A 288358-nucleotide genomic window follows, 5' to 3' on the forward strand; every position below is an offset into this window, starting at 1 on the left:
CCCTTCCACCAGACTGGGACTCCTGAAGAAATTTCAGTTCTCTGGGGCCCATTGCTTCAACAGTCTGACAGCCAGAGGGAGGAAGTGACACGTTTCTCTCTTCCTCTCCCTCTCTCTCCCCCCAGTTCTCTCTATCTCCTCTTCTCTCTCTCCTTCTCCTTCTCCCTCCTCTCTCAACAGGGTTTCCTGGAGTCCCGGCTGGCCTTGAACTTACAGTTATAGCCAAAGATAACTTTGAACTCCCAGCCCTCCTGTCTCAACTTCTCAAGTATCAGGATTGCAGGTGTGTGCCCCACACCTGGTCACAAGTGTCTCTCTTCAAAATATCTCCTCTTAAGCCAGTGAGATGGCTCAGTGGGTAAAAGCACCTGCCACCAAACTTGATAACCTGAGTTCAATCCCCAGATCCCGCATGACGGAAGGAGAGAATCGACACCCAAAAGTTGGGCTATGACCTACACACACACACACACACACACACACACACACAAACACACACACCACTAAATGAATGAATGAAAATAAATAAATAAATAAATAAATGGAATAAAGAATATCTTCTGGGGGCTGGAGAAATGGCTCATGGGTTAAGAGCATTGGTTGTAGATACCCTGGGTTCAATTCCCAGCATCCTGCAACATCGGGCAGCTCACAACCACCTATAACTCCAGGTCCAGGGGTTCCGACACCTTCTTGCCTTCAAGGGCACTGCATGAAAGTGGTGCAGAGATATACGTATAAGCACACACATGCACGCACACGCGCACACACACACATACACACACACACCCACACACACACTAGGACTTCAGAGCTAGTCTCTGCCATAAGACCACAAGCACGCACTACCATCGGCAGTGGCAGCAGGGCTGGCAGGGCTGGCAGGGTTGGCGGCAAGGCTCGATGTCATCACCCGCGCAGTCAGCCGGAGGACTTCTCTCGGCCATCTACAGACCTGACTCAGGAAAAGCCATCCATGGTTGACTTCAGCACAGAAAAGGATGTGAGAATGAGCCATGAGGGTGGGAGTTGATTAAAATAAAGAGGGCTTGGGGAGGGCGAGAAAACACCCCAGGTGCCATGTGCACCTCTCCAGGGGAGACAGCGAAGTATCCTGGCATTAGTCACCTGTGCCATTGGGTGGGTTTTCACAGTACATCTTGAACAATGGCTAAGAAAGTTTTTTTTCCCAATTCTCTCTGTTTCTGATAAGTGACAGGTGACTCTGGAGATTCCTGAATGGGATTAAATCTGATAAAATAAAACCAGGAGTCGCTAGGGCTTCACACAAGGGGTCCTGTCACAGCTTCTTACTGTAAAGGGTGTTTCTGGAGAGAGTCTGGGAGAATGCAGTCTGAGAGCCGGGAAGGGAGAAAGACCTAGAGCCACAGTGTTCTCTTTGGACAAAGTATTATTATCATTATTATTTTTTTTTTTTTTGAGACAGGGTTTCTTTGTGTAGCCCTGGCTATCCTGGAACTTGCTCTGTAGACTGTAGACCAGGCTGGCCTCAAACTCACAGAGATCCACCTGCCTCTGCCTCCCTAGTGCTGGGATTAAGATGTGCACCACCACCACCTGGCAATTTTTTTTTAAAGAACCGAGGTCAAACTGTGTAGGCTTGACTGGCCTGGAGCTCAGAGTGATCCACCTGCCTCTGCTGGGATTCTTAGCTAACAGGGGGCTTCAGCCAGACACCAAGGGACAGAGCTCCTTCCTTTCCCACGGTCTCATAATTTTCCTAACCTTTCGAGCTTGCGCACCACAACCAAGGCAGCTGAGAACCTTTTTTTTAATTATTAATTATTTTTTGACAATTTCACAAAAGCACATAATGAACTTTGATCATACACCTTCCGCAATTCTTTTGTTTGTTCGTCTAGTCTTTGCACGGGGGGCCCTCAGGGCACACTAAGGGTGCCAAGCCCAGGAGTGCCAGAGCAGGTCTCCAGGAGAGGGAAGAAGCGGCCAGGGCCCTCTCTCCCAGGGACTGAGCTATGTTGGGCACCTTCTGGGACTGTGAGAGGAAGAAGGCGACTCCAACCAGAGCTGCACTTTGCTCTCCCAAGTCCTTTAGGGACCCTCTCTCCACCCATCATTTGTATTTGATTTGCTTGTGGCACAAAAGCTGGAAACCTCCCCCCACCCTTGGAGCTTGCACAGCACCCAGTGGCAGACAGGGTGCCTTACCCTTTCTCTAGAACCAGGCTCTGTGCAGCCTGGGACCCAGCCTCCTGCCTAGAGGTGGCAGCTGCGGTGAGGGTGACAGCAGTCGACTCGGAGGCAGAGCAAAACAAGATACTTTCACGTGTGACTCACACCCGAGGACCAGAGCAAAATTACAGTGTGAAAACCAGAGCTGGCTGAGTCGGAGATGGGGGGGAGGAAAGTGGGGGGAATCCCCTCCAAGTCAAGCTACTTCACTCCACTAAAACACCCTGGCCAGGGCCCATCACTCTAGAACCTTCCAAGACAGCGCCTACCTCCTGTCTTCTGTGACCGGCAGGCACTGTTGCCCTGCCACCCCAGACCTGTCCCTTTGAGTCTCAGAAGGCACACCCAAGCAAAGAGCCAGGCAGCTGGAGCTTCATGCCAAGGGCAGGGCCCGAGAGGACAAACTGCAGACTTCAGGCCCCGGGGACTATGCCACGCTCCTATTTTTCTCAGCCCGGCTTCCTCCTCCTAATCCATCCCATGAGCCATGCCATATGCTTCCAATAAAGTCCCAGCTTGCCCAGGACCACCAGAGCTGGCTTCTCCTGCAAGCGATAATTTCTGAAGAAAGCATGCACCCCAGGGTGGCAGACTGCCCCAAAGCCCTGGCAAAGACTGTTGTCAGCTCCTGGCACACCCTTGAGTTTCCTGCCATCTCCTCAGCTCTACCCCCAACAGAAACAGTCTGGCTTCCAAGGCTACTTTTCCCAGTCCCCCCTGCAACCCTGAGCACTTCCTCCCTCTGAGCCCCTTAGCTCCCTCACCTGTAAAATGAAGCTGTTAATTATGCACCAAAGATTGAGGTGAAGCATAAATGAGATAAGAAGAAATCTACTGTGCAGGGGCGGGCTCAGCACACCTTGGTTTTCCTAGCTGCCGCGTTTCTTTTCGGTTACGCACATGTTCTGCTAACTCTGCCATCTGTTTGCCGGGTTCCGCGGCTATTACCGTATTACTGGAAGCAAAAGTAACATGGTGCATCATCCTTTGTTCTGGGAGGTAGTGAAGCACGTTCAGAGTGGGAAACTGAGGCCCAGGAATGGGCTCCCAAACCAGACCTCTTGGGTTCCAAATTCTATCTCCAAAATTTAGAAGCTGTATAATCATGGATGTAATAATCTGTGTCCTTCAAATCTGCTGACATGAAAGTGACTGGTACCCCTGCCTTAAGAATGGAAAATTCTTTTCTTGTTTTGTTTTTCTGTTTTTCGAGACAGGGTTTCTCTGTAGCTTTGGAACCTGTCCTGGAACTCACTCTTGTAGACCAGGCTGGCCTCAAACTCACAGAGATCCACCTGCCTCTGCCTCCTGAGTGCTGGGATTAAAGGCGTGCACCGCCGCCGCCTGGCTAAGAATGGAAAATTCTTGATTTTGAAGAATGTGGTTATGGTTCTATGATCATATAAGAACAAAAATTGATTACATTAATTTATTTGTGTGTGTGTGTGTGTGTGTGTGGCACATGCACACGTGTGTGGAAACCCAAGGACAACTGACAGAAGTTGTTTCTCTCCCTCCACCAGGGATCAAAGTCAAGCCATCAAGTTTGGCACCAAGCACCTTTATCAGCTGAGCCATCTTGATGGCCCAAGAAAATATCTATATTCTTAAACCAGGCAACATGGCTGTGATACCAGCACTCAAGAGGTGGAGGTAGGAAGGTCAGAAGTTCAAGGTCATTCTCAGTCACATAGCCAGTTCAAAGCCAGCATGGTTTAGACAAGTCCCTGTTTCAAAAAAAGTAAAAACAAAGTAAAACATTTAGGGATTCATATTTCATGGATTAAGTGTGATATGACCTAGCCAGAGGTAGTGGCACACACCTGGCAATCCCAGCACTTGGGTAGCATAGGCAGAAAGATCAGGAACTCAAGGCTATCCTTAGGTACGCTGTGAATTTGAGGCCAGCCTCAGCTACATGAAACCCTATCTCTAGACACCAGAATCAGAGTCCCTTCCCGAGAGCTGCACAGGGATTTCACTGGATGTCACAGGTTGTCGGTGTTCAGTAAATCGGAGTAAACTGTTACCGCCAAGGCTGGCGTTATTACTTTACCAGCCCGAGAAGTTGAGCCAAAGCTACTCTCAGACACTTCATACCACCCCTCTCTGGGGTCCTTGCCAACTTGTGTCATAGCTCAGTCATCAACACTGAAGATGAGGTTAGTGCAGGAACCTTGAGGGCAGTTGAGAAGCTGCCAGAACCCTGGCAGAGCCTGTCACGTCTGTTGGACCCTCTGTTAACAATCCCATTACAAAAGACTGTCGTGGCCAGCCAGCGAACTTCAAAATGTCTGACCACGAGGCCTGCTTCAGAGCCCAGGTGAACACACGGCCACAGCCCCTGGTGGCCTGGATGAGACAGAGTTCCTCAGAGTGCAGAGGTAATCACTATTGGGAAGGAAAGGGTTCTCTTTTGAGGGATCCAGAATACAAAGAACAGAATTTGCTCCTGACTACTCCAGGCCGGAGTTAGGCCTCTTCCAGAGACAACCGCCAGGGGGCGCCTGCGCACAGCCTCGCTGCTCTCAGCTGAACACTGAATCACTGCCTCCCTATGCAGAGACAAGGGGCTGCTGAATGGGCCCCTGGTAAGGCTAGGCCAGCGCAGTTAATGAGTGGATTGCTTGGTAATTCAAGGGCCTCAGCCCCACTCTATGCACAGGTGAAGATTTGATTGAGTTCCACTGAAATTTATTTATTTATTTTTTTATGTATGTGTGTGCCACCTGTGATCAGGTTCTTGTGGAGGACAGGAGAGGACGTCACCAGGTCCCCTGGAGCAGGAGTTACAGGTGGTTGTGAGCCACCCTCTGTGGCATGTGGACTGTCGATCTCTGAGGGACAGGAGGTGTTCTTAACTGCTGAGCCTTCTCTCCAGCCCCACTCGTGAATTTTTTTTTTTTTTGAGTGTCTTTTATCCCAGATGGGTCTCAGACTCCCTGGGTAGCAGAGATGACTTTGAAGTTCTGATCCTCCTCCCTCCATCAGTGCTGGGATTGCAAGTGAGCATCAGCCATCTAGTCTGGGCATTAAGGAAAAAGCATTTGTGGCACCCTGAGAGATGGCTCAGCAGCCAAGAGCCTGGCTGCCCTTTCAGAGGGCCCGGGTTCGATTCCTAGCAACCACAGAGTGGCTCACAAGTGTCTGTATTTCCAATTTCAGTGGACCCAATGACCTGGCCTCTGCCGACTCCGGCTTGCGTGTGGTACACAGATACACATGTAAGCATGCGCATATATAAATTAATAAATATTTTTAAAATCATGCTTGGCGTTCGGGGACAAGTTGCAAGAGTCAGTTCTTTCCTCTATGACGCTGAGGTCACAACAGAACTCAGGTCATCAGGCTTGGTGGAAGTGCCTGCCTTTACCCTCTGAATCATCACTCCGTTTCATGCATTTTAAAAAAATAATGACATCAAATTGTTCCAAAAGCAATCATGCTTTTTACATGAGGAGATACTCAGGGCTTGTTTGTTTTCTATTCAAGACTTCCTTAGAGCTAGGGCATAGTAGCTCATATCTGCAATCTTGACATTTCGGAGAGGCTGAGGCAGAAGTATGGTCACAAGTTTGAGGTCAACCTGGATGACCCGGTGAGTTCCAGGTCAGTGGGGCTAGAGCAGGAACCTGTCTTACGATGTTACCTACACTCATGGGCGATGAGGCAGGAGAACTCTCACTGACTGCCTCAGTTTCCCCTCATGTCCACAGGATCTGCTGTTGTTTCCAAGCCTATTAAGTTCCCTGCAGGCTTTCTTCAGTGTTCAGGGACAGAGGTTAGGAGGAGTGTCCTTGGCCGCCATTCCACACCACCCCTCACTCCCTGCCCCCACATCACTTCCAATGCTGCCCCGACCTCCAGTCTCTCCCTGATCACACTGGTCCTGGATGTTTGCAAACCCCCATGAGATCTGCCTGGCATCTCTCATGCCCCATCCATCCAGTGCCACCCTCTAGCTTCCTGTCCTGTGTATCTGAGCAGCCGCAGTGACAAGCAGGTCCTGTTAACCCTTCCACTGAGTTCTCAACCAGCCTGAGTTGGGCCTGGGGCAACTTCGGGACTTTCTGAGGGTGTAAAGGAAAGGTCTTGTGGGGAACACAGAGGCTCTGTGGGTCGGTCTCACGCAAGATTCTCAGCAACTGAAGGGGCTGAGGGCTTTCCCCTGCAGGCCTGCATCTCTTCCGCAAAGCCAACAGGGGAGCAGCCACTCAGTCAGGCAGGAGTCATTTGACACACATGCCACACACTGCTTTGTAAAGGCGAGACTGGGAAAGACGCCTTGAAACTGGCGTGTGCACATGCATGCGCGCGCGCGCGCGCACACACACACACACACACACACTCCACTTCGGGGGGGGCTCCAGCACAGGGCCCAGCAAAGAGCAGACAGCATTTCTCTGACTCCAAGACAGAGAGGCAGGAGTTGGGACTAATCTCTAGGGGTTCCTTACTCCTGGTTCCAGCCTTCCCAAAGACTAACTCTCAAGCACAAAGGCTAGGTCAGGACAGAGAGCTTCCCATGTGCAACCTGGGTCCTGGCTTTTCTGAATCCAAACTAACAGTCAAGACCCAACTCTAGCCTGAGGGTCTGTGGAGTTCTGAAAGGGCGGTTTCAGCCACAGAACCAGTACCACAATGAATCAGGAGTTGCAGAGGGGCCCATCTCTCATTTTTTCTCTGCCATGCATCCGAAGAGCAAAGGGTGGTCTGTAGTCAACAGACTTCAGTGCGAGACACTTCCACAGGAGTGGGAGAAGCCTGGGGTGGGCAGAAAGTTGGAGGGAGGAGAGTGAGTGGATCACTCTCTGGAGAGCTTAACGCAGGAAGAAAGAATCCTCGGGGGCTGGGGCCGGAGCTCAGTTGGCAGAGCACTTGCCTGGTCTGCACAGAACCCTGGGTTGGCTCTCCAGTGCCACATAAACAGAATAACATCACCCCAGTGCTTGGGGGACAGAAGCAGGAGGACCTAAAGTTCAAGGTCATCCTCAGCTAAATAAGTGAGTTCCTAGCTAGCCTGGACTACACGAGACCCTAGCTCAAAACAATAATCCCCTGGCTCACAAAAGCATCTTCTCCAGAGGCTGTCCTCAGAGCTGGGGATATTGTGGGGTCACCTCAGCTCAGCTGGGATCAAGGCTAGGAAGACAGGGGTACAAATGGGGGTTACTTTTAAACCAGCTCTGACCTATTACCTCTGCTCCATAAGAGCGAATAAGAAGAGTCAGGGAGAGGACAGAGATTCTAAAGCCATAAAAAGACAAGCTTGACCCTGAGGGAAATCCCTCTGTCACTAATAACAGAGCAGGGAACTAAAGCTCAGCGCAGTGACGCTGAGGAAAACCGCAGTGTCAGCGGAGGCCACCAGTGACCCCAGGTAAAGGAGGCACTTCACCGTGAGAGCTGGTGGCATTCTGAGGACCCAGCCACCACCCTGTTCCTAGACAGATTTACCCAGGGACTGGAAGCACAGGGCAGGGGACCCCAGGGAACCCCAAATTATACAGTAGTGGTTCTCTCAATGAGGCAGAGCTCGGTTGGCCACTTTTTGGGACAATGACTTGGACCTGTCAAACCTACATCCCCTGTGAGAACTGGGAAGGACCCATCCAGTCCTCGTGTCTGGGAGAAGCTTGTCTGGTAAATAAGTAGCTATGGGACCCCCTGAGACACGCTGTCCCATTAGAAAACCTAGGGGTTGTGGCTCTGGCACTCAGGGGACTGATCTATGACTCTCCTCAGAACATCTGGAAAAACAGCTGCGTGTTGAAGGAGAGTCGGGGGACCTTGATTTGGGGGTTCTTGTTGCCTCCTAGCATTCCCACATTAGAAAAGGGAAGTGGATGGCTTTGGGTTGCAGAGCTAGAATCAACTTGGAGGCCGAAGACCAGGGTTGAGCTGTGTGACCTTGGGTGACTCACTTCCTTTTCCTGAGCAACAGTTTCCTCCGTGAAATGGACTGAGAGCGCGTGGGGTTGCAGTGAGCAGGAGATAACAGTCAGGAAGGCACTGGTGAACTGAGACGGGCCGGGCATGTGTCTGGAGTCATCCATTCCCTGCCAATAAAAGCGTTCAGAATGAAAGGAACAGCCCCAGCTAGGTGCTAAATTAGGGACCAGGGTTTCCAGCTCTCGGGCCCTGTACCTCCAGATGGTTTATAGTGGCCCAGTTCCCACTGCAGGATCACCTACCTCCAAGGGACATACAACCAACCTCTGCTCTGACCTGGGACTGTCCAACCCAGAAACTCCCTACTTTCTGGTCCTCATGGGGGAGAATTGTAGCTCAGAAGAACTACAATTTATAATCCGGTCTTCAATCAGCAAGTTCTCCAGCCCAAGGAGCTGGCTGGTATATTGTCACCCATTTTGGGGGACACCGCCTCTCCTTTGAGAAGCTGGCAACCTCAGAGCAGAGTCAACTAAGGTTTTCGGCCTCAATGTTTTCTCTCACTGCCTGACCTTGAGCAAGGCACGTGATTGTGATCTTCCTAGACTCAATTTCTCTAATAATGGTCCTCCCACCTTTCGGCTGCTGTGGAGACTAAGCAGGATAATTGCTGTAAGGCCCCTTGTATAAGTCTAGGTAGGAACTGAGCTGTCCAATTAACTTTTTTATCTATTCAGTTAATATGGGACTATGTTAAAAACAATAACTCTTCTAAAATTTTATTGGCAGGCCGGGCAGTGGTGGCGCACCCTGTAATCCCAGCACTCAGGAGGCAGAGGCAAATGGATCTCTGAGTTGGAGAACAGTCTGGTCTACAGAGTGAGTTCCAGGATGGCCAGGTCTACACAGAGAAACCAAAAAAAAAGAAAAAAAGAAACAAAAAAAAACAAACAAGCAAACAAAAAATTCAAAAAATTATTTACTAATTTTTTTATTACTTTTTTTTGAGGGTGCTTATTTACCATGTGGGTAAAGACCCACATGGAAGGGTCATTTTCCTTCATCAACTATTTGGGTCCTGGGGATCAAATTCAAGTTGTCAAGTTTAATGGCAGGCACCTCTACCTGCTAAACCAACCCATTAGCTCTTTGTTATTCTTGTTGTTTTCCTCTGTTCTTGCTGTTGTTGTTTTTTGGGGGGTAAGCACTCATCCCACAAGAACAGATTTATGACATTGTTTCTCGCCTTCCCTTCTGTGGGTTCTGGGACTTGAACTCAGATCAACAGGCTTGCAAGACAAGCACTTTACTCAAGAGCCGTCCCACTGGCTGTGATAGCTCCTCTAATCCCCACAAGAACCCTTGAAAGAGACAGGAAGTGTGATCACAACATCCACAAGCCCAGGGTGCCTTTCCCAAGTCGATGGTAAAGCCAAAGTTGAGACCCTGGTTCTCTTCTTCCGTTTCTCATCTCTCTCCTTCCCATCCCTGGCTTTAGAACAAGCTGAAGTGAATCAAGAGAGACTTTACCTCACAATCTTTGCTCTTCCTGACTCTAGTAGGATAGAAGGATACCGGGGGGTACCAAGCTGGCAGACTCCAACACCATAATGGATCAAACCGTCTGTCTCCCAAAGATGTCATTGTCGGTTAAACATCATTAAGATGGATCTACTGTAGGACTCCCTCCCTCCCTCAGCAGCCCCTGTCCTCATTTGAAGCCAGTTACCCTACATCTGGTCAGATGCCGGCCCAGGCTCATGGAACCAAGGCAGAGCAGAGCCACCTGGAAAATAGAGGGGACTTCCCTCATCCTTGGGAGTACTTGTGGTGTCAAGAGACCTTGGCAGTTTGTGTGCCTGTAAAGACCTGCTTCTGTTCCCACGTCTCTGCGAACTGAGGACTCAGCTAAGCCGGGCTGCCATGCTCCACCAGCTCTGACTGGTTGGTATGCTTCCTCAGGCCCAGATGAAATCTCTTCAGTAATTTCCTCCCATTAGGCCCGTCTGTACCCTCAGGGCCAGCACTCCTCCAGCCTGCAGACATCGGGAGACTGAATTCAGCTGGAGGAGGCTTCCAGCAGGCAGAATGTTCTGGATGCTTCTGCTGACAGCAGAAAGCAGGTTTCCTACCTTTTCACCCTGGTCCCCACTCTCCACCCACAATCACGGCACTCTAGCTACTTGCCCAGTTGGTGCCTGGTAAGCACCACTAGGGGCTTCACCCCAGCTTAGCCCAGCTGACTGGGAGCCCTGACAGTGATTGCTAATGGTCACTGTTTAAGGAAGCACCTGCCCTGAACCAGGTACCCCAAACATGTCTCCTGTATGAACTCACCCCATGTCTCAACTCCGACAGACAAGTATCATTCCTTATCCTCACTTAAGGAGGTTCTAGAAGGCCTTGCCCACAATGCACACAAGTCAGAGTTCTAATGGAAAGCAGCTTGTTTTGAGGTTTGCTTGGTTTTTGTTTTTGTTGTTGTTTTGTTTTTTTCGAGACAGGGTTTCTCTGTGAAACATTCCTGACTATCCTGGAACTCACTCTATATATCAGGCTGGCCTCAGACTCACAGAGATCGGCCTGCCTTGGCCTCCCAAGTGCTGGGATTAGAGGCACGCAGCACCATAAATATATATGGTGTGCATACATTTGAATGCCTGGGGAGGCCAGAAGAGATCACTGAACCTCCATGGAGCTGGAGTTACAGGCAGTTGTAATTTAACCAGTCTGAATGTCTGGATGCTGGGAATAAAACTCAGGGCCACTCTGCAAGAGCAACAAGTGCTCTTAACTCCTGAGACATCTCTCCAACTTTTTTTTTTTTTTTGAGATTGGGTTTCTTGTAGCTCCAGGCTGACCTCAAACTATGTGGTCAAGGATGTCCTTGAACTCCTGATCTTTCTGTCTCCACTTCCCAAGTAATAAGGTGACAGACATAGACATAATCACTGTGCCCAGTTAATTTAATACTGGGGACCAAACCCAGGGCTTTCTGCATCCAAAAAAACTCATCCCAGCAACTGAGCTACATCTTCCACCCTTATTTATCTTTAGTTTTCCTTTCTCTTTTGAGACAGGGGCTCGCTCTGTAGTCTACGACTGTCCTGGACTTCCCATATAACTCAGGTTGACCTTAAACTCAAGACCTTCTGGCTTTAGACTCTTCTGCACCTGGAGTCACAGACCTGCACCGATATGCCAGGCCGGAATCCAGCTCTTGATCCCCAAGAGGCAAAGACACAGCAACTGGAGGACTGAAGACTCAGGGATCAAACCGAGAGCCTGGGATGGCTTTAGTTTCTGCAGCGTGGAGGTCAATGGGAGCCCTGAAGGGAAAAAGGAGCCATACAGACCTGCAAAGATGGAACAGGGAAAGACCACCAAGCACAAAGACCTCTCAGACACCGTAGCGATACCAACTAACAAATTGAAATGCTACCACAGTATCCCATGGAAATTATGCTGGGGCTTTGTACAACAGCCTCGTCCTCTGGTGGAAAGCATTTATTAGTCGCAACATCAGGTATGGGTCTATTTACACTCTGAAAAGAAAAGGCACAGAGGGAAGGTCCAGCCAGTAAAGATGCTTATTCCCTATGCCTGTGATTGGGAGTCAATCCCAAAAATGCAAAGGAAGAGAACCAGCTCCACAGGGTTGTCCTCTGACCTCTGAGTGTGTGTCATAGTGCAAACACACACCCATACACTAATAATAACAATAACAAAGAGCTAAATTCCTAGACCCCACGTGGTAGAAGGGAAGAACTGACTGATGCAGTCTGTGCACAGGTCTCCACATGCGAATACTAGCACACTGCTCACACAAAACAAATAAACAAACAATAATAAACAAAATAAGCAAACTAACTAACTAAACAACCCCAGAAGCCACAAAGATGGCTCAGTGGGTAGAGGTCCTTATCATGCATGCTTTGATGACCTGACTTTAAATCCTTGGAACACATGTAAAAAAGACAGATGGTTTGGCACACATCTTTAATCCCGGCACTCCTATGATGAAGCAGAGACAGGAGAACAAAGTCAAAAGCTACAGCCAGGCAGTGGTGACACCTGCCTTTAATCCCAGCCCTCAGGAGGCAGAGACAGGCAAATCTCTGTGAGTTTGAGGCCAGCCTGGTCTACAGAGTGAATTCCAGGACAGCCAGGACTGTTGCACAGAGCATCACTACTTTGAACCAACTGCCCCCCCCCAAAAAAAAATAATCAAACTCCAAGGCTAACCATCCTGGCATACAGTACAACACCAGAAAAGACAAATTCTGCCTCAAAAACAAAGTGGAAGTAGAAAATCAAGTGATGGAAAAATTGTCCTATGGCCTCATGATAACCCTTCTGATTAAAAAAAAATTACTAAAAGAATGGTGATCTAGGGTGCTGGGCTGGCTAGCTTTATGCTAACTTGACACAAGCTAGATTTCTCTGAAAGGAGGGAGCCTTTGTTGCGAATATGCCTCCATAAGATCTGACTATAATTAGTGATTGATGGGAGAGGGATTCAGCCCATTGTGGGTGGAGCCATTCCCTGGGCTCGTGATCTTTGAGTTCTAGTAACAAATCAGGCTGAGCAGCCACAACGAGCAAGTCCCCTGCATCAGCTCCTATCTCTAGGAACCTGCTTGAGTTCTGTCCCAAATTCCTGCAACAATGGAAATAAACCCTTTCCTCCCCAGCTAGCTTCTGTGCTTCCTCACAGCAACAGAACCCTAGCTAGGACTGGAGGAAATTCAGTAGTGATGATAGAGCGATTGCTCAGCCAGCATGAAGTTCGGGGTCCACTCCCAGCACCACATAAATGGGGGAGTTTAGGTCTGTGACTCCAGTATTCAGGAAGAGTGGGAGCCAAAGGCCATTCCTGGGTACCTAGCCAAAAGATAGAAAAAGAATAAAAACCGTAATCCGGAATGGCAGTTCACGCCTACTGTCCCAGCCTTTGGGAGGCTGGGGTGGGAAGAATTCACGTTTTTGGCCAGCCTGGGCTTTATTATAAGTTCCAAGCCAGTGTGGGTTAGATAGGAGAGTACCATCCATACCAGACAGACAGACAGACAGACTGATTCCTCTTGCTTTGTGAGGCATGCCTACTTCAGGAGGCCTGGGCAGCCCAAACCGGTGTCAATAAGGGTACTTCTCTCTTGAAGTTGCAGGCAGCCCCCACATCCAGGCAGGGGCTTGGCATACTTTATAATGCTCCTTGACTTTCAGCTCTGAGTTCATGGCTGTGACCCCTCATTTGAACCCCTGAAACCATGGAAGGGGGTACCTGCAGTTTCTGGATAATTCTGGGCCCAGAGAACACAAAGGAATTACTTGGATTTGCTCAACAAGCCCCTGATAGATTGGGGATCCTGGATGACCAATACACGCGACAAATACAAATACTCAGGTTTACCTTGCTGTCTCTGACCCAGCCTTCTGGCGAGGAAATTCCAGACTCGTTTATTAGGAATCCAGTACGGGATTTGGCCTGCGGGAAATAGTGCTACAGGCCTGCTGAACCTGTGGAACAGATTTCTTAATCCCCCATTTTAGGCAAAATTCTTTTGGATTTCATCAGGACAAATTACACAGCTAAAAGAGCTTTATTATTTAGGGTTTTCGTTTGTTTGTTTTTGACAGGGTCTCACTGTATATCCCTGGCTGGCCTGGGACTTGCTATATAGACTAAGTTGGCCTCGAACTCACAGAGATCTACCCTGTCTACTTCCTGAGTGCTGGAATTAAAGTCATGGACCACCATGCCCAGCCATTGTGCAGTTTTTTGTTTTGTTTGTTTTTTGCTTTGTTTTGGTTTTATTTTATTTCTTTTTGTTTTGTTTGTTTGTTTTTCAAGACAGGGTTTCTCTGTAGCTTTGGGGCCTGTCCAGGAACTAGCTCTTTGTAGACCAGGCTGGCCTCGAACTCACAGAGATCTGCCTGACTCTGCCTCCCGAATGCTGGGATTAAAGGTGTGTGCCACCACTGCCTAGCTGCAGTTTATATTTTTATAATAGTTCTTGGTATTGCATAAAACTACCACTATCTCCTCTCCTCCCCTTCTATATTGGGCAGGACCCAAGGCCTCACCACAGTCATGCTAGACAAGCACTCTCTCATTCAGCTGTACCCCCAGCGATCCCACCTGCTTTTTGAGTTTTTTAAAGACAGGGTCTTGCTAGGTTTCCTGTCCTGTACTTGGACTCACTATGTAGCTCACCCTGGTCCTGCAGGGATTATAGCATGGTCTAGCAAGCCAGCTTTCTTCCTTATAGCTGTTTTATTATTATTATCATTATAGTTTATTCATTTATTTATTTTGAGACAGGATCTCACGTATTCCTAGCCGATCTCCAACTAGCTATTTAGTCAGAGATGATTCAAAGGACCTAAACATAAACACACACACGACTTAGCACTTATATTATATATGTATGGGTGTTTTGCCTGCATGTATGTCTGTACCATGCTCATGCTGGCGCCTGCAGAGGCCACGAGAGGGTGTCAGATATCCTGAAATTGGAGTTACAGATAGTTGTGAGCTACTGGGAACCAAACTGGGATCCTCTAAAATAGCAGACAGTGCTTTCTTTGTTGTGTTTGTTAGTTTGGTTTGGTTTTTCGAGACAGGGTTTCTCTGTGTAGCCCTGACTTCCTAGAACTCACTCTGTAGAGCTGACTGGCCTCGAACTCAGAGATCTGTCTGCCTCTGCCTCTCAAGTGCTAGGATTAAAGGTATACACAACCACTGCCCAGCACAGCCAGTGCTTTTAACCAGCTCTCATATTTTAAAAAACGTGTGTGTGTGTGTGTGTGTGTGTGTGTAAACCGAAGGACGACCTCAGAGGTCATTCTCAGGAGCCATCAACCTCTTTAAATACAGGATATCTCATTGATCTGGAGCTCACCAATTGAACTAGAATGGCTGACCAGGAATCCTCAGTTTATGTGGTGCTGGGGACTAAACCCAGAGCTTGAGGCCTGATTGGCAAGCACTCTACCAACCGAGTTACATCCCAGCCCTCATCCTTCTATATGAAAGAAAAAAATGGCTCCCTACCACTTCCTGCTCCATTTCTAGGCAGCCACATCATGCCACGGTATCATTGCTGCTGTGTGTGCTACCCAGTCCCCCTTACTAACACACACACACATCCTTACATCACATCCCCCCCCTTACACACAGAGAGAGACACACACACACACAACTTCCACAGAGTTTCTAGGAACAGACAGACCTGAGTCTGCCTCAGGGACTGTGTTGCTCTGCCTGGAGAGAAGTTCGCCCATGGGGACGGTCTTTCCAGGAGCCTGCAAACACCCTGCAGGCGGCTCCTGGCAAGTCCCAACAGGATGACAAGTGGGCTGGCAGGCAGGAAGAGGGCTGCTCTCTGCTTGCTCCTGAGTCCCTCTCCCTGCTGTAATTTACTCAATCCATCTGGGGCTCCTTTGAGCCATTTTCTGGAAATGCCACATTTCAAGGATCCCCCTGTTAGAAAAGGTCAGAGAGTTCATGAGGGCCTTTCATGTTAAAGGAACTTGAAAGGAAAGGAGAGGAAATGTGTATTTTCAGCCTTAGCTATGATTAAGTGGGCTCAGGCCATGAGAACAGTCAGATGATTTACATGGCATTACATGAAGAGCCAATTAGCCTAACAACTTCCGAAAAATATCGAGCTCACGAGCACCCATTTATTAGAGCCTTGGAATGTGCCAGGCTTTGTGCGGAGCTCTTTACTAGGAGACAGTGATTCACCCAGCCACATGCTAGCATGAGGGAGAGGCAGGCCCAGATAGACACCCATTCCACCCACGGGGGTGCTGAGGCGCTGAGAAGGCCAGTGATGTGTCCGTCCTGGGTCCCACGGGGTACAAACTCTGGAACTTCGTTTCTCCAGCTGCTGAGCCTGATGGGGTCCTTTGACTCCAACCTCTGAGGCCCAGCAAGCTCACCTGGTTCATTTGCATAAAGATGAAGTCCCTTTTACACCCGTGGCTTGGCCACAGAAAACTTAGATCTCCCCCAGAGTTAGTCCGGTCCTCCAACCCTGTGGGAACTTCCAGGAGAGTCTCCACCAAAGGACTCAGCCACCGAGATGCATCATTCTGAGATATCCCCTCATCTCTTTGACACAGGATCCAGAATGATCATGAGCTTCTGATTCCTGTGCATATATCTGCTGAGTCCTAGAACCAGAGACACGAGCTACCACCCTCAGTTTATGTGGGATCAAACCCAGTGCTTCACATACGCTGGGCAAACATTCTACCAGCTGAGCCACATCCCTAGCCCTCTAGCCCTTCCATGAAGTAAGAATCCCCTCAAAATCAGGCCCTTCTATTAGCAATAGCAGGTTCCTCAGCATCTTGTTTGCCAATGCCACTCAACAAATCAGATGTTCCTTCCGAGCACTCAGGAGGCAGAGGCAGAGAGATTTCTGTGCATTCGAGGCCAACCTGGTCTGCAAAAGATGTTCCAGGACAGCCAGGGCTACACAGAGAAACCCTGTCTTGAGGGGAAAAGAAAGTTCCTCTGAGATCCAACCGGGATCAGTCAGTTAGGCGTGCGTTCTGGGGTCTGACAGCCGGGAGCTGGAAGCTCCGCTCGGCACCCCTCGTTTTGAAGCTGTGACAGCTTGGGTGACTCACACAACCTCTCTGAGCTTTAGTTTCCTCCTTAGTAAAATGGGGACAATTGTCACCGAGTCACAGGGTTCGGTAATGATTAAATGAGGTGATATGTGTGAAGTTCCTACCGATGCTGGTGCAATCACCTAGGATATGAAGTCACCTGTCAGGTGATGATCAGGGACTCAGTGCTGTCTGGGCAAGGGGCTCCTGCTGGGAGATACCTGCCTATTTATTTATTTATTTATTTATTTCCTATAGACTCTCACTGTGTAGCCCAGGCTGGGTTAGCTTTCCACACCCAGATGAATTTCACCGCTCCCACCTCACCCACCCCAAAGCCACGTTGACCGCTCCAGGTCTCTTGATCCCACTGCGCCTGCACCACTGCCCACCATCTTGTGTGAGAGCACAGCAGTGGCTCTTCAGCAAGCCTTTAGACTGAGCTCAGTGAGGATGGGAGGCGGAGGTTCAAACCCCCCCCACACCGTCCCCCTCCTCAAACTTCTAGGCTCCCTTCTCGGCCACCCCCTCACTGCTCATCCCGATGGGGGGGGGCGGTGGGAGCCAGGATCCCTCAGGGCAGTGGTTCCCAGGCCTGGGGGTTTTCACAGTTCTATAAAGTCATCCCATGACACTTGAGGGTGAGAGAGAGAACAAATCAAGAAAAAGTATATTTTCTTTTGCCAAATAAGGGTATATAAAAAATTCCCTTTCACTGCCGTTTGAGGATAGGCTCCTGCGCCAATAAAGTAGAACGGCCTTGCTCTTTGATAAAAGGGCAACACCAAGCTGGAAAAAAAAAATTACTCTGAGAGGGGCGTGGGAATCACACCTCCTCTTCCCCGACTTTTCTTAGTGGATAGAGAAATTCGACCCTTAATGGCCTGTGTCAGTTGGGACGTCATGGTCTGCCAAGTAGCGTGGAAGCAACTTTGCCAGAACTGGAGACTCCCACAAACACAGGAGAACCCACAGTGCCGTGGCTTAAGATGATCTCGATTCCTGTGCAACTTTCTCATAGAGGTGCTCACCCCAAAAGCAGCCCTCGGAGCTGAGGTCGACCTGGGACCTTTCCTCTCCTGTAGCTTTCCGTTGGAGCCCCTGCCCTGCCCCCAATCTAGAGAGGATGGGGTCTAAACCAGCAGCAAGTTGGCACCTGCGGGAAGAAGACTTGAGAGGCGCCAAGGGCGGGGTCTGCACCGCATCTCTATTGCCAAGCTGAGTACTAATGGCCAAGCTCCCCAGCTCTGGGGAGGGGTAAATTGGGCATCCCGGCCAGGATCTGGAGGACCCAGAAGTCCCGCTGGCAGGGCGCTGATAGGATCAGAGCGCTGAGAAGCAAGGCTCTGTCTCTTTGATCCTTGGCCAGGCAGGCTGGGCCTGGACCGGGAGGGGCGGTGCGGCTGTCTTCCGGCCGCCTTTGCGCCGCTGCCAGGGGTCCTGTGGGGCCCGGAGCCGGAGAGGCGGTTAGTGTCCTCCTCCACAAATTGCCCTCTGTTCCAACTGCTCTCGCCAGAGGTAGAAGGGTCCACACTGACTCCAACACCGAAACGTGCTTGGGGCGGAGGTGTGTCCGCCTCCAGTTTACTGCGTCGCTTTCCAAAGGGCCTAGTGTCCTGCAGAAGCAGTGACCGCTCAAGGCCACCCGTGTCCTGGAGGTTCGCGTGGACACGGCCCTGGGAGACAAGGAGATGCTTTTTAATTAGCCTCAGGGTCAATGGGCTCTGGGATGCTACTTCCCGGATTGAGCTGCTGCCCAAAGAGCCCAAGACCGAATCGCGTGGCCCACGTGGCCACCGGAAGTCTCAGTTCCTAAGCAGCAGGTTCTAGGCGTCGAACTTCGTTGGGAAAGTCTTAGCGGGGAGGGGGGGGGGCTGCTGAGTGGCTGGAGAGCCGGCATGAGTGGTTACGATCCTTCCTCGTCCTCTGAGTCTCGGAGTTGCCATGCCAGATATTTTCAGTGTTTGAGTTGCACATGCAACAGACGCTCAATAAACGTGAGGTGCGAATGCTTGTGCCAATGTTGGCCGGAGGTATGGAATAAAATCCCCGGTCGGCGCAGGGATGGTGAAAGAGGCAGGTGTGTGTGTGTGTGTGTGTGTGTGTGTGTGTGTGTGTGTGTCCATTCTCAGCAGACCGGAGAAGCCCTAGGGCAGAGAGGGGTGTGTGTGTGTCTGGGTCCATCCTGCACCAGCCCGGACCCCTAGGAAGCCTCTAGATCAGGCACAGAATGCCGTTCACACTATGGTTCCAAGCCACCTACACATCCCACGGGTCTAAGGAACCGCATTCTCCGCAGCGGGAGGAGAAACTTGGGCGCAAGTTGTGGCTATCTCGTAGGTAAGGAAGCGAAGTCCTACGGTTTCGTGACGGACTTCAGGCTAGGAATAGCTCGAGGAGAGCGAGCCCTTTAAGACTATGCCCAGTAGGCCCTGTCCCCGTCTCTCCGGGGAGAGGAGAGGCGGGGCCTGGTGCGTTAGCCCCTCCCACCTCGGCCCCGCCCCGGCGCCCGTCCCGCCCCCGGCTCTCTGCCCGCGGCGCCTTTGATGTTCCGACCCGCCAGCTCCCGAAGCCGCTGTGCCCCGCGCCCACTGGCCGCTCAGGCGGAGTCAGCGCGCGCTCCGCCCGCCGCGCTCCGGGCTCGGAGCTCCGCACCCTGGGCTCGCCGCCTCCCGGGCCGCCTCCGCGCCCCGCGCCCCGCACCCGGCTCCCCGGCGGGCGCAGCGCACCATGCCGCAGCTGGACTCGGGCGGGGGCGGTGCGGGTGCTGGCGACGACCTCGGCGCGCCCGACGAACTGTTGGCCTTCCAAGACGAAGGCGAGGAACAGGACGACAAGAGCCGCGACAGCGCCGCGGGCCCCGAGCGGGACCTGGCTGAGCTCAAGTCCTCACTGGTGAATGAGTCCGAGGGTGCGGCCGCAGGCGCCGGGGTCCCGGGTCCCGGCGTCCGGGTGCACGGAGAGGCCGAGGGAGCGCCCGAGGTGAGCCCGGCCCGCTCCTCCCCGGAGGGCCTCGTCCAGGGTTGGGATAGAGCGGACCCGCCCCCCGCGCCAGCGGCCCTCGTGGGTCCCATCCCCCGGACCCCCTCGTGTCTCCTCCGCCCCTCACGACCCCTCTGCTTCGCTTTGCAGGCCCTGGGACGAGAGCACACTTCGCAGAGACTTTTCCCGGACAAACTTCCAGAGTCCCTAGAGGACGGTGAGCTCTGAGCGGCTCGGGAAGGCGCTAGAACCCGGGGTGGGGGGAGTGGGGGGCGGGTTTCCCGGGCGCCGCTGAGCTAGAGTCACTTCCGGTGCCCTGACCTTTATAGGAGTAAACAGACCCCCGCCATCCCCGCCTCCCCTTCAGCCCAGGTGACTGACTTATCCTTTGCCTTGAGGAGCCAGCCTTGGCTAAGGTTCCCAGACGGGAGGGTGGGGTGAAGAGTCAAGTCCCGGCCTCTAAGTGGAGGCCTGGACTCTGGGTTTTTCCCCCAAAACTTAGCATTGCGAATATTCTCACCCTTTCGTCGGTCCCCGTTCCCTATCAAGTCACGAACTTGAAAGGGACCCCTTGGCAGTTTTTTTGTTTTTCTCTTGATCAGACAGCTTTCAGCCCTTAGGAGCAGCTGGCTGGGCTGGTGTCTGACCCAGCTGTGGTTTTTCCAGGCCTGAAGGCCCCGGAGTGTGCCAGCGGCATGTACAAAGAGACTGTCTACTCAGCCTTCAATCTGCTCATGCACTACCCACCGGCCTCCGGAGCAGGGCAGCACCCCCAGTCTCAACCCCCGCTGGTAAGTGACCCCAGCAGTCAGGCCCAGTCATGGACTGGCTACTTTCTTGCCTATGCAGATGAAGCTTGGATGAAAAAGGGACTTCTGCCCAGATTGAGAATTCCTAGATGCCCTTTTCCAGTTCATACTCAGTGAAGTCTGACCCAAAAGGAGAACTCTGGAGTGCCTGGGCTGCACGCTCCTCACCAGCCGTTGGCCTTTGCCCTTCCAGCTTGCCCATGCAGGTCCTGTGTTGAACCGTTGCTGGGGTTGGGGGATCGGGGTCTTCTGAAAACTGTTTGGAGCTGAGCCCAGTATGCTTCCCTAGCGTGATGTGCACACTCTGAACAGGAGCTTTGCGGTTTGCTTTCACCAGAGAAGCAAGGGAGCTCTGGTAAGATGCATGGGTAGAAGACCTAATCTTTTCCGGTTCGTACTAGTGCCTCAGGAGCTACCTTCACCTTCCCACCGTGTCCTCACTGGCAATACATAAAAGCCCTTGCTGGGGACCCTTGCCATGCCTGGCCTCACACACACCAGAAAGGCTTTGATAGATGTGCTGCAGATCAGGGGTGTTGGTTGGGGGTCAGCTGCATGAATTATATGGCCCTTTGCTGCAGGTAGAGCGCGAGGAGCTGCTTCTGAGCTGGGTGGCAGCAGAACACCACTTTTGAGAGGGTCCTAGTAGGATTCTAGACTGTCCTGAGTTGGGGATTAGGTATACGGGAAGCATGGAGGTCTGTTGGGTGTAGCCATAAGCCCAGTGAAGGTTGGGGGCCTAGGCCAGAGGCTGGCGAGTGGCAGGATCCATGCAGAAGACAGGAAACTAAGAATGGTGGTTCTGAGAGCAGCTTCCTACTGCAGCTTGTGGGCAGTGAGAAGATAGATGGAGGCTATTCTCCAGGAACAAGCTTTGGCTAAGATTCCCTGCTAGGAGGGTGGGGTGGGGAGTCTGGGCCACTTAGCAGAGGGAAATCTGGACATGGACTCCCATTCTTTACCTGTAAGCTGTGTGGGTTGGGTGTGTGGCCTGCCTTTCTGCTCTTGGGTGACTTGGGGTGTATGAGGTGCTTCTCTTGTATGTGAAGAGGTGGCTGGCTCCTGACTCTGCCACTTGCTCTAGAGACTAGTTCTGTGTGCAGGCAATGTTTAACAAAGATAACCTTGTAAAATCCCCTAATGGGTGTAAAGCTATTGATCTGGGGGCCAGTTGATATAACCTACCAGTTTGAAATCACTGGCAAGATTTGGGCTGGGACTAGGCTCACTGTAGTAACCATGGCTAGACAAAAGGCAGCGCCCCCAGGACTTGCCTGGCAGGGTCGGTGTTCAGGACTGCCCAGCAACACAGGGAGAGGGCAGTGTGATTTGGGGGTTCACTCATAAATTGAGCCAGAGACAGGAGATGCCTCGAGCTGCCAGCAATCGGCGGAGGAGGCTAGTCAGCCTAGGGGTGAGGGTGGCAGGATGCAGAGAAGCCCACGAGCAGACCGGTCAGGACCAGTAGCACTCACCTGGCTTCAATTTTGCTTTGGAGCCCTTCTCAAGCTGCAACAGATGGATAGCTGTGTGTCACTGTCCCCCGCCTTGCTTCTCAGCCACTGTCTTCACCACTGCCTCCTGGTGACATGGGAGCGGGAGGACAGGCTCTGGTACCGATTTTTTGGCCATAGCATTGGCTGCAGAAAGACAGAAACAGGGGCTTGTGTTGGAGGGATGCTGGGTTAGGGCAATAGATGTGCATGAGTGTAGAGAGACTATCTTTTGTTGTGTGTGTATGCATGCGTGTAATGTATCTGAGGACATGAACACTGAAGCTAACTCCGTGAAGTCTATTCTCTCCACTTTGACATGGGTTCTGAGGCCGGGACTCAGATCATCAGGCCTCCACAAGTGTTTTTAGCTGCTAAGCTGTCTTCCTGGCCCACGAGAGTCTCTTAAGCAAACCCGATAGAACACAGCAAATAAAAGTTAGAAAAAAGTAAAAGTAGCTTGCAACCCATGAAGAACTGTGTGGGTGTTTCAAGTAGAGCTTGGTTTTACAAAGCAGAGTTGGTCATCCCATGGTTTGGGAGCACGTTTGTCACCTGATTTCAAGGCTCACTTGTGTGGTGCTGGGAAAGACGACCTCATTCTCTTAACAGGTAAGGAGTGCCTTGCAGGGGCCCCAGGGCAGGGAGTCTTCTGCCAAAGTTGATCTTTTCCCACACTCCTCTGTAGGAAGACAGGCGGTAAGCCCCGCCAACTGGCCTTGCACAAGGTCCTCTTCTCTCTCTGCCCAGCCTTTCCTGAGGGCATGCAGGAGATCAATGGTTATATTGAGATGCCCAAGACCAATGGGTAGGCCTCCCTGGGTATCAGGGAAAGCCTGCTCCAGGGACCTTCTGTGTCCACGTGGCTACCACATCGGAGGCATCTAAACAGGCCAGCTTGAGCCTTGCCCAGAGCAGTGAGCCACATGCCTGACTCACAGCCAGATGCTGTGGAGCACAGACTCTCACCCCCTGCCCAATAGCTTTTTTGGTATTTTGGCTTCTTTTACACCTTCTCTAAGTTGACTCCTCAACTAGGACTGGTGGGCATCTCCTGTCAGCTTGCGGACAGTTAGTAGTCTAGACCCATAGCCAGGAGTTGTGGGGGTTTTGTCTGTTTCTACATGCGTGTGTGTGTGTGTGTGTGTGTGTGTGTGTGTGTGTGTGTGTGTGCGCTCACACATGCTAGTGCATGTGTGTCGAGGTCAGAGAACTTGGGAGAGTTGTTTTCCCCTTTCATGTGTGTCCCAGGGATCAAACCAAAGCTGTGTCAGGCTTGGCAACAGGTTTCTGCTTGGTTTTTATCTTGTGTCCTCTGATTTGAGACCCAGAACAGAGTTGGGGTAAGGAGAACAGGGAGCACGCCAAGGCTCTGGGGTGCTGGGGTGGGTGCTGGACTGAGTAAGGTGTCGTGCCTTAGGGAACCTCGGACAAATGGCTTTGTGGGATGGTGCCATCCCAAACAGGGCAGAGAGGCAACATGAATCCTTGGCCTTTCGAATGGGCTCTTGTTGGAGAGCCTATAACCTGGAATGGCAAATCATCCAAATGGCAAAATCCAGAACAGTTAGACAGGAGATTTAGTTAGTTAGTGGTTGCCAGGGGTTGTAGGCAGTTGAGAATGGGAGTGGGGACTGCTCGTGGCTGTGGGGTTTCTTTGGGGGAGATAAAGATGTCATAGAGTGAGATGGTGATGGCTGCTGCACCGCCCTGCATAGCTACAAAAGCCACAGAACTGGTTGCTTTAAAGTGGTAAGTTTTTACAGTATGTGAGTTACTTCTTGTTTCTTTCTTTTTGTTTTTTAAAGCTGAGGCCTTTGTCCGTGGCAGAGGCCACATTTCCCTGTCCCTAGTCTCCCTGCAGCCCTCTGGTTACTTAGGTATGTGCTCATCTGGAGGGCCTAACAGCTGGTCCTGTTTGGGAGACACAGGACTCGTCCTTGGGTCCCTGGGCTCCCTGTCAGAGCTGGGTGAGGATTGCCATCAGCCTTCTCCGCAGAGGGGGTTTGCTGCAAGCCTTAGTGGTGACTGGGTGCCAGTCTAGGTCACAGTGAAGCTTGTTAGGGGGAGTTAGGTGGGGTGTGGCGCCAGGATGCCACATGACCATAAACAGATTGACCCCAGGAATGCCCAGCTATTTCAGAAGGCCGGCTATGGCTGTGAGGGATTCCAGTGAGCAGCCTTGTAAGCCACTGGCTATTCAACAGAAGACAACAGGGAAGGGCCAGCATGCACTGGGGCCTCCCTCCAGAGAGCTGTGTGGCTCAGAGATGCGTCTCTAGATACGTCTCAGACCTCCCTGTTCTTTACTTTGTCAGGCCACCCACCCAGTATCTATCCTGTTGCTTCTTCTCGATGGCAGCAGATGCCTCCTCCAGGGTCCCCTTGCCTCCCCATCCGTCCCTGACGCATATGTTAACCAGCAATCACACAGCAGTGAAAGGGTTCCTTAGGAACCTGGGTCAGCTCTCATCATCTCTTGTCTCCTTGAACCACCTAGGGCTTCCACTGCTTGCTGATGAAAGTCTAAACCACTGCAGCCTGAATGCTGAGGCTCCCCATCTCCCCACAGTAGCCAGCCCCATGTCCTTGTGGGGCCCATGCCTAGAGATCCCCCCCTTACCTCCAACTTTCGCACTTGTGCCCCCAGCTTGCTGTCTCTTCCCTAACTCTTCGCATGGGTACCACCTTCTCATGCCTCATTCAGGGCTTACTTCAGCTGTCTCCTCCAGGAGCCTCTGACTAGTCGGGCTCAGGGCCTTGGCTCCCTGGCAACTCCTCAGAGGGCACTGCTTTCCAGGGCACTTGCTGTATCCGTCTGTTCATGTCACCTGGTTTCCCATCTGAACAGTGGACTAGCAAGCACCCTTCTAGAAGCAGAGCGAAGATTTACAACTTCGCCAGACAGGTGCCAGGGCATTTGGGGGCAGGCATTGACAGTGGTTGACCATGGCTCTCCTGGGCCCAGGAGTTGTTCATGGGCCTTCACATAGCTTCCCATCTAAAGGACCATGCTTCCTCTTCGGGCGAGAGAGAGGTCTGAGTCCTGAAGGTATAAGGCTCACGCTCCTACATGGCACCTGTCCTCCTTAGGGGTTCTTGGGTGGGATGCGCCATTCTTGAAAGTCCCCACCACCACCACCACAAAGGTTCAGTCCATATATAGCCCTCATTCAGAATGTGAGGAAATCAGGTTTTGTAAGGAAAAGGGAGCAGAGATTTCCTGTCTTTGGCTGCTGAGCCATTTGCAGGCCTTTTCCTGGCCCTGCACACAGAGGCTCCCGGTTTGGAGGGCTCTGTGGAAGTATAGCCCCAGGCAGTGCCCGTATGGCTTCCAGTTCTTTACCTCAGCGTGGGTAAATAGATGATGCTCCTAAAGAGCAATATCCAGACTAATTCTGGGACCAGAAAGTAGTGAAGCCCAGGTCACTCGCTGTAGGTTTGGAGCCTGTGACTGCTCCCCAGCTCACAGAGCCTGAGCACCCCTGGACTGAAGTGACATTTTGTCTTTATTGCTTTGCACTCAGTGGGTGGGCAGTGGAACTTGAAGTTTCCAGGAACTGCATTTCTTTGAAGCCTGGGCGCGGGGGGGGGGGGGGGGGGGGATTGTGAAGGATTGGTGTGGTGTGTGGACTGTTTGCAGCCTCTCTCTGTCCCCAAGCTGGAAATCTCTGAGGGTGGCTCACACCTTGTTGCCGTTGTCAGGGTCAGGAAACACGCCATGCCATACAGATCCCTGCCCTGGGCTCCAGCTGCAGGGCTGCTTCTGAAGTCCTCTGGGAGGGTAGGGTGAGCTGGCTCACCGGGGCAGACGGTCTATATCCTCAGGCTGAGGCCAACACAAAGCCCTGATAGGGTGGTTGCTGGAACCAGTAGGATCCAGTGTGCTGCCCCAGCTCTGCCTGGTTCTGTGGTTGCTCTGAGCTGTGGGTTGCGGTGCAGTCACAGGAGGGTGGGGTGGAGGGTGCACTCGATAGTACCCACAGTTCTCCCCTGCCCCTGAAAGCAGCAAGGTTGAGTGCTAGGGGTGCCAGTTTGAAGTCCTATAACTGAGGTTAGATCAGGTCATGGTGGGCCAAGAGCGGGGGCAGGCAAGCCACAGTCCCTCAGAACCTCCTCAGACTGCTGTGGTCCCAGAGCCATGGAGTCACACCCCCTCACACCTTGTGACTGGTGTTTCCTGCCACTGTGTACAAACAAAGCTCCGTTGGAGGAAGCAGGTGTTTTGTCAGGTCACAGGAGCATCACCATCCCCCAGCTGTACCGTGCTCAGGTTCTCAGGAGCATTCCCATGCAGCCTCTGTTCCTGGTGGATATGGCCCCTCCCCAGCCGGATGGCCCCGGGAAGGTCACCTGCCACCCTCAGAAAGCAAGGATGCGAGGCTCCGTTCTCTTTGGGGAATGAGACATAACATATGAAATCCACAGTTGAGTGGAAGCTACACTGGAGGCCTGGGACTGAGCTGTGGCAGGCTGGGCTGGGTTCCCCAGGCAGCCAGCATCCCCTAGTAGCAGCCCCTGCTAGAACCTTGGGTCCACAGTCTTGTTCTGAGCCACATGGATGGGAGGTTACCGCTGCCCAGAGAGCTCAATCCTTGGCAAGACAGAGCTGCTACCCGAGAGTCCCAGCTCAGCTGAGGTTCTGCTCTGCTGGATAGAAGGCACAGGAGTGAAAGAGGCTGTGGGGGCAGCTGGTGAGGCTTCCTGAGAAGCCTGTGCAGCATAGTGGGAGGGCGCGCTGGGTGGAGCAGAGCAGAGCCGAGATGGGCTCGTTTCCTGTCACCTGGACAGACCCAATCCCAGGGTCCTTGAGGAGTGTGAGGTGAGGCTGGGGAAGGCTGCCAGTAAGGGGCTTTCATGTGACCTTGGGACCCAGGCCTCACTGGTTCCAGAGCCAGGGAGGGTGGGTGGGCACATGCAGTGGGCTGGCAGCCTTGGCAGGGCAGGGCGGTACCCACCACAGATGGTTTGGGTTGGATATGGAGGCGGAGGACTGTGGCAGGCAGAGCTGGCAGCTGGGGCAGGGTGGACACTGGGAGTGGCAGGGTGATTGGAGGAATGTGAGCAGACTGTGGGAAGGGTGAGCTCTAGGCTAGGGAGACCCAAGGGTGTTGGCCAGTGTAAGGCCAGAGAGCCTCCAAGGTGGGCTCTCTGTCCTTCAGCCCATTAGCCATCCAGTCAAGGTGGAGGAGAGCCTCTAACCAAGGGTTCAGCTAGCAAGACACCTGGGATTTAAGGAGGTCCCTGAACCCCTGGCAGTGGAACCAGGATCTTTCCCTGGGGCATGAGCTGGCTTTTTGGAGCCCGTTCCATATGGTGGGATGCCTTGCTCAGCCTTGATGCAGGAGAGATGTCTTGGTCCTGCCTCAACTAAATGTGCCAGGCTTTGTTGACTCCCCATGGGAGGCCTTACCCTTTCTGTCTGAGGAGTAGATGGGAAGTAGGGTGAGAGTGGGGGAAAGAGAGAGGAGGGGAGGGAGGGGGAATGTAGTTGATATATAAAATGAATTAAAAATTAAAAAAAGGAGGTCCCTAGAACTCAGAACATTTTCTGCTGCCTCCTTCAGGCAGTTTGTAGCTTCCCCTCACACACTGACTCTAGTGGTGCCGACCTTTAGTCCCAGCACTCGGGAAGTAGAGGCAGGTGGATCTCTGTTAGTTCAAGACTAGCCTGGTCTACATAGCAAGTTCCAGGATAGCTGTAACTAAATAGAAAGACCGTATCTCAAAAAAAAAAAAAAAAAGCAAAAAATACCCAAACAAACAAACAAAAAAATCCAAATGAAAACCAAAAGCCCACAACAACAACAAATCACCTAAAAACAAAAACAGACTCTAAAAAGATGTGGCTGGAGCTCGGTTGGTAGAGTGTCTGCCTATCATGCACAAAGCCCTGGGGTTGATCCCTGAGTTCAAGGAGCTCAAGGCCAGCCTGGGCTGTAGACCCTGTCTCAAAAAAAAAAAAAAAAAAAAAAAAAAAAAAGAACCCAAAAAAAAACAAACAAAAAACCAGACAAGCATGGCTTGGGTGGTTGGCCTCAGACTGGAAAGCTTTCTTAGCCTTGATGGGCTCATCATCTGTTTTATTGTGGTTCTCTTTGTTTTTGGTGGTATTGAGGATTTAAACAAAACCCCTCTACCACTGAGCTATATTCCCAGGTACCTCTTTTTTCTCTCACCCATTTGGTGTGCCCCTGGTTAACTTGGAACTGGCTGTGTAGCCCAAGCTGGCACAGAATTTGTAATGCTCCTCCTCCCTCTGCCACCCGAGTCCTGGAGTCAGTAGTTGTGAGCTACCATAACCGCTTGAATTTTTTTTTAATTTAAGATTTATTTATTTATTATGTATACAGTGTTCTGCCTGCTTATATGCCTGTACACCAGAAAAGGGTATCAGATATCATTATGGATGGTTGTGAGTCACCATGTGGGTGCTGGGAATTGAACTCGGGACCTCTGGAAGAGCAGCCAATGCTCTAAACCTCTGAGGCATCTCTCCTCAGTACCGCTTGTACTTCTTGAGATAAGGTCTCACTATGCTTCCTAAGCTGGCCTTGCACCCACTCTGGAGCACTTGCAGCTCTTGAGCTCCTCTGGTTTCAGCCCCCTGGGTAACTGAGATTACAGGCTGGTGTCATCAGCGCTAAGTAGGGTGCTCTCGCCAGAGGTTCTGTAACTAGCTACTGCCGCAGGTTCGCTTGGTACACAGGGCTTCTGGAGCAGCCCCTCAGGATGGAGGATGCCTGTCACTTGCTGAGGGCCTTTGCCTCAGCAGAGTTGGGAAGGGTGTGAGTTTGGGTCTGAGCTGCCAGGAGGCTGCTCTTGTGGCCTGTCCCACCCATGGAGACTGCCTCTCTGGACTGCACCCAGATTCTGCCTTAGAGCCAGAGCCAACCGGGTGACACAGCCTTCCCTCGAGGCCCCGACTCCACATCCAGAACTCCCTGGAGATCAGAGGAAGCAGACGCTGTCAAATAAATACGCTTCCTCCACAACCCCTCACCCCCCATTAAAACAACCACCTCCCTCTTTAAGGCCAGGGGAGCTGTCTGGGCCCCACACTGTCTGCTTCCAGATGACGTGTGTATAGCAGAGACTCCAGGCCTGGGTGGGCAGGTCTGGGCCCCAGGGGAACAATGGGTGTGGGCTCAGGATGTTCATGGTTAGCGCTGCCCAAACCCCATTAAGTCTGAACAGGCCTGGGGTCAGTGATGGTAGAGCACTCCCTTCAAGCTGGTTTTCCTTTGGGGCAGGGGGTTGTGGTGGCCTGTTGGCTTCTCTGGGTCTCAGTGTCCTCAATGGATGGGAATCATGACCCCAGCAGGATTCTTGAGGTTCAGACAGATAAACTAGAAAGGCCTGATGAAGTGGGCTTTGGGTAGGACAGGTGATAGGAACCCAGGATGGAGCCGCTGAGTAACTCTGACTTGTCTCTGGTGTCAGGGGCCCGGCCTCCTGGGCCGCCATCTGAAACGCATTACTGATGCTTTGTAAACTCCCATCATTCAGCCACATGAAAGCTTCAGACCTAAAAATAGCTGCTCCCTGAGGACGCCCCGCACTGGTGGGGCTCAGCTGACCTCTGCACACAAACCCTCTTCCATGCCACCTCCATTACCCAGGAGCCCCGAATGGCAGGGCTGTACATAACCCACCCACCCACCCAATGTGGGCAGCCAGTGCCTGAGGCTGCTGTATCTAGACAGGCAGCTCTTACTCTGCTGGCCAAGGCTTCAGGCCTGAGGCCTTACCAGGGGCAGACTGTCTGGAACAGGAGAAACGCTGCTGGAGGGTGTGTTGCAGACCCTTCCCTAGGCTTGTCCTTGCCTGGAATCCTGTGGGAGGCTCGTGAGCAGCAAGTGGAACCATCAAGGGCCAGCCTAACATGGACCTGGCCTAACATGGACCTGGCCACTGTCAAGTGTGGGCTAGAAGGGTCACTGGCTGAGGTGCTGGTAAGGGAAGGGTGGGCCTGTCTGATGATGGGTGGCGTGGAAAGCCAGCAGCAGGAGGGCCTCCCAGCTGCTAGCACTGACTCCTTGCCCTGCTTTCTGTGGGTTCCTCTCCCTATGGTCTCTGACCAACTGCAAACCACTCTTTTCTCTAAAAATAAACATGCTTATGGGATTGGGGGAGCTTTGTAGCTATCAAAGGAAATAATAGGGTGTTTAAGAAAATTACATTGCGTTTTAAATAACCAGCATGAAAGTCATTAAGTTTGAAGTTTCACTCAGATCAGATGGCTCTGTGGCCGCCTGGTGGCCAGGCAGGCAGAGGGTGGGTGGGCCTGATGCTTAGAGGCAGCCTGTGGGGAGCAGTGGGGTCTTTGCCAGGCATGGCTGGACACTTGGGATGTGCCGGTTGTGGCAGCCACCCCAGAGCGTGATGGTGGGCTTTGAAGCAGTGTGCAGCCCTGTGGCTGGGGTGTCGGGAACAGATAAAGCAGGGAGATCCAAGGCAAGAGGTTAGTTGCTCTGGAAGTGAAGCATGCAGGGATGGTAGCTTTGATCAGGAAAGGTTAGAGGGTCCAGACTGCATCCGCTCCTTTCACTCCTAGATTCTCAGCGTCCCACGAGGGCTGGCACTCACTAGGTGCTCAGAGAACAGTTAAACATCTCATGTATGGCAGCATAGCTTTTTTTGTGCTAGAACTGAAACAGTGTAGTTCCAAGTACTTGCCTGGCCTACTGGAAGCCCTCCCTAGGCTCAGTCCCCAGCACCGAATAAACTGGGTATAGTGGTAGACACTTATGATCCTAGGAGCAGACAGACCTTCAGGGTCACTCTCAACTACACAACAAGTTCAAGGCCAAGGCCCTGTTTGTTTAGGTTTGATTGGGAGTGGGGGGTGGGGGCGAGGAGGGGGGGGCTCTTTTGGTAGTGCGACTGTTGTATAAGCAGAAAGACCCGAGTTTCAGCTCCCCGGCACCAGTGAAAAGCTGACTGGTAGTATACACTTGTGACCCCAGTGCCAGGGTGCAGGCCCACGCTGACCCTGGAGCTTTCTACCCAGCCAGCCTAGCTGGTGAGCTCTGGCCTTCACGAGAGACCCTGTCTCAGAAAATAGAAAACGAGGAAATCTTTGGCCTCTGACTGTCATATACACGGGCACATATATGTAAACAGACATGCACAGTTCCTCGGGGGAGGTGGGGCTCCTAGAAGACTCGGTGGTCAGATCTGGATGTGGTCTCCTGCTGTCCATGCTCTGTGCTGCTTGTCTCCATTTGTTCTAGAATATGAGAGATGGGAACGGTGCAGGCCATGGAGCTGCATGGCTTTCCTCTGGCCCCAAGTCAAGAAGAGACTTGAGCTCTCCCTACCCCTCCTAGCTCTGGGCCTTGGTCAGGCTGGCCCTCCCCTTGGACACCTGGCAAGGTCAGTCCTCGCAGGGTTGAAGAAGGCTGCATTTCTTGGTTGGGAGACAAGATTCCAGAACCTTTTCCTCCTCAAAGAAACTGTCCCACGAGAACAGTCTGTAAATGACCCGTAAAGTTGAGCCAGGTTTGGTGTGTGGCAGAAGATAGTTAGAAATGGTCCACTGTGGAGTTTTCCTTGCCAGCTCGGTCCTCACTTAATCCAAAGCCTGATGCTAGGCTTCCCAGGCCAAGGTAACCCTTTCAGGGATGTCTAGGGTTGGGCTAAAGGGTTTCCTAGACCCCTTGTCCTTGGGAATAGCTGGGCTGCGCAGTTGAGGGCACCCCAAGGCCTAGGTATGACACCTAGGGACAAGTTTCTTGGGATCCAGAGCCTCCTGCCAGCTTCACGGGGGCATTCTGAGGACAGCATTTTTGGACTGTCCCTTGTGGTCACTGCAGGCCAGAGAGGAGCCAGAAGCCTGGTCTGCTGGTGACCAGACAGTGGTCCAAAGGACATTGAGGGCCTGCAGTCCCAACTTGGCATGAAACTGGTTTTCCTGAAAAGCCTTTGTCTAGGGACAGGACTTGCTTTTGTCTTTTTTTCTTCCTTTTGATCTTAATACAAAAATAATATTAGCAAACACAAATAAGAACTCACCAGGCCTCGGCACATTTCACTCTCTCATGGGCATTTTATAGACTGGGAAATGTGGACCCCAAGAGTGCAAGTGTTGGAGGAGGGATTTGAACCCTCCTCCTTCACAATGCCTTGTTGCTCTGTCGGTAGCATGCATGGTACAGGCGACTGGGTGCTTTTGCCTCACCCATGGGAGTTTGGTGTTCCGTGCCCTGTGCAGGAACACTGTGATTTTAGATGAGCCCCCTAACTCGGCCTCCTTAGGGGTTTCTTATCAGGGCTTTGTGGCAATTGGAACAGCCCAGCCCTACCCCTGCTTACACTGGCTGTAGAGATACGGGGAGTACTCTAAGGCAGGGAGACTTTAGCATCTTCTTTCTGCACCTTGTCTTGTGACTGTGTGGATGCACCTTGTCTTGTGACTGTGTGGATGCACCTTGTCTTGTGACCGTGTGGATGAATGGCTGGACTGAGTCTATATCGAGCTCCTGGGCCTTAATCCAAAGTAGCCTGGAAGGTCAGACCTGAATGAGCATCCTGATATGGCCTCCAAACAAAACAGTCTTCTTGAGGCAATCTAGGCATAGGCAGTTCAGGTGTCTTGGAGAGCCCTGTGCTGCCCTTCATGGATCGAATCGGGACCATAGCACAGGCTACCTGAGCATGCAGTCTCTAAGTTTCTTCTCTTCCAATCCGTCTCCTCAGCATCACCTTTTAGAGCTTCTCTGGGATCTCCCAGGCCAGCCTGAGCTAGAGTTGAGACCTTTTCTTGACCAACCTGCCCACCAGATTTGCTTGGCTGGGGACTGCCAGCGTAAGTGCTGCCCACGAGGTCTGGCCTCGTTCAGACTGGTCACTGCTTGCTGTGACACTTGAGTGGGTCCCTGGCCTGTGCTGTGCTCCACTGTCCTCATCTGTAGACGTCTTCATCTGGGAAACTGGTAGGAGTCTGGCATAAGGTGGAACTCGGTAGCCTGCTGGGCGTTGAGGAGGCCATTACTGGACTGGCAGGGACCACCAGCTCTAAGTCTGCCCTTGCTTTGCTGTTTTTGACCTCCCATCTCTACAAAGCCTCCATCTGTGCCCCCAGAGGCACAAAGCTTCTTTCTAAATTGCTTCAGTGCCTCCCTCTCCCTTTTGCTAAACCCAGACAGGGTTGAGGCCACATCTACAGTAGGCTTGATGTTGGACACTTAGGAGGAGTAGGGTGACTGCCTGCACTTGGAGCATGCCCAGCCCTAGGCTGCTTGCAGAATCCACAGACAGGGTGTTCTTAGTGTTAGCTAGCAGCTCAGCTGCAGCAGCTCCCGGAAGCTTCTATTTTCCCCTAAAAACATCCTGTCCTGAGGGGCGTTTACCTCAAAGAGGAGGAAGGAAAACACAAGCAGACGAATGAATAGAAACCACGAGAGAGGCCGTGGGCAAGGCCACTCAGCTTGTGGGGTTCAGCTCACTCTGGTGGTGCCTCTGGGCTGGGCTGGGTGGAGAAAACTGTGGTTTGCCAAGGCTGCGTGCAGGGACTCTGGTCCTCACCTCCTGTGAGACAAGTCCTGTTATCTGATGTCAGGGCCAGGAGGCTAGTGGACTAGCCACATGGGCTTGGCATGACTCTGCGACCATGGTAACAGCCTTGTTGCTGGTCGGTGGATCTAAAACCCTTCCTGGTCTAGGGTGTGGCCCAGCCATCCCCAAGCCCTTGCAGCTCTGCTGGCCCTAAGGCCATGGCCCTGGTTCTGTGGTAGGCATCTGGCGTAGGGCATTTGTGAGAGCTTATAGGTTGTTGTACCCTGGAGAGCACTCTGTCCTGGGAAGCTGGGGCCGAAGGAGCCAGGGCTCTCCTAATCGGTTCCTCCCAGAAGCCAGTCTGTAGTGTGTCTGCAGAAGAGGGTCTGTGGAACCTGCATCCCAGGAAGTTCATCCTCATGGGCTCAGGCACCAGGGAGCACCCCAATCAGACTGCTAAGCACACATACCCTTGGGGCTGGATGGTGATCCTATTGTGCTCCACATGAGGAACTGGTCACCTGTGTCTGACAATGTGAAGACAAGAAGTGAGAATTGGAGGGGACTTTTTCAGTGGCCACCACTGGATTGTTTAGGGAAACCAGCCTGCACAGTGTTCCCCAAGACAGAGGCTTGGGTGTACCTTTTCTTTCTTTCTTTTTATAATTTATTTGTACTTTAGGTGCATTGTCTGTGTGAGGGTGTTAGATTCCCTAGAAACCTGGAGCTGCAGATAGTTGTGAGCTATCATGTGGGCACTGGGAATTGAACCTGGGTCCTCGGGAAGAGCAGCCAGTGCTCTTAACCATTGAACCACCCCTCCAGCCCTGGGTGTACATTTTCTAATTAGAGCAAAGAAACCTGTGAGCCAATGGCAGGTCTAATTTTGACTTTCTGGTCATTCTCATTGCCAGAGTCCTTCAGCTGGATAGAGACGTGCAGAGAGAGGAGGAGAGCAAGGGACTCAGATGCCAGGTAGACTATCCTGACCCTACAGTGGCCCAGTTCCTGTACGCTGCTGTAACCCTGCATCCAGCCCCAGGCTTCCCCAGTACTGCAAGTCTTCTCTTTGAATGCGGGCCTATCTGTACCGCTTCTAGAGAACCAGCCTGGTTACCAGCTTCAGCTCAATGCCAAAAATTAAAGGCATAATCCCAGAACACAGGGAGGAGAGAAGGCAGGTAAGGATACGGCAGGGAAGCAGCCACATAAGGAGGGTTGGAAAGGCCTCCCAGAGGCAGTCTCTCTTATATGAGGTAGCAGCAAGAGCACCCCAGTCCTGTGTGGCTGGTGCAGAGTGAAGAAAGGAAAGTGGAGAGGAGTGTGACTATCTGGCATCCTTGGTGACCCTATGAATCCTTGGAGGGGCCCAATAGGCTGTGTGCTGTGGATGATATCCTCTCCATAGAGCCCCACCTGAGTGCCTGCCTGAGATGGGCGCCCCCTATGCTTATACTCCTCAGTTCTGCTGCTGTGCTGTTAGCAAACACAGTGAGCGGCCATGGCAGTAGCCCACCTTTGTGCTAGCGTCTGCGCTGAAGCACAGAGCCTAAGGAGTGAGTCTGCCTCTCCCCTTCCACAGGTGATACCTGGGGGCCACTTTCCAGCTCTGCAGGGTGGGCTGGAGGCAGCCTCTTGCCCTGAGGGACTTGAAGTCCTAGCTACACTGACAAGTGTGGGTGGGATGTGCAGAAATTTAGGGCACCAAGAACTCACCGGGTCTTTGTTCCAGGCCCTCAGAGAATAACCTGAGTGCAGAGCCTAGAGAGACGAGCTCTCTAGGATGCTCAGGCAGTTGCTTGCCAAGCTGGCAGAGCCAGGTTAGAGGTGGCTTAGGTCTGTGGAGGAGCCAGCATAGCAAGGAGCAGAGGAAGTTTGGAGTCTCGTGAGAGCGGGAAGAGTCATTGAGACAGAGCTGGGCGTCTAGGTAGGACAGGAGCCTGCCAGTGGAGGACAGGGAGATATGGCTAGGGCCTCAGGGGCATGTACCGGCTTTCTCCGTCAGATATGTTTTTGAAGATTATTTTTAGAGTCAGGGGAGCATGGACTCAGCGAAGTGTAAGCTAGTCCAGCTGAAGGAAGAGTGATATAAGCTCCTTTGCACTCCAGCCTCCTGTTCTAGCCATACTAATCACAGGTCTTTGCACTGCAGCAGTTGGCACTGAGTCTAGGTGTGACCTTGTGCTTTGCTTTCCTTACCTGCCAATGGTGATAGTCACCGTGCCTGCAAATGGTAGGTCTGTTCAAGGAGGTGTCTGGTGCTCGGAGCTGTGACTGCTCTGTGGCCTGCACTGGATCAGTAGCGGGTGCTCTTCCCAGCCTCAGACATTCTTTGACCTGGCACATGCAAGGAGCTCGGGGACACATCCTGATATTTGTCCAAGCTCATGGGTCCTGGATGTTCAGGGACGCTTCTTTTGCCTCAGACTCTGCCACAGGGCTTTCTGGAGAGGACCTGTTCTTCCACCCCCATCGAGTTTGGGGCCAGAGGAAACGGCAACTTTCTTCGCTGGGAAAGTGTTGTGGGGCTTAATCACTTGGGGGTTTTTAGAGTCAACCGTCAGAGGCGAGGGAGTTTCTCTGCTGGCGGTGACAGGGGCTCTCAGCAAGCTCACAGCCTTGTGAACAGACCGCTGCGGTCTGCAGGGAAAATGCCGACTGTGTTTATTTTTTACCTGAACCTGCAGGAAGTGGGGGGGCCAGAGGCAGCCTAGCTAGGCCCAAGCTCAACTATTGAGCAGAGAGCCCAGGGGTCCCCCATTTCTACCTTGTGCTGCCTTGCCCTGAGGAGGTATCCAGGCTAGGGCACTAGAGTTGGGGACTTCCCAGAAGATGTCTTTGGGACTGCTGAGGGTGGGTGTGGAGAGTTCTTGAACACCAAGAACACACCAGCAGCAGGAAGGACCACCTCTGTTGGGAGGGAGCTAGTCACCAGGTAGGTAGCAGGCTAGATAACTCTTGGCAGGAATAGCTGAGGCACCCCTGGGGCCCAAGTCTTAGACCATGCTGGTGGGAGCACTGCCAGCACTCGGCAAAGGCAAGGATAGGGATGTGGTGCCTGCTGTAGGGGATACCTGAGTGCAGTTGAGTCCCTGACTCATGCTGTGTGTTTATGTCCCACTGTGCTCTGACACTTGCTGTGTTCTTTCCCTAAGGAGACAAGGGAACTGTGCTGCTGAGGAACTCAGTGCCTGGTGGGGACAGTCAGCCCAACCTGCCTTCTTCTCTTGGAGGCTAGGGACAGTCACCCTCAAGCAGAAGAGGGAGGTGGAGCTCTAGTCCCTGGACTTCCCATGCACAGGCCAAGCCCTGGGCGACCCCACCCTGTCGTCTGGGAAGTCTGGCGCTGAGACAGCCTTGTGCTGAAGCCCTGGAGCGGGACGTTCTCCTAGCTGAAGGGGCAGGGAGCCTTGTGCCAGACAGTTCCCCTGGCTAGCAGCATCAGGCAGGGAAGGGTCTGAGGAGTTGGGTGAAGAGGCAGACTGCACGAACATGAGAAGGACCGGCCAGGCCCATGGTACCTTTCCTGGAGCCCTGGCCTTCAGTGCCTCTGGCTGCTGGTGGCTTCTTTGCCCCTACTCTGCCACCCAGTGCTTCTGCGGTTTGGTTGCAGACTTCTAATTAATGAAGGTTTACCCCAAATACCAGGAAACACTAGTAGACAGGACAGGCCCACCACTCTCAGGACCCACAACCCTGCTCACCACTCCCAGGATCCACAACCCTAGCCTCACTGCCTTGTACACACACACACACACGCACACACGCACGCACGCACGCACGCACGCACGCACAGCAGGCATTGTAGGGTGAGCTGGATCTCTGAGGTTTCTTAGGCCCAGTCCAAGCTGCACTGCAACCTGGGGCTCAGGAAGCACAACTGGGCCTTAGGCAGTGAATGGTGCAGAGCCATATGCCAGGGTCTAAGACTCCCAAAGGAGTGGGGTTACCACAAGGCTGCTGGCTGGCTGGCCCTGTCTTGCAATCCATGAGGATAAAAAAGACTTCAAAGATTGTCAGGAAGCTTCCTATTGTAAAGGGCCTCAGCAAGATTTTTTTTATGAGGTGGGCAGGACTGATTCTCATTCCTGTTTAGGAGGGGAGAAGCGCAGCTCAGGATCCTGGCGTAACAGGATCAGGAAATGGCTAGCAAGCCTAGAGCTTCCAAACTTCCTCCACACCATGGTGTCCTCAGACCTTAGCCCTGGGTAAAATGCTGGGGGACTCTGGGCACGTGCGCAGACACAGTGGAAGGTGGTGCTGTTCTCACACAGCTGTCACCAGGGAAGACTGACGTGATCTGTGTCTGCTGGAACCTGGCTAAGGGGCAGAGAGGAGCAGTGGTCCAGGTGAGAAGCAATGGCTTAGACTGTTGGGAAGGAGGCAGGAAGTGGTTAGGGTCTAGATTTTGAAGGTTGAACTTTAGAACCTGAGAAATTGGACACAGGGTCAGTGTCAAGAATGACTACAAGGTTGTCTGTTCTGAGCAGTCATCAGTTAATGGAAGAACGGGACTTCCAGTAACCGAGGAAGTCCACAGCGTGCAGGCAGAGCCAAAGGCTCTGATTCGAGGGTTGAGGGTGTAGCTCAGAGAGCACTTGCATGAGTATGGAGTTGGGGACATTTTAGGCCTAGAGTTGAGGCACTTACAAACTTATACACAGTGCCCGACATGTGACAGGTAGCCAGTGCCTAACATGTCCACACATTTTACAACTACCCCAGATCGCTCCTCTCCTCCCTTAATGGACATACTATATAGCTCTGGCTGTGGCTGGCCTTGAACTCATTCACTTGCCTCTGCCTCCAGAGTTCTGGGATTAAAGGGGAGCACCAACATACTTAGCTTCCAACATTAGCTCTTGTTTGACTGAGACAGAGGGAAGCCTAGGGAGCCCAAGACTTGAGGGAAGGTGTAGTTGGAATGCAGGGAAAGATGGCAGAGCAGGACTTGTGGAGAGATGTACTGGGGCTGTGTCCAGTTAGACACCGCATGCCCCGGCTACAGTGGGGCTCATACCCAGCCTTCCCTCTGGCTTTTCCTTAGAGCTGCAGTAGCCAAGTAACAAGCAAGGGACCTTTGCCAGGCCTCATTCACTTGCAAGAGGGACACACAAGATCTAAGGGTTGTTCTGAAATGAAGTGCCCACGGCGGGCTTTACCTGCTCTCCCCATGGTTCTGTATGCTGCTTGCTCCAAGATGTCTTGGTTCTTCCTTTCGTGCCATGGTGAGCAGTCGCTTCTGTGTGCTGTCAGCCAGCCGCATTCCCACAGACCAGTTAGTCTGGGTGGAAGCAGAGCCTTGGTTGTAGATGTCCCCAGAACTCTGGCCTGAAGGGCATGTACTGAAGACACTAGGCCTGGCAGCGACTCCCTGTGGCTGGGCAGAGCGTCATCTCTTGGCAGAACCATTTGATTGAAAAGTCCTGCAGCTAAGGAAACCAGAGGAGCTGTGTGTGTGTGTGTGTGTGTGTGTGTACACACAGGCTGTCCCTGGGGGGAGCCAGGTACTACCTGACCTCACCCAAGTTAGGGGCTAAAGGAGATCCCTGCCCTGTGCCAACACATGCAATTAGAAGTGAGGTGGGCCACGCGGTGGTGGTGCACACCTTTAATCCCAGCACTCAGGAGGCAGAGGCAGGAGGATCTCTGAATTCGAGGCCAGCCTGGTCTACAAGAGCTAGTTCCAGGACAGGCACCAAAAAAGCTACAGAGAAACCTTGTCTCAAAGAAAAAAAAAGAAAGAAGTGAGGTGGATAGTCTGGGGGCTGTCGGAGGAAAAGGCTGCAGACAGCCATGGGCTTCATAGAATCTGGGCTGAGGGGGGTGTGGATTTCTGGGACCGGGAGGCCAGGAAGGACTTCTTGAGAGAAGAATCAGTGTCCTGGAAGTCCCAGAAGAGGCTCACTAGGAGGTGGGACAGTCTCCAGGATTGGGACACAGGAAAGCAGTGCCACAGGACACAGGTGTGTAGACTGCCTTCCCCCCATAAGCTTGTGATTTTGACTGCCAGGCTGACCACGGAGCTCACTGAAGTTTCGTGTGCCCCCTACACTCTTGTGTCCCCCATCCCAGAACACTCCATGTTTACCAGCCTCCTGGTCATTTTTCAGCATAACAAGGCTGGCCAGCCCCCACATGGCGTCCCCCAACTTTCTCCACTCTATGAACATTTCAGCAGTCCACACCCCAACCCTGCACCCGCGGACATCAGCCAGAAGCAAGGTATGGGATGGGGTGGGAGAAGTCCATTGAGGTGGGAACTTGTGGCCCACCTGGCTTCTGAGGTCCCATAGGCTGGCCCACATTTTATAATAGTAGATGCTGGGGCTTTGCAAACCCAGGGCCCAAAGAAAATGTCAGAAAGGAACCAGGTGTAGTGGTACACACCACACCTATAATCCAAGTAGTTAGGAAAGCAGAGGCAGGGGATTGAAAGCTTGAGGTCAGCCTGGGTTACACAATGAATTCCAGACATGCCTGGGCTACAAAAACAAGATTCTGCCGTAGAAAGGTTTTTTAAAAAAAGTTAGAAACAGACCGAGTGCATTGCTGCAGCTGTGAAGCTCGAGGCCTTTCTCCCCAGTGAGAAAATGGAAAGTGGTGGTTGTGATGGCTGATTCACCTCAGCCTCAGCCAAAGTCATTCTGAAATCCACCATTGTCAGCTGTGGGAAACCTGCTGACTCAACCTGGGGCTGGGTGGAGCCCTGGCTCTTCAGGCCAGGTTCCTCTAGGCTAAGGAGCTGCCTTCTACCCAAAGAGCCAGGCCATGGTCCTAAGCAGAGGCTCCAAAGATAGAGCAGCAGTGCCTCAGGAATTGGTGAGGTCAGGCCTCATTCCTGAGTGACTCCAAGCTCTGTCCAGCCAGTGTCCGAAGGCAAGTCACTAAGCACCTCTGTCCTTGGTCCCTTTTGCTTTGTCAGAAAGTCCTTGTTATTACCCCAAGACAGTTTTAAACAAACCAGCTGATGTCTGGGCCTCTGGCAAAAGGAAGTGGGATCTTAGAAGCCCCTGTAGAAGCTCCAAGGTACAGTAACTGCTGAATGTCCTAACTTCCCACATGAGGGTGACCTGCTTACTGAGCCCTTTCCCCTACAGGAGTTCACAGGCCGCTGCAGACCCCTGATCTCTCTGGATTTTACTCTCTGACCTCAGGCAGCATGGGACAGCTCCCCCACACTGTGAGCTGGTAAGTGTGGGCCCAGACAAAAGGGGGCACTGTGTCTGCCCTCCCCATGCTCCTCCTTTACCCATTTTATTGAGACCTGAGCTGCCAGCTCTGTACCAGCAGTTTTAGCCTAATCTGCCTCTGAGCTGGCAATTCTTACGACTGCGAGCATCCCCACAGGTAGCTTGGCATACTTCCTCTAGGGAGCTAGGAAAGCTGCTGCTGGTCTCAAGCCTCCAGCTAAATTCTTCAGAAGGTGAGAAAGAAAAGTTGGACATGTGCATGGAGGTGTGTAAAGCTCACCAGGAGAGGGCACTGCCTCTCGGCTGCCTGGTAAGCAGACAGGTAGCTTCCTGGTGGCTTCAGTGATGCTGCTGTAGACACCTGGCAGAACAAACAATATGAGGAACAGGGTCCTTCTGGTCTCTGGTGTTTGCTTGAGCCATACTCCTGACCAGCCTACTGGGAAGGTCTGCTAAGGCTAGACCAGGCCCGACTGTGGACCAGTCTGTTCTCAGCTGGAATTGGGTCTCAACGAGCCACTTGGCCTGCCTTTTACTCATTAACAGTGTAACATGAACAGGTCTCTAGCCAGTAGCAGGAAAGGCCAGACCTTCAGCCTGGGCCTACTGGCCTTGTTGTACTTGCCCATCATCCGTGATCAGCACACTCCTCCATTTCCAGATTGTTTGGACAAAGTTCCATTCCACCCCATGATTACCCCCAGGACCAAGATGGGGGGCTCAGTGCTCAGCCTGATGGTGCCAGGCCAATGCTCTGAACAGGCAACTCCCTGGACAGCTCCTAAGTCCCCTAGGCTGAAGCTCCAAAGACCAGGAAGTCTGAGCCTTGAGAGGATATTCACCAACTGAGCCTCTAGAGAAAGGGTATAGGCCCAGGGAAGGAAAGCTCTATGATCTTAGCTGCTGCCAGGTGAGACTTGGGACAGTTTCACCTTCTGCACTGGGTCCTGTGTGTGCCGGGAAGGAATCTGAGGGCCAGAGAAACACTGCTGGAGCTGACTGTGACCTTAGGTCCCTGCCCTTTCAGAACAAAGTCTGTTTAGTGGACAACCAGGCAAGAAGTCAACAGTTATGGGGCACTGTTAACTGTCTTGACTTGGAACTAAAGGAGCCCAGAGAGGCACCTCACTCACCTTGGGACTCCTAGGCTTTTGAGTTGAAGCAGCTGAAGAGATGACTAAGCAGTTAAGAGCACTGGCTTCTCTTCCAGAGGACCAAGGTTTGGGTTCCAGCACCCATATGGTGGATCCAGGGGATCCAGTTCCATCTTCAGACCTCCTAGAGCACCAGGCATACATGTGATGCACAGACATACATGTAGGCAAAACAATCATACATGTTAAAAAAAAATAAACATAATGAGTTGAAGCGAGCAGATCAGGACAGAAGAGCAATTCAGACAGTGTTAACAGAGGGGTCACAGATACCAGCTTCTGGAAGGCTGCCATTTCTAACCATTAAGAACTAGGGAAGGGCTGGAGAGATGGCTCAGCGGTTAAGAGCATTGCTTGCTCTTCCAAAGGTCCTGAGTTCAATTCCCAGCAACCACATGGTGGCTTACAACCATCTGAAATAAGATCTGATGCCCTCTTCTGGCCTGCAGGCAGACACACAGACAGAATATTGTATACATAATAAATAAATATATGTTAAAAAAAAAAAGAAGAACCAGGGAAGACTGGCAGATGCATGCAGCACTATATGAGTCCCACCACACAAGGTACAGAAGTCCTTCCCCATGTCTGGCTAGCAGTCAGACGGCTAACAGCTGTCTCTCCCAACCACAGGCCCAGCCCTCCTCTCTACCCCTTGTCCCCTTCCTGCGGATATAGACAGCACTTCCCTGCCCCCACTGCAGCCCCTGGCGCCCCCTATCCCAGGTGAGTCCCCTATCCCTGCAGCCAGGCTCCTGCTTCCTGTTGCCCAGGCTTCAGTGCCCACACAGGGCTATGTTCAGGCCAGTGCTTACCCTGTGTTAGTTGTTTGTCCATCTGTCTGTCTGTAACCTTGGAGTCCCATGCTGCTCTGTACCTGAAGATACAACTAGAAGTCTTAGTTCAAGCGACACTGAACAGAGCGTCCCAGAACAACCAGGACAGCAGTGCATATGTGGTTAACTCAGCTCTATTGCTCAGCCTGCTGGGGTATCTGTGAGCTCTGCCCAAGCCAAGGCAGTACCTTGAAGGTTGTGTCCCTAGCCTCTGTCCTTCAGAGCCTGCCTGCTCAGGGTTCTTACATCTGGTAAGCAGCAAAGGTCAGAGTAGTCTCTACACAACAAGAGGAAAGAGGTGTGTGTGTTGGTGGCGGGGAGGCCCCCCTTCATTTGGCTCATTCTCCTAGTGGCAGACCCACTGTCAGGCATGTTATGGCAAGGCATTCAGCAGCCCATGGTAAGACGTAAAGATCTAGCACCAAAAGCTGAATGGGCCAGCTGGACTGAAGATAAGCCCCAAGAAGACCCCAATCCAGCATGATGGAGTCAGAGAGGCTTATGGGAAGGCAGTTCCTAAGAAAGGTGGACTGGGAGGCTGGGGCTAGCTGGGAAAAGGAGAGCAGGAAGATGGAATGAAAGATGCAGTTAGGGGTGCTAAGGTAGGGTTTTAAAAGCCCTAAGCAGGAGCTTGAGGTTTATTCTGTTTATTCTAGTGTCAGGGAGACTTGAGCTGGAGTGGGCTAGCAGCATTCCTTTAAAAAGTCAGTCTATTGTGTGGAGAGGAGCCCGGAGGAGCACAGTGGGACAGCAGAGAGGCACACAGGCTCCTGAGCATGTGGATAGGGACAGGATTGATGACCACTTGAATAGCACATATGTGGGTCTTCTGCAGTGTCTGTGCATACATATCTGTGTACCCTGTGTCCAGGCCAGTGAGTATAAGGTATCTGTCAATTGTGTCCTCTGTGCAGAGACCTCCATACATGTTCAAAGTCTAGCCCAAATTTCTGGTTTAGTGTTGCCTTTCCTCCTACCTCCAGGTTCACCCACCCGTCCTTGATGCTGGGATCTGGTGTACCTGGACACCCAGCAGCCATCCCTCATCCGGCCATTGTACCCTCCTCAGGGAAGCAGGAGCTGCAGCCATATGACCGAAGCCTGTGAGTTAAAACACAGGCAGGGAGGAGGGGACAAGAAGGTGTGAGCCGGGCAGGTGAGCAGAGTGGTTTGGTCAGCCAGGATGTACAAGCCTCGTATCAGGTTCAAGGTCTTCTTCCTGGCATCTTAAAGGACTGCCTGGAGGGCCCTGCCAAGCTGTCCTATGGCTCTGTCACTGACCATTGCTGTGCTTCATAGTCTTCAAAACAAGAGTAGGTGGGGAAGGGATAAGGAACAAAACTCTTGTTTGAGCCAAGAAGGGAAGGGTGAGTCTCTGTGGTTTTCCCACTTGGCTGTGGTATTCTTGAAAGGAACAATTACGTTCTCTGCTTACTAATGTGGGGCAGTTAGAAGATTCTACTTAGAAACCGCTACATAAAGAGTGGTGGAGGGGACTGGAGAGATGGCTCAGAGGTTAAGAGCATTGCCTGCTCTTCCAAAGGTCCTGAGTTCAATTCCCAGCAACCACATGGTGGCTCACAACCATCTGTAATGGGGTTTGGTGCCCTCTTCTGGCCTACAGGCATACACACAGACAGAATATTGTATACATAATAAATCAATAAATATTTAAAAAAAAAAAAGAGTGGAGGAGCTGGGTAGTCGTGGCACATGCCTTTAATGCCAGCATTTGGGAGGCACATCTCTGGGTTCAATGCCAGCTTGGTCTACATAGTGAGTTCCAGGATGGTCAGGGCTACACAGAGAAACCTTGTCTCAAAAAACCAAAAGAAGCAGAGGGAAAATTGGTGGCATTAGGTAATGGTCACTGCCAGGGCAGGGGAGGGGTGGTTTCTTTCCAAGTAATGTAATTTGATTGTGCACCCCAGGAAAACACAGGCAGAACCCAAGGCAGAGAAGGAGGCTAAGAAGCCAACCATCAAAAAACCCCTCAATGCCTTCATGCTTTACATGAAGGAGATGAGAGCCAAGGTCATTGCAGAGTGTACACTCAAGGAAAGCGCTGCCATCAACCAGATCCTGGGTCGCAGGGTGAGGCCATGGGCAAGTGGGCTGGCAGGGATTGCCCCCAGTCGCTTTCACCCTGGTACAACTTTCTAACTCTCTGGTGCATTCCATCCACCCTGCTTCCTTGTTGCAGTGGCATGCACTATCTCGAGAAGAGCAGGCCAAGTACTATGAACTGGCTCGCAAGGAAAGGCAGCTGCACATGCAGCTATATCCAGGCTGGTCAGCGCGGGATAACTACGTGAGTGGCCAGCAGTACACCACAGGGGAGCGGGGGATACCTTTGAGATACTGTACCCAAGGCAACAACCTCAATGTGGGAAGGGGAATTTTTTTTTTTTTTTTTGTCTTGATGGTACAGGCAAAGTAACAGAGAGAGCCCAAGACCTCCCTTGGCTATTCAGAAGAGGAGAGAAAGCTGAAGCGACTTCCTCTAATGGCAGTTCTCCACTCCAGAGTACATTCATTTGTATGACTGCTGCCTAATATCTGATTTGGCCATGTGAGAAGGGGAAAGAAGGGGCCTAGAAATCCCTCCTGTACTCAAAGGGGAGATCAGTTTGAGAGAGGGAAAGACTTCTAAATGTACCCTATCTACAGTAGCCATGCAAGAACTACAGCCAAGGAAGAGGAGCCCCAATATAAGAGACCTATTGACCTGAAATCTCAAAGGCAATAGGCTGCAGATATCCCAATGTCCACCTCCTAGAACCAACCATCTCTCTTGTTCCTACAGGGAAAGAAGAAGAGGCGATCAAGGGAAAAGCATCAAGAATCCACCACAGGTGAGGCCTTGCTTGCTTCAGTAGTAATAGAGGTGTCTCTCTCCACATTCCTATTGTAAGAGCAGCCTCCTCTGGCCCAGAGGGTGGGGTGGAACACTCAGCCAGGAACCTTCAGGGCCTGAGCCCTCTGCAAACAACTCTGCATCTCTGAAGTCTAATTCTATGCAAGTTTTAACTGTATCCTAGGAACAGACCAGCAGAAGCCAACTCGATAGTGATACAACCCTATGCCACCTTTGCCAGCCCTGCTCGCAGCTAGGTTCCACCAGAGAAACTGATTATGAACTGATTATATGGTTCCATGTCTACAGCAAAAATGTCAGCCAGGACCCAATAGTAGTCACAGAGCCTGCTGATAGGTACCTGGTGATTTCTCCATCACTAGTTCCCATTTCTCCTGGCAGTGTAAAGTGCTGCAGAGAGCCCAGATAAGCCATCCTGCCGCATGCCTCATTCTTGTCCCCAACTCTGATTTAGATGACAGTCTGACATTCTCAGCTGTGTTGCCCCAAACAGGAAAGCCGGAGCCTAGGATTGGGACAGGACAGGAAAAAAGTCCTCTTGTCCTTTGTCTCAGGATAGGAACAGGTTCTTCTTTCCATCTGTAAGTGTGGAATATTAGGTATAAATATGCTATACCTTTAGTCTTATTAGGAATATGGACCAGAGGGAGATGGGGTATTGACAGCAGTGAGGAAAAACTGCATTAAAACATGCAGGTAGTTAGAAGGGAACAGACAGCCCCAACATAGAAAATGCAGAAGTCATGCTAGAAGGGTCAGTCAAGGGAAGGTAGCATGAGGACTTCATCCACACTCCATTCTTCCACTGACTCTTGCCCAGCTGGGTGACTGCCTTTTCTCATACCTTGCTCTGGGTCCTAAGGCTTCCTCTGGAGCCAGCTGTGCCATGGAGAGGTCCATCTGCCTGTGGGGGCTATGGGGTGTCTGTAACTGGCTAACACTGATGTTACCTCTTCTTTCTGGGCCCTGTTCTGCCCTGCTGCCTGCCTGCTCGCCCTCTGCCCTGTTCTGCCCCTCTGGCATGGCTGTGAGCAGACCCTGGCTCGCCTAAGAAATGTCGTGCTCGCTTTGGCCTCAACCAGCAGACGGATTGGTGTGGTCCGTGCAGGTGGGTTTGTCCCCACCATCATTCTCCCTTTGCTTCAAGCTGCTTCCCTTATTGCACATGTTCTGCCGGGTCTGCAGCCCTCCTTTGTCCCTCAGTCTCCTAGCAAGCCCTGTAGAGAAGGAAACCCACACCTTCCTAGAATATGTCTGACCACTGAACACAGACTGTGGAGATGACTAGTCAAGGTGGAACAAGCAGAGAGGGAAAGACAGCATTCTAAGGAAAGAAAGACATACACAAGTGGGTGGCTTGGGTACTAGCCAGGTTTACCAGGTCCTTAGAAAACAAATCTGTCAAACTCAGGTGGCCTGAGCCTCTCAGAGTGATTAAGGTCCACAGACTCCTCTCATTTCCTTAAAATGAAATCCCTGCCTAAGAAAAGCAAGATGATGGTATCAGAGACTTCTGGAGATAGTATGATGACCAGGAAGCTCTGTGTGATTTGCCATCTTGTACCTGTTAACACTGAAAAGGTTATAGAGGCTAGTGGGAGAGAGATATCATAGGGCAAAGAGAAAAGAAATATGGCGTGTGTGTGTGTGTGTGTGCACGCGCGCACGCACATGCTCACAACGGAGATTCCATCCCTAGAAGAGGTCCTATACCATCCATTTGTGCTGTTCAAGACAAACTATGGCTAGGGACTGGTATATACCTGTAACCCTAGCACTCAGGAGGCAGAGGCAAGCCAGTCAGCACTACACTGGGAGAACCTGTCTAAAGAGCAAACTGCCAACTGCCCAGAGAGCTACAGTTGTAAGTAGGCAACAGTCACCATGCACTTCTTCCCACTACCCTGGCTGTGAGAACCAAGATTGTCCACAAGCATCACAGTTCCTTGACTCCTAATCCCTGCAAGATCAAGGACCCAAACGAAGATAGTTCTCCTGGAAAATAGGAGGCCCACCCACAAAAGGTTCCACTTGCCACCTTGTGGCTGTTCTACATAATTGCACTCATCCTCGAGCTGAGCCAGGTGGGGCTGAAGGAATGGGCATAGTTTCTGGGCCTTGGAGAGAGGACAAAGTGGTTAGCCAGGCCAGTTCAAGGACAGCCATTTTCTGGTTGTGGTGTGTGACTATGGATTCACCCTCTGTTTACAGATAACTCTCTTCACTATTCCTAGGAGGAAAAAGAAATGCATTCGGTACTTACCCGGAGAAGGCCGCTGCCCCAGCCCCGTTCCTTCCGATGACAGTGCTCTAGGCTGTCCCAGCTCCCCAGCTCCCCAGGACTCACCCTCTTACCTTCTGCTGCCCCACTTCCCCACAGAACTGCTTGCTAGCCCAGTGGAGCCAGCACCAACATTCTCAGGTCACTCTGCAGCTGTCACTCTTCCAGCTCCTGAGTCCCCAAAGACCCTCCACAGCACCCTCCAGAATACACAAGTACAGCAACAGGAACCTCAGAGGCAGGCAGCCTAGCACACACAGGACACCTGGCTTGCTCCATGGGCCCACCCCTAACTCAAGAGGCAACAAGACCAGATCACAGAACTGGTTAGGGGTCCTCTCCAGGTGCTGAAGATTTCAAAGGCTGCTTAAACTACTCCCTGAACTGGAGGCCATCAAGTCATGTGGTAGGGATCACATCTGTGCAGCTGTTTCGTCTCCCGAAGGGCATCCTGGTACCTATGGTAGCCATACCTTTTCTTTTTGTCATGCCTTGCTAGCTGGATGCCCCTACAGTTTTTTGGTTTGTTTTTTTTTTTTTTTTGCTTGTTTGTTTTTGTTTTTTCTGCAGGTCAGATGAGCTGGACTGACTGAGTTCAGCTGCCTTTTCTACAAATGTCTGTCTGCCACACCTCCATGCCAATACTTCTTGGACCAAGAATACCTGCTTTATCACACAAGATGACTTTGTGGTTGGTCACCAGCCACAAAAGTCTAAATAACGCTTCTCTCTTAAGGAGCAGAGAAGCTCTGTTTACAAAGAACAGCTGCTGTTTGTAAGCTGGGCCAGGGGAAGCTTCTTACTATCTTCCCAGGAGCTTGCAAGAGGAGGAAATGGGATAGGTTAGGTTTAAGGTCTTTCAACCTAGGCAACAAAATAACACCAACCCTACCTACTGGTGGACAGTACTCAGCTTTAATTAGAATGACTTGGAAATCTTTCCTGAGAAACTCACCAGCCTTAGAAACTACAGTCAATAAACTGAAGTTGGCTTAAATCCAGTGTGCACCTTCCCAGTGCCATTTCCAGGCTCATCTGTGTCAGCTGAGTCACAGCTCCTGGGTAGCCGTGAGAGGGCAAATCCCAAATCCCCCACCCGCCAGAGCCCATCTTTCAGCATTTAGAACTGGCCAGCTTCAGTCTCTCCGAGGCTGCAGGAAGGAGGAGATCTGTGACAACTAAAGCAAGGAGTTCATAAATCCTCTTGTGGTGGGCATGGTTCTTTGCCACGTTCTAGAAACCCTTTGAGCCAAACTTAACCCTGAGCCTTGAAAAACAAGTTTTTTTGTTTAACTTTTTTTTTTAAATTCTTTTCACTGTATATAGCCTGAATCCAAAGAAAAGGGGCTACCAATGTATTCAACACACCTTTAAAAAAAAAAGCGCCTTAGTTCCTACTTTAACCACTGGTTTCTCAATCCAAAGATCATGTTTCTAGTGTAGTGTGTTACAAGTGTTGAAAAGATTGCTGGAATGTGGTGGTTCACACCTCTAATTCCAATACTTGGGAGGTAAAGGCAGGTGGATCTCTCTGAGTTCCAGGACAGCCAGGGTTGTATAGAGACCTTGTCTCAAAAAAGAGAAAAAACCTGATGTAGTATCCCAAATATTTTTGTATTAATGCGTTATCATAGAAAAACTTTTTTAAGCAAGAGAATAAAGATACTTTTTACTGGGTTTGTTTTTCAAAGCCTGACTGAGTAGTAAGCTGATTCAATTAACAGTGCCTTCCTAATGCTCCTTTTCTTCTTAGCTGTCACCAAACATGGAATGTATTCCCTGTGTGTACAAAGACCCCAAGACTACTAAGCTGCAAAAATCAAAAATCACTCTCAGCATCTCCTACAGGGGCTTGGCCCTGATCACCACAGCTAATCTCACTTTCCAAGCTCTACTCTTAATCCTTTGACATTACAATCAAGGCAGGCCTACTCCCCAGTACCTCTGCACACCAGTGGGTTGCCATCCAGACACTGGAAAGTCCAACCTGAAATGTATTCTGAATCTGTTTTCCTCTAAGGGCAGAGAAAAAAGATACCCCATGCTGGGAAATAAGGGAAATAAGCAATCCACTGACTTTTTAAAAATACTTACTTTTACATATGAATGTGTTATCTGCATGTATGTCTTAATGCCAGAAGAGGGAGGGCATCGGATCTCACTATGGATAGTTATGACACACCATGTGGTTGCTGGGAATTGAATTCAGGACATCTGCAAGAGCAGCCAATATATTCTTAACCACAGAGCTATCTCTCCAGCTCCCTATACACAGTCTACTTACAAGGACTGCCTATTAAGGCACCTTTAAGCATTTTCTCCCAGTTTTATATAAGACCTCTGAAGTCTGAATAACTACATCCAAGTCCTACCATGTTAAAGTATACTGTGCTGCTAACTTCTAGAGCTTTATCATGAATGTAAATGATACCAACACCACCTCAGGTCAACCATTAGATAAAAAATTTTCAAGGACAGCCACCAGACCATTATCCTGAATTGCAGCTTTCAGTTCACGAACCGTCATTTGGATTTACATCCCAAAGTATATAGACCACTAGAAACTGCAGTCCTGGACTTTCACCTCTTTTTGGGAGGATACTAAAAATGACCAGCCAATCTTTAGACACCTGTCCCATTTTAAAGAATTTTACTCTGGCTGTGGGCCCAGTTCCTCCCCGCCCCCTCACCTGGGTGCGAGAGCAAACTACATCCTTACTAGGTACAAATTGGTATTTTTGTTTTTGATCTCGTGTGTCCTTTAGAGTACACTGGATACACGAACAATACACTCTTTGTAGGGTGCAGGGCTGGTATGTGTGGTGGCAGGACACATTGGCAACTTTGTTAGGATCAGAACAACTCTTTAGAAAAACAGACTCCAAACAAAATCTGAATCCTCCCAAATCACAACACTACATTCCTGAGACCTGAAGAGGTCTTCCTGTGCCTGCCAGTTAGAAGGCACAAGTTTCCCTCTTTTCCAAGCTCAATGACAACTCTCTGAGCTACAACTGTATCTAAAGTTCCTTTTGGCTGTGAAAGTAGACTCTAAAATACTGCCTATCTCTGTCCAGGGAACAATGAATAGTAATAGATAGAAAGGCTTAGCCTAAATAAAGAGAAACGGGATGGCACTTTACATTCTGTTCTTTCCTGCATCTGTTCCAAGGAAAACAGAAGGGGCAAGAACTGCAAAGCCGTATCAAATCCTACTTGCCAGGCCAATGTGTCAAAGAATTTAATTAAGATGTCAAATTAATTACATAAAGCTGAGCTGGCTTTTCCCTGTAGTTAGAAAGGCTATCTAAGTTTTCTTGAGTCTCTTCAGAGCTTTCCTGATGTCCCCCTGGGGTTCCAGTCCTGTAATCCAGTACTTGGGTGGTGAACACAGAAAACAGTGATAACACACTGAGTTGGAGTCTACCTTGGATACACGAGGGAGAGGCAGATAGGATGAAGGGAAACTTTCAGGTTTTTAGAGTTTAGCAAGTCTGTAATACCAGCATTTCATAGGACTCAAAGTTTTAAGTCCAGCTTCATGTACAGAGTGAGACCCTATCTCAAAAAGTGTGGCCAGCTCAGTGAGTAAAGAAGTGTTTGCTGCCAAGGATGATGACCTGAGCTTGATTCGGTTAGAAATGATCCTCCCAAATTATCCTCTGACCTTCATGAGTCCCCTCATGTTTGTATATGTACACATATACAATTATAGATGTAACATTAAAAACTGATAGATTACATTGTCACAGGAGTTTGCAGCATTAAAAAGCATTGCATTTTAGTGGCAGCTATGTACTTTATATGGGTACAGTCAACCTGACATTAAGTTCTACCTGGCAGTAACCAATCTGCCAAACACCTTTCTCTTTGCTATTAAAATAACAAGCATTTATCTTTAATCCCAGCACTTGGGAGGCAGAGGCAGGCCTAAGTTTGAGGCCAGCACGGTCTACAAAGCGAGTGCCAGGATAGGCTCCAAATCTACACAGAGAAACCTGGTCTTGAACCCCCCCCCACTTACCCCCCAAAAAGCAGTTTTCTAATTAAGCCTGAAAGTTAATCAAGAATCTTGATATGCCTTGTGGTGGTGGCGCACACCTTTAATCCCAGCACTTGGGAGGCGGAGGCAGGCAGATCTCTGTGAATTCGAGGCCAGCCTGGTCTACAAGAACTAATTCCAGGACAGGCTCCAAAGATACAGAGAAACCCTTTCTTGAAAAAAAACAAAACAAAAAAACCTTGATGTTCTTGGTTCCTGGTTTGGGGGCTGTAGCTCCATTGGTAGAGGGCTCACCTGACATACACAAAACCCCTGGGTTCAAATACCAAGGCCATGAGCTTCCCTTTGTTGTCATTCTGTGCCTAACTCATGTACTTTGTGGGATTTTTCACTTCTGATCCTTATACAGGAATGCATGGAACAGTACTCCAAATTTTGGATCAACTATCATTAAAAAAAAAAAAAAGGCCAAAATCACAGATAACCTTTTTAACTTGTTCAGGGCCATGCACATGCAGGCTCGAAGTAGTGGAGGCAAGACTCCAGTGTCAAGTACCACTTCAGGCCAATGTTAGAAAAAGGAAGGAAAAGCCAGGCAGTGGTGGTGCACACCTTTAATCCTAGCACTCAGAAGGTAGAGGCAGGCGGATCTCTGAGTTCAGCAGTGTCTACAGAGCAAGTTCCAGGACAGTCAGGGCTACACAGAGAAAAAAAACCAAAAAGAATAGAAATCCTACTGAGACTTTTAGGCAGTTAAGAGCTCAGCTCCTTGGTAGATGGGAAGTCTGATACAAGTCAATATATTATATAGTGAGACTGATATCTAAGACAGAGAACAAGTAAGAAAGAAAACTTTTTAGGTTATAGTTTTCAAAAAGCCAAAGAGAGAACACAAACCCATTTTCTCTACTCGCTCCATCTTTGGAATACAGATAATGTCCTTACCCCTGCCCTCACAATTCCTGGGTTTACTAATTTACAAAGCAACAAAGAATGAAGTCAGGTGATGTAAACCACCCCCATTCCAGTCACTGGAGATGCCAGGGTTAAGACTGCTATGTCCAGGGGGCTGGAGAGATGGCTCAGTGGTTAAGAGCATTGCCTGCTCTTCCAAAGGTCTTGAGTTCAATTCCCAGCAACCATATGGTGGCTCACAACCATCTGTAATGAGATCTGGTGCCCTCTCTGGCCTGCAGGCACACATGTATTCAGATATTGAATGCATAATAAATGAATAAATATTTAAAAAAAAAAGACTGCTATGTCCATGATCAGCTTGGGCCACACATCAAGACCTGCCATTTGTCCCTCTTGTCTCAAAAAAGGCTCATAGACAGGCTAGTAGTTGACACTTGCTTTATAAACATAGTATATATCAGCAATCCTAGAGCTTTAGTGAAGACTTGGGCTTTTCCTGACACAAGCAGGACTGCTGGGTAAATGTGCTTACTATAATAATAACTGGCAAGTGAGACACTTCTGGCAACACTGAATGTTGTTACCTTCCTCACTGAACCAACACAATGGGGGGGGCATATTTCTTAAGAATAATCACAGGGAACAATGCTGTTTCTAAAAGAATTCCAGCCAACTTGGGCCCGGCAGAATGGCTCCCGCAAAGAAGGGTGGCGAGAAGAAGGGCCGTTCTGCCATCAACGAGGTGGTGACCCGAGAGTACACCATCAACATTCACAAGCACATCCATGGCGTGGGCTTCAAGAAGTGTGCACTCAAAGAAATCCGGAAATTTGCCATGAAGGAGATGGGGACTCCGCATGTACGGATTGATACCAGGCTCAAAATAAAGCTGTCTGGGCCAAAGGAATAAAGAATGTCCCATACCGTATCCGGGTACATTTGTCCAGAAAACGTAATGAGGATGAGGATTCGCCAAACAAACTCTACACATTGGTAACTTATGTGCCTGTTACCACATTCAAAAATCTACAGTCAGTCAATGTGGATGAGAACTAACCTACTGAATCTCAAATAAAGTTGGAGAGTTGCCTTCAAAAAAAAAAAAAAAAAAAAGAATTCCAGATAATAAATATCTTAAACTTTTTGGTCTGCTTTTTTTTCACAGATAGTGTGTGTGTGTGTGTGTGTGCGCGTGCATGCAAGTGGCAGTGCAGGACTTGGTTTTCTCCATCTTGTGAGTTCTTGGGGATCAAACTCAGGTCAACAAGCTTGGCAGCAACTGCTTTCATCTACTCAGACAATATATTTTTATTTATTTTTGTTTTTTCAAGGCAGGGTTTCTGCGTGTAGTCTTTGCTATCCCAGAACTCGCTATGTAGACCAGGCTGGCCTCAAACTCAGAGATCCACCTCTGCCTTTTATCACCACTGCCCAGCTATATTTTTATATTTTAACAAAGGTTTCAAATTCAAATCAAAGAGTATCTTACACTAAAGAAGACAGAACCAGTCTGAAACAGGATTATGACATTCATTATAGCTTTCTCTGTGTAGAAAACAAATGAGAAGGGGCAGGAGAAGTGGCTCAGAGGTTAAGAGCACTGACTGCTCTTCCAGAGGTCCTGAGCAACCACATGGTGGCTCACAGCCATCTATAATGAGATCTGGTGCCCTCTTCTGGCATGCAAGCATATATGGAAGGAATGTTGTATACATAATAAATAAATCTTTAAAAAAAAACAAATGAGAAGATAGCTCAGATGCAGAGCACGTAGCATGCACAAGGTCCTAGATTCAAAAAAGGTTGTACAAAAAAAGCACAAAGCTTTCTACTATAAAAGGGAAGCTAGAAATAATGGTTGAACAGTTATGTCTTAGGAATTAAGCAATGCATAAAGGGGGGGGCACAAACCAACAAGATGGCTCAGTAAATAAAGGTGTCTCCTACCTAGTGTGACAACTTGAGCCACACAGGTGGCAGGAGAGACTCTCAAAGTCATCCTCTGACCAACACAAGTGTGCCACGGTGCATACACCAAGCATGCATGTACACACATAAAATTAAAATGTCATTAAAATATTTTAATGTAAAAAGAAAAAAAAACTAAGCATTGGTTTCAAGTAATCGCATAAATGTTAATAGCCTCCAGTGAAAGACAAACCACCTAAGATTCTCTTCAACTAAAAATAACTAAACTTAGTTCACTCAAGTGAAGACACATTTACATTCACAAAAGCCAACTGTTTACTACCTATTGCATTACTTTTTATTGAAAAGCATCTTGCACTTCAGGATGTCTGTTTTCTGAGTTTTACCATACACTTTAATGCTAAAGATTAAATTACTTTTTACATGCAAGTAGTGCCTTTCCCCATGTAGAAACAATGATAAAAAGATGACATACCACATGAAGTAAGTGTCATTTTTAATCGAAAAGCTAACAAATGTCTAGTTACAGCGCCTTGAAAAGCTAACAAATGTCGAGGTACAACCCCCTCCCAAACCAAAATGGGTAGTAAACTAAATCTCTAGGCAACATATTCAAAGCTGAGATTAAAAATTAAAGGGAGGCGGATAAGACAAAAGAAGTCCTCAGATCCAATTAAGAGAGCCCAGCTGTATACAAGCTTACCAGCAGCAAAGAGGCTGGAACACATCTTAACAACCCCACTTGCAACATTGACTTCAAGTTCCTTTGTTCCAGTTTCCAGCTCATGAAGAAAGATCATGCTTTATTAATTCTATTTCAGAATACTTCTCATAAGATGTTTTATTTACAATGCCAACTTTTAAAGGCTCACTGAAGTTAACTGGACAATGAAGTAGGCAGAAATCACTTTACAGAAAGAGGGAAAGCCCAAAATGCCACTTTCCACAGAGAACCCAAAGTTCAGTTTTATTCAGAATACTGAAAAAAACAAAAAAGAACTTCTGCTCCTAGAAGAAACTCAGCCATAGGTCAGATCTGTACTGGAACTACATTACACATGCAAGTGAGGATGAGACTGCGTTTGTCTACTGTTCTATTATTAACAATTATAAACAGAGCAGTGCAACTAGCATTCGGAACAACCCTTCTAGTGTTACAGTGTCAGGCACAGCACTTCACTTCTCTTCACACCACTGGTTCTCTTTGCGTACCTAGAAGAGACAGACAAGGAAGTACCTTGAGTGGTTTTCTGAGATAGCTAAGCACTGCTTATACTGTACCATCAGTAGTCTGTGATGTGAGAAGGGCAGGTGGGAAGCTGGGAAAATACCAGGCTAATTAAGAGTAGACTTGATGATTCCCACTGTCACACAGCAAATACAAGTAGGAGCTCTAGTCCCATTCTAAGCTGGCAAGCAAACTAAACTCATCCACTCTTGTATTATCAGGCTCCACTTTCTAAAGCCAACATTTATAGCCTGTACAAATGTTCTAGGTAAAAAAAAAAAAAAATTATCATCTCGTAATGAAGAACCCCAAAATCCATTTTTCTTGAGATGGCTCAGCAGTTAAGAGCACTTGACTGCTTTTCCAGAGATCCTGACTTTAATCCCCAACACCCACATGGTGGCTCACAACCATCTGCAATGGGATTAGATTCCTTCTTCTGGTCTGTATGAAGACAGAGCACTCATATACATAAAATACACAAATAAATAAATCGTTAAAGAGGCTGGACATGACTCAGAGGTTAAGAATGCTGTTTTCATTTAGTTCCTGCCCACAACCACCTGTAACTAACTCCAGGGGATCCAATGCCCTCTTCTGGCCACACATGAATAAAAAAGTGTCTTCAAAAGAACAGTATCCTCTAAGTACTCAGATTCACAGACAGACCAGAAGTAGTAAGAAGAAGAGGTACACATTATCCCCCTGTATCAAGACTTTCGTTGTTGTTACTGGGTTTTGTTTTCTCAGCCTTGGATGTCCTGAAACTCAACTCACAGCCTGTCTCAGCCTTCCAAATGCTGAGGTCAAAGGCATGTGCCTTCACACCTGGTTGCTATCAAGGCGTTTAAAAAGGCATCCTAGGTAAGTGCACCAATAAGCTATAGCCCTAGTCCAAGACTTCATGATAGGCATCCTTTTTTCCTTTTATGTTACTGAGGTTCAGTGTCCTTTGAAAATGTTATCAAAAATACCTGGGCCTCTTCCTCTTCAGTAAAGTCATTTTTGATATTGAAGGTTTTACGAATCTCCTCAGGAGTTTTCCCCTTAATCATATTGGCCACAGTCTTGCATGTGACATCAAGCAAACCTTTGATGTCTAAGTAGTTTGCAGCCTGTAAATGACAGATGGATTTTAGTCATGTGCACTGAACGTTTGCGTGATTAACAATCTACAGAGTTTAAAATGATACATCTTTTAATGAACTCTATGAAATTCTCTGCCTTTTAATATCAATTACTTTTAATTAACTTCATCTTTCACTAACTTTTCTCTTATACACTGCTTTACATTTATCCCAGATTTTAATAGTTTTATCTCAATTCAGTTAAGAATACTAATTAAAATATTTTCTTTAGCTTATAAATAACTAGGAAATTACTGAATTTTCAAATATTTATAATTTTTTTTCCAGATTTTATTTTGGGACAAGGTCTCACTATATATCCCTGAATGTCCTAAAACTTGCTATGTAGACCAGACTGACCTCAAACTCAGAGCTCAATCTGTCTCTACCTTCTGTATCCTGTCTGGGATTAAAGGTATGCACCACCATACCCAGCTTTAGACATTTTTATGTTTCTATCAGTGAGGTCAGTTAAGATACTTTGTATAACTTGAATACTTTTAAATCTGAGATTTTTATGGTCCACAACTTGGTCTATCTTGACCAGAATTTATATGGCTGTTATTAAATGTAACAGCCTACATGCCAATTAAGACAAGTTGTTCAACAGTGTTTCTGAACTGGTTTTCTGTCCACTTGTCATAATTACTGAGAAACAATAACAGAATTTCTATGACTGCACAACTGTGTCTTGACCTTTGTGTTTTACTTTTTTCACTTTTTGAAGATCTGCTCCTAGATAGGTGTTTATAACTATATACTCTTAACGAATCAATCCTCTTATCATTATGAAACAGCCCTCTTTAGCTCCAAAATATAACCATTCTAGCTTTCTTCTGAATTGTGTTAGCATACTCTTTTTCATCTTTAATTCTAATTGTGTCTATTTACTTAAAGTGAGTTTGACACAGCAAAAGAGTTTTACTTATCTGACCTGACATTTCTACCTCTCAAAAGTGCTTGGACCACTTAAATTTAATGTAACTACTAATATGTAACACTGCATGAGTCCAGAGACTATCCACAATTGAGGATCAGTGCACCTAGCAAATTCAACCCTTAAGGGGTAAAGGCTCTGCAACAGAATTACCTTATTATATACAGTAACATACCAGAATAAGTTCAAAAAGTGTTCCTTGGTCAACTTTCAGGAATTCTTGGTCCCAAACAGGAATATCATCTGTCCGTTTTTCTTTGTTCTCATCATCCTCAGGAGGAGGAGGGTCATCCTTGTGATGGGTGCACCACTGAATGACCTACAACAACAAATTCTTCTGACATTCTGTTACAAGACTTTCAGTTTAATGCTGGGAGCATCAATCCTGCACAGGGATAAGAACTAGCTAAAGGTTGATCTAACAAAAAGTTAAAGTCAACTTTTAAAAACAAAGTTTGCTTATTGCAAACACACACACACACAGGAAAGTTAGACAACTGAGCCTTTACTTCCACCACGTGGATTCACAGACCAAACTCAGACCATCAAGCTTGGCAGGAAGAGGCATCACCCACTAAGTTATCTTGCTGGCCCTAAACTTGTTAGTTGCTGCCAATAACCTTGTATTCCTGATCCTCCCACAACCCGCCCCCAAAGGCTAGGATTATAGGCACAGCCACCACATCCTCTAACAGTCAAGCTCGAAAGATAAAAATGAAGCTTAAATAATCTTTTTAACTTGAAAGATCTTATTAGATGTAACCAAATCATTCATAGCATTACACCTGATTTTGTTAAAAACAAACAAAAAACTGGTTAGAAGGACCATGTGTTTTGAGGCACACTTATAATCTAATAAACAGTTGGGGGAAAAAAAAAGGCAGGAGGAGTGTGAGTTCCAAGCCAGCCTGAGATAGCAAAGCTTGTCTCAAAAACATAAAACAATAAACTCCCCACAAACCAAGAGGCTGGAGAGATGACTCCAAGATTAAGAGAATTTGCTATTCTTACAGGAGACCTAAGTTCAGTACCCAGCACTCAATGGGCAGCTCACAACTGCCTGTATTTTCTGTCTTCTGACCTCTGCAGACAATTGAATGCAGATGTTACACTTAACAAAACACTCGTACGCATATATAAATAAAAATCAGGCTGGAGAGAGCACTCAGTAGTTAAGAGCACCTTGCTGCTGCTATTCCACAGGACATGGGCTCAATTCCCAGCACTCACACAATAACCCACAACCACCTGTAACTCCAGTTCCAGGAGATTTGATGCCCTCTTCTGGCCTCCTCAGGCACCAGGCACACACAGGAAGGCACGACACCTATATACATATAATATACATATATAAAATAAAATGCAGGGCTGGGGAGACAGTTCCGCCCTAAGAGTGCTTGCTGAAGCTGGGCACATGCCTTAATCCCAGCACTCGGGAGGCAGAGGCAAGTGGAGCTCTGTGAGTTTGAGGCCAACCTGGTCTATAAAAGCTAGTTCCAGGACTGGCTCCATAGCTACTGAGAAACCATATTTTGAAAAAAAAAAAGCAAAATAAAACTTACCTGTGCTGGGTGTGTAGCTCAGTATCAGAACATATTTGAGACCCTAAATTCAATAGCCAACACCAAAACAAGAAAAACAAAAACAAAATAACCACTTACCTTTTTTAGAATTGCTGCATTAACATTTGGTAAAGGAACAGGATCATCATCTCCCTCATCATCCATTCCCAAATCTAAGAAAACCAGGAAGAGAGAAGCCATTATTTCCCAACTCCATAACAACATACTTAGTTAGGACTTCTAGTGTGATAAAACACCAAAAGCAAGTTGGAGAGAATTTATTTCATCTTACATTTCTAGGTAATAGCCCGTCAAAAAGCAGGCAAGAACCTCGAGGCAGGAACTGAACCAGAAGCCACTGGCTTGATCCTCTACCTTGCTCAGCCAGCTTTTGTTTTTTTTTTTTTCTTTCCTTTTTTATTTTTTTCAAGATGGAGTTTCCCTGTGTCCTGGAACTTGCTCTATACACCAGGCTGGCTTGAACTCAACAGAAATCCACCTGCCTCTGCCTCCAAAGTGCTGGTTCAGCCAGCTTTTTTTTTTTTTTAACAACTCAGAACCACCACCTAGGGGTGAGACAAATCCACAATGGGATGTGCCCACCACAACAATCATTAATCAAGAACAGCCCCCCAACACACACACTCTCTCTCACAGGTCAATCTGGTGGAAGCATTTCCTCAATTTTACTTCAGCTTGTGCCAAGTAGACCTAAAACTATCTAGTATGGATGGGCATGGGGCACATACCTCTCAGTGATTTAATGTAGTATGAATAACTAAGGAACAATCTGGAAAAGCTGAATCCTATTCTCTCTCTTTTTTTTAAAATATGATCCAATTTTTTTATTTGCTTGTTTCTTATATATGGAGTACTTTTTGGGGATATCCTTGGCCTGAGAGTCTTTGCCATAGTACTTAGCCACTACACAATTGCAATAAACAATGTTATAGGGTTTCTCCTCTCCATCAATTTACACAACAGTCTCTAACTCCAGTTCAAGAAGAATCTGATGTTCTCTCCTGGCCTCTGTAGCGACTGCATGCACAGGGTGTATATAAATACAAACAAAACACTTAGGTCAACCCGTAGGTACTCCAAATCTAGATGAGAACCAAAATAGACACTGCACTTGAGCACAAGGCACTCAACTAAGGTCCTTTATAACAAGTTTCAATGGAGTGGTAAAGAGCAGATCATCTCTCTCCCAGTAACGTCAATACTTGTTTTTCACCCCTTCCTGCCTTAGCGTAAACAAAGATATAAACAAAAAGCCTCAAGTTCATATATAAAACTCCCCTCCAACAAACACTGTTAAGAGAATCTACACGGTAAAATTTTTCTTTATGTAACAGATATTGATAATGCAGACAACATAAAATATTACCTTTATTTAAATACAAAGCTATTTAGAAGAAGGCTTAAGTAATAATAATGCTTCTCTAGTATTTAGCAATGTTTTTTTTTAAGACCTTATATGAAAATAGCAAAATACATTCCTTTAAGCTATTTACTTTCAGGGACTTCTGACAGGTACCTGTCAGATAATGGTATCTGATACCATTATCTTGGACAAATAAGTCAATCCAAACGTAAGTGTATCAAGATTTTCACTTCTAATTACCCTGAGTTTAAGAGTTTTGTTTTGTTCTTAAGTCACATGGAACTAACCAGAAACACTGTATATACAAAACAAAATCATAAGAAGCCAAATCCAAAGAATTCCAGACCTCAAGAGGCGAGAATTCTATAAGCTGCAGTGCAGGTACTTCATATGAAACCATGCCGCTTTGAGCCCACAAATACAGAGGAAAAGACTCCTTTAACTACTGTTATCTATCAGTGTACTTACTTCGGAGAGCAGAGCTGGTCTGTACAAGTTTTTAGACAACTAATGCTCTTAAAATTGGCAAATGCTTCTCTGAAGCAGGATGGGACAGAAGAGCACATCAAACAACCGCTAAGATGAAATGAAGTAAATACTTCCATTGCCAAAACAAATATTCAGGAAGCAAGTTTGCTGTCAGTTATTCACCTACCTTTATAAGACACCTGAATCACTTTCTCTTTATTGTGACCATTCCATATTCCCTCAATCAGCAGGTAACTTGATAAACCATGACTACAGGACAGGGTTTACACACTTAATAGAAAGGATCATGCCCGGTGGTGGTGGTGGTGGCAGCGCACGCCTTTTATCCCAGTACTCGGGAGGCAGAAGCAGGTGGATCTCAGTGAGTTCGAGGCCAGCCTGGTCTACAGAGCAAGTTCCAGGACAGCTAGGACTCTTACACAGAGAAACCCTGTTTTGAAAAAATGAAAAAAAGATCTACAATGTTTGTTACCAGAACATTGGATTTCGGGTGCCACATGACATGTACCAATTACCAAAGATAATGTGTTCACTGTTTTAATTTTAAAAAGTCACTCACAAAGAAGACATTCCCCGTGCAATCAGCATTATGAGTTCTCTACCTCCGGTAAACTTGTCTAATTATGCACAAAGCCTTGGGTTCAGGCCCCTGTACTGTAAGGAGAATAAAAACCCCCTACCTCTATTAGTTATACAACCCAGCAAGCATTCCAGTCATCTAGAAATGTTTCCTCTTCCCTTGACGGAATCTCCCAACACAATTCTAGTTCAAAGTCATTTTTATCTCTAATCCTCTCACATTCATTTACATCTTCACCAGTTATGGTATTACAATCCTATCCCATCTAGACAAACAGCTACTAAAAATTATAATTTGGCTGGGTAGTGGTGGCTCATACCTTTAATCTCAGCACTTGGGAGACAGAGTCAGGCAGATCTGTGAGTTCGAGGCCAGTCTAGTCTACAAAGCAAGTTCCAGGATAGCCAGAGATGTTACATAGAAAAACCCTGTCTCAAAAAACAGAAACAAACAAAAAACTGGATTTTTGTTGTTGTTGTTTTATGTGGATGGGTGTTTGTCTGCATATGTTTGTACACCACTTGCATATCTGGTGTCTAGAGGTCAGAGAGGGTGCTAGATGGCCTGGGATAGCAGTTTCAGGTAGTTTGAGGTCAGCCTGGTCTACAAAGTAGTTCCAGGATAGTCAGGACTGTTACACAGAGAAGCCTTGTCTGGGGGAGGGAGGAGAGGATACGGACGGACGACGATGGGATGTCTAGGTTTGTTTGTATATGTAATCTCAACATTCTTTGTGTATTACAGAAACGAGAGACCCAGCCTCAAAAGAGAGTGAAGAGATGGCTTAGTGGTCAAGAGTATGTACTGCAGGGGCTGGAGAGATGGCTCAGAGGTTAAGAGCACTGACTGCTCTTCCAGAGATCCTGAGTTAAATTCCCAGCAACCACATGGCTCACAGCCATCTATAATGAGATCTGGCGCCCTCTTCTGGTAAATAAATAAATCTTTAAAAAAAAAAAAGAGTATGTACTGCAGCAGACCCAGTTCAGTTGCTGGTACCATACTGGGCAGCTCACAAGCACCCATTAACTCCAGCTCCAGCAGAATTCAATGCCTCTGGCACTTGCAAGCATGTGCATATATCTAAACACACACACAATTCACAATAAAACCTTAAAAAAACAATATAGCCAGGTAGAATAGTGTACACCTTTAATTTCAGCACATGGGAAGCAAAGACAGGTATATATCCCTGAATTCAAGGCCAACCTGGTCTACAGGGAGTTCTAGGACAAGTCAGGGTTATACAGACCCTCTCTTAAGACAAAAAGCAAAAACACAACAAATCCCAACAAGGTGGAGTAGTGGAGGTGAAAGAAAACTGACTCCTGAAATACATTATCTGGCATAACATGGCATGCCTACACACACAATAATTTTTTTTGTGTTTGTGGGTCTCTTAGCTGGCCTGAAACTCAGATATCCCCCTGCCTCTGCTAAGTGCTGGAATTAAAAGGTGTGAGCCACCATGCCTAGTAATCTTAAAAAAGAAAAAAAAAACACTTTATGGTTTTATTATTCATACAATTCAGACAGGAAACTACCCTTCTCACTCTCAAGCTTGTAATAGACTGGCTCAAGTAAACCTAATACTTGGAGGTTACATGCCACCATCCTAAGTTACATGCCCCCCCACTTCACATCAAGATTTCATAAAGTTACCTTCCAGCATGGTCTTGATAGTCACAGATTGTTTGGCAATTTCTACATCAACTTCAAATATCTCTCCATCAGAACTCTGCAACTTTATCGAAGGCATCTAAAGAAGGTACATTGAATAATTATTTATTAATTCTACAATATTGTTTCATCAACTAGTCTGTCAGGAAGCTCTAACTTAAGAGCTATTGTACAGTTCTAAGTTCTTCACAAACAAAACAAAACAAAAAACTCCCAAGTACAGCTCCTTTAAACATCAGCCTTAAAGATCCACTTAAAGTCAGTACTGAATTTACAACTGGTATTAAAAGCTATGTCTATTCGCCATTTACTTTAGAATATGTGTGGGTGTGCATATACCTCAGCATATTCTCAGGTCAGAGAACTTGCAGGAGGTAGTTCGCTCTTTCCCGTCTGTGGATTCCAGGGATCAAGCTGAGGTCATCAGGCTTGGCAGCTGAGCCATTTGCCAACCCCTCACAATTTTGAAGATATATGCTTTCCATGTTCCTCCTGTATGCTCCCCACTGAGTAATCACTCAATATGAAAAATTAACTGCCACAGCAACCGCCTTTGGACTGAGTGACGTCAGTCCAAAATAAACAAAGCTATCAAATAAAAGTAAATTTCTTACAGTGAAACCCTACCAGTGAAAAACAACTACTCCAAAGAGTAGAATAGGGTATGCACACTTAGATAAACAAACGGAAGAGAACACACAAGAAAATAAAAGACATATATAAGCAGATGTCAATACAATCCCTAAAGCCCACAAGGAGCTTAAATTTAGAAGAGTCCTTTTTAATTTTTCCTTACCTACTTACTGTTCAGGTGTCCAAGTTTGAGATACTCTGACTAAATCCCTACAATAAAAAAATCTGTTTCAAAAATGCATTTTAAGGACTTAGAAAAAAAATGCATTTTAAGTCAAGTGTGGTGGCTCATGCCTTTAATTTCTAAGTCAAGAGGCAGAGGCAGGTAGACAGATCTCTGTGAGTACAAAGCAAGTCAGGTCTAAATGTAGCCAGGGCTACACAGAAAGACTTTGTCTCAAAAAAACAAAGCAAAAACAACAAAATGGATTTAAGTCATGGGAGCACATGCCTATAAACTCAGTACTTAAAAAGCAGGGTACAGAGTCAAGTTCAAGTCCAGTCTGGGCTAGATGAGAACGAACCTGTCTCAAAAAAGTTAAAAGCGCTTGCCTTTAATCTCAGCACTAGGAAGAAAGAGACAGGAGGGTCTCTGAGTTCAAGGACAGACAGGGTTAGAGAAACCAGACCCATAATACCCAAGTTTTGGAAGGCTGAGGCCAGGGGATCATAAATTCAAGAGCTGCTGTGGTTACACACGAAGTTCAAGCCCGCCTGCGGGAACTCAGTAAGGGCCTGCTTCAAAATAAAATACCAAAGAGGCGGGGATTACAGCTCAGTAGTGTAACAACCACCCAACACTGTCTTCTCCACCTGGCCAAAAGATGAGCCAGTGCATATAAGCACATATCATAATCCCAGCCTTTAGGCAAGGAGGAGGATCAGGAGTTCTAAGCCATCTTCTTGACACATAGGAAGAAGTATGAGGCTAGCGTGGGTTTCATGAGACCCTGTCTCAAAAACTGAACTCAACAGCCAAAAACTCAAAAAAAACTCATTAACTCAGATAAAATATGAGCCATTAGGAAAAATATAATTTCATATATAAAAAATTAAGCAAACTAAAACATGACTTGAATTTGATTGAGGGAAAGCCAAAAACAAAAACTAAAACTAAAAGCTCAAAGCCTGTAACTTCTTATCTTCAGATCTCTCCCTCAAATTCAAGACCAATTTAAACTCACAAGCAGCTCTTTTTTTTTTTTTGGTTGTTTTTTTTGAGACAGGGTTCTTCTGTCCTAAACTCCCACCTGTTTCTGCCTCCAATACAGAGACTAAGGTGTGCATCACACCTAACTCACAGGCAACTCTTTAAGGTCTGTGACTTTGAGGTAAACACAATTCTTGTGTTACTACTATCTACTAACTCAAGGTACTGCTGAAGCTTTCTGATCTGGGCTGTATTAAGAAACAATGTGAATTTTCACAAAATATAGGGTTTGGCATATAAAATAAATTATTGCACCCCTTTTAGAGTCAAACACTTAAGACTCTAATCTCTTAAAATATTCATTCAGCTTTCAGGACACTTGTCCCCATCCCTCAAGCAAGCAAGCTGGGGGTGGGGTGGGGGCGCTAAATCACATTCTCCAATCATCCACTGAAATACCCAGCTCTCACTCATCCATGGTTGGAGAGAATCAGATTTCACTTTTCAACTCACAAACATGTCTGCTTCTCCATGGTACTCAGTGCTTGCCAATAATGCAGAACAGAGAAGCCCAGAGCAGCAGACCTCCCTAAGATAAGGCAACAGTAAAGTTAACAATAAAGGGAGACTAGTTTTTAATAGCAAAACATCATGCTCTTTCCTAGTACCGAGCACTGGCATGCACACTCCAGAACAAGTCTACGCAGTTGACAGAATTACTTTAAAAGTAACATCATTCCATATTTCCTTGAAATAATCCACAATAAATAAAGATGTGCTTAGTCATAGTCGAATTCAGGTATTAGGTTGCTTGCACGGGAGTCAGGATCTTATTAAATGACAGGGAGGCAATCGGTTAATCTGTAATTCAATGCACTCTGTAATCCTAGACTTAACTTTCGGTGTTGTGTTGGAATTAAGTGCAAAATTTTTAAGTAATAATGTATGAGACTTCGATTTGACATGCTTTCAAAAAAAAAAAACCTTCAGTACTTTGAGCTCCTGGACTTCGAAATTAAGCCACCTAGAAAATTCTACTACACCTAAACTTTAAACAAAAACAAACCTGTTTTAAGTGACTCGAAATTCTGATGCTAGTCTGCAGGATGAAAGGGACTGACTGCATTGTTCTATGGCACAGACACATTCTACTGTGACATTCTGAAGAAAAACAACAAGTCCCCAACACGAACCAGCGGACTCCATTAAAAGGGAACCAAAGGGCAGATGTCTGGCTAGCCCTTAAAAAACCCTGGCACCTCCTGTTTTAGGGTCACACACCTCAGACGACGGGGTCGGCTAGGACAGGAGTGAGTTCAGAGACGGCAGGACGCGACAAAGCAAAGCAAAGAAATAGCCTGTCTGTACCTGCAGCTTCCGCGGTACAACAGGCAAGACCCACAGCGAGCTAGTAGCGCCAGATACGGGCGGAAGAGAGGGAGCCCCAAATCGAGCAGACTAGCAACGACCCCCACCACCTGGGGTGGCCAGAAATACCCCCCCAGCCCCGCCGCCACCCGCCCTGGAGCGCGGGGCAGCAAGCCTGCCGCTGAGGCAGGCCCGGGCCGAAGCCTGGGCCTTGCAGCCAGCCATGTTCGGGTCCGACCGACGCCACCCTCAGAGGAGCAGGCTCCTCACAGGGCTCGGCTAGCACTTCTCGGGCGAGCGCCGAGAGGCCGCGCGGCCCTGCCCCGGTCGACTCGCGCTCTCGGCGGTCCGGGGTCGGCAACGGGCCCCATAGAGCCTCAGGCTACGCCAGGCCGAGGCGCCGCCTTCTCGTGCAGGCCACAGTCACCTCGGGGCTCCAACCACGCCCGCCCTTCAAGAACCACGTCCCGGTCCGGCTCGCGGGCGGCTACTCACGGTGCTCGGTCTCAAGACCGCGGACCCGAGGCTGCCGGTCGGTGACCAGAGATGATGTACAATGAGGACAAGGCCACTCCAGCAACGCCGCGCGGCGTCGGCCTTTATAGGAGCGGGAAGCGGGCGCCGAGGACCCCGGACTCGTGACGTCACACAGCCGGCCGGGCTGGCCGTGGAGATCGCCTGACGGCAGGCGGTGGGCGGCGCGGCAGACCCTGAACGCCGCCGAGGTCTACGGAAGGGATGCTGAGGGGCTTCGGGCGGAGGGGTGGCAAGGCGGGAGAGCGCTTTCACCTTCCTCCGCTGCCCTCAAGAGCGCCATGCTCTCCTTCACTGCGGACGCCGGCACCGACTGGGAAACCAACGCGACCCGAAGGGTCTTTCAGGCACGGGCTGTCTTAAACTGCGTGAAAGACCCCAGTCCTGAAAAGCCTGGAAACAACAAACCGCAAAACCGGTTGTGGGGGTGGTGGTGGTGTGTGTTCCACTTAGAGGGTTTCACCTGAGCCTGACCGTCGTTTCCCTCCTAATAAACCAAAGAAGCGAGCTTGTGTTTGCCCAAGGGATTCGGGACTTGAACTTTACACCACTGATGTTGAATTTTTAAAGAAATCTTATGGCATGTTGAGACAAGGTGTCACTTCAGGCCTAAGATCTTGGGAGGGATACTCCTGACTTAGTACACCCTGTTTGTTTGATTTTAAAAGTTTTATTTTCTTTGTTTTTTTTGTTTTGTTTTGTTTTGTTTTTTTATCTTTTAAGACAGGGTCCCGTGTAGCACAGGGTTGCCACAAGTTGTCTATGTAGACCAGATTGGTCTAAACCTCCTGCTCTGGGATTACAGGTCTGATAACTCATTCTGTTTTGTTTTGAAATCGGTCTCACTATGTAGACCAGACTGGGTTTGAACTTAAAGAAATCTGCCAGCCTCCAGAATGACCTCGTTGGATATTTTTAACCTTTATTTCCTACCCTCGACCTCTGAAGAGACTTCCAGACTCTAAATAGCCATTATTGCAGTGAAGCTCCAAGAGAAAACATCGACATAGCAGTGAGGGTACATCCTTTGGGTAACCAGGCACTCGACCCAGCAGAGAACCAGGACAGCCAAGCCCAGCTCGAACGGACTGTGCTGTCCGGGCAGCTCAGATATGGCTGTGATAAGGTCGCTAGGATGAAACAGCTTTGAAGTAAAGGCAGAGGCCTGAAAGCACCCAGCTGGCCTCACCCCAGTCAGGAACTGTGCAATTGCCTGCCCTGCCCTGCCCTGCCCTGCCCTGCCCTGCTGTGTCTAGGGAGCATCGCTATCCCCACCAAGGCGCCTGGCTCACCTAGCCAGCGAGCACGTGATGGTATTCCAGACACCACAAAGACAAAAGATGCTTCCACACAGGGCCATCTAAAGAAACCAGAGACTACAGTTTTCTCTAGAACAAGACTCAGCAGAGAGGCCAAGCAATGACTTGAATTACCAGGTCTTTGTCTGCGGGATACGGTATCCGGTGTCTGCCAGGTGCCACGGCTGATGACAGAAGACGACGGGCCCACAGTTCTCAGGCTTTCCCTCTGCAGAATTGCCTGCCCTTCAAAGCTCCTTGCTTTGGGCCTCCAAGGAAAAGCCCACTGGAGAGCTTTTCCTCCACACAGTGGGCATCTTCAGCAGTACTAGGCAGTGCCAGGTCATAAAGTTAGCCTAAGAACCCAGTACAAGGCTTGGCACAAAACAGGTATTTGTTTCTCTGGATGGATGAGCGCCTCCGATATTAGAATTACCAAGAGACGCTTAGAGGAGAAAATGGAGATTTTGGTGCTGAAGCTTACCATGCCCAGGCACTGAGTTCAATCCTTGCCACACTTAGACTATTTAAGATACAAATTAATTCACAAAATACGGACAAGAAATAGTTTGCCTGAAAGAAATGGAACTAAGCAGCAAGGACAAAAGTTGGGTGATTTTTATATTTTTGTGCTATTTAGCTATGGACTCATAGGTATGTATCACATATTAATTTTCCTCTTCCATGAATCAGACACAGCTCTTCAGCTCTCCCACTACAGTCTATTGAAAGTCTGTTTTCTTGGTCCAGGGACATAGTTCAATGAATGATGTGCTTGCCCAACACGCACAAAGCCCTGGGTTTCATTCCCAACACTCCCATAAACTGGGCTTGATGGCACATTTCTGTAATCCCAGCACTCGGGAGGTGGAGGCAGGAGGATCAAAAGTTCAAGGTCGTCCCCTGCATTTAGTGAGAGTCTACATAATTTTGGGACAGCCAGGGCCATATAACAAGAACCTGAATAAAAAAAATGTTTTTAAGTGAATAAGAAAATAATTAATTGGCCCAGTGTAAGGAGAGGCAGCTGGGTCTGTTTTCAGTGTAATTAACCTAACCTGGGAGCAGGTTTTTCTGCCTTTCAAACTATTCAAGGCACTTCAGAAGCTGAGGGTAAGTGGATAAACTTCTGTGGTAGGGCCTGAGTGATAAGGCATTGCCAGGAAGGAGCCAGCAGTATTTATCAGAAAAGACTGAATCAGTGCCACGCTTTTTGAATCAACCCTACCTTCCCAGGAGATTTCCACTCGAGCCAGATGGCTGCAGGGTTGCAGGGTATAGGCTCAAAAGATGCATCTTCACCTGATTTATTGATAATTGTCAGTTTAGATCAGAAAGGACTGGCTTCACAGAGTCCCTGCATGTGCATGTGTGTGTACACATGCAGTGTGTGGGTGTGTGTGCATGCACACACATGCATGTGTATTCCAAAGCTGGCCTTGAGGAGGTTGCAGTGTCATTCTTCATTCTCTCAGTATACATGTAATTAAACCCCTTGTTGGCCAGGCCTGATGATGCACACATGGACCCTAGCACTCAGGAGGAGAGGCAGAAGCGGGAGTTTGGGGCCAAGTCTGGGTTACATAATGTGTTTTAGAGCAACAAAGACTCTGCCTTGAAAATAAGAAACATTTCATTAGAGAGGAAGGAAACAAAACCAAAGAGGAGGTACTTTCTCAGTAGCAAACTGAAAAGCAGAGCTGTGGCTCCAACATGCAGCACAGAACTCAGCCCCACTCTTCCAGGGCTACCGACAAGTCCTGACATATATCTAGATACAGCCGCTAGGCAAAATAAGAACCTGGGAGTCAGGTAGGGCACTTGGGAAAATGTTGGTTTTGGTATATATTTTCTGGAAAGGATCTGCCTTAGTGCATGAGTCCCCACTGCTGTCAAGTTTCCACAGAAAGATTCCTGTGAGGACCAGCCTTCTCAGTGGAGTGAAAAAGGGGTTTGGGAGCTGGAGAAATGCCAGCACTTAAAAGCACTGTTGCTGTGCTGGGTGATGGTGATGCACACCTGCAATCCCAGCAGGCAAAGTCAAGCAGATCTATGTGAGTTCAAGGCTAGCCTGGTCTACAAAGCATATGCCAGGACAGAACTGTGACACAGAGAAAACCCTGTCTCGAGAAAAATCACACACACACACACACACACACACACACACACACACACAAAGAGCACTTGCTGCTTTTGCAGTAGTCATAATGGTAAAAGTAAAAAGCTGCAGGTCCCGGCTATGTGGCAGGTGAGAGACCAAGGTGAGAGACGGATAGGCACATCATGCAGAGTGATGTTGGATATTTATTTAGTGGGTTATGAAGAGGAAAGGGGAAAAGGGAAAAGCAGAGAGAGGCAGAGAGAGAGAGAGAGAAGGAGAATCAGAGAGAGGGGCGAGGAGGAGAGGCGCATGGCGGCAGCTACCTCTTTGGGAAAGAGACAGAAAGGAGGGATCTCAGACTGGAAGCTGAAGGAAGATCTGCCTGCCTTCACAGTGGATGGGACAGGGAAGGAGTGGGCAGGGCTTGTCTCTTAAAGGGACAGGACAGATTACATTCCCATCTCTTTTTTATAATAAAAAGGGGGGAGGTTGGGGGCTGCAGAGATGGCTCAGCAGTTAAGAGCATTGCTTGCTCTTCCAAAGGTCCTGGGTTCAATTCCCAGCAACCACATGGTGGCTCACAACCATCTGTGGTGAGGCCTGGTGCCCTCTTCAGGCATGCACGTAGACAGAATATTGTATACATAATAAATAAATAAATATATTTTTTTAAAAGGTGGGAGGTTAGGCACATCAGGTTAAAAGAACTGGGATGGCAGATTCTCAAGACTCCTTCCTTCTCGTTTGTGGACATTGTCTGGGGGGAATCTGAAAAAGCTGGGTGCTGGTCACATCCTGGCGTAGCTGGTGTCTTTGTTTTGTCTGGTGTTTGTGGTATGGAAATGTCTGGTATCTCTCTTTTTTAAAAAAAAGATTTATTTATTAATTATGTATAGTGTTTTACCTGCATGTATGCTGCAGGCCAGAAGAGGGTACCAGTTCTCATTGCAGATGATTGTGAACCACCATGTGGTTGCTGGGAATTGAACTCAGGACCTCTGGAAGAGCAGTTGGTGCTTTTAACCTCTGAGTCATCTCTCCAGTCCAGTCTGGTGTCTCTTACACCTGTTTAAGGTATTGGTAGAACAGAGGATAAAGTTAAGTTTCTTAAAAAAAAATTTTTTTTTAGGACCAGGGAATTGAGAGGGGTGTATCTGACCTGTTTAAGGTGGGTCCTTCAATTTGCTCCCTGGAACTTTCAAGAATTTTTGGGGTTTGTGAAAACATAAGTTTATATCACAAGGTCTTGCCAAAGCAGGCCTCCCTATAAGGCAGGCACTGAGAAGTGGCATTTTGGGAACTAGTGTGCCAGGAAGCTCAACTCCACAACACTAGGAGGGATGCAGAGCAGCCACTGACTACATAGCCTGTACCAGAACGTCCATCAGAAGAGTGAGAAGGCATGCTGGGTGGTAAGTCTGTTAACTATGTGAATATGTGCTGTGCTGTGGGAACTCCTTAAGCCAATGGCCTTTGAGATGCTGGCCCACTTTGGGCGTGGTCTTGAGTACTTTATATGCAGAGGTAGGGGCATGGCTGCTGGATTTGGTTCTCGTTCCCTGCTCATGCAGAGGACTGCTGATCTGTGAGTCTACCCCTAAATAAAGAGACCTTTATTATACTCCATTCTGAGCTAGTGTGAAACTACATTCTGCCCTGGCGTAGGCAAAAATAGCTTTATTTATTAGCCAATAAAAGCAACATATATACAGAAGGACATCCCACATAATCTCCCCTTTTATGTCTAAATAAAAAGGAAGGTTTTAACTTTAACGTAGTAAAATTACATATACAAAACAGTTATCAAGCGAGAATTATAGTTACAATATTTAGTCTACTAACATTTGGCAAATTAAGGAAACTATCCTTTATCATAATTAAGACTTGCTACTAACTAGCTCTTACAACTTAAATCAACCCGTATTTCTTACCTTCCTGTACCACGTGACAGTACTGTTTTCCAGCACAGCATATTCATGTGGTTTTTCTCTGCTTCTCCTGGTAAGTCTCTGTGACCTCGCCCTGCTTCTTCCCAGCGTTCTCTCTTCCCAGGAAATTCTGTGTACTTATTGGCCAATCAGCTTTTTATTAACAATGAGAGCAACAAATACTCATAGTTTACAAAAAGATTGTTTCACAGTAGCATATCTGAAGAGTCCAGAGCAGTGAGGAACCAGCTGACATGGGTGCCTGTTTGCCATCTGGGGCCATGGTGATGTCTGGGCCTGAGCTGCTGCCAAGGGCCATGTTAGGGTCCGTGGCCCTGACACAGCTGTTGGAGTTGTATGGGTCAAGCTGTGGCTGGGGCCATGTCTGGGCCCAGTCATAGCCAGGGTCTGTGTTGATGTCTGAGGTTCCTGTTCTTATTGAGGGCTATGCAGATGCCCAGGATCTGGGCTGCCACTTTGAGACCTTACAGATGTTCGAGGGCCACAGAGTCACTGGACCCATCCCAATCTGAGTGACTTGTATTGCCAATCTGGGTACCATCCTAGCTGGGCCGCCGACAAGGGCCGTGTCTGGGTCCATGGTGCAAGAGCAGAGTCTGTGTTACTCATGTTGCTACCAAGAGCCATGCGGAGGACTAGGGTCTGAACCACCACCTAGGCTCATGCTAGTGTCTGAGGTTGTGCCATTGCCTAGGCCATACATATCAGAGTGGCCTATGCTGCCACCTGAGTCCAGGCCTGGACTGCTGCCAAGGGCCATGCCTGGGTCCATGGCCCTGCCACAGTCTCGATCTGTGTTGATGTCTGAGGTTTCTGTTACCACCAAAGACAGAGAGGATAGGACTGTACAAAGTCAGCCCTGCCTCTCACTGGCTGCAGCACTAGGGAGAACTGGTCTCTCCCCTCCCCCCACTAACTGCAGCCTCAGGAGAGAGACCCCTGCACCTCGCTTGCCTGAGCAGAGAATGGAGCTGACCCCATTAGTGGGGCTGTAGGTAAGCTGGCCCTGGAAAGTGGGGGAGTGGGAGAGCTGGCCCCACTATCTGTCTGCCATGTGGTGGAGTGGGTGGAGAGATGCCCCCCCTTGCTCCTTGACACCTATGTGGGCGGGAAAACTGGTCCCATGGTCACAAGAGTGGGAGAGCCCACTTGAGTTGTAGCCCTCAGGAGAGTGGCCCTGCACCTCACCTGGGCAACACAATAAAGCTGACCTTGTTGATGGGGGCACAGGTACATGAGAGATCTGGCCCCACCCCTCATCTGCCAGGGAGAGACTCTTCCCCATCCCCCCGACTTATCACCTGCAGCAAGAGGGCGAGAAGACCCTGAGATCACGAGAGTGGAAAAGCTGATCCTGCCCCGCACCAGCTGCAGCACGCGGGAGAATGGGCCCCGCACCTTGCCCTGACAACACAGTGGAGCTAACCCTGTTTGTGGGGGTGCAGGTAGCCGACCCCCAAGGGTATGAGAGCAAGAGAGCTGACCCCGTTCTCGTCATCTGCCATGTGGTGGCACGGATGAGAGAGAGAGCTCCCTTACCACCTGAGACAGATGGGAGAGCTGGCCTCAGGAGCATGAGAATTATAAGACTGGGACAGTGAGCCCCGCGCCTCGCCTGGGCAAAAGAGTAGAGCTGGTCCTGGTGGTGTGGGTGCTGGTGAGCCAGTCCCAAGGGTGTGAGAACAGAATAAACCTGCTCCTTACTGTCTGCTGCAGTGGGTGAGCTAGCCAGGGCAATACTGAAGAACTTGCCCTGCTGGTGCTGAGGGAAAGCTGGCAGGCTGACCAACCCATCTACCATCCAGCCCCAGAACCAGGGCTATGAGTTGGTCCACCCCAATATCCACCTCATCTATGAACTGCAGGAGCACATGAAGGGACTGAACCTGTAAATCCAAAGCTGCAGGATCTCTATGACACAAGGCAACAACAGGATATCCAAGAGGAGTCCCAGGATCGAGGGTGTAGCAGAAGGCAGAGACCGCAAACCAGAAAACTCATTTCAACGAACATTAACAAGATGTATGAACTAAAGGCGACACTGTGTGACTCACTCTGTCCCACTCCAACGTTTCACACCAAGACTTGTGTTAGTTTGGTTGTTTTGTCTTTTGAATTTTGTTTTGTTTTTGGGGGGAGGTTGCAATGGCAGAGGGCAGATAGGAACGGACAGGGAGATGAGATATGGTTGGGATGCATGATGTGAAACCCATCAATAAAGAAAATTAATAAAGAATCAGTAAAGAAAAGTGAAGAGAAAGGCTTTGAATCTGGGTGTGGCTGTCTCACCACAGGCAGCTAGAGCTTCTTAGAAGAGAATGGCCTTTAGTCTGCTCCACCCTGCCCCAGAGCAGAGAATCTTCTGGTACAGATGGGTACCTCCAAGTGCTCACAGAAGGCTGAACCTTATCCTAGCTAACGCCCCAGAACCACCAGCACTCACTGGTCTGCCCAGCAGGTGGTGCCAGAGGGCCACTTGTCTGTCCCAGAACTGCCCCCTCCACCGCCTATCTAGAACTCAGAAGCCCTGTCTGATTGGTAGGGGCCAAAAACAAACAAACAAACAAAAAACCCCAACGTGGTTCTGCCCTCCAGTACAGGGACTAGTGTCCCCAAACAAGTTCGCAATAGATGGGGCAGCAGGGCCAGGGGAGCTTTTTTTAGGAGGTTTGAGCTAGGGTAGGTGAATGATGAGAAGAAAATGGCTTTAGAAGTCCTGCTGATGCTGGGGGGGGGGGGGGGCGGTAGTGGAGGCAGGTGGATCTCTGTGAGTTCGTGGCCAACCTGGTCTATGGAGTGAGTTCTATGACAGGCTCCAAAGCTACAGAGAAACTGTCTCTAAAAACAAAACAAACAAAAAGTACTGCTACTGGACTACTGTGGAGGAAAGCTGTGTAAAGGCGAAGAAAATACCAAAGGTTTGGGTAGGAGGTAAGGAACTCTATTTATTTATTTGTTTACTTACTTGAGGATGGGCAAAGTTCAGAAGACAACTGTGAGGGGATCAGGTCTTGCTTTCTATGCCATGAATTTGGGGGATCAAACTCAAGTAATCAGGCATGGCAGCAAGCACCTTTATCCAGCTCACCAGCCCCAGGAACTCATTTTGAGATGCTAGCCTGATGAGGCACATCAAGTGGACAGTTGGTCTTATAGCTCGGGAGCTCAGGGGAGAAGTTCGTCTGAGGGTACAACCTGGGATGCTTCAGCCATCTCTTCAGACAGGATCGCAGAGGGGAATAGAGGAGCCTTGGGTAACAGCAGCGATGACTCAGTGGTTTAAAGTCCTTGTTGTTATTCCAGAGGACGCAGATTCAATTCCCTGTGCCACAATTGTTAGTAACTCCAGTTCCAGGGAATCTGATGCCCTTTTCTGGATTCCTCAGGCACCTGCTCCCACACATGCAGTATACACATGCATTATGTGTATGCACGCAAAATACACACAAAATTAAGATAGGGGCTGGAGAGATGGCTCAGCAGTTATGGGCACTTGCTGGCTGCTCTTGTAGAGGACCTAAGATAAGTTTCCAGAACCCTTAGCAGGCGTCTTCAGGGAACCCTGGCTTCCCTAGCAGCAGGCCCCTCACTGTTCTCAACTGAGCGGAGACGCCTCAACTGAAGTATGCCGCACAAAATGTCTGGCACACGGGAAGCTCAGAGCTGTGCAGTATTCACTCCCAGCTGCCATTTCAGGACTAAACATGCAGCACCGCTCTTCCTACTCAGCCCGCTTTGGGGACTCTTCCTCCTCCGGCATGGAGTCCTGACGTGAGCTGTGCCTGAAGCGCCTTCAGGGCCGCAGCATCAAACTATCGGCACTGGCAGAAGATGCAAGTCACTTAGGCTGCGCTTCTGAAGCAGCAAATGGTGCAGGGCCATCTGGCGCTCAGGCTGAAGACAGAAATGTCCCAGTGTTCCCAGGAGGCTTAAGCAAATAATCTCATTTTGGAAAATTCACATGCCCCCAGCCCTGTTTTTTTAAATGCTAGCTTCTGATTTCCAGCCTAGTGCTCTGTGCACCTCTTGCCCCCAGGATCCGAGATGAACTTGGAAACTCAAGAGACCTACAAGACAATCCTTAAGATTCTATTTCAGGGAAACCTATGAGAGGGCCTGGAGCTAGCTCAGCAGTTAAGAGTGAAGACTGGTCTTGCTGAGTCCCTCTGGAGTTCATTTCTCAGAACCAGTGCCTGGAGGCTCACAACTACCTGTACCTGCAGGTCCAATGGCACCCAATGCCCTGTTCTAGCATTCAGGAATACATTAGTTCCTGCCAAAAAGAAAAAAGAGAAAGAAAGACAAAAGAAAAGAAAAGGCCTGTTGTGGTGGTGCATGCCTTTAATTCCAGCAACTGCGAAGCAGGAGCAGATCTCTGTAAGTTGAAGGCAAGCCCGTACTACATACCAGTCTCCAGGCCAGCCAGGGCTACATAGTGAAATTGACAACACACACACCACAAACATATCTATCTATATATCAATGTACATGTAAGAGAGGTCAATTTTAGTGGTGTGCACCATAATCCCCATTTGTTGGAGACGGAGGCAGGATTGGGAGTTCAAAGCCTCCCTCTGGTCCACAGTGAGTCTGAAGACAGCTGGGGAGAATACAGATGAGGCTTCATAGTCACCTCCTAGCTTCTAGCAGCTGAGTTGAGACTTAGAACAGTTACTTATTACTGAGGTTGGTGATGGAGAAACATGCATTCACAACTATGTCGAAAGAGACACCCAGACACTCTGGCTGTCTCGGGAAGTACCAGTGCAGAGCCCATAGAGCCCCTGAGCTAGGGAGGGGGAGACAGTGGGGAGAAAGGAGCACAGATGTGGCCAGCATCAGCATCGGCTTGGCTAAGGTGGGAGCTGTGACGAGGAGACAGTTGTTCCTCGGTGCGGTGTGCTGATGAGGATCGTGAGGTTCATTCAAGCTTGCTGCAAAATGGTAGAGGAGCCACCCTGCAGTCCATTCAGGCACAGAAAACTAGAGATGAGGCTGGAGAGGTGGCTTGGTGGTTAAGAGTGCTTGCTGCTCTTGCAGAGGATCACCCACATGGTTACTCACGAGTCACTTTAATTCCAGCTGCAGCAGATACAACACCCATTTTTGGCCTCTGTGGTCACTGCACTCCTGTGCACAAACCTATCCACCCAAACAGGTAGTTAAAAACCCATCTACAGTTGTGGGTGGGTGGTGGAAAGCATAAGGCCCTACCTGGCACCTTAGGTCCTTTATCCCCCCCACTTCCACGCGTTTCTTTGAGGGCAACCGAGGGTTATTGGATTCCAACCAAGGGAACTTCATAAAGGGACACCATAAAGTATTCCAACCAGCCCTGGTCCCACCACTTACACTGATCAAATGACAATAATGGGGTAATATTCCCCCCGCAGCCAGAAGACAAGGATTGTCAAGAGAAGACTGGCAGGAGTGGTCATCCTTGTTTGCCCACCACAGTAGGGGCAGTGACACACACAGAGTATCAGGAGGTGGTGTATGTATGTTTATAAGTTTATTGAGTACAGCATAGAAGGGTATCTGGCCAGGCAGCATAGAGTGCCACCTAACACAGAGCCTAGACAATGTTTTTGTTCTTCTGAGAATTACTTCCATAATACATTGTGATCACACACCTTCCCAGCCTGTTTGAACTTAGTTTCCACTCCACTTCTTCTGCGTCCATGCACTTTTGGTAGGCTAGGTAGCAGCTCCGCCACTCACCTTGTTCTACACACTACCCATCCAACGGGGACAGATCTCTACATTCCATGCTAGTCCACGTCTCAATAGCTGGTCCCAACTGGTGGTTTTCTGGGAGGTTGTGAGACCTGGCTGGCAGAGGTGAGTCACAAGGGCAGGCCTCTGAGGCATCTCTGCTTCCTGTCAGCTGCCATATGACATCTCTTACTCCTGCCGCCACCGATAGGGTAGCCCTAACCACTGCTCCTTTCCCACCACGGCAGACTGTATCCCTGAGACTGGGCCAGAATAGCTCTCTCTTCGGATATTTGTTCACAATTACATAAAACAAAGGCACTTCTCCACTCCAACGTCAAGTATTTTATTTTAAAGACCAGGGGACATAAAACCCCAAACCAACAACTGGATCCAAGTGAGAACATCTAGGAAGTGGGAAAGGGGTGGGGTTCAAGATCCTACAGTAACAGCAGGGAGAACAATAAGACTAGACACCACCTTTCTGTGCAGACTCGGAGGGCAGGCCGCCTCCATACCCCCTCACACCGAACGTTCTTAAAAGATCAGAGGGAATCCCAGGAGCAAGCCCACAGACATCACTGTCTAAACCTATCTGCCTGTTCTACCAAGTATCAGCCGGGAGTCTCTACAGAGAAGCACCAATGCAGCACAGAACAATCACCCAGGAGTGAAGGGCTCTACTCCAGACATTTAGTTAGATGAAATTCAGGATAAGGAATTCAGGAGAGGTGTATCAAGAAAGATTGAGGCACTTGAGAGGCAGTGTTAGGAGAATGAATACAGGGGCCAACCTGGACTACACTGAGACGTGTCTCAAAAAATAAAGCAGAATTAAACAGAGAGAGAGGAAGCTGACTAGACTAGATCAGGTAGTCAGACTTCGAGGTTTGAAGGTAAGGTTGGTGAGAAAGCTTACAGACAGTAAGAAAAGAAGAGGCTAACAAAGGAGACCATGCTTGATCTCAGACACATAAAACAAAACAAATCCCAAGCCGTGGTGTGCAGACAGGTTGGTGTCTGAGTTCAAGGCTAGCCTAGTCTACTGAGTGAATTCACACCACCCAAATGGCCACTCACAGTAAGTTCAGTTCTCAGAAGACCCCATGTTTCTTTCTAGCCTCTGTGGACACCAGGCATGCATGTGGCGCATTTACACACATAATGGAAGTACTGAGCATGAAGTAGCAGACACTAGTGGGTAACTTCTTCAAACTATCCCACAATATACCGAGACTTGTCTGCAAAGTTATTCTATGAGGACCATGCTGGTTGGTTCTAAACTCACCAAAGAACACGACCAAAAGAAGAAAACTATAGACCAATATTCTCAATATAAAAATTCTCAAAATACTTGCAGACTCAATTTAACAATATTAAAAAGGTAATTTACCACCAAGATAGCTTAATCACAGGAATGCAAAGAGGGCTCATTATTATTATTTGTTTTAAATCAGCAAAAGTAATATAGAAATCAAATACCTGTAATTCTAGTACCCGGGAGCCCAAGACAAAAAGGTCAGGTCAGGTCAGGTTCAAGGTCATCTGCAACTAGACCCCCAACATGGAAAGCACCTTTAATCATCCAGAAAGCACCTTTTAACATCCCAGCACAGATGAGGCAGGCAGAGACAGCCTCATTTTCACAGCAAATTCCAAGCCAGGCAGGTCAGGAGGATTGGACAGTGAGACCATTTAAATATATATGAGTATGTATTTTTTTCCTATTTATAGAGTACATGGTCCTATATTTAAAAAGACCCTGAAGGCCGGGCGGTGGTGGCGCACGCCTTTAATCCCAGCACTCGGGAGGCAGAGGCAGGCGGATCTAGGTGAGTTCGAGGCCAGCCTGGTCTTCAAGAGCTAGTTCCAGGACAGGCTCCAAAACCACAGAGAAACCCTGTCTCGAAAAACAAAACAAAACAAAACAAAAAACCAAACAAACAAAAAGACCCTGAAGTCTCTAGGAACTTTTAGACCTAATAAATTTAGTCAAATAGAAAGATTACAAAACCAACATCTAAAAACCAGTAGCATGGGACCAGCAAGACAGGTAAGCCTGAGGTTCACCCTAGATCCACACGAACTGACTTCATTAATTTGTCCTCTGACCAACACATGCACACTATGGCATGCCTATACTCAAAAATATATCTTACATGTTAGTGATAAAATCTTTTTATTAAAAAGATCAGTATTTTTCATATAGTAATAACCTATTATAAAAGAAATCAGAGCAATCTCATTCACAAATCTAAAAAAAAAAATCTAGCAACAAACCTAACCAAGGAGAAAGACCCTACAACATAACCATGCAACACAGAACACAAGACACTAACTTGTTAAAATGACCGTATCGAGTCAAGTGTGAAGGTCCACGTGTTTAATTCCAGTACCCGAGGAAGCAAAAGCAGATGGATCTGAGTCCCAGGTTAGCCTGGGTTACATAAGACCCCATCTCAAAACAAAAACAAACAAAAATAACAAAGTCATATTACTGGAAGGAATTTACACGATCAAGGTAGAGAATGGAGGGCCATCAAAGTCCACATATGTATGAAAACGTCACAATCAAACAATATCCTTACAGTTCTAACAGTCTGACAAGAGGTATGGCCATCACTAGTCATGTCCAAATACATTTATAACCTTGACAATGGTTATTTTAGTATTTTTCAACACAAGGTTTCTCTTTTAACAGCCTTGGCTGTCCTAGAACTTGTTTTGTAGATTAGGCTGGCATTGAAATCAGAGATCCACCTGCCTCTGCCTCCAAAGTGCTGAGACTAAAGGCATGCGTTACCATGCCTGGCTGACAAGATTATTTTTAACATAGGCACAAATGTGAAGAAAAAAAACCCAAAATATTATAGTTTATAAAAGCTAAAAATAGTCAAAGAATTAATGAGATTAAGAGGTTAATAAAAAACAGGTTTACAGGTTTAGGTCAAAAGGACAGAATCTACTTCAAAACTAAGCCTATTAGCAAACTACTGGCTGTTTCTAGAAACACATGAGTGAAGTCACTGCCACCCCACAGATACCATCACCACAAAAATCCGGGTGGAGTTCGGAAACAAGCAACGTTCTTTATTTTTAGGACGGGTTCATGTTAGGCATGATAATATACACCTTTAACTCCAGCACTTGGAAAGCAGAAGCAAGTGGATCTCTGTAAATTCAAAGCCAGCCTGGTTTCAAGACAGCAAGAGCTACAAAGTAAAATCAGACCTTGTCTCAAAACAAACAAAAAACAAAACGAACAAGATTGTCTCACTACGTAACCTTGGTTGGCCTGGAATTCAGTGATTCACCGGTCTCTGCCTTCCAAATGCTGATATTATGTGTATCATGCCAGGCTGAGTCAAGGTTCTTAACCCTAGACATACTTATGCCCAAGCTCTCCTTCAAATAATTTAAAATCTCTATGGACATCAAGATTGAAATCCACAGAAATAACTACTGTTTCCAATGAAGCCAGGTCATTCTGAAAAAGAACAGAATAGACATTACTCTCCCATTCAAAGCACATCGACTAAAACAACAAATATTTACTATGTAGCCAGGAGGGGATGAAAAGATGGCTCAGAGGCTAAGAGCACTTGCTGCTGCTCCAGGTCAAATTTAGCTTTCAGCACCCACACCGACAGCTCAACTCTGAAGCCCTAGGGGATCTGCTGCCATCTTCTGGCGTCTGTGGGCATCCACTGATAAATGGTTAAATGGTATCAAGAGGCTCTGATGCTCCACTACACAGAGTGATAACCACACCACTATACATTGTACAATGCATTCAAACAGCTAGGACCAAAATGAAAAATGCTTGAGGCATACTTAACCTGGTGCCCTTTTAATATGACATTGTTTTTGTTTTAAAATAAAAATATGCATATTTCTTAAAATATTCAAACCCAACAATGACATTTATAAATTCAATCTCAAACTTTTTAATTAAAAAATGCATTTATCTTAAAAATGATGTGTGTGTATGTTATGTGCACATGAATGCTAATGTCCACAGTGGCCAGAGGCACTGAATCCCCTGGAGCTAGAGTTAGGGGGCAACCGTGAAGCTTCAGATGAGGGCATGGTTCCTCTTCAAGAGTAGCACTAGCTAGCTCTTAACCATGGATCCGTCTCTCTAGCCCCCAATTCTTTTTTAAACATCTGTGTATATGGGTATATACATCACTGCTTTTGTGTACGGAGGTCAGAGGACAACTTGCAGGAGTTGCTTCTCTCCTTCCACCACGTGCATGCCAGAGTGGAGTTTCAGCCTCCAGGTTTGGTGTTAAGTGCCTGCCTTTATTGTCTCACCAGCTCTGAGGTAAACAAACTTCTGTCCGGAGTACTCAGATTCTTAAGCAGAGATCCATCATCTGCCTCCAAAAGGCTGGGGTAAGATGTGTGCTTTTAGAGCTGGAACCCAAGACACAGTACATGCTAGGCAACCGCTCTACCAACACACTATAGCTGTAGCCATAATTAATATTTCTTAAAAAAAAACCCTTGTTTTATTTTATGTACATAAGCACTCTGCCTGCAGGTACGCACCCATGTGTGCACCTGATGTTGTGGAGGCCATGAGAGAGAAACGAGCTCCTGGCGCTAAAGTTACAGCAGTTGGGAACTGATTAACCGCTAAGCAGCTCTCCAGACTCCTTCATAACACTCATTTTGACAATTTTTTTGCTCTTAATCAAGAAGCTTAAAAAATTACGGCAATCTCATTATAGTACCCATTAAGAAATTCTCTTTAGCGATTTCCATCCAACTCTAATTAGATTTTTAGAAAAAATTATGAAGCTCACACATTTTATTAATTTTACAGTCAGATTGAAGTATTAACATCTTTAAGTTTAGATGGGAAGCCTAATAATTTGTTCCAACTCACAGTGGTTTGAAGATCAACCCATCTTTGCCACAAGCCCCATTCTGAGAATTTGTATGTAGACGACACTTGTCAACTACAGGACCCCGACTCCAGTAGAGCCCACTCTATCACTGTCAGGTTCCTCAGGAGCCACTTGGTGTTCATGCCACTTTATTGTCAGATCAGAAGTACATAAGTTGGGCACAGTGGCATGCGGAGGCAGGATCACCCATGAGTTCCAGGACAGTTAGGTCTATATAACAAGTTCCAAGTCACTCATGACCACACAGTAAGACCCTGTTCCCCTGCTCGCCCCACACTCCAACCTTGTTTTTATTCTTTCTTTTTTTGAGAAAGAAAGTACTGTACATAGATGTTATTTGTTTGGCTAGGAAGAAAAGACAAACTAGCAAAAATAACAGGCTGGAGAATGTGTTTTTTTCTCAGAAAAGATAACCTAGAAAAACCAAGGGCCTTTTGATTTGGACAATTAACTCATAAACCGGTTTGTTTATGCAGGGCAGTGTTGTAACTTCACTGTTGGTTCCAAATTCAACACAGCACAAAGCAAGGAAGCATTTATTTACCACACTCACACAGCAATGATTACGCATCCTGATGTCTGCCCAGGCAGCTTAGAATAGCAAATATTCAGTCCCCGCAGAAGAACTCTTCGTTTTCTATGCCAAGTCAAAGAATATAAGGGCAAACTTGCTGAGCATGGCACTCAGGTACCACTCTCGGGTCTGGGACCAAACACAAATCCTAACCCAAAAGTTGGCTCCTACTTGGCTTCACTGATTTACCACTTAAGGAACTTAACACAGGCTAAGGCTCTAACAGCTTATCTGAGACAAATTTAACTCTAGATCACGACTTGACAAGAAATGTACAAATGTTTGTTAAGAACTTACCATTCTGTCAATCATTTTAAAGAGTTATGAAATATACATAACAATATATTTATAACCAGAAACTACACTAATTAGACACATCATTTAGTTTGTTAAGTTCTACCTGAAAACATGCCATTTTAAGTAAAATCCTAAAAACAAACTCTTGAGTTCTATGTTTTAACAATCAAGTCCTACTGAAGCAGCAGATTCCTTTCACAAGCGCAGGCCAGCAACAAGACAAACTGCAATGTCAGACAAACAAGTCCCCAAGTTCTTCTGAAGAACGCCAAGGAGTTGCCAGAGAGGTTACACAGTGGCCTTGATCTTTATTTTTCTTTACCCGGAATTCTACAAATTCCGAAATTGATCAATTGATTTATCTTGTGTAATAAACAGCACCAGTCGTGCCCACTGATACAATCCAAAGCTGACTCTCTCCGTTCTCAAGTTTATTATGAAAACACTGCGGTGACTGTGCAGTGACGTCATCTTACAGGAGGGGAAACAGTTCTATCCAAAACAACTCACCAGGGTTTCTGACAATAACAAAGAACAACGTGGGGCTGAGATTGGAGAAGGGAATAAACCGAGTGCAGACAAATCATACAATTAAATTAAATGGTATCCCTGAAAAGAAACAAAACAAGAGGGGAGGCCTTGGTACTTATTTAAAAATGTTCATTAAGCTCCAATGATTGTTTGCTATCCTCATCTACAGTCATGCTGAGTAAGCTACAGCTAAGTGGAAGTCAACTGGACTCACGGGTGTTAATGTTTACATCCTATTTCTGCAGTCTCTCAAGAAAGCAAAAGTAACTACAAATAGCGCTATGCCAGAAACTGGATTCTTGACCAACAATGTCGCGTCAGCATGCAATGAACTGGTTCATTCTAAAGTGGTCACGGCTGTTGATGACAAGAGGCTTTGTATTTTTATATGGCACATCTTTTGGTCCGTGTGAAAACAAGTTTTTTGAATGTTAACTATTTTCTGACACTTTGAAGTTACTGTTGCTCTTCCCATTTCCATTAGGTCAATATACGGTTCATGGCAATACTGTACAAGTTTAAATTTCCATTACAGGAAGTAGTCTGGGGTACGACGAGTGACATGTGGCTCGCCTCTACGAGGTGCTGGATCAAACTGCAAGCTGAAAAACAAAATAAGGTTCACTGTTTCTATTCTAAGAATACATCCATGTATTTTATTAAAACCTTCAAATTTTCAAATGTTATGGTTTATTTCTTATCCAATTTCAGCACATTTTAACAGGTTAAAACCCAACTTCAAAGTTGGGCACCGCTCTAAAACCAGCACTTGGGAAACTGAGGCAAGGGGATCACAGTTCTAGACCAGCTTGGGTTATAAATACAAAAAAAAAAAAAAAAAAAAAAAAAAAAAAAAAAAAAAAAAAAAAAAAAAAAAAAAGAACCCAACTTTTAATTCCAGCACTCAAGAGGCAGAGGCCAATGAACTGAGTTCCAGGAAAGTCAGGGTTACATAGCAAGACCTCAGCTCAAGTTGTTGGTTTATTTTTAAGGGGTAGGGGACGTGCATAGTCGGTTTTAGCTGTCAACCTAATACAAGAGCCATCACCTGGGGACAGTTTTAACTGCGGACTTGTCTAAATTAGGTCAGGCTGTGGGCATGTTTGTGGAAGACTATCTTGATAACTGATGTAGGAACACCAAGCCCACTGTGGCCATTACCATTCTCTAGACACGGGGCCCTCAATTCTTCAAGAATGAATGAAGAGAGCTAACTGAGCATAAGTAAGGACCCACACATGTATCTCTACTTTTTTGCTTTGTTTGAGTCAAGGTTTCTTGATACAGTGCTGGCTCTGAAACTCTATATAGACTAGGTTAGCCTCAAATCCACAGAGATCCTCCTGCCTCTGTTGGAATTAAGGTATATGTCACTACACCTAGCTCTCTACTCTTGACTGTGGATGTTATTTGAGTAGCTGTGTTGCATTCTTGCCTTCAACAGTGGACTAGAACTTGGAACTGTAGCCTGAACAACTGTTCCCCCTAACTCCATGTTGGTTTTGGTTAGAGTAACAGCAAAGAAGTCAAGGATGTCCTTAACCTCTCAAACCTCCTGCGCCTCAGTCTCCAAGTACTAAGATTAGAGCTTTGAACCTGTGTTGTAACTGTACTTCAGTCCTAGATACTACATTTTCATATAATGGGGCCCCTTCTAATAAGATCATTTAAATGTCTAACATATTGATCTGATCCATAATAAAAACATGAGTTTAGAAATTGAAGACCACTGAACTTAGTGGCAACGGCCTTTAGTACCAGTACTTGGGAGCCAGAGGCAGGTGGATATCTATGAGTTCAAGGCTAGTCTGGTCTATATAGTGTGAGTTCCAGTGAAAACAGAGATAAATAGTAAGACCCTGTTTTCAACAACAACAACAACAACAACAACAAGAAATTGAAGACCTAATAAATCAATTCAATCTGGGCTCCAAATAAGAGAAACTAATTTCTGTTACGTGTAGGTTCATTCCCAATCTGTAAAGTCAATCTGTAAGAGAACAAGCAGCTGCAGCTCGGGTAAATACTTACAAAGAATACTTAAGAGTGTCGTCAAGTTCCATGATTGCAGCTTGGTTACCGCAACGATAGCAATAGTTTGGAGCACTGAAAATTGTTACTACATTCCGGTCATGGCACCAGTTATATCCCTGTAAAAAAGAGGCAGGGAAAAAAAAAAAAACTCTATTAAGACAGAAAAATGACAGTTTCTCTCAAAAATGGTTAATTTTTTGTATTATTAAAAAACCTGTAAAATGTACACGAACTTATTTGTTATGGCTAAAATGAAAAAAATAGTTTGTTTTTTAGCATTTAAAAGCCAGCCAAACATGGTGGCATATACTTTAATCCCAGGAGACAGAGGTCGGTGGATCTGTGAATTTGAGGCCAGCCTGATTTACATAGTGAGTTCTAGGACAACTACAACTATGTAACAGAGAGATCATATTCCAAGAAACCAAATAAATAAACAAGCAAACAAAGCCATTTTAAATATTATCCATCACCAAATATTAATCTGCTTCTTATATAGTATGTTTCTATAAATCTTTCTTTCATTTACATGACCTTAAACATAATTTTAAAATGAACTTATTTGAGACAGGGCCTCATTGTGCAGCCCAGGCTGGTCTGGATCACAAGGCAATCCTGTTTCAGCCTAACTAACAAGGTTGCAAGCGTGTGCAGCCATACTTATCTCAGGATTAGTCCTGACAACACTTTAGAGGAGAAATTGTGGTAACCCATGTTTCAAGTTAAGAACCCACTAGAGGAGACTTCTTTCCTATCACCTACAGTCCAGGCATCCAAAGGACTACATCAATGCTTTGAAGTTCCTTCCCTTTCCTACACACAGACATACTGAATATGTATAAACAAACACAACTGCACTTTATTATACCCTTCTCTATCTCTACGTCTGAACCCTCTCATCATTAGATCCCAAGTCCCTCCAAGTCATTAAGAATCTGAAGATACACCAGGTAGTGGTGGTGCTCACCTTTCATCCCAGTACTCAGGAGGCAGAGGCAGACGGATCTCTTTGAGTTCAAGGCCAGCCTGGGCTACACAGAGCAAGCAGATCAAATACCAGGACAGGCTCCAAAGCTACAGAGAAACCCCACCTTTAAAAAAAAAACAAAAACAAAAACAAACAAACAAAACCTAAAGATCCATTAAATATATATACCACTATCATCATAAACCTGACTTTCATTTGACTGCACACCTACGGAAAAGGGGTCAGCTCCAGTGGTAGACTCTATGGGAATACAGCACTGTCCCACTAACAGCCCCAATATCAAGCTCCTTTCCTTCAGTCATTAAAAAGTTAAGTCTGACAAGTTTCAAAGAAAAGAACATACCTCCATTACCAGCTGGTGAGCTCTGGACACCAACGTGAGGCCATTGGCATGATTAAATGTCTCAGATATATCTTGGCCAAAGGTATAACCAGCTCCTCGAGGAGATATCCCCCAGCCGCCACGGTCGTCTGGATCTGACCACAGCAAGTCACACATTGGACCCTAAGAAGCAGGTACAAGTTATAAACTGACTCTTACCATAGTGGAAATTCTTGATTTGATAATTCACCAGAAGCCGCACTCCAAGTGCAAATCACTTTTGAGTGGTGTCTGCTAGCGAGGCATGACCTTTGCAGTTAAGCTCTCTCTGAAATGAGAAGCGCTTCTAACAAGGCCCAGTGCAGACCTACAGGTGCGCTCCATCAGTAGTGTAACATGATGGGGCCGGCTTGTTGGGGTATCTGTCCCTCCCAGTACCCCACAACCGGCAAGCAACAAAGAAAAACACACACAAGACTCCATAAGATTATAAAGCTGATTGGCCCATTAGGTCAGGCTACTTATTAGCTCTTATAACTTATGTTACCCCATTATCCTTATCTACGTTAGCACATGGCTCAGTACCTTTTCCAGTGGGGCAGCTTACATCTTTCCTCTCCGGTGGTCTGGGCAGAACTGGCAGAGGGAGCTTCCTAGAATACTCCCAGTCTCTTTGCTCCACCTCTATTTCCTGTCTGGCTTTTCTGCCTATACTGCCTGCCTGGCCAATCAGCGTTTTATTAAAATATGATTGACAAAATACAGATAATTCTCCCAGTAAGCCAGTGCACTTTCACTGTTAGGCAGCATGGGCTAAGAGCGACAGCAGAGGTTTCTACATTTCTTCTGAGCAATGCTAAGAGGGCTCATGTGTCACTTCATTTACAATTTGAGTGGACACACAATGAATTAAGCTACAGTTAAACAATTTTCCCTTTTCCTATGGTTTCTGAGAAGAATTTATCAAAGAGAAGTCATACCTCATGAGGAACTTCTTGTAGGCGATCAAGTGCTCGGATGTGATCCAGTGTGTCTATGGACGGTGACAGACCGCCATGTAGACAGAAGATCTAAAAAGATGGATTACAAATGGTAACTACACCTAGAGAAATTAAGCTATTTGGGGCACAGTTCAGGTAGGAGCCTCCACCATTTGGTCACATCAGTTTCTAGGCCCTCTCCGTTTCAATGAGGCTTGACTCTCAAGAGTTGGCCATTGTTCTGTCCAAGCCCCAAGCACTAAGCATCCATTCTTCTTCTTTACCAATTGCCATCGCTGAGGCTTCTTCAACAAAAAGTCCCTCTAACCTTACCCTACTGGTAGTCACCTTCATACTCAGAAGTTTCATCCAAGTTTGTAAGTACACATCTACTAGCAAACACCTCTTTTATGTCTCCTAGACTCCTCTACAAACAGCCCCCAAAGCTGAATGAGTTACATTTTCCACCCCCAGGGTCCCATTCTGTACAGTTCAGTACCTGATACATAGAAAAAACAACACTAAGAAAGCAGTAACTGAAAAAAATGAAAACAGCAGAGAGTTTAAGGTGCACGCACCTGCCCATCCACCAAGGCAGTGAGAGGAAGGTAGTCAAAAAGGTCTGTGAAGTATTTCCAAACATTTGCATTTCCGTATTTCCTTAAACACTCATCGTAGAAACCATAAACCTGTGTGATCTGTCTGCTCTCATGATTCCCTCGGAGTATGGTGATACGCTCACGGTAACGAACCTACAGTGAAACAGACAGACAGCTAGCTCTTTTCCAAAACAAAACAAACCAACTGATATTTCATAAAACTTTCTATAGGGAAACCCAGAGTTCCAATTTTGAAGGAAAAAAAAAACACCCCACATTTCTACATTTCGATGGACTGAAATCACACATTATATAAACTTTTTGTTTGTTTTTTTGAGACAGGGTTTCTCTGGAACTCGTTCTGTAGATCAGGTTGGCCTCGAACTCGGAGATCAGCCTGCCTCTGTCTCCCAAGTGCTGGGATTAAAAGTGTGCACTACCACATTTGGTGATCATAAAACATTTTTTTAAAAAAAGTATTTATCAATATCAACTCAATTAAAACCACACCCCCTGTACCATCTTGTGTGAAAGGTTTTTCTATGACCTTGACTAAATTTACAGTTAAGCAACAATCACCACAACCGAATTTTAGAGCCTTGCATTCCTTACAAAGATCTCATGCCTATCTGCAATCCCTCCCCCAGCTCCTGACAACCACTGATGTCTTTTGACAATGCCTTTTCTAGACATTTAAATTAAGTGAAAACCAACAGAATACAGCTTCTCGTGCTGCATATCCCTTGGAGAACCACCCTGGAGTCACCATGCTGCAGCGTGGACGGGGACGCATACCTTCCCAGGGTGGCCATTTGCCATGGTTTCTGTACTTGCTCCAGCCTCCCCAGCTATTAGTTACTGAACTCATTTGTTCATATGCTTTTATTTCTCTTGAACATATTCCTAGAGTGAAGTGGATGACTGGTTTATATCCAACTTTATCAAAATTCTTTAAAGTGGCCAGACCATTTCACATTCTTCACAGGAATGGATGAGGTGTCTAATTTCCTGACATATTCATCTATGATTTTTACTGTAGTCACTGTATTAGTAAAAAGACACAAATTAGTTGGTATATGTGACTTCAATGTAGATTTCCCTAATTACTTACAATGTTAACTAACCATGTCCTTACTGACCATCTATCTTCTAGGCTGAAGTAGTTGTTTAAGTACTTTGCCCATTTAAAATTAGATTATCTATCTAAGGTTAGGCATCCATGCAGATGGATGAAGAATTTGAGGCTTATTCAAGGTATAGTATGATCCTGTCTCAAGAAATTTGTCTTAGCTGGGTGGTGTTGACGCACATCTGTAATCCAGACCATCAGGAGGAAGAAGCAGGTGGATCTGTGACTTTGCCAGCCTGGGCTACAAAGCAAGTTCTAAGACAGTCAGAGAGGGTACAGAGAAACCCTGCTTCAAAAAACAAAAATGAAACAACAACAAAACAGAAAGAAAGAAATCTGTCTTGACATGGCTGTACAAGCTTATAACCCCAACACTAAGATGACTGTAAACAACTGCAGGGCAGTCTTGGCTGGACACCCTGTCACCTGTAAAATAAATGCCCAAACAACCCCCACAAACAACCACAAAAACCCCTTCTTATTATTAACAGGCCTTTAAAAAAAGGTACGTGTGGGCTAGCGCAATGACTGAGAGTAAAGGTGTCTGCCATCAAGCCTAATTTTAAATTACATTCATTTTTTTAAGTGCATGTGTACATGTCATTTTATTCTGCCCATGTGGGTTCCAATTATCAAATTCAAGACATTAGGTTCTGTGGCAACTGTCTTTACTCAGCCATCTCACTGGCCCTAATTAGTTATGCCACAAAATAAATTATGGCTACATTTTATCTGTTACCTACTAATTTGCTCTCTAGGACCCATAGGTGAAAGGGGAATTGACTTCCATACATGCTTGATGGCATGTATGTACTCCACACAGTAAAATAAAATTAACAAGTAACTGTAAAAATGTTTTAAATTTGAAGCGAGGCTACAGCTCAGGGGTGAACCTGTGCTAGCATGCAGGAGGCTGAGTTCAACCAGAAGCACCAAGAAAATAATAATTTGAACAAATGTTTCTTCTTTGCAGCATCTCTGAACTGTTCCTCCTGCCTCCATTTCCTAATTGCTAGAATTACACGTCTATATTATCACACTTATAATACTGTGCTGGGGGTCTGCATGCTAACCAAGCACTCTAGAAACTTGGCTGCATCCCCAGCCCTGGATTATCATTCTATGAACACAGCTGAGAAATCTGAGCCTAATCAAGAGCAGACTTTTTTTTCTTCTTAAATTTATAGCCCCTGCTATTAATTTAGGCCAACAATCTGTTCTGATGCATTTGTTCAGACAGCATTTAAAAAAGGGCCACCTTCCCCATAGTTTCATGAGTTTCACAGCGAGTCCATACACTACAGAGGTACCCTTCCTCAAGGTGTCAGCAGAGCTGGGGTCTCTTAAAGTTAAAGTCATCTCTTGATTCAGACAGCAGTTTTCTCCATGTGGTCTCATCTTCTTCCCTATGTTCATATACACCTGGAGGCAGAGGACAACCTCGCGCGCTATTCTTACAAATGGTCATCTGCCCCCTTGGAGACAGCATCTCATTGTCCGGGAGCTCAGTTAGGCTAGCTGGCCAGTGAACCTCAGGGACTCTTTTGTCTCTACTTCTTCAGGGTTGGGATGTCTCCATGCTTGGCACTTAAAAAAGTGGGTTTTGGGAATTGAACTCAGGTCTTCCAACTGCGCTATCTCCTTAGCCCCCTAATCTCTTTTTATAGAACTACCCATATGATCTCATTTTATTTAACTATTCATGTAAGGGGCTAGCACCAAGTGCAGTCACACTCTGAGGTTCAGGGAATTAAGATTTGTGCCTTGACATTTAGGAGTACACAATGCAGTCTAGTCCTTAGTACATAAATTTTCTTGCTGTTGTTTGTTTTTTGAAGACAGGGATGGAGCCTTTGCTGGTGGGAGCTTTATGTGTTAGACAAGGCTACCCTTGAACTCAGAGTTCAGTTTGCCTCGGTCTCCATAGTAGTACTGGGATTAAAGCAGTGTCAATCCCAGTGGTACACGGATTCTTCAAGGCAGCCAAGCCCTTCCACATGATCCTGGGCTACCAGCTTCTTCCTTATGTAGACACTGCACAAAGTGCCCCCGTCTACTCTAAACACTCAGTACTCTCAGCATTGTAAATGATCACCATTAGTTAGCTCTGACTAACTCTCACTACTTCTCTACGTAAGAAAAATCGGTGACAGCAAACTTCTTGTTCAGAATATTCTGCAATAAAAAACGAATCTGTTGCCTAGGAAGAGCGGTAAACTTTCCCCCTGTAAGGTAAAGTCAAACAACTTCCTAGGGCAGAGGCAGCATTCGACTCTAAATCAATGCCAATGTGTTTCAGCATTGATTCTTCATCTCTACATTTCAGAGCTACAAATGACAAGGACTCTAAAATTTGTTTCTTTTATTTTTTTTAAAAAGATTTATTTACTTATTAAGCATACAATGGACTGCTGGCAAGGAAGGTACCAGGTCTGTAAGAGCTTCCAGTGCTGCTCTAACTCTCTGAGCCATCTCTCTAGTCCAATTTGCTTCTTTTAATTATTATTATTATTCCTCCCCCCCCTCAGAAAAGGTCTTATTATATAAGCCAGACTGGCCTCAACTCTTAAGACTTTTACCTGAGCCTCACCAGAGCTGACACTACAGCACTCATGTCTCATGTTTAATTGTTATTACTCCAAGGGAATAAACTATTGTTTAGGCATTTGCTCAGTCTTGTACACTAAGATCAAATCTCTTTTCTAATATTAAAGACAACAAAATCTTCACTTTATAAATTTGATCTTTTTCTCTCAATTCTTCCTTCATCAGATTTTCACAGGACTGTCAAATGAAGTAAATAACCAAACATAGATGTTCAAACTCTCCTAATACTTAATGCAGTCGTTATTATTTCCATTGTCAATGTACTAAACTAAAACTTCTACTTGATTAGTTTGCCAGTCACAGCACTTGGGAGACAGGGGTAGACTACAAACTCTTTGGGTTTGAGGCCAGTCTGGTCTACATAGTGAGTTCCATGACAGTTAGAACTATGTAGTGAGATTCTGTCTAAAAACAAACAAACCAACAAAAGACCTCAAGGTATCCCATGGCACTGTGTTCTGAACCACCTTCTGGCTCCAAATGAAGACAGGATGATTAAGTTTGACATCCACATTATTTGCATTCTTAATTAGGCGTGGAAGTTTGTTCTAAAATTTAACATTCAGATGAAGATAACAAGTCATGGTAGGAAAAGAACATTCCAGAGGGCTTTCACTCAGTTCAAAAGGCCCAAACAGAAAAAGTAAAATTACCTTAAGAGCTACAAGCAGTGTAACTGTTTCAACTGAGTAATATCCTCTGTCCACATAGTCTCCCATAAACAAGTAATTTGTATCTGGTGATTTACCACCAATTCTAAAGAGTTCCATGAGGTCATGAAATTGCCCATGTACATCTCCACACACAGTGACCGGACACCGAACCTCTTGTACGTTGGATTCCTTTGTCAGGATTTCTTTAGCCTACAAAGAAAAAAATAAAGCAATACATTCAGCATTAAACAGCATCAAAATAGATGCTTTGTTTTTATTAATGCAAAGGGCGAAACTGGCAAAATATGAAACCACAGGCATTTGCAACCCAAGATAGACATTAAAATTTTTAATTTTAAAACTTGCATTTTATTGTACCGGTTGGTGGAGGCGCACACCTTAAATCCCAGCACTCAGTAGGCCAGCCAAGACTGTTACATAGAGAAACCCTGTCTTGACCTCCCACCCCCAAATCTATTTTATATATTTTGTGTGCAAGTTCTCATTCCACCCATGTGTGTCCTAGTGATTAAATCAATGTCCTCAGGTCTACTGGCAAGAGACTTAGTCACCTTACTAGCCCATTGGCTATATTTATAAGACAAGATATGGTTAGTTTTTCCTTTGGCTACCTTGAGGGAGATGTTTAGAGAACATGTACCAAGATGATATTCAATCATCACTCTCAGTTTGTAAAGGCTATCAAATTTCCATCTCATTAGAGACTAAAGACATTAGTATCACCCACACAAGATGAAAACGACCAGGAGGTGGGCTGAAGAGAGATGGCTCAGCAGTTAAGAGCACTGGCTGCTCTTTCAGAGGATTCAAGTTCAATTCCCGGCACCCACACAGTAGCTTGTACCTATTTGCAATTCCAGTTCCAGGTAATCCAAACCTCTTCTGGCCTCTGAGGGCCCAATATGGAAGTGGTACAGACATACATGCAGGTAAATAAGTAAATTTGGAAGAAGAAAAAAAAAAGAGCACTAATGTCTCCTCAGGCTGAGGTTTCTTGGTCTTGACTTTTTTTTTTTTTGGAGTTTAAGACATTTAAATTTCTCTCTCATTTCATTCTATTTCTTTATAACAATATAAAGTTCTTGTTTTACAATTAGAATACCCAATATAGCATACATGCTTTTTAGGCTGCTTTTAGAAGCCATCATTCAGCCAGACATCCACATATGCTAAAAACATATACTGGAAGACAATTATCTGCTAAACCATCTGAATGACTCTGCATTGTGCTAGTCACTGGACACTGGTGTACAAAATAGGTCATTTCCATGGCAAAGGAGAAAGGCTGTAAGCAAGCAAGGGGGAAAAGAAAACACTAAATGAACAAAGTAGACTATCCCACGTATCATCAGGAAGGGGAGACCACTTTAAATGAAGACACATGATCAAATGCCCATACTGAAATTTTGCTACCCAGCAATCCCGGCATTCAGGGCCAAGGCAGGAGGCTTGCCACGAGTTCAATGTCAGTCTGGACAATTACAGGTATCTATCCTCTCTCAAAAGAATCCTCCCCCAACACACAAATAGAGAACAATGTTGCTAATGAGCCAACTGGTGACAACCAACATTACCACAATTTAAGGCTACACATTTGAAACACGGATCTCTTCTTTCTTCCCCAAATTTGGTTGTAATCTTTGGAAAAAAGAGCCCAAGTCAGTAACATTTACTTTCCTCTTCACACCTACCAATGCTACCCAAGTACAACCGACCATAGAATCACTACTTTCTATTCTCCAACGGCTTGGGGGAGCCTATTTCCAGACACTCACCAAGTTTAGAAGAATATTTTCAGTTTAAAAAAGAAATGGGGCCCTTCTATTAAACAAGATCTTATGATCAGGAAATGTGGAAGTTAAAATGCAATCTAAACAATGTGGAAATTCTGGGAAGAGTGCAATCTTTGAGGGGAGGTCATTAGCACACTACTAACACTCAGTATGTTTGGACTCGGGCATCTCACAATTTCATCGCTAGCCTGATGTAAGAGACCCACAGACAGACTCTACTTTCTTCTCCACCCCACTTGTCCCCAGACAGGGTTTCACCCTATAGCCTTGGCTGTCCTGGAACCCAGAGATCCACCTGTCTCTGCCTCCTGAGTGATCAAATAAGATGAAATGAAAGCAGGATTATGTGAACTAGGTTTTGTAACTCATCCATGGCAGAATTGTTCAAGGAAGATAATAAGAAAAATCCAGTTGGGCAGTAGCGGTGGCAGTTGGGTATTTGTAAATTTGGGATCAACTTGGTCTACAAAGCAAGTTCCATGACAGCCAGAGCTGTTAACACAGAAACCCTGTCTCAAAAAAACGGACTGGACCGGACAGGACCGGACAGGACCGAACAGGACAGGAAAAAGGAAAGAAAAGGAAGCAAGGAAGGTTCAATTACTTATTTATCACTTCCTTAGAGGTACATAGTACTGTCATTTCTAGTTAACTTACACTGTAGAAAAAGCCACCCATCCATTAAAGTTAAACACTTTAGTAGAACAGTAACCCTCTAACACAATTCATGTTATGACCCCCAACCATAAAATCACTGCATTGCTACTTTATAATTTTGCTACTGTTATCAACTGCAATTAAGTATCTGATATGAGATCCTCCTGACTTAGAAGCATAAGAACCCAACTGTGTCAAAATCCTTTTATGAACTTATGTATCAAGCTACTCATCAAAATGACACAGAACTCACAGAAATTATTCCTGTCATCTCTAAAGTCAAATCCATGGCTTTGAAAACCAAAAAGGCAGTGCTGAGATGTCCATGAGCATGTCTGTCATTCACCTTCCCCTAACTTCCAGCAGTCCAAGAAGCCACAGCTTTACAGGTTGTCAAACACCCTCAGAATGCCTCCACAGAAGCAGGTTTGTACAGCAGGCAATCACCAGGCTCTTTTTAAGCACAGAATCAATAAACAAACAAAAAACAAAACAAACAAACAAAAACAAAAACAAAACAGAAGACAGACACCACACTTGTACTCACTGGAGATGTCAAGGCCCAAATAAACACCAAACTCAAAAGACCCCAAGGAGGCAAAACCCCACATAGTCCCACGGAGGGGGGGGGGGGCTAGGTTTGGTTGCCTCCTGATCATGTGATGACGCCCAGGTGGGCAGACTGCAATTTCTGTGGAACTCAGTTGGCTAAGTTTAAACATTGTTTTCCCCATCATTAAAAAAAAAAAAAAGTAGAAGCTGTACGTGGTTGCAAATGCCTGGCATTTTGGAAGTAGAGGCAGGAGCATGGGAAGTTAAAAGGTTGTCCTTGGCTACTCGATTAGTTAAATTCCTGATACTGTTCCAGAAAGTTCGAGTCCTAGATAACATGCTAAGATGGTCTCAAACCTGGCTGATGGCACAGGCCTTTAATCTTAGCAGTTGGGAGGAAGGCGCAGGTGGATCTAAGTTCCAGGACAGCTAGGGGCTATAAAGAGTAACCCTGCTTCAAAAACAAAACACAAAACAAGACAAAAACAAATAAACAAAAAACAATCACTGAATCACACAACAAGAACCACGATACTTCATGGGCGCCAAAACAAACTCCTTGTTTCCAAAACTGGCTCAGTCACCTACTGCTCATTTTGCTCTATTTAAATAAATCACGATGAAAGTAGAAGCCTTCTTTCCTTCTCAGCCAAGGGCTCTGCCACTCATCTACAGCGCCACCACTTGACTTTTGACACTGGGCTTCCCTAACACCGCATGCAGGCCTTGACTTCATTTTATGGCCTAGGTTGGCCTACATCTTGGCCTCACATGGCTTAGATGGCCTCTAACTTAGAGATCCTGAGCCCTTAGCTTACTGTGTTAGAATCAGAGGCACTTAAAAAAAAAGTTTTTAAGATTTCTTCAAAAAAAAAAAATTAATGTGCATTTTATGTTTCGACTTCATGCACCTGTGTGAGGGTGCCAGCTCCCCAAGAAATGAAGTACAGACAGCTGTGAGCTGCCATGTGGATGCTGGGAATCGAACCAGGGTCCTATGGAAGAGCAGCCAATGCTCTTAAGCCACTGAGCTATCATTTCTTCAGCTCCTAGAGATGTTTTCTTAAAGGTGTATGTTTATAGTGTTTTCCTTCAAAACAATAATACACTCTTAGGAGGATGTGGGGGAAATATGCCTGTAAATCTAGCACTCAGGAGGCACAAATAGCAAGATCTTGAATTCTAGGACAGGCTGGACCATACAGTAAGACCACCTTCTAATGCCCCCATACAATAAATAAATAAAAAAATTAAATTAAACAAAAAAGTACTCCAAGGAATTCCTGTAATAGGTCAAGAGTAGAATCTTTTGTTTTTTTGAGACAGATCTCTGTGTATTCCTGGCTGTCCTTGAACTCACTCTATAGGCTGGCCTCAAACTCATAGTCTCTGCCTACCAAGTGCTGGGATTAAAGGTGTGCGCCACCACTGTGTGGCAAAAGTAGAGCCTTAAGGTCTTTAATGAGGGAAATATGATGCAGTTTACTGGATGATTAATGATGTGTTTTACTACAGAAACAATCCTGTATTTCACAAATTCTGCCCTGAGTAGTCTCTGGAAGGAGACACTAACCATCAACCATCTTATGTAAAGAAGTTAGTGTTGGCTTTCTTTTTTTTTTTTCTTTTGTTTTTCAAGGCAGGGTTTCTCTGTGTAGATTTGGTTGTCCTGGAACTTGTTCTGTAGACCAGGCTGGCCTCGAAGGCATGCACCACCACTGCCCAGCTAAAACTTTGCTATTAATTAGAGAAGAAGAAAAAAAAAATCAAACTAAATCTGTGCGGAGATATGCCATCAAGATAAAGTTGAACAGTGAAGGCCTAATAAGGACTGGTCAGCGGAATCCAAAGCAGAAGCACAAGCCTACCAACAGCACAGCCAAGTCTGGAGCCGTTGCAAACTCAACTCCACACTTGCCCTTACCCAGATAAACAAGCAGTCTAGAACCAAAGTTTGCAGCCTTTTGCTCAACCCCAATACAAGAATTATCATGTGTGAGATAAACAGTAACTTGAAAACAAAAATATGCACTCAGAAATATTATCTACACTTAAAAAGACTGAAGCAGGAGGGAGAGAGAATGGAGGATCAAGCAACTAGCTGGTCATGCAGTCACAAATAAAGAGGACTCAGAAATATGCCCTCTGCTGTGTTCATCCACTCAATATGCAACTCCAATTTATAAATAGGTAAAGCCACTGTACTGTGAAAAAATGAAACAGCTAATCCCAGAATGTTCAACAGTCACCTCTCACCTTCAAACTGGCAATTAGAGAGTTCTCCCTCTTAAGCCTACCCCCTACTCCTATGAAGAAAGAAAGCTATTTTAAAACTGACACCACCAAGAAAATATTCCCCTCTCCTAAACCTAGGTCAGCTCAGATATAGCTCAGGAATGAGAGAACTTTTCCAAAGATGAATTTTTTTAATTTTTAAAGAAAAAAATGGAAATAGCCACAGTAGGAGCAAAGTGCTGGTCCCTTTAGCGCCCTCAGAAGACAACTCAAAATTCAGTGTTTATTTTCTCCACATTAAAAAGGATACTTCAGTTAACTATGACAAACTTGACTTACAATGAAAAAGGGAAAATACTGGTTACAACGAAAAGAATCTGTCCCAGTTATTCCTACAGGGTGGGAATAAAAGCCTCTTTCTGTGGCTGGGCTTTGCACATGCCAGACAGACGCTGTGTGGCTCAACTACATCTCAAGCTTTCTCTTCATTTACTTTCAGACAGGGTCTCAAAACTAAGTGGCTGTTTTTGAGCATGAAATCCTCCTGCCTCAACCTCTGAATAGCTGGGATTCTCGGCACTACCAGGCCTGGTTTCCAGGGCCCAACACTGTTGATACTATATGAGATTCACCTTTATAATCAATATTTGAACAGAGATTATGGGCCTTTGGCAGAGGACAGGGAGGACCGAGGAACCAGCATGTGAGCATAACTACACCTTCTCATTCAGTTAACCCAAGCTGCAATACCACCCACCCTGTTCTGGGAGCACATGGAACAAACGCTTACAGGTGTGCGGAGGCTTTGGAGATGAAAAGAACAGCATTCTGAGTGCCAACTGCAACATGCAACAGAGGCCATCTACCTTTATAGAACATTTTACAACTTAAGTCTCTCCTCGTGAGATTTATACTACTTGACAAAATAATGACCATGGTTTTCATCTTACCAGTCTTATCTGAGGGACAAATAAAGTTAGCCACATGCAAATGGAAGAATTACTGTTTCAAAGAGAGGTGGGACAACACTATCTGAGGAATGGAGCTTTGCAGCAGAAAGAACACAATGCCTTCAATTTATGGAATCACTGAGTCCACAATTCAGGATGGCCCAACTTACATGCACCTTCATTATTAACACCTCAACAAGGGTCTGGAAGCAAGATAGGAATACTGGAATTAGAAGTCGCAACCCATACAACCCCTCAGCCACCCTCACCAGCCACTCAACTTTGCTGAGCCTCTGCTTTCTATCTACAACAACAGTGACCACACCAAAGTGAAAGAAAAACATTCCAAAATGCCTCTCCCACCTGTTCATTCTTAATAGTTTAACTACTGCTATGGAGACAGCCAAACAGCCTTTTAAATAAAACCTAGAAATATAGTACTTCATCTAGGAATTTAATCTTGGGGGGGGCAGGGGAGATGGCTCAGCAGTTTAGAACACCTGCTGCTCTTGCAAAGGACCTGGTTTCATTCCAGAACCCACTTGATGGCTTACAACTACCCATAATTCGGACCTCCAAGAGCACCAGGCACGCACACAGTGCACATACATATACACAGGCAAAGCACCCATACACATAAATCTTAAAGAAAAAACGGTAATATTGGTTAAAAAAAAGCTCAGCTTAGCAAATAAATTAGTAAGAAGCAGTTTCCCTTTTCCACACTCGTGCAGCAAACGTTAAACTAAATGACACCATAAGACTATTACATCTATAATGCTCGCAAAGAAATGGACAACCGCATGCCTAGGTCAAGAACTCCTTTGGGGGAAGAAACTAAGAACATTAACGTCTTTACGTATTTGGAAGTCTTGAAAGCACAAAGCCAAAACTGGCATCCGACCCCAAGGCCCCTTAAGTCATATAATAAAAGGCCATTTTATTATTGTTAGTTCAAAAGCAAACTGATACTTTATTTACTTATTTATCTGGGACAGAATCTTTCTAATATAGCTCTGGCTAGCCTCAAACTCAGAGATCCGCCTGCCTGTTTCCCAAGTGCTGGGCTTACTCATTTTTTGAGACAGGGCCTCACTGTATAATCCTGGCTGACCTACAGCTCACTATGAGTCTAGGTTGTCCTCAAACTCACCTAAGTCCACCTGCCTTTGGTTCTTGGCCATCCTCCTGCACCAGCTTCCAGAGTGCTAGGATTACAGGCATGCATGACCACACACAGCAAGTAGATAGTATTTACTTTTTTTTAATCTGTTGATGGAACTGTGCCTAAGATGAAACTGCACACGCTCACCCCAAACTCCCTAAAACAGCAAGGTACATATATATACTTGAACACACAGTATGCTTAGCTTGGGTAGGAACTTGAAGCCCATCTTTCTTTTTAATGTGTCAGCAACATAACAATCATGTTCCCCACTGTTATGATACACATCTGGATCCTTTCTGCTTTGAAGCAACACTGCTATCGTGACAAGGTAACAGAAGAGAGTTCTCAAGCTGGTTAATCGGAGTGACCATTGGGGTTTAGTTTTAGTTTTATCTTCACGTAAGGGGGAAGGACTTTGAGGCTATCATTCCTTCTTATGAGATCATCAATAGTTATTTTTGATGGGTGTAGTTCTTTAACAAGCATTACTAAACTGACAGAAAATGTAGCTTATTTTCAAATTTTCTGTTAAAGCTGGATATGGCAGCACATGCATCTACAGTATATATCTGCAATCCTAACATTTGGGAGACTGAAGTGGGAAGATGGTGAGTATGAGGTCCATCTAGGCACAGGAACAGTTATCTTGCAAATGAAACAAAATAAATGAACAAATAATATTTAGAAGGCAAACACAACAAAAGCAAACATAGTTTTCACCTAGAGATAGAATTGGCAATAAAACATTACCTGTTCTGTTTTACTAGGACTTGTACAAGGTATACCAAGACATGCATTTCCCAGTCTAAAACATCTTAGTATTGCCTGGGAGATTTACATCATTACAAAAGTTGAAATACAATCAAAACCAAGCAAGTTAGGCAATAACATTCATCAAAAGTATTTATTTCAAGGAAACTTTGAAATAGGTTCAAGAACTGTCATTTTCATTTAGCTCCTCCACCCCCACCTTTTTTGGAGATAAGGTCCCACCCTGTAATTCTGGCTGGCCTCTGCTTCCTCAGTGCTGGGATTAAAGTCATGCACCACCAATCAAGTTTTTTGTTGTTGTTGGTTTGACAAGACAGGGGTTCTCTGTGTAGCATCATTGGTTTTCTTGGAACTAGCTCTGTAGGCCAAGATGGCCTCAAAGGCAAAGAGCTCCACTTACTTCTGCCTCCTGAGTGCTGGGATTTTAAAAGCATGTGCCACCACCACTCTTCTCAAGTGTTATTATTATTAATTTTAGGTGTTTCGAGACAGGGTTTCTTTGTGTAGCCCTAGCTGTCCTGGAACTGGCTCTGTAGAGGAGGCTTGCCTCTGTTCCTGAGTGCTGGGATTAGAGGCATGCAGCCACCACTACCTGGCAAGAATTATTTTTATGTGGCTCTAAAATTAAAACTTTAGACTACTGAGATAGCTCAGTGGTTAAGAGTCCATGCTGCTCTTGTAGGGGACTGAAGTTGGGCTCCCAGCACCCAAGTCCAGTGGATCAAAATGACCAGACTCCAGGGACCCAACACCTCTTTGGCCTCCATGGGCACCTCCACACATATTAGCATACCTAAGACACACATACATTAAAACCCTAAAATCTGTACATATTGAGAAAAAGATCTAAGCCGGCTAGCCTCACATCTGAGTTTCATGAAGATGTGAAAGGCAATACACACTGGATCCATTAAGCTTTACCCTCGCCCACCCCACCTCTCTATCTACTGTCTTTAACAGTCTCTCCAAAGCAAACCTACTCAGCCCATACTTCCTTTAGTTCCTTGTTGCTGCTATAAAGACACCCTGAGAAACACAACTTTGGGGAGAAAGTTTTGTTTTTCCTTCCTGAGACAGGGTTTCTCTGTGTAGCCCTTGTTGTCCTTGAACTCACTCTGTAGACCAGGGATCCTCCTGAGTGCTGGGATTAAAGGGACACACCACGTCTGGCTTGGAAACAGGTTATTTTGGTTCAGTTCCAGTCCATCACAGTAGGGACGTCACAGTGGCAGGAGCTTGAGGGGAGGTACTCACATCACATAAAAGGAAAGGGAGCAATAAATACATCCTCACACTTTTAATATTACATTTATTTGTTTGTACAGGTCAGAGTAAGGTATTTTACCATGTAGGTCCTAAGGGGTCAAACCTAGATTACTGGGGACCTCTACCATAGGGAGCTTCCTCTATGCTTACACAATTGAGGACCTCCTCCCCTCCCCCAACCTGGGAATGGTGCCACCTACAATCGGTGTCTTCTCATCTAAGTAATGAAGGTACTCCTAAACCATGTTCACAGGCCAACCAGATCTAGACAATTCCCCAGACTCTAGAGCAGCAGTTCTTGACCTGTGAGCTGAGGATCCTTTCACAGCGGTCCTGTATCAGACATCCTGCATATCGGACATTTACAATACGATTCATAACTAGCAAAATTACAATTATGAAGCAACAAAAATGATTTTATGGCTGGGGGGGGTCACACATGAGGAACAATTCCATTTAAGGGTTGTAGCATTAAGAAGGTTGAGATCCACTGTGAAGTTGATATTACCATCCTAGTCTTTCCAACTAAACTAAAGTTTCTTGAGGATATGTATAATTTATTCTTCATTGTCTTCCGATTCTCTTCATAATAGCATGCAATCTTGGATACTCAGAAATACAAGTGCTAGTTTAGGACACAATCCCATTAGATTAGAAGTGACCTCAGAACATGTTTTAACTATTATATAGTAACTGGACTTCTGAAAACTAGTTACAACCATTTAGTTGGGAAACAAAAAGTAGTGGTGTTCCAGTCTAATGAGTGGTCTTTCTATACAAATGACTACATTTAGCTGACCAAAATGTTCAGAGTCAGCAACCAGAAACCAGGACCTGGCAATACATATTAGATTTATTTGTTTTGTTTTTTGAGCACAATAAGTAAATTTTAAAATGTTTATTTCTAGCCCGGAAGTGGTGGTGCCGCATTAAATATCAGCACTGAGGGCGGGGGGCAGAGGCAAGTGGGTCTCTGTGAGTTCAAGACCAGCCTGATCTAAAGTTCCAGGACAGCTAAGGGCTACACAAATAAGCCCTGTCTCGAAAAACAAACAAAACTTATCTTCTAAACCTTAAAAATATCACCTCATTTGATTTGAGATAAACGAAAATCAAAATATTGGAGATTTAAGTGGGCTTGGTGTAGCACACACATGTAACCATCCCAGCACTTGGGAAGCGGAGACACAAGGACTGCCACAAGTTCAAAGCTACCCTGGCTACATAACCAGTACCAGGGCAGCCAGGGTGAGGTAGATAAATCCACGTCTGGCTTAAACCCCAATTATTCTCAGCAGTTTCTGAAAAACTGTGTCATCAGGAAATATTCATCAAACACAAAACCCTTTTTATATCAAACCACAAAGGAGTGAGCATACAGTGCTCCAAAAATTCTTCCTAACACAAATTACTAACATAATCCTTAATTTTGTACTAAAATTATGTTAAAGTAACCGTGAAAAGCGAACACAAAACGGAGTGGAGATGAACATTTTATACTAGAAAACTGCATTAATAAGACCTGAAAAATATCACATGACCGAAAGCTCTCCCAACTCTTGGGGAAAAAAACCAATGGAACGAGCTAACCTGAGATACAAAGCGTAGTTACCACTTCCCTGAGTGGAAGGACTCAGCACCCTGCCTGAACACAGAAGGTCAACTCGGGGATTACTACCACTACTTGTAGCCACAAAACACAAGAAAGAAACTTTCAACCAAGAAAGGACACAATATTTGATTCTCTTCCAGTCTGTGTTGCTCATGCTAAACATAAATGGCATCATGCCAAGTACGTTAAACAGAGGATCTCACACTACCCAATTTGAGTCAGCATATACATCATAAATTAAAATGCCACTGGATTTCCAATCCCGAAGCTCTCCGTATAGTATGACTCACCAAATCCTCCATTTCTTCCAACTATGAAAACTTTATACTCCTCCCTTGTAACTACCACTATGACCTTCGTAGAAATTGGGCTAGCGGTTTTTTTTTTTTTTCGAATCGTTAAACGCACACTTAAACAGGGCTCAGAGGAAGCCGACCCGAACGCGATGACCTTTCCACAGGCGCTGGGCACGGACTGGCCTCATAGCCCGCCTGTGGGGGACCCTGTGGCATCGCCAGCTCCAAGAGGCAAAGCAAGCCCGGCTGCAAGCGCAATGCCTCTTCTCCACCTCGCCGCAGCTCTAGGTCCCGCTCCCGGGCCCAAAGCAGAGCCAGTCCTTGGCCGGACCACGCAGGGTCCCGGCCGCCCTGTTCTTCGGCGTTGGGCAGGGCTGGGCACGGCCGGGCCGGGAAGCTCGGAAGCTCGGAAGCCCGGAGCCCAGCGCGCGGCGCCATCTTAGGCCGCGGTGGCGCCGTCCAATCAGCGCGCGGGAGGCGGGGGGCGCCGGGTCGCTCGCGAGTCCCCGCGGGCAGCGCCGGGCGACGGTGTGCGAGGTTCGGGGGGCCTGGCCTCCGTGCCGCCATGTTGCACCGTCCCCGCGGCCTCCTGAGGAGCCGCACCTGGGGCCTACCCCCGCTCACCTTCTCGCAGAGGCTCTTGACCTGGGACTCGGAGAGCTGCTTGCACTCGTTCAGCTGCTCGATCCACTGGTCCAGCTCCTTGGTGAACAACTTCTCGTCCATGATGACGCCCGCCCGAACCGGCTGCCGCTCCGCGCTGCTCCCGCGCCGCCGCCCGCACCCGGGCCACACGCACACGCCGCCGCCGCTCCCCGGGGTGCTTCCTGCGGCCCCTGGCGGCTGCTAGGCGCTGGCGCCGGCCCGCTGGCTTCGCTCCGCAGTACTGGGCCGCCGGCCGCGGTGCCTCCTCCTCCGCTCGCCCTAGCTCGGGACCAGGCTTTCTGTAATGGCGGCCGCCCGGCGTGGTGACGTCACGCCGGCGTCAGGGGGCCGCGGGGAGGGCGTCGGAGCGGGGCCCGGATCCAAAGCGGCGTACCGTGGGGCCCGGCGCAGGCGCAGCGGAGCTGGTTGCCGGAGGAAGTGCCTTCGATTTCGGGGCGTGGTCCTCCCGCGGGGAGGGCGGCGCGGGGGGGGGGGCGGAGGGAAAAACGAAGTTGGAGCAAGCACAGTGCTCGAAGCGGCGAACCCGGCTAATCCGGGAGCTCCAGCCTCCGAAAGACGCCTGCGCGGACTCGGCGCATGAGCAGTCCGGGTAGGCGAGGGCTGTGTCTGTGCCCTGGTCTTGGGGGAAGGCAGTCGGGAAACACCTCTCAGATGTGGTCTTGGCCTTGGCTGCCTGATCACTGAAACAACAGTCACAATCTTAAGGCGCGTAGGCCAGAAGCTCTGGGAACCGCATGGGAGTCCCACGTCTTTGAGGACAAGAACTGACTCCTAAAAGCAGACTGCCTGGACTGACCTTCCCCCACCTCCGGGCGTTGCAGGCTACTGTAATTAGGTTATTCGTAGGCGGAGGAAGGTGTACCTGCTTGGGGTGTGTCACTTGCTCACCTGACACCCCCAGCAGACACCTGTCACGGCTCGACGGCGGGGCCGAGGTCAGACCTTCGATCCTGGCCATGTCCCGAGCCTAGCTAACTTCCTCTCCTGTGGCCTTCCACAGCTCCGGTGTGCACTTTTCTCCAAGTCCTGTGCCCACTGGAAATGATCCTGGCCTCCTTTCTAGAGGACAAGCCGGTAGAACGTGAACATATCGGTCCTGGCTGTGTTCTGGCGCCAGTAGAAGCAGCTACAGTAAAGGAAGTTGATACTCGGCCCTTGACCTGGTTATTGAATCTCTTTGGGGTTTGCGAAACTTTTTCACATTGCCCCGTCCCTGCATTTACGAGGATACTTGGCTCCACAGAGCGCCAACTATTTACCAGATTCCATGCCTAGAGGACAGAGGGGTCATGTAGACAAATAAGGGCTGCTGCTCTAATGTCCCTTGAATCTCCCCAACAATACCGCCGGAAATGGATGGAATGGACTGAAGTTAAACACTGCTCTCCCCAGAGTTTGAGAGGTATAGAAGCCAAGGATGGTTAACCATGAAGGGCAAGGCAAGGGTTGATCTTCAAAGCTCTATTGTGGGGAGCAGTCAAGCCTGACACATGCCGGGCAAGACGCAGCTCCGAGGGCATCCCCCTGACCCTCAGTGGCCCCATCCACAAATGGCAGTGCTGAAAATCCTCCTGTATCAAGGACAACCTGCTTGGCCAGGTGGACACCAATTCTGCTTTCCCTGGGTACCTCCCTCTAGTGTGCCCGAAGAAAGTACCTGAGAGCTACTCTTCTAGAAGCCTTCTTACATGCATGTTCTGCCAGAGTCAGGAAAGGTCATGTCAGCTCAATTCTGACTCTGGTTTGCAGTGAACAACCCCAAATTACAGACAGAAGTCTAAGAGTTAAGACTGTGCTATAATAGAGGGATGATTGTCCAGTGCCTGTGGTTAGAAAGCCACGGTCACTGTGCTGCCTTCTCTTATTCTTTGCCATCGTTTTGGACCCAGGTGAGAGTTGGTCCTGTCTCAAAGAGTAGGAAGCAAGAAGGGACACACAAAATGGAAATGGAAGGGATTTCTCCAAGGTCAGTGGTCAGGCTTGAGAACGTCATATTGCCAAGGTCTTGGCCAGAGTCATACCAGCTCCTGATATACACAAGAGGATCAGCATGCATCCCTTATCCTACAGTTTTTTCACCTGCAAAGACAGTGATGATGTTAATTTGGCAGACTGAGATGTACTAAACACCCACTATATATGCTAAGGTTATATAATGAGGGTTCTAGCTAGGCACTCCTTGCTAGTAGCGTTAATATGTTGTTTATTTTCTCTTGATGCAGGTTACTTGGCTCACCACCCTCACAAAAGTGGAGGGAAGATATAATTATATGTACTTAAAACATCTTGCCAGCCAAATAATTAGATGCTGTGACTTAACTTTTTGAGGAATGACTTCTAGGAAGCTCTCATTAGTATTCAGGCAGTGGGATAAGGCAGACCAGACCAAAAACAATACAGAACTATGCTAACCAGGCTGCCATTCTCTCAGCAGAAACCAAGGATGCTTTCGTACTCTGCAGAGCCTCAAAGTAATCAAAGGGTCTGAAAGTTGGGTTTGATTAATCTGGTCTCAACTAATGTGACCCAAATGACTCAATCTGAGAACTGATGAATTCTTAAAACAGCTGGGAGTAATAGCGCATGCCTGTAATAGCGGCACTAAGGAGGATGAGGCAGGAGGATTTCCTCCATCTCAAGGACCTTGCCTGGGCTACACAATGAGTCCAAGGCAAGTAGGATTGCAGCGTAAGACCCTGTCTTGAAAGCCAAAATATAATTTAAAAGGTAAAAGAATTATCCTTTTACCATCTGGACAAAACAAAAACAAATCATTAAGCTTCGAGAATCAATGCTTAGATGATGAATCCAGTGTGCAGTGACTCTGTGTTGCCCAGGATGTTTAAACACAGCTATAAATAACAATCATCTGACGATGGGGGCGGGGCAGGAGGCGAATAACCTTGAGCAAATAGCTTTATAATAGGCACTCTTAGTGAAGATATTAAACTGATGTTAAACATGGAGAAGGAATGAGATATACTTCGCCAGCATTCTCTCCAACTAAAGTTTATTTTGTTGGTGGTCCTTCCCCGACTTAACCCAACTGACACAGAAAGCAGAGGCATGTAATGAACAGCTCTAGGGTCAATGGAATTGGGTTCAAATTCCTGTTTTGCAGCACTTGCCTTTTCCTCCCTCTCTTCCTTCAATCTTTTCTCTTTTTCTTGTTTGCTTTCAACTGGATTTTACTGTGTAGACCAGGATGGCCTAGAACCCACAGAGCTCTGCCTGCCTCTGTCTCCACAACCAGTGTCATTAAATGAGATTATAAAGGTATAGCACTGAGCAGCACAGAATAATGTTTTATATCATTTTTATTATAGGTCCAATTTTAAATATGCCCATTGCCCATTAGAGTCCCTCAGGTATATAAAAAAATCACATATAATCAAATCATAGCAGCAAGTGGAGATGGGAGAGAAAATTCATGCAAGGAAAAAGGTAGGAATAGAACAAAAGAGCACTCCCTCCCTTCCCTCATCATCAGACTTTTGGATAGAGACAGTTACTTAGAAATAAATCCAAGAATTAATATTTTGTCAGGCTCATGTTCCTCTTAGCTCCAAATTGTGTGTCTAAAAAGAGCACCTGACCTAAAAAGGAGAATATGTTCTTTGCACCTACGTCTCCGATGCCTCAGGAGCCCCAGCCAACATCTTCCTGGCCCCGCTCAGGGAAGAAGGCCTATGATGCTCTGGCCGACTGGGTCTGCCTACCCACCAGCTTTCTGCAGCCCACATATCCAAGGCAACCGGTGATGTCTATCTCTTCCTTTTTGTAGTCTTCAGGAAAAAAAAAGATGCCATTTCACCTAGACGGAGTTTTATAGATGTGGTCAAAGTTTGGCTGCCAGGAACTTTGTCACAGATACGCTAATGACCTTCCTCCCAACTCCTGTCACTTGACTAAAGACAGAGAGGATCACGTCCCTGCCTGATGCCCATGACGTCCAGGCAGTTCTCAGTTACAGTGGGAAACAGCACGGAAAAAGAAAGGCAAAGTTCACCATGCAGAAGGCAGGGCAAGCCTCACAAACACTGCCCCAGCCCTGCAGTTCCCAGGGGTACTGTCGTATGTCTGTTGACACAGGTGACTGTTATAGTGTAAAAGTACCTTGTAAACCGACAGGTTTGTCTGGGTGTGGTGGGACACACTGGGACACAAAGCACGAGGGAGGCTGAGGCAGTGGGATTGTGTGCTTGAGGCCAATCTGGGCTGGACAGTGAGACCCTGACTCAAAGCAAGCAAACGAAAACAACAGTCATTTGTATGACACAGCTTTGTGAAGCATCTTTCACGAATATATGCTTCTGAGAAACTTCAGCATGCTACAGAGGGGGTGGTAATAGTGGAGTGGGATTTCCTTTTCTTTTTAAGTCTCTGCTTACTTGATTCTTCTGTAATGAGTATATATTACCTCTGTGACCATGAAAAGAAAAAATCCAGGACATTCGAGTAGATAGAGTTTATCTTTGGAGAGTCATAGATTCGAAGAATTTACAGCTAGGGACCTGAGAGATGGCTCAGTGGCTAAGGCACTTGCCGCCAAGTCTGACGACCTGACCTTGATCCTGGGAACCACGTGGTGAAAGGAGAGCACTGACTTCCTGAAGGTTGTCCTCTGAGCACAGGTGTGCTGAGCACATGCAAATACACACATAGATGAAAAGTAAAACACAGAGGAAGAGCTAAAACCCCATAGCCAGGAGGCCAGCTAACAATGCCACTGCGCCTGAGGATGTCACGTACCACCTTCTTTATGGAAAGGAACGCCAGATCTGTTGTGGCTTCTCATTTGCCTCCTCACCAGGCATCCTGAGATTCCAACTTGTTGCCCACAGTGGTGGCGTGTGCCTTTAGTCCCAGCACTCAGGAGGCAGAGACAGGCGGATCTATATGAGTTTGAGGACAGCCTAGTCTAAAAAGCAAGTTCCAGGACAGCCAGGACTACACAGAAAAACACTGTCTTGAAAAACCAGAGAGAGAGGATTCCAACTTGTCTTTTGTCCTGCCTTTCCTCTCGCAGGCTCTGTCCTCAAATCTTGGGCTTATCGTCCCTCGCCTCTGCCCCTGCGCCCACACTGTTCTTTCCCACGCCTTCCTACTCTTAGCCTTTGCTTTAGGATGCTCCCTTGTGTCTGGATGAAACTCTCTGAAGACTTTAGGTCTCTCTTCCTCATCTTTTTTCTTTTCTTTTCTCCTCATTTCTCCCCCCCGCCCGCTTGCTTTTTTCTTCCTTTCTGGAGCACTAGACATCAAACCCAGTGCCTCTCCCATGCCAGGCAAACACTCTGTGATTCATAGGTCCACAGAGCTCTCCTGTCTCTCTTCTCAGGAATGTTTGTTCTCTAAGGTGACAGAGGAATCAGCAAACAAGATGGTTTTATTACTTTTATTACTATGCATTCATTTTTAAAATTTAAATTGTTTGTCTGTGAGTGAGAGGGCCACTTGCAGGAGCTGGTTCTCTTGTTCCACTGTGTGGATCCCTGTGGTGCAATTGGGGTCACCAGGCTCAATGGCCAAGTGCCTCTACCCACTGAGTCACCTCCCTAGTCTGTCTGTGTTCATTGCTACATTCTGATTCTGGGGAATGACAATGGTGTTGAGTCCCAAAACAAAAGAAGGGACAGATAATGAATGCAGAAGAAAGTGATGAGTGACTTGGTGTCTACAAGCTGAAGGTCACTTCTCAGAGGAAGCATGCTGATTACTTGCCTCAGCTTTGGGGGAAGCAGACAAAAGATTATGCACCTCTGTCAATCACTAACACCAAGAAGAGATAGCATTTGTTTTCTGTTTTTGTTTAGTTTTTGTTTGTTTTTTGAGACAGGGTTTCTCTGTGTAACAGTTCTGGCTGTCCTGGAACTGACTCTGTAGACCAGGCTGACCTCGAACTCACTGAGATCTGCCTGCCTCCCAAGTACTGGTATTACAGGCTCTGCCATGACCACCACCCAGCCTGTTTATTTGTTTTTGTGAGGCTTGGTTTCTCTGTGTAGTCCCGGCGGCCTTCCTGGAACTTATTCCGTAGACCAAGCTGGCCTCAAACTCAAAGACCCATCTGCCTCTGCCTCCCAAGTGCTAGAATTAATAACATGCACCACCATGTCTAGCAAAGAGCCAGCATTTGTTAATCACTGCTGCTCATCTCTGAGCTAAAACTTCTAAGTCACCTTGCTTGCAAATGAGACCATCCCTGAATACCAGCAGCCTTGGGAGGAATGAGAAGAGAAAGAATAGCTAACTTTTAAAATGAATTGTCAAAAGCAAAATAAAATAGAATGAATTGTCTTTGCTTGATACTGCTGTTTCCCAGGATAGGGAAGTTACTCTGAAGTGTTTACCTGTCTTGCCTTTAAACAAATAAGCAACTGAGTTTGAGGCCAGCCTGGTCTACAAGAGCTAGTTCCAAGACAGGCACCAAAGCTACACAGAGAAACCCTGTCTTGGAAAACCAAAAGACAAAACAAAAAAACAAAAACAAAACAAAAACAACAACAAAAACCCACCAACAAATAACAAAAAAAAAAATATGTTGTTGGAAGAAGCCGCTAATTTCATTCCCAGCTGCTCAGCCCTGAAATAACCACACAGATACTGTATTAATTAAATCATTGCTTGGCCCATTAGTTCTAGTTTCTTACTGGCTAACTCTTACATATTAATTTAACCCATTTCTATTAATCTGTGTATTGCCATGTGGCAGTGGCTTACCAGGTAACATTCCTAGCTTCTATCTCCCGCGGCTCCATGGCTTCTCTCTAACCCTGCCTTCCTTCTCCCATGCTATAGGCCAAGCCAGTTCTTTATTCATCAACCAATAAAAGCAACACCAAAATAACGTATCACAGACAGCACTCCCTTCCTCAGGGGAGCCAGCTCTTCTATAGGGAAAAGATAGTTGAGGTCATCTCCCGTCTGTTCCTATCAATCTGACTGACTTCACACTCATCCTTTCAAGCCAGTTTCTCTGTCTAACAATGTGGAGACTGTATACATTTAAATTCTCAGTCCTGCAGGGTGATGGTGTCACACACTTTTAATTCCAGCATTTGGGAGGCAGAGGCAGATGAATCTCTGTGAGTTTGAGGTCAGCCTGATCTACAGAGAGAGTTACAGGACAGCAACGGCTACACAGAGAAACCCCGTCTCAAACAAACAATATCTCTACATTTATCCATGAATAAATGACTGAGAATTTTGTTGTTTGTTTGAGACAGGGTTTCTCTGTGTATCCCTGGCTGTCCTGAAACAAGCTCTGTACACCAGGTTGGCCTTGAACTCACTCACAGATAGACCAGGCTCAAACTCACAGAGATCTGCCTGTGTCTGTCTCCCAAGTGCTGGGATTAAAGGCATGCACCACTCGGCTATTGATAAATTTTAATGATTTATTTATGTTCATTAGTGTTTTGCCTGCATGTATGTCTGTGTGAGGGTGTCAGATCCCTTGGAACTGGAGTTACTGACAGTTGTGAGCTGCCATGTAGGTTTGGGAACTGGACCAGGGTCCTCTGGAAGAGCAGCTAGCGTTCTTCACTGCTGAGCTATCTCTCCAGCCTGAGAAATTTTAGACTTATATGCAGCTGTAAAATATAATATGGAGAGATTACCGTTGCCCAGCACCGGCATCTTGCAGTGTTATAATACAATGCTACAATTTGGCAACTGTCACTGACTCAACCAGCATGAGTGACTCACATTTCCCCAGCTTTAGATACACATTTCTGGGTTAGTCTGCTTATAGTGTTCTACAAGCTGGCATTTTCTTTTTCATCTACTTTTTTTTCTTTCTGTAAAAAGGACCTTAACCTTTACAATTATGATTCTCTCAAGTACCTGCTTTCCAAAAAGGAATTTGGTTCCTAGCTCCAGAGATTCTAGATGACTAAGATTCCAAAACCTCTATAGCTCTCAGTTCCAATCATCAGTCTAAATCATTCTGAGATAATGCCTGACTATATTGCCCAGAGTAGCCTCAGACTTGCTCTGTAGCCTAGGCTAGACTCAAACTTGTGATTCCTCTCTCTCAGTCTCCTGAATTCTGGGACTGCATGTGTGTGCCACCATGACAGGCATAGGAATACAATGAGTAAAAGGTGACAGAAAGATAGAGGGAAAGGGAGGAAAATTCAAAGGCAAAAATTCATAGCCTGCCATGGCTTGAATTCAAAATGTCTCTCACAGGCTCTTGTTTTAAGTACTTCTTTTCTGGCTGGGGTGCTGTTTTGGCAGGTGGTGGAACCTTTAAGAGGTGGGTCCCACTGGTAGAAGTCACTTTTTAGAGACAGGCCTTTGAAGATGCTAACCCAGACTCTTCTTCTAACTTTCTCTGCTTTCCAGCTCACCACTGTGGTGGCCTAAATGAGAAATGTTCCCCATAGGATCATGGATTTGAACCCTTGGTCCCCAATAAGTGTCACTGGGGCAGTGACAACTCAGCCCCAGGAGCTCATGTGATGCCACCACATGACCATGAAGTTGCAGGACTTGTTCTCCTGCTCACTTTGGGTCTTGATTTGCTACAGCATGCTGCTGTATTCCTGTTCTTCCCGCTGGGGCTGGAGATGTCACTCTGTGCCACTGTGTGTGGGGAGTACTTACTTTTGTGTTCCACGAGGTCTCACAGTGAGAGATTGCTTTGAGTCCCAGAAGAAACTTGAAAGTTCTGAACAGTGTTGGGTGGGTTGTTATACTATGTGGCATATTCAGGTTTGTTGTTGTTGTTTTCCAAAGTGCTTGGATTATAAGCATACATCACCACACCTGGTCAATTGCAGTGTTTGTTCCCTAGCCCCAGGTATTATTCAGAGAGACTTTAGGACCCTTAGATGGTGGGTCAGGCGAGTACAGCTCACAAGGGGCAGGCCTTATGCAGTAACAGCCCAGACCCTGGTTTCAGCTGCTTCTTTCTGCCCAGCCACATGCCTTCCCCATCACAAGAGATGTCACTTCTGAAAGCATGAGCCCAGATGAATGTTCCTCCCTTGGATTGCTCCTATCAGGTATTTTATCACGGTGCTAAGACATGTAACTATGACACAGTCCACTGAGCTCAGGTTCCTGCAGGGAGGCAGACAGTCCACTAGGTAAACAGATCATTTATTAATCATGCGCCCAAGAGAGAGGACATTGCTTGGTGACATTGGGAAAGTCTTTCTGCAGAAGCTGAGACTTGAGCGCCATCTTGAAGGATAACCCGGAATTCTTTAGCTGAGAAGAAAAGAACTGTTAGAATCCATTCCTTCTTAAAATCATATCTAGTCTATTCTCAGTGCTTGGAGAGAACACAGGAAACCATGTCTGCATTTGTTTACAATGTTAAGGTGCCAAATTCTTCAACCCCTGTGTACAAGTGCTGAGGCCAAGAGATGTTTTCCCCCTTGAGTTTGTTTTCCACTATCTTGTCCAAATTGGACACCAGATCCTGTCTGCTTAGTCTAAGAAAGGCATTTTATCTCTGGTGCTTTGATCACATCAGAGCTTATATTTAAAGCATGAGAGATGAAAAAAGACCGCAGCTATGCCCTTGGCTCTGTCTCATGGCTGCCTCTCTACTGAAGACTCTGGGAGTCAAGGTTGGTCAAACCATGAATAAAGCATTTTAACCCTCTAATTACTGAGTTTTCCTTTCATCAAGGGCTCACCAGAACCCCTCAGAGGCATGGGGGTCCTGGCCCCTCATGTCTGTTCTCCGTCTTTGCTGGTTAGCTACCTTGTGTGTACTCTGCCTCAGATACCCTTGGGGTTTCTGTGTGAGCTTCAGGCTCCCCATAAGGCTGCTCAGTTCTCAGCTCTGCTCTCACAGAGACTGCACTTTCTTCTATAGCCATCTCTGAGTCTGGACACTGACTCCTAGACAACCCATACTTTGAACAGCCCCTGGAAGTCATGTTCAAGGCACTTTTTAAAAATGATCTCTGTGTTCTACGGGTTATTTAACCTCAAACTTCAGCATTTCCTCTGCAGCACCATTCTCACAGGGTTAGTTTACTCTTTAAATAAATGACCTGGCTGGGCGTGGTGGCGCACACCTTTAATCCCAATACTAGCGAGCCAGAGGGAGGTGGATCTGAATGAGGCCAACTTGTTTACATAGTGAGTCTCAAGACAGCCAAAGTTACATAGTAAGACCTAGTCCCAAACAAACAAACAAACTGCCTACGCCAGAGAGATGGTTTGGTGGTTAAGAGCATGCACAACTTTTTCAGAAGACCCCAGTTTGATTTCCAGCACCCATATCAGAGGGCTCACAATTGCCTATAAGTTCAGCTCTTAGAGATCTGGGCACTGAGGGCACCTGCATATATCCACAGAAAGAAACTCATATAATAAAAAATAAAAATTTTAGAAAGGCCAATATAGCTGGGAGGTAGTGGTGCACACCATTAATCCCAGCACTCAGAAGGCAGAGGCAGGCGGATCTCTGTGAGTTTAAGGCCAGCTATGTAGAGCCAGTTCCAGGACTGCTCCAAAGCTACAGAGAAGCCCTGTCTCAAAACACAGAAAAAAATGCCCATGTGAAGGTCTTAGCCTGTGGTTGGCACTCCATCTTATATGAGCTGTTATTAACATTATTTTGAGATGGAGTCTCAGAAAAAAAAACAACACACACATCACACAATTCATACCACACACATACATAAACAGTTGTGCCTGTTTTTCTGGTTTTTTTTGTTTGTTTCTTTTAAGGTGAGGTCTCTCTCTCTCTCTGTCTCTCTGTCTCTCTCTCTCTGTTTCTCTCTCTCTCTCCCTCGATCAGGCTGATCTCAAACTTGTAACTGTCCCATCTCAGCCTCTTAAATGCTGGGATGACAGGTATGCTCCACGTGCCTACCTCTCCAGCGTGTGTGTGTGCTAGCATGTGCCTATATACTCAGAGGAAAGTGAAAGCTGAGTTCCTATTTTGTGGCCTGCTTTATTCATTTAATGGATCATGAGTACTGTCTCATGTGCTTAGTTACTATGTGACAATCATATTTTCAGCTACTGCCTGGGTTTCTAACACGTTGATATTCATTCACACAATTCATAGTGCATTATCTTGGCCCTTAAATTGCCTCCTATTTTCGTGTCTGTATGCAGTGTTGTAGTAAATGTCCTCACTCATAAGTTTGTGTCTCTGGCTTTATCTCAGGATAGATGCTTAGGAGTGGTGCATCTCTACTCGACTGCTGCTTTGTGAATATTAGGGATAAAGAATCGCACCATAATCCCTGGCTCATGATACACTCTCATAGTTGGCAAATGAATGGTCCAATCTTATTATATAGGTAATATATTTATTATTTTAATAATGTAATCAGTAATCAATATCTAACCACAGCCTGTCATCTCCCTCTCTTCCCCCTCCAAGGGCACCATCTTGATCTACGTTCATTCCCTTGCTTTTCTTTTCATGTTGTTTCATTGTTTCTATATATATTCCTAAAGAGTAGTTTTTTTCAAAAATATTATGTTTAGCTTTACAAATAGGGTACTGGTTGCATGTAATTGTTTAGGACTTTTTGTGTTTAATATTAACTGACTTTTTCTGTGTTTAATATTAACTGACTAACATCCAACCACATCACTGCACATTGCTGTGGGTTACTCGCACTGATGGATACAGAGGCATCCAAACCATAAATGTACCATGGTCCCTCATCGTCTCACTCTCCATGGATGCCCAACACCATCTCCAACGCTTTGCTCTTCCACACAGCACATCTGTGACGCCATCAACAGCTCCTGCACTCGCACCAGCCAGAGACCCAGGACCCTCTGGATATTCACTCTCTGGTGTTCATGCTTCTCTGATCTGAGAGCCATGTTGTCAGGCCACTCTCCGGACGGACAGCACAGTTTGTTCCTCCCCTAGTAATACAATGTGCACCTTCCCACACTCTTCCTAATGACAGAATCAGTTAAGCCATTTGGACCATTTCACAGACAAAAGGTGACCCTCCTGGCTGGCTCTGTGGCCAGGTACTGACTCCTCTTGAAGCTGAGAACAGGTTTTTGATTCTGAGAATTGTCCCCAGTCTGATAACGTCAGCGATTTCTGGAGCACATTCCCCAATGGCTCAGCTGCTTTCCCGTGTACGGAAAGAAGTGACACTGTTGGGAGGAGGCTGTGAGGGAGCCAGGGTGGGAGACGTGCCCAGCTTTCCACAGTGGAAGATTGTCTCCTGGTCCCAGCCCCTGCCAGTGTCCGATCACTCCTGATGAAACAGGCTTTCTCTCTCTCTACTCGCTATCCTAGAAAAGCCAGCATAATGCTACCCTTTGTTCTTGAATTGATAAATTTAAACCTCCTGCTTTGCTCTGCAGTAAAAGAACTTTCTATTTTGGGCTCAGTGACATAGCCAAAACCAAGGAAGAGCAGCAGGCTGCAGCATGAGTTAATAGCTTTCTTTAGGGGAAAGAGGATCCACAAGCAAAAAGAATCTTCCAAAGCGTGTCTTCTGCATAGCAACACGCAGCCCATTTGTCTATCTTTCTGCTGACAGATGTATTTCAAGACTGAAAACTAAACACTACTTAACATTCAAAGTAAACTGGGAGATTAACCCTGAACTGACAGTTCCCCTCCACCCCTTCTTGAAAATGTCAAAGCTAACCTCGAATTCCTGATCCTCCTGCCTCGACCACCCCAATCCTGGGATTTACAGGCGTCATGAGTCACCATGCTCGGTTTGGATTTCTTAGTCAAATGCAAGAATTTGTTGATGGTCCCTGTGTCCCTAGCACTCAAAATGCACTGTCAAAGAAGACAGTTCTTTCCTTGGGGGATTTGTAGTCACAAAAAAAAAAAAAGATGCTATTTTGAGGAATGTTCTTCTAGTCTGCTTCTGTGTGAGAAACCTGCCACACTTGGGTAGGGATCTCCAGAAGACTCAGGCTTCCAGAAAAAAAGGCATGTTCAGATCTATCTAAGCCTGGCACAGTTAGCACAAACCCAGGTCTGGAAGAATTGGGCAAGACTGAGTCCTCTCACTCTCTCTTGTTAACATTTCTCCTATTTGAAGCTTCAAGTGTGTTCAGAAGGACAGATGGCAATGAGATCAGCTCTATTAGCTATGTCTGGTTTCAACAATTATCAATCTCATTCCATCTATACCCAACCATGCCCCCATATATTCATTTTAAAGCAAATTAGAGTCCTTTTCATCTTTTTATACTTTATATGTACCTGTAGAAAAACAGACTTTTTCAACAAATACTGTATAGAGGTTGAAACAATGATGATTAGTGATCTTGGGTCAGAGGTTGAACTGACTTGGTGTTCCTTGTTCTTCACTGACTTCCTGCAATAGTGTGGTCTGACTCAGAGCAAAGCAATGTCACTTGAGCAGCTGGAGTGGTGTAGGCTTGTAACTGCAGCACTTTGGAGGTAAAGGCAGGAGGATTAGGAGTTCAAGGCCATCCTCTGTTATACACAACAAGTCCCAGACCAGACTGGGCTACTTGAGATCTTGTCTCAAACAAACACATATAAAATAGAAATAAAAAATAGGCCTACAAAGTGACCTAGCTTGTGGACACTTGCTGCCAAGCCCAGGACCTCACACAATGGAAGGAGAGACCTCTGACTTCCACATCCCAACACTACCTAACTAAATAAATGTAAAAACATAAGACTACCACTTGCATTATTTGTTGATGTAGCTCATCACCAAAGGCCAAGCAGAGAGCAGGCTTCTACTCTTTGTTTATTGTTTTAGTTTATAATTTTTTAAAAATTTTATTTGTAACAGCATCCTCCACCCTTGCCTTTACTTATTTGTATTTTGTTTGCTTGTTTTTCCTTTTTGAAACTGTCTTACTCTGCAACCCAAGTTGGCCTCCAATTCATGAATAAACTTCTTGCCTCAGTCTCCTGAGTCCTGGGATCACAGGTAGGAGCCACCAGGCTTGACTAGTTGCCCTGTCTTACTGTCCACTTTCTGGTAGGATGGAAGACAATAGGTCTTTTACTTGCTATGGCTATTTGACAGACTACTCCAGTCTAGCGGTAGAAAACAACCACCAGTTTATCAGACACACTGGTGCCAACGGGCAGGAATTCAAAGGTGGCACTGTGGGGATGGCCTCTCTTTGTTCCATGCTTATTTGGGGACTCCTCTGGGAAGGTTCAGTGTCTGCAATGATGTCACATCTGAGATCTGGTAGTACCTTAAGGTTAGATGACCCCTACACAAGGGCTGCAGCGGGAGCCCTGACATGCATGTTCTCTATGACTTAGTTTGTTGGCAGCAGGGTGGATTCGAGAGACTCAGACTTTGTGTTTGATTATGTTTTATGTGGATCAAAGCATTCCAGTCAACATGCCAGAGGCTGTATCGTTCTTTATGACCACATCTCAGAGCTTAGTGTCAATCTTGCTGTGCTCTAGTGGGTAAAAGTCCTGAGCCCTCTTGGGTGGGATGGGTCAGACTCTACCTTTAGAGTAGAAAGACCCCAGCAGAGCATGGGGGATGACCGAGTGGGAGGTCAGGATGGCCAGTGGAGGTTGCCTTTCTTGTACCAGCCAGGAAAGATGTTGTAAACGGAGGAACCCTGGTGGAGGAGAGAAGAGGGAGTCAGGCACATCCCACAGTTGAACCACTGCACCCTTGACGACTGAGAGGCTGGCTGAGCTGAAACTCGGTACCAACTGTGCCCACATCTCCCGTAGGAACAAGGGTATTCATGTTAGCCACGACAGCATGGCAGGTACCTGATGGACTGCAGCCGTTAGAGGCATGCGTCTTCCTGACTCTGGGCAACCACTGAACACAGGTTGTTATAAAGCATAGTAGGTCTTTTGTGCATGAAGCTAGACCCACTAGTTAACCATAAAACTTGAAGCTGTATTACTTAAACATTGTTTTAAATTATGTGTGTGTGTCTGAGCATGAGTGTAAGTGCCCAGAATCCAGAAGAGACCATAATATCCTTGAGAATTAAAGTTACAGTAGGTTGTAAGCCATTCAGTGGGTGCTGAGAACTGAACCCAGGTCCTCCATAAGAGCAACAAGTGTCATCTCCCAGCCCTCAAATATTGTTTTTAAATAGCATGCACTTTTAGCTTATAAGTCTCTCACTTGTTATCGCTGTATTGGTCTAGAATGCTATAGCACTGTTTCAGAAGTTGAGACAACATGTCCTAACATACAGGGACCCCGCCCCTGACCTGACCCCTCTGCTATCGGGCTTAGCTAGACACAAAATATGGACATAGAATTTCTAGGAAACCAAGCCAAACAGAACAGGCTTTTCTTTCCTTTTCCTTATTAAATTTTTTTTCAGTTATCATTAATTGTTAGCATAGTTTTGGTATTTGGAATTAATACAAGAGTAAATACTTACATTCCACTTCTGGATGTCAGAAAGCTAATATAAAGTAATTTCCTGGGGGCTGAGAGGTGGCTTAATGGTTAAGAGAACTGGCTGCTCTGCCGGAGAACCTGGGTCAGATTTCCAGCACTGCATGGCAGCTCACAACTTTCTGTAATTTCAGTCCTAGGGGATCTATCTTCTGGCCTCTGCAGGAGCCAGGCATGCATGTGGTGCACAGACATACATGCAGACAAAATACCCACATCCATAAATAAATTATTTAATTTAAAAATAAACAAATTTCCATGCATTAAAGTATGTTTTTAACTATGCAAATGGGGGGGCTGTGCAAGTGTGAATGTCAGTCCCTCAGAGTCCAGACAAAGGTAAGGTTTCAGATCCCCTGAAGCTGGAGTGATAGGCTGTTGTGAACTGCCCAGCTTGGGTCCTCTGCAAGAACGTACATGCTCTTAACCACTGAGCCATCTCTGCAACCCAGTTCCTAAGCACTTTATAGAGCTGAATAGCATCAGACACCCACACCTGACACTCCCCCCAGAAGCCACGCCTAAAGACCTCTCAAAGAAGCCTGCAGGGGTGGCACACACTTTTAATCCCAGCATTCCAGAGGCAGAGGTAGGCAGATCTCTGTGAGTTCGAGGCCAGCCTGGTCCACAGATCAAGTTCCAGGACAGCCAGGGCTATAGAAAGAAATTCTTTCTCAAAAAACAAACAACAACAAATTTATCTCAATAAGATTATCAAAATACAATGATGATACTGATAAAGTCAATAAAGATGGGGATAAACATCTGTGTGAGGAAAGTCTTAAATGGCATGGTTTGGACATTTAATTTTTGTTTTCTTTAGGATTTTAATGCTTTTCTAACTCATTAAACCTCAGATAGAGAACATCATCACATTTTACCAGTACATAGCACATTATACCCTAATCAGTCCACAAAGCTCCTTCTTCTTTTGAGTATTAGTATGTACATATACGTGCATACATTAGCATGTATGTATGCGTTCATACATTAGTATGTATGTATGCATGAATCTGTGTGTATGTAGTAGTATGTACATATGCAAGTATCTGTATGTATGTATGCACACATGTGTATAAGTATTAAATAGTAGTATGTGCATATGCATGCATCTGTGTACATAAGCATGCTCACATGTATTTGCCCCATTCCTCTTTCTGGTCTTCTCTTTCAAGCAAACATTCTAATCCACTTGATGCTTTCTGGCTTATATGTGTTCATGTGAGGTGTGTGCTGTGGTTTGCATGTATTTTCATTTATATGAACAGTACTGAGTTACAGATCTCACTCTGTCTTCCTTTCTTTTCATCTATCAGTTATATTTTCTAGACCTGCCCATGTTTCTACCTGTACATTTCATATATCAGACCAACTGCTGAACAGCATTCTGTAGTATACACCCAAGACATCTGTCGTCTCTGTCTCCCTAGTCATGGGTACCCCAAGTGCCTACTGCTCCTCTTCCCAAACCAATGCTGCCAGGAGCAGTCATCTCAGTGACCCATATCAGACTCACACGAAAATCTCTCCCTCTTTTTTAGTTACATTTTTTCTAACTTATCATTATCATCAGGTGTGCATTTTCGTGTGTGAGCATGTGCATGTGTGAGCATGTGTGTTGTGTGATTGTGTGTGCGCATGCTTGTGTGTGTGTTCACATATGTGGGCATGCAGACAAAGCATGTGGAGGTCAAAGGACAGCTTTCAGGAGTTTGCTCTCCTTCCATTTGGCTGAGGAAGGGTTCAAACTCGGAAGGCTGCAGGTGAAGGTTTCTCCTTATTAGCTCCTTGCTCTAGATCCCCTGGACTGAAGCAAAGGGCTTAGGACAGTACCTCCTTATGTTATCTTGTTGGTAGAGAGACCTGCTCCCCTTACCACTGTTGTACTCCCTTGTGTGGACACAGGCAACAACACTGAGTAGCAGCTCCAAGTGGCTTTGCCGCAGTGTGAAGACATGGCCCTGAGCCACCCATGCTTGCCCCTTGGTAAAAGTCTTGTGTCAAAAATAAATAAGGGTGGTTTCCACCTAAGGATACCAAAGAATAGGCTTGGCTATAGCCATCTGACGAACTTTTAAAACTGGCCAGGATTGAGATCCAGCAGAAGCTCTTAGTGACTATACAGACACACTTAAGTCCTCTTAAAAATGACTGTATTTGCAATAGCCACAAATAGCATAAGATATCTTGGAGTAACTCTAACTAAGCAAGTGGAAGACTTGTATGACAAGAACTGTAAATCTTTGAGGAAAGAAATTAAAGAAGACACCAGAAAGTGGAAAGATATCCCATGCTCTTGGGTAGGCAGAATTAATATAATAAAAATGGTAATCCTACCAAAAGCAATCTATAGATTCAATGCAATGCCCAGCAAAATCCCAGCAAAATTCTTCAAAGACCTCGAAAGAATGGTACTCAACTTCATATGGAAAAGCAAAAAACCAAGGATAGCCAAAACAATCCTGTACAATAAAAGAACTTCCGGAGGCATCACAATCCCTGACTTCAAACTACTACAGAGCAACAGTATTGAAAACAGCCTGGTATTGGCATAAGAACAGACAGGAGGACCAATGGAACCAAATAGAAGACCTGGATATCAATCTACACATCTTCAAACACCTGATCTTTGATAGAGAAGCAAAAAATATCAAATGGAAAAAAAGCATATTTAACAAGTGGTGCTGGCATAACTGGATATCAACATGTAGAAGAATGAAAATAGACCAATATCCATCACCATGAACAAAACTCAAGTCCAAATGGATCAAACCCCTCAACATAAAGCCATCCACACTGAACCTTATAGAAGAGAAAGTGTGAAGTACACTTGAACGTATTGGCACAGGAGACCACTTCCTAAATATAACCCCAGAAGTACAGACACTGAGAGAAACAATTAATAAATGGGACCTCCTGAAACTGAAAAGTTTCTGTAAAGCAAAGGACATGGTCAACAAGACAAAATGACAACCTACAGAATGGGAAAAGATCTTCACTAACCCCACATCAGACAGAGGTCTGATCTCCAAAATAAACAAAGAACTCAAGAAATTGGACACCAAAAGATCACATAATCCAATAAAAAAAAATGGAGTACAGACCTAAACAGAGAACTCTCAACAGAGGAATCTAAAATGGCTGAAAGACACTTAAGGAAATGTTCAACATCCTTAGTCATCAGAGAAATGCAAATCAAAACAACTCTGAGATTCCATTTTTCACCTATAAGAATAGCCAAGATCAAAAACACTGATGACAACTTATGCTGGAGAGGTTGTGGGGAAAAGGGAACACTTCTGCATTGCTGGTGGGAATGCAAGCTGGTACGACCCCTTTGGATGTCAGTGTGGTGATTTCTCAGAAAATTAGGAAACAGCCTTCCTCAAGACCCAGTAATACCACTTTTGGGTATATAGCCAAAGGATGCTCAATCGTGCCACAAGAATATGTGCTCAGCTATGTTCATAGAAGCTTTGTTTGTCATAGCCAGAACCTAGAAAAAAACCTAAATGCCCCTCAACCGAAGAATGAACAAGGAAAATGTGGTACATTTACACAATGGAGTACTACACAGCAGAAAAAAATAACAACAGCTTGAATTTTGCAGGAAAATGGATGGAGCTAGAAAACATTATTTTGAGTGAGGTAGCCCAGACACAGAAAGATAATTATCACATGTACTCACTCATAGGTGGTTTTTAAACATAAAGCAAAGAAAGTCAGTCTACAAACCACAATCCCAGAGAACTTAGACAACAATAAGGACACTAAGGGAGACATACATAGATATAATCTACATGGAAAGTAGAAAGTAGAGAAAGATAAGATCTCCTGAGTAAATTGGGAGCATGGGGACCTTGGGGGAGGGCTGAATGGGGGAGGGGAGGAGAAGGGAGGGGAGCAGAGAAAAATGTAGAGTTCAATAAATATCAATTAACTCCCCCCCAAAAAACCCAAAAAATTAACTGTGTGTGGAGAAGAAATATCTAGGTATAAAGAAAGCTGCTATTGCTTATTTTACATTTTATTTTTTATTTTGGCTTTTTGAGATAAGATTTTACTCTGTAGTCCGGGCTGGCCTGGAACTCAGGATCCTCATTCTCAGCATATCCAGTGCTAGTATTACAAGTGTGATTTATCCTTCCTAAGGGGATGGCTGCAGCATAGCTTGTCCTTTCCTGGTAGAGGACCCGAGTTTGGTTCCTACCACCTACACTGGGCACATCATAACAACCTATAACTCCAGCTCCAAGAGATCAGCACCTCCTTCTAGATGGCAGGGGCACCTGCACTCACACCAAGAAGTCCCATGGAATCTCTAATGCAGCGTGCTGGAGAACTGAACAGCAGAGAGAACACCTGACATCCCTACAGTTCTGTCAGTTTCAGAGTGCACAGATGCGTGTCCACCCAGCACCAGCAGGTCCCCTCTCCTTGGGTCAAACCCTGGAGTGAGAAAGTTTTGTGCTGTTGTCTTAGCAACAGCCAGGGACTCCTAGGTCCACATACCGGACTTGTGAGGCCTTGATGAGTCAGCTCTGCTTCCTCCTCTACTTCCTCACCACCAGCAGAGTTCAGTTGCAGGCTGGAACCAGGAAGGGCTGCCAGTATCACGCACTCCCCACAGTGACTCATTTGGTTGTCTCAACAGCTTGCTTGAAAGACAAGTTACTCCCCAAAACACTATTTGGAAGGCCAAACTAGAGATCATAGTTCTCAAAATTTGCCACCCTAGCAACCAACCAATCACTTGATTCCCCAGAGCCTCTAAAAAGATAAGGCTGAGGCTGGCTGTGGTAATGTCCTGTGGAGGAGACCTGGTATGACCTCAAGTAAAGTCCCTGTACACTTAAGGACTTTGGATCATATTTAAGAAAATGCTATGACGTTAGCTATAGTATTGTCTATAACTTTATGATAAAAGAGGACTTAGAATTGTTGAAATAGCTGGATCACCTCCCTCTCCTTTTTCTTCCACCCAAGGCCAGATTATCCAACTCCTCTTTGGCTTTTTAACATTTTTTTGTGTGTAGCCAAGTCTGGCCTCAAACTTACTATGCAGCCTTGAACCTCTAATCCTCCTGCCTCTACCTCTCCAGGTGTTTGCCCCCATGCCTAACTGGAGTCATTTGGGAAGAGAGAATCTCAATTGAGAAAATGCCCATACCAGACTGGCCTGTGCTGCATTTCTTAATAGGAATTGATGTGGGAGGGCCCAGCCCACTGTGGGAGATGCCACCCTTGGACTGGTGGTTCTGGGGTATAAGAAGGCAGACCAAGCAAAGCATAAAGAGCAAGCCAGTAAGCAGCTCTTCCATGACCTCTGCATCAGTTCCTGCTTCCATGTTCCTGCCTTGAATTCCTGCCCTGACTTCCCTGGATGATGGACTACAAGCTGTAGGATGAAATAAACCCCTTTCCCCAATTTGCCTTTGGTCATGGTGTTTTTCACAGAAATAGAAACTCTAAAACGTTGTCTTTAGATTATTTCTATTTTACAGGAAGAAAAAAAATCATGCTGTGACCCCCCAGTTTCAGAGAGGATGCTGTCAGTGTCGGTATGAACTCAGGCATTCTGGACACCGAACCTAGCACCAGATAATCACCATTTTGAGAACATTAGTGTATATTGTTTGATGCCTTATCCTTAATATATCATTTTATAATCTTCAAGACACTATACTATTCAGTCAGGGTCAGGGATGAGTGGCTGGTTAGGTAGAAGCCATGGAAAAAACGAGAGAAGCCCTAAGTGAAAGAGCTCCGAGAACACAGACAGAAGGTGCAGACAAAGGCACATGTAACTGGACACCATTCAGCCAGCTTAGGTTGGTCCAGACTTGACTGGATGGCTGATGGGCGAAGAGAATGCGTGCATGAAGATGAAGTGCTACTGGGAACAATCCCCAGGAGTTCTTTTTCCCACAGCACTGCTGGGAGATCCAGACACGACTAACCCTGCCCTCTACCTACAGAGTGATCACTGAAAAATCACATATATTTCCAAACATGCATAATATGCATATATAATTAAATAAATGTAACAGGTATAATTTCAAACATCTACGAAGGTTATAATCACTCACTAATTTATGTAATAGAGTGAACAGTATAATGGCTTCACTTCCCCAGGCAAGGTCCCATAATCTGGCTCCACAATCATCAACTCAAAGCCATTATTATTTTCCTGTGTTCTCTGTGACGCTCATCCTGGGCTATTCTGAAGTAAATCCCATGCATTGAAATCTCACTTGATATTTAATATCTGTCCCTAAAAGAAAAATTTTGCCAGACAGTGGAACACACACCTTTAATCTCAGTCCTTGGGAGGCAGAGGCAGGCAGATCTCTGAGTTCAAGGCCAACATGGTCTATAGAATGAGTTCCAGGACAGCCAGAGATACATACAGAAACCCGGACTCAAAAAAAAAAAAAAAAAGATAAAATATACAATTTCAATCTGATCGCTGCTATACTTAAGTTAGCAGCTCCATAATACCCAACTGTCTTAATTTGAGGCAGCAAATGAAACACTGGTGAAGGGAGAGCTGGAGAGTGCAGACAGAGGGCCACATGGATGAAACCTGACTACTTAAGATTTCAGAGCTTTTCAAAATCCGAAACCTTTGTATAGACCTTTCAGGTTGATCATCTCCGATCTAAAACTCACAGATGTTCCAGTTTTACACTTTGGGATGAGGGATGTTCAACTGTGCCACAAACTCCATGGGCATTTATTTCAATAAGGGCATGTCAGATCTGTTGCTAGGACCCCAGAGTGGGCTATGAGATTTCAAGAAGTCCAATGTGTGTTACAGTCTACACTTGGGCTGGGAAGTCATGAGGACACACTCACCACAAAAACATTAGAGAGGCTGTCTCTTCATGAGCAACCCCTTTGTGACTCCGTGCCATGATGACACACATTAGTGACACATACAGCTCAGGAATGTGAGCCAGCACAAAGGGCAAGGGAGTCACAAGTGCATCCAGAACACAGGCAAGAAGCAGCAGTCTGTGAGAGCTTTGCAGAGTCCAGTTTTGCTGGCTTCTGTCTCCGTGGAACTAGGAGCACGCGCTTATTTGGCGTGTAACAACACAGTGCCATTCAAGGGGGATAGAAGAAAGGGAGTCACGCAATAAAGGGTTTTGGTTTAAATGATACATGTGTGTATGTTATCCATATTCTTTAAAAGGATTGGTGGGTGAGCCCTAAAGAATACCACATAAACAGATCTGGTCGCAAAGTTCCTAAAGATCCATGTGCAAAAATTTCTCTAAAACAAACTCCCATTTGACTCTGTTCGTTTTGAGACAGGGTCTCGCTGTAATCCAGGTTTCTCTGGAACTCAGGATGTAACTCAGACTGGCCTTGAACTCATGACACTCCTCGTGAGTGCTGGGATTGCAGGAATGGGTCACATCTGTCAAAATTCTAGTTTTAAAGTTGTAGAGCAGAGCAGCTGCTGGTTTTCATGGCTCCTGTCCCACCCTTCCCACCTAAAGCTCATAGCTGGTCCTGTCGCTTCATTAATAGGCATCTAAAGCTTCCACTGCCTTCTAAGATTCCCTCACTTCCTCAGCACAGCAGCCAAAGTTCCTTGATTCACCCTGACCTACAGAAGAGTCCACCGCTCTCTGCCCACCGCTCTCTGCCCACTGCTCTCTGCCCACCGCATACTCTATCCTCCTGACAAGCAAAGCTTTCACAACAGAGCCATGTTTTCCCACGGAAGTGAACCATTGAATTCACTCCTAGAACAAAGAACTGGATAGCCCAGTATTAAAAGTTACCCTTCTGGTCAGACTGGCTTGAAACCTGCCTGTGTCTTTCACCAACTGTGGGCCTCTGAGAAAAACCACTTAATCTGACATCAATTTCTCCAGCTCTAACCTGGGAGAATGATAAACGATAGCACACATCTCATGGGTTGCCAGGAGGGCTCAGTCGGATCAGGCAAGCACATGCTTAGCCCGACAGCTCCACACATGAACATCCAACCTACAGAGAGACTCATTGCCTGTGTTAAATCCATCTGCTGCTCAAGCTTCGGCTCAGACGACTCCGTCATGGAGCCCCCAGCTCTCCTAACTATTCTCAGTGTGCTTCCTACCTCGCTATAATTAGTCACAGGCACAACTGCTGTGGAACAGTCTTTGCATACTGTAAATATGTACCACTCTCATTGGTTGATAAAGAACTGACCGGCCTATAGCTGGGCAGGAAGAGAGTGGGCAGGAGAGCCAGACTAGAAGGATGCTGGGAAGAAGAAAGATGGAGTCCCAGGAGTCGCCAACCAGACCCAGAAGCAGCAGCATAGAAGTACATAGATGAGGTAAACGGGCCATGTGACAGCACACAGATTAACAGACATGACTTAGTTTAAATTGTAAGAGCTAGCTAAAAACAAGTCTAAGCTATTGGTCGAGCTTTCATAATTAATAAAGTCTCCATGTGGTTATTTGGGAGTGGCTGGTGGGACAGAGTTGACAAGGAGTCCTGACAAAAAACTCCACCTGCACACAACTTTACAACATGCTCCAAGAATAAGAGTTGAGGAAACTTTGATCCTTAACTGTGGAAAACCTAACTAACAGACAGACACCAGCAACTCGGAATGAAGGAAGCCGTGGCTCACTGTCATCTCTGCGACACTTAGTTGTCCTGAAGTTCTCTTTATGACACAATCTTAGCTAGAGTTAAATTTCAAAAAGGGACTGTTTCTCCTCCTGCTAGGCAGAGTTTATTCCCTAAGAACAAACCAGTAAATTATAGTTGACCAGCGAGAAGCTTTGTGGGCTGTCAAGGGAAGAGCGACATCAGGTTCCAAGGAGCCCATCAACTATGTCTTTCCCATTCCCAAAGCGTTCACCAGAAGAAATGCAGAGTGTCAGAGTTACAACACAGTAGAGGGCTGAAATCACTACCAGTCTCTCTTGCCTGATGATATGGTTGTGACGTTGTTTTGCTGGTGTACACATGACATTGAGAACAGGTGGTGTCATCTGCATGGCTATGGTGCACCTCACACCCCCACAGCCTGTCCACAGACACTCAGAGTTATGAGGCAAAGGGTGCTACCTTGGGCTTTGGCTACAGCACGCCAGTAATCCTACCTGCTGCAGGAGTCACGCACCTTACACTAAATGATGCCTTGTCACTGCCGGCTGCTCACTGTCATCAAGACATCAAGCAAGACTATTCAAGCTCCGCCTCACCCAAATACCAGGAGATGACACCTACAGCGCCTACCACAAGAGGAAGCCATGCACCTGGGCAGCATATTTTGACCATGTGAACTGATAGCATGTCATCAAAGTGATTTCTCATGAAGTGACTTCGCTGGGCTGGCAGGGAAGTGACTTGCCTGCTGGGCACAGCTGCCCACTCTCTTCCTGCTGCTACCTCCATGCTTGGGTGGTCGGCCACTGTGACCTGGCAGCAGGATCTGCCTGGTTGCTTTACTCTGTCTCCAGATTTCTAGCTCTGCCAGCAACTACAGGAGAGGAGGCTTTAGCCAATCATGGCCCATTCTGTTTCTGAACACAGTATGTTTCTAAAACATGGAAGTCAAACAATAAGCTCGTGTAAGCACAGGTAGTTCTCAGAAAGCCAGATTCCATGAGGGGTCCCACTGCATCTCACATTCTAACTACAATATCAAGCAATGGCCAGCTTTCCTTCCTTCCCTCTCTTCTTCTCTCCCTCTTTCCTTCTCTCCTCTTCTCTCCTCCTCCCTTCTCTCCTCCTCCCTCCCCCCACTTTCTCTCAAGTAGCCCAGTCTGGCTTAGAACTGAGCACCTAAGGGTGACCTTGATTCTCCAGGGCTAGGATTACAGGTGTGTGACACTGTGTCCAATTTATGGGTGCTGCAAGTCAATTCCAGGGTTTCTCCTGTATGCTAGTCAAGTACTCTACCAACTGAGCCACATCTACAGCCTCAAACAGTGTATTTTCCATGTTTTTTTATACTGTTTTCATTTTATTATACTTTGCAATGGAATACGGAAGGAACAGCACGTGATCAAGAGTTGAGCTGAGCCTCCAGGTGCCCTCTCTCAGGCGTGGAAGGAGTGAGCCTTTGTGAGCCACCTGCAGTGGCCTTGGCCCCCTCCTGTTCTTTTCATTTCTGTTCTTCTCAAACAAGAGGGGGAAAAAATTCAACTGCCACAAAGCATCACAGTGCTTACAGTGGGATCAAATTAGCAAGACCGCATCAGGGACCTGGCAGAGGATGACCCACTGCAACAGCCCAGATGGTAGGGGAGAGCCTGAGCAGCCCCCTGATGAGTAAACCGGAAGCCTCCTTACAGGTAGCACCAAATCTAAAGGGGCAGAGCGACAAGCCTGCCTGTTCTGCTGAACACCTTTGCTCAGGAAGCTCGGGCTGTGATTCACTTTCAGTGCCTTATCTCGTTTGCTCAGCACCTCAGTCTTCTCTCTCGACCCACACCCTTCTTAGTTTCATGAAAGAACAAGGATCGTAAGATTGTGCAAATCAGTATTTGTTTAGCATGAATTATTAGTAAACAAGTATCATTTGTATTACTTAATATAATAAATAAGAAACTGCAGACATTTAATGAGATGGGAACGAGAAAGACATTAAAGAGCATTTTTACAAGACCAAAGAAGGAAAACCAAACCACAGTATCTGATAACGCATCACATCAGAACTCTACGAACCAGGTACCTGAGGAAATGACTGTTAGCTCCCACAAGCCATGTGAAGTCTAGAATCACAACCTACCCCACGGGCTGAACAAGCTCCTCTGTGCCTACAGTGACATCTTCAACATCAGCTATGTCCCACAGAACCCCACTCAGTGCCTTCACGGGATAGCCCTTTACCAATTTAAAAAGATGAAATGGCACTCGATTCCTACAGAATGCAAAACAAGACACACGAGAAACTTGGAAGCTTGAAGGCTGACTAGAATTCTGATGGTTTAAAATGACTTGTAGCTGTGATAAGCGATTACATATTTTTAAAGACACACTTAACTTTTACAGATACATTTTTAAATATTTAGGGAAGAACTACACAATACCTAGGATGTACCTCAAAATAATGCAAGAGAGAAGGAAATGCCTGAGAGAATAAAGGGGACACAAACTGACCATGTGTTGAAAATTGTTAAAGCTACATGGCAGAGGGGTGGGTGGGCTACCTCCCGATGAGTTATTGGTCAAGAGGGCCCCTAAGATTTCCCAAAACAATACAAAAATTTGCTACAGTTGTTGACTGACGACCAGAACTAGACTTTACCACTGATGACGCCACATCCTTTGGTCACCGAACTTAAGAGAAATTAAATTTAAATGTGCTGGAGGCTGGGGAGACTTGTCATCAATGGTCTTAGTCAGCTGTGGACCCTGTGTGTAAAGTCGCTAAGCAGCCAGGCGGGTGACTTCAGAGTAGTGGCAAGCCTGTTACAGGGTAGCCAAGGGCTTTCTGACGGGCTGGAGGCCCCCTCCACAGGAGTCATTCATACCTGGAGTTGGAAATTCAGTCAAAATCCTCTGACTAGGGATGTCTAAGGCCCCATGGGGAAAGGACTATAGTTGGTTTTTTTAGGTGGGCATGAGATGCCTTCTAAATTACCATGTTTCTGCCCATAGCATAATGCTCCCGTCACCTTTAGTCAGAGAAGCTTCTTTTCTTTCCCTGCAGTCAGCGGAGTCTGCAGAGGCTCAGAACTCATTAAAAGCATGGAGAATACATAAAAATGGGACATGGGTGGAACCCCTCCCAAAGCTGAGGAGGCATGGTGGCAGGAGGGGTGGGAAGAACGTAAGAAACGGGACAGGAGACACTGGTCTCCAGGCCTGCTGTGACTGCGACACTCTCAACCCACAGTAGCTGTGACCGCCTGCTTAAGAGCTGCAGAGTTGGCCCTGTCAACAACTTACGTGGGAGGGGGAGGGTTCACAGGGCCCTACCAGTTCTGCTTCCTGAGGACATTATATGCCAAAGGAACATTTTCTTCAGTGGTGTGTCCACTAGTAAGGTGTACATGTTCCTACAAAGAACCCGAACAAAGTTCACCAGACCACACATGAATACACAGACACGGAAACAGAAGCGGGGCCAGGCAGGAAGAGGAAGGCAGTTATCAAACATGGGTAATGGGGAGAATATGACGGAATTGCATTATGGACATGTATGAGAATGTCATAGTGAAATCCATTATTACATATAGTGAATAGATGTATGTAAAATACTTTTTAAAAGCTTTACAATAAGTACATGAGATGGATTACTATGAGATTCAATTTTTTTCAGCATGTGATATTTACCCATAGTAAAAAGTTTTTAAAATCTTGGAGGATTGGATGCAAAAATTAAAACTGGATACAAAGAATCCTGTAATATTCCATCTCTCTCTCTCTCTCTCTCTCTCACACACACACACACACACACACACACACAAAAAGGAGTTGAAAATGTCCCACATTATACCATTATTAAAATGCCAACCTGGTCTACAGAGAGAGTTCCACAACAGGCAGGGCTACACAGGGAAACCCTGTCTCCAAAAAAAAAAAAAAAAATCAAAAAAAACCAAAAAACACCAAAATGCTATACACAGTTTGGTGCTTAAAAACACCAGCTCTTCTCACAGAGGACCTGGTTTCAGTTCCCAGATCCAACATTGGGTGGCTCACAACCACCCATAACACCAGTTCCAGGGGATCTAATGCCCTCTTCTGTCTAATTTAGCATCTAATGTACATACACAGACACACACACAAAATGACAAATATGCCAAACAATATATATGTAATCTTAGATCCAAACACAGTGATGCTGCTCACGTTCCAGCCAGTCACAGCTTCACAGTGAGACCCTGGTTCAAAAATGTACTTAATATGCATTTAACTTAGTTAGACACATGACATTATAATATGACTTGCCTTTGTTGTTGCTTTATTTTTTAATTTAAAAACCTTTACTGCATTTTTTTACTGTGTGTATGCACACATGCACTTGGCAAAGGACACATATGAAGGTCAGAGGACAACTTAGAGTTAGTTCTTTCCTCCCATATGGGCCTCAGTGATTGAACAAAAGTTGTCAGAGTTGGTGGCAAACACCATGCTGCTTCCCCAGACTATATTTTTAAATTTTCATGTATATGAGTGTTTTGCTTGCTTCTGTCTGTACAACATGTGTGTGCCTGGTACCAGCGGAGGTCAGAAGAGGGTGTTGAGAAACAGGTGTTACCCACTGAGCCATCTCTCTAGTGTACTAGGTTTTTTTTTTATTTTTATTTTTATTTTTATTTATTTATTTATTTATTTTGCGATAGGGTTTCTCTGTGTAGCTCTGGATATCATAGAACTTGTTCTGTAGAACAGTCTGGCCTCAAACTCAGAGACCCACCTGCCTCTGCCTCCTCAGTGCTGGGATTAAAGATGTGCACCACCACTGCATGGCTCCCCTAGATTATTTTTAATATTTTACACTGACTTATACAAGCCCATTTCTTTGCAAGTAAAATACATTTTTTATGAGATACTCCACTACCCTCAACTTTCACACAGCTCTCCCTTCTCATAACTACATTTTTATATATAAAAAACTAAGCTTTATGCATGTGAGCAGCTGTAACTGCAGGTCATTTCAGTGTGGGGAAATGACCATTCATTAATACATTTGTTGATAAGCTGCTGCAGTATTTACAGATGTTGCTATAATAAACACAGCTGGGAACACCATCACACTCATCTGAATCCCATGTGCAAGACTTTTCCGTAAGGCTGTCCGCCTTTCCAGAGAGGCGGGCCCACACCCCACTCCCACCCCGCTTCCAGCTGCTCTGTACCATTCTCACCGACATCGGGTGCCAAAGATTAGTCCTGCCAAATGGGTGAGCATGAAAAGTAGAAGCTACAATTTTTCTTTCTACCTTTCTGCTTTCTAATACTCTTTTCTTGTTCTTAGCCACTCATCTTTTGTTTTTGTTTTTGAAAGAAAGGGTCTCCTGTGTAGCTCTTAACCAAACTTGCTATGTAGACCAGACTGGCCTGGAACTTGGAGATCTGCCAGCTTTTGCACTGAACACTGTGATGGCCACCGTGCCCAGCTTATCTGCTCTCCTTGTCTTCTGTGTTGGTAAAGAGATTTTAGGAATTCTCTATACGCTAGAGATAAATGTATTAACTCTAAGTTTTGAGCAGTGACTTCCATTCTCTTTATTGTTCTGCAATGAAGAATAACCATATACTTTAAAGAGTTTTGGAGATCTTTTAAAAGTGTAAATATGTTTCGTCTGCACCATTTATCTGCAGAGGCTGGGAATGGATGAGGGATCCTCTGGGACTGGAGTTACAGGCAACTGTGAGCTACCATTTGGGTGCTGGGAATTGAACCGAGGTCTCTCTGCAAGAGCAACCGATGCTTCTAACATTGGACCCATATATAACTATAAAGTTTTTCTGTTTGTTTTGGTTTTGCTTTGGGTTTTTTTTTGTTTGTTTGCTTTTTCGAGGTAGGGTTTCTCTGTGGAGCCCTAGTTGTCCTGGAACTTGCTTTGTAGACCAGACTGGCTTCAAAGTTACAGAATCTGCCTGCCTCTGCCTCTTGAGTCCTGGGACTAAAGGTGTGTGCCACCACTGGTGGCAGATAACCATAATTTTATTAAACTTGTAGTCATATTAGGTATGTTTTTAAGGCAAAAAAGATATATTTAGATAGGTAGGTGGTCTTTAAATACTTCAAGGATGTACAGAATATGGCATTTAACATGTTTAATAACCTAAGGCTTTACATGACAGTTAGACATGTTTACTCCTGACAGCACCAATTTGCTTCAAAAGAGGAGGATGGGCATTGAAGAAACTCCATATAGAGTTATGGAGTTTGTTTTCTTTTTTTATTTGTTTTTTATTGAGCTCTACATTTTTCTCTGCTCCCCTCCCTGCCTTTCCCCTCCCTCATTCAATCCTCCCCCAAGGTCCCCTTGCTCCCAATTTATTCAGGAGATCCTATCTTTTCCTACTTCCCATGTAGATTAGTCTATGTAAGTCTCTCTTAGTGTTCTCATTGTTGTCTAAGTTCTCTGGAATTGTGGTTTGTAGGCTGGTTTTCTTTGCTTTATGTTTAAAAACCATCTATGAGTGAGTACATGTGATAATTGTCTTTCTGTGTCTGGGTTACTTCACTCAAAATAGTGTTTTCTAGCTCCATCCATTTTCCTGCAAAATTCAAGCTGTTGTTATTTTTTTCTGCTGTGTAGTACTCCATTGTGTAAATGTACCACATTTTCCTTATCCATTCTTCAATTGAGGGTCATTTAGGTTTTTTTCCAGGTTCTGGTCATGACAAACAAAGCTTCTATGAACATAGTTGAGTACATATCTTTGTGGAATGATTGAACATCCTTTGGATATATACCCAAAAAATGGTATTACTGGGTCTTGAGGAAGGTTGTTTCCTATTTTTCTGAGAAATCACCACATTGATATCCAAAGGGGCTGTACCAGCTTACATTCCCACCAGCAATGCAGAAGTGATAACCATAAATTTTAACAGTTCAATGTGTCCATCATTTTCCCCCTTCTCCTTTTTCTTCTTGTTTAGGAAGTGTGTATCTACCCCAAAGTATTAAATATATTTTGAGGCCAGTTAAATAACTCAGCAGGTAAAGGCACTTCCTAAGCAAGTCTGACTGACTGCTTGCGTTTGACCTGGAACCCATTATGGAAGGTGACTCTTGAAGGGTCTCCCTCTGATCTCCACACACACTAACACACACACACACACACACACACACACACACACACACACACACACAGACAGGTCTAGGTGGTCTAGATTTTCATTTTAAAGTTTTCAAGTTTCTCCACTCACAATTTTTAGTAGATATTTGGTGTTTCTAATGAGGAAAGAGCCCAATTCCTCTGTCCTTTTCCCACCGTCCAGTCCCACTTTTCAGGGTGTGTCATCTCCCTGGTGACCGGGTTTATCCATGGCTTAGCTTCTGAGCATGAACGGGCCTGTTTCCAGGCTCTTCATTAGCTACACTGGCTCATTGTCCACCCTTTCATCACTTCAGCAATGTCTTAATTACAACCTCACAACTGTCTTCGGTCTAGTTAGACAAGTTCTTCTACTCTGGTTTTTACGATGTACTGGCAGATCTCAGTCCTTGGCTGCTCTGTGAGAGTTTTAAAGTAGTCAAGTTCCCCATGCAAACTGCTGGGTATATTAACATGCCCTGTGATAGGCTGACTCCTTTTTGACATTGAGTTCCTGTTGAAGGAGGAAAGAGGATGCTCAGAGAATCCTTGTCTTCTTGCCGATCCCTTGTGTATATATGGTATCTCAGTGGGTTTTAGTGTAGATCCCTTTTCAGATTCATGAGGCTTCTTCCATTTTTATTTAAGTGTATTTCCTTTTAACCAGGAATAGATATTGAATTAAATACTTTTTTCTGCAGTGACTAATATAAATGTGCCTTTCTTTCCCCCCTTTTACCTCCCTCCCTCCCTTCCTCTCTTGGGATAGGTTCTTCTGTAGCCCAGGCTGGCCTGGAAAAGGTCAAAGATGACCTTAAACTTCTGATCATCCTGCCTCTACCTCCTGAGGACTCAGATTATGGTGTATGCCCCGGTTTACAGTGTTAGGCATCCAAACCACCAAGGCCTCATACAGGCCAGGCAAGCACTCCACTGAGCTATACCCCTACATCCTGGATCATTCTTTGGTCTTTCCTTACTATTCATGGTCTTGCTCCTTAGAGTGTTACAGGCCACCATCATTACAATGGCTTCACCTAACACTTTCTCATATGTAGAGTCAAATCACTTACTTCTTTGGCAGGAACACCAGGGAAATGATGCTATAATGTTCTCCTTGCTGCAGACTGTTTAATGTAATAGCATGTTTTATTTTTATTTATGTGTGTGTCTGTTGCGCTCACATCATGACAATGCCCTCGGGTACCAGAAGAGGGGGTCACAGGTACAGTCAGGTCCTCTGCAGGAAGGGAGTGTTGTTAGTGGGCATCTCTCTAGCCCCTGGTTCACCTTATTCTAAGCTTGCTCACTTTGATGGAGTCACAGATGCCTTCAAATACTCTCTCAGCACAAATCACCCATTTCGTGTATGGAATCGCAGATACTCCGTTACGTGGGAGCCAATCTACTCTAGTTTTGTCATTGTAACTGCTTTAGTGCCCCATATCTGGCTGTTAAAAGCTCCTTCTGGTTGGCTTCTGTGTCCTTTTGATATGACTGCATAATTTATTTAGTTACTCATTCTTTCTGGCATAAAACATTTCCACTACACCTAATAAAAGCATGCCTTTATTCCACAATATATTTGTCCAACCCTTACCTAGAATATATATGCAATTATACAATTATAGTAATATATTGCATGCACAGTAATATATTACAGTTAGTAATTTCAGAATTACTAACACATACTGGTGTGGAACAAATTTACAAGCTAGACTGCAATAGTGACACACTATTCTTTTTGCTTTTAGCCTTAAAAGCTAAAATTGGCAAAATTTTCTTTTCCAAACTCATTTAGCTTAGTCTCTTTTGGGCCAGCTAAACAGTGCAGTGGGTAAAGGCGCTGCCAAGCCTGATGACCTGAGTTTAATCCCCAGGACCCATGGACAGAGGGAACTGACTCCTGCAAGTTGTCCTCTGACTTCCAAATGAATCTGTGACACAGACATGCCCACAATACACACATGTGTGCACACACAAGATAAAATGCTGTCATCTGATCTCCTCACATACCACACACACACAACACACACACAGACACATATATAAAAGTGTAATAAATGAAAAAATATTGGTCTTTTTGTTTTGTTTTTTCTTTTTTTCCTTTTTTGAGGAAAGGTTTCTCTGTAGCTTTGGAGCCTGTCCTGGAACTAGCTCTTGTAGATCAGGTTGGCCTCAAACTCACAGAGATCTGCCTGCCTCTGCCTCCCGAATGCTGGGATTAAAGGCATGTACAACCACTGCATGGCTAAGATTGGTCTTATTCTTCTCAGCATGGCTATGTTAGTCAACAATTTGGCTAATTTGTTAGTACTGGTATTCTGTGTGGAGTCTTTTCCTACCACACAAATAAACACATGCCTGGTGCAAGTCAGTTCAGCAGTAAAACAGTCTGTGTTGTGTGTGTGCTGTTCACATATGTGTCCATGCACATATGCAGATCTGGAGGGGCATGACTGACTGGCTGTCTTCCTCTATCACGTTTCACCTTATTCTCTTGAGATATGATCTCCCTAGGCTCACAGATCCACATTTTTAAGTGAAGGTTAAAATAAAAATAAGTAAGTGGTCACCAAGGCACGGTAACTGCACAACATCACCCATGGTTAGGAAGATGAGCACATTTCAAAACCATAGTGAGACCCCCCTCACCCCATTCACAACCTCCACCATCAAAGGAGCAAACCAAAGCAAGTGCTGGTGAGCAGGCAGGGACACCGGCATAACAGTAGAAAAACATAACTTGAATGGATTTGTTATCAGAGTAAGGAGAGGGATGGGTGAGGTGATTTAAGCCATTTCACTATGCCTAAAGAGTAAAAATGCCAGTTTATAAGCCCTGATAAGTCAAAGATACATGTGAAGAGGTACAGTTCAATAAGGAAACACAACAAATGTAAATTTATGCACCTAATACGAAAGTCTTAATGAATCTTTAAAAGAAACAGGGATGGCAAGATGGATCAATGGAGAAAGGGGCTTGCCACCAAGTGTAACAACCTTAGTTCAATCCCCAGGACAACCAGCTCCCACAAGTTGTCCTCTGATCTCCATATGTATACATACATACATACACACACACACACACACACACACACAAAACATAAAAATTAAATGTGAAAAAAATTGAAAAGAAACAATCTCATAGTCAAACTTGGAAATTTTAACATACACCCCTCAAAACTGTCAGCCTAGGAACATGTCAAATGGTCAAAAAGTGATCTGGAGACCCGAGGACAGCAGTTCCACTCTTGACCAGGTGGATGCTGCACCCAGCCTGCATGTACTTTTCAAGTCTAAGTTCAAGCACTTGCTGTATCCTGGTATTTAAACCACATCAAATACATTTCAAAGGATCCAAATACTACAGAGCAGTCTCTGACCATGCTCTAATTACACTAAATATCAACTTCAAGTACCTGTGTGCCTGTAGATTGGGAAATGGGTCTCTAAAGAACGCATGGTTCCGAGAGGTCACCGTGGTGGAAACTGGAAACTATTCTGAGTAACAGTGAAAATAACATATGTTAGACCTCGTCTGACGGAGCTGGAGGTGTCCCTAGAGGTAAATCCGTGGTATCGCCATGTTTCTTATGAACAGAAACCAACAGCAGCTGTTATTCAATGAGCTGTGCTAGAATCAGCAGAACCAGCCGGTGTGATGGTGTGGACCTTTGATTTCAGCACTTAGAAGCACTTCAGTCGAAGGCCAACCTGGGTTACACACCCAATTAAAGGTCGGCCTACACTATAAAAGTAAGACAAGAGAGAAGAGAGAGAGGAAGAGAGAAAGAATTAAAACAGCGTAGAGAAAATACGGTAGACACTAAGGTGTAGGAAACAGACACACAGTAGAGACCATCGCTACTCAAAATGTGATAAAAAAAAAGTTAGAAAATTCACAAATTACAAGATTCTGGTATTTGCCTGTTTGTTCTGTTTTTGAGACAGGGTTTCTCTGTGCAGCCCTGGCTGTCCTGAAACTCACTCTATAGACCAGTCTGGCCTCAAACTCAAGATTCTGGTTTTAACATCAACCAGTAAATCAATTACCAATAAATAGAAAGGAAATATCACTTAAATCCTACAGATTTTTATAAAATAGTGAGAGAATATTGTGAATAATTTTTGTTTTGATTTAGTTTTTTTAAGACAGGGTTTCTCTGTGTAACAGCTATGGCTGTCCTAGAACTCACTCTGTAGACCGGGCTGACCTGGAACTCACAGAGACCCACCTGCCTCTGCCTCCTGATTGCTGGAATTAAAGGCATGCACCACCCACCGCCTGGTATATTTTGAATAATCACATGCTGTTAATTTTTCTTTATTTTCATCTGTGTAGGTGTTTTACTTGCATGTATATATGTGTCCCACAGGTGTACCTGGTGCCCATGGAGACCAGAAGACAGCATCGACTGACAGAAGACACATCCAGGCACATCCTCTCCAATCAGCTGACTCGCGTGACCACATTAGTTTCTGCTCTCTTCTCTACTCGACATAATTCACAGTCTCTGAATGTTCCAACCCACCAGCAGAACTGTGCCAGCAGTGTGGCTACTGACACCCAAGTATTACAGAGCATCATTGAATTCTACAAGTTTATGTGGTATTAGCACAAGCTTTAGAAAAGTTTTGTGGGTAGTTGAGATGTCTCTATGTATTTGTTTAATAACCAAAAGGAAAAATGAAAAAGAAGCAGATGCTTCACGGTCCAGAAAATAACTCTTTCTGGTGTAGAGGTGCTTAATCTTCAAAACAGCTTATAAAGGGTTGGAGAGATGGCTTAATGGTTAAGAGCACTGTCTGCTCTTCCAGAGGACCCAGCTTCAGTACCCAGCACCCACATGGCAGTTCACAACCATCGATAACTTCAGTTCCAGGGATCATGACACCCTCTTCTGGCCTCTGTAGGCACCAGGCATACGTGTGGTATACACATATATGTGCAGGCAAAATACTCAAACACTGAAAACGAAAATTCTTTAAGAAAAAAAAGGAGAAGGAATGAAAGAAAAAAGGGAGGGAGGGAAGGGGATGAGGAAGAAGGAGATAGAAGTAGAAACGAGAGGGGAGAGGATGGGGAGAGGGAAGGAGAGAGAAAGGGATGGGGAAGAAAGAATAGAGAGACGGGGGGGGGGGGGGGAGTGAGCGCTCACCAAGAGAACGCCACTTCATCGATGGGTTTTTAATCATGGAAATAAAAGATAAAACCAAAGTTACACAAAATTTTCAGATAATTCTTCTTAAAAGATTTTTACTTTTGATTATGTTTCTCTGTGTGTACATGCACATATAAGTGTCAGAAGAGGGCAAGCCTGGTGTGGACGCGGGAAAACAGCCTTGCCCTCTGCAGGAGCAGCGCGCACTCCCTAGCTGAGCTAACTCTCCTCTCCAGGCCCTCAGAGACAGACAGGGTTTCTCCGTGTAACAGCTCTGGCTGTCTTGGAACTCACTATGTAGGCCAGGTTGGACTCGAACTCACAGTAATCTGCCTGCCTCTGCCTCCCGAGTGCTGGAATTAAAGGTTCTTGCCACCATTGTCTACTGATTTTTTTTAAAGAAAATGACACATTATTTAGCACTGGACCTGAACCTAGGGACTTCCACAGGCTAGGCAAGCACTCTACCACTGAGAAATACTCCCAAGCCAAAGGAATATTTTCAGTGTCAGCTGAACTTTGAAACTGAGTGTGGTAGCACATACCTATATTGTAGCATTTGGGAGGCTGAGGCAGGAGGATCATAAGATCTGGATCAGCCTTGGCTACACAGTGAGACCTTGCCTCAAATAAATCTTATCAACAATTTGACTCTTTGTGTTATGGACACATATAAGCCTCAGGTTGCAATAACTCAAGACGAGAGATATTCTTTTGTTTTCTCACATGTCAGCTGGGAATTGGCTATGGTTCTTCTCTGGGCTGAGGCCCACCCTATTACTTCCTTGTTCTGGACCCAAGCTGAAGGAGCAGCCTCTGCCTGGGACTCTCTGTTCTCAGGTTCTACCATCAAAGGATCAAGACCAAGGAGTTGGCAAACGTAGGACGGCCTTCATAACTGCTGCTCAGATGAGGTACTTGTCACATTCGTCCGCCTACCAGTGGCCAAGCAAACCACCAGCCAAATCTCAGCCTGCCTGGACAGGGGTGTTTCTTCCTCCAGAAATATCTATCTCTGTTAATCGCACGATGGAAGGCAGGCATATACAATCTTTTTTGGATGAAAGAGTGAATACGTGTGAATAGCAACACACAACCACTGCCCAGCTGGCCGTGGTAAATCAGCATGACCTTGCTGTGAAGTTGGCTGGAGTGTTCTACAAGAAAAGACACTGACACCCTCTTGTCACGCAGAAGTAGACGCCCTCATATGGGTTCACATTCATACTGGCAATTTATAAAAAGCATGAAAAAGCATTTAAAAAAAGATTTAGGAATCATATCTAGAAACTTTGTCAGGAGGGGAGGGTCTCTATGTAGCCCTGGCTGGCCTAGAACTCACTATGTAGACCAAGTTGGCTTCAAAAATCATAGAGACCTACTTGCCTCTGCCTTCCCAAGTGATCAGGTTAAGTGTGTGCACCACCAGGCCTAACCTAAGAAAAAGTGGGGTTTTTTTGTTGTTGTTGTTGTTTTGTTTGTTTGTTTGTTTTTGAGGGTTTCTCTGTAACAGTCTTGGCTGTCCTGGAACTATAGACCAGGCTAGCCTTGAATTCATTCTGCCTCCCAAGTGCTGGGATTAAAGGTGTGTGCTACCACTGTCTGGCTCTAAGAAATGTGCTTAAGGCATTTATTTTTAGTTGGTTAGTTCATGTGCATGCGTCATAGCACACAAATGGAGATCAGAGGACGACCTGCAGAAGTCAGTTCTCTCCTTCCACCATGTGGTTTCTGAGGCCATCTGGCTCAGTGGCAAGTGCCTTTACTCACAGATCCACCTCGCTGGCCTGATGGGAAGCTCCTTAGAACATTTATAGCAGACAAAGTTCCTTGGATTGTCTGAGTCTTCTGCCGGCATTGTTTCTTCAAGGACTTTGTTCCCATTTGGGGTCAACTTTATTGGCACAAAGTTTATTAGACACCTTTATGTTTGTAACACCATGCTTTGTGTGCAGCATTTTGCCTGCAGTGTGTCTGCATCACATGGATGTCTGGTCACCTTCAAGCCCTCTTGTCTGTAGAATCTGCAGCTACATTCCTTCATTCCACATACTGTTGACTCTCTCCTATCTCACTTTTTTCTTTTCTCTCACCTTTTCTTTTTCTTCTTTTAGAATTTTTTTTTATTTTTATGTGTATGGATGCATTGCTTGCATGTATGTCTGTGTACCACATGTGTGCCTCAGGCTAACAGAATTTAGAAAAGGGTGTTGGATCTCCTGGAACTGGACTTTCAGAGGGTTGTGAACTGCTGTATGGGGGTTGGGAATCCAGCCTGGATGCTCTAGAAGAGCAGCCAATACTTTTAAACAGTGAACCATATTTCTGCCTCCCCCAGTTTCTTTTTTAAATGACATTTATTATTTTGTATGTGTGGTTATGTGCTCAGATGTGTTCTGAGGATAACCACCATGTGGGTCCCAGGAATTGAACTTAGATTTTCAGGATGGCCACAAGGGCCTTCACCTGCTGAGCCATCTGGCTGGCCTTCTCTCTTCCACTTTAGTTAATTCCTTTAAAAGCAGTTGTATGGCAGCAGTCCTCGCAAATGTCTTGAGATTTGTTATGCTTCCATATATGGTTGTCTCGATTAAGGGTTTCTGATGCTGTGATGAGCACCATGGCCAAAGGCAACTTGAGGAGGAAAGGGTTTACTTCGTTTACACTTCCAGGCGACAGTCCATTACTGAGGGAAGTCAGGGCAGGAACCTGGAGGCAGGAGCTGATGCAGAGACCATGGGGGCTGCGCTTACTGGCTGTTTCTTCCTGGCTTGCTCAGCTTGTCTTCCTATAGCATCCAGGACCACCAGCCCAGAGATTTCCTCATGCACAGTGAGCTTGGCCCTACCACATTAATCAAGTAAATGTCCCATAGGCTTGTCCACAGGCCAATCAAGTGGAGGCATTTCTTAATTGAGGTTCCCTCTTTCGAAATGACTCTAGCTGGTATCCAGTTGGTATAAACTAGCCAGTACAATGGTCCATGTAGTAAAGGTTAGATTCACACTTTTAAACGTATATTTCTTGGAGCTGGAGAGATGGCTCAGTGGTTAAGAACACTGGCTATTCTTGCAGAAGACTGGGATTCTGTTCCCACACATTAGGTGACTCACAAGCACCTCTAACTCCAATTCCAAGGGATCTGAAGCCCTCTTCCAGCTACTTGGGCACTCACATGCAAGCATACACGTACGCAGACATACAAAGTACATATAAATAAAAGCAATATTTAAATGTGTATTTCAGCTGTCTTGAGTGTAGCATTCTAGAAGCGTCTGCTACTTAAGCTGGCTAGTTTATTCAGATCACTATGTCCCTACTGGCTTTCCTACTACTTACGTCCCTTATTTGCCAGAGCGCTGAAGATGTGGCCCGTAATCCCAGCTACCTGAGAGGTAATAAAACATATTCCTCTTGAGGCAGGAGCACAAGCCTGTCTAGGCGTGAATTCAAAGACAGCCTTAGCACTTAATGAGATTCTGTTTCAAAATAAAAGGTTAAAAAAAGAGGGCCAGGTTGTCACTGCTTGGCAGAGTACTTCTCCAGCATGTTTAGTCATGGAAGCACGACAAGGGACTGACATATCTGCTTATGGGCTTGTCTCCCAGCAGCTGCTTTGTGCATCCTAAGGCTCTCTTATGCAGTGCATTTGCATTTGAAATAGTTGCATTTTAAAAATGGATCGTTTATCACTGCGGATCTCTATCCCTGCATTCCTCATCCAGGACTTGACTCTGTCAGGTAAACACCAGTTCTCTCATGATTACTGTTAGCATGCTGTCCCCTTCCTTCTCCTTTTGTGATGCATCTTCACACTGAAGCATCTTTCTCATAAATACTAGTGAGCAGTACTCTTTTTCAGCTGGACAATTTATGGTTTTGTAACTGGAGTATTTGAACTATTTATATATTTAAAAAATTTACATACTATTTTGATCATACTCTTTTCCTTCCTGAACCATTTATAACTATTGTAACTTGATGTGGGATTTCCCTCTGTATGCTTTGAATATGTTTTATTACCATTGGTTAATAAAGAAGCTGCTTTGGGCCTACAACAGGGCAGAATAGAGCAAGGTGGGAATTCCAAGTGGAGATAAAGGAGAAAAGAAGGCAAAGTCAGGGAGACACCATGTAGCTGTCTTAATCACTGCGGGGTTCCAGAACCTACATCCATACACAGAATCATTCCACAGACATTTATTTTCTCATAATTCTGAAGGCAAGAAACCCACGATCAGTGTCAGCCTGGACAGGGGCTGCTAAGGACTCTCTGCTTTGTAGGTATTCACTGTGTGCTAACACAGCCCTTCATCAGAGCATGCTCAGTTGTTCACTGTGTGCTAACATGGCCCTTGCCAGTAAACCACGAGCCTCATGGTAAAATATAAAATAATAGAAATGGGTTAATTTAAGATGTAAGGGTTAGTTAATAAGAAGCCTAAGGTAATAGGCTGAGCAATGTTTTAATTAATACAGTTTTTGTATGATTATTTTGGGTCTGGGAGGCCAGGAAATAAATGAGCAGCCTCCACCTACAGTAACTATTTACGTGGTTGGAACATCAGTTCCCCCACACACCACATTTATACTGAGCCAGAAACAACTGCTAACCTATATTCTGCCCTGGTACATTTCCTAAACTGGACACTTCACATGAACAGAGTTGTAATAGTGAGTGGCTCCTGTAGCTTTCTTTCTTTTTTGGCTTTTCTGAGACAAGGTCTCACTATGTAGACCAATTTGGCTCTGTTCAGAGACCCACCTGCTTTGGCCTCCTGAGTAATGGCATTAAAGGTGTGCACCACCAAACCTGACTCTCTTTCACTTTTTTTGAGGTTATTCCATATTGCATCATGTATCAGCAAATATCTTAAAATGCTATTATTATCATTACTGTGTGTGTGAACACACATATAATGTGGAAGGGTGATGCATGACCACAGTATTCACGTGGGGATCAGAAGACAATTGCAGAGTTGATCACACTCAGGTCACCAGGCTTGCACAGCACACATCTTTACCAGATGGGCCATCCTGCAGCCCCTTTATTAATTTTTATGAGCAACTATTACTCTATCCCATGGGTATGACACAGTTTTGCTCACATTTCTTTATAGACCACACTTTCACTTCTGCTGGGGATACACAGGAGAAGAACTTCTGTTTTTTTGTTTGTTTGTTTGTTTTGTTTTGTTTTGGATTTTGGTGGGTTTTTGTTTGTTTTGTTTGTTTTTCAAAAAATATTTATTTATTTATTATGTATCTGCAGGCCAGAAGAGGGCACCAGATCTCATTACAGATGGTTTGTGAGCCACCATGTGATTGCCAGGAATTGAACTCAGAACCTTTGGAAGAGCAGGCAATGCTCTTAGCCACTGAGCCATCTCTCCAGCCCTGTTTTGTTTGTTTTTGAGACAGGGTTTCTCTGTAGCTGTGGAGCCTGTCCTGGAACTAGCTCTTATAGACCAGGCTGGCCTCAAACTCACAGAGATCGACCCGCCTCTGCCTCCTGAGTGCTGGGATTAAAGGCGTGTGCCACCAGCACCCCGCTCAGGAGTAGAACTTCTATGCAAGCAGTTGAGAACTGACCAGACTTTTTTTCCAAAAACACTTGAATCACTCTATAACCCACCTGCCGTGTGTATAAAGATTCCAGTTTCTCCAGGGCCTCACCGGTGTTCGTCATTAACTGACCTTCTAATTCTGTCTAGCCTAGGGGATAGTAAAGTTCTATCTAATTTGAGATTTGATGTGTGTTTCTCTGAGAACTAAAAATATTGAGCTTACTGAAGTTACTGACCACCTGTACATATTCTTCAGAGCAAGGCCTATTCAAGTCCTGTCTTTATCACTGCAGGGTACCAGAACCTACATCCATACACAGAATCATTCCACAGACATTTATTTTCTCATAATTCTGAAGGCACGAAATCCACGATCAGTGTCAGCCTGGACAGGGGCTGCTAAGGGCTCTCTGCTTTGTAGGTGGTCACTGTGTGCTAACACAGCCCTTCATCAGAGCATGCTCAGTTGTTCACTGTGTGCTAACACTGCCTTCATCAGAGCATGCTCAGTTCTTCATCAGAGCATGCTCAGTTGTTCACTGTGTGCTAATACTGCCTTCATCAGAGCATGCTCAGTTGTTCCCTATTGTTGTTAATCTATACCCGATCTCCAGTGGCTATCAGATCAGAGCCCTATCTTTACAACTTGTCAGCCTTAATTACTTCAGCAAAAACCCTGGCCCCCAAACCAGAACACATCTGACAAAAGTGGGAGTGGGAGTCAGCCTATATAAATTCCTTTGCTCATTTTTAAAATTGGATAAATTGAGTTTGCTTTCTGAGTTGTGATGAACACTATAACACAAAACAAAACAATACCACCAGCTTGGGAAAGGGCCTATTTCAGCTAATACTGTTTGAAAATAGCCTATCATCAGGGGAAGTCAGAGCAGGAAGCCCAGACAGGATCTGGAGCAGGAATCATGGAAGAAGGCAGCTTACTGGCTTGCTCATACTCAGTTAGCTTTCTTAAAAGCCCAGGTCCACTGGCCTAAGGATGGTGCCGCCCACAATGGGTTGGTCCTCCCACACCAATCATCAGTCAAGACAGCCTCACAAACGCAGCCATAGGCCAATGTGATCCAGGAAATTCCTCACAGAGGCTCCCTCTTCAAAGTGAAAACCAACTAATACAGTAATCATGGTGAGTTGTAGATTTCTTCATATATTCTATGAAGACACCAGTCTCTTACTAGGTACATGATATGCAGATATTCGTTCCCATTTTATAAGCTGCTTTCCACTACTTTAAATTTTTTGATGCTTTGACATGATGGAGTCTTTATTCTCAAGGGACTGTTGCCTGACTCCTGCCCCTGCAAGGGACAAGTCCTAGAAACAGTACGCATCTCACTTGAAGCTGCCATTTGCAGGCCAACAACCCATCTGCAGCTGATCCACCGACACCCCTTCTCCAGCCTCTACATCAGAGCATCTTCTACCACTCTCACCACACCAGCTCCATTCAGGGGACAATGCAATAGCCCCTTCAACCCAAATCTACCAAAGTGACCAAACCAGCCAGTTCTAGCCAACGGGATTGCACACATCTGTATTCCCAGCACTCCGGAGGCTAACACAAAGAGGATCATGAGTTCAAGGCCAACCTGGGCTGTGTATTAAGTATCAAGCCAGAACAGCAATAGCAAGACCCTGTCTTAAAACAAAAATTGTCATCCTAAAATGTCTCACCCCCATCTCTCCTGTTTCTTCCCAAGATGCCAGAGAAAACAATCTGGCCAGGTTTCCCTTCATACACCAGACCTCCTGGTCGGCCCTGGTGTCCACTGCATGCCTCCTGTGACATGGCATATCCCCTTCATCCGTCCAAGTATCTTTGAGGGCTGGCGCTGCTCAGCTTCTGAGATCTGGCACATTCAGAGTGACATGGTCACAGATGAGCGTCTCCATATCTTGTGATTTGTGCTCATTTTAATATTCTAACCCTTAGCAATTTCAGTCTCTCCAGATATGAGGAGTTAGTTTTTCTCACATTTGGAAACATTCCAGCCATTATTTTTTTGTGTGACCTTTCTCATCTTTCTGCAATACAAGAGCATGTTACCTAAATATTATCCCAGGTTCACTCCCCTCCCAGTATTGTTATTTCATTTTAATTTCAATTTTTATCACTTAATTTGGCTGCTTTCTACCACAGTCTTTAGGAAATATCTTCTTCTTTTGTATTAAGGTACTGCATCTTTAGCTCTAGAAAGTTTCATTTGGTTTGTGGGGGGTTGGGGGATATCAGTCCAGAGTCTTGTGCATACAAGACAAGCATAGTCTTTGATTCGATTTTGTAAATTCCACCCTCGGCAGAGTCTATCAGCTTGAGCGCACAAAATGCCATACGGCAAGAAGAGGACTTGACATATAAGACATTTGTCAAAGGAGCTACAGTAAGACAATGAGAAAGGGGCCGGGGCAGCTGAAAGGGTATGGCTGTGACGCAGATCAGACCCTCGAGAAAGGAAGGAAGGAAGGAAGAAAGGAAGAAGGAAGGAAGGAAGGAAGGAAGGAAGGAAGGAAGGCAGGCAGGCAGGCTGAGTGGAAGACACCAACAGGCACCCATCCAAAGGAGGACAACCAGGCAGAGATGAACAGGGCAGTGTGGCCTCCGTGAAAGCGCAGAGATGAACTACAGAGTGCAGCACCTGAGGCCGTCAGGCAGTAACGCTCCCCGCCAGAATCTAAGAGACACATTTTAGAGGCCTCCAAATATCCACCAAAATACATCTACTCCAAATTTGGAGAGGGCATTTTTGTGATTCCCATTACCCTTTCTTCCTGAGGGGAACTTGGGAAAGTGACATCTGATCTCAGGCCAGCAGCTGAACTCTCTAACTCAGCTGTGTCCTTAGCAGCTCTCAGGGAAAATATGATGGTGTGGAAACCTCCAATTCTAGGTAGTCTGACCCTCTCGGCAAGTCTGTCTTCCCACTTGGAGGCTAACGGAGGTGTGAGGTGATAGCAAGAGGCACTGGCGTGGCTACTGGGTTCTGCACATACATCTTTCTGTCTTCTTCAGTCACAGTAGTCCTGCCTCATACTGCGGACCACAGCAAATATACTATTGCTCTACAAGAATGGTGACTTTCTTCCTGTCTGCTAGTCCTGACACAAGGAATGCGTTGGCAGTTTAACTTTAAATGGGAGTCTTGCTAACCTGACAGGAGCATGGATTTTTGGAGATAAGTAATTCCAAGTCTCCAAAGGCCAAGATTACAGAAATGAGAGCACAAAGCCCTCTAAATGGGGTGTGAACGCCTATGTTTGGAGAAATGACGAGTGGAACTACTTCTGGTCCCATGTCTGGACTCCCATACTCAAATATCTTGCCTGACGGGGACCCGGCACTCTAAAGGCTCTCTAACTTAATGCACAGTCCACAGAATAGCCCAATGTTCTTCTCATGTATTTCCTCTGATATATAAAGACTGGTCCAGCATTCCACAAGGCTGAATGTCTTAGCATGGGACTCTATGTGACTATACCAGTGAACACATGACCAAGAGCACTCCCTACCTTCCTCACTGGGAAGAGGCTGGGTGCTGTGTGGTGTGGTGTGTGTTCCATATCCAGGCAAGAATCCACATGCAATAAAGACACAGCTACACACAGGATCTACACAGTCTCTATGAGTACGAAATCCAAGTTCTCCCAGGACATGTAGGACTTGATTGGTCTTCTCTGGGAAAGCATCAGCGTTTATTGCTATGGTTTTCAGCATACAAGGCTTATGGCATTGTTCGGTTGCTCATGGCTCGGTGCTGTTGCTTCCTTAATGGCCGTGGTGAGTGGGTGCTGGCTTTTGTAGCCTCATGTGGAACACAGTTCTGTTTGGGCATGCTTTAGCCCGAGCATTTATTCCAGCAAGCCTGCTCTTTATACCTTTGTCTGCCATTTATAAATGCAACTCAGGCCTTTCCATCTCCCTGAATGCTGAGATCTTTTCCCAAGCTTCTTAGAGCCACTTCAGTGGCTTATGACCCATGTCCTGAGAAAATGTCTCAAAATCAATGAATTGTCTTTATCTAGGGGTACAGTCTCTAATGAAACACCCTAAAAAACTAATTCCAAGAGTTCTTTCTCCCGTGGCTCCTACTGCATGCAAGCTACCTCTCTCGATTCATTTGTTGTCTCTTTTCCCATCAGGCCCAGGATGAAGCCATTGACACAGCAGTATGAAGTCAGGGCAGCAACTGAAGCGAATCTGCAGCACCCAGCAAGGTGAAAGAACTAGTTCTTACAAAGAAAACTGTGCCACCTCTTCCAGCCCACAGGAACTAAGGGCTGCTGCACCAGCACCAGCACCCTTATGTACATCCACCCAGATGTTTCCATCCTGCTTCTCTTCCTTTTTATTTATTTATTTAGTCACAGGGGTTGGGACGGGATTTCTCTGTGTAACAGCATTGGTTGTCCTGGAACTCGATTTGTAGACCAAGCCAACCTTGAACTCTAAGAGATCCACCTGCCTCTACCTATCCAAGTGCTGGGATTAAAGGTGAACACCACCATGTTTAGCTTACCATTCTGTGTTTCTGACATCTGGGTTTTCCCTCCTCTGACGAGCTGGGCATTCAGAGTCCCTGAAGTCCTGCTACTGTAACAATCACACATCCCCCCTACTGCACAATTGAGTCTGTTCTTCTGGTGAGATTTCATCAGACCCTGAGGCCACTGGCTTTGACATTCAGCCTCAGCTCTGTAAGGACTGAGTCTGGGACTGGAAAGACACCTCGGCACTTTTAAGGACACTTGCTGCTCTTTGCAGGGGACGTGAGTTCAGTTCCTAGCACCCATATTGGATGGCTCCAAACCACCTGTAACTCCAGATCTAGGGGTCTGATGTCTGATTCTAGCTTCCGTGAGCCCCTTCATGCAATGTGCCCACACAAATAAATAAATCTTCAGAAGAGCTTTCAGTCTCTTTCCCTGTGCTGGGGTCAGGGGTCAACATAGCGCAGTGAGCAGTCAACGGCATCCCTGTAGTGTTCTCCCTCTCCCGTCTTTTACAGGCCTTCCTCATCACACCAGACAGAGAATGCCTCTCTAACAGAACACCCTGCAGGCTGTCAGCTATGAAATAGTTGTTGAGCTCCAGTTTGTGCCAGGATCTATTTATGGTTCATGTGACGATCAAAATGATGTCCTTGCTGCCTAACAGAGATGTGACAGCCTCAGAACCTAGCTTAACTAACATTTGTGTCTTGGCACCATTGTGTGGGCCCAAATAGTCTGAGGAATAGATCAAAAGAAAGAATTAGGACTTTGGGAGAGCTGCCAGGGGAAATACCTGTGACAAAAACTGGGAAAGGAGCCGGGCTGCCAGGCAGAGGCAACACACTACAAAATATGTTTGGCTTTGAGAGAGAAAGAAAAGTGGAAGGGCAGAGACTAGGACTGTGGGGCAATTTTAAGGAAGACTGAAGAATGAGAAAGCTTCTGGCCAAGACTCTGCATTACTGCCTGACAGGCCTGCCTCAGCATCCCTCTATTCTCTGCAGAGCTCTCCTTTGGTTAGCGCGGTCTTGTCATCTCTTGCTACCTAGGCCTCTTTCAAGCTTCTATCCATACTTCACCTCAGCAAACACCCAGGCTTTCTTCGGGTCACCATTGTGGTTCAGAAGCTGCTTCTAAGTAGAACCCATCTGTGACCAGAAGACTAACCTCCGCCCTAAGGTGGGCCTCAGGCTGACTCTCCACTCAGTGTCTGAGAGACTCATGTCAGATACTCCTCAGGTCAGTTTGTTACCAAGCAAGACTAAGTATCACACAGTCGCTCCCTTGGGGTCGAAACAAAGTTCCTTAGTGTTCTCAGGAAAATATGTTTTCTTAATTTAGGAATGTTTTCTTGTTCAGTTTCTTTTAGAGTTTACTGTTTTTGACTGGCTTCTTGAGGTACAAACTTAGGTCCCCGGTTGGTTGCCTTGTGGTGTAGGAGTTCCTTCTGTTTGTGTGGTACTTTCATTGGATAATGAATAAAGAAACTGCCTTGGCCTAGTTGATAGGACAGAATTTAGGTAGGCAGAGTAGACAGAACTGAATGCTGGGAAGAAGGACAGAGTGGCAGATGTCATGGATCTCCTGCTTGAGATGGACGCTGGTTAGAATCTTGCCAGTAAGCCAATCACATGGCGATACACAGATTAATAGAAATGGGTTACATTAAGATGTAAGAATTAGCCAATAAGAAGTTAGAGCCAATGGCCAAGCAGTGTTTTAATGATACAGTTTCTATGTGATTATTTCGAGTGTAAGCTAGCCGGGCAGTTGGGACAACAAGCAGCCCCCTCCTCCTGTTACAGCCTTGGATTCAGTAAGCACCCCCAAAGGCCTATGTGTTAAAGGCTTGTTCTTCAACTACTGTGCAGGAGGTAGGTGGGTGCGGGTTCCCACTAGGTAGCGCCTGATGATGCCTTTGAAAAGCATCCTGGGAGGCTGCCACCAGGAAAGCTTGTGCGTGGCAGGCAAATGTCCCAGGAAATCCCCGAGGCACGGCTGTGGGTGCTGGGAAGTGAACTCGTATTTTTGGTTGTGAGCCTAGCCTTTAACAGCTGAGCCATCCCTCCAGGACCATGTGGGTTACTTTTAAGTGCACTGGTTAAAACACTTTTTATAGTTATTAATTTCTATCTTAATCCTAGTGCGGCCAGATAACACATCTGGATGTTTTGAGACTTCAGTTTTGATGAACTCGCCACATGCTGTTCTAATCCCACGTGCAGTGCTCTACTGTGTCGATAGGGGCTGGCTCATCAGCTGCTAGTTCTGCCTTGCATATCATTGCTGATCCATGTGTGCTTGCCTTATAAGTTACTGGGAGAAGTGTGTTGACTTTTATCACTGCAGACAGGTCTGTTGTCCCCTTCCAGTTCTATTTCTGCATTCTGTGTTCTGAAACCATGCAATCCAGTGAGCATGAACTTAGAATTTAAATCGATATATTCATTTGACAGATGCCTTCTTCGCGGTGATAAACTATCCCTCATGTCCCCCCATTCTTACCTTAAGATCCACTATCAGTTTTCTTTGGCTTATGCTGGACACTAGATTTCCTCCATTTTTTATTTTCGACAGTTCAGTGTCTCTTATGCAAAGCTTTTTTTTTTCAGAAGGAGCAGGGAGTGGATAGTTTTTTTATCTGCCCTGATAATGTACTATCCTAGTATTTACTTGGAGTATTTGTTCCATTTCATATAACTACTAATATAGTTGTGCTTATTCCTGGAAAACTCTCAGCCACCTAACTCTGGCTCCAGGGGACCAGATGCCTTCTTCTGGCCTTCATGGGCAACCCCAGCATGTGGCATATATTTACATAGACATACACAGTTTTTTTTTAATTTTTTAAATTAACAAAAATGGAAAAAAATTAAAAGAATTCCCTTAAGCTTTTGCCTTAAGGCTAGACTGCTGGTACAGACAATTGTTATCTTCCCCTCATCTTCGAGGCAAAGCTCACTGGATGAAGAACCTCAGCTGCCAGCTCTCTTCTCTCAGCACTGTGCCTGCCGCTGTCTGTCGGGCACGCACCTTTGCAGGAATCACGTTGTGGTGTGGTTTGTTTTCCTGCTTTATACTTTGTCTGAAGTCTTCCTACAGTGTTCATCTGTTGCATTTTCTGTATGCTTTCCCTTTTGGGATCCCAGGGTGTCTGTGATACAGACTGCTCGTCCGTCAGCTTGGGAGCAGTGTAGGGCATCAGCTCTTTAATCTGAGTTCACCTCTCTGGTCCTTGTGAAGTCCTTCTTATGCTTTTGTTTGGATATGGTTTTGAAAGGGAAACTGGGGTGATGATGTCACTCTAACAAGCCTAACCCACGCCATCGGTTTCTCTGTATGTCACTCTTTCAAGAAGGTGGAAGGCTCAGTTGTTTCCTGTTTCAAAATCTATATACACTCCCAAAAACTAGGGAGTGTGGGTTGTCAGGCAATGCCTCTGAAATAATTCCCTCAAACTCTTGCTCACTCAGCTCTTTGTCTGGGTTCTGATCTAAGGAAGGTCTCATGTATCCCACACTGATCATAAACATGCTATACAGCCAGGAGGATGACCTTGAACTTGATGCCATCTCTGCCTCCTAGGTGCTGAGGATGTGGTACACGATACCACGCCCAGCTTACCTTTAAACAACTGCTTCTTTTGTTCAGCTGGCTGTTAATTCTGTTTAAGCCACTGAGGTCCACCCAGGAGCACAGGTATGTATGTCCTGAGTCAAGATTCTACTTTCATTAATGTACTTTTTTTGTTTTTTTATTTTCATAATTATTTCTTGACACATTTTAAATATATATTTAAAGTTTCCTACATATGGATTATTTTTCATTTTTGAATAAGAATTTTCCTACAGGTCTATTACTGCAAAGGTAAACACTGCATTACTCAAATCCATATCCATGTTTTGTTTGGTTTGGTTTGCTGTTTCATTTTGATGTTTGCTCTGGCAGAGGCAGCAGCAGATCTCTGTGTGTCTGTGCTCAGCCTGGGCTGCGTAATGAGTTCCAGGACAGTCAGAGCTATGGAAAGAGACCCTCAAACAAACAAACAAACAAGAATCTCACATTTTGATCACAGTCTTTGAAAGTTCTCCTTGAGCTCACTAAATTTTACTTTTACATATTCTGAGAATATGCTGTTAGATACAAGACCTTTTTAGGGTTGTTGGACATGCAACCCGGGGCCTTCTTCATGCCATGTATGTGCTCTGCCACTGAGCTATTCCCCCAGATGGTAGGTGCAAAGCTTTTTAGCACTTAATCATATAGTGTCTGTCTTATGTATACTCAGTTTTTTTAATAATTTTTATGCTTATTTATTTTTCAGAGTGTGTGCATGTGTGTGTGTGGAGTCAGCTGGTAGGAATCTGTTCTCTCTTTCCACAATTGGTTCATTCATCCTCAGCTAGGCAAACTTGGTAGCAAGTGCCCTTACCTACTGATTCATCTTTCTGATCTCATTTTTTTCTTTTTCTTTTTCTTTTTTTTCCAAGACAGGATTTCTCCATGTAGCCCTGGTTGTCCTTGGACTCACTCTGTAGACCAGGCTGGCCTCGAACTCACAAAGATCTGCCTGCCTCTGCCTCCAAGTGCTGGGATTAAAGGCATGTGCCACCACTGCCTGGCTGACATTTAATTTCTCATATTTATTTTTATATAGAACTCAGGTGTTCTGCAAAAATGGCTAATTCCAGGGCTGTGCAGGGTGTGTGCCAGAGGGTGGAATACCTGGAGGTACCCAAAGTGAGACCTCACTCAACAAAAGACAGATTTCAATTTGTACAGAAACTATGTGGGCACAAAGCAGCGGTGAATGGAAGATGCCACGAATCCACATTACATATATAGATGTGACAAGAACTCCAGGGGAAGGAGGACTGGCCCTTCTGTAAAGACCTCTGTCACCCTCTGTAAAGCAATGCAAGCAAAACTGTCACTGGACAAGTCCCACAGACAAGAAGCAGCCAGGTTGTTTAAACTGATGCAAAAAAGAACAATGGGAAATGTGATATTTGCTGTCTTGATACCCAGAAGGGTCTGAAGGTCCCACCTAAAAACAGTGACCCAGGCTGGCATCACATGTGGCAACTCTCATGAACAACAGGGCTAGATATATCAAGGACCCATCACTACCAGGGAATTTTGTTTTAGGGTTCTTTTTTTCAGTGCATGTTTATGTGTGCATACGAGTCCATGCACCGCAGTACAAAGGAAGAGGTTAGAGATGACTGTGGGACTCAAGTCTTCTTTTACTATGTGGGTCCTGGGGATGGAGACAGGTGGTCAGACACAGTGACAAACACCGTTACCTGCTGAGCCACCTCACTGACCTTTTATAACATTTTAAAAGTCCGACATAGTTTCAAAATGAAAAATTAAATTAAGTTAAAACTTACTCATTGCTTTAAAAAGCATTACAGGAAGCAGATACTCAAGGCTAAGCCAGGTAGATGGGGAATTGGAGTAAGCCTCGGCAACAGACTAAGACCCAATCTTGTAAAAAGGGAATAATACAGGCACCTAATCAAGCAAAGGTAAGTTGGGTCTAAAATACCTTCCTGTGTCCAGCTCAGTGGCTAACTCCTCAGCAACCGTTAACTTGAACAGAAAACAGATACAGACAACCTCACTGCCCTGAGGTCTGACTGCCTCATCTATGACTTTTGAACATGTATTCTCCAACTACACTGTCTGTGGGGCTTGAGTATGTGCCCGACAGTCCCCCTGCATGTGTCTATGTATGTCTCTGATGTGATGGTAAGCCAATGGAGGGTAGGATCAGAGACAAAGCCTCCACAGTTTGCAATGTAGTCAATTAGTCAGTTCAGCATAGTATGGTTAAAAAGATAATGAGCTAGGCAGTGGTGGCTCACAGCTTAATCCCAGCACTCCGGAGACAGAGGCTGGTGGATCTCTGAGTTCACGGTCAGCCTGGTCTTCAAAGCAAGTTCCACAATAGCTTAGAAAAAAGTCTACTTTCTTCAGTATTTGCCCTGTATTTTTTTTAAAAATGTTTCTTTCTCTCTCTAGTTTTTTTTTTTTTTGAGAGACAGGATTCTTAGCCCTGGATATCTTGGAACTCACTCTGTAGACCAGGCTGGACTCAGATTTAGAGATCTGCCTGCCTCTGCCTCCCGAGTGCTGGAATTAAAGGTATTAAAGGTATGTGCCTCACTACCCGGCTGTTTTCTCTATTTTCGTGTCCTAGTATTTCATGAATTGAGCAGTAGCTATCTATTAATACCTTGCATTTTATATTCATACCTTAGCTAGTTGCAAAATTTTTATCTCATCTATCTATGTATCTGCCTATCATTGTGTGTGTGTCTGCATGTGCACACATGTATGTCCCAGTATGTATGTGGAGATCAGAAGAAAACTTGTGGGCGTCCATTCTCTCCTCTCACCATGTGGCTCCCAGGAATCAGACTCAGGTTGTCAGATTGGCAGCGAGTACCTTTACCTGCTGAGACATCCCACCAGCCCTAGATATTTTATTTAATTACTGACATATTGAATTAATTTATGCCACTGTTTTGTATGGTCCATCCATTTTCTATATTCTTTCTTTTTTGTAATTTTATCTTTTCATTGGTTTTTTTTTTAGCTTTTTGAGACAGGGTTTCTCTGTGTAGCTTTGGAGTCTGTCCTGGAACTCTCTCTGCAGACCAGGTTGGCCTCAAACTCACAGAGATCCACCTGCCTCTGCCTCCTGAGTGCTGGGATTAAAGGCATGCGCCACTACCGCCTGGCTCTTTGGGAAATGTTGATGGTTAATATGGTTGTCAATCTGACTTGATAGAGTGACATCTAGAAGACTGGAAAAGCAGAGCTGGGGTGGAGTGAAGTTCTTTCTACAGGTTGGTGACATGAGAAGTCTGACCATGAATAAACACGGGGGATCTCCAATAGGCAAACAAGCAAACACAAGGCAGAAGGGGGGAGCTGGCAATGGAATGCTCAACCCTTATGAGTGGATGTGGTTTTTGTCATTACTGTCCCCCATGGACATCACATTCTTCAATCTCTAAGAACAGATGTGTACTGGTGACCCTCAGGGACTCTCAGGCATCTGGCCTCAGAGTAGAGCTACATCCTGTCTTATGTGCTGAGGCTTCCAGCTTCCTAGACTGAGAGCCACCAGTTCCCCTGGCTTCTAGTGAACAGATAGCCACTGTGTAAGTGGTCAGTCTCTGATGATATAAGTCAGTCTAATAACCCTCCTCTTGACTCATATTCTGTTATTCTATTTGTTCTGATTCTCTAGAGGTCTCTACCACAAAAACTAAGCAGAATAGTGTAGGTGCTTATCTCACATGGACAGGTTTTAAAAGCAGGCAATTCAATGCTGGTTTGGTTGAGGACAGACATAAATTAAGACACAACTCGTGTCACAAGACAGGTTGTAAATCAGTTAAAATTTTTTATAAAGTGAAAATCTAGAGGAAAAAGAGACTATATATTTATCTCTTTTTGTGGAAATGTGGAAAATTTTATCATTTGGAAAAGCCAGAATGTGACAGCAAGAATAAATTAAGCAGGCCTGCTGCCTATATAGTAGCTATTAGACAGACACACAGAGACAGAAAAGTATCAAGCTAATGCCAAGTTCCAGGCTAGGGAGAGCCATGGGACTGAGACAAGAGTCAGCTCCCATGGGAAGGGAAGGGGCAAGGCTTGTCAAGCAGCTTGGAAACAAAAAACTGGTCACCATTCACAACCATTCCCCTGACTAGACAAGTAATACATGATCATCTCTCTGGTTGAACCAAGGGAGCATGCATAGGGTGTATAGACTCCTCAGAGGTGCAGCCCATGATACAAATGACCAACCAAAAATAACCAATCTCAGAAAAGGTCACCTAAGTCTCCACCCAATTCCTACCACACAACAGGAAAGCACCAGGCAGGTCCGTAGCATTGGACCCCATCCCCATCCATTCTCAGGACTCACTCTCATTTGCCTTAGTAATTCCCTCTACTCACTTTCTGTTCATGATTCCTTATTACTCTCAGGCATAAGACAAAAACATAACAAAGAAAAACAGAAGCCAGGGGCTGGGGCAGCTTTGGTGACTGGTGATTGTCTAGCAACCACGTTCCCTGGGTTAGGCTGTTCAAGAGGAGACAGGTCCCTTCACACTCAGAAATCCACATCAGTTCCAAACAAGAAAAGCTAGAAGGAAAACATGGTTTACGGATAGATCAGTCCTTTTAGAACTGCACATCTGTGGGAACCTCAAGACGATGAAGTGAACACGTTAGCAAACAGACAGAGATCAGAGCTTCACAGTCAGCGTGAGAACTACAGAGTGCTGCTCTGGGAACCTGAGAAGTGGCAACCGAGCTAAGCTCTCAGGAAATGGGAAGACCTGTACTCCAGAAAATGCCGGCAGGGAACAGGTGGGAAGATAAAACTAGCAGAAAAGCATTAGGAGGTGAGAAGAGGATGGTGACATGTGACAAAAGAAACGAGACTGGTTCCAGAGAGGGAGGATGATTCACGTGTCAAACGTGACACAAAGGTCAGAGGGAAAGCCACTGACTGAATGATTTATGAGGTAACTGGAGTGCAGCCAAAGCAGGGTTTCATGCTGGGTGAAACAGGAGTCAGACCCACTCATTCAGCGGCCAAATCTCATTTTGTAAGGGTTAGTGCAGCAGGGCATGCCCTGTCCTCTCCACTACAGCCTCTGTTTCTTTTTAAAAGGAAGTGGGTACCACATAGCAACACTTGTGTGTTGTGCAGCATCATTTGTCACTCTTTCTGCCTGTGACAACTCTGGGCAAAGGACTATAGCCAGGACTTCTGCCTTCATCCTATGAATGCCTGCCTACAGAGTTCAAATCCAAGTACACAATTATGGATTCTGCTGCACTGAGACAACATGCTTGCAGGAATATGCTGCTGGCCAGAGACTCAAGTGGCTGCAATCCTGTCAGCAGAGGCCTACCTGCTGAGAGACCATGTGACCCATGCCTGCCCACACATCTTCCAGGGCCACAGAAGCAGCACAGAACTTTTAAATGTGAAATTCTCTTCAAAAAAGAACTCTCCTTTAAAAGCTTCAAACTCTGTAAGGCCTGGAGATGCCTAAATTAAGTGGTAATTCACTATCCATAGCCCTGTTCCACCTTAAGAACTCCATGAGCAGGGCGGTGGTGCACACCTTTAATCCCAGTGCTCTGGAGGCACAGGCAGGTGGATTCTGTGAGGTTCAGGACAGCCAGGGTGAGACCCTGTAAAACAAGCAAACAAGAAAGCAGCAATGAACTCCATGAATGGTCAAAACTTCTGAAGGAAAAACAAAACAAAACAATGCAAATTCAAAAAAAGAAAAACTACGATCTGTGGTCTTAATGGAAAATAACTAAGGCACTAACACCTTCCCTGTGAGAGGAGGCACAACACTGAAGAGCCACTGTCTCTGCACACCGACTTTCTTTCCAAGAACAGTAGGAGACTTGCATTAATCTTCAGGATTGCTATTATTTATGCATACAGGTGTTTGACCTGTGCATCATTTGTATGCCTGGTGCTGGCAGAGAACAGGAGAGGCTGTTGGATTTCCCTGAAACTGGAATTACAGGTGGTTGTGAGCCACCATATGGGTTCTGGGAATTTAACCAGTGCTCTTAACTTCTGAGTCGTCTCTCCAGCACTGTCTTTTAAAATTCTAAATTCATATGGGTAGAGTAGATCAAACCTACGCTGTAGAAAATCTTTCAGCCAGTAGCCTTTAAGTTACCTGCCCACGTGGGCATGGCCTTTTATATTATAAATGCTGATATAAGGTGTGCGTTCCCTCTCTCCCAGCTGCTGGATTCAGTTTCTGTTCCCTGTTTGTGCAGAGGACTGTAATCTGTGAGTCTACCGCTAAATAAATAAGCCTTTATTATACTCAATTCTGAGCTAGTGTGGGATTTCTTTTTAGCATCCATCTTTATCTGGCACCCCATGTGGATTTGAACTCCACACCTACTGGGTGGACCAGTCTAAAAGGCCCAAATGGTTCACAGCCCAGGAGGTTTCCTATCCCCGCCTACTTAGCTTGCTTTTTTTGTAAAACCCCACCACAGCAGAGCTAAGTGCACGCAGAAACTTGGAAATTTCACAAGTTTGGGCACATTCTCCCGCCACACTGCGGCGTTCCCTCCCATGCAGAAACTTGCACAGCTTCTGGTTTGTGCTCCCTGATCCTGACTTCTGAGCTCCTTGTTCCATGTACAAAGTTGATTTAATTACTTTTAATTTGTCAAGCAAAGCATATTTGTCAGTATTTAACCAGTACCAAGGCACAGGAATATTAATAGTGCCACTGGTTGGGCTGCTGATCACAACTCTGCAACCATGACACCTGCTGGACAATAAAGATTATTACACCTAAAACAATTTACTGGACCTCATAACACAGGTAAATATTTTATTAATTAATAAATCAATAAACTTGAAAGTTATACAATGACAGACACATTACCATGGAAAAATTTAGTAACTTTTTTTGCTGATACTATTGATTGTATTCTGCAAGGCTTATATGGTTATTGTGATAATCCATTTATTGGATATTGGGACTCAATTTTTTCTTCATATTATATCCTTACAAAAATGGTTTGATAACAGAGCCAAAAATGAGGTACTTTTAGAAATTATACAGTCTTTACAGACTAATAATGAACAGCTAGCTGACAGGATTAATACCATAAAAAATCAAAAGTTACCTGAAAAATTAATACTATTGAAAAGGATAACATCAATTTGACAGACAAAATTGAATTCAAGTCAAAAGGTACTGAGAAATTATCTGAAAGAATTCATACTGTTAAATTTGACAATCAAAATCTGTTTAAAAGTTATGACAGGCTAGCAGATAGACTATCTCTCCAGGGAGGCAATCTGCACACTATCCAAATAATGTCCAAGAATGAGATGTTATCTTTAAAGGAAAAACTTCAGACCTTGGAACCACATGAGCAGAATGAGGACCAGAAGCTAGGTGCCTCAATTAAAATCACTAGAAATATATATATGCCAGGAGATTCAGGCTTTACAAAAGACAGTAGTAAAAAGATTTGAAACGATTGAGGAAATTATTGGAGCTGATGAGCAGGGAAAGAAGGTACAAGGATGGGATTTAACATCACTAGCACCTGTCAGAGATGACTTACCCAGGGTTTTAGCTTCCTACCCTGCAATCTACTTTGACAAAGCACTAAGTTCTAAATGCACAAAAGGATCCAAAGAAGGTAGATGGATATCTAAAGGAATAAATAACCTAAAAGAAATTAACCAAGCAGTAGTAATTTATGGCTTGCATTCCTCATTTGTTAGGGAAATGGTAAAGTCATGGGCTTCAAGCATTAAGGCCACCCCACACGACTGGCTTCAGTTAGTTTCACAGTCCTGGATGATGGGCCCCAACTGCTGTGGAGATGTTATTTCAGAGAAGATGTAAAAATTTTAGAACAACAGGGAAAAGTAAAAGGAATTGAGACTTCCCAAGATCAAATTCTTAGTGAGGGTACTTATGCTGATCCATGGGCTCAAGCTCTTTATGATGAACAAATGTAGCCTTAAATGCTTGGGACAGGATTCAAGAATTAGGAACATGAATTGAATCATATACCATGGTTAAACAGGGCTGGAGAGAACTGTTTAGTAACTTTTTACAAAGATTAACTAAGGTTGCACAAATAGAAGTAACAGACCCAGATGCTAGATGAGTACTTATTGAATCTCTGGCTTTTGAAAATGCCAACTTGGTGCTGGAGAATTGTCTGTATTCTGTCAATCATGTTTTAAATAAACGCTGAATGGCCAGGCAGGAAGTATAGGCAGGTCAACCAGATAGGAAGTAGAGGTGGGACAAGGAGAACAGGAGTATTCTGAGAAGCCCATTCCCCACATTCCTGCCAAGAAGCAACATGTGAGCTGATAGCTGAAAAAGGTACCAAGCCATATGGCTAACATAGATCAGAATAATGGGTTAATATAAACTACAAGAGTTAACAAGAAGCCTAAGCTAATGGGCCAATCAATTTTATAATCTTATGGAATCCTCTGTATGATTTTCTTTGGGGTATGCTGGTTGTGGGGTGCAGGGCGGGACAGATACACCAACAAGCCGGCCCCTCATGTTACACCAACTTAGAATGCAAAAAGATACTTGGGTCTTTAAAGGTTAGATCAGCACAAATTGATGAATGGATCCTGCATAGAATTAACGTTGAGACATTTCACTAGAATACTGAATCTTGGGTAGGAGAAGCAATTTCCAAAGGTATGAGGAGATATCAAAATGCCAAATGTTTCATTTGTGGTAGAATAGGACATATGAGAAGGGATCGCAGACAAGAAATTTTTAGAAATAATGTCTCCTCTGGGAATGGCAAAAATAAAAAGTATCAACCTTCTGGATTATGTAGAAGATGTGGCAAAGCTGACATTGGACCAATAAATGCAGATCAACAAAAGACAAACAAGGCAACCTGATACCATCGGGAAACTCCTCGGGGGCCTCTCACAGGCCCCCAAGTCAAAAATGGTCCAGTCATTCCCAGTCACTGTGGAAGACATGTCTCAGCAGGAAAATTAAAATATCCAGAGCCTTCTATAAAGAACTATACTGTCCTGGATCACGGAATAAACATGGAGAATGAATCAAAAATTCCAACAGGAAACAGGAAATGTATATTCTGGAAGACTTCTATAAATGATCAAAAACCAAAGCTAAGAGGGCATATAAATGGCATTGTAATTGTGGGTTTGATAGATATGGGTACAAATGTGAGTATCACTACTCCAGAATCTTGGTATCCAGACTGGCCTCTTCAAGAGGCAGATGCTCAGTTCCTAGGAATTGGGACCCTATCTCAAAGCACGAGATGGGTTCGATGAACAGGGCCAGAAGGACAGAGAGGAGGGCTGAGGCTGTATGTGGCTAATATTGAATTTATGGGGTCATGACCTGCTGCAGCAATGGAATACCCAGATCAACATTCCTGCAGTTCCAGAAACTCAAATTTCTGGAAAAGATATTGTAAGATACTATACACAAAGACCACAGGCCATTCAGGCTATACAAGAACACAAAGCAACTAACAAACCTTTAGAGGTACCAACGGCCCTACCTTTAAAAGGGTTAACTGAGAAACCAATATGGGTTAAACAGTGGCCTTTAATAGAAGACAAACTGCAGGCTTTCGAACAGCTGGTACAGGAGCAACTAGATGCTCATCATATTGAAGAATCAACAAGCCCTTGACATTCTCCTGTATTTGCTGTTAAAAAGAAATATGGAAAATGAAGAATGGTGACAGATCTAAGAGATGTCAACAAGGTAATTCAACCTATGGGCCCTCTATAATCTAGAATTCCTCTGCCTTCTCTACTACCAAAAGGATGGCCTCTCGTAGCTATTGATTTAAAAGATTGTTTTTTCACTATACCTTTACAAGAAAAAGACAGAGAAAAATTTGCCTTCACAGTGCCTACTTAAAATAATTCTCAGCCTACTAGGAGATACCAGTGGAACAGCTGAAGCAGAAAAGGAACTGATTGTCACTGAAGAAAAATTACAGGAGGCACATGTTGATAGGTTGAATCCAAATCCTAATTGTATTCTAGTCATACTGCCTTCCAGAATTTCCCATATAGGAATTTTAATGAAAAGGGAAGATATTATCTTGGAATAGATCTTTTTACCACACAAACCAAGTAAAAAATTAAAAACTTAAATGGAAAAAGTCTATGAATTAATTATAAAAGGAAAATTGAAACTTCGTCAACTGGCAGGTAAAGACCTAGCAGAGATTATAGTGCCTTTTACTACTGATGAAATTAAAAAATTATGGAAAGACAATGAACCTTGGAAAAGAGCTTGTGCTAACTTTTTAGGAGAGATTAATAGCATTTATCACAAAAGTGATAAAATTAATCTTATAAAGAGAACTACTTGGATCCTTCCCCACATTGTACAGGACACACCAATAACTGAAGCCCGTACGTTCTATACTGATGCAAATAAGTCAGGAAAGGCAGGTTACAAATCAGAAGATTTAAGTAAGGTAGAACAAAGCCCTTATAATTCTGTCCAAAAGGCAAAATTATATTCTATTCTCATGGTACTAAGGGATTTTAAAGAACCTCTGAATACAGTTACTGATTCACAATATGCAGAAAGAGTTGTCTTGCATATTGAAACTGCTGAATTTATACCAGATGATACAGAATTGACTTCATTATTCATACAGGCTCAAGATATAATCAGGAATAGGCTTTGTCCCATATGCATAACACACATCTGATCCCATATGGGTCTGCCAGATCCTCTAGTACAAGGTAATGCAGAAATTGATGAATTATTGATTGGGAGCAAGTTGTAGAACTCAGAAATTCATAAAAAAACATCATGTCAATAGAAAAGGATTAAAGAAAGAGTTTTCTATTACATGGCAACAAGCTAAGCAGATTATAAAGAGATGTCCTACTTGCTCTTTCTATAACCAAACACCACTACCTGCAGGGACTAACCCAAAGGGTACCCAAAAAAATGAAATCTGACAGATGGATGTGTTTCCCTTTACAGATTTTGGAAAATTAAAATATGTACACCACACCATTGACATTCAGGTTTTCAATGGGCAACTGTTTTGAGCTCAGAAAAGGCTGATTCAATAACCACGCATTTATCAGAAGTTATGGTCATCATGGGTATACCTGCACAAATAAAGACAGATAATGGTCCAGTATATGTCTCTAAGAAAATGAAACAGTTTTTTGTTTATTATAATATAAAGCATATTACAGGTATACCAAACAATCCTACAAGTCAGGCAGTTATAGAAAAATCAAATCGAACTATAAAGGATATGTTAAACAAAGGGATGGAAAATACCCCCCCAAAATAGATTACATAATGCTTTGTTAACCTTGAATTTTATTAATGCTAATGAGAAAGGAACAACAGCTGCAGAGAGACACTGGATAATAGCAAAGTCTTCTGAATTAAATCAGCTGGTGTATTTCAAGGATATATTGACCTCACAATGGAAGCCAGGAGATGTGTTACATTAGGGAAGGGATTTTGCTCTTGTTTCAACAGGAGAAGAAAAGTTATGGATACCATTAAAATTAATAAAGATTTGGTTTGAAAAAGAGAAATCTCTTGAGAAAGAGAAATGATGGCTCATCCATAGATGTGACAACCATACAGGTGGTAAGATAGCCTCATAAGAGTTGGGGCAGGGTTCTGTTCTTGTCTTTGCGGGAAAATACTCATCTTCAAAAAGTCAAGAGACCGAGGCTAGAGAGATGGCTCAGTGGTTAAGAACACTGGCTGTTCTTCCAGAGGTCCTGAGTTCAATTCCCAGCAATCACATGGTGGCTCACAACAAACTGTAATGAGTTCTGGCGCCCTCCTCTGGCATGTAGGCATACATGGAGGCAGAATGTTGTGTATACAATAAATAAATAAATCTTTTTTTAAAAAAAAAAAAGTCAAGAGACCCTGGACATCTGGATGCCTAAAGAGAAAAAGATAATTACCCAGATAGGATCACCAAGCAAAGAGAATTAGGACTTATGAGGACAGGTCATCTGAGGGTAAGCATCTCTAAACTTAAACTAGAATAATAGTCATGATTCACTTAAAAATCAAAGCTGGCTTTGGAGTTGGACAACGGCTCTGTCCTTCTCTAAATCCAAGCATGCTGTCAAAAGAAAAAATTCAGAATTTCTGTCTCATGTCAGGAGCCATCTGGTATGGGACAAAAAAAAGAAAGAATTTAGAAAAAATTTTACTTTTCTTTATACTTATTTTTGTCTCTATTGTCCCTTTCATTAAATACATGTCTGTATAAATAATGTTTAAGTTTTCCACGATGAACAATGAATTTTCCTGCAGTAATCTTTGAAGTTTCCAAGAAGAAAATGGGGCCCCACAACAACGACTCCACCTGGTTGATATGACATCATGATGCTGATAGTGCTACTATAAGACCTGTTTTGGGTTCCAGATGCTCAAGATGGTTTCAACTTGGTTAGCTGAAATGGTGTACTTTTTTACGATTTTCTGGTCAGAACTCCAAATAGGAACCTCAGAAAAACCCTACTGAATACTCAGAGACTGTCTGCAATTATACCAGACAGTAATCTTGAAACTTAACCATCATTTTACTTTCACAGGACCTCACAGAAAAAAACATCACCCCATGACAGCTGGAAGCAATTCTAGAAGATGATGTCCCTTCTCCCAACAAAGTTTGTCTTCAGGGTTAGGGACATCATTTAGGGGTTGATTATAACTGGTATAGGTTGGAGGTTGGGGGGAAATTATGTAGGCTCAGGGATCTCTTTGGGAAAAAAAAGGAAAATTGGATGGGATAAATTATTAGTGTGAGCTTACTCACAATAACAATAATAGTGAGTAATAGAGTAAATACTTGTGAGCTATTATTTATAGGCAATTTACATTGGTATAGATTCTTTTTTTAAAAGATTTATTTGTTTAGTACTTTTACAGTGTTCTTCCTGCATGTATGTTTACAGGCCAGAAGGTGGATCCTTTATGGATGGTTGTGAGCCACCATGGGGTTGCTGGGAATTGAACTCAGGACCTCTGGAAGAGGAGCCAGTGCCCTTAACCTCTGAGTCAACTCTCCAGCCCTGGTATAGATTCTTGTATATTGATACAAACTTAAATTATATTAACTATGTTCCTATTTTCATCTATAATATGTGCATACCTAGGCAGAGTTATTTTGTCATATTGTATGCATGCATGCTTCTACCTCTGCTTAAGACATTTTGTATATTGATACAATTTTAGGATATATTTATCATACTGCAATGTACATTTCTACCTCTGGTCAAGATACTTATACACTGTTTACATTTTGAGGTCATTGTCCTCATTCATTGCACAGTTGTTTAAAGATTGTTTAATATTCTAATATGATGTCTTAGTCTATAAGTTATATAGGTATTAAGAATTATAGGTCAATAGTAATCCATGTTTGTCATACTTATAGTTAGAATAATCAGGTTCTTTAGATATAGAGATTGTATTCTGCATAGATAGGTAATCTTCAACCACTTCAAAGAGCTGTAGAATATGACATTTAAATAACTTAGGGTTCTGTTGATGTGAGACACGATTGCTCCTGGCAGCACCTATCTATTCCCAAGAGATTGTTGAGCACCAAAGACACTCCACTTGGAGCTTGTTTTCTTTTTGATAAAACTGGCCTTTGGGCAAGGAATTGCCCATGCATCGATCATTGACAAAGTGCACGATGTCTAGATAGGACAAGCAGGATACAATAAAAAAGAGTGTCAAATCTTGCCAAGACAGAGTAAGATGCTTTTGAAAAATTTCCTGCCTCTGAAAATGGTCTGTCAGTTACTCTAGGCCTTAACCAAAGTTGGTTGCTCCAACGTTGCAAATGAAACTTTGGGTGATTGCCCAGGTAGCCAGTTGTCTCTGTCCATTACTGAACATTTTAGAAGTTGCTTGATTGCACTTCCTGCTTACTCAAGTAATAGTAATATTATTTCCCTTCTCGGGTCTTCTATGGGGTTGAAGACTAGATAGTCATAGTTACTTTCCTCTCATGACTTGGCTAAGTTATTTATAATACAAGACTTAAACTCCTTAGGATAGAATAATTATTGAAACATTTATCACATGTTTCTTGCTTGCTATTATTTATGCTGGTCGTAATTCTAATTTTTATATCTGATATTTGTTCTTATTGTATATAATTTTGTATTAGGCTTAGAACTCTCTTATTTAAGCAAAAAGGGGAGGTGCTGTAGGAAATCCTACAGCCAGTAGCCTTTAACTTACCCACCCACTTGGGCATGCCCTCACATACTATAAATGCTGATGTAAAGCATGCAATCCCTCTCTCTTTAGGCTGCTGGATTCGATTCCTGTTCCCCGTTTGAGCAGAGGATTGTGTGAGTCTAGCTCTAAATAAATAACCCTTTATTATACTCAATTCTGAGCTAGTGTGGGATTTCTTTTTAGTGTTCATCTTCAGACCTGTGCTCTCAAACACATGGGAAGGTGAGGCAGGAGGACTGTGAGACCAGCATGAACTACACATGGAGTCTGAAGTCAGCCTGGATTACATAATAAGACTATGAAAACAGAATTAACCAATCAACTACACAAACACTCCCCCTCAGAAAACAGTGTTTCTTCTTTAATTAAACACCATACATACACAGAGCAGACAGTGGATATGTTATCACTTGTGCCAGCTTCATGTCTAAAGCCAATGGAACAGAGCAGAGGGCACTTCCGGACTGAATTTATCCCCAAAGTAAAATGCACTGACAACGTAGACATCTGAACAAAATCAAAATAAAATAAAGACCACACACAGTTCCACCATCTTGAAGGAAATCCTGCAGGCCCTGCGAATAACTGACTTTGATGCAAGCCTACTATGCCTTATGTCTGTCAAGCACTGGCTCAGGAATACTTACAATAGCTCCAAGAAATGGGGCTCAGTGGTTAAGAGCACTCGCTGCTCTTCCATAGGACCCAGGTTCAGTTCTCAACACTCACATGTCAGCTCATAACTGCCTGCAACTCAGGCCCCAGGGGGATCTGATGCCCTTTCTGGCTTCTGCAAGAGGCCAGCACATGGTGTACATACATACATGTAGGCAAAACACTCACATACACTAAAATAAAAACCAAAACCAAAAATATTTCCAGGGGAAAATATCTATTCTTTTTATGTTAATTTATTATTATATGTGTGTAAACAAAACTATTGTCCCCTTTTCCAACTGGGAAATCTGAGGCAACACAATACACACACACACACACACACACACACAAATTCCCAGTGAAGAAGTGATAAAGAGTGCTGGAGAGATGGCTTAGCAGTTAAAAGCACTGGCTGCTCTTCCTGAGGATCTAGGGTTCGATTCACAACACCTACATGGTGGTTGATTACCATCCGTAACTCCAGTTCTAGATCAGATGCCTTCTTGCAGCTTTGTGGGCATTGGGTACACATGTGGTACACAGACATATATGCAGGTCAAACACCTACACACATAAAATTTAAAGAAATGGTAAAAGTGCTGACCACTGAGTATTTACCTTTTCACTCAGTCATTGTGATAGTCATCTAGACTCTGAAAATTACACATTTTATGACTTTTAATAAAAATGAAGCATTGGTTCAATAGGATTTTTCAATGAAAGGATCTTCAGAATTGTATAGGCATAGTATAAATGACTATTCTGATCTTGCTAAATGGTTTCTTTGGAGAAGACAGAAAGATGAAAGGAAATGATTTTCTAAACTGGACAATAATCCAAGGCTATTGATGGCAAATGATTATATGATAAATCTTGCTTTTCATGAGGCATCAGACACTTTTAGCATGATAATAACACATTTCAATGTAGCAATTAGTAACCACAAAGAAATTACCCAAAGGAGCCGCCCAAGTGTAAACACAGTCTGAACTGCATATAAGTTGATCTAGGGCTTGGTTTGAAATATCCCAAGATTAGGGATCATTCAGCTGAGGAAACCAATCCCAAAGCTTGCCTTTTATTACATCCTCATTTAGAAAATTTTGAGCAAAAAACATTGATGCATTAGGTACCAATCTTTATAGCCTTGTCCAGTCCAACAGGGACCGGGAGTCCTCAAATGCTTCAGGTTTACACTAAGAAACGAAGTTCTGACAAAGCAACACATTTAATGTGGGTTTTTAGGAATATCCTGGCCATGCACTGGGAAGAAACCGAAGGCTGAACAAGTATAAAAGCATGAAGACCTCTTGGAGTATTTCTACCAAGCCTGGGCAAGAGATGGCACGACAAACAATCAGGAGCTAAGTGGTTAGACCCTGGAAATACTTCAGAAACAGACCTCAAAGATGGATGCGGGAAGCAAGAGAGGAGTAGAAATTTACTCCACAGTTTTTCTCCTGAGCAACAAAAAGAAAGAAGCTGATGTCAACTGAGAAGTGAAAATCACTGAGGGACTGAGGAATGTGATCTCTTATGTGTTTCCATAGTGTTGTCGGACAGCTGAAAATCTGAATGCACAGTTTTGGGATCACTTAGGCTAGAGAGAAAGAAATTTGTTCTTTTGGGTTTTTTTGTGAGCTAAGACTTTTTTTTTCTTTTCCTTTTTTTTTTTTTTTTTTGGTTTGTTGAGACAGGGTTTCTCTGTATCCTGGCTGTCCTGGTACTCACTCTGTAGACCAGGCTGAACTCTAACTCACACTGATTTCCCTGCCTCTGCCTCCTGAGTGCTGGGATTAAAGGTGTGCACCGCGATCACCGCCCAGTGATCTAACACATTTTTAAGAAGAGTGATATGCTAGCTTGCCCCTGAAATGTTGTCAAATAAAAATTTAAAACTACAGACATACATGAGAGTCTGTCTCAAAAACAAAACAAAATAAAAACATTGACAACACCACCACACGGAGAAGAAATAAAAACTAGCATACTGGATAAGCCTAAGCAAGAATGAAGAGCTTGCTGAGTAGTTTTCTTGTCAGCATGGCCTGCGTGTAACCTGTCACGACGCACACTCCTGGTTATCTGACCGCAGAATGACTTTTTTTGGAAGAGAAGTGCTGTAGACATCTCGATGGTCAGCTTTCCCACCTCTGCAGGCGAAGAGAGCTGGGGAGTTAGCAGATTGGTAACAGAGAATATTTTCTTTCTGTGCTTTGCCTTCTGATAAACCAAAGAGTGCTTTCTTGAAATTACATGGCACCACATTAGTGTGTTTGTGTTTTTGTGTAGTCTGTTTTTAAAAAACAAATTTTTAAATGTTTTAAAGAATGCTTTCTTGTTTTTAATCATCTTGAACCACAGTTTTTGTGTCACCTAAGATTTCTTGATTATTTCCCTATACAATTCTGTTGACTGTTTTAGTAACATGGCCCAATTTCCATTTAGGGCCCTTTAATTTGCACTTCAGACAGTGTGGTACTCAGTTTGGGCAGCTTTTCTACACACTGATATACTATGCTCCTATGTCTGTACACCGATGCAGTGTGTTTCTATGTCCGTGCACTGATATACTATGTTCCTATGTCCATGCACTGATGCAGTGTGCTCCTATGTCTGTGCACTGATATAGTGTGCTCCTATGTCCATGCACTGATATAGTGTGCTCCTATGTCCGTGCACTGATATAGCGTGCTCCTACGTCTGTGCACTGATATAGTGTGCTCCTACGTCTGTGCACTGATATAGTGTGCTCTTATGTCCGTGCACTGATATAGTGTGCTCCTATGTCTGTGCACTGATACAGTGTGTTCCTATGCGTATGCATTGATGCAGGCCAGAAGAAGGGGTCAGATTTGGAACAGACAATTGTGAGTCTCTGTGTAGGTGGTAGGAACCAAACCCAGGTTTTTCATAAGAATAGCAAATGCTCTTAATTACTAAGATATCATCCAGCCTTTTACAGAGTGAGAGGTATGTTTTTTAGATAGGGCCTCATGTGTGCCACATGGACCCAGGGTTTCATACATGCCAGGCAAGCACTCACCAAACTGCACTACATCCCTATCCCTGAATCAAAACTTTTCTAAGACTCCCAAAACCATACAAGCTATGGTCATTGTTCTTGGTTGCACACTAGAACTTAATGATAAGCTCCTAATTTGCTAAAGACATCACACACTTTTGTCCCAGGCCATGGGAAAATCAAGCTGGGACTTTCCAAGGAGGTTTCTTCCAAGCTGGCTAGTTACCCCAGACCTAGAAGGTGTTATGTAGGCTGCTGAGGGAAAAGTCATTAGCAGTCTCACCCAGGTATGAAGCCAGTGCACTACAATACAGACTGGCATGGTAAGATAAGCCAATGAGTGCAATAGCAGCTTGGATGTTATGGGGATAAACAGCAACTGCCTTCTGATTGCACAGAAGGCCTGCAAAGGAGGAAATATATACCTGGTGCTGCAAATGTGCTAAGGATCCACAACTGGGGGGCTGGGGAGATGGCTCAGTGGTTAAGAGCACTGTCTGCTCTTCCAGAGGACCCGGGTTCAATTCCCAGCAACCACATGGCAGCTCACAACTGTCTGTAATTCTAGCTCCAGGAGACCCAACACTCACGGCAAAACACCAATGTATGTAAAATATAAATAAATAAATATTTAAAAAAAATTTAAAAGAATCCAGAGTTCATAGACCCCAGGCTGGTCCTACTATTATTCTCCTAAATGGACACAGTATCAAACTGACCTCTAAATTCGTGTCTTTATACCCATAGATTAGAAGTCATCTGAGAAGTTGCTTTGTGCAGTGGATGGAAGTTGATGCAGAAACCCACAGCTGGTTGAGGTGCAGAGAATACTTGTCAGTGGAGTGCTCTGCCACAAATGAGATATCTGTATCACCCGGCCTCTCGCAGGGCTCAGAGAACGTCATGAAAGTAGGGGTAGAAAGACTGCAGGAGCCAGAGGTAAGGAAGAACTAGAGAGAAACAGTACCTTCTAGACATGTCAGAATCTCTGATCTCAAGAACTCAGGCAGCTACAGATGCCTGTATAGGATCAAGCGAGTCATTCTAGCATGGAGCCTAAAGGGGCTCCCAAGTCCTTACCCCAACTGTGTAGCTTTGGACAACTGGAGGCTTCTGGGGGGGGGGAGGAGTCAGTTTTCTTTAAGGGTGTGGCCCCTGGTGAGTTGTTCATTCTCCAGTGGATGACCCTATAACCCAGGAGAACACAGGCAGCACAAATTGAACCTGATAGATTATTCAAAATAAAATAAATACTTGACATGAAATTGGGAGTGGGATAGGAAGGTGGGGTGGATCTGGGAGGAGTTATGGAAATGAGCAGTGAGTGAGTATGATCAAAATACACTGTGTGAAATTCTCGAGGAATAAAAATAATAGAGTAGAAATAATTCCCTGGCTGAGAGGTGGTGGCACAAGCACTCAGGAGGCAGAGGCAGGTGGATCTATGTGAGTTTGAGGTCAGTCTGGTCTACAGAGAGAGTTCGAGGCCAGTTAAGGCTACACCACAGAAATCCCGTCTTGAAAAACCAAAATAGATGGATAGATAGATAGATGGATGGATGGATAGATGGACAGATAGACACACAGACAGAAACAGATAAATAGATTAAAAAACTTTCCTAAATTAAAAACACAGCACAGTAGTATACTAAATAAATTGTGTTTTCTTGCTGGGTGTGGTGGCATGTGCCTTTAATCCCAGCACTCAGAAAGCAGAGGCAGGCAGGCAGCCCAGTTTACAGAGGGAGTTCCAGGACAGTAAGAGCTACACAGATAAACGCTGTCTCAAAAGAAATAAGTTTTCCTTTTCATGTTTATTTAATACTAGAAAACTAGATTAGACGCTTGAAAAAACGCCAACTAAGACAATTTCATAATTTTTACAGAGTGAAAAAATGTAGAATTTTGGTAGTACTTTGGTTTAAATATACCTTTCAAAAGTTCATGTGTGGAACATGGCTACACTCTGAGCATTCAGGAGACGAAGGCAGGAGAATTGCTCCAAGTCTGAGACTAGCCTGGGCTACATATAGAGTACTAGATCAGTTGAGGCTGTATTTAATAAGAAACTGTCTTAAAACAAAACAACAAAGGGTCCATATTCTAGCTCAGGGGTGGAGAGATTGCCTCTCATGTGTGCATCCTGAATCCATTTCTCAGCATCCCCAAGAGCAGGGGCGCAGGAGGGGGGGGTGCAGGACAAGGAGTTAATGTGCTATAAACTTAACCCCGAGCTAATATGTCAATGGCCTGAGGCATCTGGGGCCGTTAGAAGGTAACTCAGAATAGATGAGGTCATGAACTGGTACCTCCATGTATTAGTGGCTTGCTCTGCCTCTCTACGTGGTGACCTCTACCATGTTTGACTGTAGCAAGGCCCTCTCAGATCCCGAAAGAAGTCAGCCTGTGGCAGTGGACTTCTAGCCTCCAGAACCATGAGCTAAATAATCTTGATTTTTTTTATGTTAATTACCCAGTCTGTATTATTCAGCAACAGAAAACAGCCAGCAGAGAAAGTAAACCTTTCCCAGGTTGAACATAGTTTCTTTAGGGAAATTCTTCCAGCTAAATGGAAGGCACTATCAGTCTAGGGAACTGGGAGAATGCAGGCAATTGATTGATTTACAGGAATTTAACCCTGGGACATCATATCATTGTAAATGTTACATAGGTATTATAAATGCGTCACTGCTGACCAACAGAACGTCTTTCGTAATGGATAGTTACAAAGATAACAGAAAGGAGGTTCATCAAGCATTCACTTGAAGAAGCCAGAGCTTTCCAGGAGACAACTGCTTGGAGGCCTGGAGAGCAGGGGAGCAGGGTGTATCATGAGATGCTGTGCTATCCACTCAGTAATCACGGCAAGGAAGGAGCAGTCAGAGGGAATGTGATGTTATAATTCCAGATCGCAGCATCAAAATGCCAGTTTTTAGAAGAGAAAAATGGTTAAAATTCTGCTAACAAAAAAAAAAGCAGATGATGCTGATGCAGACAGAATAGATGGCTATCTCAACAGCAACCTATGTTACATTCTGTTGTGTATAAAATAAAAAGGGAAGAGTTGTCAAGCTTGTATTTTTAAGATTACTTAAAAGACAAAACACTATCGGGAAAAAAAAAACTGTTCCTCTTCAAATTCTTCCCCTCACAATCGCCATCTCCACCCTAAAATTAAAAACCAAGCCAGTAAGAATCAGGGATAAGAAATCTGCTGTCAAAGCCATGGCTGTACTAATGTTACACTACAGGCGATCTACTGAATGGTAAGCACTGCTCCATTTAAGTCCCATTCTTTCAATCAGTCTACGGGACAGGACTCAATGTTTGGCCAGCATGTCCAGAGTGGAACCCAATATCTGCTTATGCTTATCTTTCTTGCTCAGGAATCTTTGGCACCTAGAAATTGGGACCCTCTCTCTGTATTACATATTTATATCTGGACTCTGTATTACATATTTACACTGGGACTCTCTGTATTATATATTTATACTGAGACTCTCTGTATTATATATTTACACTGGGACTCTCTGTATTATATAGTTACACTGGGACTCTCTGTATTATACATTTATACTGAGACTCTGTATTACATATTTACACTGGGACTCTCTGTATTATATATTTACACTGGGACTCTCTGTATTATATGGTTGCACTGGGACTCTCTGTATTATATAGTTACACTGGGACTCTCTGTATTACATTTACATTGGGACTCTGTGTATTACATATTTACAATGGGACTCTCTGTATTATTTCATAGCTACACGGGGATTCTCTGTATTACACATTTACATTGGGACTCTCTGTATTACATATTTACATTGGGACTCTCTGTATTATATATTTACATTGGGACTCTGTATTATTGCATAGTTACACTGGGATCTTATCACATATTTACATTGGGACTTTGTATTATATATCTACACTGAGACTCTGTATTATACATTTACACTGAAACTCTCCGTATTACATATTTACATTGGAATTCTATGTATTACATACTTACATTGGGACTTTGTATTATATATTATATTGGGACTCTGTATTGCACCTTTACATTGAAACCATGTATTATATATTTACATTGAGACTCTCTGTATTATACATTTACACAAAAACTCTCTGTATTACATATTTACATTTGAATTCTATGTTATTACATACTTACATTGGGACTTTGTACTATATATTATATTGGGACTCTGTATTACACCTTTACATTGAAACCATGTATTATATATTTACATCGGAACTCTATATATTTGCACTGAGACTCTCTGTGTTACTTATTTACATTGGGACTCTATATTATATTTTCACATTGGGACTCTCTGTGTTATGTATTTACACCGAACTCTGTGTTGTATATTTAGTAACTTTCCCTTCTATACTTATAAAGCTCTGAACAAAACTTAGGAACAAGCACTAATCAACATGCCATAAATAACTGATGATAAATAAAACCACATGACTTGATGTGAGATGTAGTTCTATTAACAGGCATTTGCGAACTTGATGTTCAAATGAACAAAACAGGAACAATATTATAAATTTAAAAGCAAAAATAAGAGACTATACTCAGCTATCCAGGTTTCACTGTTAGTCAGCACTTCTGTACATGTAAATTAACAAAAAAGGGTTGTTTTAACCACGCACGAGTCTGGGGCTCCCTGAATGTTCATCTGCCCTATTTTCTATTCTGCAGCTAACAGGTTCCTCTCCCTTTAGCTGATCCATCTTGTGTTCTAAAAACAAACAGGAAGTGGTGAGTCACTGAGATAAAATACCTGTACTCTGCCCTAGAGGTTGCTTCGTAAAGACACAGGGAGACTGGGGGTAAAGGACTCCACCCCATCAAACAGAACCACTTACTAGTGGTCTCCGTCTGGGTGCTTTTCTCTCTTGCTCAGGCTACCCATTCATAGCCACATAGAGTTCACAGAGCCCCCTCAGTGTTCACCTACATTATGCCAATGTACTGCTAAGCCTCCTAAAAGGGTTTCATACACATCTAAAGAGTACTTGGATCTGGTGAAGTAATTAGAAAACCAAGCCAATGGAAGAGTCAGCACAGGAACATGTAATCTGCTGTTCCCTGTCTTCTGATTTCTGTTTGGTTTAGGGTTCCATAGACCAGGCCCAGGCTGGATGAGCACTAGCAGTGACACGCCGAGCTCCTGGGTCCTGCTTCAATATTCTCTCAAATTATATATATAATATAATATGTAATGTTATATTATTATATAATATATATAGAGAGAACAACCACAGACTGAAAATTCAGAAGAAAAGATTTTAAGATAGAGTCTCACTCTGAAGTTCTGGCTGGCCTTGAACTCACTGTACAGACCAGGCTGTTCTTGAACACATAGTGATCCACCTGCCTCTGCCTCTCAAGTGTTCTTTGTCTCTCAAGTACTGGGATTAAAGACATGTGAAACCATGCATGGCTAAGGAATTTTTTTTAATTTTACATATATTTATTTTGTGTGTACACAAATGTGTGTGTCATGATGTTCATGTCAGGGTCAGGGGCTGACTTGTGAGGCCTGGTTCTTTTTCTATGATGTCAGTTCTGGGGCTGGGGCTGGACCTCAGGTCGTCAGTCTTGGCAACAAGTGTCTTTACTCACTGGGTCATCTCATCAGCTCAGAAATTTTCGTAACTCTGACATTAACTCACTAAACTGTGTTCGTACTAACGTCACCTCAGTCTCAGTCACACACTTGCACTGTGTCTGACAGTGCACAGAGAAGCTCTGAGCAGCACTGACAGCTCCTCTATGTTTTTAATAACTGTACTGGTTTCGGAGACTCTCTTTTCAAGGCTGCCTTTTCAGGACTTCCACACCATGTAAATACCTGAGAGCACTGGTTTGATTTATTTTCCCCTGCACGTATATGTGGTTTGGGTTTCTGGGCCTCTCTGAAAGAGCAGGATGAATACTGGTGGCACATCACAACTCTCTTCAAACCCAGGCGCCCCAATGCACCCAATTAGTCAACCTTTCTGCAAATGGTATGCTATGCAGGCTTCCTGGGCGTGAGTACATCCTTAAATGCACAAGCTTAAAGGATCTTGTGACTTATAATAAACTGAAAGACGGTCATTAATGGTTTTCCTGTTCAATAACAGCGCTGGCTCTGAAAGTAGATTGTGACATACATAAATAGCCCTGGAACTGTCAAAATAAAGCTAAATGTCACAATTAAAATGCCTTCTTACGGGGCTTCAGAAAAATCTTTACATATATATGCCTATAAGATTTACTCATTTGTTTTTCTGAGACAAAGGCTCACAGCCCCAGAGAGCCTCCAAGTAAGTCACTGAAGATGGCCAACACATGTGGTTCCTGTGGAGCTAGGCCTGATGAACGCTAGGCCAGCACACTACCAGCAGAGCCACAGTCCCTCCCCAGCCTTCCATGTTTTTAATTTACTCAATTTTCTTTAATAAAATAGGAATAACCTTATCATGAATTAAATGTAGTCAATTTCATTTGTAATGGAGATAATAAAATTGATAAATTATGCATAGCGATGACCTCACTAGGAATCCAAGGAAACACACAGACTGAGACTCAGTAACTATCAATTCAGGCTCCTTCACTTAAGAGAAAGCATTCAAATGGATTTGACAACTAAAAGATTTCCAAATAAAATCCAAGAATCGCTGTGGTGGATGGGAGTTGGAGCTGATAGCAGATATTGGTGAAAATAGGACAACATTAGGGAACAAAGACTGTAAACTAGAAGAAAACACAAGGTGAAAAGCCAAAGGCAAACACAGCTGGGGTAGCCAGTCACAACTTGTCAATGCCATGGGTCACCTGAACAAGGCTGGATGATGAATATAACATAGATACTATTTGTCCTGAATGCTGTGTATATTAATCATTAAAAGTTCAAATGAGAGTTGGTGTTTACTACTTCAAAAACTAACATATAGAACATAAATAATTGAGTATAATGTTATAAGCCTTTAATCCCAGAACAGGCAGAGGCAGGCAGATCTCTGTGAGTTTGAGACATCTACATCACATCTACATAGTGAGTTCCAGTCAGTCAGAGGTACACAGTGAGACCCTGCCTAAAAAAGCAAAGAAAAAAAATATATATATGATAAAATAAAAACAAACCTGTTTCTAGAGTTTAAGGATTATAAAAGTTTTAATTTTTTACAGAACTTTCCAATAACACTAAATGCAAGCACCGAGTAGAGCCAGAACAACATCTATGAGTAGTAAAAATGTTTACCTCTTGTTGTTCTTGATTTGGGTCCACAGTGAGTAAAGTTGGTATTTTAGGTGAATCTGTTTTCTTCGCCTCTCTCTTCAGCACTTTCACCTGTTTAACTTTTGCAAAAAAGGGGGGAAAAAGAAGAAAAAAAAGGAAAAAAATAATTTGTTGGTCCTGCTGGTCTGCCTAGAAGCTGCCCTCTGAAGGAGCTCAGGTAGGCGCCCTCACAGCCAACAAGCCCCTTTTGAAGTTAGCTGCAAAGGAGCTGAGTAACTGTGCGCTGTAAATATGGTTTGCTTTATTTTATGATCTCACAAAGGTGACCCTCACGTGGCACATGTTCTATACCTGGCCACTGCGTCCATTTTCACAAGGTCTCTGTTTTCCAAGGAAAGAACATTTGCTCACATCAATGCATTCACTCTAAGATAAATATGTTTAATTTTTATTACATTCTATTTGTTTATTCATTTCTTTATTGGGGTGTGGTCAATCCGCTCCAACTACAGTGTAAATCTCCTGATCAAACTCTGGTCATCAAAGCTTAGTATCAAATGCTTTTACCTGCTGAGTCATCTCACCAGCCCTAAAATTAAATCTTAAGGTTATGATGAATTTGAAATTTATAAAATCTACCAAATCCCAGCATGCCCAACGCATCTGTAACACTTCTGGGCAAACAACCAGGGAAGGTACTTTACCACAGGTTATACACTGAATCAAATTCACCTTTCTCAAATTCTGCCCCAGCATCTCAACTTCAAGCTAATAAAACATTTACCCTTTGGAACTGTCTTTACCTTTCTTTAAAATTATCTCTATGAAAGCAGGCAGCACTGGCCCTTTAGTTCCAGCACTCGGGAGGCAGAAGCAGGGGGATCTCTGTGAGTTCGAGGCCAGCCTGGTCTACATAGTGAGTTCCAGGAAAGCAGAGATACAGAGTGAGACCCTGTCTAAAACAAAACAAAGCCAATATCTAACTCCTTAATTTTACAAGAAAAAAAATCTTCTCAATGGAATTTACTTTTTCAAAGCAATTTACTACTTTCTACAAAGTTGCCACGTAAGTTCCCTCACAAAAGTCCCATCACTGACTGTGTCATCCGCAGTGTTGGGGAGCTATGTACCACAAGGGACCCACCTTCCATTCCTTTCGTTTCCTTTGCCTGTATTGTGAATGGCAGTTCAGGGAAATGGAATTCTTTCCTGTCGCATCTGGGAAAATTCAGCTTTCTTTTGTTTCCACTTGCCATTTGATCACTCTGACTTGTTCGGTCGTTAAATACTCCTTTCTCTGCTTGGCTCTAGACAAACAAGTACCAGTTAGCATGAGGAACCATGTGAAACTAACCACAGAATCACAAACCTAGACGCACTTGTCATCTGAATAATGGAAAACAGTTCTAGAGATTATCCTAATGATTCAGAAGTAGAACAGAAACCAAGCATGGTAATCATGCCTTATAGTTCTAGCACTTGGGAGAAAGGCAGAAGGATCTCCAGTTCAAGGCCAGCCTAAGATACTATAAGACCCTGTTTCAAAGAAAACAGAAGCAAAAATAAACACACAAGCCAAAGAACAGAGCACCACTACATGCAAGCAGACCAGACTCCCAGGGAAATTTCCCAAGCAAGGCTTTGAGTCCTTACTATTCTTCATTTTGAAAACCACAATCTTTTGTTTGTTTGTTTTTCAAACAAGGTTTCTTTGTGTAGCCTTGGCTGTCCTGGAACTGGCATGTCTCCCAAAATAAATAAATGCAATAAAAAGTTTCTGTAAAACAGTGAACACTTTTCCACAATGTAACACTCAGCAACACATCACGCAAACGCACTCTAGTGTACTTCAGAAACTATCAGCTCTTACACAGGGTTGTGTTGTTTTCCATATTTCCTTTATTTTGAGTCAGGGTCTCACTATGTAATACTGGCAGACCTGGAACTTGATCTGTAGACTAGGCTGGAACTTAGAGATCTGCCTGCCTCTGCCTTCTGAGTGCTGGGATTAAAGACATGCACCACCACACCCGGATGTTTTCAATCTTCTATTATTATGAATAATGCTGTGCCTCGAATGTAATAAACTGATTATACTATGTAAAGAAATGATGAGCAAAAAAAGAAAGACATGGTTAGCATTTCTAGAGCAAGGAAATTGCATCTATTTGGCAGTGTTTTTGATCCATAAAGGTATTTTTGGAAGAGAAAAACACAAGTCTTGTAATTTGTAAAGGTCAAGGGAACGTGTTAGAACACAAACTAGAGACAGGAACAGGGCTAGGGAGGCAGTTCCATGGCTAGAAACAGTTACTGCTCTTGCAGAGGACCTGAGCTCAGTTCTCAGGCTCACAGCCATGTCTAACTCCAGTTCCAGAGGAACCAATGCTCTCTTCTGGTCTCCACAGGCACCAGCAGGAATTCACATACAAAATAAAATAGATAAATCTAAAAGACGTTTTAAAAAAGATAACCAAGTCGGGCAGCAGGGGTGCACGCCTTTGCTGGGAAACAGAGGCAGGTGGATCTCTGTGAGTTTGAGGCCAGCCTGGTCTACAAGAGCTAGTTCCAGGACAGGCTCCAAAGCGACAGAGAAACCCTGTCTTGAAAAAAGCAAAAAAAAAAAGCGCAATCACGAAGCACAAGGGGAGCATGAGCAGGTGGAGCGACTCTGTGGGCACTCCTTTAGCAGATGCAAAGCCTTGGACTTGTCCCAGCACAGGAAAAGAAGAGAGAAAGGGTAGACAGGAAGGAAGATTTTTAATGTGAGAACTTAAGAGAAAAAGGTAGAAATTGCTTAAAGAAGTCATATTTTATTAATGTATTCATTCCATGTATGTATGTACATGTTCGTATGTGCTAACATGTGTGTAAGGGTATATATGCATGTCTTTCTGGATAGCTCTCCACCTTATTTTTGAAGACAGTTTCTCATTACATCTGTAGCTCACAATTTGGCTAGACTGGAATGCCAGCAAAGCCCTAAGGATCCTCCTCTCTGACTCCACAGTGTCAGGCTTACAGGCATGGACCACTGTACCCAGCTTGGCACATGGGTGCTGTGGATCCAAACTCTGACCCTCATGCTTGCTCATCTAGCACTTTACTGACTGAGACATCTCCCTAGCCCCAAGAGACCATATTTTAATGACTAGCATCTTGCCTTACTTGCGTGGGACCTGTGTCCTCCTGTCTGCTATTAGACAAAGTATGTCCAATGGTTTGTGAAGAAGTGCGCCTCTTTTTTGCTCTTTCAGTTAACCTATCAATTAAAGATAAAGGAGAAGTTATTAGAACCCCCAGAATTGCCTTTGCTTTAGTATGAAGAAAAAGTAAGTTATAATAGGTGGACCTGGCTGTAAACACCTATAACCCTGACACTCAAGTGGCTGGTTCAGGGCTGTTAATTTCAGGACAGCCTGGGCAACATAACCTGAACCTGGCTTATAAAACGAAACTGGTTCAGTTTTGGCACTGTGTGTCAAAAGCAATGGTCAGTTACTGAGTTCTGAGAACTGTAGGGACAGAACTAGCGCAGGGCTAACTGCTGGTGAAAACATGTCATGAAGTGACTCTTGTGGCCATCTGCTCCCTTGGATCTGTTCTAACCATGAATCACTTAATCTCTCAAGTTCTCCATTACGGCCTGAGACTGACTGACAACCATGGCTCCTGGCCGTGTGACTCGGGGTCACCTCAAGAACACCTGAGATCACTGCAGCCAATGGTCTGCTATACCTTTAGACTACACAGACAAGCCCTCTTCCTCACAACCTGCAGCCTAAATCAGTCTGTGAGAGACTAGCTGAGTTACTGCACCTCACAGTGTAGGTTTGCAAAGAGGCCTAATATTTGCACTGTTCATTACCACTTTCCACATTAAACACAACATCAGTCTCTCAACCTATAACACAAGTTAATCTAAAACTGACCTGATATACCATTTTCCTACCAAAATACTTAATATTGAAAGGCTATTTGCTATGAAGGACTAATTTTGGACTATTCTTTTTCCACTGAGAGACTCTGCTGTGAGGCAGAACTAAAGCTTACTTTGCAGTACTGAGTGCCATGGTTACTACGGTTTGTCCTCCTATGGTCCAGACTGGAAGTTTATTCCCAGTGGGTAGGATTGAGGGGGTAGAGCTTGTAAGTGGTGAGGACTCTCAGAAAGGAGGTGACTAAATCCCAAGAGAGACTGATGATTTTCCTCCTTAGGACACATTCTTACACTTGAAGAACACTCCAGAAAAGAGGGTCTTCAGAAAGGATCCTGGCTCCTACCCTGAAATCTCTCTTCCTTGTTTGCATGTATGTCATTCCTACATGTGGTCAGTTTCCTGCCTCCTCCTCTGCTATGCAGTGACACCATGCTGCTGGCCTCTCCAGGCACTATCACCATGGCCACTTTCCTTTATAAAGTGTTCTATGTCTCAGTCATTTTGTCACAGCAACACTAAGTGGAGTAATACATCAAGGTGCATGGAGGCCAGAACTTCGGTCAAATGACCCCTTCTCTCTTCAAATAGAAGGTAGTTTTCTTTTCAAAAGATTCTCTAGGGCTGGAGAAATGGCTCAGCAGTTGAGAGTACTGTTGCTCTTCCAGAAGACTCAGGTTCAATTCCCAGCACCCACACGGCAGCTCACAACTGTCTGTAACTCCAGTTCCAGGGAGTCTGACATCCTCATACACATATGCATGCAGGCAAAACAGCAATGCCTGTTAAAAAATAAATTATTAAAAAATATATTCCTAGTTTAGCAGTTAAAAATCAGTATTGTTCATGAAGAAGACCTGGGTTCAGTTCCCAGCATCCACACTGGTTGGCTCACAACTGCCTACAACTCCAGCTCCAGGGGATCTGATGTCCTGTGGCCTCCACAGACACTGAATGAATATGGCACACATAAATATACTCAGGGAAACATACATAAAATAAATATTTTAAAGCTATCCCAAATACACCAGTCAACATTTAGACATCTAAGTTGGCTGTGGTGGTACACATCTATAATCGAATCCCTAAGGAGGCTGAGGCTGGCCGACCATGTGTAGGGGGCCAGCTTGGGTTACAAAGTCAAGTTCTAGGCTAGTCTGGGATCTGTGGCAATTTGTCTCAAAAGAAATTAAATACCTACATAACAAAGAAGAAAACTTTTCATGTGGCATTTCCAAAATCTACTCAGTGAATGTCCTGCTACATGACTATCATTTCGATAGATCTTCAAATTCAGTCTACACTGACACTATTGAAGTAACCCTTTGAAATGCCATCCTACAGAAAAATGTTATACTTTGGCCTCCCCTCTGCCCCAGCTCACCGTGAATTAGGGTGGGAGAGGTTTGAATTGAGATTTGCAGCCATCAAGTTACTGCTTGTCAGGTTGATGGGTGGCATTATCATACAACCTCCAGCATGTGGGTCTTCTTTGACGCCGTCAGGGTGTATGCTGGGATTGACAGGGTTTGGCACTTCAGCAATGGCGGGCTTTCTATCCTGAGACAAGGTGTGCGTGTCATCGGCTGTGCCCTGCTGGCGGTGTTCACCTTCACACTCTATCTTTTTCAGGTCTGGGACATCACCTTTCCCTCCTTTGGCTTTAAGAACTCTGACTTTGATCTCCTTGGGTCTTCTGTCTTTGTCCATTTCCTGAAATAGGCATGTTGAGAATCTGAGTCACAAGAGCCCCAACTATGGCACAACCACACAGGTGGAAACAGAAAGCAAGGCCAGCTCACCTTTCCATGAAGTGATGTGTTTCCATAAAGCAGTGTATTGGTAAAAGCTGGTTTCCGCTCATCTCTCACAGGTTCATTTTCTTTAAAATTCTCTCTTGGCTTTATGAAAGAATTAACCTTTGCTTCTTGTAATAATTTAGCTCTCAGCTCTGGTATAAATCTGATAAATCAAGCAATATTTTCCAACTGTCGTTTTACTTATATGGTTTATCTCAATAGAACCATTCAATCAAACATAAACAATGCTAAAAAAAAAAACTGATACTAAGAGATGGCACTATTTGATTTTTTTTGTGTGTGGCAGGTTATCACCGTGTAGCCCAAGCTGGTATCAAGCATAAAATCCTCTTGCCTCAGCTTCCTGAGTGCTAGGATGACAAGTGTCCAAGTTCAAGGCCAATCTGGTCCCCAAAATGAGTTCCAGGACAGCTAGGGTTACACAGAGAAACCCTATCTCAAAAGAACAAAAACAAAACACAAAACAGAGACAACCAAGGCAGATGGATCTCTATGAGTTCTAGGCTCACCTGGTCTACAGAGCTAGTTCCAGGACAGCCAGGGCTACATAAAGGAACCCTGTCTCAAAAAGCTAACAAACAACAAAAAGCCTTACTTACATTAGATTCCCTTTGAGATGTGAATTTAATAAAATGTCCGCTTGAATATTGATACAGAAGCTGTTTGTATCTCTGGACTTACACTGAATTTGTTACCCAGCACTCACGTTAACTAGCTCACAACTGCCTGTAACTCCACCTCCAAGGGGTCTATTGTTCTAACATCTATAGGTACCCACACACATGTGCACATACACATAAATCAAAATAAAATAAATCCTTAATTCTTCTATTAAATATGACCTCTGTCCTGAGATGAGGCTGCAGCTGTAGAATGGGATTTTGGTACCCGGCCTACAACCTTGTGTCCCTGCATCAAATGCTAGCTGCAATTACTGCAGTAAATCTTCACCCATGTCACCCGCCAAACTACCATACACCTGACACATGCCTGGCACAGTGACTCCGTTAGGGTTCTGCTTCATTGAATATTTTTGTTCTGTAACATTATCCTATCTAGTGATTCCCCGTCTAGTAGGAAAGACCACACATGCTTACTTCTCAATAAATCCATCTCTAGTAAAGTAATCGTGACGCAAAAGATCAGTAGACGATATCCTCTCCGCAGGGTCAATTTGTAAACAAGCCTAGAAAAGAAGAGGGGTTAATAAAATATGAAGTTTGGGCTCTGTCTCTAAAATTAAGTCTTTAACAGGGCAAGAAGTTGATTTGACACATGACAAAGTAATTAACCAGAGCTAACAGAGTTTAAAAATAGGCAAATTTCTTTTTCTTTTCTCTCTCTCTCTCTTTCTGTTGTTGTTGTTGTTGTGTCTCTACCAGCTACCATCTCACCAGTCAGTGAAAATTTTATTACAGGTTAAAAGTTATATGTTTCTAGTCAAAATAAAATCAGTCTGCTCATGCTGTAATTAACAGAAATTAGGAATACAGGGAACAGTTTAGAAGTAGTGCCCTAGCCCAGAACACGCAAGGCTCTGGGTTAAATCCCCAGCATTCCTCTCACACACAAATTGTAATAAAATCATAAAGCTGCATTAGGTTAACAGAAATAATTTAGCTTCTTTAGTTCCTTCTGTCAGCCCTGTATGAAGGAGAAGCTCATGGGCAATAATTTATACTGTGCAGATCCAGAAGCATGATCAGGGATTTGCCAAATGGGGATTTTAGCCCATTATATCAGCTGACTCCTAATGCTGCTCCCTTTGTGGCATAAGGCAACTCAGTGAATACTGAAGCTCTCAGCCCTCCAACAACCCAGCATTAAAGCAGCTCTCCTCTGGGGCTGGAGAGAGCTCAGCAGTTAAGAACACTAGATGCTCTTAAAGAAGAGCTGGCTTCAATTCCCAGCACTCAAATGGCAATTCACAGCCATCTATACCTCCAGTTCCAAAGGAACCAACCCCCTCTCTGTCCTCTTCAGACACCGGGCACACATACAGGCAGACAAAACACCAATGTACATACAGTTAAAAAAAATTAAAAGTCAATGAGCTCTTCTCTGATTCTCTGCTCTGGGAACACCTCAACTGAGGAAAGGACCAAAACCCAAAGGCAACTTATGGGACAAGTGGTGAAAAGGAAGCTACACACAATGATCGACATGTAACTAAAGACTTGGACTGTTGCACAGAACCATTCTTTAAAACAATGAGTCGGGCTGTGGTACACACCTTTAAGCCCAGTTAACTCCTTTTAACTCAGGAGGCAGAGGCAGGCCAATCTCTGTGAGTTTGGGGCCAGCCTGGTCTACAGAGTGAGTTCCAGGACGTGCTTCAAAGCGACACAGGATTCAAAAGTAACCTGTCTTGAAAACCCAAACAAACAGTGAAGATAAGATGTCAATGAAAGGCACCTGCTCTTTCCAATGCCTTCTACCTACTTCCCGACTCATCCCTACAGTTCACATCATAGGACTTTAACTGTGTACGCTCAAGGAGACCAAGCCCCACAAATGTTAAATCACCTAACATCTTCCAAAACTTTAATTTCATTTATTTTGTGGGAGGAGGCATGCCACAATACATGTGTGGAAGTCAGAGGACAACACGGTGAAGTTGGCTTTCTCTTCCACCTTTATGTGGCTTCCTGGGAAGGAACTCCGGGTATCAGGCCTGCACAACAAGCCCTTTGACTTGCTGACCCATCTTGCTGGCCCTTGTCAAGGTGAAAGGACCAGAATTAAAATATAGAAAGATGCTTCTATTATCTTCAAAATGTATAGTATGAACTAACAATTCTATGGCTCTGCTGCACAACAGTGTACACAGGGTTGGAAGTACTTATGAGCCGGGAGAGTGTACGTACATATTCACCAACTGAAACTGAATGGATGTCTGTGTGGTGTATATGTTTATGTGTGTAGTCACGTACTCATGTGTGAAGACCAGAGGTTGATGTCAGGTGTTTTCCTCCACCACTCTCCACCTTAATTTTTTGAGATTGTCTCTCACTGAACCTGAAGTTCGCCAACTCAGCCAACAAGCCTCAGGATCCTCCTTTTTTCATTTCCTCAATACTGAGATTACTGGTGCACACTGCCCCAACTTTCTACCTAGGTTCTAGGGGACGGAACTCAGGCCCCCATGTCTACAAGATGAACAACTACCACATGAGCCAAGAGTCTCTTTTTAGAAGATACTTCAGTATACTTGTTCTGAAATTTCAGAAATCATGTTTAAGAACTGCACACTGAAGCTGGGATTAAGAGCCAGGCAAGGTGGTGATGGTACGGTCTTTAACTGCAGCACTCTGAAGGCAGAGGCAAATGGATACTGTCTGGAACTCCAATCCCATGAGACCCAACACCCTCTTCTGGCCCATGTGAACACCAGGCACACACGTGGTGCACAGGCATACAAGCAGGCAAAACAGTCACACCTATAAATCTAAAAATAAAAACAAAAAAGAGCTGTATATTAGAGAAAAGGAATTTGCTGTAGTCTGTAATTGATTTTTTTTGAGGGGGGGTTGCTTTGGTTTTTGTTTTTACTTTTTGGAGGCCTGCCACCCAGCTCCCAAATAAACAGACAGAGACTTATTCTTACTTATGACTGCCCAACCTTAGTTTGGCTTGTTTCTAGTCAGCTTTTCTAACTAAAATTATCTCAGTTCTCTTCTATATTCTGTCTCTGGGTCATTTATTTTTACCTTTCTTTATTCTATATCTTTCTTTCTTACTCCGTGGCTGGTTGTGTGGCTGTGTGACTGAACCTTGGCATCCTCCTCTCTTCCTTTTGAACCTTGGCATCCTCCTCTCTTCCTTTTCTCGCTCCTTTCTTCTTCTCTTATTCACTCTGCCTGCTAGTCCCACCCATCCTCCTTCTCCTGCCTAGCTATTGGCCATTCAGCTCTTTATTAAGACCAATCAGGTGTTTGAGGCAGGCAAAGTAACACAGCTTTACAGAGTCAAACAAATGCAACATAAAAAAATGCAACACATCTTTGCATCATTAAACAAATGTTCCACAGCATAAACAAATGTAACACATCTTAAACTAATATTTCCCAACAACAGTCATACAACCTTCATCTAGAAATAAGCACCTTCACTCCTCTTGGTATAAGAAACCAGCTGGTTAGAGAAATAAAAGATTCATAATAAACTCACCTTATGTACTGTGTTCACATGTTACTTAGTTAAATGCAATTTAAACTTAAAATAAGAAATAAGGGTTAGGGAGATGGCTGAGTTGGTAAAGTGCCATGTAAGCCTAAGGACCCGAGTTTAGACACCATGCTGCATGTACTTGTAATCCAGCACCCGTGAGGAGGAGACACGTGGATTAAGCTCATTGGTCAGCAGCTCTAGGTTCACTGAAAGGGATATCTCCCTCTCTCTTTCCTGTCTCCTTCCGTCTACCCCTCCCCAAGCTGGATCCTGAACTCAGGACCTTGTAAAATGTTAGTTGTGTATTGTGTCACTGAGCTATACTCCAGAAAGAGATTCCGTTTAGATAACAACCACAAAGCATGGAGAACTTTAAGGAAAGACACCTGACATCAAGTTTTGGCTCCTAGAAATACATGCATACAAGATGCACCTATGTGCACACACATTCAAACTACATACTATCAAGTATGTATAACACACACACACACCTCTTAAAATGTTTTTGTTTTCTCCAATTTGTGAATTGGGTACTGGTGCACCCTCAGCAATAGTCATATGATAACTGCCAACATATGCCTCCAAAGAAAGTCAGGACAGCACAGGACAAAGAACAGCCCTAGCCTTGTAGGACAGATGCTGAAAGTGGTGAGAAACATAGAAAGTCCCTCAAGTGTTCCCAATTTATCCCTCAGTATCTTAAATTTTAATTTATTTCTATTAATTTCTGTACAATATGTAACATGTAAGTATCACTTTAGGAGTCTTTCTGGAATCTCAAGTAACACTTTAAAGCTGTATTATTGCTGGGAATGTGGCTCAGTGGTAGAATGTTTGCCCAGCTGTGGGCTCTATTTCTAACACCAAGAAAAAAAAAGACTCCATGTTACTATAATTTCTGCAAATTCTTAAGTCATTCTTAATGTCTTAACATACATGAACTATATCTGCCAGCAATCCGTTGAGCTTTGGGTATTTCTTTCTTGCATTTTTTGGGTGTTGAACTTGAGGAAGAACCACCCCGGCAAAGATAGGACTCTTGGAAAAGATGTTGTGCAGGTGCGGGGTCAAGTTGCCTGAAACGAGAACCAAGTGTCTGAGTCACGAAACTGCTCCCAGTGGAAATCCCACGTGATGTGCTCTCAGTTATGAATGAGGAGAAAAGGAAAAGCACAGTTTTTAACTTTACAGTTGAAAGAAAATATCTAAACATGTCATAAAAGCAGAGGTTCTGGGTTAGGGACACAGCTCTGCAGTAGAGTGCTTATCTAGGGAGTGTGGAGTCCTAGGTTCAGTCTCCAACTCCATAAAAAAAATAGTAGGTTTTAAAAATTGAAGTTTCCTCCAGGAAGTTGTTGAGAGGCAGCAAAACACATAAAACAGTGTGGTTCTTTTACACCAAACTCTAAGACATAATATATAATTACCAGCAAAAGTTCTTTAAAATTTAACATGTTTCTTTTTATTTCTTTTTGGCTTTTCAAGACAGGGTTTCTCTGTAGCATTAGCTGTTCTTGGCTGTCCTGGAACTTGCTCTGTAAGCCAGACTAGCCTCAAACTCACAGAGATCCGCCTGCCTCTGGCACCCAAATGCTGGGATTAAAGGCGTGCACCACCACCCATCTTGACATGCTTCTCTGTTTGTATCTTAATGGTTTAACTGTCAGGTGTTCACCAGCTTTCGAACCAAAACCATACTCAAAACAGATAGAACAATAAAGCCAGGTGGTGGTAACATACATCTTTAATCCCAGCACTCAGGAGGCAGAGGCAGACAGATCTTTGAGTTCAAGGCCAGCCTGGACTACAGAGCAAACAAAAAATACAGTAAAGTAATTCAGAAACTAAAGTAGTGTATAGAACGATGGTTCTCAATTTATGTGTTATGACCTCTTGATGTTGTCAAACAACCCTTTCACATGGGTTGCCTCAGAGTATTGGAGAATTACAATTCACAACAGTAGGAAAATTACAGTTATGAAGTAGTAATGAAATAATTTTACAGTTGGGGGTCACAACATGAACTGTATCACAGGGTGGCAGCATTAAAAGGTTGAGACCCACTGGTGTAGATGAAAGACTAGTAGCAATCGCAGAGTGGAAAGAACTGTGAAAGCTCATGGAGACCAGGTACTGGCACCTTTCACCACCACTAATAGTGTGCCGTGGAACAAATCTCTTCATCATTTATGGCTTGGTCCCTCTGTAAGATAACAGGGCTAATGATATCACTGCCAAGCTCTCTTCTAACATAGTCTCATAAAGGACTTTAAAAAGGCACATAAAATGGATGCTTCAAGGCTCTGTCTGACTTTTATTAATCTTAAATCATCTTAATCAATGTTAATCCAGGTTTTACTGCTTTGATGACTGTTCCCAGTTCCTTCTTTCTCAGAATCCTGCAATTATGTGTTTATGAAGAGTTTCTCCAGTACTCTTGGGGCTCCTCAAACTCAGATTAAGCTTCAGATTAAAATACTGTGTGCAAAGCTAACTACCAAATGTGTAGGTAGTTATGGTGATCAGTGTTAACTGTCAACTACCAGGAAGCCTCTGGGGATGCCCTGGGGAAATATCTTGATTACATTAATTGACCCCCTATTATGGGTGGCAATGTTCCTTGGCTGAGTCCAGGATTGTAGAAATGGAGGAAGGGAGTCAAGCAACTTGAAAACATTTATTACTCTCTGTTCTTGATTGTGGATGTGATGTAATCAGACCCCAAGCTCCTGCTGGAACTTTTGATCTATGATGGACTGTAACCTAGGGCTGTGAGTCAAAATAAAACAGATGTCCCTTAAATTACTTTATCAGATATTGCAGAGCAAAAGGAAAAAACATCTAAGACAGTAGTTAAAACAGATTGTAAGATAATTAAACTCTTACCAAGTATACTTTTAACTTTTACTTTTCATCAACTATATCATTGAACATATTATTTAGCTACGTGGTTTCTACTGTGGGTTTGTTGATAAAGAAGATGGTTTAAAGGGACTAGAAGAGATGGATCAGAGGCTATGGACACTCTTCCAGAGGACCCAGGTTTGGTTCCCAGCACCCACCTCTGGTGATTTACAGTTGACTGCTATAACTCCAACTCCAGGGGATCCAATGCACCTCTGGTCTCTGAGCATCAGCACTTAAATGCACAACCCACACACCCACACAGAGATGCACACACAATTAAAACAAAATAGATCATATTAAAAAGATAATTTGTTAGCAAATAATTGATTTTCTATCTACAATACTTTTAAAGAGTATCTGACTAAACTTTACTGCTGTGGGATAATGCTCTTGTACACTGTAAAGATTTATCACTTGTACTGGTTTAATAAAACACTGATTGGCCAGAAGCCAGGCAGGAAGTATAGGTGGGGTGGCAGACTAAGAGAATTCTGGAAAAAGAAAAGGCAGAGATGTAGTCAGCAGCCAGATGCAGAGAAAGCAGGATGAGAATACTGCACTGAGAAAAGGCACCAAGCCACTGGGCTAAATATAAGTAAGAAATAAAGGTTAATTTAAGTTGCAAAAGGTAGTTAGTAATAAGTCTGAGCAATAAGCCAAATAGTTTATAATTAATATAAGCTTCTGTGTGTGTTTCTTTGGGACTGAATGACTGTGGGACCAGATGGGACAGAAATGTCCATTTACACTATACTATTTAAAGTCCTTGTCCAGAAGAGAAGATGTTTGCAGAGGCTAACAACTTTTAGTTCTAGAATAGAACTTTTTTTTTTTTGCTTTATTTTTTGAGACAGGGCTTCTCTGTGTAGCTTTGGAGCCTGACCTGGTACTCTTTCTGTAGACCAGGCTGGCCTCAAACTCACAGAGATCTGCCTGCCTCTTTCTCCCAAGTGCTGGGACTAAAGGCGTGTGCCACCCCTGCCTGATGAACAGCACAACTTTAAATATATATATATATATATATATATATATATATATATATATATATATATATATACAGTACTGGGCTGGAGAGCTAACTTGGTGAAGTATATTACTACCGTATACTTTTCTTAGCAGCAACAATTAACATGTGCCTTTGAGTTCCTGCAAAGAAGTTATTATTTGTCAAAACAATTTTCTGCCTTCTTTATCAGCATGGAAACCCATCTGCCATCACCCGTCTCACAAGGCACTTCCTTAGTATTCATTCCCTAAATATGGGCATCAGGCATAGCTGATCTGGAAGCAGTTACTTAGACAGGTAGCAGAGTATTTCAGTAATACCTACCTACTTTTAAAACAATCTTGTGGAGCAAATCCAAATCTGAACTGCTAGGAAGGTAGGGATTGCCAGTGGCCATCTCAATGATCATACAGCCCAAAGCCCAGATGTCCACTGGTCTGGAAAAAAATTTACCACAGAGTAAATTACTTTGTCAGGCACAAATATGTATAACAACTGCTCTAAAGACGTTTTATATCAGATCAAAGCTAAAAAGTAAGAATGTTTGCCAGCAGAAGTGGAGAAAGAGAAGAGAAACTAAGGGCAGATGAACACAACCAAAGTGTGTACAGCAAGAAAATGTCCCAATAGATGCCATTGTGTTATATGATTAATAAACCCAAAAAGGGGAAAAGCCACAAGTGAAGGTGTATGTCTTTAATCTCAGCACTAGGGAGGCACAAGCAGGCAGGTATTTGTGGTTTTGAGGCCACTTTAGTCTACATATTGAGTTCCAGGCCATCCAAAGCTACACAGTGAGGCCCTGTTTCAAAACAAAAGGATGAAGTAGGGAGGGATAATGTTTAAGTGGTATTATTTACAAACAATTTTTCACTGTAGGATATTGATTGAGGGACTATACTCCTTTATGAGTCATTTCGAATAGCACAGTTTTTAAAAAGCATTACTTTCAGTCTTTATACGGAAGGTGTCACTTTTTCCAAGAAAGAAGAAATTTGGTAGATCCTGTTTCAACACAGAATTATGGTAAATGATTGGAGAATCTTTGCAGGGGCTCAGCAGGCAAAGGCACCTGCCACTGGGTCTGAAACCTGAGCTGGGTCCCACACATTCGGAAAGAACTAAGGCCTGCAAGTGGTCCTCCAATGCACACATGCATGCCATGGGCCCCACCCCACAAATAAAAAATATATAAAATTTTTTAAACCGTTGCAGAACACAGAAGCATAACATCAAGAGAGGAGACAACACTGCCAGAAGTATGGCACAGACTAAGGCAAGCCTGGATACAGTGTAAGAACATGCGCCTAGGCCTCCAGCAGCTGCTGCCATTTAAACCCTCTAAGTACAGACACAGTCACCAGTAGCACAGGTGCCCATAGTGTCCTCCGGATGCCTTTAAAGGTACCCCTCTTCCTTGACCAAAGTCAGACACAGATGGCAGGGAGTGAATAGCAGAGGGAAAATGACACACCTGGGAGAAGCCAGGCGAGTTCCCAAAATATACATACTTTCCATAAGAGGTATCTTTTAACACCAGTTCCGGAGCTCTGTACCAGCGAGTGGCCACATAATCTGTGTAGACATCCCCAGGAGCTGCTAATGTCCTTGCAAACCCAAAATCACAGAGCTTAGTAATCCCTGATTGGGAGACTAAAATATTCTCAGGCTTTATATCTCGATGGATAATCTAAAAACAAACAGAAAATTTGATATATTAAAATGGGGTTTCATTTTAGATAGAATCCAAAACTCTCCAGAGAAAAGTCTAGCTCACAGCTAAAATAGGGAAGACATTTCCTAATCAGGGTAAAAAGTTACATATTCTCCATCTATCACTTCCAAACAAAATGAAGTCAAAACAGACACTGAAAAGGTAAATCTGTTGTAGAATATTACTTTAACTGTGTAAAGATGTGTTGCATTTGTTTATACTGTACTGATTTAATTATGTAAAGATGTGTTGCTGTTTTACCGTGCCTGCCTAAGGCACCTGGCTGGTCTAATAAAAAGTTAAATGGCCAATAGCCAGGCAGTAAAGGGATAGGCAGGGCTATCGGGCAAAGAGAGTAAGTAGGAGGAGGAATCTAGGCTCTAGAAGGAAAAGGAGAGAGCATGGGAGAAAGAAAGGGAGACACCTGGGCCAGCCAGGCAGCTGCCAGCCAGACTGCCATGGAAAAAGCAGGAAAGAAGGACATACAGAATGAAAGAAAAGTAAAAAGCCCTGAGGCAAAACATAACTGGAGAGAAGTAGATAAAACTAAGTTTTAAGAGCTAGTGGAGGGGCTGGAGAGGTGGCTCAGTGGTTAAGAGCATTGCCTGCTCTTCCAAAGGTCCTGAGTTCAATTCCCGGCAACCACATGGTGGCTCACAACCATCTGTAATGAGGTCTGGCCTGCAGACATACACACAGACAGAATATTGTATACATAATAAATAAATAAATATTTAAAATTTTAAAAAAAAGAGCTAGTGGAACAAGCCTAAGCTAAGGCCGAGTATTCATAATAAATCATCTCTGTGTCATACTTGGGGGCTGGCAGTCCAAGAAAGTCTGCTACATAAATCCCACTCTAAGATCAAAGGGACTTGGTGAGACAGAGCTCAGCTTTGCTTTGATGCAGTTGGTATCCACTGTCTCCACAGGCAGTCCTCGGAAGAATACTGTGCACTCCCCTGTCCTCTGCTGACCATGCTGTGCTCGACTGCTCCGGACAAAGTCATCGGCACTGCTGCCACACTGATGGACCCCTCTCAACCCTTTACCTTACTCATTTCTTAGTGTGAGGCTATCATCAAACACTCCTCTACTCTGCAGTCCTGGGACCAAAAAGTCTCTTCTCTGCCAAGAACTTACTTTCTCTGTCCCTTAAATTTAGAACTGTCTCCCACTTTCCATTCTCAAATATCATGTTCTTCTCTCTCCTTTCTCCCTCCTCCCATCTCACTCCTCTGGCTTTCTGTTTGGTTTTTTTTTTTTTATTTTAGACAGGGTCTCATGGAGGCCAGGCTATCCTTCAACTCACTATGTAGGCAAGTATAACTTTGCACTTCGGTCTCATGGGGTCACAGGCACATGACCACACTAGGCTCTGTCTCTCCCTGTGAACCATTTCCATCTCTTGGTTCTGGAGCCCACAAACTCATGTGTTTCTTCCCAACTACTGACTGACCCATTTCAGTCTTGGCACCTCTCTTTCTAATAATGTTTTACAGAATAAGAGAATATTTTAACTGACATAAATTACATATATTAATTGCATACACTTTATCAAAATATACCAAAAAAGTTGGGCATGGTGGCACATGCCTTTAATCCCGGCACTTGGGAGTTCGAGACAGAAGGATCACTGTGAATTAGAGTCAGCCTGGTCTACACAGTGAGTTCAAGGACAGCCAAAACTAAATAGAGATACCCTGTCTCAAAAAAACAAAAACCAAAACCAAAAAATCCACCAAGAAGTGACAAATTAGACAAACCTCTTACCTCATTTTTGCACAAAGGACCTTCAAATCTACTCTTAGCAATTTTAATAACATGATAGTCACTAACTATAGCAACCAAGTTGTAAAAAATCTTGTGAAGGGGCTGGAGAGATGGCTCAGAGGTTAAGAGCACTGACTGCACTTCCAGAGTTCCTGAGTTCAATTCCCAGAAACCACATGGTGGCTCACAACCACCTGTAATGAGATCTGGTCCCCTCTTCTGGCCTACAGGCATACATGGAGGCTGAACACTGTGTACATAATAAATAAATAAATTTTAAAAAAATCTTGTGAACTTACTTCTATCTGAAATTTGGCAGTAATCTTTCTCTCAGCCTACTTTTTAAGATTTTACATGTAACATAACATCCTCGATTACCCATATTATCACAGACGTTACTGTGCCCTATATCAAGTCTCGGTACTGCACTGCATTCTCTGCGTCCACTCACCCACAGCGGACACTTGGATGCACGCACACTTGCCTACTGTGAGCATGCTACGGTGGAAGCAAATGCAGGTATCTCGGACCAACTAATGTTGTTTCCTTTTCATACACACCCAGAAGAGAGACTGTGGTTACCCACAAGTTCCTGCTTTAAACACTGAGGATCCTGCATACTGTTCCCCAGTGTCCAAGGAATTCCCACTACACTGGCATCTGCACAGGTTTCCTTTTCTCCACATTCTAATTGCCACCTCTGCAATGACCATTTGAGCAGTAACTTCCATCATTTAAATTTCTCTGATGATGACAGATTTTGAGTACTTCTTCATAGACCTATCTGTCTACATATGCCCGGCCTACTTCTTAAAAATGCTTCTTTCCTTCACTCATTTTTAGTTATTCTGTTTGCTTATTATTGAGTTATTTGAGTTCTTTATTGGTTTCCATTTTCTCCCACTCCGGAAGCTGTTTCCTCATGCTGTACATTTTTCCCTTGACTACATACAAGCTCTTCAGCTTGGTCTCATCTGTCATAGAACTGTTCTCTTGTAGCATTAGCCTCAGGCCTCACATTTACGTCTTTAGTCTATCTTGAGCTGACATCTGAATGTGGTTCGTGGACTTCAGAAACTCTGCCCTGCCGCTGTCACACAGTCCCTTTCCACTTGGTCAGACTGCGTCAGTACTTCTCTCCAAGTTTACCTTTCAGTGCACAGATCTCACACATCTTTTGTCAAGGTTTATGGGGTTATATGATATTTTGATGCTAAAATGGCATTTCATTTTACTTCAGGCAGGGTTTCCTGTATGCCACCCACATTTTTGACTCTCCAGCCTCCAGCTCCCAAGCACTGGGATTTCAGGAGTGTGCCACCACGCTCAGTTCTATGTAGTATGGGGGGATCAAACCAAGCACATGCAAGCACTCTACCAATTAAACTACATTACCAGACCCTAACTGTACCTAAAAATTCTAATTTATGATTATTTGTTGCTAATGTATAGAAAAGCAGCTGGATGGTGGTGGTGCACACCTTTAATCCCAGGTTCTGGAAAGCAGAGGCAGTAGGGTCTCTGAGTTTGAAGCCAGCCTGGTCTGCAAAGTGAGTTCCAGGACAGCCAGGGCTACACAGAGAAACCCTGTCTTGAGAAACCAAAAAAAACAGAAAAGAAAAAAAAATGGATTTAGAAATGATCTTCTTTGCTGTGGGAATTTTCTATGTAAATAACATGTTATCTGTGAATAAAGACAGTAGGCTTCACCCAACTCAAAAATGATGCCATAGTATTAATGTAATGTATTAATTACTATCACACTAGCTACAATAAAAGTGACAATCACAGGGCTTTTGGAGCCTGTTCTGGAACTAGCTCTTGTAGACCAAGATGGCCTCGAACTCACAGAGATCTGCCTGCCTCTGCCTCCCTAGTGTTGGGATTAAAGGTGTGTGCTACCACCAGACCTGGCTTTTTTCTTTTCTTTTCTTTTCTTTTCTTTTTTCTTTCCTTCCTTCCTTCCTTCCTTTAAGATTTATTTATTTATTATGTACACAGTGTTCAGCCTCCATGTATGCCTGCAGGCCAGAAGAGGGCATCAGACCTGATTACAGATGGTTGTGACCCACCATGTGGGTTGCTGGGAATTGAACTCAGGACCTCCAGAAGAGCAGTCAGTGCTCTTAACCTCTGAGCCATCTCTCTAGCCCCTGCTTCTTCTTTTCTTTTTGGTTTTTTTGGAGACAGGGTTTCTCTGGAACTCGCTTTGTAGAGTAGACTAATCTTGAACTCAGAGAGATCCGCCTACCTCTGTCTCCTGAGTGCTGAGAGTTGGCATGTGCCACCACCGCCCAGTGGCAGTTTCATTAAAACAACTACCACCACCAAAATAAATAAAACAAAGCTGTTGACAGCAATATTATTTCTAAGGCCTGAACTAGAAACAAGCTAAAAGTCCAGCAGCTGGCGTATGCTGTATCTACACTAGAGAAGCACTCAACATCTAAACAGAACAAAACACCAATACATGTTCCAGTGCAGATGACTCTGGACTCTTACACTAAGGTGAAGGAAACCATCTGTAAGACTATTCATTTATGAGAAATTTTCAGCAAGAGCCTATCTATAATCTATATTGCCTATCCATATAAGAGCCTATCTATATAGCCTATCTATATCTATAGAGTTATTGGTTTCCTGGAGCTGAGGAAAAGGAAGTGAATTCACTTTAAAACTCCATCCACTCACTAGCTGACCACTGAACTGAGCAGACATGACAAAGATTACAGACTCAGAACTTTAAAGTGGGGGCATGAAGAGATGGCTCAGGGGTTAAGAGCACTGGCTATTCTTCCAGAGGTCTGAGTTCAATTGCCATCAACTACGTGGTGACTCACAACCATCTATAGTAGGATCTAATGCCCTCTTCTGGCCTGCAGGTGTACATGCAGAACACTCATACGTAAGATATAAATAAAATTCTTATTTAAAGTACAGGAAAATTAACTTTAAAAAAAAAAAACAGCCACAGTGGGTATGGTGACTCACACCTTCCCATCATGCCAGCGCTTGGACAGACAAAGGCAGGAGAACCTCAGCAAGTGACAGGCCACTTGATCATCATAACGAGTCCCAGACCAGCCACACCTACTTAGCAGGTGTGTGTGTGTGTGTGTGTTGGGTGGGGAGATAAGCCCAGACAGGGATGGAAAACTCTGATTTCTGTAATTGTCACATTATTTTAAATATCCTCTTTTCAACAAAAACTTAGGGGCATGCAAAAAAGAAAAGAATCAGGAAACAGAGCACTCAGTAACTCAATAGCTATGTTTCCAAGAAGCCAACATTATCCTTGGTGAGCAACCTTTAAATCGGGTTACTTACTTAATTCTTTTTGGTTAGCATATAGTACTTGTATAATACAGTGGGTCTCATTTTGACATTCTTTTCTTTTCTGAGACGGGCTCCTACTTTGAAGTGCTGGCTGTCCTGAGACTCACTATATAGACCAGGCTGCAGTCTGCCCGCCTCTGCCTCCGGAGCACTGGGATTAAAGGAGAGTACCACGACACTCCTTTCTTAGTGAGTCTCTCTGTGTGGGAGGGTGCATGTGTGCCATGTGTGAGAGACCATCAGGAGTCGTGTTGTCAGCCTTGGCAGCAAGTGCTGCTACCTGCTGAGCCATCCTCACTGTCCCTTGTGGCTTTTCCCCAAAATGCTTATACATTTTATTTTGTATGTGCGTGCTCTGGGGAAAAAAGCCTGTCCAGGGCAATTGTGCAATTATGTCTCCTCCTCCCTGATTTATCACCACTCTCCAAAGTTCCCTGCTCAAGTTGATTTCCATCTTACAGCAGCAGCCTGTGTGCACTTCTCTCCTCTAACAAATCCTAGCTACATTTCAATTCAATGTACTTTATCTCTTCCTCAAACTTTTACTGTTTGGCCCACAAGTAAAAGTTTTTTACTTTTTTTTTTTTTTGTCTTTGTCCCTGAAGACACCACACACTACTTTCAATTTGCCTGGAGGGTGTGGGGGGGGAGGGGGCACATCCTATCTACATTCTATTTGGTATTTTATTTTTTCTTTTTTGGTTTTTCAAGACAAGGTTTCTAAGTGTAGTCCTGACGAGGCTGGCCTTGAATTCAGAGATCACCTGCATCTTGACTCCTGAGTACTGGGATTAAAGACATGTGCCACGACCACCTGGTGAGTTATTTGGGATTTTAAAGTCAGTGACATAGGGTCATGTTATTTTACAGAAAATAAAGGGAAGCTTGAGAAGGCTGTCTCCACAAAGGTTGTGGTGCTGGCCTTCAGTGCCAGCATTCAGGAAGCAAAGGCAGGCAGGCATCTCTCTGTGAGTTTGAGGCCAGCCTGGTCTGCACAGTGAGTTCTAGGACAGCTAGAACTATGTGAGAAACCATGTCTCAAAACAAATGAATCAAACAAAGACTGTTAAATCTCCAGGATATGGAATCATGGCGCTGTCAGCTCTGGTTCCACAAATCATGTAGGTTTTCAGAGATAACTTGTGGTGAAAATATTGTGTGCTTCATTTCTGAGACAGGGTCTTATCAAGCAGCAGTGCTGGCCTGAACTTGCAGTGACGCTCCTGCCATGGCCTGCTGAGTGTGTACCACATGCCCAGCGCTATATGCACCTGATGGTCTCACAACTGCCTCATCTTGGATCTAGCTGGCAAGGACATTACCACATCAACTCTAATTGCTACCACAATAGTTTTTTTTTTTCTTTTTCAAATAAAGACTTATTTATTAATTATATATACAGGGTTCTTCCTGCATGTATGCCTTCAGGCCAGAAGAGGGCACCAGATCTCATTACTGATGGTTGTGGGCCGCCATGTGGTTGCTGGGAATTGAACTCAGGACCTCTGGAAGAGCAGTCAGTGCTCTTAACCTCTGAGTCATCTCTCCAGCCCCACAATAGTTTTCAATGACATGAAATATGTGGCATTATTAGCAAATCAAAGCAGTAAAAGCTATCAGAGAAATCCTGGAGTATACAGCTGTACCAGTATCAACTAGACAAAATGATTGCTGATGCAAGCCAGTGGCTTACACTATGATCTCAGTACTCTGAAGGCTAAGGCAGAAAGACCTGGAGCTTGAGACTAACCTGGGATACATACTGAGTTTGGTATTAGCCTGGGCTACCCATTGAGAACCTTGTTTCAAAAGACAAAAACAAAATATTTTTGAGGATTTTACTACTTTTTTCTGAATATATAATGTATCGCTATTTCCTGACTACTTTCCAGAAAGTCAGCCATCTGAAAAAAATAAAGTGTCACAAAACTGCTAAGTTAGGTTGGGCTTTGACAGCATGCGCCTTTAATCCCGGCCTTCCAGGAGACAGAGACAAGATGATCTCTGTGAGTTCAAGGCCAGCCTGGTCTACACATCAGGTTTCAGGACAGCAAGGACTACATAAAGGCCATGTCTCCAAAAACCTAATGAGCAACATTACTACTTAAATACTAAAGTCAGTACTAGAAATCAGCTGGGCTTTTTTCTCAATTTTTTTTTTACAGGTTGAGTGATGGACACTTTGCTCTACCTTCTACAGATCCCCTGACTTCCCATTCCTTTACCTAATATCCATCTCCTGGCCCCAAACCTCCCTTCATTTAAAGGAATCTTCATGAAAGCACAGCTCTGACTTTCAACATTTTGATGCATCTTCTCAGAGATAAATTTCAGTTCAATGATGAGTCCTTTAAACCAAATCATTAATACTACTTTTAGCATCTGCCATTGATTGGATGTGAAGTGTCCCCTTCGAAAAGGCTCATTTCATTGAAGAGCATATCACCACTGCTGCTGCTGGTGGAGGTGGCTCGGGAAACTTCAGGAGGGTGTCTAGCAAGAAATGGGTCACCAGGGCATGTCCTTGAGGGAACACACCTTGTCCGGGACCCTTTCTCTTTCTGTTGCTTGTCTACCATGAGACGAGCACACTGTCCCATGCTCCTGAAGCCATGATACTTGAAAAGAATTATGGACTGAAACCTCTGAAATCATGAGGCAAAACAGTATTTCCTCTCTTTAAGTTATTCTCATAGTTGTTTTCATCACAGCCTATGGGAAACTAACAGTACCTCAGACTCAGCCTACCTTATCATTGCAATTACTAAGTACTCAATAAATGCTTTGGGGTTCTGCAAATAAGCTGAAAAGCAATATCCTCCTTTTCATTTTCAGGAAGTCTATTAGTATGATACACAGAAAAATCTTAACAACCTCTGTTAAAAATAGAACTATTCAAATGGCACTTGTGAGTCATAGCCATCCCAGCTGGGCTCCCTCTGAAGCACTTACATTATTATTGTGAAGATACTCAATCGCTCGAAGAATCTGGAACAGGTACTTTCTCAGTCGCTTACTCTCTAGTCCGTGACAGTAATGTTGCAACTCATCTAAGACTGTGTGGTCAATAAATTCAAATACCAAATGAATTTTCTTTTTTTGTCTAAAAACTTCAATCAGATTGACCAGGTTTTCATGCCGAAATTGCTATTAACAAAAGAAACAGAGTTTAAAATAAAATTGTTCCAAGCAGTAATTCATTCAAACACCTATATAATTTTGAAAAAAAAAAGGAACAGTTTCAACTTCTTTTAACAGGAACATCTCAAGTGATCTGGCACATTCTTAATGTGTAAAATTTACTGTAAGTGGTTTCTTGTTCTCTAGAGAAAGGTGAGACATGTTGACAAGATAGCTTATTAAAACAATTTAGCACTGAAGTACCACAATACAATGAGAACTGTTTTGCTACCTTTTAATTTGGTTTGTACTTAACACATGAGATTTAAGAGGACTGCATCCAGCACTTGGAAGGCAGAGGCGGGTCCATCTCTGAGTTCAACGCTAGCCTAGTTTACACAGGGAGTTCCAGGCTAGGCAGAGTTACAGAGTGAGATGGTCTCAAAACAAAACATATAAAAATCAATAAATAAAATTAAATGGACATTGTTTCATATTTGCTAATTTTGTTGTTGTTGTTCTTTCTTTTGATTTTTAGAGACAAGGGCTTGCTATGTATCCCAGACTAGACCAGAACTCACAACCTTTCTGTCTCAGCTTCTGAAGTACTGGGTGCTGGGATTAAAGACATAAACCACCACATTTATCAGCAGATGTTTTGTTTTTTGGAAACTGAACTTGGGATATTCTCACATGCTGAGCTGAGTATGTTTCAGATGAGCATGGGTTTTTACACTTTTACAATTTATGTATGTGTGCTGGTCTATACGCATACATGTATATCATGTGCACTCCTGGTACCTAGAGGTCAGAAGAGGGTGATGTTGGATCCCCTGGAACTGGAGTTAAGGATGGTTGTGAATCACTATGTGGGTGCCAGGAAACAAACCTGGGTCTTCTGCAAGAATAAGTGCTCTTAGCCACTGAGCCATCTCTCCAGCCCACACGTATATTTCAACATCATTGAGCATACGCTATAAATTTATATAACTTATTCTCTCATTTTGGTCCTAAACTTTAGAGAATAAACCATAAGTTCTAGGAGTCATTTTTAATTCACTTGATAATCAAAAGAATATCAAAACATGTTTTAAAAATCTTCAAATATATGAAATAATTTATAACCATGGAAATAGCATAAATATGCAAATATTTCTGGTTTTTTAATTCATTGTTTATTCTACAATTCTACTAAGAAACAAAACACCCCAAAAAAGAAAAAAGAACAAAAAGAAAAAACGGAAAAAAATTTTTAAAAATTAAAAAAAAATAAAGAAACGAAACACCTTTTGTCTCAGCTACTCAGGAGGTTGAGACAGGAAGATAAATCTGAGGCCAGCCTAGGCAATAAATACAGCAAGATCTTCATTTCATGCAAACAAAAATTAAATAAGTAATTTTAAAAATAAAAATTCTTTTTTGTGCTCCTATCAACCATGGTCAAAATAATTTTAAGGAGTTGGAAAGATGGCTTAGTGGGAAAATGCTTGATATGTACACGAGTACCTGAGTTCAATCCCTAGCAACCACAGATAAACCAGATATAGCAGCAGGTGCCTGTAACGTGCCTGTAACTAGCTGGGTGAGGTAAAGTCGGGTGGATAGAGGGGCAGCTCACTGCTCAGCCATTTCAAGCTTAATTGATAGCTTCAAATTCAATGACAGATTCTGTTCCCAAAAATAAGGTAGAATGTGGTAAGAGGCAAACACACAACCCTCATCGCTGACATCCAGGTACACATGCACTTCAAACACATACATCAAATAAGTGCTTTTAAATAATCGCCATGTAGCAGCATAGAAGACAAATGAAGCTTAATATTTAAGTAGCCTATTCTATTTTTTCAACTATTGTCCTTACTACAATCAATTTTGAAATATTTAACTTTTTAAATTAACAAAAATATTTATAAATTTGGATAAAATGAGATATTTTCATTAGTAGATTCACTAGTAAACTATAATTTACTTTAAAAATTTATTCATTTATTATGTATACAGTGTTGTGCCTATATGTCTGCCTGCAGGCCAGAAGAGGGCACCAGGTCTCAACATGGATGGTTGTGAGCCACCAGATGGCTACTGGGCTGAACTTCGGTCCTGTGGAAGGGCAGCGAGGGCTCCTAAGCGCTGAGCCACCTCTCCAGCCCCACAAACTACAATTTTTTTTTTTAAGAAAATGCTTTTATTCTAGTGGTACTGAAGGCGTAAGTCACAGACAATCCCACACCAGTTTGGAATTATGATTAATAGAATGGTTATTTATTCAAAGGGGAAAAAACTTACAGATTACCGTCCCAGACAACAGCCCCTCCGCGTGAACAGGAAAGGAGTCCAGGGGCCGGAAACGGAGCCGGAAGACAAAGAGAGAGTGGAGGACAGCCGCTGCTTTTTTTAAAGGGAGAGACCACGCCCCAATGGGCTGGTAACTCAGCGGCGATTGGCTGAAGGAGCTGAAGGAACTCCCACAGCATCTCCCCCTTTTGTTTAAGTAAGAGAGTTCTAAGCCTACTACGCAATTATATACAATAAGTACAAACCTACGAAATTATATACAATAAATACAAATATCCTATTCTAACTAGCTTAAGTCTTGTATAACAAATAACTTGGCCAAGTCATGAAAGGAAAGTAACTACATTTATATAATCTTCAATCCCATCGAAGATCTGAGAAGGGAAATAATGTTATCTGAGTAATTAGGAAGTGCAATCAAACAACTTCCAGAACATGTACCAAATCGCAGAGACAACTGGCTACCTGGACAAACACCCAAAGTCACATTTGCAGCGTTGAAGCAACCAACTTTGGCTAAGGCCTGATGTAACTGACATACCATTTTCAAAGGCAAGAAACTTCAAAACTATCTTACCCTGTCTTGGCAGGATATGACAGTCTTGTTTTATCCATTTACGGATATTCTGTAACTCTGTCAGTAGTTGAGGTATGAGCATTTCTTTACCCAAAGGCCAGTTCTGCCAAGAAGAAAGGCTCCAGGTGGAGTGTCTTTGGTGCTCAACATTCTCTCGGGCATAGATCAATGTTGCCAGGAGTGATTGTGTCTCCCTACCATAGAACTCTGAATTAGATTAAAGGCCATTTTCTACAGCTCTTTGAAGAGGTTGAAGATTATCTATCTATACTGAATATAATCTCTATATATCTAAAGAACCTGATTAGTCTAATTATAAATGACAAACTTAGATGACTGTTGATCTATATAATTCTCAATATCTATCTAACTTAAAGACTGAGATAATAAACAAGTGTGCAATAAATGAGGACAATGAGACCTCCAAATATAAACAATGTGCAAGTATACATTGCAATATGGTAAATATATATCAATACATAAACAATATATAAGTATCTTAATCAGAGGTAGAAGTGTACAATGCAATATGGTAAATATACATATATCAATACAATATATATATACAAATACATAAAAATGTTTTAAACAGAGGTAGAAGCATGAAGCATGCATGCATAAAATAGTCAACATAATTTAACTTTGTATCAATATATAAGAATCGATACCAATATGTTTGTCTAAAAGCAATAACTCACAAGTACAAATCTATTTATCCCATAATCCAATTATCCCTTCTTTTTTTTTTTTTTTTTTAAGATTCCTGTGCTTATAAAATTCCTCCCCCAACCCTCAACCGTATACTAATTATAACCAACCCCTAAATGATGTCCCTAAACCCAAGGACAAACTTTATTGGGAGAGGGGACGTCGTTCTCTAGAATTACTTCCAGCTGTCATGGGGGCGACGTTCTTTCTGGGGGATCCTGTGAAAGTAAAATGATGGTTAAATTTCAAGATCAATGTCTTTTAAAATTGCAAATAGTCTCTGAGTATTTTGTGGAGGTCTGGCCAGAATGTTGTACAAGATGTGCACCATTTTAGCACGTTGGAACCGTCTTGTGCAGCTGGTACCCAAAACAGGTCTTGTAGTAGCGCTATCAGTATCATGACGTCATATCAACCAGGTGGAGTTGTTGTTATGGGGCCCCATCTTCTTCCTGGAAACTTCAAATGTCACTGTAGGAAAAACTCATTGTTCATTGTGGAAAACTTAAACATTAATTATATAGACATATACATGAATACCTATATTCAATGAGAGACATGATAGATATATTTAATGAAGGTATGATAGATATGAAGAAAAGTAAAGATGTTTTCTAAACTCATATTTCTTTCTGTCCCATATCATGGCTCTTGACATGAGACAGAAACTCCAGAAACTCTGGGTTTTTCTTTAAACAACAGGCTTGGAATTAGAGAGGGACTGAGCCAGAGTCCAACTCTAAAACCAGCTCTATAAATTTAGAAATATGATTTAGTATATGGTACTTACAGAACCTATTCAGTTTTCTTGATAGTCCCTATTGGGCCGTTATTTTCCATCTGTCAGTATTCAAATATCCAGGGTCCCTTGAACTTTTCAAAGATCAGTGTTTTCCTGTGGAGATAAGAACAGAACCCTGCCCCCATTCTATATGCTTTTCTTACCACCTGTATGGTTATCATCATTGTAGATGCTGTCATTTCTCCTTTCCAAGAGGTTTCTCCTCTTCAAATCGAACCTTTATTAATTTTGATGGTATCCACAATTTTTCTTCTCCTGTGGAAACAAGAGCAAAACCCCTTCCCCAACGTAGCACATCTCCTGGCTTCCATTGAGAGGTCAGCACGTCTTTGAAATAAACAGGTTGGTTTAGTTCAGAAGTTTTTTCCATTATCCAATGCCTCTCTGCTGCTGTTGTTCCTTTCTCATTAGCATTAAGAAAATTCAAGGTTAATAAAGCATTATGCAATCTATTTCTGGGGGTATCTTTCATCCCTTTCTGTTTGTTTAGCATATCCTTTATAGTACGATTTGATCTTTCTATAACTGCCTGACCTGTAGGATTATTTGGTATACCTGTAACGTGTTTTATATTATAATAAGCAAAGAAGCGTTTCATTTTCTTAGATACATATGCTGGACCATTGTCTGTCTTTATTTGTGCAGGTATACCCATGATGGCCATAACTTCCAATAAATGTGTGATTACCGAATCAGCCTTTTCTGAGCTCAGGGCAGTTGCCCATTGAAAACCTGAATACGTGTCTATGGTGTGGTGTACATATTTTAATTTACCAAATTCCATAAAGTGGAACACATCCATCTGCCAGATTTCATTCCTTTGAGTACCCTTTGGGTTACTCCCTGCAGGCAATGGTGTTTGATTATAGAAAGAACAAGTAGGACATCTCTTTATAATGTCCTTAGCTTGTTGCCATGTAATGGAAAACTCTTTCTTTAAGCCTTTACTATTGACATGATGTTTTTTATGAAATTTTGAGGCCTGCAGAACGCTTCCAATCAATAATTGGTCAATTTCAGCGTTACCTTGTGCTAGAGGCCCAGGCAGACCGGTATGGGACCGGATGTGTGTTATGTACATTGGACAAAGCCTATTCCTAATTATGTCCTGTACCTCGATAAACAATGAAGTCAACTCTGTGTCATCTGGTATGAATTTAGCGGTTTCAATATGCAAGATAACTCTTTCTGCATATTGTGAATCTGTAACTATATTAAGAGGTTCTTTAAAATCCCTTAGCACCATAAGAATGGCATATAATTCTGCCTTCTGGACAGAATTATAAGGGCTTTGTTCCACCTTACTCAATTCTTCTGATTTATAACCTGCTTTCCCTGATTTATTTGCATCGGTATAAAATGTCCGAGCTCCAGTTATTGGAGCATCACGTACAATTCTAGGAAGAATCCAAGAAGTTCTCTTTATGAGGTTAAGTCTATCACTTTTGGGATAGTTGCTGCTAATTTCTCCCAAAAAATTAGCACAAGCTCTTTGCCATGGTTCATTATCTTCCCATAACTTTCTTATTTCCTCAGTAGTAAAAGGCACTATAATTTCTGCTGGGTCTATACCTGCTAGTTGACGAAGTCTCAGTTTACCTTTTATAATTAATTCTGAAACCTTTTCTACATAAGTTTTTAATTTTTTACTTGGTTTATGAGGTATAAATATCCACTCTAAAATAATATCTTCCCTCTGCATTAAAATCCCTGTAGGAGAAATTCTGGAAGGCAGTATGACTAGGATGGAACTAAGATTAGGGTTGACCCTATCCACATGTGCCTCCTGTAATTTTTCCTCAATCATTGTCAGTTCCTTTTCTGCTTCAACTGTCAATTTTCTGGGACTATTCAAATCCTTATCACCATCTAAGGTTTTGTTTAAATGAACTATTAGATCAGGTGTTATCCCAACAGCTGGTCGTAGACTGGAAATATCTCCTAACAATCTTTGGAAGTCATTAAGAGTCCGTAACCGGTCTCTCCTAATTTGTGCCTTTTGTGTTCGAATTTTCTCTAACCCTATTCTGTAGCCTAGGTAATTAATAGAATCTCCTCTTTGAATCTTTTCAGGGGCAATTTGTAATCCCCACCTAGGCAAAACTTTCTTTACTTCTTCAAACATACTTTCCAAAATATCTTTATTTGAATCAGATAATAAAATGTCATCCATGTAATGATAAATTATGGACTTGGGAAATTGCTTACGAATTATTTCCAGTGGCTTATTAACAAAATATTGACACAATGTGGGACTATTGAGCATCCCCTGTGGGAGGACAGTCCATTGATATCTCCTAGTAGGCTGAGAATTATTATAAGTAGGCACTGTGAAGGCAAATTTTTCTCTATCCTTTTTTTGCAAAGGTATAGTGAAAAAACAATCTTTCAAATCAATAACTATAAGAGGCCATCCTCTTGGTAATAGAGAAGGCAAAGGAATTCCAGATTGTAGCGGACCCATAGGCTGAATTACCTTGTTGACAGCTCTTAGATCTGTCACCATTCTCCATTTACCAGATTTCTTTTTTACAACAAACACAGGAGAATTCCAAGGGCTGGTTGATTCTTCAATATGGTTAGCATCTAGTTGCTCTTGTACCAGCTGTTCCAAAGCCTGTAACTTATCTTCAGCTAGAGGCCACTGCTTGATCCATATTGGCTTCTCAGTTAGCCATTTTAAAGGTAGGGCTGTTGGTACCTCTAAAGGTTTGCTATTGGCTGTGTGTTCTTGTACAGCCTGAATGGCTGGTGACCTTTTTCCATAATACCTCATTATATCCTTCCCAGAATTGTGAGTTCCTGGAACTACAGGAATGTTAATCTGGGTATTCCATTGCTGTAGCAGGTCACGGCCCCATAAATTTATTGCAATATTTGCTATATATGGCCTTAATCTTCCTATTTGCCCTTCAGGCCCTATGCATTCCACCCATCTTGTGCTTTGTTTTACACGAGATAGGGTTCCAATTCCCAGGAACTGAACATCTACCTCATGAAGAGGCCAATTCGGATGCCAGGATTCTGGAGTAATTATACTTACATCCGCACCTGTGTCTAATAAGCCTTCAATAAAAATGCCATTTATACAGACTCTTAGCTTTGGTCTTTGATCGTTAATATACGTTTGCCAAAATATACGTTTACTCTGTCCTCCTGAATTTTTTGACTCATTCTCCACATGTAATTCATCATTTAGACCAGTATTACTTTTTACGGCAGACATTGGAGTTTTTAATTTTCTTGGTGAGACACATTTTCGACTGTAACTGGGAATGACTGGGCCACTTTTGGCTTGGGGGCCTGCGAGAGGCCCCTCAAGGAGTTTCCCGATGGTATCGGGTTGCCTTGTCTGTCTGTTGTTGACCTGCATTCGTTGGACCAATGTTGGCCTTTACCGCATCTTCTGCATATACCTGAAGGCTGAGATCTCCTACTTTTGTCATTCCCAGAGGAGATATTATTCCTAGGATTTCTTTGCCTGCAATCCCTTTTCAGATGTCCTAATTTACCACAATTAAAACACCTGGTAGTTTGATGTCTCCTCATAGCTTTGGAAATCGCTTCTCCTACCCAGGATTCATCGTTATAGCTAAACATCTCAACATTCATTGTATGCTGTATCCATTCTTCCATTGGTGCTGATCTAGATCTTAAAGGCCCAATTATCTTTTTACATTCAGTATTTGCATTTTCAAAAGCTAGAGATTCAAGAAGTATTCGTCTAGCTTCTGGGTCTGTTACCCCTATGTCCAGAGCCTTAATTAATCTTTGCACAAAGTCAGTAAAGGGTTCTCTCTGTCCCTGCCTAACCCTGGTATATGATTCGACCCTTTTTGCTGGATCTTGTATTCTATTCAAAGCATTCAAGGCTGCTTTGTGACATAAGGACAGCACTTCTTCATCATAAAGAGCTTGGACCTGTGGATCAGCATATGCTCCTACACCAAGAATTTGATCTTGGGAAACCTCCACACCTTTTGCTCTTCCTTGCTGTTCCATATGTTTGGATTCTTCTCTGAAATAAATTCCAAACATCAAGGAAGGCCCATCATCTAAAACTGCAGACACTAGCTGAGAGAAATCATGGGGGGTAGCTCTGACATTAGAAGCCCAAGTCCTTATCATTTCCTTAACAAATGCAGAGTGCAAGCCAAAGTTAACGACAGCTTGCTTAATTTCTTTTAAATCATTCATTGCTATTGGTGTCCATCTAGCTTCTTTAACTCCCTTTGAGCCTTTGGAAGTTAACCCTTTGTCAGAATAAATTACAGGGTATGTTGTTAGGACCCTGGGTAAGCCAGTTCTAACAGCTGGTGGTGGCATTGTATCCTGTCCTTGTGCCTTCTTACTCTGTTCACCAGCTCCAATAGTTTCTTCAATCATTTCTAATCTTTTTATCATTGTATCCCTTAAATCCTGAATCTCCTGACCTACCCGTGTTTCTAGTAATTTCACTAAGGTATCAGTTTTTTGGTTCCCATTCTGGAGGTTCATTCTATCTGTTACCTTATCAAAACTTTGTGGTAACATCTGAACGTCAAATTCAACAGCCTGTACCCTTTCAGGTAACTTCCTAGTACCCTTGGACATGGAGTCAATTTTGTCTATCATAGTATCCACTTGTTCAGATAACCCCTGATTTTCAATAATTTTAATCCTTTCAACTAGTTGTTCAATATTAGTCCGTAAAAATCGTATCTTTCTTAATGATAAAATATTGAAAAGAAAACTGAAACCTAGCAACAAGTAAATTAATATATTCCCATAGTCATATAAACCTTGCATGACATAATCCATTGTATTAATAAAGAAAACAGTAAAATTGGCGTTGGAAACAAAAACTGCCATATTACCTCTTGTCTAGTTGGCGGCGCTGTTGCCAAGTTGCGACTAGAACCACTGCAAAGGTGACTTAAACAGGTCCTGTTTCAGTGTCTGCCTTAGTATTTGTTAAAAACTAGGAAATATAAGTTGCTCAAGAAAGAAAGTTTAATTAAATCAATTCCATACACGGAACCAGAAACCCAGAATCCAGGGGTAGAAAAGAGCAACCCGGAAGCCGCGTATGCCTCCACGTGACCGAGTCGTTCTGATTCACGCCACTAAAGCACCGCACTTACAAGGGAAATTTAAAAACAACTCAGAAAAGAGCAAACCAGGCAGGCAGAGACTGTCCCGAGCCTGTGGAGCTTGGGAGGCGTGGGGTTTAACTGAACTGCTGGCTCCACACACAGGGCACAGGCCGCAGCTGAGGGAGGTCTCGTGACTAGCCGAGCTGGTAGCAAGCAGTTGAGTGGGGGGGAAGGGGGGGTTCTACAACCAAACGTGGGGCGCCAGATGAAGGCGTAAGTCACAGACAATCCCACACCAGTTTGGAATTATGATTAATAGAATGGTTATTTATTCAAAGGGGAAAAAACTTACAGATTACCGTCCCAGACAACAGCCCCTCCGCGCGAACAGGAAAGGAGTCCAGGGGCCGGAAACGGAGCCGGAAGACAAAGAGAGAGTGGAGGACAGCCGCTGCTTTTTTTAAAGGGAGAGACCACGCCCCAATGGGCTGGTAACTCAGCGGCGATTGGCTGAAGGAGCTGAAGGAACTCCCACAGCATGGTACAACGTTAAGTTTTCTACTTTCCTGTGACTAATAGAGACTAAAAATCCTTGAAACATGACTGGTAGAAATCCAGGTTCCTTTACTAAATTTTTGGTTTTTTGGAGACAGGGTTTCTCTGTAGCTTTGAAGCCTGTCCTGGAACTAGCTCTTATAGACCAGGCTGGTCTCGAACTCAGAGATCCACCTGTCTCTGCCTCCCGAGTGCTGAGATTAAAGTGCGCCACCACCGCCCAGCTCCTTTCCTATTTTTGTTCTGTTTAGTAAGATGCTCTGGTGCGGTGTCACGGCATTGACACACTGGCAGCAATGAAGGGACAGTGAAGGGTGAGAATCCCATACTAAGTTAGTGAGAATAGTTTAAAGTGTCTTGCTTATGGTGTCACAGGCCTTTAATTCCAACATTCATAAGGCAGAAGGAAGCAGCTCTCTCTCTCTCTCTGTAAGTCAGAGGCTAGTCTGTTCTACATTGGAAGTTCCAGGGCAGCTAGGACTACATAGGGAGACCCTGTCTTTAAAAAACCAACAACAAAAGAAACAAAGTGTCTTAAAACAATTTGCATATACCAGACATGGTCCCACATACCTTCTTTAGTCTCAGCATTCAGTAGGCAGAGATAGGCAGATTAGTGAGTTTGAGACCAGCCTGGCCTACATAGCGAATTCCAAAACATCCAAGGATACATAATGAAACCCTGTCTCAAATAAATAAGTTATTTGCCTATAGTTATAACAACAAAACATGTTTTCAAGCTCATCTCCATGTTCTTGTCACTACTGGTTAGTTTTATAATATCACTAAATAGGGCTGGAGCTGGCACTGCACTCAGTTGGTGGACAAAGCCCTGAGTGCGACCCCCTAACAACACAGGTTTCCTGCGAGGCTAGATGGCTCAAAGGGTAAAGGCACTTGTCAAGCCTGACAACCAAGAGCCCTTCAACTTCTGCAAGTTACCCTGTGGCCTCCACACGTGTACTGTCAATGTACATCATGCACACACCAGAATCAAAGGCAAAATGTAATTTAAAAATTAAAAAAACAGGCATGATGTATGCAATGTCAGCACTATGGAGGTGAAGGCAGAAGGTTGAAAAGTTCAAAGCCATTATTTCCTAATTTGATTTCTCACTTAAGGAGCACATACTGCCTGACAGTGCTGTTTCATTTCATGAGGCAAGGACTGGTGTCTTCCATAAAAAAATCATAATGTCTTTACTAGTTTTTGCTTTTCCTTCATACGTTCTAGAAATATAGCAGTTCCAACTGTCCACAGGTGCTAGCATAATATTCTATTTAGATTTATATTATCTAATATAGACCAAAAAAATGCCGGGCAGTGGTGATGCATGCCTTTAATCCCAGCACTCAGGAGGCAGAGGCAGACAGATCTCTGTGAGTTTGAAACCAGCCTGGTCTACAAGAGCTAGTTCCAGGACAACCAGGCTGTTACACAGAGAAACCCTGTCTTGAAAAAGCAAAAAGAAAATGTTTCTTTTGTACCAACAAAGATGGGCAAGAGAAGCTGTACTCTTCATCACATGTAAAACATCTGGACCCCACTGTCAAGGTGAGAGCCCTGAAAGCACAGTAAGACAGAACATCTGTACCGGGAGCACTGCTCTCCATTGCAGTGTCTAGTTTTAGACCCAGTCCCCAAAGAATGGTCACACTCTGTTTTTACCTCCTCAGTTCTTCGCCTGTCACACATAAAGTGCCCTGATCTCTCCTGACACAGTTGCTGTTTGCAGAAGCCTAATAGTCTTTAGTTAAATATCCCTGTCATCTCCAAGTCAACAGTCCCAGACTGAACTAGGTCTCAAATTCTCTTCCACTTTGCATCAACTGCAGCATTCTCTGAACTTCAAGGACATCTCTGACTCCTTCTCCATGCCGTTTACACTGCTGGAGTCTAAAAAAGCCTCATGAGATTAGCAGGATTTCTGAATTAAATTCCCACGAGACCCCTTTCAGTCTTTTGATACATTCTACAGAGTACTGCTAGATTAATACCTAACAGATTCCTTTTTTAAAAAAATTCTTTTGGTTTTTAAAGACAAGGTTTCTCTGTAGCTTTGGAGCCTGTCCTGGAACTAGCTCTTGTAGACTAGGTTGGTCTCAAACTCACAGAGATCTGCCTGCCTCTGCCTCCTAAGTATTGGGATTAAAGGCATGCACCATCACCACCTGGCTACCTAACAGGGATTCTTTACAATTAACTCAAACCTTCATTTTCCATCTCCTAAAACATCAGGTTTGTGTCTTTGAGTCAGGGTGTCACGTACCCCAAGCTGATTTGGAACTTAATCTATAACAGAGGATTGCACGCACTCAGTTTTATGTGGTTCTGGGGAACAAACCCAGGGCTTTGGACATGCTCAACCAGCACTCTACCAATGGAGCTACTCCAGATCAAGCCCCAAACCAAGTTTTGACTTCTTAGCCTAAAACGCTTTAAAATCTACTTCCAATTTACTGCACTAATTAGAATTCTAATTCTATACAAGAAACTCATAGACAAGTATCTGTTCTTTTCCCTTCCACTTTTGCTCTGTTTGCTCTTGTCTGTCTATGCTTATGTTATTCTGGAACTCAATGGTAGCTCCACTTCACCCAAATGCTACACAGCCTTCAAGGCCAAGAACATAGCGTGTTTTCTGCAAGAAACCTTCCCAGCCAAACAGAAGTTTGTGAAATTTAATAGTAACCATTAAAAAACACAAAACAACTGTGTTGTTATGTGGTTCCACACACACACAAGCCTGCAGGTGTCCCCCGGGAGCTGGAGGTACAGGCAGTTGTGGATTCCAGGAACTGACTCTAGTCCTCGCCAAGGGCAGCAAGTGCTCTGACTACAGAGCCATCTCTCTGGCTCAGTGTGAGTCACTCTTATTAGGATTATCTTTTGTACACCTCCTGCCTAGTCATAAGTCATTAAGGAACAAATTTTTACTTCTTTCTAGTCTCAGCTTCTTCCACCGTCCTTTGTACAAAGCAGATGTCTTTAAGCATTATAACTGTGAGCTTCACAATATTATCATAATTATATTATACACAAGAACGCAGATATTTATCACTAAAAATTACAAACTATAGGAAATGAGAATTTCTCTATGCAGTATATTGTTAATGGAAATATTCTTTCATACATTTTATCTTCATTCTACAACAATTTCTCGCTTGACTTACACAATCAAGGCAAAAGAAGCCCGGTGTTGTAACGTAGCCTGTAAATCTCAGCACGGGAAAAAAATAAGTGTTCCAGGCCAGTCTGGACTTCATAGCAAAATGAGTCCCAATGGGGGATATATATATATAATAAAAGGCAAAAGAAACAAACCTTTAGAAACTTTATTTCTCTCGTTGCAATTTTGTTGACAGATTTTTCTGGTTTCTCATAGAATATCTTAATGGCCACTATCCGCCCAGTATCCTTATGTTTGCATTTCATGACCGTTCCATAACTTCCCTCTCCCACTTTTCCAAGAGTTTCATACATCTCCATTTTCAAGCCTGGCTTCTGCTTCACAGAAATAAAGAAAATGTTGTAAGTTCACACTTAAAATTTTCAAGCTGGATAATGTATAGAGTCGATAACCCCTTACTTTCAAATATAAAAACAAAACTAGGAGAGCTGGCTACAGCACAGCCTGTTCGTGGAAACTCTTAGGTTGTCAGAGAAACGCCAACTTTCACCAGAACACAGGGGTGTCCTGCATTAATCTAGCATTTTGGGACTAAGGAAGGTCTGATTCGCGCTTAATTCAGGAATCCTTTTAGAATACGTGATTTAGAAAACAAGTTCCCTTTTCAAAAAACTGCAACTACGATGGAAGGCGGGTTAAAAAATCCCTCTAACAAACACTGCGGGTTTCTTATGACCAACTACGGTCCACAAGCGTGGGAACCCCCACCTCGGTACCGCATTCGCCTACGCGGTCCGCCCTCTCCTGAAACCCATAGTCTAAGCAGCCACGACCCGGGTCACGCCTCCCGCCAGGCTGTCCACCTCGTCCTGAGAGCCGCCGCCGACTCAGCCCATCCTGTAGTCCCGCAGGCCCGGCTCCGCGAAGTCCCCCAGCCGGCTGCGGGACACCACGCCTCCTCTCCCAGCTGACCTAGCCAGCTCTGGGCGGCCCGACGTCCTGGCAACGGGGTGGGGGCGGGGCCGGCGTTCGAACAGCACTACGCAAGACTGGAAATCGCTGGGGTCCCGACCCGGAAGGGAAAGTGACACGAAGCGGAAGCTAGATGGTGCGGCAGGCCCCGCGTGCTTGCAGAATGGGGAAAGGCGGTTTTTGTCGCAGATTGAATGCCCTCGAGGACTCTTTCTGCCAGGGAAAAGGGCATTTTGTCGCCAGGGTGACTGGTCACCTGCTTGTGCCCCGTCCTAAGAGGCTGATTATCATTAAAAACAACTGATCCAAGGAAGCCTTGTGTGACTAGTTTGCCAGTGCTATATTAATATTCCATACACCTGATTTCGACTTCAAAGTCGACATTGATCCTTAAACAGGGACAAGATGGTTCTTAGGCAGAGGGCATAGCTCAGTGGTAAGCCATAAACTCAGCATTCATTACACCCCTGACTTATTTCTAACTGAGCATTCACTGCACCCCTAACTTATTTCTAATGTTATTTCTAATGTTCTTTAAGATTCTCGATATTCCTTCGTGTTTTCCAACTACTGGTACTCCTTTTTTTATTTGTTTTGAGGCAGGGTCTACTTTGTAGCTCTGGCTGGCCTGGGACTCACCTGTAGTCCAGGCTGTCCTTGAACTCCCAAGAGTTCATCTGTCTGCTTTGAGTGCTGTGCTTAAAGGCCTGTGCCTTTAAAGGACCTCGCAGTCCTTTTACAAAGTGTTCTCACTACATGTGAAATGCTAAACTGAGTGATATACAAGGACACTTCGGAATGTACATTTAATAACCCGAAGAGGTGTCTGAAGGGCTCCACCTCTAAAGATCCTGATTCAACTGGAATAGTAGTAAAGCTAGTTCAATGAGATAGCTCAGGAGAAAGGCTATGAAGCTGACGACTTGTCCTCTGGCCTACACACAAAAATAAATGAATGTACACAAGAAGAGAGTTGAGGAGTGTACGTAAAAAAGAAACTAGTCTGCTTATTTAAAAACAAGTTAGAGCATCTCCTCCTGTCTATCCAGTTAGGGCTGGATTTCGGAGCTTGAGAGTAAGGAGGGATGGGTACCTGGTTTGGGTTTGTCATGTGTCTGTATCATCGACATCCTCATCGGTCTGTCCTACCCCACACAAATAAAAATGTCAGCCATGTGGCAGTGGTAGCGTAAGCCTTTAATACCAGTGCTCAGGGATGGGGAGGCAGAGGCATATCTCTGTGTTCGAGGCCAGCCTGGTCTACAGAGCGAGTTCCAGGGCAGCCAGGGCAGTTGCACAGAGAAACCTTCTCTTGAAAAAAACAAACAAAATGTCATAGTTAAGCCTTTCACCACTACGATACCTGCTGTATGTTAATTTACTATTTTTATGAACTAAATATTTGCAAAGAGTAAAGCATGAACCAGACTGAGTTCCTGGCCTCACTTAGCTCACAAATAAAGCTGCCAAGTCACTGGTACCCATTCTAATCCCAGTGCTCTGGGGAGAGGCAGAGCTCTATTGAGACTGAGGACAGCCTTGTTTACATAGCAAGTTCCAGATCAGCCTGAGCTACACATACCCTGTTTTTAAAAACAAAAGCTAAGTTCTAAGACCATAGTTGTAAGTGTACAGCAAGCAGCCTGACCAAGAAATTGTGTGGGGTTTGTTAATATTCTGCTCTCTAATACTTTAGGAAGTACATGGAATTTGTCAAAACATTTCATTTGGAAAAAAATCAAACTATCTCATCCATTTCTAAGTTAAATTACTAGATAAGCGACAGAATGAGATTTTTTTTAAAAAAATAATCTCTTTAGCATTTCACATATTTATCTGCCTTTGTTCTTAACCATGAGGAATATTAGGAATAGTATGGCTGGATGGCAAATTAAAAAAAAAAAAAGACAAGGAAAGGCAATACTCCTGTTACCTATGCCAGCTACTCAAAGGGAGTTGAAGGCCCACCCAGAGACCCTAAGGGGCCGGTCTCACTATTCTTTCCAGAGACAGTAACCCTCCATGCAGCTCAAGGCAGCGTGGAATTTGGAGTCCTCCTGTCCCCACCTATTTAGTGCTGAGACTACATCTGTGCACTGTCACATCCTGCTCAATAAAAAGTTAAAGGCCTTTAATCCCAGCACTCGGGAGACAGAGGCAGGCGGATCTCTGTAAGTTTGAGGCCAGCCTGGTTTACAGAATGAGTTCCAGCACAGGCTTCAAAGCTACACCGAGAAACCATGTCTTGAAAAACAAAACAAAACAAAAGGATATAAGGCCCTGGGGTTCTATCATATACCTCAAAAAGGAGAAAAAAAAAGTTAAGAAGTATTTAACTTTTAGCTGAGTCACTCTGCGAGTACGGAGCAGCGGCTAGGGAGACTTAGATCTACCTAACAAACCTCAAGATTACTTTTCTGGGAGAAGAGGGGATGGGGATAGGAGAATGAGACTGTCTCAGGCGGCCCAGGGTGGCCGCCATTTCACTGTCACTGAGGCTTACCTACCCTTCAACTCCTGATCCTTTCCACTACCTGAATGGTGGGATTAGCAGAATGCACCAAGCCATCGGGTTCTCAAGGTTCCTTTAAACCAAGAGAATTCAGAGTTTGAAGAGAGGAGGGGTAAGGACAGTGGGAAGCGTAAAGCTTTCCTGGTTTCCTGAAAACGTGGGCACGAGCGGAGCAGTGGATTTTCATTCCCTTCCTCCTGTCTAGAACTAAGAATTCCGCGTCTTCTAAAATGTTCTGTACCCCTGACTAACAAATCCTCATAACTGGAGTTGGAAGCTGAGGGTGTGTATTCCATGACTCGGCAAAGGAGGACAGGGTCAAGGCTTCTGAGCCTGCTGCACATCAGCACCCACAACAGGGCACTTCCGGTCCTCTTGTACCCTCCTTGCAATTATCCAAAGCCTGTAATGAGCTATAATGAGTTATCTCAGACTCAAGAAATACCTCCCACTCACGTCTGCACCATCTCTCTCCCCCATCTGAATCACTTCTGTACGTTTCTTTGACAACCAGCAGCCCATTGATATGCTCTAAAATCACACCTCCACATTTCTTGAAAAATACAATTGTGCCTCAAACACAGGCAAACTCAGATTCCAATTTCTTTAGCTCTATGCCGTCTTTAGAGACTTGGACAATCTAGTCCATGCTCATTTCCCTATGGAAATTCCACTAGTAGGAACAGGTTACTGGTCCCAAAGCCTGTGAGCCATCTCATTTGCGCTGGCCTTAGCATTCAAAGCTGATTATTACAAGTCTACGCGACCGTTTCAGCACCTGCCCCACGTACCAAAGTTGCTAAGTCACTTGAAATAGAGAATTCAGGTTTTTTTTGGTTCCGTGTTAAAGACTTAGAAGGCAAGCGGCTCCTTCCACAACATCTCCTTCAGCAAAGTTCCTGTACTTGGGGCCAAAAGAACAAGATACGGTTAGAGGTGTCAAGCTCGCTCTTAAACACAGCGACCTGCCTCGTTAGACCTAAAACCAGGAGCCAGGCGACGCCGTCACGTGACCTGTTTAATGGCGTCACAGGGACACGTGGTTCTAGATACTTCGCTCCCTCCCCCTCAGGGGTGGATTGTTGACAACGCCGCCAGCGGTCACGTGACCTTACGTCACCCCACCTCCTTTCCCTGAAATCTCAGGCTCCGGATGCGCCCGTCTCTCCCCGTCCGGCCGAACCTGAAACTAGCGACGGGGGGAGAGAGGCAAGGTAGCGTGCGGCCGCGGGCGGCCTCGGGCCCGTCGCGTTCGGCGTGACCAGGGAACGGGCTCGGCGCGGCTCCCCACAGGAAATCAACCCGGAAGACGGTCCCTGGCGCGGGCCGTGGCCGCGCGCGCGCCCGCTCGCCCCGCCCCCTCCCCCCTTCTCCCGCGGTGGTACTGGCGGAGGGCGGAGGGATCTAGAGGCGGCGGAGGGAGACGTCATTGCAGGGTTGTTTGTGCAGTCTCGGCGGCTGCGGCGACCCACAGTGATTCGGCCGCTGCGCCGGGGGGTGGGGGGACCGAAAGGGACTCTTTTCTTTCAGACTGACCGCGGGGCAGCTGCGGAGCATGTCGACCCCGGCCCGTAGGAGGCTCATGCGGGATTTCAAGCGGTAAGGGCCCTCGCCTTAGTCCAATATGACGGCCTCTTCCCTAACCCGCGGGACTGCAGGGCGGGGATCCGGGACATCTTCCCCCTAGTGACCCTGACGGACTGTGGGCCTGCGGGATCCACGGCAGCCCCGGCTTACCGGCGGTTCCCACTCCCTCGCCTGCTGCCTCCCTTTGAGTGAGGATGGTCGGTACTACTGCCTTCTGCCCTCCCCCTCCCCCCAAGGTAGGAAGGTGGCCATCGCAGGGCCTAGGTGTCCCTCAAGGCCCATCAAGGCCAGATGCCGACGCCTCCTAGCCCGCCTCTGCACCCTGCGGCGTCCCCTCCCCAGCCGGTGCGAGTGAGCTCCGCCTGAGGCTCGGGCCTCGCCTGGCGGACCAGTCCAGCTTTGTTCCAGCGCCCCACGGACTCCCGTTTGGAGCGGGGTTCGGGTGAATCCTGCCCCACGTCCCTTCCCTTTCTGCAGCGATGAGGGTGGGGTCTGCCGCGCGAGGGCCGGAGGTGGTTAGCCCATCCCCCCCCGAAACCCGACTCTGCCCCCGCCCACCTGGAAGGACCTTGAGAACTGGCTCGGAAAACCTGGGCCGGGAGATGGCCACTCCAGTGGCTGCCAGTGCCTTCTGGAACTGAGATCTGGCTGCCGAATAAAGGCCTATCTATAGCCTCCCGAGCCTGGAGAAATGCCTCCCGTCTGCCGGGAGCTCACCTGATACTCCACCTGGGCCTTCTTTTGGAAAATAGGGGATTGTTAGGAAATACAGGGCTTGGAGGAAGAAGATGACCTCTTCCCTCCTCTTCCAGTTGTTTCTTTCCGTGAAAACGTACGAGTGCAGAACAGTACCCGAAGTCCAGCGTCGAGATAGTCTTTAAAGTTTCTTTTCTGGTCAGACCTGCCGTGATTGAGACAAATCTGTAATATAAAAACTTAGATTTGCAGCTCAGGAAGTAACCTTCACTTCGCCATTATAGAGCCCTGTGTGAGGCGTTTGGAAGCCATTGTCTTGGGCCCTAGACAACTTCATCGTTTAATTCATTCGCTGCTGCTTTTAGCCACTTAAAAGTGGGGAGTCAAGCAGTAAGTAGTTCCGGTCAGCGGCCTAATCTGCTTGAGGTTGACCAAACAATACACTTTTTGTTGTCAAGTGCCCTGCCACCTGAAGATAACTTATTTCGTGTGTGTGCTTAATGGAGAGGTTGGTTTGGTTTTAATCTGACGGGCAAGGATGCCCTTTTTTGGTGCAAAAGTCAGCCAGGGCTTGAAGTCACTGTGTTTGATTAGCTCCGTGACTGAAATGCAAATAAAACTCCCCAGTTGCATCCATTGTTATCTCTTGTCCATTTTTGCAATTCCTGTACTTGATTCTAAGTTGAATACACCTTGCCTTTGGTGGTTTTCCACGGATCTTCAGGTTAAAAGAATTTGATGATGACCTCTGGTGAAGTCTCCTGGTCTTAGAGGTAGATTTTGCCTTCAAACAGCCTTTAAAATAGAGGCTGCTGGGAAAGCTAGCTGGAGCTTCTGGCTTCTTTAGAAAGCCAGTGTCTGAAGCACAGGGTGTGAAGTAAAACTTGCTTTCTAGTTACATTGAATGTGGTTTTTAGTCATTTAGCGTATACAGAGATTTGCTATGTTTTTGTGTTGTGCAGTGTCTGTGGTTAGGACTGGTGAGCCTTGAATGGTAGGAAAGGTGCGGGTTCTCTGTTTTGTTGTTTTTGTTTTTCGAGACAGGGTTTGTCAGTGTAGCCCTGACTGTCCTGGTCACTCTGTAGACCAGGCTGGCCTCCAACTCACAAGATACCTGATACCCAAGTGCTGGGTTTAAAGGTGTGCACCACCACCTCCTGGCATAAGCTGCTGGTTCTCTAGCAGTAGTTTTTACTGTTGAGATTGTAAGCCCTCAGTGGGTTAAGAGTGCAGTCTGGAAACATGAGTTCTTCAAGAGCCCGTATCTTAAATCTTGCTATGCGAAGAGGGATGATCTCTTAGGCCTTTGTAGTTAGAGATCACTTTAGTATTAATGTGTGCATTAACCTGGTTGACTCATTTAAGTTGTGGTTCATTCCCACTCCAACAATAACAAGGTCAATCTAGCCAGTCTCTCAGAATAGGCTCAGTAGAATTTGACCTCCCTGACCTTTATGTTCAACTCTGAAAATGACCACTCTGGATTTCCAGATTGCAAGAGGACCCGCCTGTGGGGGTCAGTGGTGCACCATCTGAAAACAACATCATGCAGTGGAACGCAGTTATATTTGGGTGAGTTGAACTACTAGTTATCCGGGGATAGCTGTGTGGGGCCTCCCTAAGAAAAGTAAGTACATGAGCACTAAGGAAAGAGGTTGAAGTAGAAATTCTCTTGGCTGGGGGTATTATCACTTCTTTTAAGAAGCTGTGGTTGGACCCAGGGCCTCATGTGCTTGCTTACTAGTGCTCCATCACTACGCTGTACACCCAACCCCTGAAACATTTTATTGAGTCTGGGACAGTTATATAAAATTGCTTTGCTTCTTGCCGTTATATATAGCTTTATGTGATTTTCTTTCACTTGAGCCAGGGTGTTGAAATGTTGCCCAGGGTGATTTTGAACTGGGCTGCAGTGATCCTCTTGCTTTAGGCCCTCAAGTAGCTGGGATTGTGGGAGTAGGACACTGTACTTGCCTATGATACTAATTAACAGCCAATCCAGGTAACTGATAAAAACTAGGGTTCAGAGGCTTTAAGTGAAGCTTGCCTACCATGTATACAGTCCTGGGTTTGATCCCCAGCACTAAAAATAAGTAAATATTTTAAATTAAATGGAGTGATGAAGGAGATGAAATAAATGATCTCGTTCAGTGTTTGTGCTCATGTTACTGGGGGTGTAAAAAGGCTTGGAACCAAATACCAAGACCTTTGCTGTGACAAGAGTTTCAGCTACAAATCATCTGTGTCCTGAGCAGAAATGTGTTAGCATGCGTGATGGTGGCGTTGAACCAGGCCACTTTCCACACTGCAGACAAATGCTCCATCACCAAGCTACACTCAGCCCCTTAAAGTGATATTTTGAGGTGGACTATTGACAGGGTTGGCGTGCAGCCCTTTGATTCAGCACTTGGAGACTAAAGTCCAGGCTGCATAATAGAACCTTCTCACAAAAAAGCAAAACAAAAATGCAGAAGATCTACATGAGTTTCCCAGATTGTCCTCAAACTTAGAATCCTCTTGCCTCAACCTTCCCAGCGCATGGGCCACCATACTTAATACATCCTTAAATTCCTATTTATTATTTGTGTATGTGTGTGTGTGAGACCGTGTGACTGTATATATGACTGTGTGAGTGAGTGTAGGTGCCTGTAACACACAGCACTCAATATAAAGGTGTAAGATGGCAACTATTAAGTCACTTCTGCTCCTTCATCATGGCTTCCAGGGATAGCATAGCAAGCACTTTTACTTACTGAACCATCTTGCAAGCCCTGCATATCCTTTTTGATTTAAAACATAATCTTTGATTATGTGTGTCTGTTGGTATGTATGGGATTGTGGGAATTTGCCACTACAACAGACTGCGGTATGGTTTTATAGTCAGTCCAGGTAATTGATTAAAAACTGGGATTTTAAAGGGATGTCATGTACAGGAGAGCAGGTGCCAATGTAAGACAGGCAGGCAGGGGTAGGGAGTCATATCACCTGAAGCTGTAGTTAGTTATGAGCTGCCTGAATGGGTGCTAGGAACAAACTCCTGTAAGAGTTTCGGATACTCTTAATCACTGAGCCATCTTAGTGATGGGAGACTGGGAATGTAGCTCAGTTGGTGGAGTGCTTGTCCAGCATTCTCGAAGCCCTGGGTTCGGCCATCTGTAACCATACCCCTTGGAAGACAGGCAGAAGGATCACAAATTAAGAGCCCATAACAAGACCTTATATCAAGAAAGTCAAAATAGTTAGGTGTACTGGCTCATACTTATAAATCCTAGCACTTAGGAGTCTGAGGCAGGGGCATTGCTTCAGGGTCAGGCCAGCCTGACCTGACCATGATACCCCATTTTTTCTCTGTGTTACACCATCCCTTTTTTAAATATTAGTTTGAGACAGGTTATTACCAGGTTGCTCAGGATGGTCTCATTTTTCCTGTGTATGCCAGGCAGACCTCAAACTTGACATCCTCCTGCTTCAGGCTCCTGAGTATCTGGGATTATAAGTGTATGGCATCATGCCCACTTTTGTATACTGTTGTTTTGGTTTGGGGTTTTTCGAGACAGGGTTTCTCTGTGTAGCAGCCTAGACCAGGCTTACTCTGTAGACCAGGCTGACCTCGAACTCAGAGACCTGCCTCTCTGCTGGGATTAAAGGTACGTGCCTCCACCACCCAATTTTGCAGCAAAATCATAGACAAGTTTGTTGAGCAAAATATCCTTTGGGGAGAAGAAATTGAACATTAAAAAGTTATTTGTGCTCTCTTGTCAGTAAAGGACTGAGGCTGTGCGTTGGCCTGGGTGTACAGCTCCTTGGGTAGCAGGATGACTGCGGCCTTTTCTGGTCTCCCAGCTTCTTCCCTCCTGGGACAGAAAAGGCAGAGTAAAGAATGTCTCTTAACCAGAAATCTTCTTCTTTTCAGACCAGAAGGGACACCCTTTGAAGATGGTGAGTAATTGTTAATTATTTTCTACATGATATTAAATGGGTGCATTTAAGTCAGAGATTCGAATACCAACACACCTTTTTGAAGCCTTTGGTGTTCTAAGTAAGCACTCCACTGTCAATCTCTCCCCGACTCCTGAATCCATAGTTACCAGTAGCTTCACTACTTAGCACGTGTAACACCCAAAGCATTCTGCAGTCTTTTGCAAGTTGGTTTTATCTAACAGGAGCCAGGGAAATGGGGGAGAATGGTTCAAATCTGTAACCAAAATTACATTTATTAAATTGATTTAATAAATTTTCTCTAATTATAGTGGATCTTAAAAAATTAACAGCTTGGGGCTGGAGAGATGGCTCAGTGGTTTAAGAGCATTGCCTGCTCTTCCAAAGGTCCTGAGTTCAATTCCCAGCAACCACATGGTGGCTCACAACCATCTGTAATGAGGTCTGGTGCCCTCTTCTGGCCTGCAGTCATACACATAGACAGAATACTGTATACATGATAAATAAATAAATATTTAAAAAAAAAATTAACAGCTTTGCTGTAATTATCAAAGTGACTTCAGAATTTATCTTATTAACATATTTGACAAGAATAATGACTGTGAACTGTTTGTCAGGGGATAACCTGAAAGTCTAATAAACAAGTGATACTGTACTTGGACTTTGAAATATTGCCTGTTGAAGAAGAATAGGGCCGATCTAGGCATAAGTCTTAGACAGAAGTGCTGTAAAATAATCTAGATCTGTATTTGAGATGGATCTCACTGTAGCCCCTTCTGGTGACTGGGACTCAGAGAAAATCCTCCTGCCTCTGCCACCTAAGTGCCAGGATTGTCCTCTTTCTTACTAAACATGTATGCATGCGTTAGAGATATATGCCACACTGCCATACTTGTTTCTAGGTAGGGATGAGGAGTCCAAGGAGGTACCAGATGACTCTAGCAGCTGTCTTGTTTTTAAGCTCTCTCAGGATTTCTCAGTTGTGTTCAATCCACAAACCCTTCCTGGTGTCTGAGTCCTCTTTCAGGAGATTCTGTGACCATCTTGATACTAACTATTGACTTTCATTGCTGATATAGAAACAGTCTGAGCTAGATCTGTACCTAAGTAATTGAGCATCTAAGAGCAAGTTGAGACCTTGACCCACACATTCTAAACAGTCGCTGCTTTCTTTGCATGGTAAAATGTCTTGGTGACAGCGGGAATTGCTGGTGACCTCTCAGTCTGCTCCTTGATGTTGTGCATGATGACAGCACATGACAAAACCACTTCTGCGGTTGAGTCGGTCACAGCTTGGCTGCTGGTGTGCTCATGGAACATGCTTACTTGAAAGGATGACTGACAGACCTGGAGAAGTAGCTGGGTGATGGAGTGTGTGGCTGCCATGGCCTGGGTCTAGTCTCTAGCATTGTCAAAGATTGACAAAACCAAACTTTATCCAAAGTACAGCAGAGTTTAGTGTAATTGAGTACAGAATGTTTATTGATAAGATTGTAGATGGTTCATTGCAACGAACCTTTAAAAAAAAATCTTGTGCAATAGCAAACCAGTCTAAAAGGGCTATAAAAACCACATATTGTATGAGGCCAGATTTTACGTACTATACTAAAATCAAAAAATAGATTGCAACAGATTGTATTGAGATAAGAGAACACAGCTGTCTTCTTTAAACCAAGTCTTAAAGAGAATTGTAAAAATGAATAATGATGTACCTATCGCTAGCATGTTTTTAAGTATATTATTTAGCATGTCTATAAGTATATTTAGGTTAATTGTAAGGCTCAGTTCTTCTTGATGAATTGTAGGATTTTCTGAGTTATTCTGTTTTGATAGCTTAAGAATGACCCTCCAGGTGTGTCAGGCTAGCTCTCATCACTGAGCTGACATTGTTCCAACCCCATTCTGTATTGAGACAAGGTACTGCAGAGTTGTCCATGCTGGCCTAGAACTTGAAATCCTCTTGTCTCAGCTGTCTGTGTAGCAAGGGTTACAGTATTTCCCATGCACCCCACCCCACCCAGACTTGAACCTGCTCACTAGGCAAGGGTTCTGTCACTGAGCCATGTCCCCAGCTGTCAGATCACAGTTTCTAGTATAAGCTCCAGTAGGTATCACCAGTGGCTTATTGGAGGCAGTCTGTGCAGAAACACAGATCCAGTTGTTTATATCTCAGAGATTTTTACAGTCACTATTTTAATTAAATGCTGCTTTTAAAAACATTTTAGTTGGGCAGTAGTGATGCATGTCTTCAATCCCAGTGCTCAGGAAGCAGAGACAGATGAGTCTCTATGAGTTTCAGACCAACCTGGTCTACAGGGCTGTTATACAGAGAAACCCTGTCTCAAAAAAAAAAAACAAAAAAACAAAAAAACAAATTTTAGAAATCAGAAAGTGGTAATAATTAAACCAAATTATTTTCTAATTGTTCTACCACTCGGTACTGTCTGACTCTTTAGAGTTCTTGTATCTGTTGCCATGGTGAGTTATCATAGAATGCTGTTCTGTTCACCTCAGTTTCATGAATCTACTCCTTGCCCATAGTGGGATTAATACTGCTGAGTGGTCTTGAGACCAATAAACTTAAGATTAACTATCCCATACTTGTGCTTGAAATTGTATATGGTCCAGCTGTTTTTATAAATTGCAAAAATTAAAATGTAAGCTTCAAATATGTAAGGGCAGGAGGTGTAGGTCAGTGAAGAGTATATTTTTGAGATATCTATGAGGCCCTTGGTTTGATCCTCAGACAGTGTTAACTGTCTCAGTTACCTCTATTAATATATGTGCACATAAGAAATAAGGCTTAGCTTTGTTTGGCTTCTTTCTATCTTTAACCTCTAACCCAAATTTCCAGCCAACCGCAACAACAAAAAGTAACAAAATGGAGATTGTGTTCCAATCTATGAGGAGTAAAGAAGTAAACTAGCCAGTTTGTTTTTAGCATGTTCAAATGACGGAGACAGAAGTACCTTTCCTATCAGTACCCAGGCCTAAGCTGTCCTTTGCAGTTGGTAATCAGCTCTCAGACTCCTTTGGCACCCTCCTTTTAAGCTATAAACTTTCTAGTTCCTTAAGTATGAATTTTTAAAATTTTAGTAGTTAGGGCCCAGTAGCCTTTCAGAAATACGACATTCAGAGGGTAAAGGAGTTGGCCCCACAAACTCTGACAACCTGAGTTTACTCTCAGAGGACTGGTCAGTCCTCTGAGATGGCCAGTTCAAGGCCATCCTTGGCTACTTAGGTGGGAGGAAAGAACTAAACTTCAGAACAAAGTTGACCTCTGACCTCCACACACACATACCCTGGTGTGATGCCCATCTGCACACACAAATCATGCACCCCAATCAGTCATTCAGCTAAATGTGACTGTTACACTTCGACACTTCTGTAGTAGCCCATGAAAATGTTTGTCCTCCAAGTGCTTGCCAGCATCGCTTGTCCACAATCTAACACAGAAGTATGTTAGATGTTCTGTATGCTAAGAGTTCTCCAGCTAATGTGTGGTTGTGCAAAATCTGATACGGAATTAAGATTTATTTAAAAGTAATGTTTGTCTTTACTGTAATTTGGTTTGTTTTCTACCTAGGTACCTTTAAACTAGTGATAGAATTTTCTGAAGAATATCCAAATAAACCACCAACTGTTAGGTTTTTATCCAAAATGTTTCATCCAAATGGTAAGTAGCAGCTTCTTAGATTTTTTTTTTCCAGTGATGGGAGGAGGGTGTTGGAGGGTTTGTCCCTCCCCGTGGATATAGCTTAGGGCCTGTTTTCAGATACTGTTTCCATGCCCGTGTTAGCCACAGTTTTGTTGCTAGAATCCTAACAAGGTTCCATGTGTGAGGTAAAGTAATTGTAATAACATCTGAATTAAAAGTAATAAACATCTATTTGCTTAAAGAACAAAAACTTCCCCGGAAATTTGGCTTCTGAAAACATCACATTCAAGCTGAGGGTGGGCAATCAGGAGTTCAAGGCCATCCTCAGCTACTTCGCAGCTTCAGAGTCAGCCTGGCCTTCGATGAGACCCTGTCTCCCAAAATAAAAATACAGATTTTAGGGCCTTCAAAATGTCTCAGTAGGTAAGGGTACCTTGCAATCAAGTCTGACAGCTGAGTTCAATCCCCAGGACTCCTGTGATAGAGAGATCTTCTGACCTCCACACATGTTACTCATTTCTGATGAACACTCATTTCTGCGTGTGCACACTCAAATGAGTAAAAAGATAAATGATGGGATCTCATAGCCATGCTGGCCTTCATTTTGATGTATATATTCAAGGATGACTTTGAACTCAGGATCTCCTGGTTTCAGGTCTGAGTGCTCACATGCAGATACAGATGCCACCACACCCAGTTTAAGTAGTACTAGGGATCAAACTCCAAGTTTACACAGTAGGCAAGCACTCCACAGACTGAGCTACATCCCCAGTCCTGGGTTGACAGACAGACAGACAGATGTACATACAGTCTTTGCCATTCTATTTGTCCATTTTTATTTATTATTTATTTATTTGATTTTTCCAAACAGGGTTTCTCTGTGTAGCCCTGCTGTCCGGGAATTGTTTTGTAGCTCAGACTGGTCTTGAACTCAGTGATCCACCTGAGTGCTAGTATTAAAGGTGTGCACCAGCGCACCCAGCCTACTTATCCATTTTAATTACACAATTCAGTAGAGTTTTAGTATAGTCACAGGCACAGTAAAACCATCAAAATGACCAATTTCCCTTTCTCTTGTGAGATAACAATCTGGATGTTTTATGTTAATGAATTCTTAACACATGGCCCTTACTGACTTCATCTACATAGACCTTTTGTCTGTTGTGGTTCAACTGTATCCCCAGCCTTGTAGCTGTCATTTGTCTCTGTTGCTTGAATAATGTTTTATTATACTGTTTAGATATATTCTGTTTACCTGTTAATCAGTTGATGGACATTTGGATTCAGGTTTTCTTGTGGCATCTTAAAAAAATCAAAACTAGTTCAAAATTTTAAAATTATCAAATGTTGTTATGGGTATGACATTTGTTTCTATAGAGCTGATGAGAAACGTCTGACTTCTACTTTTAGACCAAAAGATCTGGACTGAGGTTAACCGTTAGTAATACTGAGCACACAGAGAGCAAGGTGAGGCCAGGAGAGTGGATATGATTTTCCAGAGATGAGTAATGGGGATAGAAGAGGAAACCCTAGGATGGAGCCCTGAGGAAAGGCAGGCGCACACACACAAAACATACACACTCACACTCCTTAACCCTGTTGGTATAGAGACTATTATGGTCACTGGGGTGTTTCAGTTTGGCCATACTTCAGGAGTAGTGGAATATGCTTATAATCTCAACACTTGGGAGGAGTCTCTCCCTCGGACTTCTGAAGTGAGCCAGATAATAACATAACTTTTCAGAACACGTTTTCCTATAAGACAGAAGAGTTTGGTTACTGCCTGATGTTCAGAACTTGTGTTCTCTTAACTAGGATGAGTCGGTGGTAACTAACTTGAGTGTTGTCTTTGCAGTGTATGCTGATGGTAGCATATGTTTAGATATTCTGCAGAACCGATGGAGCCCCACATACGATGTCTCTTCCATCTTAACTTCAATTCAGGTAAGTGTGTGTTTCAGAAGCATCACAACTTCTCCATAGTCTGTGGGTCACAACCAGTTACTTAGAGCAGACTAACAACCAAGGAAGCAAATCACCAGCCTGCACCCAGGAGCTAATGCAGCACTCAGACAAGGTCCTGAGGCTGGACTGTTCTGCACTTTTCTTAGTTGACATATGAGGTCTAATCCACAACTTGTTTGCTCTGGCAGTCGTGGTGTCTCTTGTTGCCTAGGCTGACCCATGGATGACTTTTAATCTCTGATCCTTCATCCTCTCTTCCTGAGTGCTGCAGGTGCAGGCGTATGTGCCTAGTCACAACCTGTTCTTAATCATGCTACACATTGTCACAGGTCAGACTTACTCATGCCCACATAGTACCTTGGGGTGGGGGGTGGTAAAGATGATTGATTGCTTAGAAAACCATAGGGATCTCTAGGAACTGCCAAATCAAAGAACTGTGACCTGTTTTGTCCCATCCAGGAAAGTCTGTTTGTGAAAAGGGCAGTAGCTGTTTACCAGTGAGTCTGGGGATGCTGTTGTAGCTGTGCTGATTTGAGGGGAACAAAAGATGTTTTGATTTATGTCCATCTTCCTGAGCCTTCTCCTCTACTGTTAGTTCTCATCTCTAGAGAACATGATTATGATGTTTCATTGACCTTTGTTCATACCTACTTTCCCACTACCTGTCTGTCCTGCTTACCCTCTGTCCATCTGTCCCATCCCTGTGTGTTGTATCCTCCTCCCCCAACAGCCTTCCACCATAATCCACTTCTGTCTCCATGTTCCACGTATTTAAAGGTATATTCTACATAGAAGAGCAACCATTACCTTAAGTTGCTTATTACTCTCTGCTCTTCCCTTCCTACTGTGGTCAACTTTACTATTCCATTCCCTTCTTGCTAAGCGTGTTTCATTTATCAAAGGAACAAGGCTTGCTTGCCTATAGATTTGCTGAGTGTCCACTGTAATATTTAGGCCTGGGGGGGTGTGGTTAGGAGTAAAGCACCTAGTATGCTAGAGACCTGATAACAGTTACTAAGGTATTATGGGTGTTGCAGTTTATTTCCTGGTGAGGAAGTTCTTATATGTTAATGAAGATTGTACTTGGCTGATTTCCTTGAAATGGGAGGTCTCAAGGCACTGGGAGATGTTTTGGAAGCTTATGTTCTTGAGCAGCAGAAACCTGTTTCATGCCATTCCTCATGGTTTTGAGGACCTAAAAAAATGGCATAGGAACTTCCAAATAATTCTGTTTTGAATAATTTTTTGTCCTCATCTGAGCTCTGTTAATATAACACATAACTGAAAAACATTCTCTTCTTTCTTCTAGTCTCTGTTGGATGAACCAAATCCAAACAGTCCAGCGAATAGCCAAGCAGCACAGCTTTATCAGGAAAACAAGCGGGAGTATGAGAAGAGAGTTTCGGCCATTGTTGAGCAAAGCTGGAATGATTCATAATAGACACCTGGTCTGTTCATCTTTTCATCGTTGTTGTGTATAATTTACCTCCCAGTAGAAAGGCTAGCAAGTTTTAAGTGCCACGGGTTTTAAGGATTCTGCAGAGAAAAAAGAAAAAGTCCTTCAGTTTAGAACCTACAAAAGCTTGTGTATCTTGATTAATGTACTTTTTATTGCATGGTGTGAACTAAGTTATTGCTGCATAAATTTGTAATATATCCTGTTTGTATTTTTTTCCAAGTGTATAATGTTGGTGTGGAGTTTTCATGACAGAATATACACATTTTGTAAATCTGTACTTTTTTCAAATATTGAATGCCTTATTTTTGAATTCTTTAGATTTTTAAATTGGAGAAAAGCACTTAAAGTTTTTTATATATGAATATTACATGTAAAGCTGTTAAAATACATAACTTCAGTGCAAGAGACTTTGTCACTTGTTTCCTTATCTGTGCAGGAGGGACTGAGAAGTCTCTAGCTCTCCACCAGTTGAGAGCTTCATTTCCAACTGCAGAAGATCATACTTATATTTTATCAAGAAAGTCTGCAAATTTGATTCCAAAACCAATTCTGATCTCCGGCTTTATTTTGAATGTACTTCTGTTAGTTCAGTTGACTAATTATAGACTTACTGGTCTGATTCTGTCCAGCTCTGTATTTGGGCCACTTGTTAACGTGCGTTTCTCATGTTAAACTGTACCTATTGTGACTTCACAATTGGCACTCGCCACAAGCAGAGCTGATGTACTCTGCAGTGTGGCAGCACCTTCACAGGCTTTTGATTAAAAAGAAAGTAAAACCATCACCATTTACCAGACGCCGTGCCGCAGTATTAACAATGGCCGGTTGCATTGGTTTGAGCAAGGCAGAGATTTGGAAGGAATCTTGGTGTAACTTGAATATTTGAAAACTACCTTTTAATGCAGCTGCGCGCTACCTGTTTTTTCTGGAACTGTTGAGCACCAGGGCCTGCCGAGTTGCTTCTCACCTCCTCAGTTGTATACAAGTTGTACTGCATCTTAGTTTACTGGATAGATTTAAAACACAGTATTGTAGAAAGCTAATACAAAGCTATCCTATGCCTTCAAATAGTATAGAAAATGGAAAATATACAAGTAAATTCTGTTGAACCACTTGTGTAGTCTCTCTAGTAGTTGAAACAGCTATTGCAGTGAGCCTGAGTTTCTTGTCATCCCTACCAGCCTTCTAGAGACGTGCTCTGGTAACCTCTCTGTTGGAAAATTGGGTTGCAGAATGACCAAGTCTTCTGTTCACAAGCAAAGTTTAAAACGGGGATGAATAAGAACTGGTTCTTCCCTTTAGAAGTTACTCCTCCGAGGGGCTGATGGTTCAGTGGTTAATAGCATGTACTGTTTCCTCAAGAATCCGAGCTCCTTTCCCTGCACTCACTTCAGACAGTTCCAAGCTGCCTGTGACTCCAGCTCCAGGAGGATCCAAAGCTCATAATTTAAATTAATACAGAAAAATGTCTAGCTATTAAGCAGAGCGTAGTGGCACATATACTCAGGAGGTGGGGGAGGGAGGGATCATGGGTTTGAGCCTGGTCTACGTGGTGAGTTCCAGGCCACTCAGGGGCTACATAGTGAGACCCACCCCACGTGTGATGATTCTGCCATTTAGCTCTAAAACTCTTTCCCTCCAGTGACCCAGACTGTAAATAAGCAGTACCTGTGAGGGATTCTCCTATTGAGCTAAACTCTCCTGGATACTGTGTCAGCACTGCAGTTTTTTTGTTTTTGTTTTGTTTTGTTTTTTTTCAAGATCAGGAGCCTGTTTGGCTTTGGAGCCTGTCCTGGAACTCGCTCTGGAAACCAGACTGGCCTCAGACTCACAGATCCGCCTGCCTCTACCTCCCAAGTGCTGGAATCAGAGGCCTGTGCCACCATGGCCGGACTGATAAGCCTTTACCATACAGAAATGTTTGTTTTTACTCTCTAGCTTTGTACAGCAAGGAGCTAGAACTACTATTGATGTAGATTTGCATTGGGGTTTAGGTGACCTGTGATGTGGATCTCCAGTAATGGCTGGCAGAGAACAGTCCCTATGGCACTGTTCCTGAACTTCAGGGACCTAAGTACACAGAGATGAGGTGTCTCATTCAGGTCAGCGGCTGGAAATGAACTGCCGTTGGAGGAGTTTGACTCTGGAACCATTAAGGAAAATCCAGGGTAATTTCACTTGTGGGGACATACTTAACTTGATAAAGAGTTACACAGAGACTTTGCAGTGGAAGAGTTTTCCTTGTCATTTTCTACCTTCACACACATACCCCATGTCAAAAAGTCTAGCCAGAGAAACTTCCCTGGTTTCTCTATAAAGGACCAATTTCTCTGAACTATTCCCCCCCTCCAGGAAATCTCCTTGCCTGGAGCTCCTCAAGCCTAGCCCATTCACAACAAGATGGTTTCATTCATACACGTACCTTCCAGTGGCTGGCTGTGAGATTGCTCAGGGAGTGAAGGTGCTTGATGCCAAGCCAGAGTCAGATCTCAGGGACCCCAGAAAGAGAACTGACTTCCGCAAACTGTCCTCTGACCTCTAACCACAACCTGGTACATGTGCTCTCACAAACACAAAATCAGTGTAATTTAAGGTCTGAGGACCGATGTAAACAAACTCATGGGTGGGAAGTAATAAAACTGAGAGTGATGGTCTGTGCTCAGTAAGCGAAGTACCCACCTACTCAGTGTGTTGTGTTCTAGGGGAACCAAGGCTTGAGCCGGGGTCCTTGAGTGCCAGATGAGCACTTTACAAGTGAGTGACAGTAACACCGGAGACTGGAGAGGTGGCCCAGTGTTAGAGAACACACTGCTCTTGAGGAAGACTTGAGTTCCTAGCACCCATGCCAGGTAGCTCACCTGTAACTTGAGGGGCACCACCACTCATGGACACAGATACACACATAAAGACTTAAAAGAACACGGGTATATAGCTCTGTATTTGGGAGACTGAGGCAGGATCATTGCCATGAGATTGGTGCTATCTGGGCTACACAGAGATCCTGTCTCTGGAAAGAAACATCTGGACTCAAATTTTGAGGTACCAGGAATCAAAATGGCCTTGGGCATGCTAGGCAAAGTATTCTATCAGTGAACTCTATTACCTACCTAGCCCTGGGATGCTTTGATGTTTCAGTTTTCCTAGTTTTGGGAGCAGACAGTGTGGGTCACAATTCTTTCTATTGTGTCCAGCCATTGGATGTGTCACGTGGGTTAAGTGTGTAAATAGAAGTCGAGTAGTTCAAGCTGTAGAATTTGTGCAGAATTGTAGGAGAGAAACGTGTGCCAGGGTTAAGCATAGTTCCCATCCAGTTAGGGAGAAAATGTGCTCCCATCTACCAGTAGAGATTATTTTCTGTCCCAGTCAGTTTATGACAAAGCAAAGATAGCAGAAATCATGTAACTGAAAAGACTGGCCTTTCTTTCACCTCTACCCTTTGAGGGAAGAAGAGGTAACTGAAGGCAAGTGCCATTTTTAGTAAGTTCTTCACATCGTTACAATAACTGAAAAATAGTAAAGTCTTGATCCTGCTTCTGCTCAGGATAGCCAGGGAATTGATTTTAGTTGGATCAAAAAGATAAACGGCCTATGTCTTCTACAAATGGGTGTGTCAGCAGTCCATGCACAGTTCAGCTTTAGCTCCCGGCACCCTCTGTATACAGAAGGTTCAGACTTGGATGAACCTAACTGCCATTTATTACATAACTGACACTCTGGCTGCATGGCACTTACCAGACAGTGACTCGCTGAGAAAGAACTTACATGGTCACAACACCACACCTCTGGACTGGGTGTGTGGCTCGGTGGTAGAGCACCTGCTGGAGCAAGTACACGGATCTGGGTTTGATCCCCAGCCACCCCTACACACTATGCTGCATAGCTCAGATGGAAGTGAATCCCTCCACTGTGGATCAGAGCCTGTCTGTGAGCTCACTAGTCACCATCCTTAGCATCTGAGGGGGACTTCGCTGTGTCTTCAAAGCTGCCAGAAGGAAGACATTGCTGTTTCAGCAGAACTCTGAGGAGCAAAGGCTCTCCCACGCCTGCCGCCTTTCTGAAGCCCAGAGGAGAAAGTTGCCCCTTTACAAACAAGGTCTTTTTGCCAAGAATACCACTGCCCACCAGCTGAATTGGCACAGTGGCGCCCCTAAAGAGTGTCAGATAAAGAGACTTGAAGCTCTGACTGGTTCGTATAAAGTCAGTTTTAGAAAACATAATTGGAAGTTTTCTAACAGTTGGTTCAGAGAAAACAAACAGGAAACCCCTCACCTGCCACCTCATTCCAAGCCTGAGAGATACTCTCCCTTTCCATAGAAAAAGATGTGTTTGCTTGACCTGTTAACTTACACACTGGCAGAGACTACGGAGCTACAGGTCACCAGCTCCAGCTACATGTGTCTGTCATCAAGAAAAGCTGTCATTCAGGAGAGAGAGGCAGGCAGATCTCTGAGCTCAAGGCCAGTCTGGTCTGCAGAGCAAGTTCCAGGACAGTAAAAGCAACACAAAAACCCTATCTCAAAAAAACTAAAAAAAGAAGAAAAGCTGTCATCTTACTGAGCTGTGTCCAGCCCTGGTCCTGGAAATGTTCCTACGTGTGCACACAAAAATGTAGTATCAGGCAGAATGAGAACTGAAGGGCTTCCTTTAGAGAGAGGACTCTTCCCTGGGGTCCTCTGCAATCCAGCAGCGCAAGCATGACCAACACGGATACTTGGGGTTTGATGGCAAAATGTTCACTCCTGGCTTTGTTAGCACACATTTATTTGGTTGTGTGTGCTCAGAACAGTCTTCTACAGCCCAGGCACACCTAGAACTCCATGTAGTCCAAGATAGCCTCAGAGTTAGACTCCTGCCTCAAACTTCCAAGTGCTAGTAATAGCCAGTGCCATCATGATGCATTTTGCTGTGTTTTTACACGTATGGGTATTTTGCCTGCATAGATGTCTTTGTAACACTTGTGCAGCTGATATCTGCAGAGGTCAAGAGGGGATCATCAGAGTGAGTGCTGGGAATTGATCCAGGACCTCTGAAAGAGCAGCTGGTGCTCTTAACCACTGAGCCATCTCTCTGGCACCATTTTTGTTGCTTTTTGAGACAGTCTTAGCCCAGACTGACCTTGAACTTAGTTTACAGTCAAGGACGACTGTAAATGTCTGATCCTCTTGCCCTCCTCTCCTACGTGCTGGAATTATAGGTGTGCACTAGCACGCCAGGCTTACGCATTGGTGGGGATGGACTCAGTGCTTCATACAGCTTCATACAGTTTAGGCCGGCACTCACTCCCAACTCCACATAATTTCTTTTGCAAACTGGATCCTCAGCATGGAACAGCTTGAGAAGTAGCCACAATCAGCATCGAGGATCTGGTGATAAGAGCAGCAACACACAATACCAAAGGACAGTGAGGATCGCTTACTTTGCAGCTAGCCTCTGCAGGCATAGGCCTGGACAAGAAACGTAGAAGACAGCAGAGGATCTTTGGGGGTCCAAGGTGCACACCCACCTGTAATCCCAGCACGCAGGAGGCAGAGGCAGACAGGTCTCTGTGAGACCAGCCTGGTCTACATAGAAAATCCCAAGCCAGGCTGGGCTATGTAGAGGGGCTCTAGCTCAGTACAACAACAAAATTTAAAAAGTTCTAAAGATCAATATGCCGGGCGGTTGTGGTGCACGCCTTTAATCCCAGCACTCGGAAGGCAGAGGCAGGCGGATCTCTGTGAGTTCGAGGCCAGCCTGATCTATAAGAGCTAGTTTCAGGACAGGCTCCAAAGCCACAGAGAAACCCTGTCTCAAAAAACCATAAATAAATAAACAAATAAATAAATAAGATCAATAAAAAGAGGAGAGGGAAACACAAATCACTGACATAACACATGAGATAGATAGATAGATAGATAGATAGATAGATAGATAGATAGATAGATAGATGATAGATAAGATCAATACAAAGAGAAGAGGGAAACACAAATCACCGACATAACACCTGAGATACCGAAAACCGGTGGTTGAAGAGAAGTCGGGTCAGCCCAGAACTCTAGGCAGAGTGAAGGGGAATGTGGTGTTTTGCAGCAGTGTGGGACAGGCCTCCTGTCTCAGGCAGTGCACACTGCAGGGCAAGAGCTCAAACCCCAGACCTAGAACTATCAGGCCTCAAGAAGCCTAGGTTAGGAGCTGGGAGCTGCAAGTAGCCACCAGAGCACTTTAGCCACGGTCTGCTACTTCCTACCCACCTTTTGTTCATCTCAGCTCTCAAGTACCTGAGGGCCACATACATGCTACTCTCTCTCCAGAGAAAGGTTCTTTCTCTTGCAGCCCTCGGATGGGGGTGGGAGAGCGGGGCACCTGTGGAAATTTGCTTTTCTTTTGTGTGAACCCACGTTTGTCAAAAGCTTTGGTTCCAACATGTTCCAGCTTGTTCTCAATGGAAACCCAGGACAGGACGGAAGCAGTGACACATGCATGCCAGGCATGTACAAACATGGTTTCACAGAGTCCTTCAATAAGGGGAGTCCGATTTGGCAGATGTCCCCACCAAGGGCACTGGCAATGGAACGTGTCTGCGGTCACACTCACTGTGGAGAACCGAATGGACCTCTTAGGAATCCCATGTGTCTCCCTATTACATGGGAGGCTAAGGCAGGTGGAATACCAGGCCATATAGCAAGACTCAAAAATGGTCAGAGTGAAGAGAGAATACAGCCCAAGAGGAATATATTTTGAAAATACATTTTGAAAAGCTGTTATGTCACCAGCCCCACACAGCATAAGGATGATCTCTTAATTGCCCCTAAAGGGAAGTAGGGCTGGCTCAGTGGTTAAGAGAACTGGCTGCTCTTCCAGAGGACCTGGGTTCAATTCCCAGCACCCACATGATGGCTCACATCTGTCTGTAACTCCAGTTCCAGGAGATTATTAGATCCAGGGATCCAACACCCTCTTCTGACCTCCAAGATCACCAGTCATGCAAGTGGCATACAGACATACATGCAGACGAAATACCTATACACATAAAATAAAAAAAATTTAAGCCAGGCAGCAGTGGCACACACCTTTAATCCCAGCATTTGGGAGGCAGAGGCAAGTGGATCTCTGTGAATTTGAGGCCAGCCTGGTCTACACGGTGAGTTCCAGGCCAGCCAAGGCTGCATAGAGAATCACTGTCTCAAAAGAAAAATAAGTTTTAAACCAGAGAAGGGCCGAGATGGGTCTTAAACCCCTAACAGTGACAATGGTGACATCCCCCCAGGCAACTGAGGTTGGAAGGCCACAGAGAAAGACTTTTTAAGCCCTAGCCTACAAAGGTCAGGAAAGCAGAACTGCTGAGTTGCATTCTAGAGGCGTCCCTATCTGAGAGCTCTCAGGCTGGCTCGCACGCTCACCTCCAGGACGAAGGAGCACCAATCTACAGGGAGCAGGAGACTCATCATTAGTTTCCAGTCTGTGGTTTTGCAGGACTCAGTCTGTTCAGGTGACGCAGTGCATGGTGACTTTACTCTCTTTGGCTGGTTCTCAGTGTGGGTACCTAGGTCCCCTTCCATCACGGACAAGCACATGCCACAGACTGCCCGGCTGCTGGATATCATGAAAGCACACAGGCCTCTCCAGACAGCAGGCTCAGTCACCTTGTTACCATCACCAGTGCCCACAAGATCCTTCAGAGCTCAAGTGGGCAGCCCAGAAATCTAACTTCAGATAGAGCAACATATTACAACATGTTGCAAAGAATTCGCCAGTAGGCAGTTATTTCTGCCACTGCCCAGATAGGTGAGCCAGTCCACATCAATCCTAGAGAAGCTCAGAGGGAATCCTTATCTTCCTTACCTTTAATATCAGCAGGTGGATTTTTTAAGTCAAGGTCACATGCAGCCCAGGCTAGCCTTGAACTCAGTATCATCTGAGAATGGCCTGAACAGGAGTTAAGCTCACTAGTGCTGAGATTATGGGGATGCACCACCATATCAGGTTCATGTGGTGTTAGGGCTCAAACCCAGGGTTTCCACTACTGAGCCACATCCCCAGCCTGCACTGCGCCATAGGCTTCTCAGGAATATGGGAGAGAACGATTTCCCAAGCTCGCAGGAAAGTCCTCTCCCAAGGAAGGCACTGTACAATCTCATACATTCTCATTTCAAGGTTTAGGGAAGAAATACGTAAGAATAAAATACAGGTTAATGTTACAGGTGAGTCAGCCAACGGGTGGTAAAAAGATGAGAAAGGCAGGCAGCTTAGCTGAGGCAATGGGGGAAACCCACTCACTACAATCAGAAAATTTAACCTGAGGGCCTGGGGATTTAGCTCAATGTTGGAACCCTTGCCTAGCATATGAGGTTCTGGGTTTGATCATCAGCACCAAAAACAAAGAAAAGCAAAACAGAGAAGGTTGGAGGAAGGAACAGAGAACGGAAGGCAACAGAACTGAGCTATGCTGACCTGAAAACTTCATGCCTGCAACCAGCTCCACTTCCCAAGATTCTGGGTGTCCAGCTACCTCTGTGTAAGGAAGTACACTGAAGGGCATGGGAACAAACCACACAACTCCAACTTCATTCAGTGGAAAAGCTGTTTTATTGGGGGTCGAATACAGAAAATAAAATCAATACTCTATGGAAAGTGCATTTTAAAGTGAATTATCACAATTTTTCATCTTGTTTTTAAGCCTCACAGATCTGACAAATGATTAGGATGGGAGAAGGTGAGGCTGAGTTTGAGAGACAAAGCTAAGTCAGTGAGCACACAGCTCAGCTCTAATGGTTCCTACCTTGCCCAGGCCTCTGTGACTGGGGCACCCTGGTTTCCAGTGCCTGGAGTTTGTCCAAGGTTTCAGATCAATGATCTTGACTTCTGATCCATCCTGGTCACTGGGTCTGGAGCCAGGAACCACACAAAGATGTGGCCTTCATCTCAAGCCACCAACAAGAATGTTGTCCTACTGCTCTGGGGCTGGACACCACTGGCCCCAGCGTCTGGGTGTCCAATTTCCTGTACTCAGCAGATAAAGCCAAGGCAGACCCCACTGTCTTACTGAACATAATGGGCCTGCATTGATGAGTCCTGCTTGGCACACTGTTCCACAGCTACCCACAGTTCAGGCATCTTTCATCTAATGGTGAGACTCAGTAGAAGGATCTGGAAGGGGGTTTGGAACAGATATATCAGCTGTCAGGGAGAATACCAATACCATCATCTAAGCAAAGTGTGACCGTACTACAATCGAGAGGCGATGTGCAAGGCAGTTCTTCATGTCTGAAAGCCTTCCAGAAACAGAGGAGCAGCCCGGGAGACCTAGAGAGTCTAGAAATCAGCTAGCTGGTGGGACAAAGCTGTATAAACTTCCAGGGATTTTTATCGAGCTATTTTTTTTCTGCCTCTCTGTAAGACTGGAGACCAAACCCAGGACCTCAAGCATGCTAAGCAAGCCCTTTCCCACTGAGCTGCATCTCCAGCCCTCGGTGAATTCTAAGATGAGACCAGAAGCTGTTGTGTAAGTGCCCTCCTTCCTATGAGCTAGCTCGGCTACTGCAGGCCTGCCACAGGATTCCCGTTCTTACACACAGACCTGAGAGGCCAGCAGTGGGGGTGCTCCAGTGACAAGTCGGCTAATGCACAGTCCTTTGGTGGCAACTGGCAGTGAGGAACAAGTAGAGAGTGGACTAGATAGAAATAAGGAGAATCTGGCTTGCCTCAGAAGGACAAAAGTGGGTGGGGGTGGGGCAAAAACCAGAATTACATTTAAAGGAACTCTGCTAAAAAAAAATCAGTCATTATTATACCAACATAAAAGGCATTTCAAACAAAGTTTGGCTTGGACAACGCCGACAACATTTCGGAGAGTCCACCATTTAATAAACACACGAATGTGCATATGTACTGCACTTCACAGCAACAGCTTCTGGAAGAACCAAGACTTCTTTGAAGCCCTTGTAGACACGTCCCTTTCCATTCCAGCTGCTTCTTGCTGCAAACACCAGGAATCTCAAGAGCTGCCATGGTTCACGTCTACCCTGGTCTCTTTTCTAAGTCTGTTCCCAGGGGTGGAAATGTAGTAGATCTGCCTTAACTTTGATGCTGGGGAAAACAGAGAAGAGAAAGTTACACAGCCATCGAGTCCCATGAATCAAGTTTATTTTCACACATTCAAATAAAGCAGTGATGGAATATTTATGCTTGACCCAGATGGCAAGTGTACTCAGAAATTATTAATATTTTACTACCTAAGAAAATGCAGCTAAACACTGACCACATGATCCACTTGGAAACCAGAACCTTACTTCCCCGACTTGAGGCTTGCTGTCTATAAGTGTTCACAACTTAAAAGTGATTACGGAAATACTTAAAATGCTACTCCTGCCACCGGCCTCTGCTCTCACAGACATTCACTGTTCTAAATTCAACACGGCCACATTCAGGTAGTAATTTGCAGCGCTCCACACTGAGTCAGGGCACTTAGGAGATGTGAAGGTTACATATTTTTGGAGTTCACACGATTAGAAATTGTCAAAGTGAGTCTGCAAACGGTGGTGACCTGGAGCCCACAGATTCCTTCCAGGTGTTCTCTAGCACTTGTGGTAAATTTAAACCTAGCTTTAGAAAACTTTTAAGGAGGGTGTGAAGAAACCACTGGCTGTCACCCCGGGTTGAATGGATTCCCTTAACACTGAGCATGTGAGTGAATCAACAAAGTCTTTTTAGTAATCAGAGATTTCAAGGTATGACCTACTTTCTAGCTAAGCTAAAAATCCTCAGTAAAGATAAAATACCAGTCTTTCTCCTCTCAGTAGAATGCAGTATGGCCAAGAAAACTACCTGCAGTCCAAGAGAGACATCCTGAGCCATCTCACTCAGGTTTTCTTTTTAAAAATTATTTAGTTCATGTATATAGATAGGTGTTGCATGTCTGTACACCAAGTGTATGCCTGGTGCCCGAGGAGGTGCCAGGAGTGGGAGTTAGAGCCTCTAGGATTAGGGTTCCAGAAGATTATGAACCACCATGCAGGTCCTGGGAATTGAACCAGGATCCTCTAGAGGAGTCACCAGGGCTCTTATCCACTGAGCCATCTCTCAGGTCCCTTGCTCAGATTTTCAACTGGAGAGACCCAGACTACTGTCTTTTTCAGAGGGTGCTGTCAGGTGATCCAACTATCCTGGACTCAGGACTACAAGACTGGACCCCTGGAGTCAGATCTAGTTTTTCTTCCTTCTCCTTCTCCCTGAACAGGATCTACATAGCCCAGGCTTGTCTCCAACTGGCTCTGTAACCAAGGATGACCTTGAGCCTCTGACTTTCTTGCCTCTACCTCCTGAGTGCTAGGATTAAAGTTGTGGACGCCCACATCTGATTACGGCTTTCAGGACAACATGGCCTCAGAGCTGGCTGCGACTGTGCACAGAGCACAGAAGAAGCTCGTGACATGTAGGCACACCCGCTTTTCTGATTTTCACATTGACAGTTTCACACAACTGTCTTTCCTTGTGGGACAGATGTTCTCAGGAGAAGAATCAAATTACGACATTAACAATGTCTGTGCACCAACAATGACAGCACCTTTGTCAATCATCCTAGGTTTGTTTTGTTTAGTTCTTTTTGAGGACGGGTCTCTCTATGTAGCCCTAGCTGACCTGAAACTAGATATGTAGACCAGTCTCACTTCAAACTCTGAGAAACCTGCCTGCCTCTGCGTCCAGAGTGCCGGGATTAAAGGTCTGATGACTCAGTGGCAGGGGTTGCAGGTTGATTAGCTGGCCAAGGCATTTGCACAATATACTTGTGCTGAATGCTCCTCTTTCAGAAAAGAACACACACTCCAACTGTTGAACAACCCCCACCTACCATACTCACTCCTCAGAATAAAAAGAAAGAGAGTTGGACAGGCAGAGATTCACCTGGCCAAAAGCTGCAGGAGGGTAACATGTATTTTTAAAACTTTACTCCAGAGAGTTTATGTCAAGTCATCATCACTGTCTGGCCTCCAGGTGCCAACAATGCTGAGTGATTCATTTCCACATGGCAGCTAACTCTAAAACCCAGCTAAACTCTAATTTTAGAGCTGAGGATCAATTCTGGCTGGCACAATGACAGGGTTTTAGATGTCTGGCCTACTACTCTTCAGCGCTATCTGACATGAAAAGAAGGACACGCTACTTGGAAGACCCCGGGGCACTCTACAGAGGATTCAGAGATGGTTTTCAATGCGTGCAAACCAGTCACAGCTGCTAGATGACTTATCTACAGAAATTTACATTTTGTTGGGGTTCCTAGAGAGTACCAAACCTAGGCAAGCACTCTGTCACTGAGCCACATCCCCAACCTCCAAGAGGAGTCCCTTGTTTAGTTTACACTGCTATTATTTACTTCCATAAGGGTGTTCATGTATGTGTGTAGGCCACAGCAAATGACTGGAGGTTAGCAGCCAACTTCCAGGAGGTCAGGTCGTTCCTTCCACCATGTGGGTGCCAGGAACTGAACTCAGGTCATCAAGCTTGCCAGCAAACACCTTTTTCTGCTGAGTCACCTCACAGGCCCAAGACTGACAGCTGTGACTTAGGGCAGAAGACAAAAGTGAAAGAATTCCCACTTTGTGTCCACACACTGTCTCCTTCAAAGCCCTGGAGCGTCAAGTATGTTTGTACAAATATGGCTTTCACGTGTGAACATGAATCCACCCTTTCCCCACAAGATGTTGACTTGTTCTGTAATGGGGCTCACAGGCTCCAGACAGACACTTGAGATGTCTCTGGTAAACCCCGGAACACAGTGGCCTGGGTTCACACTGGCTAGGTCCTCATGTCCCTCTGCACTAAGCTAAGAATAAGGAGCATGTGATGGAAGCCCTGCATAAGATCAAGTTCAAGTTCACTAGCTGCCAAAAAACCCATATTACTTCACAAAAGTGGGGCTTTACCAAGTTTAATGCAAGTAAATCTGGTGGCTGAAAGGTAGGTCATCACCCAAGTCTGTGGTAGCATAGCAGGCCTGCATCTTGGCTCCTATACGGCTACACTATCTTCAGTATCATGTTTAGCAGTAAATCTTATACTATATCCAAATAAATAATTTGAAATTGTATATAAAAGGCCTAGATGTCGAAGGGCCTTTAAGAAACAAGGGAGCAATTCTGCCTGAAAAGACCAGGACAGATGTGAGAAGAATGAATGTCCTGGGGCACTTAGCTGGGACAGATAGCCCCAATCTCCAAAGTTCCTTCTGCCTCTCCCTGGCCCCAGGGATCCAGGATCCAGACTTAAGACTCTAGGACAAAGCTCACTGTGGACAAGGCCACAGCCCTGAAGACTAGAGCACAGCTGGACATTACCCTACCACATTCCTCATCAGCAAGTCAGACAGTCCCTACAAGCCTGGTCCAGCCCTGACCTGCTGAAGCAAAGATCCTGGATGAATTAATCTACAACGAAGTACTTCTTACTTCAGCACTCTAAGCAAGATATTAAAAAAACAAACAAACAAACAAACAAAAAAAACCAGGCCAAATCTGGGAACTTAGTCCTATAATCCCAGAGCTAGGGAGGCAGAGATAGGAGGATTGTATGAAGTTGCACATCAAGTTCCAAGCCAGCCTGTAGAGCAAGATCCTATCACAAAAATAAAAATAAATAAATAAATAAGCAAGTAAACCATTTGTTCCTGGGGGCAGAGATCTGGCATCCAGGCCATCAGGGAGGCAGAGGCAAGAGGATTGAAAGCTCAAGGCCTGCCTAGCTAAAGGGCAAGGTCAGCCTGGGCAAGACCCTGTGTGAAAAGAGTAACAAAGAAAAGCCGTATGTACAGCTCGGGGTAGAGCACTTGCCCAGCACACACAAAGCTCTAGCTTCCATTCTCATGAACACAAAAACAACACATGCACTTAAACCTACTGTTTACCTATGAGAGAACACATGTTTGTTTTTCTAGCTTATTTTGTTCAACATAATGACCTCCATTTCTATCCACGAACATCCAATTTCATTTTTCTTCTCAGTTGAACAGGTTTTCACTGTGTATGTGGACGGCATTTCCATATTCATTCGTCTAGTGATGGATACTTCGGATGCTTACTGTGAACAGTGCAGCAACAAACATGGATGTATAAAATCTCGGTCCTTCAGGAGTAGGACAGCTGGAGGAATGAGGATCTTCCTTACTGATCCCCAGTTTATCTAGCATAAAGAACCTGGGTTCAATCCCTGGCACCAAGAGAAAAGTGTTCTAAATAAACAAAGAGATTGCACCTGTGTGTTACTCCACCAACAACACATAATCTATCACGCTGAGTTGTCTAGTTATGAAAAGGTTTAGACAAACTGTGAGGAAACGGGAAACAAGAGTGCACAAAACAACACAGCCCAGTGTCAAAGCTGGGACTGTCACCCCTACTCATTACCTTTTTCATTAATTCACTTCTGGTTATAAACTGTGGCAGGTCCTCCACTTCAATCCCATCAGCCATCTCCATCACCTTGTCCAGAAGGTCTTTACTGTAACTGCACAATAAAAAGCAGTAAGGTAAAGACCTGGGAAGACACACTGTCACTAGGGGCTGATAACAGAGTGTAGGTTGTGAGACTGTAAGCACAACTCCTAGACTACAGAACTGTTTGTATATTAGTAAGATCACACTACAGCATCTGAGGTTTAAGCAACGCTCCTATCAGCTTTCTCAGTAGCTGGGTCTTCAGACACACACCATGATCTGCAAGGTGCTGGTTTGATACTTCAGGGGGAACTAGTGTTCAGCACATGGTTAACAACGGGCTCTCCCCGCCTGTGGGTACAGAACGAGGCCCGAAGACTGCCAAGATGGCAGATGTTTGAAGACTGGAGGGTGGCTCAGCAGCTAGGAACACTTAAGGCTCTTGCAGAGGAGTTGGGTTCAGTTTCTACATGGCTATAATTTCAGTTCTCAGGGATCTGATGCCCTCTTCTGGCGTCTGAGGATACTGGGTACATATCTATACACATAAAATAAAAATTTAAAAAAAAATTTTTTTAATTACAAAAACAGGAGTGGTTAAGAGCACTTGCTGCTCTTCCAAAGGATCCATCCACTTCGATTCCCAGCAACCACATGCTGGCTCACAAGCATCTGCAACTCCAGTTCCACGGAACCCAGTGCTCTCCTGGTCTCCACTGCCATCAAGTTACTCTCATGGGGCAGACATATATGTGGACAAAACACGCATCCGCATAAAATTGAAAATAGCTGTAAATAAATAAAATTAGAAAAACAGAGCATCACACATCTGGTAGTGCATATTCATGGATGAGATTTGAGGGCCAAAAACTTTTTTTTTGTTTGTTTGTTTGGTTTTGTTTTCGTGTGTGGGTTTTGTTGTTGTTGTTGTTGTTGTTTTTGTTTGTTTTTTTGAGACAGGGTTTCTCTTTAGCTTTGGAGCCTGTCCTGGAGCTAGCTCTTGTAGACCAGACTGGTCTTGAACTCACAGAGATCCGCCTGTGCTGGGATTAAAGGCAAGTGCCACCACTGCCCGGCTAAAAACTTATTTTTAAAACAGGGTATTGGTCTAATGAAATTAACATCATTCGTTCCTTTGTTCAGCTTAGTTATCTGTCTGAACTTGGTTCCTGTAAACTACGATTTCAGAGGGCACCTTACAAGGCAAAGGGAGGGTGGGCATACGTGGGTGGTGCATGTCGGGCACAGCTTCCCCACATCTCATTCTAACAAATATCTGAAACCAAGTACCTTTAGGGCCGGAGGTACTCAGAGGTAGAGTACTTATTTGGTGCAAGAGCCTGGGCTTAATCCCTAGCACAAAACCCAAAAAGCAAACCAAGTAGTTTGTCCTGGAGGGGCCATGTGGCCAGCTAGAGGATACAAAAATCAGGTCTGAGTCAGGCGGTCCTATTTTAACACAACTTAAAGAAAGCCTAGAAGCCTTTATAAGAGCTTGGAGATGCACGCATAATTTCAGTATGTGGAGTTCCAGGACTATCTGGGCTATATAATAAACTGAAGGGTCAGCCTCAGTTAAAAGGACGATTGCCCTTTAAAAAGCTGTTTAAAAATGAAAATTAAATAGAAACCATAAAGGAGTGCAAAAACCTAGTGCTTTTTTCCAGGTGGACTAAAGAGAATGCCTTGCCAGGAATCTCTGGCCCTCGCTCTTGGCCTCCTGGTGTGATCGCAAAGGTCCTGGGGGCTTTGGGACAGCAATAAGAAAGCACCGTTCCTTTCTTAAGAGGGAAAGCAAAGAGGAAAATGAAGAGGCAAAGATTACATCCTGTCTTAGCGGTGAAATCCACCAACCAACGGTGCGATATATCACATCCTCTTGCTAGTGTCTTCATCTAGAGGGGGAGGAGGAAGTCTCAGCTTCGGTCTGCACTTTTGCCATGTGGGTGACAGGAACTAATGGACTTCAAACGCACTCTGCAAAGGCAATCTTCCGGGATAATAAAAAGTAATAAAAAAATGACCACAGCAATCCAGCCGTCCTCGAGCCCACCTGCACAGCACTCTCCATCACTCAACTGCTGTAGTCATCACAACCACCCAGTCACCGGAAGAGAGCGAGGCTCAGAGACGTCTTCCCCGAGGGGTCGCTAAAACGGGAAGCAGTTAAGGCCGTAGGAGGCTGGGCCGGGTTCAGCGTGGGGCGGGGTACGGCCAAAGTGAGGGTCGGTAGATGGGGACGGGGACAGTAGGCCGGCGGGGGTCCGCACCTGCAGCCCAGGAAGAGGTGGTTGGCCCAGACCATGGAGAGGGACAGCAGCTGGTCCAGACGGCCGCCGCCGTCGGGTGGGTCTCGGTAGTCAGGCAGGTGGCGCAGGATGAACTCCATGCGCGCTTTCCATTGCTTCTCGCTCTCCGAGTAGGAGCGGAACTGCTCGGCGAAGTCGGCCGCCTGCCGCACCCCGGAAACTAGCTTCTCCACTGAAGCGGCGGCCTCGCCACCCACCATGGCTCCCGCCGCCGCCACCACCGAAGATCGCACCAGCCCGCCGCCTTCCCGACACGCCCCGCGCCGCCGCTGCCGCTGCCGAGCGGCTAGAGCGGCCTCGGCCGAGCGCGAGTGCTCTGGAGATCTGACTTGGAGCGCCCTCGAGGGGCACGGAGGCCTAGTGTGACCCAGGGCTGCAAGGGACGCTATGGACAACTGCTGGGGAAACTGAGGACCACACGCACCAAGGCGGCAGCTGGGTGCCTCCTGGAGCTCTGCAGTGCTCCTTTCGCCCTGGTGTGTTCCCAAGGCAACTCTCTATCCTCAGCCACAGCTGAGTCTTGCCCCTAATTCTACGGATCTCCCTAGGGAGTGATGGCCTCTCTTTTATGGATCCACTGTGGTCTCAGGTTGTGCCCTACCTTCCTGCAGAGCCATTCACCCAATGAATACCTGCCAGAATGTCCCCCTGTAAAGGTCTTTGTGAGGGAGATAGACGTTAGTGAAAGAATTGCTCCAAGTAAATGGGACGTTGGCAAATCATAAAAGAAGTCAGATTGCCACAAACCTGAAGAAATAAGGGACTGCCCCAGTCTTGGAGGTATAGAAATGGTGGTGGAGACCTGAAGAACACTGAGTTCAATCTCATAGGGAAGGAGAAAACTAACTCCTGATAATTGTCCTTTGACTGCCACATGAAAGCTGTGGTATGTGGGTGTCATCTCATACACAGTCCACAAATGCCAGGGTAGCATAACTGGGTGACATCCTATTCATCTCAGAAAGGCATGCTGTTCACCCTCTGGCAGGGAGCACCTGAACCAAACATGAGAACCCAGAGACAGAAGCAGTTGCTCCCCAGCCATCAGGGATCCAATGATACCACCAACCAAAGCTGAGTTCCCAAAGAGCAGGTGACATGCCTGGCAAGCCTATTGCAGTGGCGGATTCCCAGGTCAGCCCTGGATACTCAGAGTCAAGATTCTAGGAAATTCTGATTGTAACTTCAGCAAACCAGACTTTGAAAGCATTCAGTGTGCCTGTCATAATGGCAGACACCTTTTGTCCCAGCTTCTCCATGTGTCGAGGCAGGAGAATTACCTGAGCCTGGAAGTTTGCAATCATCATTATCATAGAGAGAGAGACCCTCGTCTCTTAAAAACATTGTTTAGGGTTTGCTGAGCTAAATTCTTGGCCCCTTGATTGTATACTGCGATGGGTTGATCCAGAAATTAGGACACAGGGCCTGGAGAGATGGTTCGGCAATTAAGAGCACTGGCTGTTCTTCTAGAAGACTGGGTTTGGTTCCCAGCACCCAAATGGTGGCTTACAACCATCCAGAACTGCTTTGTTGTTGTTGTTTCATTTTTAACAACACAAGCCACAAACTTAAGATTCTTCTAACTTGGTGCTGGAGAGACGAGTCAGCAGTTAAGAGTACTGACTGCTCTATCAAAGGACCTGGGTTCAATTCCCAGCATCCACATGGCAGCTTACAGCTGTCTGTAACTTCAGTTCTAGGGGACTTAGCACCCTCACCCAGACATACATGCGGGCAAAACATCAATGTCTATAAAAAGTTTTTTTTAAATATTTATTTATCATATATACAGTATTCTGTGTGTGTGTGTGTGTGTGTGTGTGTGTGTGTGCCTGCAGGCCAGAAGAGGGCACTAGACTTCATTACAGATGGTTGTGAACCACTATGTGGTTGCTGGGAATTGAACTCAGGAACTTTGGAAGAGCAGGCAATGCTCTTAACCGTTGAGCCATCTCTCCAGCCCCCTCTATAAAATTTTTTAAAAAAAGATTCTTATGCCTCAGCCTCCCCAGTGCTAATGTTTTAAGTGTGCTCCTCCATGCTATTGAGTTTTGATATAAATTTTAGCATCTATTTGTTGACTTCTGGAAAAACAGTCTATTCGTATTTCATGTGGCATTGTGTTAAATATACAGATCAATTTGAGGAGAATTAACATTTTATTAATATTAAATCTTCTAATTTTCAAACATGATAATGATGTATTGCCCCATTTATTTAGGCTTTGTATGTGTGTAATTTATTTTGCTGTTATTTTATTTAGTGAGTTTTTGAGATGAGGCTCTCTTTCTGTAGCCCAGGGTGCCCTAGAAATCTCAGCCTTCTTGCCTTAGCTTCCTAAATGTTGTGTGACTGTTGTGGGGTGTGTGTGTGTGTGTGTGTGTGTGTGTGTGTGTGTGCTCTTGAGCATTTTTAAAGACAGGGTCTTATGTAGTCCAGGATGACCTTGAACTCCCTTTGTAGCTGAGGTTAGTTTTGAAATACTGATCCTTCTACCTCCACTTACCAAGTATTAGGATTGCAGGCATGAGCCACGATATCTGGGTTTATGGTCGATTGGTTTGTCTGTTTTGAATGTGAGAGCTATTAGCAAACAAGATTGTCAGAATGTGGAACTCAGCACGGCGGTAGCCCTCAGAAGTTCAGGGGCTACCACTAGTCCAGGGGAATCACATATAGGCATGTATTTAGCCCCACAGACATCAGAGATGTGCTGCTTCTCAGTTACAATGTCTTCAAATTTACCTGCATTAGACTGGGTGAAGCCCTACTTCTTCTGGTGGCCAGGGAACTTGAACCTGGCCTATCCCAGAGCCTCAGACACATGCTCCTTATTCTGAAGCTCAAGCATATGGACCTGATGGCCTGGCCTGTGTGAGACTGACCCCTGTGTCAGGTCTGGAGTGTAGAGTAGGAACAACATGAGCTCAGAGACAGGCGTATCCACCAGAAAACTCTATCTCAAAGGCCCCTCGGGGCAACCCAAACAAGGTCCAAGCTGTGCACTCTCAAGCAGGCTGCTGCTTGCGACCATTGCACACAGGGCCCCGCGAGCAGAAGAACCTAGTCGGCTCAGTGGGCTGCAGAGGGAGTGTATTTTTATGTCCCATGAGCCATTAGACGTACACACCCATTCCCATTTTGTTTGTTATTCCATATATATCTTTTCCACCATCTGGTTCATTGTCTTTTTTATTATTCAAAACAGCTATTTACTCACTGGAAACAATCAAAGTAGGAAAAGCAGTGATGCATCTTTTGCTTACACGATCTTCTTAAGTTCCAGTACATCAACGAACAAAGTAGGCTTAACATGTCACTTAATACAGTTCAGCATTATCAGCTTTGAAAGATGCATCCTTAGTAACAAGTCAAAAATATGGAACACTTCACAAATTTACATGTCACCCTTGCACAGGGGCCATGCTAATCATCTCTGTAATTGTTCCAATTTTAGCAAGTGTGCTGCCCAAGCCAACACATGGTTTCTTCCTCTTCTTCTTCTTCTTCTTCTTCTTCTTCTTCTTCTTCTTCTTCTTCTTCTTCTTCTTCTTCTTCTTCTTCTTCTTCTTCTTCTTCTTCTTCTTCTTCTTTTTTGAGAGTTTCTTTGTGTAGCCTTGACTGTCCTAGAACTTGCTCTGTAGATCAGACTGGCCCCAAATTCACAGAGATCCACCTGCCTCTCAAGTCCTGGGATTAAAGGCATATACCATCACCACCCAGCTGGTTTTTGTCTTATACTTGAAAATAATATGCAAACATCCTTTTAATCACAACACTCACGAGGTGGAGGCAGGTGGATCTCTGTGAGCTCAAGGCCAGCCTGATCTACACATAAAGTTCTAAGCCAGAAAGGGGTTTCTCGTAAGATCCTGTCTCAAAAACAAAATATAATAACTCCTACTTCCTTTACTTACTTAAATTTAATTTTTATTTTAAGACGGGGTCTTATGTAGCCCAAGTTATCCCCTAACACACTGTATAGTCAAGGATGACCTTGAACTTTTGATCCTGGCACCTCTACCTCCCAAGAGCTGGGGGTTCAGATAAGTACCACCACATTTGATTATGTAGTCTTCCACTGAATTTTAGTCTTCACCAGCCTTGTGTTTTGTGTTTTTTGCTTTTTGTGTTTCTTTTTTCCCTTTCCTACTCCTTCTCTTTTTCATCCATTTGGTGGCATTTTGCACACAGGCTTCTTCAGAATACAAAGTTTTGAACTTCAGCTTTTTTTTAATTTTTAAAAATTTTGTAGCTGGGGGGCTGGAGAGATGGCTCAGTGGTTAAGAGCATTGCCTGCTCTTCCAAAGGTTCTGAGTTCAATTCCCGGCAACCACATGGTGGCTCACAACCATTTGTAATGAGGTGCCTTCTTCTGGCCTGCAGAATATTGTATACAAAATAAATAAATATTTAAAATAAAAAAAAACATTTGTAGCTGGGCGGTGGTGGCAGACGCCTATAATCCCAGGACTCGGGAGGCAGAGGCAGGCAGATTTCTGTGAGTTCGAGGCCAACCTGGGCTACAAGAGCTAGTTCCAGGACAGCTAGGAACACAGAGAAACCCTGTCTTAAAAAACCAAAATAAAATAAAAATAAAATTTTGTTGTGTTTGGGTGTTTGCCTGTGTGCATGTCTGGGTAGCAGGTGCTTGCCTCAGGCAGAAGAGGGTGTCAGATCCCCTGAAACTGGAGTGAGGGACAGTTTTGAGCTGTTTTGTGGGTACTGGGAATTGAACCTGGGTTCTCTGTAGGCACAGCAAGTGCTCTTAACTGCTGAGCCACCTTTCCAGACCATACTTCAATTTTTTTTTAAAAAAAGATTCATTGCTGAATGTGGTGGTCTTGCACGCCTTTAATCCTAGCACTCGGGAGACAGAGACAGGCAGATCTCTGTGTTCGAGGCCAGCCTGGTCTACAGAGTGAGTTACACGACAGCCAGAGCTACACAGAGAAACCCTGTCTCAAAATAAAGTAAAATAAGCCAAAAAAAAAAAATGAAAGTTATTCTATCCTAAGCCTCTGGGTCCTGGTGCCCCAGGCAGTGTGTGTGTGTGGGGCTCGCTCTTGTGGCCTGGGTCTCAGGCTGGACCAGTCATTGCTTGGCCACTCCCACAATCTCTGTGCCGCCTTTACCACAGCATATCGCATAGGCAGAACAGACAGATCTGAGGTTATGTGGCTAGGTTGGTGCCCCAATCCCTTCACTGAAAGTTTTGCCTGGTCACAAAAGACCAGGAGATGGATAGTTCAGCCTACATATCCCCTTTATTCAGGTTATGTATCCCCAATTCTAGGAGTCTTAGCTGGGGTCATCCTTGTAGATTGCTGAGAATTTCCATTGTACCAGGTTTCAATCCTGACCCTGAAATGCAACCCCCTACCCCTGACCTGATCTCTCATGTTCTATTCCCACCTGCCCCCAGTCCACCCACAAAATCTCTTCTATTTCTCATTCCAGGGAGATCCATGATTCCCCCCTCGGGCCCTCCTTCTTACCTAGTCTCCCTGGCTCTGTGGATTGGAGAATGGGTCTCCGTTACTTCACTCCTAATATCCACTTATAAGTGAGTACATGCCATGTTTGTCTTTCTGGGTCTGGGTTACCTTACTAAGGATGTTTTTTTTTCCTAGTTTTATTCATTTGCCTGAGAATTTCATGACGTCATTGTTTTTTACCAGCTAAGTATTACTCCATTGTGTAAATGTACCACATTTTCTTTATCCATTCTTCAACTGAGGGACATCTAGGTTGTTTCCCAGGTTCTGGCTATTATGAATAAAGTTGTTATGAACAGTTTAGCAAATGTCCTTGTGATATGATTGAGCTTCCTTTGGGTATATGCCCAAGAGTGGTATAGCTGGGTCTTGAGGTAGATCAATTCCCAATTTTTTTGAGAAACCACCATATTGATTTTCAAAGTGGTTGTACAAGTTTGCACTCCCTCCAGCAATAGAAGAGTGTTCCCCTTGCTCCACGTCCTTTCTAGCATGAACTGTCATTTATATTTTGAACTAAATATGACTAGAGAAAAAAGTCAATGTAAAGATGCTTAATGATATTTTATTATTAGTATTAGTATTATTATTAATATTAGTATTATAAATCCTCCTGCCTCAGCTTCTCAAGTGTTAGCATTACAGAAAAGTTTTTTTTTTAAGTTTTGGTTTTTTTAGACAAGGTCTCACTATGTAGCCCTGGATGACCTGGAACTCACTATGTAGATCAGGCTGAGCCTAAACTCATAAAGATCCCCCTACTTCTGCCTCCTGGGTGCAGGGATTAAACACTTACATTTGTATAGCTGTCACACTTGACGGTACATTGACCGTGTGGAACCCTTGGCCCACACTCTCCTTTGAGTGTCTTGTAAGTGTTGGCCCACTGTTCTGGGCAGAGGTAGATAGGTGCTGGCTGATGAGTCCCTTTTTCTCTACCTGGATGAAAATTTTTATTGAAGAGGTGATGTAAAACTCTCCTAATGTTTAAACTCCCAGGCCCTTGAATAACCAAAGCCTGGGAACTGAAATGGCAAGCCCAGAGGGTTACAACTCCAAACCATAAGAGTCGGGAGGATTATTGCTGCTCCAGGCTTCAGCAGCTAGAAACTGTTCAGGTTGAAGGCTTACTTCTTACACCCATGTGCACATAAATAAAATAGTTTAAAGGTGAAAGGCCTGGAGATGGCTCAGTGGCTAAGCACTTGCTGGTTTGTTTTTTTTTTTTTTTTAGAAGACCTAAGTTCAGTTCCAGCACCCAAGCCTTGCAACCACTTTTAACTTCAGCTCCGCGGTATCTGATGCTCTCTTCTGGCCTCTAAGGACGTCTGAACATACATGGCATAAACACACATGCACATATACACACATAAATGTAAATATGTATTTAATTTATTTAAAGTTGAAAAATAATAAGCAGGGTGTGGTGACACATGCCTTTAATCCCAGCATTCATGAGGAAGAGGCACATGGATCTCTATGAGTTCAAGGGCAGTGTGGTCTACATAGTAAATTCCAGAACAGTCAGCTACATAGTGAGTGAGACCCTGGAGAGATGGCCCCATGGCTAATAGCATTGACTGCTCTTCTAGAGGACCCAGACCCAATTCCCAGCACCCACATGCATTTAACAACTGTCTATAACTCCAAGATCCAACACCCTCACACAGACATGCAGACATGCAAAATACCAGCATGCATAAAATAATAATAAATAATTTTAAAGAGAGAGAGAGAAAAGCCTTTTAATGGGCCTAATGTCACAACACCAGGGGGCAGCACAGAAGGGGATCTCTTGGCTAACTCAAAAGTATACTGAGCAGCCCACTTACACTGCCAGAAAGGGGGTAGGTAAGTGTTTGCAGTGTGGCAAATGAAAAACTGTATTTGCACCAATCACACTACAGTCCATTCAGATGAAAAGACCATGTCTGTACCAATCACAAGCCTTCTTCTAGGCCTACAGGAACCATTGACCCTCTAGCCTGGGTAAAAACAACCGAGAGAGAATTCACCAAGGCTTGCTGTGGCAAAGAATCTGGCGCAGGCTCTCTGAAACAGAAGTATCTGGAGCGGTGCCTTTTGGAGCTGGAGCAGTACTTTGGCAGCAAGCAGCTGTGGTCGCAGTGTAGCTTTCTCAAGACATCCGTGAAGTGTTCAAAGCAGCCTGCTGGCATGAGGGCTGTCCAGCTGGCTGCCAAATAGGGGCTGCTTGGCTAGTGAGCCTGTGCTCAAGGGCAGAAGGGAAGCTTCTAACAACTGTCAATTAGAGAGTCAGATTGCCATAGCCACAAGCTAACAATGAAGGTCTATCATTAGCATTAACCATGCCTTCTTTAACCGTGTGCAGCAGTCCTACTAAGGCCCAGCTTCTGCCTTGTTGTGGTGCCCCGGGGAGAGATGGGCCTCTCTGATCTGCCAGAGTCAGGGAAGACCACCCTCTTTTGTCTGTAAAGAACTTTTTATAGGTTTATTTTCTCGTCCTTATGGTCAAAATACTCATCAGAACCAACTTGGGAAGAACGGTTTATTTTGGCTCATGATTGCATGAGCCATGGATTGTCCATTATGGCAGGGATAGCCAAGCATAACACATGGGTTCTTGACAGTGGTAGCTTGTGGTAGCAACAACTTTTCACATCCAGACCAATCAAGAAACAGAGAGCTCAGGGCAAAACCAGAAAGAAAAAAAAAAAAAGTATATCTCTAGTGATCTGCTTCCTTCAGCTAGATTCAATTTCTTAAAGTTTCCACAGCCTTCAACATTGCACCAGCAACTGGGAACAGAGCTGCATAGACTAGGCCTTATGCCCAACCCCCAGTACTTCAGAAAATAGTCACAATAATGATGACAACAGCAATAATGGAATTACTACCACCACCATCATCATGACCATGACCATAACCATCCCATCATCATCATCATCACTATAACCATGACCATCGCCATCATCACCACCATCACCATAACCATCATTACCACCATCACCATGACCATCATTACCACCATCACCATCACCGTGACCATCATCATAGCCATAATCATCATCATCACCATGATTATCACCATCATCATCATCACCATCACCATCACTATAACCATCATTACCACCATCACCATGACCATCATCATCAACATGACCATCATCATAGCCATCATCATCATCACCATGAACATGACCATCATCACCATAACCATCATCATCACCATCATCATGACCATGACCATCATCATTACCATCACCATGAACATGACCATCATCATGACCATGACCATCACCATGACCTTCATCACCATCACCATCATCATCGTCACCATCACCATCATCATTGCCAATACCATGACCATCACCATCATCATTATCAAGACCTCTGTGATTCATAATTTCAACTACATTTCAATGGTTAGTGAGTATTTTCCTCCTGACAAATTTGGTTTCTCTTCATTTAAGAGCAGGTGTACACTTTCAAAGCCTTTACTATGTTTTGACAAATCCCACTTTAAAAAGGCTGATGCCAGGGCTGGAGAGATGACTCAGCAGTTAAGAGCACTGACTGCTCTTCCAGAGGTCCAGAGTTCAATTCCCAACAAGCACATGATGGCTCACAACCATCTATAATGGGATCTGATACCCTCTTCTAGCCCATGCTATTGGGGCCAGATCTCCAACGCCTGTGGTGAAAGGTGAGAGTGAAGTTGATGGTGATGATGATAATCATGGTGATGGTGATGATGATGGACAAGGTGATAATGATGATGATGGTGATGATGATGGTCATGGTGATGGTAATGATGATGGTCAAGATGATAATGGTCGTCATGGTGATGATGATGGGCATGGTGATGATGATGGCCAAGGTGATGGTGATGATGCTGATGGTGATGATGATGGCCAAGGTGATGGTGATGATGGTGATGGTGATGATGATGGTCAAGGTGATGGTAATGATGATGGTCATGGTGATAATGATGGTCATGGTGATGATGATGATGATGGTCATGGTGATGGTGATGATGATGGTCAAGGTGATGGTAATGATAATGGTCAAGGTGATGATGATGGTGATGATGATGGTCATGGTGATGGTCCTGATGATGGTAATTATGATGGTGATGATGATGGTCATGGTGATGATGGTCATGGAATGGGCAGCTTTCCTGTGTGGGTGATCGACAGATACATTTAAATGAGCTTTAAAAATACACATATTTTTATAAATTCATTTTATTTTATGTATCTGAGAGTTTTACCTGCATGTATATGTGCACTATGTCTGTTGCCCATAAAGACAATGAGAGATGATCAGATTCTCTGGACCTAGAGACAACTGTGAGCCATCATGTAGGTACTGGGAATTGAATCCAGGTCCTCGGGAAGAGCAGAGAGACTCCAGTCTTGGACTGTAGTTACACTGGTGCACAGAAATGGAGGGCCACCACCTTCTACTGTCCTCTACTCCAGCCGCCGAATCCACAGGACTTTCCCAAGGACAAATAACATGTAAAGCTGTTTTTTAGTTCACCAATAACTGCCTCAAATTAATATCACAAGACAATGGAAACGACACTCCCCAAAGGCCTCTTCCTGCATATGGGAGTGGGGGAGTTGAGAACAAGTCTGGGTTTAAAGTCGGGGACCCTCTAGCAGCAGCATCCTGTAAAACATTGTTTTCTTCCTTATAAGTTGCCATTTTGGGGAGCTGGAGAGATAGCTCAGAGAGAGGATCCAGGTTCAATTCCCAGCACCTGCATGGCAGCTCACAACTGTCTGTAACTCCAATTCAGACATACATACAGACAAAACACCAATACATATAAAATAAATTAATTAATGAATTAAAAAGAAAAAATGCCATTTTCATTATCAAACTGGTCGAACATTTGGTTCAGCCTTTACAAATGCAAGCTTAACTGTCCTTCTGTTTCCTTAGACAAGTCTCTCTCCATCAGAACCCCAGAAGGGTGTTCTTAGAAGATCTGTCTGGTGGCTGCTGCTGCTTGCCTTGTTCATCCTGGAGATCACAGGGAGCGAAATGGCTTTACTGTTTTGCTTGCCTCAGGTCATACGTGGGGAACTTCAGACTGAGTGCCTTATTTTAAGCACAGCATTGATGAACTTAAGTACCCAGACCAAGGAGGGAAAATGGAGCTGGCTTACAAGGCGACAGAGGACCCAATGAGAGGAGCTTTGAAGGACTGTTCCTTCTTTTCAAGACAAGCCTAGGGCCAGCGCATGCTCTGTGAAGTCCGATCTTGTCTCCATTTCCCTTCCTCCAAAAGCCATGGAGGAGTACTGCTTACTGGTTTCCTCCCTTCTCTTTTCTTCCCTCCCTCCCTCCCTCCCTCCCTCCCTCCCTCCCTCCCTCCCTCCCTCCCTCCCTCCCTCCCTTGTGGTGTGGAAATCAAAGTCAATGACTTCTGCATATTAAGTAGACCTTCTGCCATCCCCACAATTCCCTCTCCCTAAGTAGCCTTTATCTTTATCATTTATGTATTATTATGGGTTTTTGTTTCTTTTTTTTTAAAAAAAAAAAGAAATCTGGTTGGTTGGTTGGTTGGCTTTGGTTTTTAGAGACATGACTTCTTCTGTAGACCAGTCTGGCTCAAACTCACAGAGATGTGCCTGCCTCTGCCTCCTGAATGCTGGTGTATGCCACCTTGTCTGGCTTTTGATCTATTTTGTGGCAAAGCCTCCCCGTGTAGCCCTGGTGGCCTTGAACTCACTGTTGTTGGAAATGGGTCTGGATCTATAGGGAACAAAACTATACTACTCAAACGATTTCAGCAAGGCAGAAAGTGTTCCCTCCGCAGGAGCTGCAGGAGCAAGCAGGCCCAGAGAAGGCAAGCACACCAGAGGAGGGGCCCGCTGGGTTTTATTACTAAAACAAAGAGCTCCTGAGCCTCATTGAATGGCCATTGCTCCACCTCACCCTTTTCATGGTTGGCCAAGGACAGTACATTCCATTTTACATTGCCCACACTTTGTAGCTCAGGTTGGCCTTGAGCTAGAGGGTATCCCCCTGCTTCAGTCTCTAAGCAGTAGAATCACAGGTGAGCACCCACACACATGCACACCGTTATCTCTTTAAATAAAACTCTAAACAATTAGAGCTATTCAAAAATACAAACTAACACCTACATTGAATTTACCCCCCACCACTACACCTACCTCTCACCCTCAGCCCCTTCTTCCCCCTTCCCCTACTGTCCCATTGCTGGGAAGATTCAGATGAAGTGTTAACCTGCAGGTCTGAAATAAACTCATAGTAGAAGTAGATATAGGGGCCCTAAGAGATGCAGCTGCTCTGCCAGAGGACCTGGGTTTAGTTCCCAGCACCCACATGGCAGCTCACAACTGTATGTAACTCCAAGATCTGACAGACACCCTCACAACACAGACATACATGCAGGGAAAACACCCATGTATGTAAAATAAAAACAAATGCATTATCTAAAAGAAAAAATCCGAGGAAGATACATAGTATAGAAGACAGATTCTCAGGGTGAGGGTGGGCAATGGTGAAGTCATTGTCAACCCTATTTAGGCAGGATTTTCAGTTTTGTTAAAATCTCTAGAATTGACAGCTTTCCTGGGGAACATTTTCTTCTCCAAGAGATTGACACACCCATTTGTCTTAGCTCTCTTTAAACTAATTAAGTGTGTGTGTGTGTGTGTGTGTGTGTGTGTGTGTGTGTGTGTGTGCTCGCGCGCGCACACGCACATGCACATGCAGGATGCAAACACCACAGTATACACATTTACCTTAACTCTTAAAGGGAGGAGACAAGTCATGACTCCTGCTAGATATGAATTTCCAATCTTTTGGGCTGTTCGGAATATCACATCTCCACCCAGAACCAGAGATACCTTTCACAAGTCCCTGTTTTGGCCAGCAATCAAATTCTGCTGGATTTGTTAGCAACTGATCGTAAGGAAGGGGCCCATCCAAAGAACCTCCGAGTTGCTGACATCTGACCAGCTATCTGGCCTCGCATATCCAGAGGCATCATCTCACTCCCCAGGATGCCGGAGATTGGCTCCAGACCCTTCCACAAGGTCAGGCAAGTGCTCCGGCACCAACCCCACATGCCCAGCTCCCATCTTCTGTGGATGGAAAGTCAGCAGTGGCTCTTGTGGTAGGAGCTCACATTCCAGCCACAATCATCATCAACCCGTGACCAGGAAGTGTGGTCAGTTTCGGAACACATCTTTCACATCGTGAGTATTTACGATGGTGGAACGTTGTAGACTGTCATTGTCTCTTTGGCCACAGCCCTAACCTGTGGGGCAAGTGAAGGCAAACCCTGCATTTACAGCCCCTGGTGTATTCAGTGTGAATCCAACAGGACGGGCATTAGGGATGTCACTCAGGACTAGACTGGACTGGACTGTTCTCTTAGCAGCAGCACCCTTTGCCCCTCCCCAAAGGAAGTCACTTCGTTTTCCTTTTTTTTTTTTTTTTCCTTTTTCTTTTTAGGGATAGGATTCTTGTCCCTAACTGTGTTGGATCTCATTCCACAAATAAGGCTGGTTTCAAACTCATAAAAATCTACCTGCCTCTGCCTCCTTAGTGCTGGGATTAAAAACCTGTGCCACTATGCTTGGCTCAATTCAGTTTAATCTAATTTAATTTTACTCTTTTTTGAAACAGAGTCTTACTGTGTAGACCCAGCTGTCCTGGAACTCACTATGTAGACCAGGCTGGTTTCAAACTCAAAGAGATCCTCCTCCTACCTCTACCCCTCCCAAGTGCTGGGATTAAAAGCATGTATCATCATGCTTGGCTCAGCTAATTTAAAATATGAAACACTTTACAAATTTCTCTGTATCGTTTCAACTTAAGTCTGCATGGTGCTGAAGCACAGTTAAACTTGAATTTCAGATAAGCAGTGGTAATTTTTTTTAGTGTAAGTAATATCCCAAGTGTATTTTATCTGGCAACGTTACCTCATTTTCCAGTCAAGATTTAGTCTTTGAAAGAAAGAAAATAAACAGAGACAGAGATGTTGACGTAAAACAGTTCTCACCCCCAAAGGGAATATGAGAGATATTTTACCCTGGGCCAAAATTGAGTGACTGAGGCCCTGAATGAGGACCCAGGTTTCTCTCAATGACAGAGGTCACCACAGAAGCGGTCATAGAAACTTTGATGTCACAAAACAAAAGAAAGTCAAATATGGAGGCATTTATCAGATACGTAGTGGGGATCTGGTGCAGACCACAGCAGAGCTGGGAAGTCTCCACCACAGGCTGCAGATGCTACATTGTTGTTGTTGTTTTGTCTTTTTGAGGCAGGGTCTCACTCTGTAGCCAAGACTGGCAACCCTGACTCAGTCTCTTAAGGGCTGGGGTTGCAGGCAGGAGGCACCATGACCGGCTACAGATACTATCTTGAAGCCTGGTCTGCAAGAAGACATTCCAAGCGTTGTCACTTGATAACCTAAGGGATGCTAGGTTAGATGCAGATATGGGCCGTGAGTGACTATTAGGAGGACTCGAGATAGCCCAAGTTAATGCTGGCTCTCCACGTGCACCATTCCAGCTCTCTTCAGTCACACAAACCCCAACCCATCAACCCGTCTGAAAGAACCCTAAAGTAGGTGTGGCCTCTTTAGAAAATGGACAGACAAGGTCAGCAGCAGAAAAAAACCAAAACAGAGATAATTACTCACAACAATCTCTTTCGGCTTTTTTTTTTCTCAGAAAATTAATTAGGGTGAGGGGGGAGATGAGAACTAACCCAAGGCTTTGCGTATTCACAGAGTATTCAACCCCTGAGCTACATCCATCCCCAGGCCGCATTTTATATTAATTTCTATTTTAAAACTGACATTTTGGGCTACCTCTGTGGAAGAGTGTTTGCTTAGTGTACACAAGACTGGGCTTAATCTTTACCACTGGGTGGCAGGGGGAGGAAAAAATGAAAGTAAAAAAAATTCATTTTTATGAAAACATTGATAGTTGTACCTAAAAAAAAGAAAGAAAGGAAATAAAAGAAAAGAAATGAAATGAAATGAAAAGAAAAGAAAGCTAACCATCACTAAGAAGCATACAGTGGACAGCAGTTCTCTATCCCGCCAACTCTGCCTACCTCTGGTCCCCAGAGATGTCCAAGTCAGTACTCAACCTTCTCATCTATTTCCCTCAGTTTTAACTTCCTGCTTTTTCTAACTACAGTGCTTTTGTTTTGTTTTGATTTGGTTTTGGTTTATCTAGACAGGGTTTCTCTGTGTAGGCCTGGCTGTCCTGGAACTCGCTATGCAAATCAGGTTTTTTCTCTAAATCCCCGCTGTTTTTTGATAATGAACTTTGAGATGTCTGATTGTCTCTCTGAGGATTTTATACCATTTGAAACTTTTCTTCCAGCAGTTATGAGTTCTTCCTCTGTTGCCTCCTCTGTTCAGCCACAGGCACATCCCTGGCTCTCATGGCTGAGGCATTCTGAACGAGATGTCTGGCGATTCGGCACTGGCCACAGTCAGTGCAGGACTGTGTATTGAAGACGACTGCATGGATAGTATGCCTGGGTGGAGCTTCTCTGATGGTGACTTCCAGCCAAGGGCAGTGATCCTCAGTCAGCTTTTCCATTGGGGATGTCAAGTGACAGTTGTAATGGTTTTCTGTCTCTTTAAGAGACAAGCCATGCCCACTCCCTCCCCCATCCGCTGAGGCAGGCTGATCTTCAGCTTCTGGCCTGAGCTCACTCTCTTTTCTGTCTTCCTCTCTGAGAGGCAGCTTCACTTCTGCCTCTCTCCCCACTTCTCTGCTTCCCCCCTTCTCTGTCTCTTTCTCCTCCTCTCTGTCTCTCTGTCTCTCTCTCTGTCTCTCTCTCTGTCTCTCTCTCTCTCTCTCCCCTTCTCCCTTCCCCCTCCATAACCCCCTGAATAAATATTCAACCTCACTCTGCATGTTGTGTCTATCCATGTCTCTGTCTCCTGCCCGCCTGCCATGTGTCTCCCTGCCTGGGACCAGCCACTGCTCGGGATCAGCAGACGTCTCTGCCTGGGACTGGCTCCTCCCAGGGCCCACACAGTCCCCACAGGTCTTTCCTGGAGTCTCCTTGGTTTTACAGAAAAGGGCTCTTTGGTCTGCAGCCTGGAAGAGGCATGACCCTGAAAGGAGGGAGGTCTGGCTGTAGGCTGTCTAGGAGCAGGGTAAGGCAGAGGACTGGAGGCGAGCTTTCAGTATCGTCATTGCTATCTACCACCCCTCCCCCACCACGCTCACCCTTGCTGCACAGCCCCTGATGTACAGAGCCAAGTTCCATAGGGAGCAGCCAGCCCCCTGTTGTTCTCACTTGGCCTTCCCAGCCTCCACCAGTCCTCTTCCTTTCCCCAGCAGCTTGGCCCGCGTCCCCTACAAACCCCCACTTCAGGCCACAGGACTCTGCTCCCTCCTGGATGCTGTGGTTGTCACTACTGTGTCCCCTTCCAACATTCTAAAATTGGATTGACATCTTTGCCACCAGCTCTTTCTCTGTTCTCAAAGGTCATGTGATTTAGTTCTCTTTTGATTCCTTTATGATTGTTTTTTTAGTATGGTTTGAGGACAGAACAGTCAGATTCACAGGGCACACGTCTGCTATATTTAATTGAAAGTTTCTTTCTTTTTCTGAAACTGAATGAAGAAAAAAAAGAAAGAAGGAAAGGTTCCCCCACCACTAGCAGAAAAAGGAAAGGAAAGGACATGACCAGTCCCAGGTTTCAGCACCAGATGAATGAAAAGGAAAGAAGGGAGGGAGGGAGGGAAGGAGGGAGGGAGGGAGGGAGGAAGGGAGGGAGGAGTAAGGGAGGGAGGGAAGGAAGGAAGACATGATGGTTCCTGGGTGTAGTGGAGGAGAAAGTTTATTATAGATATGCGGGAGAGCATAGCCCAAAGCAGGGACATCTGGGAGAGTCCAGAGTGGACATGGTCAGACTGAGCTGGGTCGTGTGGAGAGAGAGGAAGTGAGAGGGGAGAAAGAGGAACCAGGTGCAGCAGCCAGAAAGCCCAAAAGAGAGTAGACGAAAAAAGGACCAGGTAATCAAAATGGCTGATTATATACGGAAGGACAGTCCAGCTCCAGGGCTAGAGAATTCAGGGCAGGGGGTAGGGCCTGCAGCCAGGAGGGCCCTGTAACAGGTAGAAATTGAAGGGTGCTGGGAGATCCTGACAGCCAGCATCTGCTTTGATATACTAATAGGCACCTCAGCCATTGTAGCTCAGGATGATCTCAAACTTTCCTATGTAGCCAAGGACAACCTTGAAATCCTTATCCTCCTACATCGTCTTCCAGAGTGCTAGGATTATAGACCTGTACCACCATGCCTAGTTTGGGAGGTGCTGGGGATGGAAGCATGGGTTTCATGCTTGTAAGCACTCCATCAACGGAGCCACGGTTCCCAGCCTCTTCTCTAGAAGTTCTCTTGTGTCAGTTTGCACTCACTGCAAGGAGATCTGTGCGGCAACTCTTGCTTTTACTCAGCAAGGCTTTCTTCTTCTTCTTTTCTTCTTCTTCTTCTTCTTCTTCTTCTTCTTCTTCTTCTTCTTCTTCTTCTTCTTCTTCTTCTTCTTCTTCTTCTTCTCTTCTCCTTCCTTCCTTTCTTTTTTTCTTCCTTCCTTCTTTCCTTCCTTCCTTTTTTTTTTTTTTTGAGACATGGTCTCACTATGTACCCCTGGCTGTCCTGGAACTCACAGATCTGCCTATTTTTGCCTCCAAGTGCTGAGATTAAATGCCAACATGCCATACCTGTAGCGATGTTCTTCTTTGATACTTTTGGCTAGATGTCTGGTAATGGTGCTAATTACTAAATGGTATCAGATAAGCACACGACATTTTGGACAACAGCAACAAAACCCAACAGTGGCTTCCACCTGAGAAAAGGACGCACAAAGAGCTCGGAAAGGGCTTTGAAGTGGGAGCATGGAGAAGGCCCAGGTCCTGTGGAATCCTTTCTACATCCCCCTCTCCTGTGTTCACTCTGGCTCTCAGGCCTTGTCTGCCTCAGGAGTCCCCCGATCACATGACTCTAGACTAAGAAGGAGCTTTTTGTTTGTTTTTGACAGGGGTCTTGCTATGTGACTAGCCTGAACCTGAACTCCCTCTACCTGCCTCTGCCTCCCCGGTAATGACATCATAGGCGTGCATACAGGGCTCAGCACAAGGGCATTTCAGCAGTACTTTCTGATGCCTCGTACTGAGGACTCAGAGGTTTAGAAGGGAACACCAGTGTTTTATTGACGCCACTGTGTCCGGCAGCCTGGAGCCTGCAGAAGTTGCAGAGCGGAAGAAGCATCGCGTGCTGTTGCAGGGAAAGGACGCTGGCATGCAGAACCCGGCTCAAGGGGTTTGGAGGCCCGTGTGTGAAGCTGATGTTCAGGGCCTGGAATGGCACGCCAATGACTTCAGTTTACCTCCGGTCGCATAGAGCGACCCAAGGCTTTAGACAGGACAGCCTGTGCTGAAAGTTCTGCTGGCCCAGAGGGTTCAGAATGGGAAAGGTTGGACTTGGGGGTGAGGGGGAGCAATTAGATAAAGGGATTCCCTGACTAGACAGCTCACGGGACTTTTTAAAGAGCTCCTTGGAGCTCAGGAGATAGCTCAGCTGACAAAATGCTTGCCAAGCAAGCATGGGGAGCCAAGTCCGAGCTCTAGTAGCCATGTGAGAAAAGCCGCCGGCTGTGGTAGTGGATGCTTCTAGAGAGTTGGGAAGCGGATGATGGTGGCGCTTGCCTTTAATCCCAGCACTCCAGAGGCAGAGGCAGGCAGATCTCTGTGAGTTCGAGACTAGCTTGGGCTACAAGAGCTAGTTCCAGTACAGGCTCCAAAGGCTACAGAGAAACCCTGTCTCGAAAAAACCAAAACCAAACAAACAAATAAAAAAAAAAAATACTAAAGAGTGGGAAGGTGGAGTTAGGAGGATTCCTGGGGTTCCTGGCCAACAAACCTAGGAAATCAGTCAACCCCGTGAGAGCACCTGTCTCAGAAACACGAGTGTTTCCTGAGAACAGCACGCCTCCACACATACAGGTACACACATGAATGTGCACCTGCTTGCACTAGTGTATCCCCTACACCAACATAGGTATACACACAGACACCCACAGGCACACAGATCTGGATCCTAGTTTCTACCCTTTGAGGGTTTCTTTTTTTTCCCCCTATATTTGTCTCACTCTTTTGGGGGTGCTTCTCCGAGCAGCTAGCCTGAGGGTTTCTTTCTCATTCACACTTTTTTTTTTCTTTTCTTTTCTTTTCTTTTTTTTTTAAATGCAGGGTCTCACAGTGTTACCTTGGCTGACAGGTACTTGCTTTGTGAACCAGACTGGTCTCTATCTCATATAGACCAGGCTGGCTTCTAACTCATAGAGATCTATCTGCCTGACCATGCCTCCTGAGTACTGGGATTAAAGGCGATAAAAGCGCCATCACGCCTGCCTGTGCTGCTTTGAGATTGTCTTGCAAGTGGCCTGGAGGAGACTAAGAATCTGCATTCTGGAAACATGACACCTCAAACACGGGGTGTGACTCTGAATAGGAAGACCAGAGCCTCTCCTGCATGAGAAGGTAGAAGAAAATCAAAATTGGGAGAAGAGGATGGTTTGGGAATTGAGGATGCCAAGAGGCACTGGATGATTCTGTGGGCATTTCATTCCCGCCCACAATCATGAGTGTGTAGGGCTCTCTGGGGTCCCTCACATGAGGACCAACACGCAAGTCTCATCCCCAGGAGGTAAAGAGGGCGGTCGCCCAGAGCATGGGCTCTGCAGCTGGATTGCGATATTGTCTGTGTGTGAATGAGTCACCTGTTCGAGCAGCAGACTCTCCCCTGCACAAGGCAAAGTCAGTCTACAAGCTGTTAGCTTCCTCTGGCTTGATGAGTCCATGGAATGTCGCCCTGGAGGCTGGGCATGGTGCCTGACCCACAGGGAGCACCCTGCACGGTACTGCTGGGAAGGATTCTGAGACGAGAGACATGTCATGGCAGAAGCCAGAGAGTTACGTCTCTGTCGTCAGCACTAGGAGACAAGTCCCCAGGAAAGCATAAACCCTTTCATTTGTTCCTATCCATCTGTGTGGCTTTTTCTAGGTGTAAGCTTAGTGACTCCTCTGCCTTTGATTTCTAGGGACTTGGAGAGAAATGACAGTCCCTTACTGCTGCATTTAATTGGTGAGGAGCACACAGACCTGAGATTGTAATTATGACGTTCTAAATGTCAAGCTCCTCAAAAATCTGCCGTTGCCCTTGCTGTCACCCTGAACCCAAACCCTGCCTCCCAAACCTAGATCACGCCTGAGTCTCTCAGGCAAGCTTCACCTGGGAAATCTGAGTGACAGGTGACGTGCAGGCAGCTGGAAGACGCACAGCAAATGGAGCCTACGATGAGCTCAGAAGAGGTGAGTTGATGATCTGCTATTTATAGCCCCACTAAGAGGCTCTGGCCGCCAGCTCCATGTGAGGCTGGGTGGAAATGATGCCTTTGCAGGCTGAAAGCACAAAATGAAATTGGTGATTCATGGGCAGCCGCCAGCTGAAATCCAAACACACTCTTGCTTCTCCAGCCCCGCAGGCCTTTCACACCCACTGGGAGGAGGGCTGAGAAGAGCACTTGCTACAACCTGGGCTATCTGTGCTGGCTCTGTGCAGCACTGGGATGACTCCAGTAACCTCAACCCACCCCCTCCAAACGCTGGCGCTAAAATCTGGGTCTAAATTAGAGGTCATCCCGGAGGGACAGGACAGGGGAGACAGAGAAAAAAGGTTCCTGTCTTTTGTCCCCTCAGGTGACACAGGCTACAGAGCAGCTTCTGTAGATTCCTGTAAATATCTAACATGCGAACACGTACCAAACTGTTTTCCAGCTCCACAGCCCCTCACCTGTCATCTGAAATAGCTGGTGTTTTTTGCTCTTGGTCATACCTCCCTCCCAGGCCAATGTCTTCATGGAACCCCTCTCTCTCAACATGAGGCTGCATCGAAGGACTCCCCCTTCCCTGCAGCCAAGATGATGTCCAAAGGGCCAAACCAGGATAAGGTATCACAAACCAAACTCAGAAGTCAGATGAATCACCCAGAGCTAGGCATGGAGCTGGACTCCTGGATTCGGCTCTCTAGAGGCAGAAGCAGAGGAGTGCCAAGCTTTTCAGGCCAACCTGGGCCAGAATGGGACCATGTTTCAAAGAAAAGTTAGGGGCTAGAGGCATAGTTCAGCAGTCAAGAGCACTTGTTGCCCTTCCAGGGGATCTGAGTTCAATTCCCAACACCCAGTGGCATCTCACAACCATCCACAGTTCCCGTTCCAGGGGAACTGACGCTGTCTTCTGTCCTCCACAGGCACCAGGTACTCACAGGCTCTCACACGAATACAAGCAGGCCAAACACAGAAAATAAACAAGTAGGTAAATCTGAAAAGCATTAAGAAAAACCGAGTCAAGCTAAGCATGGTGACAACAGGCCTTTAATTCCAGCACTCAGGAGGCAGAGGCAGGTGGATCTCTGTGAGTTTGAGGCCAGCCTGGTCTACAAAGCAAGTTCATGGTTGACTCCATAGCTGCTGGGAAACCCTGTCTCAAAAAGCCAATACAATTTTAAAAATTTGAAAAAAGAAAGAATAGATTCGAACAGCTATGTTTTTTGTCTAATCAGGTTTTTGTTGAAAAAAATATATATGTGCACAATATGTGCACACATACACACACATATATATATTTAGGTTTTTCGAGACAGGGTTTTCCTGTGTAGCCCTGGCTGTCAGGGAACTTGCTCTGTAGACCAGGCCGGGCTTGAGCTCAGAGATCCATCAGCCTCTGCCTCCAGAGTACTGCGACTAAAAGCAAATGCCACCAATGCCAAGCTTTGATTCTTCTTAGGAAAAAAAAAATCCATTCTATTCCAGCTATTAAGGAAGCTGCAACAGGAGAATCACAAGTTCAAGGCCAGACTGAACAAGTTGGCATGGCATTGTCATTTCCTCACTGACAACGGGAACAGCTGCAAACTTACCATATGGTGTGGTAAAGAGAAAAGAATGCAAAATCTGAGGTGTGGCTGATGGCCCAGAGGGTAGAGCACTGGGCACACAAGCACGAGGACCTATGTTTGAATCCCCAGAACCCAGATTAAAGACTGACGATGACTGCTCGTGCCTCTAACCCCAGTGCTATGTGGCCTGAGAGATAGAAGACTTACGGGGCTCACTGGCCACCAGTGTAGCTGAAGGACTGCAAGCCACAGGGTCAGGGAGAGAACAAGTCTCAAAGGAGTAAGCCAGAGGATGACTGAACATGGCACCTAGGGCTATCCTTTGGCCTCTCTGTGTTTAAGCACATATATGCCCACATACACACACCTATATACATATACACACATATACACATGTACCAATACATACACACAGACACACATATACACAGACATACACCTATATACATATACACACACACAGGCACACACACACACAAGCATACATGTATGCACACATTTGTGAGCTGGAAGTGTCTAGCACAAGGTCAGGCTTCATGATGGGACCTCAGCAGAGACCTGACCTTTACACCCATGTCAGGTTGCCCAATGTTCTTGGTCTGACTTGTCTTCGTATGGGAACCAAGTGCCTGTACCCTCGGGTCTGTGTCTTGCCTGGACTTGGCAACACAGTCTTCTGCTCCCCTGGGTCTTGGGGTGGTGTCTACTGTTCACCTGAGGGTTCCAGGTGCTCCCTGCGTTCTGTCGGCAACACAATGGCAGCCAGCAGAGGACCTGGAGGGGGCAGGAGGAGCCCACCCACCTCAGGCTGGGTCCGTAGCACGAACTGCTGATTCATGGACACTCGCGAGGCCTGGCCTGCTTGTACATCCTCTCATCTCCAGCTGTCGGTCAAAGCATAATTGTAGCTGTCACTTTGGCAGCAAGATGCTGTGATGTGTCCTAACACAACTGCCTGTGCTCCACAGCAGAGCTCTTGAGAGGTGGGAGGGATCTGCAGCTGCTCCCACGGAGAGGGCCATTCTGGAAAGCAATCTGCATGAGATGTGTCCAGGTGCAGTCCCGGGGGCAGTGTGAGCCCCAGGGAGAGGCCCTGCACTTGGACCAGCTGGGTGCTTCCTGCGTCAGCATCTTCCTTAATGCAGTCCTGATGGCATCCATTAATAAAAGACAGGCTGCCATTGGAGGAAGGCATCGCTGGCAGCTCTGAGGAGTTGGAAAGCAGCCTTTAGACAATGCATGAGTTGGACTCCCGGGTGAATGGATAGTTAGATAGACAGTGGTGGAGGGAGGTGGTGCCAGAGTCATAGCCGGTACCAAATCGAGAAGCAAGGAGCTGAGGGCCAGACCTGCAGCTTGGGCTGCATCCTGGAAGCAATTGAGAGTCTCTGGAGGCCTTAAGGAGAGAGTGAAGTGGTCAGATGATTGGGGGTGGGGGAAGTCTTGGCTCCAGTATCCCTGAGGAACGTCTGCAAGTTAAGACTCCCTCCCCACACATTTTGCATGAAGACGCTCATGCGTCTCTGGAGCCTCATTCCCTGGCTTAGGAGTGATGGAGGCTCTGTGCCTGGTGGGTCATTACATCGGGGACTTGGCCTCATCATGTCAGCAGAGAGCACAGGCCAGCAAGGGTGAGTCCTGGGCCCACAGATTCTTTCTTTTCCTGTCTGCTTTGACCAGGAGGAGTTCATGATCAAAGTACCTATGTCCAGAGATGCCAAATGTGGGTGGGGCTGTACCACACAAAGGTGGAGAGAAGCTTCTTCTGGGGCTTAGGGTGGGGTGATCTCACTGCTGCCAGTAGAGCTAATGTCTCAAGTTGCTACTCACAAAGAAAACAGCAGAGGGGCTGGGGCTGGGGATCAGCTGATAGAGTTCTTGGCTAGCATGCATGAATCCCTGCCTGCACAAACTGGACATCAAGAAGAAGGAAGATCAGACGTTCGAAGTCACCCTTAGCTAATGAAGAGTTGGAGGCCAGCTAGGCTTCGTGAGGCCTTGTCACCAAAAACAACACAAACAGGGAATGTGGTTTAGCAATGAAGAATGTGTGCTTCCTTCCAGAGGCCCTGAGTTTGGTTCTCAGCACCCACATTATGCAGCTCACAACTGCCTGTGATTCCAACTCCAGGGCCTACAACATCCTTTCTGGCCTCCTTAGAGACCTGCACACAGGAACACAAAACCACATGTGGAAACAAACATACACACGTAATTAAAAACAACATGGAAATCCCTTTTAAAAAATATTTTAGGAGCTGGAGAGATGGCTCAGAGGTTAAGAGCATTGCCTGCTCTTCCAAAGGTCCTGAGTTCAATTCCCAGCAACCACATGGTGGCTCACAACCATCTGCAATGGGGTCTGGTGCCCTCTTCTGGCCTGCAGGCATACACACAGACAGAATATTGTATACTAAATAAATAAATAAATATTAAAAAAAATATTTTAAATTAAATACCAATTGCTCTTCCAGAGGACCCAGATTTAACTTCCAGTGCCCACATGGAAGTTCACAACAGCCTGTAACTCTAGTTCCAGGGGAATCTGACGCCTTTTTCTGACCTCCTTGGGTACTAGGCATCCACGTGGTATACAAACACACATACAGGCACAACACATAAAATTAAAAATAAATTAAATGTTAAAAATCAAAAACAAAAATAAAAATAAACAAGCCAAAGCAAGCAAACGACCAAACAATAGCAGGGACAGAGAGCTTGTCAGCTTGTCTGATGAAAAAATTCCTGGGAGGAAGGAAGGTTTTTTTTGTTTTTTGTTTGTTTTGGAGATGAGGTCTCTCTGTCTCCCTATAGGTCTGGCTGGCCTGGAGCTTGCTGGGTAGACCTCACTGAGATCCACCTGCCTCAGCCTCCCAAGTGTTAGGATTAATGACGGCACCACCGTGGAAGTTTCCATTCTTACAAATCAAAATAAATACTGTTCAGTAGGTTGGGTAGGCAGCCTGGGGACGAGGAAGTGTTTGGAGCCATTCCCAGCCGCTGACCCACCCCCAAACACAGATGCCAGCGCATATCTGGACCATCGGGTAAGTCAGAAGGAAGACACAGCTCAGTCAACAAATATTTGGTGTACCTCCTCGGAAGTGAGCTGTTGAGCAAGCAGCGGTTTGGCAGTGATTCTCCTGTTCAGCTGCAAGCTGTGCAGGGCAGGATGCCTTTGGCGAGAAGGAGGGGCAGGTGGAAGGAATCGCATTCCCACTCCTGTGTGATCCTCTGTGGGGTGTTCCCTGCTCTGGGCTGCCAACTGCTGAGGCCAGTACCTCGCAGTGAGGAGGTCCTGCCAACACAGGGGCTCATGCAGCAGGGTTGCTATCAGTGAGCAAGGTCCGAGGCTCTGCTCCCTAGAATTCAGGAAGCATGTCATGACATGTAGTAGACCCCTGGGACTGCCATGGCCAATTTGGAGCAACATATAAGATGTAGTTTTGCCTACTTGGTAGACCTTGCCCTTAAAAATTCACTAATAATTCACAAGATTTTAGAATTGGGTGCAGTGCCTTGAGACAGGATTTCCCAGAATCTGTCTGTTTATTTGTTTGTTTTCGAGATAGTTTCTCTGTGTAGCCCTGGCTGTTCTAGAAGTCACTTTGTAATCCAGGCTGGCCTCAAACTCACAGATATCTGCCTGCCTCTACCTCCTAAGTGCTGGGATTAAAGACATGCACCACTACTCTCTGGTCCATCACTGCTCTTCAGTGCAGTCATGAGCTTCTTTGTTTACGGATGCTGAGGATTCAAACCCAAGTACTCATGCTTGTTCCTAACCATGGGATCATCTCCTTTGTCCCTTGTTCTTAGGTTTGAGACAAGGTCTCCTGTATCCTAGGATGAACTGATACTCACTACACACACACACACACACACACACACACACACACACACACACACACACACACGGAACTCTGATATATATATAAGATGACCTTGAACCTCTGATCCTCCTGCCTCACAAGTGTTGAGATTACAGGCATACCCTACACACCTGGTTTTTATGCAGTTTAGGGAATGGAATTTAAGGCTTTGTGCATGCTGGCCAAGCACTGTACCAATTGACCCACACCCCCAGTTGTCTCAGGGACATGGGGTCTCACAACACAGTTCAGACTGGCCTCCGCCCGTCATTTTCTTGCTTCAGCCTCCCAAGTACTAGGATTGAGGGTGTTCACTATTGCATGCGGCTGCAGATATATTTTTTAAAAAACCTAAACAGGCCTTCATCTTAGGAACGCGGAGGCTTCCACATGCTACGCACAGGAGGGCGGCTCAGTCGGCAAGGGGCAGTTGCAGGTGTAAACTGTTAGAAGTTAACAGTGACCATTACCCAGTAGAAACAGGAAAAGGAGACAGAAATGCAGTAACTGTGAAGACAGGGGTCTACTCACTAAAAACTGGGCTGCGGTGGTAAGGGTTGGGGGTGGAGATGGCTTGTCACCAAGTCTGATAACCTGTGTTTGATCCCTGGGGCCCACATGGTAGATGAAGAGAAGACCTGACTTCTCTGAAAGTTGTCCTCTGACCTACAACCATGTGCTGTGAGTGTAGGTACATGCATGAGCAAGCATGCACAAAACAAGTAAATAAATAAATGTGATAAAAAAAAACTGCTGGAGAGATGGCTTAGTGGATCAAGTAATTGCTATGCGAACATGAGGACCTGAGGTCAGATTTCTAGAATCTGCTTACTGTCAGAAGCAGGAGCATGGATACACGATCCCAGCGCGCCTAAAGCAAGTCGTAAGGTAGACAGGAGAGTCCCCAGAACCGCACAGATCAGCTAGGTTGAGTGTGCAGAGGAGAACAAAAGACCCTCTTGTCTCAAACAAGGTGGAAGGCAGGGACTGACCGACACCCACGATTGTGCTCTCGTCCTCACATGAGTGCCATGGCATGCACATATCCAAATTCACACACACATGTGTGTGCATGCACACATCATCATACACACACACACACGCACAGAGAGAGAGAGAGATAGTAGAAGTCCATATTTATATTCCCAGAACTTGGGAAGTAGAGTCAGGAGGATCAGGAGGAGCTCAAGGTCACTCTTAGTTTCATAGTGAGCTCCTGGCCTGCAGGAGGCCCTGTCTCAAAACAAAACACCTCTGGCGTGGGCTTTGAGGTGTTGTTTGGCAGGAGAACATTTGCCTAACATGCACAGGCTCTGATTCCATCCCAACCTGCAAACGAAAAGAAAGCTTCGGTGATGTCGAACGGGATCAGACGTCACTGACCTCACACTTCTACGGATCAAAATTTGGAAGTGCCGTAGGCCCCTAGTTCACGAGGCTAAGTCAGGATAGGGACTGTAGGTATTGGAAGTCTTGAGTGGGGTTGCAACATGCTGAGAAGTTGATCTTTGTTGTTGCCAGGAAGCCTGGGCTCCCTGTGACCTGAATCCATGCGTTCACTGAAATGAGGCTAAAGCAGTGGCCCTGGCCTTTGTTGGCCTAGAGCAAACAATCCGAGACAAGCAAAGCAAAGCACAGGTAATGTTTTTTATGATACCATTACAGAAGTAGCATGCTCTATTTTCTATGGCTACATTTCTGTGATAGCTCGGGTTACACAGGCCAGTCCTACTGAATGGAGGGAAGAACGGAATAAGAAAGAGTATCAGGGTCACCGGGAGTCATCTTAGAAACTGGCCACCATGTTTGCTATCCTCAAAAAGAAGCTTCAGCCTCGAGTTCCAAGATGGCTGCTCTAATTCCAGCTGTCAGTCATAGACAATGCTTTGCTACCACTTGGTGGTTTCTCTTCCACCTGCCAGTTCCCAAATACCTACTCTGAGGCCTACCTAATACTAATTACAAACCTTTTAGCCAATGACTCAGATTTATTACTAACTAGCTTTTACATCTTAAATTAACCCATTTCTATTAATCTATATATTACCATGTGGCCATGGGTTACTTCACACCTTGCTTCTCAGGTGGCTGCTGGTGTCTCCCAGACTCCACCTTCTTTTTCCCTTTAACTTTGTATTTCTCGTCACACTCTATTCTGCCTGATTGCTGGCCAAATCAGTTCCTTTATTAACCAATGGTAATAAAACATATTCACAGCCTACAGGAGGGCACCCCACATCACTTTGCAGTTAAGGTGAACAAGGGGGAAAGGAGGAGGGCATGCCTTTTTTTTTTCCTCTTAAGGGTGCTTTCTAGATGTTGGACACAACATTCTTCAAGTATCTTATTAATCAAAATTTGTTCACATAGCTACAAAAGAGGCTGGCAAATTTAGTATTTATTATGGGAGAGCACGTCTGGCTAGTCCATACACGAGAGGACAACTGTCAGTCTCTGCCACACTGGCAATGTTCCAAAGTACGACACAAACGTTGCGGGGTTGGGGACAGAGAGAGATACCTTATGAGCCTTCTTCCTTCTTGGCTGCTCTGCGTGTGTGCGTGTGCGTGTGTGTGTGTGTGTGTGTGATTGAGAAGTACATATTAGTTCATGAATCTCAGCGTAAAGAAAGTGCTCAGGAGACAAATGAGCATGAAAACAAACTCAGAAGGGCAGGATGCTCAGAGGACAAAGATTATGACTGACAGTTCTGAAGACTGGCCTGGTCCTTGGGACCCACATCGTGAAAGGGGAGACCTGACTTCTACAAGTTGTCCTTACATTGCCCAATGGGTGGTATGACATGTACACACATGTACATACATACACACACACACACACACACACACACACACACACACACACACACACACACTGCAAACAAAACAGGCCCAATTCTTGAAGCCCAGCCCAGGGTGGTCCTGAAAATGAGGCAGATCCGCAAATGAAAGCCCATCACAGGAGGCCTGGGGATCCAGCTTCCTTGTCTGTGCACAACTGCAGGTTAAATCAATTCCAGGCTGCCGAGTCATGGATCCAAGTGCAGAAGCGCAGATGGGCAATTCCACCAGCTGTGTTTTTGAAAAAGATCCTATGATTCCTGATCAATGAGCTGAAGAGACCAAATGCAGGCAAGCTCAGAGCTGAGCAGTGGTGCTGCCCTGAGACCTCCTGGAGGCCACAGCCAGGACCCTAAAAGCCTGATTCTGCCGAAAGAGTGTGAGACACCGAGGCCTGTCCATACGGAGGATGAGCGCTCTAGCTCTCTGACGGCTGGGGGTGTACCAGGTTCCGGCTTCACTGAGTGGCCAGTGACAGGATTCCTGGCCATAGAGAAAACCAAAATTTGCAAACAAAAAACTTGGGCTTGGTGCTCAAAGGACAGCAGGACCTCTGGTGAGGCCCTTCTGGTGGGACTACTGGTTGTCCTGTTATGGGCAGCATGGACACTGGAAACCTAACTGAAGATGGGGATGAAGAGGTGGGACTACATGAGGACTCTGTGATACTTGTTATATGGAAGTAATATAGGATGTTCTACCTAGCTGGCTGTGCCCATGACTGAAGGAGGTGGCACAAGCTAGCTTAGGACCTGAGTCCTGCATCTCTATGTCAGGTCCTGTGTTCCCCTGTTTGCTAGGGCCAAACTTACACTTCCCAACACACGGGCTGTCAGTCACCACAGCAAACATTCTCCCAAGCTACTCCTCTGGTTTGCTCAGTGTTCCATGTTCATCAGCAAGGTTTGGAGGATGTCTGCAGGCTTCTCATTAGATTGCCCTTTCAAGAGAGATTACTACAGAGGCTGGAGCTGAAGCTCAGTTGGAAGAGGGCTCGCCTCACATGCACGAAGTCTTGGATTCTATCCTGAGCTCCACATGCATGGAGTGCATTTCTGTAATCCCAGCACTGGGGAGCTGGATGGAGGAACATCAGAAAGTCAAGGTATTCTTGGCTACATAGCAAGCTTGAGACCAACCTGAGCTATATGATACTGTAAAGGGGTGGGGGGGATAGAGATTCAGCAAATGGCTGAGGCCAGTCTCCAACCTTGAAGAGAAGTGGAAGGTTGTAGGGTGACTGAGGTGGCAGAGTGTTGGGGTTGAGCTATGAGGAAGGAAAGCAAAGGGAAGAGACCAGATTGGCCTTTGCTGTATACAGTTCAGTGTTTATGGAGCACCTGCTCAATGATGAAGACAATAGCCATATTCTACATCCTGGGGACCCAGAATAGAGGAAGACTCTATGACATCATCACCATAGACACATAAACAAAGGGAAACAGTAGAGAATGTAACATGTAGAGATGGGTTTAGAGCAAGGCCCTCAGAATGATGGCTTTGGACTGGGGAAGCAGCGAGGGAAGGAAGCCCAGAGGAGGTGACACCTGCAGGAAGGACCAGGCATCTAAGGAAGCCTGCATCCCTGCACCTGCAAACTCCCCAGGGCCGAGGTTAGGGGAATCCCAGGCCTGCTGTGTTCCTTGCTCTCTGAAGTCTCTGGTTCCCTGGGGGTAAGTGTGGCCTTGATCTTTTGCCATTGAACAACCCAGCAGGGTCAAGGGAAGGGTGAAGCTGAGAACCCCCTGCCATTATCTGCTGGGCTTCCTGTTGTCTTTGGATCTTTGGTATCTGACCACGATGGTGGAGGACATGTGAATTCAAAATGCTGTGGATGAATCTGTCCTTGGAGATTCTGCCCGGAGTTCTGGTCCTTCTCCACATAGGTCACCCATGGGACCCGCACAGATCTCCAGTCCTAACTGCACAGCCACCTCTAACGGTGCAGGAGACAAAGCTAGAAGGTGTGCTGGATGAGCTACTGTGACCTATTCCTGTCATCAGGTCCAGTCCCCAATATCTCTGGGTCCCTTAAGAAGTCATGCAAACCCCCTCATCCCCTAAGCACCCATCTGGCCCCTGCAGCCATTTCTACAGTATGAAAAGGGACCAGGTTCATGCTGATACTAGTCATATAAACTGTGCAAGCTTATTTTCCCTCCAAGACCCAGGAAAGTGGGATGTAGATAAGAGATCGGATGTCTTCAGACTGAAGGGTTTCCCAGGAAGCATTCTATAGAATGAAGGAAGCATGGGCTTCATGAGGTTCAGAGGGCACCAGGTCCTCTGAGAGTCAAGGAGGGCAGGTGAAACCAGAGCCGCCCTTGGACATCTAGAAAACCCCTCTTTTGGCTGTCGTTCTCGTTGGGTTGTGCAAAGCGTCTCCAGGCAGTCAGGGGCGGGAACAAATTTAAGGCCTTACCTGCTGCCCTATAAATCAACCTCTTACCAGTACCTCATATTCTCTTTCTGCAGCCCAACGTGTGCACATCATGGGATGTGTGTGTGTGCGTGAATGCAAATGGAAGACAGAGTTCAATCACAAGTAGCTTCCTCAGTCACTCTCCACCCTGTCCCTTGTTTTTTGAGATAGGGTCTCTCTTTTTTATCTGGAACTTGCCATTTCAGCTGGACTGATTGGCCTTGGATATCCACATATCTCTGCCTCCCCACCTCTGGGATCACAAGCGCAGTAACCACTCCTGGTTTGTTACGCGCACTCCAGGGCTGAACTTGGGTCCCGGAGCTTGTGTTGACTGAGTCAGGCATTGACTTTTGTTTGTTTGTTTGTTTGTCTATTGTCCTCGCCCTGGAAAGATTCCCCCCTATTCACCCAGAGCCCTGCATTTCTCTTTCATATCCAGTTGCACCCCTATCTCTGTCCTCAACCACCTGGCCGGGCCCAGCTTCGGCACTGTCTCACCTACCAAGGTTTCCTAGTCCTCCTCTGCCCTCTGAACCCATGGCCTAAGGGCTGGAGCTTTTTATTAGATTTGCATCTTTAATTACAGGAGCCATACATGCTTGTAAAAACATTCCCACATTACAGATGCGTGCTCAGTAAAACCAGTGTGTCATCCCGACCTCCTTTCCCCTAGAACTCACTGCAGTTAGCTGGATGTGTACATGGGTGCTGGTGGGCTCTTGGGGACCTTCCCTAACTACTTGATGTGGGACGACAGAGTAGGTGGAAATGATCCGTGGAAATTTCCAGAGTGCGGTGATATGGGTTGACTTAGAAAGAAAACCCCCAAGGTCAGACTGTGGGACCTCTTGATTTCTTTTACTAGACAGTTCAAAGCACAAAGCCCCAGGGAGGCATTCCTAGTTCATGTGGGAATAAGCATTCTAATTCACCCAAGAGCCAGAAACTCAAGTTCAAAAGGCACGCAGGTCTCCAGAGAATGCCCTTGGTCTAGCGTAGCCAGCCAGAACAAGCCTAGGCAAAGCTGACTCCAAGTTTGGCTGCTTTCTCATTGTGGTCACTTGTGAGATGGAGAGGGGCAGGTTGGGAAGCCCTGCCTTCCTTAGGAGAGGATGTAAGAACCATAACTGTGCTGGCTTGTCCTTCTCCAGGGAGAAAGGGACTGAACTGTATTAATACCATGTTAGGTCATTCTACTCCGACTTAGAGACGGCATGGAAGGTTCAAACAAGGTGTTAGCGTCTCAACTAACACTTACAAGAGAAGTAAACAGAGTGGCCAAGAGGAGAGGCTAGCCAGGTGTGGTGGCACATGCCTTTAACCCCGACACTTGGGAGTCAGAGAGGCAGGCGGGGTCTCTGTGAGTTCGAGGTCCTGGAGACAAACAAACAATGCCTGGTGGTGATGGCACAGGCCTTTAACCCCAGCAACTCATGAGGCAGAGGCAGGAGGATCTCTGTGAGTTTGAGGTCCTGATCTACAGAGGGAGCCCCAGAACAGCCAAGGGTACATCGAGAAACCCTGTCTTAAAAGGCAGGGGGTAACGTCCCCTGCAAGAAGAACCACAGGTGCTGGAGAAACTGAAAATTCAGGGTGGGATTAAGTGTAGTTAACTGTTGGGGTATACATACCTTCTCTGCCAAGCCAAAGAGTTGAGCCTTTGTCCTGATGATCAAGACGCGTTAAGGAGAGCTTGTCAAGTTGAGAGGAAGGGCATACCTTTAGGTGAGTGATAGTGATGGCCAAGACCAGGGTCCCAGCTTAGAATTCTACATGACATGCAAGGGGAGGGGCAAAATGAAGAGGATCTAGCCTTCATGGTTAAGGGTGTGGACCCTAGACCCACAGAAACATTAAGCAATGGGGAGCTAAGGGCCCTAACTCAAAGGAAGCTAGCAGCAGTGTTAAGGCTTGGCGGGGCCATCTAGTCTGTTGAGAACACTGAGCACCTGTTGCAGACCTCCATTTGGGAATACTATGCTTGAGACACTACTAGACATCACAGTCTTGGAGTGGGTGGCCCAGACACATGGCAAGTCTCTTCGAGCCTTTACCCAAGCCCAAGGGAACTATTCTTCAGGGGCTTGAGGGGCTGCAACATATTTGGACACACTCTTGTTCATCTCTGGGCTCTCCTGGGTCTCTGGGAGTTCACTGGTGGCCCAACAGGGCTCTGGGATGCTGTCTGAAAGCTGGAGCTTTGGCCTGTGGCTATGCTGAGTTCCACTGGAACCAAAAGTCTCCAAGTCTTGTTTCCTAAATGATTTTGCCATAGCTTTTCTCTCTAGGCCTTGACCTCCAGCCCCAAACCCTTTGCTCGCACTCTCTGTGTCTTTCTCTTCTTTTTTGTGCTTTTCCAAGAAAGAGCTTCCCGGCCTCCTAGGTCAGAATCTGTCAATCAAGAGTCCTGTATGCTGTTACTTCCTCCCATTCACCAAGGGTGTCCACTGGTTTACCACCTCCCCAAACAGCCTCTGTCTCCCCAGCACCTGATGAGGGGGTCTGTCCCTGGTAAAGGCCCTGAATGAAGACCTGAGTAAGTGAATGAACTGATGGACAGATTGCATTTGAGAAAAACAAAAGGCTTGGGCCAACGAGAGAGCTCAGCAGGTAAAGGCACTTGCTGCCAAGCCTGAACACATGGTGGAAGGAGAAGACCGAAAAGTCGTCCTCTGACCTCTTTGCGTTTGCTGTGGAGCATGTGCACATGCAATCACACCCCCCAAAAAATCCAAAAATTAAAAAAAAAAGATGTTAAATGGGGTAGTGTGTGTGTGTGTGGGGGGGGGGGACATTACTCTTATGAACGCATGGAAGCTAAAAACCTGTACCAGGTCAAGTCAGAGACACTTTTAGCACAGAGGAGGAAAGGTTCACAAGCCCAGACCCCTAACCGTGGAGCAACAAGTGATGGCTTCTGAGGGTGGGAGTATAGTTTTCTTTAAAGATGCACCCCCTAAGAGGTCCAGCACAGTGGATGCCACACACCGAGGAGGATATGGCAGCATGAACTGGACTCTGGATTATTTTAATCAGAGGATACAAAGTTAGGAGTGGGGTGGGGAAGTGGAAGTGGATCGGGAAGGAGTTGGGGTAACTGATAAAAATGCATTGTATGAAATTCTCAAAGAATTAAAATATGTTAAAAAGAGGAAGAGGAGGAGGAGAAGGCTGGATGTGGTGTGCACTCTAATCTCAGCACTGGGGAGGTAGAGGCAAATGGATGTCTGTGAGTCTACATAGTGAATCCCAGACCAGCCAGGGCTACACAGAGAGTCCCTGCCCCATTTAAAAAGGGGGTGGGTGGAAGGAAGGAGAGGAAGAGAGGAAGAAGAAGAAAAATGAAGGGAAACAGAAAGCTCAATTGGATAGATTTCTTCCTCCGACTGAGAATTTTCTAGATCTCCATTGTGTAGCAGGCTTTCTTTTGAGCCACCAACCAGCTCCCAAATCATGACATGGAGACTTCTTATTAGTTATGAATGCTTGGCCTTAGCTTATGCATATTCTACTAGCTCTTATAACTTAAATTAGCCTGTTTCTCTTCATCTACGTTTTGCTTTGGGGCTTTTTACCATTTTTTCATTCTGTATGTTCTACTCTGTGTCTGCCTGGCTGTCTGGCTTGGGCATCTCCCTTGCTCTCTCCCTCCTTCTCTCTTCTTTCTGCCCAGCAGCCTCACCTATCCTTCCTGTGCCTGGCTATTGGCCGTTCAAAGTTTTAGTATACCAGTCAGGTGCCTTAGGCAGGCAAAGCGACACACCTTTACATCAACATAAACAATTGCAGCATAAACAAATATAACACATCTTTACATAGTCAAAGTAATATTCCACAACGTAAACAAATGTGACACACCTTTACAAAGTTAAAATAATATCCCATAACACCATTGCTTCATTCTGAAATGGGGTGAATGCTTGCTGCTCTAATACTGCATCTGAAATGGCTGGAACCCTGATCCTCAAGCATTCTGGGCAAGCCCTCTGCCACTGAGCTACACGCTCAGCCTGTGGCTCTGTAACAAGACTCATGGTGTAGGTTGCAGACCTCTGCTTCTTAAATGTGTCGCTGTGATGCAACTTTGCTGAAGCTGAGCCAGAGGTCTAGCGTAGGGCCTGGTGAGTCATCTCCCAAGAGTAAAGGGTGCACAAGGCCACCTGTGGCAACCTTGGCTTTCACTACCACGGGTAAGCCTCGCCTAATGAGATTCTACAAGACACCCCAGGGACTGGAGGTGTACAGCTCAAAGGCAGAGAATGCCCAGCAAGTGTGAGGCCCAGCTGCATCCCTGGCATGAGCACACACACACACACACACACACACACACACACACACACACGTCATGATGCTCTTCTTGTCTGATTCTTCAACAAGTGATTCTTTTTGGCTCACTCTGCCAGGATTAAGAGCTGATAGTGCTGTGTGTGTGTGTATGTGTGTGTGTGCGCATGCGCACGCGCGCATGTGTGCCCTGTGCCCATCCTGTGCTGGAGATGGAACCCAGGACCTCTTACAAGCAGATCAAGTTTTCTCTCATCGAGGTACACCCCAGCCTCCTCCATCATCTTGAGGAGACATGCAAGGCCTCAGACTGACTACAGGAATGACCTAAAGGTTAGTGGTATCATAGATTGGTTTCTGTTGAGATTTGAGGATGAAGTGTTACCCACAGGCTCGTGTGTTTGAACACTTGGTCCCCTGCTGGTAGTCCCGGCTTTGGAGGCAGTGAGACCTTGGGAGAAGGAGGTATAATTGATAGAAATGGATCACTAAGGGTGAGACTTTGCGGATTACGACCTGTGGTGGTTTGAAAACCCCCTCAAAGGGAGTGACACTATTAAGTGGTGTGACTTTGTTGGGCTTGGAGGTCTCATATATGCTCAAGCCACACCTAGTGTCTCAGTTCACTTCCTGTTGCCTGCAGATCAAGATGAAGGACTCTCAGCCCCTTCTCCAGCACCGTGTCTGCCTGCACACATCCATTATCCCACAATAATGATAATGGACTGAACCTCTGAAACTGTAAGCCCCCCCCCCGCCGCAACTAAATGTTTTCTTTCATAAGAATTGCTGTGGTCATGGTGTCTCTTCCCAGTAACAGAAACCCTAAGACATGATCCAACTTGTTAGTTGGATCCAATGCTCAGTCCAAATGATAAGCACACAATGTTCATTATACTGATGGCGGCTTCTGGCCATCTCCCAGCCCTAACCCCTTTCGGATGGAGGAAGTCTTGCAAACCCCAGGGTTCCGGGTATCATAAAGGACATCCCTTGGCTATCACACCTTGATGAGCCACGTCTGAGCCTTCCGTGTCCATTCAGACCACACTTCATCTTCATTTCCCTCGTGGCTACTCAGTACCCTGGAGTACCTTAGCTAGTCCAGGCCCTCGTGGCTACTCAGTACCCTGGAGTACCTTAGCTAGTCCAGGCCCTCATGGCTACTCAGTACCCTGGAGTACCTTAGCTAATCCAGGCCCTCGTATCTACTCAGTGCCCTGGAGTACCTTAGCTAGTTCAGGTCCTCGTGGCTACTCAGTACCCTGGAGTACCTTAGCTAGTCCAGGACCTCTGTAAAATGCATAGGTGAGTACCATCACTGTCAATCATCGTCTAAACCCCAAAAGCAAACGGGGCATCACAGTGCACTTGGGAGGCAGAGTCAGGTAGGAGCAAGAGTTCAAGGCCCATGTGGGTTACATGAGCCTCCATTTCAACAAAACAAACAAAAATCTCCAAAAGCAGTTTTTAGAAATGTAAAATTCCATCTTAAAACTTGGAACTGGAGAGACGACTCGGTGGTTAAGAGCACTGGCTGCTCTCCCAGAGGTCACTTTGGTTCCCTGAACCCACATGGTGGATAACAACCACCTGTAACTCCAGTCCCCGGCATCTGATGCCTTCCTCGAGCCCCCACAGGCACCAGACATGAACATGGTGCACAAACGTGCAGGCAAAGACACCTATGTACATAAAATAAACATTTAAAACAAATTTTAAATACACATAATATTTTAAGAGATCCTATTTAGTTTCATTTTGTTGTTGTTGTTGCTATAATGAAACACCCTGACAAAAAGCAACTTAGGGGATGAAGGGATCTGTTTCACCTCACAGTTCCTGATTTAAGTCCACTACTGTGGCGGAGAC

General features: G+C 45.0%; 6 protein-coding genes, 2 non-coding genes and 1 pseudogene across 27 annotated transcripts; 3 read left to right on the forward strand and 6 right to left on the reverse strand.

Moving 5' to 3' along the window:
* The first annotated feature begins 19372 nt into the window (after positions 1–19372).
* Positions 19373–49549, forward strand: Tcf7 (transcription factor 7). 7 transcript variants are annotated; one of them, XM_087910650.1, is made up of 12 exons: positions 19374–19716; positions 19867–19933; positions 20383–20507; positions 39631–39742; positions 40618–40708; positions 42498–42590; positions 43684–43803; positions 44632–44794; positions 44904–45011; positions 45507–45555; positions 47790–47833; positions 47959–48098. In XM_087910650.1, exons 1-11 carry the CDS (start codon positions 19465–19467, stop codon positions 47810–47812), a joined length of 1203 nt encoding a protein of 400 aa, XP_087766776.1. In that variant the 5' UTR covers positions 19374–19464; the 3' UTR covers positions 47813–47833; positions 47959–48098. The 7 variants fall into 7 exon arrangements, with proteins under 7 accessions (XP_087766778.1, XP_087766776.1, XP_087766780.1 ...); XM_087910653.1 differs by adding an exon at positions 46614–46686 and having other exon boundaries at positions 19376–19716; positions 47813–49549; XM_087910648.1 differs by having other exon boundaries at positions 19376–19716; positions 47813–47833; positions 47959–49549.
* Positions 49550–49701: 152 nt separating this feature from the next.
* On the forward strand, positions 49702–53923 carry LOC146892910 (large ribosomal subunit protein eL31 pseudogene; annotated as a pseudogene).
* A 1265-nt stretch (positions 53924–55188) lies between these two features.
* On the reverse strand, positions 55189–67502 carry Skp1 (S-phase kinase associated protein 1). Of its 4 annotated transcripts, none has more exons than XM_048437632.3 (7): positions 67343–67461; positions 64493–64539; positions 63679–63775; positions 59663–59736; positions 58177–58320; positions 56912–57052; positions 55189–55921 (listed from the first exon to the last, which is right to left on the reverse strand). In XM_048437632.3, exons 3-7 carry the CDS (start codon positions 63773–63775, stop codon positions 55886–55888), a joined length of 492 nt encoding a protein of 163 aa, XP_048293589.1. In that variant the 5' UTR covers positions 64493–64539; positions 67343–67461; the 3' UTR covers positions 55189–55885. The 4 variants fall into 4 exon arrangements, with proteins under 4 accessions (XP_048293589.1, XP_087766781.1, XP_048293588.1 ...); XM_087910655.1 differs by lacking the exon at positions 64493–64539 and adding an exon at positions 65993–66068 and having other exon boundaries at positions 67343–67454; XM_048437631.3 differs by lacking the exon at positions 64493–64539 and having other exon boundaries at positions 67343–67502.
* Positions 67503–83868: 16366 nt separating this feature from the next.
* Positions 83869–106337, reverse strand: Ppp2ca (protein phosphatase 2 catalytic subunit alpha). The gene is made up of 7 exons (XM_087910657.1): positions 106020–106337; positions 94075–94284; positions 89665–89838; positions 89087–89176; positions 88128–88289; positions 86794–86912; positions 83869–85364 (listed from the first exon to the last, which is right to left on the reverse strand). The coding sequence occupies exons 1-7, from the start codon at positions 106119–106121 to the stop codon at positions 85292–85294; spliced, it is 930 nt and encodes a 309-aa protein (XP_087766783.1). The 5' UTR covers positions 106122–106337; the 3' UTR covers positions 83869–85291.
* Positions 106338–115153: 8816 nt separating this feature from the next.
* Cdkl3 (cyclin dependent kinase like 3) lies at positions 115154–222585 on the reverse strand. Of its 10 annotated transcripts, XR_007232716.3 has the most exons (14): positions 218965–219105; positions 218296–218475; positions 204791–204985; positions 196527–196705; positions 195340–195452; positions 192039–192178; positions 188030–188118; positions 186915–187074; positions 186497–186825; positions 184343–184436; positions 182319–182481; positions 181196–181293; positions 120492–120608; positions 115154–115280 (listed from the first exon to the last, which is right to left on the reverse strand). XR_007232716.3 is itself a non-coding variant. In XM_048437628.3 (13 exons), exons 2-13 carry the CDS (start codon positions 218458–218460, stop codon positions 175061–175063), a joined length of 1782 nt encoding a protein of 593 aa, XP_048293585.2. In that variant the 5' UTR covers positions 218461–218475; positions 218965–219105; the 3' UTR covers positions 175046–175060. The 10 variants fall into 10 exon arrangements, 8 of the variants coding, with proteins under 8 accessions (XP_048293585.2, XP_087766784.1, XP_087766786.1 ...); XM_048437628.3 differs by lacking the exons at positions 115154–115280; positions 120492–120608 and adding an exon at positions 175046–175117; XM_087910658.1 differs by lacking the exons at positions 115154–115280; positions 120492–120608; positions 218965–219105 and adding exons at positions 175726–177098; positions 222377–222585.
* Positions 222586–222780: 195 nt separating this feature from the next.
* Ube2b (ubiquitin conjugating enzyme E2 B) lies at positions 222781–236001 on the forward strand. Of its 2 annotated transcripts, XM_048437630.3 has the most exons (7): positions 222781–222799; positions 223116–223184; positions 225360–225440; positions 227782–227807; positions 231394–231483; positions 233321–233409; positions 234740–236001. In XM_048437630.3, the coding sequence occupies exons 2-7, from the start codon at positions 223141–223143 to the stop codon at positions 234866–234868; spliced, it is 459 nt and encodes a 152-aa protein (XP_048293587.1). In that variant the 5' UTR covers positions 222781–222799; positions 223116–223140; the 3' UTR covers positions 234869–236001. The 2 variants fall into 2 exon arrangements, with proteins under 2 accessions (XP_048293587.1, XP_087766790.1); XM_087910664.1 differs by lacking the exon at positions 222781–222799 and having other exon boundaries at positions 223026–223184.
* A 7434-nt stretch (positions 236002–243435) lies between these two features.
* Positions 243436–251866, reverse strand: Xtbd1 (XRN2 binding domain containing 1). Its single transcript, XM_048437623.3, has 3 exons — positions 251565–251866; positions 249265–249364; positions 243436–244954 (listed from the first exon to the last, which is right to left on the reverse strand). Exons 1-3 carry the CDS (start codon positions 251801–251803, stop codon positions 244943–244945), a joined length of 351 nt encoding a protein of 116 aa, XP_048293580.1. The 5' UTR covers positions 251804–251866; the 3' UTR covers positions 243436–244942.
* Positions 251867–254557: 2691 nt separating this feature from the next.
* LOC125402819 (small nucleolar RNA SNORA70) lies at positions 254558–254689 on the reverse strand. The gene has a single exon (XR_007232759.2). It is a non-coding gene; the product is annotated as a small nucleolar RNA SNORA70 (small nucleolar RNA).
* Positions 254690–254976: 287 nt separating this feature from the next.
* On the reverse strand, positions 254977–255084 carry LOC125402825 (U6 spliceosomal RNA). Its single transcript, XR_007232765.1, has one exon. It is a non-coding gene; the product is annotated as a U6 spliceosomal RNA (small nuclear RNA).
* Positions 255085–288358: the final 33274 nt, after the last annotated feature.

The sequence above is a fragment of the Myodes glareolus genome, chromosome 9 (genome assembly GCF_982192425.1).
Source record: "Myodes glareolus chromosome 9, mMyoGla1.1, whole genome shotgun sequence".
Classification (NCBI taxonomy): Eukaryota; Metazoa; Chordata; class Mammalia; order Rodentia; family Cricetidae; genus Myodes; species Myodes glareolus.

Bases quoted from the DNA above. Each gene is read 5' to 3' on its own strand.
- Tcf7 (XM_087910653.1), top strand. From the start codon at position 19,465: ATGCCGCAGCTGGACTCGGGCGGGGGCGGTGCGGGTGCTGGCGACGAC. The intron at 45,012-45,506 runs GTGAGTGGCCAG...TTGTTCCTACAG, and splicing joins GGTCAGCGCGGGATAACTAC to GGAAAGAAGAAGAGGCGATC. The intron at 45,556-46,613 runs GTGAGGCCTTGC...GGCTGTGAGCAG, and splicing joins GCATCAAGAATCCACCACAG to ACCCTGGCTCGCCTAAGAAA.
- Skp1 (XM_087910655.1), bottom strand. The intron at 58,321-59,662 runs GTAAGTGGTTAT...TTGTTGTTGTAG, and splicing joins ATGCAGCAATTCTAAAAAAG to GTCATTCAGTGGTGCACCCA. The intron at 57,053-58,176 runs GTATGTTACTGT...TGTCATTTACAG, and splicing joins CACTTTTTGAACTTATTCTG to GCTGCAAACTACTTAGACAT.
- Ppp2ca (XM_087910657.1), bottom strand. From the start codon at position 106,121: ATGGACGAGAAGTTGTTCACCAAGGAGCTGGACCAGTGGATCGAGCAG. The intron at 94,285-106,019 runs GTGAGCGGGGGT...TTTTCTTTGTAG, and splicing joins TCAAGAGCCTCTGCGAGAAG to GCTAAAGAAATCCTGACAAA. The intron at 89,839-94,074 runs GTAATTTTACTT...GTTTCACTGTAG, and splicing joins CACTGCTTGTAGCTCTTAAG to GTTCGTTACCGTGAGCGTAT.
- Cdkl3 (XM_087910658.1), bottom strand. From the start codon at position 218,460: ATGGAGATGTATGAAACTCTTGGAAAAGTGGGAGAGGGAAGTTATGGA. The intron at 182,482-184,342 runs GTAAGGCAAGAT...TTGTTTGTCTAG, and splicing joins AGGACACAGGTCCCACGCAA to AGCCAAGCAGAGAAAGGAGT. The intron at 181,294-182,318 runs GTGGGTCCCTTG...TTTTTGCAAAAG, and splicing joins GGAAACGAAAGGAATGGAAG to TTAAACAGGTGAAAGTGCTG.
- Ube2b (XM_048437630.3), top strand. From the start codon at position 223,141: ATGTCGACCCCGGCCCGTAGGAGGCTCATGCGGGATTTCAAGCG. The intron at 223,185-225,359 runs GTAAGGGCCCTC...CTGGATTTCCAG, and splicing joins CTCATGCGGGATTTCAAGCG to ATTGCAAGAGGACCCGCCTG. The intron at 225,441-227,781 runs GTGAGTTGAACT...TCTTCTTTTCAG, and splicing joins TGGAACGCAGTTATATTTGG to ACCAGAAGGGACACCCTTTG.
- Xtbd1 (XM_048437623.3), bottom strand. From the start codon at position 251,803: ATGGTGGGTGGCGAGGCCGCCGCTTCAGTGGAGAAGCTAGTTTCCGGG. The intron at 249,365-251,564 runs GTGCGGACCCCC...TTTATTGTGCAG, and splicing joins CACCTCTTCCTGGGCTGCAG to TTACAGTAAAGACCTTCTGG.